At 40.4% G+C, this 288,358-nt stretch overlaps 1 protein-coding gene across 2 annotated transcripts; it reads left to right on the top strand.

The window, feature by feature from the left end:
- The first annotated feature begins 11,223 nt into the window (after window positions 1-11,223).
- LOC126482197 (serine/threonine-protein kinase Warts-like) lies at window positions 11,224-229,682 on the top strand. 2 transcript variants are annotated; one of them, XM_050106179.1, is made up of 8 exons: window positions 11,224-11,483; window positions 12,396-12,999; window positions 134,717-134,834; window positions 163,216-163,742; window positions 177,205-178,934; window positions 211,094-211,272; window positions 221,492-221,775; window positions 227,225-229,682. In XM_050106179.1, exons 2-8 carry the CDS (start codon window positions 12,688-12,690, stop codon window positions 227,651-227,653), a joined length of 3,579 nt encoding a protein of 1,192 aa, XP_049962136.1. In that variant the 5' UTR covers window positions 11,224-11,483; window positions 12,396-12,687; the 3' UTR covers window positions 227,654-229,682. The 2 variants fall into 2 exon arrangements, with proteins under 2 accessions (XP_049962136.1, XP_049962143.1); XM_050106186.1 differs by lacking the exon at window positions 11,224-11,483 and adding an exon at window positions 11,733-11,852.
- The last annotated feature ends 58,676 nt before the right edge of the window (window positions 229,683-288,358 follow it).

The following is a 288,358-nucleotide window of genomic DNA, read 5'->3' on the forward strand; positions in this document are numbered from 1 at the left end:
CTCAATACGAGACAAGAAAAGACTACAACTGACGTAGCACTTTTACAGACACAAGTAAAAAACCTTAATGTCACGTGTGAAGTTCTTACTGAACAAATTCAAACATATCCTTCAGTACATGACAATCTTGAAAAACGAATTACTGACGTACAGAATAAATTTGACAATGTTGAACAACACCTGACTGACATCTTACAATCAGATGCCACAGCTCATTTTCAAAATATTAATAAAGAATTTCATGATTGGGTTGAGAACAAAGACAAACATTTTGATAGATGCTTACGTGAAAATTTACCAACAATTGTGCACGACTCCGTAGTGCAATACATTACTAATAACAAACAGCTGATCAGTGACGCAGTACAATCCGTCACTGCACCCATGAGACAATTCACCGATCAACTACAGTCTGAATGTAACGAAAATATCAGTCAAAATGTACAGTTCAGAAACCAATATACATTCGAGTATGATACACACATTCCGCACACGACAAATACACAAGAACAAAACACACCACGACTACAACACATACCACGATGTGGAAACACAAACACAAGCTATTATCATGGTAAACCACAGCAACATTATCGTAATTACTCGCCAGCTGAACATACCAGTAATTACAGTGGAATAAATCCATATCACAATGCGAAGGAAGATGAAAGCTTAATGAAACACAGGCAATTTCAGATTTTTATCCCAGAACCATTCATCCGGTGATTTTTCTTAAATCTTTTAGTAACGCATTTCCACGCACTTGGAGTGACCGGAAAAGGATTTCATATATTGTCGGTTACATCCAAGGCGATGCAGCTGTCTGGGCATACAGTCAAGCTGACGTATGTACCACGTACAGTGAGTTTGAGCGTGCTTTTCTGAACAAATTCTGGTCGCAATCCGTCCAATAGCGACTCAGAAGACAAATTTTAGAACCTGAAACTTTTTAACAGTAAAAATGGTAACTTACGCAGATATTTTGAAAAATACTTGAACATGGGACACTTTTTAGACGAACCAGTCGCAACGCGTGATATACTCCGAGCGTTGAAGGCCAAATTGCCTTTCAACATTAAGGAAAAACTTCTACATATCCCGGATGACGATTCAGATTATTTTTTAACAGCTTTAGATTCGGTTGACATGTTACTTGAAGATCAGCGCTTCGCGCGGCAAAACAGCAGCCACAATGTTTACACTAGTGGTATGCAAAACATGCAGGCTTGCCAACACAATTCTGGCGCGCTCACAGTTGGATACGCGGTACAACAAAAACAGCAAACTCACATGCCGTCTCAGTACGGAAATCAAAATCAACACGCGTATTCCAATACAAACAATAGTTACAACAGTAATAACATTTCATGCGGCAATCCATACAAAAGGCACCGCGGTAATAACTACAACGGTAACAACGGATACAAAGGTAATAACAAAAACACAAACAGAAATAGAAATAATAATAACTACGAGCCAAGACAGCATCAAGGTTGGACTCGTAACGATCAGTACTTTCATTCAAACTCTGCTTTACCGCAGCAGCCACCAGGTCAAAATTGGAGCATACCTTACGACCGACAGGTAAGTTATAATGCGCAACAGCAACAACAACCGCAAAAGTTTGGAGATCATAATAGGCAATATACGAATGTGAATATAATAGAAATGACACCTGATGCACAACCTCAATCTGTGTCAGTACCTAGTACAAATGATAATCCAACAAACTAGAAACAGTCACTACTTTGCCCCAGGTCGTGGCTGAAGAATTCTTGGGGGGCGACTTCAATGTTAATCAGTTATTTGACACCACACTTGAACAACAGAATAATGATATGCCGAGTAATTCTAAACAAAAACTACCTGTTTTATTTATAAGATACAACCACAATAACAATATATCAGATGAACTTTTACAAGACAGTACACAATGTGGTTTAAACACAAATGAAATTGTTTTAGCATCTACTACTGGTGTAGTAGGTGGGATTCCAACTACTATTATCCTAGATACAGGTGCAGCTGTAAGCGTTTTGTCTTTTAATTTCTATAAAAAGATGTGTGAATTGGAACCTGTGCCTGAGTTTCCTGCCCAAAACTGTAAAATAACTACTGCACTAGGTAATAAGTCATGTAGGGTTACGAAGCAAGTTTTTGTAAACGTTAAAATAGGTAATGGAACCGTACAATGGCCATTCCTGGTTGTACAAAACCTTGTGACAAATTGCATATTAGGAATAGATATTATGAGCGAGAAGGACTGCATTATAGACTTCTCCAAAGGTAAATGTATTTTAAATGATAAAGGCAGTGTAATTATTATTGATTTGGACAGGAGAACTCTAAAGCATGACAAACACTGTACAGGGTACAAGGTTCAGTTAGTACTTGACAATGACATTCAAGACATGCAAACACACTCATCTGACACAGAGCTAATGGACTTGAAAACATTGCTTGATCATAAGATAAGTGAAGCTACAGCTCTCAGTGTACATGAACGTATAAAACTACAGCAAGTGTTATCCAAATATTTACAAGTTTTTACCAAACGATTAGGTGTTATCAACACGTATGTGTACAAGATTGAAGTTAAGCCTCACAAGATCTTCTACCATAAGACATATAACGTACCGTTATCTCAACGACCTGCTGTGTGGCAAGAATTAAAACAAATGTTAGACTGGAAGGTCATTGAACCATCCACCTCACGTTATTGTAGTCCTCTACTTGTTGTCAAAAAATCAAATGGAAGCATTAGGTTAGTGTTAGACGCATGAGCTATTAATGAAATAATTTTACCGGTTCACACAAAACCTGAAAATTTAGAAGAGTAATTACAGAAATTTCTAGATGCAAAATATTTTTCCACAATAGATCTCGCTAATTCGTTTTGGCAGGTGGGTATCACTCCTGATTCTCGGAAATATACTGCATTTATGTTCGGGGGGCGAACCTATCAGTTTTGTGTTCTACCCTTCGGACTGAATGTCAGCTCTGGGGTATTCATTACAGCCCAGGATACCGTGCTTGGCAACGATTTAGTTGAGACAGTCACACACTATGTAGATGATATACTGATAGCTACACAATCTTGGAATGAACACGTTGACACTCTTCAAAGAATTTTAGAAAAATTTGCACAAGCTGGAGTCACAGCCAACCTAAGAAAATCAAAATTTGGTTGCAGTGAGATAAAGTATTTAGGACATATCATTAATTCACAGGGCATACGTCCAGATCCCAGTAAATTAGATGCTATCAGAAACTTTCCTAGCCCTCGAACTAAAAAGCAGTTAAAATCATTCCTTGGGCTATGTTCATTTTTCAGACGTTTTTTGCCACAACCACTTTTGAACAGTAAACATCTGCTAAATCTACTCAGAAAGAATCAAGTTTGGATCTGGTTGGAACAGTGCCAGAATGACTTTAATACAATTAAACATGCTTTAGTGAATGCTAACATATTGAGCCATCCAGATTTCAATTTAGATTTTTGTATGACTTGTGACGCTTCACGTACTGGCTTGGGCTGTTGCTTATTTCAAGTTGTAAAGAATAAAGAGGAGGAACAGATAAGAATTATTGGGTTTGCGAGTCGCACTCTAACTGAATGTGAGCGTACGTACTCCACTACTGAGTTAGAAACACTTTCCATAGTATGGGCATTCAAGAAATTCAATTATTATTTATTTGGAAAACATACGGTAATTTACACCGATCACCAGGCCCTGACATTTTTGTTAACTTGTAAACTTGTACATCCTAGACTATCACGATGGGCAGTTACACTTCAGAACTACTCTTTTGAAATTAAGTACATAAGAGGTAAGGACAACACCATTGCAGACACTTTGTCTAGACTTCCACAAGGTATGAATGATACCAACAGTGACTTAGAAAATATAAATGACTACAGGATTCTCTTAATGCAAGACAAGCAGTATCACCAATATTATATTGATATGTGCAGAAACATGGCTGAATTACAAAAATCTGATCCTCACTGGTATAAGATAATAACATTACTGGTAGAAAAACACAATCATCTTTTGACTAAGTATTACAAGTTACACAATGATGTGTTATTTTACTGCCGACATCCAAATGCTACTAACTGGTGTGTATGCATTCCCAAAGAGTCTGAACGTAATCTAATTTGGCACACACACTTAGTTTGGGGTCATTATGGGACGAAAAAGTGTTTGGCAAAGCTCAGTACATACTGTTATTTTAGCAATATGAGAAGAAAAACTTACAGGGAATTAAAAACATGTGTCATATGTCAAAAATCAAAACCTCAGAATTTATCCACGAAAACAGATTTACATTCTATTTTACCTAGTAAACCCCTGGAAATTCTGTGTACTGACATCAGTGGTCCGCATCCAGCAAGCTCTGGAGGCGTCAAATATATCTTAGCTTTTTACGATATATTTTCTAAACATGTAAAACTTTATGCTTTAAAATCCGCCACTGAAAATGCTATAATACGAAGATTCTCAAGTGATTACCTGACGCACGTGGGAAAACCTAAAGCAATTCTATCAGATAATGCAGCATACTACTCTGGGTACAAATGGAGAAATTTCTTGAAGGACAATAACATTAAAAGTATATTTATTTCGAGGTTTAGTCCACAATGTAACGCGACTGAGAGACTTTTCCGAGAATTAAATCGATTCATGAGGACCTAAATTTCATCAAAACATACTAATTGGGTGTCCTACCTAAGTCTTTTCGAAGACGTATACAATAACTTAAATATTTACGATACGAATTACACACCTAACGAGATCATGTTCAATTGCAAACAGAACGATCAGTGGATAGAACCATTACCTAAGTTGTCAGACAAGGAAATCACACCTGAACAGAAAATAAAAGAAGCATTGACTACATTGACACATCACGCACAAATACGAAACAAACATCACAGAAACATAATAAAAAGAAAACAAAAATTCGAGGTAGGAATGCTTGTACTACTTCGTACTCATCATAAATCTGTAGCACTCAAACGACGCAACGCTAAGTGGCGTCTGCTATATGAAGGACCTTATATAATTGTTAACATACCGCATCCTGGTGCGTATCTGTTACAACATCCTAGAACTAACAAAATTATTGGGCTATACGCACACCGAGATCTTAGAGCATTTCATGCTGAATAATGTCAAAGTCATACCCATCAAAATATTGCTAAGCAACTCGAAAAACTCTGTTGTTACAACACAGATAATAAGTAGTATAGAAATTTTCATTTCAGCGGTTCCAGTGACGCAGTTGAAGACAGAAGAACTCTTCTTTCAGCGCGCGCCTCCACCTGAAAGACGGAATATTAAAGTAAAATTTATGATTACGTAGCAGTGGATGACATATTAATTTTTCACGGAACATTTGTTACTGAAGGTACCACTGACTTGGTGTGACACCTGACGAACTGACAGACGTCATCTGTGAAGCGATCTTTTACTTTGAGAAATAGATTAGACGCACATCTCTCAACACGAAAAGCATCTATCAGTAGTCAAGGCCACACAGGCACTCTACACACACGCACAAAACGCGAGGAATCGAACATTTTCTCTCTCTTACTATTTTGAATATTTATTGAGTAGTGAAAACGCCTGGTCTTGCCTACTGATGTAATGAATGTTGTGTCTAACCTATCTTAATTTCAGATGACATCACAAAAAACATCGATAATATCCCAGCAAAACCGCTAAAGAGGATGTAAATATCTGCAATTCATGTAATCAAATGTGACACAATGTAATAACCTATAGCGATGTAATGATGATGTAAACATGTTTATGTGCAACTATATTATGTTTATGCTAAGAAAATATGTGACGTGTGTATGTATAATTACTTATTTTTTTAACTGATGTATAATGTAACTGCTACTATGTAAAAATTTGAACAAAACGAGTGCCAAAAAGACATTGCATAGTGAACCACTGTTCACGGTCATTAACGAACATTACTAACTCTGCAACTACGCGGAAACCTATGTGAAAGAAACTGCTAATGCCATTCATTATGCAGTGTATCTATGTGAACGCGATGAACGATTTCCTTGATTAATAACTACGAACATTTAGGTGAGCTATATTCAGCAAAAAAACTGAAAATGTGAAGTGCATAATTCGTGCATCGTCTAGTGATGTTACTACAGTATCCAACTTCAAGATGTTAACTGGATTAAATGGACACAAAGTGCCTGTCCAGAAAACAACACGATGGGTGGAAGAATTTTGGTTGGAACTTCAGGGAATGAAATGTTCTCGAAATGTGACGGACACTCTTACCTGGACTGTCCAAGGATCGACGCCAGCTATGTGCCGTCCGAGGTTCTGCAACCAAGCTTCCACGGAATGTAAAAAACGAACTGCACGTGGACCAATTACTCGACGGGTCACGTCTGATCTGTAATAAGCAATGCTTTTAGTCACAACGAACTGCATCACTACGACTATAATGGAAATGAGAAATGGACACGCTTATGTATTAATCACGTTGTTATACAACGATGTTACTGTGATCAAAAAACTTTACCACGATGATACTAACCTGTAAAAAATTATTGTGCAGCGGATGAATATGAACTGTAATAACGACACGATGTGTATAGGTCAACGCACCTGAAAAATAAGGACATTTTTCTTTGAGGTATTTCAAAACAATACTATGTAACTAAGAACATTCAACAATCTAAGTTGTATTGTGTTATAACAAATATTGTAAATTTAAAACTAAGTTACCTGTCATAGAATGTAGTCTTCATATGTAATCTTGGTTGAATATTTTCTTTGTGCAACGACTGAAAAACGCGCGCACACGAACAATATGATCTGCAATACTGTGCCGCGTGATCTAACTGTACGATATAACGGCAGTGCCGCAGTTACACAGACGCTTCTGCGCATGCGTGCACTCTATCTGCCAACATTAGAACTTTTACGGCGCACCCGCGTCATTCAAATTTTGTATATAATGTGTAATGTAAGTCATGTAAATAGTTGTAGATAACTTAGATTTTCTTGTGCCTTTAGGTGAATTGCTCGTCTGCAGGTGTGTCCTTTCGCCTCGCAATTCAGGGGGCAATATAAAGGCACATTTGCATGCCGAGCGTGAGTTTCCTCGGAAACGCGAAATATTAATTAAATAAATAATCAGTGACAAATAAATAAAGCCTATGGCACACAACTGCAGCGCTGTGTCGCTGACAAAACAAAAGCACAATTACGTTACTCTTATGTTTGATTAAGAAAGGGGAGCTCTGGTTGAAGTGGTGCGAGAAGCACGTATTTTTTTATTGTCTGGCACACCGCCATATTTCATGTTATAGAAGAATACTGCGAGTTGCAACCACACTAGGCACTCGATTCTGTAAAGAATTTATATTTATAAAAGTAAGTAGGATTATGAACTGTAGGCTTATTCATTGAATATATCTGATTTAACTAACTGTGTAACTTTTTTATGTTTAGTAGACAATCACCTTTGTACGACGTATTGGCATGGCTGGCAATTTATTGTAATATTGAGATTTAGATTATGAGTCCGCACCTACCGCAGCAGTCTTTGGAAACGATTTATTACGAAGTCCGATTATTCAGTTTTATTTCACGGTCAACTACGAGTAACATTGCCTTTACGAAAAAGCCATTGTCAAGCGTCTGATAACGAATAATTAAACGTCCACGTTCCAGATAAGCAAATACAATTGCAATCACAATCACCATCATACAGATAGAAGAATTAACATATTTAAAATAACAACATTTTTTTTTATTTATTTTATTTATTTTATAACTTGATAAACTAGAAATGGCACAATTCTGATGCCTTGGAGTAGTCCAATCAAGTCCAACAAATGCCTTAACAGTACAAACTGCTCAACCTCTATTGTGTGTGCGGCATGTGTCCTTGTTGAGAAAATTTGTTTACCACAGGAGTCAGCAGCCCAATAGTACGTTAATTATCCTCCTAACAGGAATTGTAGTTAATCTTCCGCTCTTAAGGTCTACACTAGAAATAAAGAACCTTGTCCTCTTCTGGTGGCAGCATTACACTTGGTGCATACTGTTGACACAGATTCACACATAATCCTATTTAGTAGACCATTCAGATATTAGCTGGAAAATGCAATATTCAGTAGATCTATTACAGTTTAACAAAAAATTGATTTGGCACAATCAGCTCAAACTTATACGCTTAATCATTATTGGTCACACTGTGGTCATGTGTATACTGATGGCTCTCGACATGAAAAGACCACACCTGAAATATTCCAAGCAATTTCGTTTTTTACTGCATAAGTATAGCGTTTCCGAAGACACTCAAATGTGGTCATCAAGTGGGGCTCCTGTACCTGCTGACAGTATCAGACTCAAAAATTCTTTTGCGGTCTATTGAAAACGCAGTGTGGAACAGTAAAATTAATATTGAAATACTGGAAATCACAGAAGAATCACTGCTAAATAAAAGAAGAAGTGTGAGAATTTCCCTTCTATGGATCCCAGCGCTTGTAAGATTTGTCTACATTGTCGAGGTAAACAAAAGAAAAAAGGATGTTATATATTTGAGGGAAATTTTATTGAATAACGAGTGGGAGAGAGGAGTACAGGAATTTTAACAAGTGTTAAAAATTATGAAACATGAAAATGGAACATCATAGAGAAGTCAAGTACATGATACAACATGTCATATACACAAACATAAAAGTAATACTATGATTAAAACATTTTCATAGGAATGAATCAGTACTAATATTCATGTGTAAATGCCCAAGAGTGGTATTTTAACGAATAACATAAATTATGACTCACGAAAGTAAAATGTTGCGCGACTATCAAGTACAGAGGAGCACATTATGGAACCATTTTTATGTGGCAACGAATGTAAAGCAATGACAGCAAATTGATATCTTATGTCAAATGTAAGATGCACCAAGTGGTTTGTCACATTATTACACAGGTGCTTAATTCAAAGGAATTTCATTACCAGTCTCTTCAGTGTAAACAGTAAGGCATAGTGAGATGTTTGATTTGAGAAACAGTACTTCTGATGAGCTATTTTGATAGATTTGTTCATGGTGTCTTTATATCTAGAAGTAGTTACTATAATAAATATTTCAGAAATTAGGAAAACAGGAGAAAATGCTCAATGTGAACAGAACTTCACTTTAATGAACAGATTTAAAGTTTCTTCCTCTCTCTTCAATTTTCTGTCACTTGATCTTTCCCAAAGTCTGTTTAAGTTGGTTTGGTTAAACAATATGGTAGATCGAGGAAAATTCTTGGAATCATACCTTCACAAAATTTTGATTTATTTCATGAGTACTCCTGTTCATTTCTTTCAATTGCCCTTAATGTTCTCTTCTTCAAAATGCTTCTCGTAGACACTGAATCTCTTGGAAATTATCCAGATTCTCTTCCAAACAGCATTGTGTATGTGTGTGTTGAGAACCAAAAGACTATGGTGCTGCTTATATCACCATTGTAACAATAAATGTTTGCAAATTCTAGGACTCAATGTTTGACTGTCATCTGAAAAATGTTACTTAATTAATAATAGTAGACATTTGCTATAAATAACACAACAATTCTTGCTAACGTATGTCCTGCAGTTTCTTACGTGGCTTCACTCTGTTGCCCTACGTTTCAGTTTCGTATCTATAACACCAAATCAGTAGTAAAATTTGCCTTTACAGACCAATCAGCAGTTCTTGAAAGTCTAGGGAAACAGTTTACTAGACATTGCACATCTCACAACAATCGAAACCCATACATTCACAATTTGTAGTAGCTGACTGACCTGTCTAGTCAGTCACACGCATTAACAAGAATATTTCCAGGATAATAAGGTACGCCGGCTCTGGGTCAGATTCGTCTGGCAGATTAGCGACGATGGCTTGGTGTGCCAGCCAACCTAGATGTGGTTTTTAGAAGGTTTTCCACATCTTCTAGATGAATACCAGGCTGGTTCCCATGTTTCACTTAAGATATACACTACACACACATCTTTACCACTTTCTCACACTTAGTCACAAACTTTACTCTATATGCAGACAGACTGTGTACACTGATTCTGTCCTGGTGAAGAAGGGGGGGGGGGGTGAATAGGAGACTGATTACCTTTGCTGTTTGGTCTCCTTAAAACACTCAGTCAGAAACAGTAGTTGCTCTTCACTGTATGGCCACTTATAACAGAGGCCATGGCCTTCTTCGACTTTGTAGGATCCAGTGCTCCAGCTTGTGCAGTATGGCCCTGCTGCCTGACAGCACAAGTGTCAGCTATTTTCCCACCTGTGCCTGTGGGCTCGCTCTGGAACAGCCTGGTGTGGAGTTTAGTCCATAGCTTCTCACAAGATTATCATCTACCACTAATTACTTCTTTAACATTTGGAAGTATAGGTTAAAGAAAAAATGACGAGCAGCACTGTGGTTAGAATCCATGTTAAACTTTAGATCTCCCTGCAACTTGGTGGGTAAATCAGTGAAAGACAGGATGAAGGTAAAGACAGTAAGGATTATGTCTAGTAAAGCACTGTTGAGTTAGGACCAACCATCAGGTTTCCAACCGAGAGAGGTGGCGCAGTGGTTAGCACATCGGACTCGCATTCGGGAGGATGACAGTTCAAACTCGTCTCCGGCCATCCTGATTTAGGTTTTCCGTGATTTCCCTAAACCACTTCAGGCAAACGCCGGGATGGTTCCTTTGAAAGGGCAAGGCCGACTTCCTTTCAATTCTTCCCTAATCCTATGGAACCGATGACCTCGCTGTTTGGTCCCATCCCCTCAAATCAACCAACCAACCACCAGATTTACGACAGCTTCACATTCTTAATGTAGATTATTTTTGTGTTCCAGCTGCAATTTTCGTACAGGAAACAATCATTAACTGGAACGAAACTTCAGTATTTTGTTCAGTGGATGTCCATCATGTCTTCTGCTCGATCGAAAAAATTGATCGATTACATATTCACGAATTCATCAAACCTTTGCGTCGTTTTTATGTTTATGGTCGACTGAGGAATGTATTATTTTTCGCATTTGCACAGTTGAGTTTTGCCTTTGCTACATGTCACGATCTGACATTAATGCAGCAAAAGAACTTCAAAATTAAATAAACTGGAGCTTTAATTCTGTTCCATAACCTTACGTACCTTCTATTTTGATTTACTCCTTGATATGGCTCTAAGACGCGTAATACCGAATTTAGCAGCGGAGCCCAGTTATTTCGCTACCTTATTTATCAAATATCATATCAGCTGTTTGATATTAAGCATGAAATTGACAAGCTTAGAAACAGCATACCGAAAAAAGTATTTTGTGTATAGTGTATTTTCGAACGTAATCGTAATTTGACTTCAGTCATGTCATCTTGTTACTGCGGAATGTGGCACAAGATGGCTGCCAGTGGCTTGCCAACTTATATTTTCAGCATTCTTTCCTTTGTTACATTTTATTGTGAGTCGTAACAGTTTTTTAATTTATTCGTGTCTTTGGTTTGCTGCAATTGAAATCATTGTACTGTTTCTTTCTATGGTATGATGAGAAAATGGAACGACATGACAGCGGACCTACGAGTGTATATACAACGGGCTGTGTAAATGTTGTCTCCCAACAATTTTTTCTTGTTAACACACCTCGGTGTATTGTGAAACTCACTAAATTTTGCATTTAGTAAAAAAACTACAAATTGTCGTTGGCGTAAGTAGAAGCGGTAGTTTGTTCCCCACAGTTACTGTGAAGGAAAAAAAAATGTTAAGTTGGAGTGATGTCTGTAGCTCTGTCAAGCTCAGGTGTTTATTGTGACAGCACACAACTCTTCGTTTAGTACGTATTCTGTTATGGGATGTAACATATATGAAATATCATAGAAATAGATTCGCTAACTTAGTTTGAAGTGTAATATTAGCGATTTTATTTCTTTTTTTATTTAACATATCGTATGTTAAACGTGGGGTCGACTGTGTATACCACTTCCCAATAGTATTACATTTGTTGACTGTGTTTACCACTTCCCAATAGTATTATATGCGAAGACAGTTTTTTCTGTACAGGCAACATATTTGCATTACACGAATAACAATCCTAGAATGTTAAACAAACCAACCTGTTTTTAAAGGAATGTTGTGATTTACCCATTAGTGACCTCTCACATCTTGCAGTTATTTTCTGTAGTGTGCAAAATGTTTGATGTTGACATCACTCTTTTTTGTTAAATTATTATCCTGGTGTTTTGTTAGTCTTGATCTTTTTGATAAATAATATTAAGTAATGTTTTACTTGGTATTGTGTTTCATGTATATTACTACCTGAAGTCTTGCTAAACCTGTTGTCTTAATGATAAATGAAATGTGTATTTATTTGTTTCAGAGACAGCCTGCAAAGATGTTTCATCACGTGTTACCGTCCCATGAATATCCACTGCAAATGATGATTATATTTAGCAGGCTGTTTTTTAACTCATCAGACTGCAGCTAACACTTGTATCACTGTGTTTAGTGCAAAGTGGTGTGTTGAAGGCGTGTGCTTTTCATGTGTTGTGCTACTTTTAAATATCCGGTGAATTATAGTGTTGTTAAGTGTCAACAAGTGTAGTAGTGGATGAAGGAGGAGCAACAGTGGCCCGCGGGCACGTGACTGTTGCCTGCCCGCGTGGCCTAGTATGGGCCAACAGTCCATCGTCACTATGAACCCTGCCACGTCGGGCAAGTCGTCCACCCGCTCTTCGGGATACCATCAAAAGGCTCTTCAGGAGATCCGTAATTCATTGCTGCCATTTGCAAACATTGGAGGAATTGGTGAAACTGTAGGATCAAGTGCAGCAAGTACCATCTCCACTCTCTCAACAACTAGTGGTGTTAGTTCAGCATCAGGACTTAGTGGACTGAGTGCAGCTTCTGGCAACAATAGTGAAAAAGACCTATCTGTTCTTCGCCAGGCAGTTTCGCAGCTTGTCACCATGGGATATACAGAGGTAAGTTTTAGGAGTAAATTACTATTAACAAAACACTGCAGTAAAGCTGTCACAGGTCACTTTGATACTAATAGTTATAGTTACCAAATATGTTTTCTTCTGCCTAGGTATGAGATTCTTTTACTATTAAAATGAGAGAATGAAAGTTAAATGGTATCTGCCTGTTTCATCAAATGTCTTTCCATGGATCCCTCATTGTCTTTCACCTGTGTAGCCTAATTCTCTTTACCAGAGAAACACTCTAGTTTCGCCTAGGCCGCTTCCTGATGTTTAAAATTAAGATTTATAATTTTTAATTATTTTTGTATTCATGGGTGTTTTGTTTATTACCATAACTGTCCAGTATGAACACACAATATTGTTACATGTTTGCAGAGAGCACTTGAGATTTTTATTTCAAATATTTATTTGGTCATATAATTTCAAATTGGGGGGTCCTGTGTTCAGAGTCATTGGTAGTTGCTTGTGCCATACTGCTTGACAGCGGCCTCTCCCACCTGTTTATTGTGTAGGTGTGTTGTCCTGAATTTTTATTGGTATCTGCTGCTGCTGTTGATTGTCTCAAAAAGAAGATATTCTGCATATGCCATATTCTATTTGGAGCATACCACCTACATGAATGAGGCCATTAGCTTATGTGTGTAGTTTGGTTTTTTACCACAGTTCACCACATTGACAACATTACAGGTGTAGGATAAACCAGTTTACACTCCCATTTCACATGCTTGGCTTAGGACCAAGTAATGACAGAGATTTTATCAGTTACAATTTTGCAAAATAAGACTTTCATCGTAGCTGTTTATATATTAGGTTTGTTGTTATCTATGGGTCTAATTGAGAGGATATATTCTATACCTCTGACAAAGGGAATTGATTTGGCGCAGTATATGAGAATGCCAAGTAAGCGTAATGTAGTTGATGTAATGAGCCATTGAAAAAGAATAATGAACCAGAGGCATTAGTTTTTTTTCCATAGAAGAGAAACTTTGAAAATGGCAATAATTCTAGTTTCATTTATCGGTATTCATATACATATTCCTCATCTTAAAATGGAACAAATGTTTATTATGTTGTAGTTTCTCACGCACACATCTGACAGTGATCAGTCATAGTATAAAACACATCATGCTTGAGACAATATTGAATTTTTAAAGGCAGGCTTGTGCCAACACCATTGTGTTATAAATTGAAACATATTAATTTGAGATGTAGAAAGGCTAACCTGAGTGACCAGTGCTCACTAAAGGTAGGAGTATGTTTTGCCTTCTAACACTACATGTGGTTTTGTGTGTCATAAACATACAACACAGCACACACTTTTGCTATAAATAAAACATTTCAATCCTATGTGGTAAATGTTAACTTGCTGTAATAGACACTAGCTGCCTTTTAAAGTGCTCTACTTTTTTTTTAGTAAAATTATATAGCTTGCTTTTATTAACACATTTTTGATCATCAGGATATAGTTTGCAAGGCTCATCATGTGACAACTGAATGCTTATTGATCTTAAGTACTTCCACTGGTAAAAAAATTAATATACTGAACCAGGCTGACTGACATTTGTGTATCCAGAATGGGGAGCTGCAGTCTCTCTCTGTTCTTGCTTTAAATCATCTCCAACCTGTCAGATAATAATGTTGAGAATTTTTCTCTGACCGATGACCTCAGAAGTTAAGTCCCATAGTGCTCAGAGCCATTTGAGACAATTTTTCTCTGTTTAGAGAAATGGTAATAGACCACAGAATTTCTGCTTATTTTGTAACTTATCTTGTGCTGTAGTTTTTATTTCATGTGAAACTTTAAATAATTAAGGATCTACTTACTTCATTTCTTTCAAATTATGAATTCACTGTAAGGCATACTGCTACATTCACATTTGCCATCCACGAGTCTTCTGTCCAATGGTCAATACACAAGTCATATATATTAATTGCCTCTCTCTTTTTTTTGTGTGGTTCATTGCATTGATTGTCAGATAATGCCCAAAAATACCATTTCTTCCTGAACAAACACTAAGTGCATTTAGCTACCTGAATACTCAACTTTGTTTTTCACTCATAGTCTCATGCATTAATATTTGCGAGTATGAATTTTAGCAATGTCAGCACCTATCAAAAGTGCTTATTGAAACAAATGTTGGTCTACAAAGTTGACGTTTTACACCACATGTCAGCTGATATTAAAATTATTGTTGACATCGAGGTCAGAAGTTGGTAACTTTGTTCCATTTTGTAAACATTCTGTTGATGTCCATCAAAGCACAGCTGATGTTTACTGTGTCCTTTCCCAAACATTGCTGAACCTGTTTCGTGAAACTAGATCACATGCCTTGTGAAGCATGAGTGTGTTTGCTATTTCAAAAACTTCTAACTTTAATTATTATTTATGTAAGTTAGTTAATGTTTGTCGTCAATATTACAGGGTTGCAGTGACAGGAAATATTTGGTAGTACACAAATTTTTGTTAACATGCTGAGAATATAGAAAAGTTATCATCTTGTCCTCCAGATTCCATTTTTTGAAATTATATGAGTTTCAAAATGAGTTCTCTCAAAAAGTGTCAGCGATCTCTTCCCCCTCTTTCCACAGTGGAATTAATACTTCTCCTTAAGTCAGAGAGACAAAACTAAAAATCTTTTCTTTCTATTTGCAGTGCTGATCTTTTTCTTCATTGTGGTTGTACATAAGACATATTTATGAATCAGCATACATTTCCACAGTTAAGTGAACGTATGAACATTGGAGATTAGGCTCTTTTGTGGGATGTCAATATGAAATTATAATTTTACTCCAGCATGGGTAGAATTACCGTGTAACTGCGGGAGTAACTCTGCTGTCAGTTTTCCAGAATGAAGTGTTAAAGGCTGCTTGGACGCAAAAGTTGACTAAAAAGTGGCAACATTGTGGTGTTGCCGTAGAAACATAAGCAAAATAACATTGAGACTTTTTGTGGTAAGCATGCAGATCATCTGTGCAATGTCCACTTTAGTTCTCGGGAACATCTTGTCATGTGGACTGTAGCTGTAGTGCAACGTAAGAGAAGCTTTGGTATTAAGCTGTAGCTGAGACACAGTTTACATGGTTTAATGAAACCAAGCACAATATTGCAATGGTTAAGGCTTTCCATTCGGAAGGAGTGGTGCTCAGTTCCCATATATACTACCATTCAGCTTTCAGTTTGTCTTAGTTTATTAGGGCAAATAGCGAGATGGTTACTTTTTAAAAAGACCCGTCCGAGAAGTTAAGCCCCAACTGTAATACCGTTGTCACGAATGGAACATCCACTTACCTACTTTTCTTGTTAGTAGTAGTAGTAGTAGTAATTTCCGGATCACTTTAAAAAGGAAATTTCACATGTATTATCACAGCATAAGAAAATTATGCTGTTAATATATACAGGCATTTGCATGCATACAGGTCTAATTTGATAAGGATGGACGACATTTGATAGTACCTCAGGAAGGGGAGAGGGATAGGTTGGGGAAGGTAGAGGGTAATGGCAATTCAGTTTAGGTTTTTGCAATTGCGCTAAACTATTTTAGTTATGAGTTCTACAGATGAAATAAATTTTTGTGAATGTCAATATTCCTCTGCAGTGGATGCTGTAACCTGGATTGGAATATTCATTTATGTTGTCTCTTTCACTGCTGCATAGTTTCAGCTGTGAGCCATTTTCAAGTGTGTGGTGTAACTTGTCAAATGGACATATTTGGTTGTGACTGAAAACTTAAGTTGGTCATACTTCGTTAACATTCAGTTAGATAGCTGGAATAGATGTGATGGAGCCTACCAAATAGAAATAATATGCATTTTTTTTTGTAAACCTACGGTGACAGGTGTAATTATTTAAAACTTTTCACGTCATCCCATGATTCATAAAACACCTATTCAGGCCATCGCACTGTTCAATTTTGTCATATCTGTTTTTCTTTTGCATTAGGGATGACGTCACTATTTCTTGCATTGGCAGCTAAATATTTCTACTCCTGTAGCTTAGTATTTATCACATCATTGTGGTCTCTGTATAATAACTATTCTGATGAGCCTATTTTTAAAAGTACTGTTTCCACGATAAATAGTTTTCTGTGTCTGGGTTGATATTTTCTGTAGCATCAAAATTTTGTTATGTGCTGATATTTGTAAAAAAAATGGAATTACTCAACTCATTGCTATCACTTTCTAAATGTTGTTTGTGTAGCAATGCAGTGCTTAAACTTGTCACTTGTACACATTGTAAGTAAAGGAAAGAAAAAAAAAAGTATCCTCTTTGTTGGCATGGTAGATGTTGGAATTTTTACTTTTGCGCCAAGTATCATGATAGTTCCTGCCATTGCATGTATTCTGTTTTCTTCGGAAGTAGCATATGTTTTGAAGCAAGGAATTTTTTACTTGGGAGGGTGGGGGGGGGGGGGGGGGGTGCAGGAAGAAAGATGAGAATTTATGCCAACAGCAGATGAAGTGGCTGGCCAAAGATTGTGATACCACACATTGGCTTTGACCCTTGATGTCATCAAATTGGCGGACACACCTATCTCAATAGTAAACAACATGGCGACCATGATGTCAGTCACTACAGTAATGAAAAGACATAAGTAATATGCAAAATATTTAATTACATCAATACAGTGAAATTAACACGACAACCATGGAAATTAGGGGGTTTTGGCAGGGACACACCAAAAAATACGACACTTCTAATAATAAAGACACACTAAAACCAGTATGAATGCAGTTCACAAAACCAAAATAAACAGAACGCAAGACATAAACAAATTGATATCTGAAATTTCACTTTATCTGTATTACTCAAACGAAGCCCATGTTACCTCAGACCTGTACCATCTCCAAAACCATCTACTGCAAATTTCACTTGATATATACGTAGCTCAAATGAAGTCCGCAATACCATGAACCCACACCCAACTCCAAAACTCAGTACTGCAAAATGTAACACGTACTATTGTACAGAACTGGGGACCTAGAAACAATGGAGAGGCTTTGTCCCCGCCGCAGCCCGCAGTGATACACAACCCCACAACAGGCTACAGCAGTCCATGCACCCCACCGCCACCTCGCACTGAAACCAGGGTTATTGTATAGTCAGCCCCTAGTGGACAACCCCCCCCCCCTCCAACCCCCCCCCCCCCCCCCCCCCCCACCCCCACTCATCCTCTCGGGAACGTCTCAACCAGATGAGTGTAACCCCAATGTTTGCGTGGTAGAGTAATAATGGTGTACGCATACATGGAGAAAGTGTTTGCACAGCAATCGCCGACGTAGTGTAACTGAGGCAGAATAAGGGGAACCGGCCCCCATTTGCCGAGGCAGATGGAAAACCGCCTTAAAAACCATCAACAGACTGGCTGGCACACTGGACCTCGTTACTAATCCGTCGGGCAGATTCGTGCAGGGAACTGGCACACCTTCCCGCCCGGAAAGCAGTGCATTAGACTGCATTGCTAACTGGGCGGGCATACATACCGTAATAAAAATCAAATAAAACCATCAAAAAGGAACTTACTAACCAAGGTAGCTGGCTAACTACACATACACCCCTCGCACACACAACCTAATAAACCTAATAAAATCCATATATATTACCACTTGTATCTCCCAAACCTTCATCCCCCACAAACCACATCAGCAATACTTGTACCCCATGCACCCCCAAAAAACTTCAAGTAACAACCCTAGGCATATCCATTTTCCCAATAGCCCTCAGTAAATACTGAAATGGGAAACATTTTCAAGCACACTCTTCCTCCAACAGTACTCATCTAATTGAGACTGGAAGGTGAAGGAGCACCTCTTCTCCCTCCCTATCAGAGATTTAATATCCTCCGCCCCCACTCTCTATATTGTATTTGTACAAGCCACAGTGCAATTGTCTTTAAACTCTGTATTACGACTGACAACTAAATCGTCAAACGGCATGTTCCCGAAATCCCTATAGGAAGAAAATGCATCCAAAATTATTGTGGGACGCTCTTCAATAAACTCCGCAATCAAAGCCCTTAAAACCTGTTTTGTCTGTCTCTCCACTACCCAATAACTAACAACTGAACACCCAGCTCTTGAATCAAGATCCTTCACACCCATAGGCTAACCCTTGAATTATCCCTAACCGCATGTACTTTTCCAAATCAAGAAAATCTGTTTCCTCCAAAACTTCTGGCCCACCCAACATCTCTCTCTACTTAGTACTTTGTGAAAATGCTTACGTAAAAAATGAAAACCAATCCAAAACGTGTTTACTAACACCCGCTTTGTGAGCACAAAACTCAGTGGATGACTGATAGCAAATATAGTAAGTCATTAAAACCATCTCGTGAACAGCCAGTGTAGAATTCTCAAACCAGAAACCTCCTGAATAGACCAACATACATAATTCCGGTGAGAACGACACATACATTGGTCCCTGGTCTGAGATACATCAACATTGGTCAACTTCTTTTCACCTCTACAAATATAGATCCCTCACATACTTGATAGTTAGTGCATGTAACCGAAGGAACCTGATTGTAGTGAGCATGTCATCCCCCATAGCCAGATGAAGGGATCTAGTTGTGAACTTGTTTATGCTACCCATAACTAACAAAAAACAAAACAAGAAATTAAATCTCCATCAATGAACTAGACATGGCACTACTAATTCCAAACACAAGTGTGTGTACATTAGCCATAACTCCCTACATAAAAGTAACTCACAAGCAATCCAGCACAGACTCGTGCACTATCAATTACACTTACAAAATTCCCAAATATCAGATGACTCAGTTGCATACCTATCAAACAATTTCGAAGCATAACACGCAACACTGGGGGCCATCTGCAAACATGCTTTGATTCAAGTACTATTGCACCGTGATGTCACCCAACAGAACATAGTTGTGTCACAGGTCAAAGTAAGATTTGTGGAACCATAAATTTTGATTGACCTGATGAAATTGTTAGAGAGAGAGAGCCTTAATCTCTTAAGAAAACCATGAAATACCCAAATCAGGAGTGCTGTGCAGGTATTTTAATCCTGCTCTTCAAATTCCCTGCCGGCCGTCGTGGCTGAGAGGTTCTAGGCGCTCAGTCCGGAACTGCACGACTGCTACGGTTGCAGGTTCGAATCCTGCCTTGGGCATGGATGTGTTTGATGTCCTTAGGTTAATTAGGTTTAAGCAGTTCTAAGTTCTCGGGGACTGATGACTACAGATATTAAGTCCCATTGTGCTCAGAGCCATTTCAAATTCCCAGGTGTGAATCCAGTATGTTAACCTTTGCACCAGTTGCTTGGTTTCATCTTTTGGGGACACAGGAAGCATAAAACAAGATAATTTGGAACGAAATTGGTAGTCAGGCACATGATGAAAGGCATTGACTCTCCAGTGGCCTTCATATATTGTTGTTTGTGAAGAAAGAGTTGGCTGATGAAGAACAGTGTATAAGGACAGTCATGTAACTAAATAAACCAATGCATAAGAGAATAGTGGGACAACTTGGTACTCTTTTACTCTTAATATGTCACATTTGCAGTTTTGGTTTCAAGAAAAGTGTGTTGTTGTTGTTGTTGTGTTCAGTCCAAAGACTGATTTGATACAGCATTCCACACTAGTTTATGCTGCACAAGCCACTTCCTTTCTGAATAACTATTGAAGTTTGTTATATTGTGGGTGAGGCTCTAGCAGGGTTGAGAACTGTACATGGTTTCTTTTAATTAACAAAAGCATTTGTTTTTATGAACTGTACAATAATTTGCATAAGTTGTGAAGTTATAGGATCAGGGAAAAACTTAAGAATAGCTCATTTCCTATGCGAAAAGTAGGAAGCAGAAGGTTGTCCTCTGATGTCAGTAAATAGAGCAGAGATTTGTATCTGACTGGAGTCACGTGAAGTGGGGGCTGCCACAAGTTTCTGTAATGGGTCTGTTACTTCGTGTGATGTATGAATCATTAAACATAACAAATAAATTCAGAAAGAGGCTCTTTGTGGATGACACACATCTGTCATTGTGAAAGATGTGTATTGTAATGTAAATAATCTAACTAACATGGTAGTAACTAAAGTCATCTTGTGGTTCCTAGAAAACATAATAACCATTAACTGCAACAAAGCGTAATGCGTACAGTTTATGACAAGAAACTCGGGTAACAGTGAAATTTTATTGTCCCAAGATGGTCAAACAAAAGGTGAATTCAACCATTTTAAATGCATGTGACTAAAGGTGGGTGACAAATGTACATGGTATTATGCATCAGATTCAAGATATTGTGCAGAAACTGGATGTTATCTTTATATAAAAGTAATGTTGACTGTCTCTGACAAAGAAATGTGAAGGCATGTTTATCTTGCTTACTTTCGTCCTATTATCTCATATTATGTTGTATTTTGGAGCAATTGTGTGTTAGAATATTCTTAGTTCAGAAAAGCATTATGTCTGATCTATGGTGTCAGTTTGGGAACTTCATGTCCAGCATTGTTCGGGTGTCTGGGAATTCTAATGTTGTCATTTTTGTGCATAAAACACCGTCAAGAGATTTTAACCAAATCTGATTCCATCAGAACAGTTATGCGCAGTGACGGTAGTGTATTTTTGAAAAAAGGAGAAGGAATGTAGCACATTTGCATATCAGATCTGTACTTTTATTGCTGATCTAGATTTGAGCTATTTAGTAGCAGTGAAGGTAGCTGTTCAGTAGTTGAAATCAAAATCTTCAGTAAAAATACAGCTCTGAAGATAGCTATTCTGTACCCAAAATGTAGATCTGAAATAAAAATACAGATTGGTTAATTGTAACTGATTGCTGATTTCGTTTTCCTCTTTCGATCAAGGGATGTGTTGTCACAATATTGACTTATTCAGAGGTAATTGCAACATTCACTCAGCAAATGCTACATGGAAAAACATTTTGCAGTTGGAACACATTTTTAGGAAAGCATTTCACTGAAGTCTTTAAATCTGAATGAAAATGTTTCCTTGTGGTACACTCTGTCTATTCTGCACAGTCTTTTCTTGCAGTAATTGAGTCCTTTTCTCTGTAATGTGCTATTTATTTGTGTATTGTCTCACATTTTTTTGCATTTTGTTAATTGTTTGGTTCTGTTGCTTATAAATTTTCTAATCAGCATTCTGTAAACTGATTTGTTCTGTACTGACTCATTCCATGTTCAAATGACTTTTCCTTGCATGGTCCCATAAATCCAAGATCAATGAGACACAGTGCAGGAAGGATATTGTAAGTAATAGTGTATTACACTAAGAAGGCTAATCTAAATGGAGAATGCTAATAATAATGTACTAAAAACATCAGGAGAACTTAACTTACCGGTAAAGTTGCCATATGTTTTTGTGTCGTTGGCTTGTCTTTGTGACCCCCCCCCCCCCCCTCGGGATGTAGTATTGTGGCATGTGCAAGTGCACATACACTGACCAGAAGACTGACAATATTTTTGTTGTATCTATATAATATTTATTGTAATACAGGTTGTGGCAACAGTTATTTGTCACATAACCTGAGGTACAGGTAAGATTGAAAAGCAGCAATTGGGTTGTGAGTTTGTGAAACCAACAAATGGAAATATGAAATCTTAGTTGTGGTGGTGTACTGTTTTGTAGTGTAGGTCAAGTATTAGGTGAGATTGAAAAATGACAGCTCCATTATGAGTTGGATCAGCAGTATCTGATGTTTTAGTCAAGTGATGAGCTTAAAGCTTCTAAGATATCCCATTGTAGCTTAAAGCGTCTAAGAAGTCCCATTATGCACATTGGAATGAAAGACAAAGACATAAAAGACGGCAACAGCAGAGTGAATGAGCTGTAATTGACTGCTTGAAAAAATTTAAAAAATGTGCGAAGGGAAATAATGAATGAAGAAGCTGACTGCATAATTAATTGGTTTCTGAATTTATAAACTCCTTCTTTGATGGTGCTTTAATTTTTTCTGATTATCTAATATTCTGGCATTAATATCATCTCAGTATTCACAAATCCAAGTTTAGTAGCCTATGTAAGTACTGTCATACCTACTGTTTGTGCTATATATAGCACTATATCTGTCAATAAAATGTTAGTGTATGTCTATAACACTATTTCCACATACCTCTTATATCCTGTTAAAGAACTTACAGTGTTTGCATTGTGACCTCTGTGTGTATTTTAAAGGCTCATTAGCCAACTGATGTATTTTTATACTGAACGGAATATTGTATGAACAGTATAGAGTGCCCAGAATGAGATTTTCATTCTGCAGCAGAGTGTGCGCTGATATGAAACTTCCTGGCAGATTAAAACTGCGTGCCCGACCGAGACTCGAACTCGGGACCTTTGCCTTTCACGGGCAAGTGCTCTACCATCTGAGCTACCGAAGCATGACTTACACCCGGTCCTCACAGCTTTACTTCTGCCAGTATCTCGTCTCCTACCTTCCAAACTTTACAGAAGCTCTCCTGCAAACCTTGCAGAACCAGAAAGTTTCATATCAGCGCACACTCCGCTGCAGGGCGAAAATCTCATTCTGGAAACATCCCCCAGGCTGTGGCTAAGCCATGTCTCCGCAGTATCCTTTCTTTCAGGAGTGCTAGTTCTGCAAGGTTCGCAGGAGAGCTTCTGTAAAGTTTGGAAGGTAGGAGACGAGATACTGGCAGAAGTAAAGCTGTGAGGACCGGGCGTGAGTCGTGCTTCGGTAGCTCAGATGGTAGATCACTTGCCCGTGAAAGGCAAAGGTCCCGAGTTCGAGTCTCGGTCGGGCACACAGTTTTAATCTGCCAGGAAGTTTCAGTATAGAGTGGATTAAAAAAACAGATTGCACACTTTTCCTCCCTCTTCCCCAACTCTCCCTCCCCTTCTCCACTCCCCTCTCCCTAATCATCTCTCTTTTTAATTTTTTAAAAACTTTTATGCTGCTCTTATTCTGTGAAAGTGCACTAGCATAATGTGGGCTGCCCTTCATTTAATTTTTATCCCAACGTGTTACCACAACAGTAGACCTACATTTTTGATAGCAAAGTTTCTCTCATGTACATTTGCTTGAAGATCTTGAAAAGTACTCATAAATACAGCATTTTGCCTAAGAAATCAAATTAGCATTAGTTTTATTTTTGTATAATTTTTTTTTACTATTGCTTGGGAATGACCAAAATTTTTTTTTTTTTTCTTTTCGAAAATCTACATCTTTTGTGCTGCATATCTTCTGAAGTGAGTTGGGAAATTTAACTCCAAGTGATACCAACTGAATGTAGCTTGCTCCTTGTGAAAAACTTTTTGTAGTTTTTACTTCTCAAATGTAGGTATGTATGCTGACACAGTGATCAGTTGAACTAAACGATTGTACCAGTCTCTGCTTGACTGTTAAGACTACCTCTCTTCATTAACAGTATATAAACATTCAGCATTGTCTTGTAACTGACTTGAAAAAACTCATCATGAACCTGAAAAAAATAAGACTATTGTTCCACATAAGGTGTGCCAAAAGGTGAAGACAGAATGACACATGCAGTGCGAAAAGACAGGACATTCTCATTAAATGTTAAAATAGGTTCAGAAAGTTGCTAAAGTATACAGAAATTGATAGAATACTCAGTAAAAATATAGTCTGCTGAATAATAGTATATACATTGTTGTAGGATAAAAATGAAACTAAACAATCTCTCTCTTTTTTTTTGTTCATCATATTCACATGATGTGGCTGATTATACATATCTTTTCGCACATTGATGCAGAAAGAGTGATATAATGATGCGTGGTTGCTCAGAAACATCTTATCAAGTGGGGGCTTCTGTACTATTTTGATGAAATGTAACATGTTCACAAAGGAAGGTATACTGATGCAGTGTTTGCATTTGAATCAGTTGTTGATCATAAGGATTTTTAATGATATCTAGTGGACCATTCCATGCTATGTGCTCTCATTTAAAAAAAAAAGTTGTTGTATGATCATCACGGATTTTGATGAAATTTCATGTGCACATTTGCATGTGTTCCCAATGAACACTGATAGTTTTACTTTCAACAATTTGATACTTGCGGGGTTAAAACCATTTGTTTGACTGAACAGCGCAGCTTTCAACAGTGCATTCCAGTATTTTCAGCTACTTTGAGACATAAATTCTTAAGCAATATTTTATTGAAAGAAGCAGAACTAGACTATCTTGTTTAACTTTTTGAATTCTCTTAATTGAAATAATGACAAAAAAAGATGTCATGGGCAATTTTCATGTAGATAATATGATGTGAAGTTAGCTAAAAAATATACCCTTGAAAAAATGTGAAGTTAAGCTTTTTATATCTCCAGAAGTGTGCAATAAACCTGAAACTTTTCATTTGACTACTTGCCAATGCAGGGTCTTCGATTATACAATCACATTTCCCACTGTTTGTCAATAGTTGCAAATTGAGGGCAAAATTGACATTTATTGTAAAAATGCCAAAATCACTATTTTCACTTTTACAAAAAAAGAAAACAAAGTTGCAAACACTTTTCATTGGAAAAACCACATTCTAATCACCTACAAAAACTAGATTTAGTTTGGGAGTGCCAGCCTATAAGACCCAAAAATAATGGCAAACGCTGCAATGAAATTGCACTCATATTCCACTGGTACTCATATCAAATCTGACATTTTTATTAATTTTTACAGTTGCATAATAGTTTCTGGGGAAAGCAGTATTACAAATCCTGACAAGAAGAAGTAAACTTGAATCAGAAAACTGCAAAAAAGTAGTCATGTGTGTTTTTAAAAATTTGTAAAAAGCATTTAGCTCTATAAAATTCTTTTTATAAAAAAATTAAAGGGCATGAAAAGTCCATTAATAAGGATAGTGTTCTTTCTTTTTGTGTTTCTTATAATTTGAGAGAATCATCTGAGCTCACTGTGGCAGTTTGCAGTCTGCAATTTCAAGAATGCATGCTACATTGCTGTGAAAGATGTGCTGGACCAGAAACTATAGCATTTGCAGTTGCTAGCTATTTCATACAGCATGATCCACAGGAAATTATTGTATACAAACAATGGATCCATACCAAACTGGACACATCGAACAAAAAGCAGTTGGCAGTGGATGAATTTGTTGAGTGTTTTCTTGGTGTCATCATATAATCAAATATCAAAGTTTGCCTATCAAAGCCCTTAAATTTGATTTACAGGAGAATGAGCTTATTATTCTAATGGATTTTTCTGAAAACTATTCATTTATCATTCAGGATGCAGTGCAAGGTTTCCATGGGAAAAATAGTCAAGCATCATTCCGTCCTTTTATCAACAACTTCCCCAAAATCAGAACTTGTACTCTGTATATGAGTTTTTGTGTTGTCAGTGACTGTTACGTGACAGAGTTACTGTTCACATTTTTATAAAGGAGCTGGTCAAAGATGTAAATACACAGTTTGTTCAGATTTCCCACATCCGTTATTTCAGTGATGGCTCCAGTGCTCAATAACAAAAGCCAAAAATTTTCTCAGTGTGTGCTGTCATAAAAGAGATATTGGAATGATGACAGAGTGAATAACTTTTTTACTTGTCTTGGAAAGTAATACTATGATGGGATTGTAGGTACAACAAAGTGATTTGCAGCAAGAGCAAAATTGCAAGGGCCAGGTAATAGGCAGATTCCCATGCCTATAAACCTGTTTCTCTTCTGCACTGAAAGCAATAAGGGAATTAAATTGGCTTTCATCAGCAAAGAAGAAATTGAAGAAAATAAAGCATCAGAAGAGCACAAACATGAGCATACTCTGGTAGAAACTAGAGAAAATAATCATTTTTTGCCAGCTGATGAAACAACTATTTGGATCATCAGATATTGAAGTGATACAACCTCTTTTGAGGCCGAAAATAGTGACAGTGATGTCAGTATACCAACATCAGACCTCCTGTCAGAACAATATGCTGCTTGCATTTATGGAAGAAGAGTGGTGGATTGGAAACTTCTGAGAGACTTCCACTGAGCAGGATGACAGTTCAGTCAGCTTCATGCCCCCATGTGGCTCAGCAAATTCATTTTTCTTATGATCAATGAGTGAAAAGTGTTGGCTTCCAGGACAGCATGTTACTGCAATTATTGCAGCTCCAGTAGTGACAGCGCCTGGTGGGTAGTGTAATTTTCCTTTGATATTCAACAATGAATAATTAAACCTCTAAAAAATTCAAGTAGCCTGGAGTAAACATAAGCTTCAGATCATGAAACAAACCTCCTCTGGCTATGGTCTGGAACACTGTAAAACACAAGTATCATCAGGCTCAAATCAATGGAAACAAATCATTGAGTCTTGGGGTCGTGTGGTGAAGAAACCCACCAATGGTTGCTGTTGCACAGCTTCGGGTGTTGGCACCATGGGGATGAAGATGCTGGTTTTCTCACTTTAAGTGAAACCAACAATTGGTAAGCCACCATGGACCATAGCAACACATGTATGCAATATTTTTTTATTAGTACACTTCTGTTCTACATAAATCACAGCTGTGGAAACGGGAAATGTACTATACTTGAGACCAGAATTGAGGTAGCACATCAATAGCATCTCAGAATAAAAAGACTCATTCAAAATTCTCAATAACAGGAACCTTTTTTTAAAAAAAAATAAAAAAATGGCAGGAAGACTGCTATTTGCACATTGAACAAAACTTGAAAGCACCTGGTAGAATTTTGTTGCAGCTATTATGCAACAGTTTTACTACTGTGATCTTCAGTGCCTTGGCAATGCACATTTAAATTTTGAAGTGCATAACTAATTTGATTCTGTAGTTATTACAGCAGAATAACTGTTTGAAATGTGCCATAATGAGTTGCAACAAAAGACACTTTCTTCTCTGTACTTTTTCAAGTTCTTCTGACTTGAGCCCACTTCCTACTCATCAGAATTTTTAATATTAGCTTTCACGGAAGTGTTAAACAACTGTAAAAAAAATTGAATTTAATTTGAGTATCATTGGAATATGATTGTATTTTCACTGCACCTTTCCCTGTCATTAATTTTAGGGCCTTATAATTGTGCATTGCATAACCAAATCTATTTTTTTGAGTGGTTTAGAATATGGTCTTTCTAAGCAAAAAGTGTTGGAAGAGTTTGCAGAAAATATTTTTAAAATTGGTTTAAAGATAGGGATTTTTGTGTTTTTACAGAAATTGTCAACTTAGTCCTCAATTTCAAAACTGATAGGGTAACGAAGGTTTATATTTGGTGACCTAGTGTTGATAAGTTATCACCTGAAAAGTTTTAGGTTTATTGTGCACTTTCTTCTGGAATTATAAAAAGCTAACCTTAACATGTTTTCAAACTTCTAGGTTTTTGGCTGACTTTGCCTCAAATTATCTACATGAAAATTGCCCATGAAATATTTTTATGTCATTTCTCTTAAGAGAATGCAAAAATCTGTACAAGATGGTGTAGTTTTGTTTGTTTCAAGAAAATATCACCCAAGATATCTCAAAGTTGTTGAAAACTCAGAGGTACACTTTTGAAGTTGCAACTTCAAAAGTGTACCTCTGAATTTCTGCAAATATTAAATTAGTCATCAGGAAACTTTACCAATGCTCATTGAGAACATGTGCAAATGTTCACACAAAATATATGATGGTCGTGTGGGACACTCTAGATCAATTTGGTTTGTAATGACCCTTGTTTCAGTTAATTGTATTCATTTTCAGATCAGTCTTTGTTAATAAAATTGTAAGAAAATGTAAAACTTTCAACTAAGATGATAGAGTGAGAGGGGGGTGGGAGGCTGATTTAGTTGATGCTGGAGCCAACATTACAATGCAGTATGCCAACATTGCCCCAACTGCGTGGCCAGATATAATGCTACAGGCAGTGAAGCAAAAGTCTTGCCTAGCACCACATTTCGAAAGCTTCTTTTCTCTTCTCGCCTACACTGTTTATCATCCATCTTTCAATTTCATACATAGCTACATACAAATACCTTCAGAAAATACTTCCTAACACTCAAATCTATACTTGATGTTAACAAATTTCTCTTCTTCAGATACACTTTCCTTGCCATGGCAATTCTACATTTTATATTGTCCCAAATTCCATCCTCATCAGTTATTTTGCTCCCCAAATAGCAAAACTCATTTACTACTTAAACTGTCTCATTTACTAATCTAATTCCGTCAGCATCACCTGATTTAATTTGACTACATTCCATTATCCTCATTTTGCTTTTGTTGATGTTCATCTTATATCCTCCTTAAAAGACTCTGTCAATTCCGTTCAGCTGCTCTTCCATGTCCTTTGCTGTCTCTGACGGAATTACAATGTCATCGGCAGACCTCAAAATTTTTATTTCTTCTCCATGGATTTTAATTCTAACTCCAAATTTTTCTTTTGTTTCCTTTACTGCTTGCTCAGGGTACATATTGAATAACATCGGGTATAGGCTACAACCTTGTCTCACTCCCTTCTCAACCACTGCTTCCCTTTCATGCCCCTTGACTCTTATAACCACCATCTGTACAAATTGTAAGTAGCCTTTCACTCCCTGCATTTCACACCTGCCGCCTTCAGAATTTGAAAGAGAGTATTCCAGTCAACATTGTCAAAAGTTTTCTCTAAGTCTACAAATGCTAGAAATACAGGTTTGCCTTTCCTTAACCTATCTTCTAAGATAAATCATAGTGTCAGTATTGCCTCGTGTATTCCAACATTTTTACAGAATCCAAACTGATCTTACCCATGATCTGCTTCTACAAGTTTTTCCATTTGTTTGTAAAGAATAGTATTAGTATTTTGCAGTCATGACTTATTAAACTGATAGTTGGATAATTTTCACACCTGCCAACACCTGCTTTCTTAGGGATTGGAATTGTTATATTCGTCTTGAGATTGGAAGGTATTTCACCATCCCATATATCCTGCTCATCAGATGGAAGAGTTTTGTCATGGCTGGCCCTCCCAAGGCTATCAGTAGCTCCGAGGGAATGTTCTCTACTTACTTAAGTTTTTCAGTGTTCTGTCAAATTCTTCATGCAGTATCATATCTCCCATCTCATCTTCATCTACGTCCTCCATTTCCATAATATTGCCCTAAGTACATCTCTCTTGTATAGGTCTTTTATATACTCCTACCACTTTTCTGCTTTCCTTCTTTTCTTAGGACTGGTTTTCCATATGAGCTCATAGTATTCATACAGGTGGTTCTCTTTTCTCCAAAAGTCTCTCTAATTTTCCCCCTTGTGATGCATGTTCCTACATGCTTACATTTGTCCTCTAGCCATTCATGCTTAGCAGTTTTGCATTTCCTATTAATGTCATTTTTAGATGTTTGTATTCCCTTTCGCTTGCTTTTTTTTACTGCATTTTTGTTTTTTCTTTTCATCAATTAAATTCAATATCTTGAGTGTTACCCAAGTATTTCTACTATCCCTCATCTTTTTACCTACTTGATCTTCTGCTGCCTTCACTATTTCATCTCTCAAAGCTACCTATTCTTCTTCTACTGCACTTCTTTCCTCTGTTATTGTCAAATGTTCCCTAATTCTCTACTGAAACTCTCCACAATCTTCGGCTCTTTCAGTTTATCCAGGTGCCATCTCTTTAAATTCCTACCTTTTTGCAGTTTCTTCAGTTTTAATCTACAGTTCATAACTAACAAATTGTGACCAGAGCCCACATCTGCCCCTGGAAATGTCTTACAATTTAAAACCTGGTCCCTGAATATCTGTCTTACCATTATATAATCTATCTGAAACCTTCCGGTGTCTCCAGCCCTCTTCCACATATACAACCTTCTTTCATGATTCTTAAACCAAGTGTTAGCTGTGATCAAGTTATGATCTGTGCAAAATTCTACCAAGTGGCTTCCTCTTTCATTCCTTACCCCCAATCCATATTCACCTACTACTTTTCCTTCTCTTCGTTGTCCTACTTTCAAATACCAGTCCGCCTTGACTATAAATTTTCGTTTCCCTTAACTATCTGAATAATTTCTTTTATCGCATCATACATTTCTTCAATCTCTTCATCATCTGCGGAGCTAGTTGACATATAAACTTGTACTACAGTGTGGGCTTTGTGTCTATCTTGGCTACAGTAACGCATTCGTTATGCTGTTCATAGTAGCTTATCCGTGTTCCTATATTTTTATTCATTATTAAACCTACTCCTGCATTAGCATTATTTGACTTTGTATTTATAACCCTGTGTTCACCTGACCAGAAGTCTTGTTCTTCCTGCCACCAAAATTCACTAATTTCTGCTATATTTAACTTTAACCTATCCATGGACATCATAATAATATAAAAATAAACATTTTAGTTGAAACTACTATTTTCCTGCTACATGTCACATTTGAAAGTCCACTTTGTTACTTACATTCAGAAATACCCTCAAAACACCCTGTATTTCATATTATTGCCTTTCATTTCATTTTCGGGAGTCGGGACCTCAGGTTTTTCAGTTTGCATTTTAACTAGGCTTGATCTGTCAGTGATGTGAGGATTTACCAGAAATGACATGTGGTTCAGATTCCATATTGAACTATAGGTCCTCCTCATTCATTGGTTGGATAACTCTGCTATGTTAGGGATATGCGAGTCGCCGAAGTGGTGTCCAGTTGAATGACTTGCACCAGGCCAGCGAGCCACACAAAATTATTATTATTATTATTATTATAATTATTGGGAAATAACTGTATGCAATTTTTCTACATCTGTTTTCCATTCACTTTTTTCCTTTTTCTGTTTCTCATTCTTTCTTTCCTGGTTAGGGTTTTCATTTTCTGGAAAGTGTAAAACATCATTCATATGAGTTGCAGTTTCACAGTCCTTACTACTAAGACCTTCAGAGAGTCTGTCGTCAGAAGGTATTGCAATTATCTTCCACGAATGAGCTGTTGCTGTTGTCATCATGCTCTCCCAAAACTTATAAATACTGTGTGGTGTATAGAGCATGTTAAGGGAGTTCCTGAAACTAAGGATTTCTGAAATGTGTGCATGTTACAAGGCTAGAATCCCAACATTTTCTAGGAGATGAAATGAGAAACAGCAGAAAAGTATTTCGAGCAGGTCTCAAGGTGGGTTTGGGGCTCATCCCAGTGGTGAAACATGAGTCATTTGCATAATGGCATACACTAAACAAATATATTCATTCTAATTATGACAGAATACCTAAGGCTTGGTTGTTGCAACTGACCCCCCCCCCCCCTGCCCCCAACAAGGAAAAAGCAGTGGGGGTGAGCTATTCATAGATAACCCACAAGCAACCAACCAGATAATCCTTGTCCAGATAATTGAGAGTTTGCGGTAATAATTGTAACAGTGCTAGTGCTAAAGCTAAATGTGTGTTCTCTATATTGTACCCACCTATGAACAAAATGGGCCAAGAAGGTCCCACCAAAAATATCACACACACCTTTCCCACCTACTCTTACCCTGTGGGGAGTTTAATGCATGTCATCACATGCTATTAGGCTCCATACCACCTGCCCTTGAGTTTGTGTTGTTGAGGGTGTCTTTGTTATCAGAAGATTTGTGTGTTCAGAATATTGACACAGCACTCAGTACAGCACTGGTGTGGTGCATTTTTGCCACCACTCATAAATTGTAGTCTTCTGCCCTTGCACAAGCTCAGTGACACTGATTGGCAGCTGTTATTTGATTGAAAACTTGTAAGTATTTTATTACGTCACAGAAAAGAAAAACGGCTACACTAAAATATTCCCATAGCGTTACTAGCCAAATTAAAAACACTTATCTTTCTACCTCACATTGAAATCAATACCACTTCCTTGTACTCACTGGGCACGGAAAATAATAGTTCAAGCAATATGAAGGACAGGCCCACAAGGGTGTGACATGTTATTTAAAGCAGTCAATGTTTTTCAGCAAGAGGTATATAAGTCGTACATTATATTACAATCAGTTTGTGATAGCATTAGGTATGAGATCAGTTAAGAACTGTCAAGAAATTTAGAAGAATAATACACTGCTTCAGATTATTTCTTACACAACACTATTCTCTGGTTGACAGTGCCACATTTACGTCCAACAGTCATTTTGCTGTGGATTAATAGTAATTGTTGTGATTAAAAATACATTACCAATGTTTGAGATAAAAGAGGAGTGTATTCTTACTAATAACACAGGAATGTCTAGTCCAGGGACGATTGACACACAAATTAAAAAATAATAAAGTTTCTTTGTTAGATTAAGATTATGAAATAGTAACAAAGTGTGAGATGTCACAAGATTAATAGATAGTCAGAAGTAAGACTATTCTAGAGCACATAGCATATCAGAGTTTCATAATTTGAATTACGCTTAAAATTATGAGACTATGTTTCAGAAAAGTCTGTCCTTACCCAAAAATTCTTGCTTCTGTAGCTAATTTCACTTTCACCATTTAGTTCACCATTTTGATGATGAACAAGGAAGTGGGGTGCTCTACTGTCCCCAATCACCAACATACTGCCATGAATTAAACCATTAAATCTTTCCAGTGTCTGTCCCACTGAGTGCATGAGACACTATTGATGATAGTTTCTCCATTAGATGGGAATGTTACACTAGGTGGTTCCTTTCATATTATTTGGCAAGATGTCATCCTCATCCATCTTTTCGTCACATGCTAATGTAATAACAAGAAAGCAACACATTAGTGCAGCGGACATTCATGCATCCCTGTTGTCCACCTGTTCAACCACATTCTTGACACTTCATAATGTGTCTGAAGAACGAAATAGAAAGCATGTTCCTTAGGAATGAGTTAATTTTCAATTTAAAAATAAAGAATCCTCCCTATGATCTTGTGGAGAACATCGTGGTTGGGTGACCATTTTGTTCACATGCTCACTTGTAAGTAAAGGGTTTATTGTCATTGTAAGAAATCCAAACAAGATTATAAAATTTAAAATCATTTTCATGGAACTGAAGTGCTACAACAGATCATTAGTAGAAATTGGTTTGAGATGGTGTGTTCTAACTGTCTGTGCCAGTGGTGGTTGACCTCTTTTTTTTTTTTGTATGGCGGGAGGGAGGATGACCACAGTTACTAAACGAGACAGTTCCAGTTATAGCTTTTCTGTGTGTTTAATAATCCTAGAAAAACATTAAGAGGTTAAACCTTGGAGGAAGGTGAGTTATAAAAGAATTAACCAAACAATATTTTTAAAACTGAATCTCACTGTCCTGATTTGTTATCAGCAGTTTCCTGAAGCTGTTCCCTATGAGGCAGTGCATTGTTAGGCCAGTCTTTTCTTCCAACACCGACACAGTATTCCGTTTATGACATATAGTTAACAGTAAGAAATTTGTGCTATTAAATGATGAGAATTAAGTAATGTGAAGTTTTGCTGAGTGCTCTTTACAGAGAAGGGGGCAATTGCAAAAAACAGGTGATGAAACCTACTTCCTTGGTATGACATATATCAGGTGTGAATAGCTCCTTTCATAATATATTCTGCTGTTGCACATTTGTTATCTTACATAATGATATTTAACTCTCGACAGCTTTGCATCCCATTTGGAAGTAGGCTACTTTATCAAAAGTCAGTATCTTTTCATTAATGGTTTGTCACACAGTGTCGCAGATATTGATTGCCAACCTCACAGTCTGTAATGTCCTCCTCATCCTCTCCACCTTCTGAACCAACTTTTCCCACCGTTACATTTCTCTCTTCTCTCCTCATCCTTTCTGACATCCACTCTTCTATTAGTTCTCTACGTCCCTGTACCATCTCCAGATCAATATTCCCACGCCGTATCCTCTCACCCTATCTCTGATGTAATGCCACTATCTATCAGAAATATTACATCCTTCCCACATCTTCCTATTTTCTGTTCCTTCTTTCCTAACCATTTATTACATACTTCCTCCCAATTTGTTCCTCCCTCTTCTCTTCCTACATCCACCAATATACTACACAGGGTGTCCCATTTATCTTGACCACCCTAAATAACTGTTTGTCCAGATGCAAATTACAAAATGTTTCAGGCAAATGTTCTTTAACCGTCAGGGGGACATCAATCAGCATGATTGCCTTCATTGCAGCTTTGTTTTTTTTTTTTTTTTTTTTTTTACAAAGATATGAACAGTGGTATGACTTTTTTAAATGTCACCCAGTATTTTTTATTCAGTAATTGATCTCTCCTAAAGACCTTTTCAAAAATGTATCACAGTGTACCATTCACTGAAACTCAACATTATTTATTACATAACACAACATTGACATTGACACTCCCAGCACTTAGTGCAGGTACTCGGGGTAATGGAACACATCCATGTGCTGTAGACAGAGGACAAATGTAAATGTAAGTAGAATGCACACCCGTCATTGTGTCAACCATTGTTAGTAGTTGTGTGAGTAGAATGTACACCAACGAAGAGAAGGTAGAAATGCTACTCATCTATGGGGAATGTAAGTTAGCAGAACAGTAATTGCAATACTGTTTTCTTCTGTACTGGTAATTTAGTCCTTTTAAATACTGTTTTGTAGAGTAGGCATATAGCAAAGGCTGTCCTTCCTACAAATTACATCGATATAACGTTTCTGTTGTTGTTGAAGGTAGGCGAAATGCTACGCAGGCAGCGGAACTGTACAGAGGGCAATATCCTGACAAGAACCCACCTTACCGACGCTTCAGGAAATGGGAAATTTCAACCCACGACTACGCAATCGTCATAGCACTTGCACAGACAAAGCTGCCGAAGTTACTGTTCTCACTTCCATTGCTATGAATCCACATGTGAGCACACGACAGCTTGAACACGAGATTGGCATTCCTAAAACCAGTGTACATTGTATTCTTACACGTCACTGGTTCCATCCTTACCATGTACACCTACATCAAGAATTGCATGGGAATGATTTCCAGAATCTTGTACAGTTCTGTCAGTGGACACAGCGGCAAATCCTCGCCAACTCGAACTTCCTCTCCAATTTTCTGTTTACCGATGAACGTTCCTTCTCAAACAAAGGATAGGTAAATACAAGGAACGTGCATTATTGGTCCAGCGACAACCCACAATGACTTAGACAGGTTGAACATCAGCATCAGTGGAGAGTTAATGTGTGATGTGGGATGCTTGGTACTACAATTATTGGCCCTTACTTCATCAATGGTAGTCTAAACGGCAGAGCGTATGCCAACTTCCTCAGACAAATTCTTCCTCCTCTTCTGGATGAAGTGCTGCTAAGAACCAGAATGCTTATGTGGTATCAACACGATGTTGTCCAGCACGTAATGCCTTGCGTGTACGTTGTGTCCTGAATAGAAGGTATCGTGCCAGATGGATTGGCCGAGGAGGAACAGTTACTTGGTCTTCTAGGTCTCCTGATTTAAATCCTCTGGACTTTTTTCTTTGGGGATACATTAAAGGCATTGTGTATCACGATATTCCAACTACTCCAGAGGACATGCAAGAATGTATCGTGCTTGTTTGTAATTCTCTTGAGCAGGTAACACTGGAAGCAGCAAACAATTCTTTCATTCAATGAGTGCACCAGTGTATCGCTGTCCAGGTTAACCGCTTCGAGCACTTTTGAATGTTCTACTTCTAGGCAATGGTACAGGAGAGTCAAAGTCAATTTTGTGTTATGTTTTTACTTGATTTTCATTTGTTTTCTGACAACTCCAGCAAGTGGACGAGTTTGTGTGTTGTGTAATTAATAATATTGTGTTTCAGTGAATGGTACACTGTGATACATTTTTGAAAAGGTCTTTAGGAGAGGAAATCAATTACCAAACAAAAAAAACAAAAAAAAAATACAGGGTGCATTTAAAAAAGTCATACCGCTGTTCATATCTTTGTAAAAAACAAATCTACAACGAAGGCAATCATGCTGATTAATATCCCCCTGATGACTAAAACAATCAATTTTACCTCTTTTCTGCTGTCCCCTCTCCCTTTCCATCTTCCCTTATTATTAGCCTTATCTTTCCTAACCTTAATCTCCCAACTTTTCTCACTACTATAGTCTCATTCTATTATTCCTCCCATCTCTCATTCCCTCTCCCTCTGCCACATTCCCACACCTCCCTTCACCCCATATCCAGTCCCTCCCACCCTCCCCTCATCCACAAGTTTGATTAGTGCTGCAAATATGCCAAAGAAATAGTAATGGGAGATATTAAAAGATTACAAAATTCCAAGAGCTCAATTTCAGAAAGAGTCACAAAACATACTAATTCCTCCAACATATAAATTGTGTAATGACGATTGCAAGGGAGTGGGTTTGTACAATCAGCCACACATCATGGCTTGCAGGATATAGGTTTTGATGTAGATATAGAAACAGTAGAATTTTGAAATATAGTTATATTGATGAGAGACGTTTGGGGATTATTTAGGTATTGCATTGTATAGTTGCCATTTTTTAGATTTTTGTATGAATTGTCTGCTGTGGCCAGTTAAAAATAGTGAGTATGAAAACTTGCCATACTGTAGCACAATGGAACCATGCATAAAAATTTTGGTACAAATTGTGCAGAATGATGACGTTGATGCATTCAATTCTGTTGGGTAAAGTGTAGGGAACAGAATCTGTGGGTAAAATGTGTGTACCGCAATATACAAATGCTTTTGGGTTGTAATATGATAATCCAAAAGAAGGTTTCATGGACTTTTCTATCGCTTTATAAAAGTAGTGTGTATGTTGGGATTGCAGTGAAGTTTTGCTTTGAATACGAATGAAGATAACTTGTTTGCGTCTTCCCAAAACAAGCCATCCGGTCGACCATTTTGGTTTAATTTCAATTTTTTTGTGGCGTGAAAGAAAACCAATAGTGATGTTAGGTGTGCAGTTCCACAATTTAACTTCGTATTCAAGACAATTTTCAAAAAATCCGTTACTTCAGAAAGAGTATTTGAGAAATTTTTTAAGTGAAGTGTTTGATGAGAAAAAAAATTAGAGGACGACGTCATTTAATTTCCTTTAGAATTATTTTTCATGGAGTTTTGCCGCTTCTGGACGGGGGTTTAATTTCCGTTATGTCTCAAGTCACACTTCTCGCATGAGAAATCGCGACGAAGCGTTTCATGATGTTTCATAAATTTAATGCTGGAAAATATCTTTCCTGCCAAAGAGCGACCCCGAAGCATTATCCTGATTGACGAAAACATTCTTTAGATAAAGATTATCAGAGCGTAGTTTATCAAGTAGCGTAAGCATATTGGAATGCCTTGTGTAAGACGCTGTTGCTTGACGTGATTCTAAATTTGGGTATATTTTTTTCGTGTAGTAACATAAGTGTTCTCATGTGAATGGGCATGGCTATGAAACGTGTGTAAACTCAGTTTTAACATATCGGCGGCCCTACAATCCCATGTTGTTACCGTATCGTTGGGCTTGCGTGAGGCGGGGCAATTGAGTAAGTGAAACGGTGATAGACAACATTTAGCTTATTACCATTTAGTATGATTAATTTAGATGCAATTCTGAGGATGATATGTAAGAAAGATCTTGGTTATTGTTGTTAAGTTTCATATAATTCAATAGTTTGCGAAAACATACAATTCTGAGTACAATTACGAGGGCGAGGAAAATTAAGACCTTAATAAGATCACAGTAGGTTTGAATTTATAACAGTTTATTTTGTTCGCGGAAATAGATTTACAATCTCTTTAAGAATTTGGAAGTGCAGCTGTCTGCGGGTGACCCTTTCTAAGTCTAAGTTTCTGTCACGAACTGTAAGCATAGGCGAGAATATTTGAGTGGAAATAAATGTGATGTTCAGAGTGTTCATTCGGCGTTGCAGACTATTAATAAGTGTAGGCATACGACATGGAACCGTTTTACGATGCATGGGTTTGGGTGTATCCTGAAGTATAAATATTACATGTAAATGTTGTTGTTGGGCTTGAAAATTGGTTTGATGCAGCTCTCCACTTTAGTCGATCCTGTGCAAGTTTCTTCACCTTTGCGTAACTACTGCAACCTGCGCCTGTTTCAACCTGATTACTGTTTTCAAGCCTTGCACCCCCACCGTCACACACAGAATTTCTCTCCGTTATCGAGTTAATAATTCCTTTGTGTCTTAAGATGTGTCCTGTCAGCCGACATCTGTCTTTTAGTCAATATGTATCATAATATTTTTTTTCCGCGGTTCGAGTCAGTACCTCCTTAGTCATTATGCGCTTTACATAATTAATCTCCAGCGTAGTTGGTAGCATAACATTTCAAAAGCTTCTATTCTCCTCTTGTCTGAACTGTTCTTCGTCCCTGCTTCCCTTGCGTACAAGGCTACACTCCAGACAAATGACTTAAGAAAAGACTTCAAAACACTTAAATAAATTAAAACATTTTTGAAAAAAAACCCACTGAAGATCGAATATAAATATGTATGTAATATATATGACTTCAAGTCCGCAGCTTCAATTGACTTTCTATGTTGCAATAGACCTATTTGGCTACAATTGCCATTCCCAAGCTATCTGAGAATAGTATCATTATTTGCTTTAATAGTTTGTATTTACATGTTGTGGGTATGTAGTGAGCGTATACGTTGGTACTTACGTCCAGTTATTCTTGACATCCATCAGTGGGATACACGCCAACGGCCATGTACGATGGAGCATAAACGTGATTCATCTGAAAAGCCCACTTGTCGCCACTCGCTGGACTTAAAAGTTTGCGGTATTGGCCTGCAAATCCCATACTTACGTCCTCGGCGAATAGATGTCAACATGGCTGCATGAACCAGGCGCCTGATGTGGAGGTCCGTACGCAGCAACGTTCGCTGAAAGATCGAGGAGACATTGTTGGTAGCTCCTTGGTTCATTTTGGCGGTCACTTGTTCAACTTTTACACATCTATCCGCCCGTACATTTTGCCGCAGGCGTGTTTCACCCAGATCATCTACGGACCATGGTGCACCACAGTTTCCTCGGCGATGGGTTTGAATAGGACCATTTTGCCATGCACGGTTTCCTTTAACCACGTCGGCACGCGAACAGTTTACGAACTTGGCCGTTTCAGAAATGCTTCCACACTTGGCCCGAAAGCCTTCGATCATGCCCTTTTGGATGTCAGATACAACGCTCCGTTTCGGAAGTACAACAAAGGCTGCACCATTTTCCGCGTCTCTCCAACCCGCTTTATATATCCTCTACTGCTAATACTGCCACCTGCTGTCTTATGAGTGGTAATTGCGCGTTGACGTCGAACATAGCTGGTGGTTATGTTAATGTGACTGGGCCGCGTATTTAAGTAGAAAGAATATATATGGGAGAAAAATTTTGTGTAATGGTTTAAATACCCTGCTGTGTTATTAAAACTTGATTACGGCAAAGAAAATGAAACCGCACATTTTCACAGCACAGCATTTTTCCCACAGTCGACTTGAAAATAAAATTTGGACATTGTTGTTTAAAAAAATGTTACCCGAAGCCCATCGGAATGTTTAATAGAGTATCGTTAAAAATCTAAAGAAGTAAAGAACTTTGAGAGAGTTTTGGTAACAAATTCAAAAAAAATAGCAAAACGTGTGTACTCATTTTTATGCCTCATTCTGTTACTATCAGAGACATACACTGAGGTGAAAAAGTCACGAGATAGTGATATGCATATGTACAGATGTCGGAATTGTCGCGTACGTAAGGTATCGTATAAAAGGGTAGTGCATTAGCGTAGCCTCATAGATTACCGTTGAGAGAGGCAGTCGCAGCCGACCCTCCAGTGAAGAAACATCGCCTTCATCCCAAATGAAAGAAGAGCGACACATCCAACAACAGTCATCGCCGGCATAAGAGATGCTATGGTGTCTGTACTAGATGCAGCCTGCCTCAGACTGTAGCCCACCATCTTTCTGAGAGATGGAATGAAAGATTTTTTTTAAAAAAGGGGGAATGTGTTTGTTTGTCGGTGTACTGACGAGAGCGGAGGCTGCGGCCGAGATTTGCGTAACTGGGAAGCTGTTTATCGGTGTCGCCTTTGCCGCGCCTCTTTCCTTTCTTGGCCGCCGCGGGTCGTCCTCCCTGCTCCTCCATAGGGTGTTAGGAAAATGGCAAGCCAGTGCCTGCTGCACTGCACAAATAACCGCTTAGTAACTGGCTCCTATGTGGATACTTGTCATTTAGTTATGGAAATGAAAACTAAGGATCAACCAGAGCTCCATGGTGGCACTACCAAAAATCTGACTGGCGTTGCTTCGACAAATATATTGCGAGAATCTTCATCATCAACCCATTACGGCACTCGCAAGATTACCCGCACAAACAACAGATCTCACTGGCAGGGCTAGATTGTCATTGGTGCAGGAGGACAGTTATGATGAGGAAAGACTTGTCATTGATGAGTACGGGGAGGAGACGGAGAATGGGGAAGAGTTAAAAGTCCAGCATGTTATTGCTGACGTGCAAACTGTGAACTCGTTTTCTTCCTTGAAAAACGAAGACGCAGAAGACGAGATGTCCCCCCAGGGGCTCAGCATTCATTTGCTGACTACGGGCTTGGCGACCCCGAGGTCCTGAGCTGGGGACTGGTCAGCGCCGCCAGTCTCCTGTCACCGTAACCCCCGGACATGCTTCAGCGACCACCGCATGGCGCGGCGGTGGAACGTTGTGTGCTGCGGGGAATGGTAATCTTGGCTTGACCGCCTGGATTGCGAGGAAGGTAAACCTCTATAAAAACCCCTCAATCTTACGGTGTGCTGCGCGCCTATAAGATGCATGGCTGTTGGGGTGGAACAGTCGCAAGCGGGCAACCTATGGGGCACCTGCCGCGCCCCAGTTGTATAAGGCTTACCTAGGCACGCGGGTCTCTGTCTAGGTGGACTTCTAGTTCCCTAGCTGCTCGTGGGACCGAGATAGAACCCTCGAACTTTTATTCTTCTCCTGCCAGCGGAAAGGGTGGACCGCTGGTGGGTTCTAACACCCAATCCAACAAGAGGGCTCGTGTAGCCAGTCCTCCTGATTCGGGTAGTAGTAACAGAACGCATGCTGCTTCGCAGAATGTGTTTTTCATAATTAAAAGAAAAGATGGGAGTTTTGAAAAAGTTTCGCCATTTTATATACAGAAGGGCTTAGAAGGTATTGCTGGCACATTAAAATCTGTAAAGCGCTTGCGAAATGGCACCTTGTTGGTTGAAACATCTAGCTTCCAGCAAGTCCAGAACCTTCAGAAGGCACAATTTCTTGGGGAGTTTGCGATAGAGACTGAATTTCACACCACCTTGAACTACAGCAAGAGTGTTGTGACTTGAGAGATCTCGTTGACATTCCCCAAGACGAGCTGAAGGCTGAATGGTCCCGGGAAGGAATTGTCGACGTGCAACACATTATGAAACGGGTGGATGGTGCTCTCACAAAGACTGACTCATTTATCCTTACATTTAACAGCACCAAATTGCCAGAGCATGTGGAGGCAGGTTTCCTACGTCTCAGTGTACGGCCTTATTACCCCAACCCCATGAGGTGTTTTAAATGCCAACACTTTGGACACACTACTCTCGGCTGTAGAGGGGAAGCCACTTGCGGGAATTGTGGTAAAGCCGCCCATGAGGGAGTTCGTTGCTTCTCTCCTCCCAAGTGTGTCAACTGCTCTGGGGATCACCCTGTGTGGAGTAGGGAATGCAGAGTTTTCCTTGAGGAACGGAAGATCCAGGAACTAAAAACTACAAAACGCATCCCGTATGGTGAGGCGAAGAAAATCTACAAGTCCATGCAGCCGCCCACGTTCGCTGCTTCCTTTTCTTCCATTCTCAAACAACCAGTCTTGAAAACCGATGCCGCTACACAAACGGAGGTTGCTACTGTCAGCACTAGCACCTGCGCTTGTCAATGTACGTGTGCTGCTGCCGTTCCTGTGAAGCCTGCTGCTTGCCCCCGGCCTTCTGACCAGGCCGTGGTAGCTGACATCATGGAACTTCCTGCCCCTTCCCGGGTCCAGTCTTGTGCACCACCCAGCACTGCTACACCCCCTACTGCTTCTGAGGTTTTGGCTCCAATGCCACCTCAGGCCAGAACATTGAAGCCAAAGACAAAGGTGAAGACTCGCCCACTAAAGGAGACTGCAGTTATACAGTCTCCTGATGTGGATGTCATTCCCTCTGACGTCTCTCTCGACTCCTCTTCTGCGGCGATGGAGGTTGATGTCAGACTGGGGCAATCATCTCGCCCCAAAACTGAGCCTCCACCTGTTGTGGGCTCTCCTCCCCAACAGAAAGTGAGAATGAAGGTACTCCCACCCTGATAGATGGCTCCCATTATACAGTGGAACATGAATGGATTCCGGGCACATGTGGAGGAACTGAACCTCCTAGCATGGCAACGCCCCCTGTGCTTGTGTTTACAGGAAACGCATTTAAAACCATCTGATGCTCCTGTACTAAGGGGCTATACGTCATATCGCAAAGATGACCTGACTGGAGAAAGGGCCAAAGGCGGAGTCGCTGTGTTTGTCAATAATGACCACCACTCCTCTGCTCTCCCCCTGGATACTGACCTGCAAGCAGTTGCAGTTGAAATTTCGTCACCTCGGAGGCTTACCGTTTGCTCCCTTTATTTACCCCCTCTGGATGCAATGACCTTAGACGCTCTCACAGATCTTATCGACCAACTCCACCGCCCATTTATTCTCCTGGGAGACTTCAATGCCCATCATGTCCTGTGGGGCTCCACTTCTCTTTGCGCTCGAGGTCGAATTTTGGAGAGCCTCCTAACATCTCAAGTGTTGTGCATCCTCAACACAGGTACTCCGACTCATTTCTCTACTGCTACAGGGTCATTCTCAGCCATTGACCTATCTTTCTGCTCTCCAACCCTCACCGACTCTGTTCACTGGGAGGTCATTGACGACCTTCATTCCAGCGATCACTTCCCTATCCGCATTCATCTCCTGGATGGTGTATTGCTGGAGCCGCGGCCACCATCGTGGATGATTGGCAGGGCTAACTGGCCACTGTTCACTCGGTTGGCTGTCTTTGACCGCCACAATAACGTACAGGAATGGGTGGATCACATCACGCTTGTGGTCCATCATGCTGCTGACCTGTCCATACCACAGACTTCTGGCACCCCTAAGCGGCGCCTTGTGCCTTGGTGGACAGAAGAGTGCCGTTCAGCCATCCGGGACAGGCGTGCGGCTCTTCGCCGATTTAAATGCCGCCCAACAGCGGTCAATCTTACCGCCTTTCGAATCGCGAGAGCCAGGGCACGACGTGTCATTAAAGAGAGCAAGAAAAGGTCATGGCAGGAGTTCCTGGACTCCATCAACCGTTCCACTTGTTCCACAAGAGTATGGGAATCCATCCGGAGGATTTCCGGTAAACATAGCCGTTTACCAATAGCAGCAGTCCTCAACCAGGGATGCCTCCAAACGACACCCAGAGCCATTGCTCAGACACTGGCAGAGCATTTTGCACAAAGTACTGCCACTGCAAATCAGGATCCAGCGTTTCGTCGCTACCGTGCGACTGTCGAAAGAGCGACCTTGGACTTTCGGTCGAACAGTTCTGAGGCCTACAATTCCTCTCTCTCCATGTGGGAACTTGAATCGGCACTTAATGAGACTTCTGACACTGCACCAGGTTACGACCGCATCCGGTACTCCATGCTTCGACATCTGCCAGCGGCGTCAAAGGAAATCCTCCTCGAATGTTTTAATCTCATATGGCAGACAGGAGTGTTCCCCACCTCGTGGAGGGAGGCAATTCTCATCCCTCTCCTCAAACCAGGAAAGGACCGCACATGTCCCGGTAGTTATCGTAGTATCGCCTTGACAAGCTGTGTCGGAAAGACCCTGGAACGGATGGTTAACCGGCGTCTGGTCTGGCTGTTAGAGACCAGACAGCTCCTTAGCCGCTTTCAGTGTGGATTCCGAAAATTTCGGTCCACGGTCGACAACCTGACCCTCCTAGAGGCGGCTATTCAGCAGGCTTTTCTCCGTCAGCATCACTGTATCGGTATCTTCTTTGATATCAGTAAGGCATATGATACTACTTGGAGACACTGTATTCTTGCACAAATGCATCAATGGGGCTTTCGTGGCCGCCTCCCCATTTTCATTCGGTCTTTCCTGTCCCAGCGGTTTTTTCGGACCCGCGTTGGTAACACACTGTCCGATCGCTTTGAGCAAGTGAACGGTGTCCCCCAGGGCAGTGTTTTAAGCGTTACCCTCTTTGCCGTAGCCATCAACAGTATAACGTCTACAGTGAGGAGTCCAGTACAGTGCTCCTTATTTGTGGACGACTTTGCTGTTTTCTGTTCCTCCTCCAGTGTTGCAACCGTGAGCCGCCAGTTGCAGCTAACAGTGCGGCGGTTAGAGAGGAGTGGGCTGCAAAGACGGGTTTTCAGTTTTCTGCCGAAAAGTGTGTTTGTGTTCATTTTAATCGTTCTCGTCATCTTTTTACTTTGCCTGCCTTGCATCTGGGGGATACTGTACTACATTTTAGAGACACAGTGCGGTTTCTGGGCCTAATTTTTGACTCCAGGTTGTCATGGCTGCCACACCTACGTGACTTGAAAGCCAGAACGCTGAAGGCACTGAACATCCTCAAGTGCCTCAGCCACAGGTCTTGGGGCGCGGACAGGGCGCGTCTCCTACAGTTTTATGGAGCTTTTGTGCGTTCACGGCTGGACTATGGGTGCACAGTATATGGGTCAGCGAGGCCATCTTATTTGCGGATCCTTGACGCTGTTCACCATGCTGGGATCCGACTGGCCACAGGTGCTTATCGGACCAGTCCCGTACCCAGCCTCTGTGCTGAGGCTGGCGAACCGCCACTTACCATCCGGCGGCAGCTCCTGCTGGTGCGCCAGGCTTGTAAGTTTCTTGCAGCTCCCAGATCGCCTGCTCACCATCTTGTTGCCCATCCACCTCTGGACTGCCTTTTTTCCCGCCGTCCCCGGGCTACGTTGCCGTTTGGGATCCGTGTGCAACGTGTACTAGAGTCCCTCGGTGTGGAATCTGTACAACCCCAAATCCAAGGTTTTAACCGCCTGCCACCCTGGTTACTGAAGAGGCCCGTAGTGATTTTAGATTTATTGCAGTACAAGAGAGATTGCACTCCCGCCACCGTTTTTAATGCAGCATTTTCTGCCATTTTATCTGAGCACCACGGCTACATAGCTGTTTTTACGGATGGGTCGAAACAAGGGGATTGTGTTGGTTGCTCAGTTGTTTTCCCATATCGTGTCCTGAAGGTCCGACTGCCTCAGACTTTTACTGTCTTTGATGCAGAATTGTCTGCGATCTTGCGGGCACTGGAGCACATGAGACATTTTTCCTCTCCTAAATTTCTTGTCTGTTCCGATTCACTCAGTGCCCTTCACTCATTGCAACGTTTGTATCCGGCAGACAAAATTGTCCAGACCATCCAGGATGCCCTCCTCCGACTACAGCGACTGGGGAAGGTTGTAGCTTTCTGCTGGGTTCCGGGGTATGTCGGCATTGCTGGGAATGAAAGGGCAGATCTCGCAGCCAAGGAGGCGTGCCTCGCCCCACAAGTATCTCAGTGTGCTATCCCCTTGCACGCACTCACCTCGCTGTTGAGCTCACGGGTCATGCGTCGGTGGGAGGATGAGTGGCTGGAAGTGACTGGCAATAAGCTCCGTATAGTCAAGCCCACAACGCGTGTGTGGTGTACTTCCTTTCAGCCCCGTCGACGGGACGAGGTTCTCCTCACTCGGCTTCGAATAGGCCACAGCCCTATGACGCATGGCTTCCTGCTCCGGCGAGAGGACCCTCCAATGTGTGGTGCTTGCGGCGTCCAGGTCAGTGTGCGCCACATTTTATTGGATTGCGTTTTATTTTCTGACCAGCGGGTCGCGGCTGACTTGCCAGGGGACCTGCCATCTCTTTTAGGCAACACTCGGACGAATGTGGCTAAAGTTTTAAAGTTCTGTGCCCTGTCAAATGTTTTTACAAAGATTTTAGGGAGAGGATTTTAATTTTCTCACTGTGTGACTAGCTCGCCCATATTTTATGTAAGTGGCCAGTTGCTATGTTTCCCCTTTCCGTAGGTTTTACTTTCTTAGGTAGCATTTTCCGTCTTTTCCTCCTTTGTTTGAGTGTGTGCTTTAGTTTTCTTAGGTCTGTCCACATTCGTTCCTTTTAATGTGTGTCAGGGCGCTGATGACCTCGATGTTGAGCGCCCATAAGCCCCAACACACCACCACCACCACCACCACCACCACCACCACGAGATGCAGTCAGGTGGAAAAAGTAGCGGGTATTGCAGACCATAGCCTACCTTACCTAGGGCAATTCAGCAGTACTCAAAAAACTACAGGGAGGGCTAAAAGGGAAACTGACGGCAGAGTACCACCCCACGACAAAGATTAAGGTGGAACTTAAGAACGAAAATGAGTTCCACAAATAGTCAGTAGATCCAAAACAGGCACTGAGAGTCGTTATGGAATATTTTCCTCCAGACGCAGCGGAGGAAGATGTAAAGGAGCTGTTAGTTGCGGAAGGTTTCGTGGTGTCCTCTATGCACCTATGCTATAAATCGTCTCAGCCAGGTGAGATAGAACGAGGCTCCTCAAATGGTGCCTATAAAGTGATTGCATGTACACCTGATTATCTATACAGCGGAATTAAAGGGGAGACTGTGTATTAAGGCATACAGATGTTTAAGCTCATATTGATGCGGATTTCCGAATCGTTAGGAAAAAATAACAAAATCCAAAATTCGACAAGCAGACTAATAGATATATTTTGGATATGCTGAAGCCCATAACAGATGTAAGGAAACGTGACATAGACGTCCACTTGCTATGGATAAAAGGACATCAAGGAATTTTACATAACAAAATAGTCGACCGCCTAGCAAAGGCGAGCATTACCGTAGGCGAATTACGTCAAAAGCCAATCGCTTATACTGACCTCAAGGCTATGTTCAAGAAAGCTGCTTACCGGGAATGGCAGCCTGAATGTCATGTATGTCAGCAATGTTAGGGCAGACACCAGCAGCCGTACATCCGGACACATCTCATCGACCATGGTTGAACCATGTGATTCTTAATAGACATCATGTGATCTCCACCATTCGAATGAGGCTGGGACACGAACATTACCATGCACATTTACACTGATTAAAAATTCTTGTGTCTGGACAGCGTTGATAGCGAAATAAATAAAATTAGCTGATGTACAGACTTGAACTATAAGTTGATGTGCCTCAAACAGCCCGTTTAGAAAAATGCGTTGTGTTTTATTCATGCGTATGTGTTTTATTAAGAACTTTTGTTTGTACATAAAACCTCAACTTATTGCCCCATTGTGAAATTTGGAATTTTTGTTAATTTTTTAAAGATGTAACTACTACTGGCTTCCTGGACAGTGTTACCTGAAGCCTAAATAAATATACTGTTAACATGTGTAATAACTAATCGCTTTCTAATTTCATTAAACTTAGGCATTACAGCACTGTAATCAAACCTGAATATCTTTATGGAGCAGCAACTTTAATTTTAAATAGAAAGAGGGATATGGAAGACATTCAAAAGAAAGAAAAAAAGAAAGATTATGTGGAAAACATTAGGCTCCAAAATTACTGATGGAGAAACTTATAGGCTGAGAAGTAATAAGGAAGTAAAATTCACAGACGCACATGGTGACATGAGAAAACGAAGACTCAAATTTTTTGGGGACATTAAAAGAATGGCATGCACTAGGTTGACTAAACAAATAGTAGCATTCTACGAAAACAGAAATGAGGCCGAAACTGAGCCAATTAAATGGATCGCTGCGATTAAGGAGGATCTTAAAGTAGTCGGATAACTCAGACAGACGTTACAGATAGAAAAACAGTCAGGCAGAAGGCATTTGCTTGGAAAGTTGGTCAGAGGGAAATTAGAAAACGGACTGGAACACCATGGTCTGACGAAAGAAAGAGACTTCATTCTAAAAGGATGAAACAAGTTTGGGCACAAAGGAAGGCCAACCATCAAAAGTGCCATTGATGGAGTGTACCTGGCGTTGTCCTATTGGGCCTATACGTGAATAATAACAGTAATTAACAATCTTTGAGATAATGTAGTTCCTCTAGCATTAGGTCATGCACAGTTTCCCTGCGTATTGATAGCTCAAAAACAGTTTTATGTGCAGTGAGCCGTCATTCTGACACTTGAGATAATACATTGTTAGAGTGAGAGCAGATTTCGAGGCATTGTGCGTGTCCCTAGTTATGTACGGTTTCACATCCCAATGGCAGAACTGCAACATATTAGACACTTATTTACATCCAACACCCACCTCCTACGATCAGGTTTGAATCTTGCTTGCTTTCCATGCAAAGAAACAGTATTAATGCTCTTTGCTCGGGTCTAGATGAGTTCATCATAATTCGACCGCGCGGAACGACTTTCCAGAAATGATTCTGGATGTGTATAACACACATGCCCCCCCCCCCTCCCCACACACACACACACACACACGCACGCACGCACTCGCTGCAGAAGTTCATCTGTGAAAAAACAGACGAATTTAACTCGTATCGTCCTTCAGAGCAGTTCAGATAACAGTACTGTTTGTGATTTCCCATTGCAACCAATTCCCTGTACAACACTTCTTGTGCATATTTACATGTAGTGCATACTAGTGCGACATTATTCAACTTTGCCACGTCAGAATGATCCTCATCGCAATGTCCAGTAACAAGAATTTTTAATCGGTGTAAATATGCATTGCAATATTCGTGTCCCAACCTCATTCGAATGGTGGTGACGTCTGTTAAGAATCACATGGTTCAACCATGGTCGATGAGATGTGTCCGGATGTACGGCTGCTGGTGACTGCCCTAACGTTGTTGAGATACATGACATTCAGGCTTCCATTCCCGGTAAGCAGCTTTCTTGAACATAGGCTTGAGGTCAGTATAAGCGATTGGTTAATTCGCCTACGGTAATGCTCCCCTTTGCTTTAGTCACGTTGAAGGAAAACGTACTGTCAACCATTTAAGCATGGAGTTTTTGCTAGTTCGCAATTACTGGAAATAATCTCGGATAGGGGTCCATTATAAAAGTAATTAATAATAATAATAATTACTATTATAATAACACTAAAACATTCAAGTAACCTTCTTAATCCAGTATCGCTGTTCGGTTGTGTGTTGCAGCAACCCCTACTTAACTTACGATGTTTTCTTAATCTTGAAACTGGATTTTACTCAAAACATACATTTATGATGTTGCCGTATTTGGTTGTTGCGTCCGCCCACCTCCTGATATATCAAGTTCTTGACATAATCTGACAAACAAAAAGTAGTTAGCTATTTCAAAAAAGGGCACTGATCACGGGAAGTTTTCCTTTCATCAGATGTTTCATTTTCTCCTGTATTTTTTACCTAAACATTGTCAAGTGGTGATCAGTATGGATAAATCATTGTAATAGCTATTTCATTTACACTTCTTTGCACAAATTATCAAACTTTTCACAATATGTGTATCAGCCATATGTTCATAATATCAAAGCTGTCATGTTTTTGAGTGCTGTCTTTTAAGCAGTATATTAGAAATTGAATATCTTAGCAAGTTATCAACTCTGAGTTTCACATTGTTGCTCGAATGGTAGTTTGCTTTGGTAGTATTAGCAGAATACTACGAAATTACGGTTGGATCACATTCTAACGTTGTGAAGATCTTTTATGATTTGTGCAGGTGTACTTGAAAATGAAATTTGAGATTCCGAAATTGGTCGTGCTATGAAATAGCAATAGATTTTACGAAGAAAGTAAATTTTCTGTGTTCAAAACTGTGCACCTGAGACTCAGCTTTCCACCTTCAGCGAGAGGAAGAAAATGTTGCAACTTTTCAAATGAGTGCCTCAATCCTTGTAACAATGTCTTACAACTTCCTTCACATTTTCGCGAAGAAATTACACAGTTGTGGAATTGAAGGATCCAGATATTTATGTAATAAAATCCACTGGAACCTTACTTTTACTGGTGAAACATTAAAAAAATTGAAACTGATAAAAACGCCAAAGCGAAGGAGATTGGGACAGTGAGATTACTGTATTTGAGACAGCTAAAATTGCTGAAATGGAACACAACTCCAGGGCCCCGTGGAATCTCCTTCAGATTCTACACAGAATTTGCGGGTGAGTTAGCCCCTCTTTTAACCATAATATACCGTAGATCCCTGGAATGAAAAGCAGTGCTTAGTACTTCGAGAAGGCACAGATCACACCCGTCTACAAGAAGGGTACTAGAAGCGAACCACATTACCATCCGATATCCTTGACAACCATGTGTTGTAGAATCTTAGAACATACTCTGAGCTCAAACGTAATAAGGTATCTCGAACAGAATGAACTGAATGCCAGCCAGCAAGAATTCCAAAAACATCGGTCGTGTAAAGTCTAACTCGCATTTTTCTCACATTACGTCGTGAAAGCTACCCATAGATGAAGGTGGTCATGTAAATGCAGTATTATGTAACGTTTGGAAAGCACTTCGACTCAGTACCACACAAATACTTATCGAAAAAAGTGCCATCATACGTATAATGAGACAAATTTTTAACTGGACCGAGACGATTAATATAGAAGTAACTGCAGGTGTGTCCCAGGAGAGTGCATTGCGGCCATTTGTGTCCTTGTTGTATAATGTGACCAAACAGATAATACGGGGTGAGTCGAAAAGGGCTATACAACTTTGGAATTATTTATAAATTTATTGAGATAACTTACGGAATCGGTAGACGTGTCATTTTGTAGCAGACAACCTCAAGTTTCACATAAAAGTATCAAGTGTTAATTTTCGTTCGATGTGATTTACCAGTTGCCATCCGGCAAACATTCCTCCGGTAATCAGTTCCTACCCGCACTCGTTGCAGCAAATTGGGCTTAAGAAACTTTCTGGCAGATTAAAACGGTGTGTCGGACCGAGATTTGAACTCGGAACCTTTACCTTTCGCGGGCAAGTGCTCTCACGACTGAGCTACCCAAGCACGACCCACGGACCCGTTCTCACAGCTTTGCTTCCGCCAGTACCGCATTTCCTACTTTCCAAACTTGGCAGAAGGTCTCCTACGAAGCTTACAAGTCTGATTCTGGAAATCAAACGTAACCTGTGCAGCGGCATCGTAGATTAGATTTTTCAGGTTGGCTCAGTTGGTAGGCAGGAACGTTCTGACGGACTTTAATGAAACCCCAGAGAAAGAAATTCAATGGTATAAAGTCTGGGGGACGAGATGACCATGTGATTAGACTTTCATGGCCAATCCACCGACTTTGGGAGCGATTACTAAGGAAACCTCGAACTTCGGTGAGGAAATGAGATGGTCCACTGTCTTGCTGGTAGTAAACCATCCCATCTCGGTCATCTTCATCGAACTGTGGAATTAAAAGTTTTCAGGCATATCCAGATACACAATACCAGTGGTACTTTGCTCCATGAAGAAGGAAGGTCCATAGACTTTAAATTCCTGAGGGCACAAAACGCATTAATTTTGCGGCCGTCACTAAGTGTTCCCGAGTTGCATATGGATTTTCGCTGCCCCATATTCTGCGGTTGAGGGTGTTCACTATGCCACTGATATGAAATGGTCACTCATCGCTGAAGATCATTGTATTCAAGAATGCCTCGTCATCTTCTATCCGATGCAACATTCCTCCACAGAATTCCCCGTGAGCAACCTTACCTGCATCATTAATGTGCTATGCCATTGTGAATTTGTATGGTTCCAAGTGTAAAACGTCCTTGCAGTTCTCGCCAAACGGTTTTTTTGTAATGCCAGTCTCGCGAGACGCACGTCTCATTGATTTTTGTGGACTGCGGGCAAAGCTCTCCCAAGCCTCTTCAACTTAGTCGGCAAGCTGGCGACCTGGTGATTTATCATGTCGCAGTGAACAAACCATCTCAGCCAACTTCTTGTGCCAAGAGTAAACTGTAGGCCTGTTTGGAGGTTCTTTAGCGTATTCGGTGTGAAATTTACGCCGAACTTTTGCTGCAGAATTCGTTTCCTGGAACCAAAACACACAGCGAGCAGTGAAAGGAGCCGTTTTAACTGTGCGCTAGGCTGGCGCTCCTGGTGGCTGAATGCACTAGCTAAAACGAATTTGCTGCAAAATACCACATCTACCGAGTGTGTAAGTTACCTCAAGAAATTTCTATATCATTCCAACGTCCTAAAGCCCTTTTTGACTCACGCTGTATTAATAATGGCTTCATACTTTTTTTGCAAATGATGATGATGTTATGTGTAATAAAGTATTAACTGAAAAGTAGCTGCACCAATATTCAGTAAGTTTTCGATAAGATTTGAAAGTGTTGCAAAGATTGGCAAGTTGAAGTTCTGAAATTGTAAAGCTATGGATTTCACTAAACGTAGAAATGTAGGAGGAACCTATGATTGCAATGTCAGTAACTCAAAATTGTGATCAGTCAACTCATATAAAAACACTCATGTAACAATGCATGTGAGTATGAAATGGGATGATCACTTTGATGCACATGTCAGACCTCGATTCATTGATAGGATACTTGGAAAATCCAGCCAGTCGACAAATAAGGTTGCATACGAAACACACCTGGGACCAATCCATTAATTTAAAAAAATGGCATCACAAACAAATCAAAAGCTGCTGTAATGTACATTTATTTATTGACAACCAATTTCGCCCTAGCGACAATCTTGAAATCACGAATACCATTACATTAGGTACAAGTACGTAATTCAGTTGCAGCATCTGTCACTCATTCTTGAGGTCATCATCTTACACAGTTTTTTGTTAATCACTAAATGCAGAAATTGATAGAGCATTGCATTGTTCAGCGTACTGTCTCACCAAAGGCATATAAGAAAATCAGGAGGTCATTTCATTAGTTTACGATTTGATTTTGATGAGACAGTATGCGGAACAGTTCAGTGGACTGTCAGTTTTTGCACTTAGTGACCAATAGAAAAATGTGTAGGACATTGACGCAAGCGTAAGTAATATGCCGCGTTGTTTGAGGCGCCATGTCACGGATTGCGCGGCCCCTCCCGCCGGAGGTTCCAGTCCTCCCTCGGGCATGGGTGTATATGCTGTTCTTAGCAGGTAGTTTAAGTTAGTTTAAGTAGTGCGTAAGTCTAGCGACCGATGACATCATCAGTTTGGTCCCTTAGGAATTCAGACACATTTGAACATCAGTTACATATATCGTAACTGATAATAGTTATTTGAAGCCAAGTAACCCCACTTTAACCTGATCCATGACTTGAAGAGGTTCGCTTGGCCAAAACAGATTATCGATGTATAAATCCACATTATAGCAGCTTCGTGATGCCGTTTTTAGGATTCCGTGTCTCAGTTGGTGAAACCGGAATCCTTATAGGATCACTTTATTGTCCGCCTGTCTGTCCAACTGTTAAGACCTCTTTTTCTCAGGATTAGATAGAGGTATCAAATTGAAGTATATGTCAAGTATACTCATACTTGGGTCTGTGGTGGTGTGAAAAATTTAAAAGTCAGCGCAGGCAAAAGATACGGCCCTTTGTGTCGCATATTTGATACTTGAAAAATCACTCATCAAAACCTATAAATGAACTATTTGCATACACAATTATGTTTGGACGGAACCCTTAGGGCACTAGTCCGACTCCCGCACTAGTCTGTTTATTATTATATACTAGGAAGCTGTGCAGCACTGTTTGCAGAAAGCCATCGTGAAATATTTCTCAAGTATGTGGTACCCATACCAAATATAACTGCTAGTGGTGTTTAAAGTATACAAAGAAGGGCAGCACGAATGTTGACAGGATTCCTTACTACCGGAAGTCAAAGAGATGCTGAAAAATCTGAACTTACAAACGATAGAAGGTAGGCGCAAACTATCCAACGAAAACTGACTTATTAAGTTTATTAAGTATTTAGTGATGAATCCGTGAAAGTAGTGAAATTTCCTATCTGCTCCTGTAGGAGGCACGGATCTAGAGCTGCTTAATTATGGCAGTCATTCTTCCCATGCTCCACGAGAATGGAACGACAAAAAGCCCGAATAAGAGTCACAATGGTAGTGCGTTTCACGATTACAGGTGTAACGTCGTCATCCCGATGAAGTTTTATTTCCTTAGGTCTGCCTACAGGGGATGTCTAGTTAACTATGGTTCATAAAACAATTCAGGAGAAGCGCGTCCTGTCTCAGCCCGAGCATGTACATTAAAATTTTCCACAGTTGCCCTAAATCATTCTAGGGAAATGTTTGACTGGTTCCTGTAAATATTCAAACAGACTATCAGATCTTGTTCCCAAACTATTAGTAATCCGTTTATAATGGCTACGGCCTTCTAACGCTAATGATTGCTAATACTGCGTAGTGGTAAACTGGTTCCTTGCAATCTGTAAATGTAATGAGCAGCACGAGTATTCCCCACGGTACAACTTTCACCTTTCCAGGTGTTCAACATTGTATACTCTGCATTCGTTTGTTTTCTTCTGTCGTGATAAAGCAATCTTGAGTCATCACAGATGATTACAGTTTTCATGGCAACATCTGTGCCTCAGCAAACAATTATCGACATGTCGTCATTCACTCTTTCTCATGCTTTATCAGTACGAATACGAATGATCTGGCCCAGTCTTGGACCAGTAAAGTCGCATCATTGACATAAGATATAATGCCTAATAACAAGTGATGCATGACCCATCCATACTAATTTAGATAGCCCTTCTTGTTTATTCGTTAGGCAACCGACTTCGACTACGCTGTAGAATTTTCACTGAGAAGCTGTTACACATCATCCATTGAGTCCCGATCTCTCCCCATGCAGTTTCCATATCCTTGAAGTCCTGAAGACATTCGTGGCTGTCCCTTTGCTTCGGACGAAGATGTGTACCTCTGTGTGCAATCGTGGTTCCTAAGGCAACCACAAACATGTTTCCATGCAGGCTGCCGTGTTTCGCTGTGGAATGAAGGCGAAACAAACCAGATCGGAGTAAGGGAAGTAGAACCAAAGCATCAGGCTGTATACATTTTTCCTTCTGCCGTCTGTATGCTCGTTGATCAGCTGGAAAATTTAGAGTATTATGGGAAGTTTTTCCGAGAATTAGAAGTCACTGATTATGAAACACGTGTGTAATGAACACCTGTATAGTTGGTAATAAGTGCACATACTGTCAATTATATAATAATATGCTTTGCGGATTCCAAACGAGTAGCAAAAAGTAATTCTTCCCTTTATAAAATGTTCGTTAATTAGTTTGACCTCCTTTAAAGTGGTCGCTGTGCAAAGCTGCGCACTAAAGGGGACTCTGCTACGCGTATTGTAACTGTTGTAACTGTGCTTAAGCTCTTTTCAGTTTACTTCTTTACTCTTTCTGAATATATCGAAGTAATCCACGACTTCTTAGTCTTAGAAAAAAGTCTGTGTTGTAGAGCGCCGTGGGACTTCACGATATCTTTGTGCACCTTTTAGGATGGTGCAGCTTTTGAGTTTATGAGAGTTAATCGTTTGAAAACCGTCGAGAAACGAAGTCCCACAGATTTAATGATCATTAACGGTTATTCCTAGGATTTTTTTTTTTTTTTTTTTTTTTTTTTTTTTTTTTTTTAGGAGCTGCACTCAGGATATCTTTGTTCCAGTTTGGCGTGTATTTGTTTTCCTTTTCGACGACTTGGTATCTTTCGCTCTTTAGCATATCCAGCAACTGCTACCTCTTCTTGCTTTTGACTCATCTAAGGAATTTGTAATTAGCAACTACGGCATTCATGTGTATTATTTGGCTATTCCTGCCTAGGAATTAGTTCGATTCCGAACATAGTTACCCATTTTAAGGTATTTAGTGTGATGTTTTAAATACGGAGGTGGTATCACTGTTCTTCCAGCAGCGCAATTTTATATCGTATGAAAGATGAGCACTTGTGCTGTGTAGTATAGCGTTGTGTTTGTGCAATCATTGATTCTGAAAATGCGCCACTTAGCTCGTTTCTCTCAACACCTAGAAGTCCCCCGAGGTAACGTTCTCGTTCGAGAAACAGATCATCATCAGCTGTCACGCGTCGTCGTTCCAAGAGGCATACAGTGAGATGATTTGGGGTTCAATCGATGAGCTTGAACCATGTCGACTGAATACGGCAAGAAAATTTTTTTCCGGAGCTGGGATTCGAAATGATCAGTCTAAGGCAGGCTTCTACTACTCTGGTAGGCGTCAATGACCTTGCCTCCGGAAATTGGTTAATAGCAAAGATACGCCGCAGTTGGTTGCCGTTATATATTTATAAAGCAGTTACCCACCAGAAGGTTGGTTTGAGCAGTGTAGCCCCTTAGAGGCATGATCATATTAAATATGGTCTGCGCTTGCCGTCCTTTGACCTTAGAACCAGTGAGTTGTAGGGGCACACACGCCTTAAGGCCAGATTGTCATTCAAATGAGCAAAAAATAATAAAAAAATTGGAATTCTTTTGGGACAATGTAAAGAAATACAAAGGATCTGTTTGGGAATTATGATTTATTATAGTTTGAACTTTTTTAAATTTTCAATACAAAAAATGAAAACAAAATGGCGTCGTTAGTTATGGTTTGCTCAAGGGCCTGCGAATTTGAAGTACGCCGACTGCGTGCAGTGTAGCCCCCTCAGGAGTTACAGAAATCAAAATTGGATTACGTCAGTCGGTACCACATTAAATTTATGGGGGCTTATACCTGATCACAATGAAATAACCATAAATTTAACGATATGGTGCTAACTCGATCTTAGAGTTCGATTTTTGGGGGGGGTTTGTTAACGATTTATCGCTTTACATAAAGTATTTAACATTAACAAACTTCATATATTATAGGTATAAGCTCCCAAGAAAAGTGTTTACTTTTCGGTGGTCAAAGTTAAAAGTTAGCAGGTTGAACCGGTTTTATTTTATGCACTCGCAGTTTTGACAAATCATTTCTCGAGAAAAACCTGTGCAAAGCTTAGGGAAAACTTTTGTATCTTTTGCATGCATTATTTGTTCAATTTGCTTAAAAAGTAGCCGCGCGGTCTGAGGCATCGTGTCACGGTCTGCCCGGCTGCCCCCGTCGGAGGTTCGAGTCCACCTTCGGGCATAGGTGTGTGTGATGTCCTTAGCGTTACTTAGGTTAAGTAGTAGTGTGTAAGCCTAGGGACAGACGACCTCAGCAGTTTGGTCCAATAGGTCCTTACTACAAATTTTCAAATTTTTTTCTCAAAAAGTACATATTGTTATATATTATTGATGTCTCTGAAGTCAAATTTTCAAAATTCAAAATGGCTAATCCAATATGGCGGACAAAAAATTGTTTTGAGCAAAATTTGACAAAAAAAGGTGTTTTCGTTACTTACAAACAGTCTGTAATTCCAGGATCGTGTATCAACCCTTCCGGGCTGGCTGAGTTGGATATGCTGCATTTGGCAGCCTGCGCACGTTGTTCATCAGCTTTTTTGGCAAATACATTTGCGTTCATACTGCAATATAAATCATTTTGTGAACGTGTATCACGGCAGAACAAGCTTTCTACCTTAGCCGGGCGCCTCCGGCTGAGACCGTCTCATGGCGACCGTGACACTGCTTCGAACAATAGGCTGTAGAAACTTCCGTAACGCACAGATTTTTTAATCTTTTCGGCTCCGCATTCTAGACTCGCATAACTTTCAAAAAATGGAATAAAAATAGAATTTTCGACCATTTTGAATGATAACATGGCCTTAACGAAAGATACGAACTACAGAGCAGCTACACAGAGAGGTCCCCAGCGACGGGATCCACTTTTTGAAACCATCTATCTGATGTAGGGTAAGATCGCAGACCACACGCTGCAGCCACTCGCGCTGGTAGGCCCTCGTTTGCGTGTTATTGACGAAAAAAATTTCTAAGTTTTAGTGATGCTCTGTATGCTTAAAAAAAGTATCACCGTTGAGTCTGTTTGCATGGTGTAACGGATAGGTTAAGTCCTTCATGTGCAGAAGGACGTGATTTCGAATTTTGTTAAGTACTTTAATTTTTGTAATCCTTAAATCTTTATCGAAATAGCATTGATCATTATCTTTGCTCAGTTAATTGGTTTCAATGTAAGTTTTTATTTCTATTCCTTTGTCACGTCATTTTGGTCATCATCATGAATTTTTTCATTTGTTCTCATTTTTTTTTACATCATTCTTTTTCCGTTCGTAACTTTTGTGAATATGAATTTAATTATATTTACCTATTACAGTATTTAAATATTTGAAAGTGCTGATCTAACGATTAAAAAACAAAAGACGAGATAATCCATTTTTTATTGACTGTGCAGTGGTGTCAAAAATGTACTTTTCGATATAAGATGTTCATTTTTTATATAGTAATCATCATACAAACATTTAAAACGTAAATTCCTATTGCACTATGGACAAAATAACGCAGATGAAGATTTAAATGAAAGAAGGGATTATAAGGAAAACGAAATTCTCGTAAATTGAAGAATAGAAGTAATGAATGCAGTAACATGGACAAAGAAAGGATGATAAAACGAAAGAAATTGAATCGAAATAAATACGTAAAATAAATTAAAATCACATGAACAAAGATTTCAAGAGGAAAAAGCGTGATAGGTAGAAAATTGTGAGCAAGTGAAGTAGTTGATGTCATTAACATGATGTGAAAAAGGAAGAGAAATAAAAAAAATTGCATTTAAACCAGTTAATTGAAGAACGATAATGATCAAAGCTATTTCAATAAAAATTTAAAAAATTGAAGTGTCTGACGAGATTAGGTTCAAATGGTTCAAATGGCTCTGAGCACTATGGGACTCAACTGCTGAGGTCATTAGTCCCCTAGAACTTAGAACTAGTTAAACCTAACTAACCTAAGGACATCACAAACATCCATGCCCGAGGCAGGATTCGAACCTGCGACCGTAGCGCTGACGAGATTAGGATCCACAACCTTGTGGTCTTACGCAAACAATCTGTCAATCTATATAATACTACTTTTTTAAAGGTATTAAGTATTACGCGAAATTCCTTTTTTTCGTCGATTACTCGCAAACGAGGGCCCATCAGGGTGAGTGGCTGCAGTGTGATACCTTGGATCTTAACCTACGTCACTGTATAGATGGTTTCAGAAAACCGATTCCACCACTGGGGACCTCACCATGTAAGAACATTCTGCAAGTGATGTGTCGGGAGAACTCTTGGGACCGCACGAGAATGAAACAGTGAATCTTTGGACTTCTAATTCGACATACGCCTGGTTCTTTACTTACTGTGTTTGTGAGACTTACACGGTCTGATAACATAGTTTGTTTGCAGGATACAATATCCCGTCTCTATGCCCATGGGTATGTTGGTGAACACTGCTACCCGCTGCACGTGCGAGCTGTTTGATGCAGTGCGGTTATTTGCTGGCCACTTGCAGCGTCGCCGAGCGCAACGCATAGTTATTGCGGACGTGCCCCTAGCATCTTTCCAGCAGGCCGCACGGGAATACCTGGATCCGTTCCACGCCCTAAACGGCACTTTCAGGGGCGCTCGTGTCTGGTTGCGGGAAACATGTAGCGACCAACAGTTGATAGGCACCGATGAAGTGCCACATTACGAAAAAATTATTTTAAAATATTGGGGTCTGTGATTTCTGATCTCAATAATCCGAGCGCACACTTTCTCCTGCTTCCCATCCCAAACGAGATGTGGATCATCAATAAGGGAGGCTTCTATCATCAGACGGTTCTTCACTCAACGATTGTCATATCATCATCATGATCATTGTTTATTGATTACATATTATTTTAGTCTTGTAATGTAGACATGTATGGAAATGAAGCAGAGACGATAAATAGTTTAGACAAGAAGAGAATAAAGCTTTAGAAATGTGGTGCTACAGAAGAATGCTGAAGATTAGATGGGTGGATCACATAACTAATGAGGAGGTATTGAATCGAATTGGGGAGGAGTTTGTGGCACAACTTGACTAGAAGAAGGGATCAGTTGGTAGGACATGTTCTGAGTCAAGGGATCACCAATTTAGTACTGGAGGGCAGCGTGGAGGGTAAAAATCGTAGAGGGAGACCAAGAGATGAGTACGCTAAGCAGATTCAGAAGGATGTAGGCTGCAGTAGGTACTGGGAGATGATGAAGCTTGCACAGGATAGAGTAGCATGGAGAGCTGCATCAAACCAGTCTCAGGACTGAAGACCACAACAACAACAATGCGTTACCAGATCAAAATTACCCAGCCACCTATTAGTGCACATTGATATGGAGTGTGTCCACCCTTCGTCTTTATGACAGCTCGAACTCTGCTGGAGACACTTTCAGTGAAGCCTCTGAAAGTCTTGGAGGAATGGCAACCCGGTCTTCCTTAAGAACTGAAACCAGAGAAGGTAGTGATGTTAGACGCTGGGGTCTAGAGTGAAGTCGACGTCCAACTCATCCTAAAGGAATTCCATTGGGGTCACATCTGGGCTGTGGGGAGGCCAGTCCATTTCAGGGACGTTATTGTTCACAAACCATTTCATCACAGATTCTGTTTTATGATCGGGTGCATTGTCAGTTAATACACCCAATCATTGTCCTCCAACTGTTCCTCTACTACACGCAGTACACAACGCTGTAAATTGTGTTAATATAATTCCTCATTTAGCGTTTTCTTAAGTGCAGAAAGGGGACCCACCTAGCCTCGAGAAACAACCACGTACCTTGTCACTGGTAGGTAACGTTCCCCAGGCATTTGCCAAACCGAAATCCTTACATCGTATGGCAGCTGGGTACAGTGTAAATGATCACACCAAAACACTTGTTTTCAGTCATCCACTGGTCAACGGCATCACTCCAGTAGAGTCACTCTTTGCATCACCTCAAGTGTCGCTTAGCATTGCAGTAGAAATGTGTGGCTTTATGCACACAGTCATTGTAGGAGCTGGACTGCTGCTAGCACTTTGGAACTTGCAAGTGATTCCTTCTACTGATTCCATATAATTTTTTACAACCACTCTCTGCAGTGCTTGACGGTCCCTTTTCGTCAGTACATGAGGTCTGCCTGGTCTTGGTTTAGTTGTAGTTGTTACTTTGCGTTTCACTTTACAGTCATATCACTGACAGTGGACTTGGGCAGCTTTAGAAGGGCAGAAATGTCTGTCGTGGATGGATTTGTTGCTGAGGTGGCATCCACTGACGTCCACATTCAAAGTCACTGAGCTCTCCTGAACAAGCCATTCTGCTGGTACTGCTTTTCTAGTGACAACACGATATCCCCCCCCCCTCCCCCTTTTATAGTGGAGGGTCCGCCTCTCATGGCATCTAGTCCTCAGTTCCTCATTAAATAGAGGTGTCCGGATACTTTGGTAATATAGTGTAATTGATTTTAACTCCTTTCAAACATGGTCTGTTATGTTCTGTCATTTGTTGATTTAGATTTATCTGCACTGGAAACAAATAGTGTGGTGCCGAAAATGATTGTAATGTCCCATTAACACGTGTTCCTTCATTGCTTTCCCGGCTTAAGGTATGCTAAAATGCTCTACGTCTGCTGAAAATTGGTGTTGCGGAATCAACTTGTGCTCTTTCAGTCTTGAAATTCTCTGCCATTGTGATGAAAACTAATGGCAGATATTGATGTATTCAAAGTGTGAGTGATAAGATAAACCATGAACAACCAAAATCTCGATAACAGGGCGGTGATTAGAACTGCTGTCCTCCCGAATGCAAGTCCAGGGCCTTGACAACTGTGCCATATCGCTTGATGTGGCTAGTTCTCCATTTCAGCAGTTAATATTGTCAGTGTTCTTGGTAAATGTACGCTGTGTTCGAGTTCTTTAGTGAGTTGGTTAGTGACAAAAGAGGAAATGTAAAAGTTCTCCATTCTCATGATTTTGCACCTGTGGTCCCTGCGTCCTAGATAGAAAAAAATGTAACAATTTCTCAAAAATGAGTCCCTTTCTCTTTGTAACGTCTTACAATGTCCATGACATTTTCGTGGAGAAATTGTGGAGCTGTGGAAATTGAAGATCCTAAAGATTTATCAAATCTAACAAGTCCCATGGAAACTTACTTTTACTCGTAGAGCAGAAAGATTCTCATAGGGACAGAGATTTGGACAATGAAAATGCTGTATTTTTGTCACATCACATTTTTTGTGTGGCTTAAAATATTAGTGTCATCGGCATTGAGATATTGCTGAAATCGCTAAAAGTGGGGGGGGGGGGGGGGGGGGGAGGGAAAGAAACAAAACAAAAAAAAAAAAAAAAAAAAATGCAAGGCCCGATTGACTCTCCTTCATATTATGTACAGAAGTGGGGACTAAGTTAAACCCTCTTGCAACAACAACATACTTTAGATCTCTCGAACAAAAAGCTGCACGCTGTATTTGGAATCTAGATTAGATTGACCTATTTCATGACAATGAGCATGGATTCAGAAAACATAGGGCATGCAATGTGCTTTTCGCATGTGGCTTGCTGAATGCAGGTGTGGTTTTCTTGACTTAGAAAAGCCTTTAACTCAGTGCCACACATACGCTTATTTTCAAGAGTGCCGTCATTGGGGTATCAAGTAAAATTTGTGATTGGATTGAAGATTTCTTGATTGGAATGACGCAGTAAATTATGGATGCACTGTCGTTGGCAGATGTATATGTAACTGCAGGTGTGTCCCAGGGAATGTGTCGGACCCTTTCTGTTGTTGTTGTGTAAGAGTCAGTCAAATGAAAACTGGACAGAAAAATACCAAGTAAACTGTTTATTATTTCAAATGCAATCATAGTAACTGTTAATACGTTTATCCCACTGTGAGAAAGTACGTTAAGTGCCGTCATGGAAAAGTGTTTGCAATTGCTTGCAGTGCTGTTGGTTTTACCCGGGAGTGCACCTCCTCGTCCAAAACAAATCGAAGGCCACGAATGTCTTTTCTTCTTCAGTGTTCCAAAATTATGGAAACCACATGGGGAGAAATTGAAACTCTGCGCAGAGTGTGTAAGGCCTTCCCAGCAAAACACGTGCAGCGTAGTTGAAATAACCTTGGCAACATGCCAATGAGCAATGGCCCCTTGGAGTGGCTTTCCTGGAGCAGATGTGCACGGCTTTGGGGGTAAATCCATGTGCTTCCATTGTTGACTCTGACACTTCCTCTCTGGCTCAAAATGATGACACCGTTTTTCATCTCCCACGGAGGGGGGAAAAAGTGGCAGGAAACGAAGTTCTTCATTGTGATAATGTTCCAGATGCTACAGTGATGTCGACATTCTGTTCAACTTCTGCTCCTCTCAGATGCTCTGTTATGATGGTGTGAGCAATACCGTGACTGATGACCCGTATGTGGTCTACCACTGCCGTCGGTCATTTCTGACGGCAGCATTCACTGTAGTAATGACATAAGGGGGCGATGACACTGTTGGCCTGTCCTGGCCAACTGCTGTCTCACAATGACACCTGATCTTCTTGAAATTGTTTATTCCCTGCAAGCACATGTGCACATGGCCTACTATGTTCGCTGTACACAGCAGGCATTCAGACATGAATTTCTCTTTCTGATACTCTTTCCACAGTCCGAAATGAGATAAAAGTCACTGTTATTCTTTCCTAACCTCCATAGTGAATCAGATGCACACACAACTTGCTGCTCTCATGTCGAGCACATTTTAACAGACAAATGGCACAGCAGTAAACGTTCACATTGTTTTTTCGTGATTCCCAAATGTGGGCACTTCCATACAAACTCCTGTGTGTGTTACCAATGTTCGCACCATGCTCGTTATATAGGCTGTCTCGTTTTCATTATATTACCAATTTCTGCGCCATGCTCGTTATATAGACTGTCTCGTTTTCATTTGACTCCCCTTATATATTAATGACTTTGCAGACGATATTGGAAGTAACCTCAGACTTAACTTGGGTCTAATGCCCAGGAGCATGTAATGGATATACACCACTGTAATGGGACCTATGGTTATTTCTGGGGCAACAATACAGTGAAATAAAGTAAAAGAAAATGGATTCTAAGAACGTGGCTAGATGCAGAGATCAGCCTGCTACTTCTTCGTAACAGTCAAAATTAGCAGGCCCTGCTGGACATGAGTAGTGGATCAGTTAGGCGCCGAGCCCATTGTCGTCCAATTTGCCTGTGCGGGGCGCAGCTGAGACAAAGGGGCCAGTCCTCCAAGATCTCAGTGTCCTCTGTTCAGAGACAGTTGTGTGATTTATTTCCAAGGTCAGTGTCCTCCCCTGCCTCTCTCGAGCCACTTGGCCAAGCCTCCTTATCATTTTTATTAATGACATGTCATGTTACTGCTATAATTTAAGGACATTGTACATTATGATTATTTATTATCTGATTATGATGTTTTATTACACCAAAAGTGATTTTCTTCCACCAGTCCATTGGTCTGACTATCAGAGTGTCTTCTCACATGTGATTTGTCTGCATTTGTGACATGTGCCTCAATCTTTCACGCATTTTTTTTTCTTTTTTTTGTGCTGAGTGTTGTGCTCGATAGCATTTCTTCAAGCATGCAAATATATAACCATCTTTTTCCATTGCTGTGCACAGTTTTGGGATTATTTGCTACAATTGTAATGATTTTTCCAAAATGAACACTTTTTGAGACCATAAATATGAGACTTCAAATATTTAAACAAATACTTGAGTGCATTATTTAAGTAAATTACACTGGTGTCCTAATTTAAACAATTAACTGGCTACTGTGGTCTTGGAATTAATACTTAATATCCATTAGATGTGTACTAACCTCGTGCTTAGGTGTGTTAAAAAGAATGGCCTACATACTATGACATGACTGTCAGGTCACTTAAGAGGAGTCTGAAGCCACAAAATTACTGTGGGCTTGCAAATAAAAAAGAGAATTAGAAAGTTTCCTACAGCCATGTCACACATACTGCATGCCACAAACACAATAAGTTGCTAAATTCTGTGCTGTTGCTACTAGGATAGGAATGGAGGAGGGGATAAGCATTTTATTTAAAAATGAAAAAAAAAATTGTTCTTTGACCCTCACCGTAAGTGCACGCAACCGGGCTACCACTAGAGCCCAGTCACAGTTGCTGCACACAGCTGACCCCCAAGTCAGCTGGAGTTGAAACAACCGGAGGTGCAGACCAACTGCTGCCTGGCTGCAGTGGAACAGGGGGGGGGGGGGGGAGTATGGGAGGCTAAGATAGGTGATTCCTATTAGTGATGACCACCACCAGTCTAACTATGAAACTTATTATTCAAGTGAATTTGCTACATTCCTAGCAATATATATATATAAACAGCATGATAAATGATATCTGGACACCTACTAGTAATAGTAATGCTATTATAGTGATCTGAGATACAGGCTCTCCCATGTGACAGTTGTCAGGTGCATTATCTCAGATGTTTTAGTAGATGTTTGCAATTTGTAGCTGCAGACAGCATAAACAAGTACTGCTCATTATGGCTTTGTGATGGAAAGTGTCAGCTCGTTTCCCACTATGGAAAAAAAAAGATTTTACTTGGTTATTTGAAAGAGCACTTCCAAATTAGTCTAGTTTAATATTAGTTTAATCAGCATACATTGACAAGGATGTTAAAAACAGGAATAATAACCTGTACTTCAGCAAAGCAGTCATCATTATATTGCATTTCTCTCCAATTGTTGTGTGCTTGGTGATGTAGTTACTCAGATGTTATGACTGCCAATGACTTGTGTATAGTTTTGAGGTATCAAGTACTCTCTGTCATGTACAGGATGGGTACACTATTGCACTGTTACTAAATTCTGATGCAACAGTTAAAGGAATAGAAGTTCACTGTGGGCTCTATAACAGAATGACCGTATATCAAGGTCACTAATAAGACCTTTCGGCATCAGGTTACATACTTAGGTGACTTACAGTCAAGGACAACTTCACTCCCCCGGGGTACCACCAGTAATTGATGGAGGTCAATTAGGGATACCCCCACACACCCTTAGGCAATTGTGCAAATTATATTCAGAGCCCTCCAGGGGAATACCTATGATGCACACACACCTTAGGCAAGTGGACTAGGTATGACGTAATTTGATACCAGTCACGTGATATCAGAAATGTAGGAAAATCCTGAACCAATGTGAGTAAGTTAAAATGGCAGGAAACCCTTCGCTTCTCTGTGGACCAATAAGATGGGAGCTCCCCCTCCCCCTTCTCATACTTTCTAACTAGTTCAGTTGCGCAGGCCTCTTGATATGAGGTATGTTTCTCATGGAAGAGATGTTCAGGTTGGTTATAAGCAATAATTCTGTAGTGAAAGGGTTTGTAAGCAATAACAATGATATTACAAATTAACTTGACCATTTATAGTGTGTTTGCTTCAAAGGGTCCCATACATAGGTTCGCCAAAGTATTACAACCCCTGTGAATAGTATTCCGATGGTACGGTTTTGAATTTGATTGCAACGCCCGCTAAGTTTGTCGCCCTGAATACCCATTCATTGCAGTCAGAGTTAACAACGCCTGAGAAGAAGATTGAGACCGAGAAAGAAGGCCTATCTGCCTTATGCTGGCCCAGTGTCCGACAAATACAGTGGGCTGTGCAATCAAAATCAACACCGCACCTTCGGAGTAGTATTCATAAGCGTTGTAATACTTTGCCGAACCTATATATGGGATACTGTGAAGCAAACACACTATAAACGGTCAATTTAATTAGTAATATCGGTAGACTCTTAGGGATACGTGGCATCCAGTGTAATTCGCTCCCGTCAACAAAGATAATGTCTTTTTTGTAATATTACAGATTATTTAGGTCTCCGAAGACCGTGTGTATCGCATTCCATGCGAATGTGACATTTCTTATATGGGACAGACTGTTACAAAAGTCTTGTAGTGATAAAAGTAAGGTCAGCGGAACACCCAATTAAAACAACCAAAAAAGTCAGCTGTCACTGATCACTGCCTCGAATACGAGTGTGAAGTCATATATGATGAGACTGTTCTCATGATACAAACGCCAAATTTCTGGGACAGCGTAGTAAGGTATCTATCGAAATAAAGATGTCGGGAAACCTCATAAATCGGGACATACGTTTCAGTGTAAGCAAGTGAAGATCCAGCATTCAGTTATAAACATCTCACAGCCTAACTCATTCATCAGAGCTGTGTAATGAATGGTGAGAGAGTGTGCGATTGACAGGATAATAGTGCGTGTTCCAAAAAAACAAATGAGCATCAAACGGCGTAGTGGATGCCGTGAATGATTTCGGTAATAAATAATGGTGTTACACAAATACTACAATAAATCAAAAAAGTAGACAAGTTGGCATCGTCAGTAATAATCCAGAATTCACCTTACCAAGATCCGCCATAGCCCTACGTTGAAGAACTAAAATTCCAGAAAGATCATTACCGCATATTACGACAGGGGACCGCAACCCATGACACCAGACAGATGCCTACAACGGGAACTTAGGAACCGTTTCAGGGAAAGAACAAATAGAGCAATGAGATGGCAAAATGGCCAGTTTCTGTTACGAACGAAAGACGAATGGTGACTGGTGAAGAAAGGATGTGAGCAGAATAACCAGAATACTCCCCGCGCACTCCACAAGGCCGTTCTGCGGACTAGCTAAGCACAACAGAGACCTTTGCTACCATGTTTGAGGGACAAACATCACTCATATAAGCCGGCCGGTGTGGCTGAGCGGTTCTAGGTGCTTCAGTCTGGAACCGCGCGACCGGGTTGCAGGTTCGAATCCTGCCTCGGGCATGGATGTGTGTGATGTCCTTAGGTTAGTTAGGTTAAAGTAGTTCTAAGTTCTAGGGGACTGATGACCTCAGATGTTAAGTTCCATAGTGCTCAGAGCCATCACTCATATAAGAACCGGTCAATGTCATAGATAGGGTATATGAACTCGCCACCACCAAATTTGTACCGAGGTATCATTGTGCCACCAAGACTCTTACCATCCGAAGTGAGCCATTCTCAGGAAGCTTAGTAACACCAAGGCGACGGGCCCAAATAAAATTTCAAACATGCAAGTGAAGAACCTCTCTCGAAAACAATTGGCGTTAGTAACCCTGATTTACCATGCCTGCTTACTAATTCAGTACTTTTCGGTTGAACGGAAGGAGGCTGAAAGTGACTCTAATACCAGAGAAGACAAGAGACATCACAAACGCAGCTAATCACGGCCCAGTAAGTCTTCTAAGCGGCGTTAGTCGAACGTATCGTAAAAAAGAAGACTGAAGAACCTCTCACCTTAGATGAAGCAACACTACCAGAACAATTCGGATTACGGCCAGAAGTCTCCGCAGAACTGTAACTGTTACGCCTGACTGAGCACATCACAAGCAATTTTAAACAAGTTGACAGCCGCCATATTCCTGATCATTGAGCGTGCTCACGTCAAAGGGTGGAAGGAGAGCCGAGTAGAAAAATCTAGAAATCCACGAGTGTACTAGTCAGTGATAGCCGTCTAATCGCCAACTAACTTCACTTTTCTTCAAAATTGATGGTTCGCAGTCCATATTGAAAGACAAGACCCAGGAGTGAAAATTTCTACCGCCAGCCTAACATAAGGATCGGTACTACCTCCTCTCCTGTTTAAAAAGCATGTCAATGATACACTCATAGCGACACAGATGCAGATCACCATGTTTGGGGACAATACGGCGTTCTACTCGCCGGCAGAATCGAAGCGACCAGAATCCACAGACTCCAAACAACTCAATTTGACTAGCGAATGCTGTCGAAAACACAAAGTGAAATTAAACACAGAGTAGATGACTGCTGTCTACTTCGGTAAGACCTACATTAGGAGACACGTTACAATATCAAAATAGGAACATACCATGGAGTCCTACTGTCCTGTATCTGGAGGTAATTGTGGTCCATCACTTATTCTTCCATGAGGATGTTAAGCACCTGACATCTGCGTCACTGGCAATGGGGAAGAAGCTCATGCCCCTCTCGCTGTGTGACGAATTGAGAGTGGCAACCAAAGTTACAGCACGGTGCTATCGAAAAGACCACGTGGCAGTTCTGTTTGGTGCTATGAGATGCAGGTTGCCCAGAACAAGGTCTTACGATGGATTTTGGAAGGAAACCGGTGTTCGAGAATAGCAGACTTACATCATGACTCGCACATGGATGCGTTGGACTTAGCAATGCAGAAACGGTCAACAACTCAAGACAAGATAGGTCAGGTTCTTGGGACCGTCAGACAACTAGAACAAACTGTAACAGCAAATCCACGCCCCTGGCATAAATGCAGAGCTCCAAACACGGTAGCTCAGATGGTGTAAAACGAATCTTCTAGAACAATGCAGTTGAAGGTAAGCTTACGAACCCTTCCTCCAGAGTGTAATAGCTAATAAATAAAGTGCAACCTAGCTCTCATCTTACACGCAAACAAGGAGTGGGACTTGGACATCACACGAAAAAAAAGGTACTGTAATCTGGTTAGAGTCCAGGCAACGGGTACACGCAACACAGCTCGCAGCACCTGAAGAAGACTAGGGTGGTCGTCCAAATACTGGCGCAGAAAATGGAATGAATATCACGGCTGAACACCCGAAAGCACAGCGTTAGGAGTCCCCTGCAGAAATATTGAGCCATAGCCGTCCATAATTGCGAAAATGTTGCCAGTGCAGGATTTTGTGCACGAACAGGCCTCCCGATTGTGTCCCATAAATGTTCGTTGGGATTCTTGTCGGGTGATCTCCGGGCCAAATCATTCTCTCGAATTGTCCAGAATGTTCTTCAAACCAGTCGTGAACAGTTGTGGCCCAGTGACATGGCGTATTGTTATCCATAAAGTTTCATCGTTGAATGGCTGCAGATAGTCACCAAGTAGTCGAACATAACCATTTCCTGTAAATAATCGGTTCAGTTAGACCTGAGGACCCAGTCCATTCTATATAACCAAAGCCCACATCATTATGGAGTCACCTCCAGCTTTCACAATGCTCTGTTGAAAAATTGAGTCCATGACTTCGTGTGATCTTCACCACACTCGAAGCGTACCATCTGCTCTTACCAACTGTAATCCTGTCTTATTTGACCAGGCTCCAATTTTTCCAGTCGTCTAGGGTCCAACCGATATGGTCATGGGCCCATGAGAGGCGATGCAGGTTAGCAAAGGCACTCGCGTCGGTCGTGTGCTGCCACAGACTATTAACGCTAAATTTCGCCGCACTGCCCTGACGGATACGTTCGTCGTATGCCCCACACTGATTGCTGCTGGTATTTGAGGCAGTGTTGCTTGTCCGTGACCACTGACAGCTCTACACAAACACTACTGCTATCGGTCGTTACGTGAAGGCTGTTGGTAATGCCTGAAATTTGGTATTTTCGGCTCACTCTGGACCTGTGTATCCCGAGATACTGAATTCTCCAACGATTTCCGAAGTGGCATGCCCCTTGCATCTAGTTCCAACCACCATTCCTCGTTAAAAGTTCTCAGGCTACACCCATTCCAGCGACTTTTAATTGTGACGTGGATACCAAAATAGTGTCTTTTATGGTAACTAGTTGTGTTGGTACCTTTATCAACGCTTTCCGGCTGCAGGTTCTTCGTTTGTGGTTGAGTGGTTGACCTTTTACCTGATCCATCAACCACTTTAGTCTGTTTTAGTCTAGTCAACTATTTGCTCTGCTCCTTTTAAGTGTCCTCTATTTTGTGTTACTGCGGTGTTCATTTTCGCTCTGTACTCCTTGGTGTTCCCTCCCTCTGGGTGCAGAGGTTACGCTTTTACTGTATAGTCCTTTTACAAGTAAGTCTGTTTGGAACTGGGGACTGATGACCTCGATGTTTAGCCCCCCCTCAAACCCCAAAACCAACCAATCAAACCTCGTTAAAAGTCTGTTAATTCCCGTCGTGCGGCCATAATCCCGTCGGAAAGCGTTTCATGTGAATCACCTGAGTACAAGTGACAGCCCCGGCAACGCGCTGCTCTTGTATACATTGTCTACGCGATTCTAGCGCCAGCTAAATATGTGCATGTCGGTATCCCATGACTTTGTCATCTCAGTGTATTTAATACAGTTACGTACACGATATGATGTGATAAACATTAGCGGTTTTAGCTTTAACAAAAGATGCTCGAAAATGTGGTAAGCAGTATGTGATTATTATGGTCCTCATTGTTTGCACTTTATTGGATTATGTAATTTAGTATCATTTCATGCCTCGTCGTGTACTCGTGTAATCTGTAAACACTGATATTAGGGACGAGGCGTTTTTGAAGCGCGTGCTGTATCGTTTGGAGCGGCGCCTGCCGAAGCCGCAAAGCCAAGCTGGAGACGCGGGCGGCGGGCAGGGTCCGGGGCGGCAGATGGTGCAGCGCGCCGCTGCCCGAGGAATGCGCCGCCCGCCGCATTCTTTGTGGGCGCGGACGCACGCACACCAGCTGCGTGGCTGGCCGCACCAGCCGGCGCACTTCCCCCACAAAGGCCACCACACCAATGTAGCTCACAACAAATTCCGGACAAGAAAATACCATCCAGTAGACACGACAATTTTATAACTAGTTTTCGAAATTAAGCCTGAAGTTGTCTAGTATTTGTACATGTATGGGAGTTCCCTGAATTACCAGTATGTCCGTCAACTTTGCGTTGATGTGTACTCCATTCAGGGTGGTTAAAAAAGAAAGAATAGATGTCAGTTTTTTTTTTTATTACAGATAAACTGTGAAAGACGGATGCACATTGTCCATGTCACCGATAGAGGAAAGTTAGAAGTTCTACGCTCGGACGAACGCTATACCATACGCTCAACGTGAGCACCATGCATCCCTCGAGAAACGTCGAAACGGTAGTCCTGTTTCATTCCACAGACGAATCCGTGTAGCTTCTGTTAAGGTCGACGCTGTTGTAACTACAACTTGTAAGGGTTCGTATGCAGGCGTCGTCTCAGAACACTCCACACCATTGTTCGAGGACGTTGAAGTTCCTGGCCTGCCCGTCTTGCGAGCTTCCGAAGGCTCCGTGTGAACGCATCTCGGATACGTTCGACATTTTCATCAGAGGTGCGTGTTATCAAAGTGTGCTCAAAGACACTGTATCGGGCTGAGATCATTGCTCAGTGGTATGATAACCACGCCTGAGTTCTCAGAGCCGTATATTTAGGATCGTTGTCTTGTTGAAAGTAAGAGACACCATCAGGACCCAGTTTCTGAGCACTGCTTCGTAAATGGCCTCACAACACATCGATATATTTATTGTGATACATGACATATTCAATAATTGCCAGGTCACCAAAACCAGAACGTACGGTACTTCCCCAAATCATTATGCTTCCTCCCCCATGTTTCACTGTAGGTAGGATATGTTGTGCTTGGGCCTCTGTTTTCGATTCACGCCACACGTTTCCCTTTCCGTCTGATGCGAGCAAGTTAAACTTGCTCAAACATGGTAATTGGATGTCTCCATAGGCCCCCTGGCTCAGCAGCTGTTGTGGCAGAGCACCTGAAGAAAAATTTGGAAAATATTTCGAGTAGATTTCCCCACCATGTTATAGTTCCGGGTGGAGATTTTAATTTGCCGGATGTAGACTGGGAGACTCAAACGTTCATAACGGGTGGCAGGGACAAAGAATCCAGTGAAATTTTTTTAAGTGTCTTATCTGAAAACTACCTTGAGCAGTTAAACAGAGAACCGACTCGGAGCGATAACATATTAGACCTTCTGGTGACAAACAGACCCGAACTATTTGAAACAGTTAACGCAGAACAGGGAATCAGCGATCATAAAGCGGTTACTGAATCGATGATTTCAGCTGTAAATAGAAATATTAAAAAAGGTAGGAAGATTTTTCTGTTTAACAAAAGTGACAAAAAGCAGATTTCAGAGTACTTGACGGCTCAACACAAAAGTTTTGTCTCAAGTACAGATAGTGTTGAGAATCAGTGGACAAGTTCAAAACCATCGTACAATATGCATTAGATGAGTATCTGCCAAGCAAGATCGTAAGAGATGGAAAAGAGCCACCGTGGTACAACAACCGAGTTAGAAAACTGATGCGGAAGCAAAGGGAACTTCACAGCAAACATAAATATAGCCAAAGCCTTGCAGACAAACAAAAATTACGCGAAGCGAAATGTAGTGTGAGGAGGGCTATGCGATAGGCGTTCAATGAATTCGAAAGTAAAGTTCTATGTACTGCCTTGGCAGAAAATCAAATGGTTCAAATGGCTCTGAGCACTATGGGACTTAACATCTATGGTCATCGGCCCCCTAGAACTTAGAACTACTTAAACCTAACTAACCTAAGGACATCACACAACACCCAGTCATCACGAGGCAGAAAATCCTAAGAAATTTTGGCCTTATGTCAAAGCGGTAGGTGGATCAAAACAAAATGTCCAGACACTCTGTGACCAAAATGGTACTGAAACAGAGGATGACAGACTAAAGGCCGAAATACTAAATGTCTTCTTCCAAAGCTGTTTCACAGAGGAAGACTGCACTGTAGTTCCTTCTCTAGATTGTCTCACAGATGACAAAATTGTAGATATCGAAATAGATGACAGAGGGATAGAGAAACAAAATCGCTCAAAAGAGGAATGGCCGCTGGACCTTATGGGATACCAGTTCGATTTTACACAGAGTACGCGAAAAAACTTGCCCCCCTTCTTGCAGCGGTGTACTGTAGGTCCCTAGAAGAGCATAGCGTTCCAAATGATTGGGAAAGGGCACAGGTCATCCCCGTTTTCAAGAAGGGACATCGAACAGACGTGCAGAACTATAGACCTATATCTCTAACGTCGATCAGTTGTAGAATTTTGGAACACGTATTATGTTCGAGTATAATGACATTTCTGGAGACTAGAAATCTACTCTGTAGGAATCAGCACGGGTTTCGAAAAAGACGATCGTGTGAAACCCAGCTCGCGCTATTCGTCCACGAGACTCAGAGGGCCATAGACACGGGTTCCCAGGTAGATGCCGTGTTTCTTGACTTCCGCAAGGTGTTCGATACAGTTCCCCACAGTCGTTTAATGAACAAAGTAAGAGCATATGGACTATCAGACCAATTGTGTGATTGGATTGAAGAGTTCCTAGATCACAGAACGCAGCATGTCATTCTCAATGGAGAGAAGTCTTCCGAAGTGTGATTTCAGGTGTGCCGCAGGGGGGTGTCGTAGGACCGTTGCTATTCACAATATACATAAATGACATCGGAAGTTCATTGAGGCTTTTTGCGGATGATGGTGTGGTGTATCGAGAAGTTGTAACAATGGAAAATTATACTGAAATGCAGGAGGATCTGCAGCGAATTGACGCATGGTGCAGGGAATGGAAATTGAATCTCAATGTAGACAAGTGTAATGTGCTGCGAATACATAGAAAGAAAGATCCCTTATCATTTAGCTACAATATAGCAGGTCAGCATCTGGAAGCAGTTGATTCCATAAAGTATCTGGGAGCACGCATTAGGAGTGATTTAAAATGGAATGATCATATAAAGCTGATCGGCGGTAAAGCAGATGCCAGACTGAGATTCGTTGGAAGAATCCTAAGGAAATGCAATCAGAAAACAAAGGAAGTAGGTTACAGTACATTTGTTCGCCAACTGCGTGAATACTGCTCACCAGTGTGGGATCCGTACCAGATAGGGTTGATAGACGAGATAGAGAAGATCCAACGGAGAGCAGCGCGCTTCGTTACAGGATCATTTAGTAATCGCGAAAGCGTTACGGAGATACATAAACTCCAGTAAAAGATTCTGCAGGAGAGACGCTCAGTAGCTCGGTACGGGCTTTTGTAGAAGTTTCGAGAACATACCTTCACCGAGGATTCAAGCAATATATTGTTCCCTCCTACGTATATCTCGCGAAGAGACCATGAGGATAAAATCAGAGAGATTAGAGCCCACACAGAGGCATACCGACAATCCTTCTTTCCACGAACTATACAAGACTGGAATAGAAGGGAGAACCGATAGAGGTACTCAATATACCCTCCGCCACACACCGTCAGGTGGCTTGCGGAGTATGGATGTAGATATAGATTCGTCAGAGAGTAACACAGTATTCCCAGATTCAGTCGATTTATTGACACAATCTTTTGCGAACAGCTAGTGTGTTCTTCGGTTAACTTCCAAAATAAGTGGCTTCCTTTTGGGAGATCTGCCATGAGTATCACCTGCGTTCAGAACATTCCTAATGGTTTGAACAACGAACTGTTTGTTGTACGTTGACTAGATGCCCGATAGAAAAGACCCTGCACACTTAAATTTCTTTTTTTCAGAAAGTCAAACTATCCTTCGATGCTACCTACATGTAAGCCCTCTTGAACGTCCGGATCTGCATCTATTGTCTGTTGTACAAGTCTTTTGAAACCTCTTTGTGAGTGCCAGTACTGTTGTACGTTAACAGGAAGTTCTTTTTAGTATCACGGTATCTTTTACCGTGCGAAAGCGATAAAACCGCCTTGTTGCGGAACGATGTAGGATGCTCCTGGTCCTTCGGACTCATTGTGACATATGAATACCCCATGCACTGGCCGTCAGGCAAGCGACAGAACTGTTTGTCAACTCCGATTAGACAAAGCTGGCACGCGAGCCGCAGTGTGTCATGCACATATAACAAACGACGTACAGTATGCCGATACTTCTTTGAGCAGGAGAAAAACCCTCACTTAATTGATCACATGGTTTCTGTTGTGCTGGAAAAATTATTTCCTTTAGTGAGTCACAGTTAGTGTTATACATATAATGTTGCTGATGTTCATACACTTTGTACTAAATTCGAAAAGGTGTCAGTGTCAATACGTTTTGGTGCCACTGAACCTCTTCAAGGAGCTTATAGGCATTTTAACTGCGCTCTCACAATACATACATTCGCTAGTGATATTCATCATAAACAACCCATCACAATTTGAGAAGAACGGAGATGCCCAAGTCCGCAACTATACAGGAAAAATGTCCCTTACCACCCAATATTAAAGCTGTCAGTGGCTCAGAAAAGAGTTCAATATGTAACTGCGGTGCATCGTAGCTATTATTTATCCGTGACTCGCTACGAAGCGAATTGGTGGCAGTATCTTAGATTACGCTGAAATGAACCTAAACGAATTGGTGGCATTATCTTAGATTACGCTGAGAGCAACGTGAATTGTGATCAGTGAAGCCCATGTTGGCAAAATAAAAAAAAAAAAAAATGGTGATATACAATGACAAGCCACAAAATTACATGTATTCCATGTATTTAATATTGCTTTTTCACCACATGCAGCACTAAAAAATATTCTGTTTCACGTGAAAAAAGTATCTTAATGTATACAATACCTTGTAATGCAATAAACATACCTTTTATGTCCATCACTTGAATTATTGGAGCCTTCATGTGTATCTCCTGTAAAATTTACTTAATGTGGCTTACTATTCTTTAGTCCAAGCCCCTCATTTATCCTTCGCCCTTATGCGTTTTTGTATTAGTTTGACAGAAATGAGGCGCAAAGCGATATGTAAAATTCAAACTTGACGATTTCGATCAATAGCTTTCCTTTCTAACCCCTAAAATCAGAGACGTCTTATAGTTGCAGAAATTGTTTGGATAGAATTGGACCAAGTGCTTTGGTTTTGTGATTCAATCTGTAGCTTTTATCAGGATCCGCATTTGTGTTGTTGAAAGAAGGAAGATAAGAAAGAAAGGAAGGAAGGATAAAGTTTAAAACGCGTTGAAATCGAGGCCGTTAACAGACAGCAACAGCTGGGAATGGACAAGGCGGGGGGGGATTCAGGTTTTCTTGTAAACAAGAAAATTGAAACGTACAATCAAAGAGAGAAAAACTTGTTTTCAAAACGAACGAAAATAATCCATGGACGTAAGTCTACAAAGCTACGTTGTCACTTTCTGGTGAGATATGAGGCGTCTGTGAAGAGTTACAGAAACTGATATGTAACAGTAATTGTCACTGTATCACGGTAATAGAAGATTTTAGTACAAATACAAAAGAACTATTCCTCAGCTGAAAACTATTGTTTGTGATACGAGAAATAACAGTTGTAATCTATTATTAGATTGTCGAGAGTTCTGCCGTTGACGCATTCTACATGAAAAAAAGAATAGTAAGCGGACTGTAAATGAAGCTGATAATATTCGATCAGACAAAAGACAAGTTGTGCAGTTGTATGTAACGGCAAAAGAAAGCATTATCGGGCAGGAAGTAAAAACTGTAGATTGTGAAAAGAACTTTCGCAAGATATCGGATTAAATTAAGTGACGGCCATCGTATTAGAAAGTTAGACATAGACGAAAGAGGGCAATTACTTAAGAAAGTAGCGAAGCCAGCAGCATAAGGTGTAACAGGTACGAAAGAACGGAAAGAAAAATAAATCTCAAATGGTACAAGGCGGCTATTAAATGTAAGGCAAGACTTTCAATCAATCAAATGGCGGTAGGAAAATGATAGAATATTGTGAATCCTTATGTTCTTCATCGAAACTTATGCTGTAAGCCCCATAAGTACAAATACTCTTCCCCGTAGAATATATGTGGTCAGTTTAAATAAATCCGGAACATTCATAGTTTCACGCCATTAATGTGCTGGAGCGAAATGGGGTTAACATCGATGCACACGTCTGTTTTTCATGTGTAACTGCCAGAATTTCATTGTTGTATGTCTGTTAGGTATTGTTTACTGCTGTATTGAATAGAACGTCGTGTCGCAAAGTTTGCGAATTTCGAGATGGCACAGTTGGAGGAGCAAAGCGTAAACCGTATGCATTAAATTTTGCCTGAAATTCAAGAAAACCGTTACAGAGACACCAAATGATGCAGGAAGTCTTCGTGATGATGAGTGCTGAAGCTGTACTTAGTGTTACCAATGGTTAACACTTTAAAAATGGCCGGATTTAAGTTAAAAATGATCTTCGTTCAGGACGCCCTGCGACGTGGACCGACGACGCTTATGTCAGGAACATCAGTGAAATTGTGCGTGCCAGTCGAAGACTGATTGTTCGACAGATTGCAGAAAAATGTAACATTTCAGTTGAATCATGTCATGAAATCGTGACAGCATCTTGGAATGCATAGTGTTGCCGCCAAGTTCTTCCCACGGGTTATGAATCAAGACCAGAAAGACCTTCGCCCCGCAAACTGTGAAGAGCATTTGGATCGCGCAAATGAGAACAAGATGTGCCTAAGGGAACCATAACTGGTGATGGGACGTGGATCTACGGTTATGATGTTAAGTCCAAGGTTGTCTTCACATTCGAGTGGAAAAGGTTCTCAGAGATCAGAAAAAAGCTCGACAGGTCGGGTCAAATGTCAAAGACATGCTGATAGTTTTCTTTGACTTCGATGAATCAGTTCCTCATTAATTCTTGCCACAGGGAGAAACCGTTAATCGATGGTACTATCGGGACATGTTGTGAGGCTGGCGAGAAAATATTAGAAGGAAACGGCCTGAAATGTGGCGAGAAAATTCATAGCTCTTGCATCACGATAACGCACCCGCAAGTTCATCCCTGTTGGTGCATTACTATTGCACAAAAAATGAAATCACTGTGCTGCCTCATGCTCCATATTCTCCAGACCTGGTCCCTGCGGACCTTTTGTTTATTTCCAAAGTTGAAAACCCCGTTGAAAAGACGAAGATTTGCAGCGGTAGATGAGATAAAAGAAAATTCACAGACGACGCTTCGCGCGATCCAGCAAGAGGCGTACCAAAACTGCTTCCGGAAGTGGAAACGGCGTTGGGAGCGGTGTGTCAGTTTTGGAGAAGAGTGCTTAGGAGACCATGCGCAATAAGTAAAAGGTAAGTGTAGAAAAATTTTGTGGAAAGAGTTCTAGAATTATTTAAACAGACCTCGTAATACATCTGTGCTACAGTTTCCGTTGGAACACGTCAGGATTGTGGGAAATTTGGAATTAAAAGCGTACTCACGAAGATTTCGTATCACCAAAACTACTTTTAGCAAGCCTATAGGCAAAGTATCAAATCCACAGACTGTATTACACCAGTGAATGGAACATGTCTGGAGCACCTTCTTGCTATTGATGTCAGCTCAGATGAACATTAGAAACTGATGACGAAACTTAATAGACCGAGCTTGAAAGCAGCACTGAAAACCAATTATAATAAGAGTACAATGGTTAAATATCACTGCATGAAAAGGAAATAGAACCATGTTGTTTCTTCATATTGAAAGGTGGGTTAGACTACATAATAAAACGAGGAGTGACATGGATGTGAGTAGCTGAAGACAGCCATGTATGAAAAAGTCTAGATGAGCCATCTGTCCAGCACTGAGTGTTAGATGACTGATGATGATCAATAAAACTGTAATTTTACTGGAATATTCATTTTATGAATTGAAACACATTGTTCTTGTTGTGATGTACATTTATTTACGTTCCAGACCGGTTTCGTCTGATTACATAATGCGTGTCCAATGGATTTAATCTGGAATACCACTGTTTTTTAATATGCGATACTTATAGCTCATAATAATTTTTCATTAATAAATTACTTTTATAATTATTCTTTTTTTCCTCCGAAATCTGCGTTTCCTTTCATCTGGGCGGATAAGTGTTCGCATTGTCACTTATAAAACGTCGACTCATTTCCACATCACGATCATTATAGTTCTGATTTGACGTCAGCTAATTGCAGTGGATCACCACTAATGGCGCAAGCTGCAGATTTTTTGTACGCGAACTGTTATTTCTGTTGTAATTGTGTGTTCATTTAGTTTCTTCGCTCTTATTTGTTTACGTAAATGTTGCCAACTTCACGAAGTAAATTATCCAAATCTGACGACTGTTCATGGCCAGATGAGAGGAAATACAGATTTCGGCGGGAAAATGAATAACTGTAAGTAATAACTTATTAATTAAAAACTGTGTTGCGAACAATTTTCTAATCTTTAAGTATCGCATATGAAAAAAACTGTATTATTACAGATCAAATTCACTGAAGATGTTTTAATGTAAAAGGTGAAACGCGTTTGGATCGTAAATAAATATAGATTGCAGCAAAGAAAAGGTATTTCAATATATAAAACGAATATTTATATACTTTCTTCGGATATTGCTCACACCAACGTACTTGTTTGCTGGAATTGTACACTTTCAAGTGAAAAATATGTACTATATGCAATCTGTGTCAAATATAGCTTCATAACAGCGTTATATATGTCATTTGTATTGAATTTACCTTGCTTATTCAACGACGTTCAGTTCCAGTAATGTATCATAATTTCATTACGTACATGTGTTGTTATTTTATGCATTCATTTCTCTTTCCTGAAGCATCTTTATAGCTGGATAGCGAGATCAAAGTGATTGTAGCTATACGTTCATAAGATTGCAAACAGACCTGTAATTGGTGCAAGTGTACGTGATGATACGAAAATGTACTTTAAACGCCCTACTCTGCTAACCGTAAAGAGAAACTTACTTAGGCGAAACTACAGTTTATTATTCATTCGTCAGTTCCCATCTAAAAGGGTGATGCACAGAAATTCGTGTAAGTCTAAAAATTAATAACAACACTTATGAAGTAATGTCGTGCTGTTGGTGGAAAAGAGACTTTCGAATTTTTGAGAGCTGCATACACTTGCGACATATTTGTTTACGTAATTTATTCGATTATAGATGGAACTGTTAGCGCTACATCGCCGATTTTGTTTCTATCTGATGAATGAGATGGACAGAATTCCTCCAGCAATTTTGTGAAAGTATTCAAAACAGTAATCCAAGAATGCGGGTTGTCCTTGAATAAGTGGGCTACAACCGCACACGTGGGAGAGGTGGAGTAGTCGGCAATACGTTCGTCATCGGAAAAACAGAAACCTAGAAATACTGTGCAATCCGGCAATAGCCAACATGCGAATATGTAGCTCGTGTCCACACTTCATATTGTGTTACCTCTTGGTAAAATCACAACTTGGCCCTAAATATGTGTTGTTTGGTTTAATGACCTTCCCATTGGTTCCATTCACATGGAAAGGTAAAAGGAGGAAGTTTGTTTAATGATGCCGCATAGTACATTTTGTAACATTGACGTCTTGCGCTGTATTTTATGTTGACTGTGGGGAATCAATGGGTCACATGCGTTTGAGCGTGAGTTGTATTACTTACGCACAGTCGATAAATTTTGTGTAGGAAAGAACAGTTGCACACGTCAGTTTCGTGCGTAAGTATTTATTTATCTAACGCTCTGTCACTGTAACCATCAGTATCGTTAGATGCATGCTAATCTTCAGAGATAATTATTTGTTCAGTAGATATGTGCCGTTTCAACGAAAAATGATTATCAAGTGAACACATTTTTTTAAAATTATTTTGGGGAAGAACGCCAGAAGAAAGGCATTGTGCTTCTCAGTGCTGTTCCTTTCATAGAAGCCATGGGATGCTTTCCAGCGTAGTACAAAATGTCGTTTTCGTTTCTGCACGAGGCCGCCGCCGCAGATAGTGGTGTAGTGTAATTGCACTGGAGACGCACTACCAGACGTCTCTCGCCACTGGCATACCGAGCCAGCTCTTCTCGTACTGCCTGCTTCTTGCGCCGCAGATCAAAGGAAGCCGTCGACGCATGCCTTCTGCCGTCATTCATCACTCTGCCCTGGGAACTCACTAACAGAAAACCAGCCACATTAGATACCTCGCATTTTTCTCCTCACAACTGCGTTATAATCCCACATTTTGCTGCATGTGTTTATCCTTTTCTCTGCTTGCAGTTTTAATTAAGGACAGTGACTTGAATTTGCGTGCAATATGCATGTGAACCTTGTTGGCCGACAAGAAGAAGGAAGAGAATGCGTGCTGCCATGCAGTGCATATAGAAAAGCAGTTTTTTAACAGATTTCTTCGTCACAGAAACTGTAGTGGCAAGCGTTATCAGACGACTGTGATAATGCCCTTCGAATTACATAGGACATCTTTTGTTCAGATCACATCTAGTGACCCTACGTGACGACTCTTACTCGCGACACAACGAGAATATAATGACTTCCCATTATTACTTGCATATACAGTGCTGGAAAAAAGTGCAACACGCTGAAGGACTGTTCCCAGTGGCACCAGGATATAATATATGCATACTGAGGGGTTGTGGGTAAGTGACTCGTTTGTCACAGTCATCGGCGATTAGCTGGCGCTCAGGTGGGCACCCTGTGTTTTGACTGTGCAGGCAGTAACTGTGCTGAGTTTAGACGCGAACAGTGGTTGCAGTATTCATTCTAGGGTACAGTCATACCCTTTCGACGAGTACGTATCCCTGTTGATATGCTTCAGACATTTGAACGTGGTCGCATTGTAGGGCCTCTGGAAGCTGGATGGAGTTATCGGCGGATTGGTGCATGTGTTGAGCACAGTCTGTAGGGGTGTGCTGATGCCTTCAACAGTGGTCTGTGCAACATTCCTTCATCTGTAGACCAACTGCTGTACGTCCGCATGGTGCAGACTCACGTGAAAATCGACGCATTATTTGGGCAGCAGTGACCGACCAAACATCATCAAGGGAAGAAATATGGGCCCATGTTGGGTCTGATGTGTCACCAAGGACCATCGGGAACGTCTGCTTGCAGTAGCACAAACAAGGAGAGCTCCTCAGCGGCGCGATCAACGTTTTGAAACAATCCATACAGTGATGTAGGTTAAAATCCCAGGTATTACACACGGCAGCTATTGACCTTGGTGGGCCCTCGTTCCCGGTTAATTGACGGAAAAACTTCGGATACAGTATGGTTGCGTTGTATAATTGATAGGATAACAGCGTCACGCGCAGGAGGTCGAGGGGTCGAATCTCGTCAGGTGTACATTTATTTTAGTTTCAAATCTTTATCGAAATTAATTCGATCATTATTTTTATTCGATTAATCTATTTCAATGTAATTTTTTATTTCTATTCCTGTCACACAACATTTTAATCGCCTTATGAACTTTTTCGTTTGTTCCATTTTTCCTTTATATCATTCTTTTTCCAGTTGGAATTTTTGTGAATGTGAATTTAATTATATTTATGTATTATAATATTCAGTTATATGAAAATTCCGATCTATCAGTTAAAAAAACAAAAGATCAAATACTCTATATCTGCGCATTTTTTGTTTTTTGTTTTTGTTTCTTTTGGCACGGTAACCGACATACAAACATTTAAAATGTAACATAAATACCTATTGCACTATTTACAGAAAATTCAGATAAATTTAAATGAAAGACAGGTTTAGAAGTAAAACGAAATTCAAGCAAAATGAGAAAAAGCAAACGAGGGCCCACCAGGGTGAATGGCTGCAGTGTGTGGTACATGGAATCGTAATTACATCACCGTGTAGATTGTTTTAAGTCGATCGCACCGTTGGGGCCTTCTTGTAAGATCACGTATGCATGTGTCCAGCTTACCACAGACACCACGAAACCGTTAAGCACTGTTTCTCCGGTGTCGTGAAAGAGTCAACTGGAGATTGGAATCGCATCTGTTGTGTAATTCGCCCGCGACACGCAGGCTTTTCATACTGGCTTTATAGTAGGGGCCGGGGGGGAGGTGGGGCACCAGTTACGATTCGCAGTGGAATTTTGTGTATTGGTGCGACTGGACAGCCTTTACTGTGACGTGTGTTTAATTTGCTCTGAATTTGTTATCATATCCTCCTACAATGATAAATTACCTGTCACCTCACTTGTCAGTAAAATGAGCTTGTCTATGATCGTTATGTATTTTTTCCGGTAGTGTTCATTGCTGATTTCTCATGTTATTAACGTTACATAAGCAATTTTTAGGATGCTGATGTATTATCTCGGGATATTTGTGCGAATTATGTACTACGGAGTAATGATTCTTTCATCTTACAATGAAATAATGACCTTGTTTAGTTTTTGAGACAATGCTCGCTAAGCGTTGCCAGCATGTCTGAGGAAAACTAAACCTGATTATACCACGTGTTTTATAATAAAAACAACATCACTCAACCGGCGTACTGTCAAGTATGAATAGGCTGGATCTAGAAAGGTAATGAAGTATCATAATCGAAGACTTGATGCCACTGGGCAACGTGACCACTGTAGTTGTAATGAAGAAATACACAGTGTTGGTTACTTGGTGTGTTTTATTTGGATAACTGGTTTGGATCCTTCATACAGGTCATCCACAGATCCATACAGCTCATTACTGCAAAGCGCACCGAGCGGGGCGGCGCAGTGGTTAGCACACTGGACTCGCATTCACGACGGTTCAAACCCGTCTCCGGCCATCCTGATTTAGGTTTTCCGTGGTTTCCCTAAATCGTTTCAGTCAAATGCCGGGATGCTTCCTTTGAGAGGGCACGGCCGAATTCCTTCCCAATCCTTCCCTAATCCGAGCTTATGCTCCATCTCTAATGACCTCGTTGTCGACGGGATGTTAAACACTAATCTCCTCCTCCTGCGAAGCGCGCAGCTTGCCAGCAGGACGAGAATTTCACATAAAACGTATCAAGTTACCCATATGGTGTCTTTCTTCATCCTAATGAAGGAAAATGAGACGAGCTGCAATTTTATTGCCGAGTCGCAATTTCTGTGAGGACTTTGTTATATTTGTCACTTTCAAATTGAATATTTCATCTTTAATTGAATTATTTCTGCGATGTAAATTTTTTACCTAGTTGAAACTGTGCTGGAATCCAATTAGAACGGAATCCAATTAGAACCCACTCAGCTGCCCCTGCACTTACGAAATTTAAGTTTTGGGGTTAGAACCCCTGACCGGTTTATATAATACTTTAATGTATCAAGTGATTATTTGCTATTCTTTGACGAATTATGCCCTTTACATTTTTTACTTTTAATTATGCAGGACCATATCTTACTCCCCTTGCTTCGAGTCCCGTCATCAGAATGCTAATTAGTGTCATCGTAAGATTTCAGCTGTTTACTTCTTTTTGCAGTGTTTTCTGTTCATTTATCATAAGGGCGTTTCTCCAACTCTGGCCACAGTGGCATTTTGTACAAGCATTTGTGGAATTGATTATTTCATTTATTGAAATTTCCGTTGTTATTTCTGCAGTTGGTTTGCTCTGTGAGCTATAAATTAGTGTATCTGTATGGTTGTAATTACTTACAGATATATTCATCGATGTAATGACACAGATGTGCATGACCCTCTGACTCCCAGAGTTCCAACTCTCGCACGATGCATTGCAGTCTTTATTCCAGTGTGGAGGCCCACTTGTCACGGCCTCATTGTCGTAAAAGTAATGAAAACGAAATTCTCCAAGTTTTGAAGCGTGCTCACGTAATCACCGAAAGAACTTTGGCCCCTGCCAGTTGCGAATCGTGTTCTGTAGGACCAAGTTTGCTAGGGAAAGAAAAAATTTCTCGATCTCGCGCAGAGATGTTGTTGATATCAATCATACTTTGTTCTGTTATTTTGTACAGATTGCGCAATAACGTACCAACTTGATCTGCGGACAAAAATTGTTCATTCGAATTTTTAGCTTAATTGCATTGTATTTGTGTGTTTCAGACTCAAGGATATTGTAATACAGTAAAATTATGTGTTTTAGATGGCTTCTCACCAACGGATTTTCTTCGAAAGATGGTGAAAGATTGTAAGGGGTCAAGTCTTTCATTTTCTATAGTAAAGAAGTGGATGAGAATATGGCCGGCGTACATTTCTCTTGATAACGATCTTCCCATACGAAGAATGTCTCAAAATTGAGACCATAAATGAAAACATGTGGAATGTACACAGAAATGCTATCGGTCTTTCGGCAGTTAAAGACCGGTGAATCTGTAGGCACCATGTAAAAGTCTGAAGAAAGAGTAAAATTGATTTTACCCGAAGAATTAACTACGGCAACACATGCAAAACGAGAGCAGCATTTCGATGGTAGGCAATGAAAACTTCGTAACTCCAGCTGTCTGTGAAAACACGTAATTCCAATAACCAGTAACTTCATAATCCAGAGAGATTTGAAAACGCGGGGATTTCTCTACACTGTCAATAACTAGGCTTCTATTATACAGCTACGAACGTAGGATATTTCTGTGTCACATTATTTTATATTTGAAGAAACCGGTTTTAATTCCCGTGCAAAATTTAACAAAAATGGAGTTACGAGGTTTTCATTGCCTACCGTCGATTTGGTGAATGCTGACTAAGACCAAAGTTTCGAACTATGTTTGGATAAAATACCGATTTGATATTCTCCGTAAGACGTGAGTCACCGCTTCAGCCCCGAAAATAGAGAAAAATCAGAGCATTAATTGGAAACCGGTGATCATGGATCAAAAATGCCAAAATCGATTTCATGTACCAGAAGGCTACGAATAATGTTTTTCAAGGTGCAAAAAAAAAAAAAAAAAAATCCTCCTCATTGATAATCTTGTAAATTGTAGAAATGATACATCCAGTTAGAAGAAAAATAAGAGGAAAATCATCTGAATCGTTACAGGAAAAAATCACCCTTAATCAGTCAGTGTCCACTCTCCAGATTCAGCACCAACTATCTTTGACCTATTCCCATGTCTTAAGAATTTTGTGTTTGGGAAACGTTTTTAATCCAGAGAAGTGGCTTATTGCAGGGGTTATTTGAGGATCTAGTAGAATAAAATTTCGAGGATGGAATCGACTCACTGAAAGCATTTTGGACAGATACGTGAATTAAAAAAAAACTACTTCGAAAACTGTGGTCATGTTTGATTTAAAAAGTTTTTTTTTTCCTGCTAGGCAGAATTATGTTGTGAACAGTAGTGGTTCTAGAATGAGATATTCACTCTGCAGCGGAGTGTGCGCTGATATGAAACGTTCCTCGCAGATTAAAACTGTGTGCCCGACCGAGACTCGAACTCGGGACCTTTGCCTTTCGCGGGCAAGTGCTCTACCATCTGAGCTACCGAAGCACGACTCACGCCCGGTCCTCACAGCTTTACTTCTGCCGGTATCTCGTCTCCTACCTTCCAAACTTTACAGAAGCTCTCCTGCGAAACTTGCAGGAGTGCTAGTTCTGCAAGGTTCGCAGGAGAGCTTCTGTAAAGTTTGGAAGGTAGGAGACGAGATACTGGCAGAAGTAAAGCTGCAAGGACCGGGCGTGAGTCGTGCTTCGGTAGCTCGGTTGGTAGAGCACTTGCCCGCGAAAGGCAAAAGGTCCCGAGTTCGAGTCTCGGTCGGGCACACAGTTTTAATCTGCCAGGAACGTTTCAGTAGTGGTTCTGTGCCACGTCTCCAGGGATGCGATGACTCACGCACACATGTTTGCATCGTGTAGCTTCGAAGATCCGCACTGATGTTGAGCATTGTTTTCGACGTGCTGGATAGCGGAGAGCAGGCGTGAGGCGTGGAGCCCCGTGCTCCGGGTTCGAGGTGTGGCCGCGCTGCCAGGCTTGGGGCTGGTTCTATTTCGGGCTAGGCGCGGGCCAGGAATACCGGTGCCACGGCTCCAGCGGCGCGCGCTCGAAACTCGATCTGCCCGCGGCTCTTCACCAGGCTCGCGCTTCCTTTTTGTACGCCCTCGGAAGTTGCTACCTCATGAGGCACGTCTTTGGTTGTCACCTTCCTTTTGATGTTATTACCGTCTACTGCTTTCCTCCTCCTCTCCCTCCCTGGATACTTGTCAGGGCGAACATATTGACTATATCTACGTTAGATGTTGATCCTGACCTTATTCTGCCGTTCTTGTTCTCCACTGTTGCATCTGAAAATTAATTACACTCTGAGCTGTTAGTTCAATTTGCAACAATATGTTTCCTCTTTTAGAAAGATGTTTCCTCAGACTTAATCCTAGTCTTTGCGCATTTTACCTAACATTATGCTTTTTTAAGATTATACTGTAACAGTTTTCAAATTGTTTTTCAGCATTCTCATCTTAAATGTTTCTACTGGCCCGTTTGTCTCCTGTTTCACACATTATCCGGACGCCAAATGATTAGGCACAGAAAGGTAAACTGTTGTCAACCTGAAGGTTGGTTGAAACACCACAGCTTTTTATTAGATATAGCCCTGTCGGAGGTCCTCCGACAGTCTCACTCACTTACGCAACTATAGAATTCAGTTTAACGTGGGCCTCCGAGTCATGGCTTTAATGGGCATTTCTGACATGAAAAAACATTGCCTAAGTAAAAAGACTACACAAATGCTAAGACTGACAAGGGACTGAACCCAAGACCTTTCGGTCCGTAACCTGGCACATTACCAGTGAAATCAGTATTTGACCACAGCATTTTAGGTTTTTTGAAGAAATTTACCTTACAGCGATGATGTTTTTAACTGTTGATTGCGTACTGGAGAAAAATTCTTCCCTTGTAATTTATTTTTCTCCGTTTTGTTATTTAGTATGTAGTTTTTCCCAAGTTTACTAGTAGAACTTATACTTCCCCCCTCCCCTCCCCGAACTTATACTTCCCTCCTCCCCTCCCCCCCTTAATTTGTATGTGACTATGGTCAATTTTTGATTTCAAGAATCTGTTTCATCATTGTTGAAATGGAAGGAAATGATTCTATAAACCTTCACCTACATTGGAATTAAATTCCGTTGCCTATAAGTCGTCCAAAAGAAAGAATGTTTATTTGTCAGCCACAATCGCTGTTTGTATTAGCGCTGCCACTGTGGGTTTCGACAGTTACTGCATCATCAGATGGCCTTTCCTCTACCACAGTTATCCAATGATCTGTCCAAAGACGTCTGCACACATAACAGCTGCTAGGCATAACTGGCGGTAGCAGCAGCAGTGGTTCTAGTAGTACCTTTAATTTTAGTTTTAAAGGTACGTTACGTACACTTGATCCAATAAACACTTACTTTTTCAAAATAATTATGCTTCATTTTCATCTCTTGCTAATAACACTTACTGCACGAATTAGCATAAATTGTAAATACGGCACGCTCTATGTTCGTTTGCTGAGCAACCATATGGTGCAGTTGTGTTCCTGCTGTGAACGAGTTCTTTCTAAAACGTTCTGTGATTGTAAAACTGAAGGACCTCCACATTCATAAATTCATACACCGTGTTCCGTAAATCCCATACATCAGTTGGTGGAGGAACTAGTCAGAATTGCTGTTAACCTACTCGCATTGATAATCATGGTAATTACTTCTAGATTATTCATAAATATCCGTCTTGATCAAATATATTATACAACTCAAATTACCGGTTTCGACTTACTGCCATCATCAGATCACTAAAAGTATTCAGATACAAATATCAACGTCGAATAATATGTAGAAAAATGGCACATGAAAAGGGCAGTATCATCGTCGAATAATCTGCACATATGTGCTCAGCACTGTTTATATACCTAAGGGGAAAAATCATTGGACGATTATATTTGTATCTGGACACTTTCGATGATCTGATGATGGCAATGATTCGAAACCCGTATATCGTAAATGATAAAGACGGACATTTATAAATAAAGTGCCAAACATGATCGTGGACTCGTTTACAGACTTCATGTCTCCAGTGGATAAAATTCTTGATTACTTCGTATGTGTACAATTACATTAGATGGAAACTGCCACCTTGAGCACTTTCGTTGCTCTTCATTTATTTCACGTAATTCTACATAATTAGCTATATGTGTACTGGCAAAGTCAGGAGTTGAGCTCAGTCCACACCACCGAGCGCAGATATTCTGATAAATCATAGATGGCTAATAAGGTTTTCGGAAAAATGCTGCCATGGATCTTCAAAAATTCGAGATAACTTTGCCGATGCGTTGCGAATCCAGTATGCAAATGGATATTATTTTTCGTTCCGCTTGACGTGTCGGATGAAGAATCAAAGAAGTGATACCTAATGTACTTATCGCCCACTTTAAGGTGGCCATTTTACAGCGAATACTCGGAGCAAAAACTTTCAGTCCGCTCGTAGCACAATGCCTGCTGGGCAAAGCCACCACTACCTAGAGAGGTGGTGGTGGAGAAGCCCTCCCCCATCTCCCAGGGCAGTCGGATTATAGTTTATAAAAGAAACGAAGTTGTAATGAATGGGTGGGAGCATCACAGAAGTGACACGAAAGTCGATGGTGACCCGCTAGAAGAACCAGGTGCAGCGTCTTCGCCTATTTTTCTCGATAATAATAGCAACCACAAAGCACAACATCGCACTTGAATCGACACTATGTTCACACAAGCATTTCTGAAAACCCAGAATCTACTCTGTAGGAATCAACATGGATTCCGGAAACGGCGATCGTGTGAGACCCAACTCGCTTTATTTGTTCATGAGACCAAGCAAATATTAGATACAGTCTGCCAGGTAGATGCCATTTTCCTTGAAGTCCGGAAGGCGTTCGATACAGTTCCGCACTATCGCCTGATAGCCGGCCGCGGTGGCCGAGCGGTTCTGGGCGCTACATTCCGGAACCGCGCGACTGCTACGGTCGCAGGTTCGAATCCTGCCTCGGGCATGGATGTGTGTGATGTTCTTAGGTTAGTTAGGTTTAAGTAATTCTAAGTTCTAGGGGACTGATGACCACCGATGTTAAGTCCCATAGTGCTCAGAGCCATTTTTTTTGTCGCCTGATAAAGTAAGAGCCTACGGAATATCAGACCAGCTGTGTGGCTGGATTGAAGAGTTCTTAGCGGACAGAACACAGCATGTTGTTCTCAATGGAGAGACGTCTACAGACGTTGAAGTAGCCTCTGGCGTGGCACAGGGGAGTGTTATGGGACCATTACTTTTCACAATATATATAAATGACCTAGTAGACAGTGTCGGAAGTTCCATGCGGCTTTTCGCGGATGATGCTGTAGTATACAGAGAAGTTGCTGCATTAGAAAATTGGAGCGAAATGCAGGAAGATGCCGATATTTGGTGCAGGGAGTGGCAACTGACCCTTAACATAGACAAATGTAATGTATTGCGAATACATAGAAAGAAGGATCCTTTATTGTATGATTATATGATAGCGGAACAGACACTGGTAGCAGTTACTTCTGTAAAATGATCATATAAAATTAATTGATGGTAAGGCGGGTGCCAGGTTGAGATTCATTGGGAGAGACCTTAGAAAATGTAGTCCATCAACAAAGGAGGTGGCTTACAAAACACTCGTTCGACCTATACTTGAGTATTGCTCATCAGAGTGGGATCCGTACCAGGTCGGGTTGACAGAGGAGATAGAGAAGATCCAAAGAAGAGCGGCGCGTTTCGTCACAGGGTTATTTGGTAAGCGTGGTAGCGTTACGGAGATGTTTAGCAAACTCAAGTGGCGGACTCTGCAAGAGAGGCGCTCTGCATCGCGGTGTAGCTTGCTGTCCAGGTTTCGAGACGGTGCTTTTCTGGACGAGGTATCGAATATATTGCTTCCCCCTACTTACACCTCCCGAGGAGATCACCAATGTAAAATTAGAGAGAGACTTGAGCGCGCATGGAGGCTTTCCGGTAGTCGTTCTTCCCGCGAACTATACGGGACTGGAACAGGAAAGGGAGGTAATGACAGTGGCACGTAAAGTGCCCTCCGCCACACACCGTTGGGTAGATTGCGGAGTTTAAATGTAGATGTAGAAAACTGTAATGTTCGTTGGTGGGCGATACGGACCGGGTTGACTACCACGGTTCTAACATATCTCTATTCTTAAAGGCATCCCCAATGTAAGCAATTCAAAATTGAGAAACAAGTGGTAGGATAATTTTTACATTAGCTGCCCGTTATTCATATCCTATCCGAACTGCAACCATATTGGAGCTGGACTGGAGCTGTTGCTCGACTTTGCAGCCTTGTCAAGATACTCTTGCATGCGCTGGGAGTGTTAACTTTTATATTGAATTAAAGCTCTTATAGATCGACTTCACATATTCCGACACTTGAGCACAGAAAAACGTACCAAAAATGACGTGTTTTGGAGAGATCTTTTATACGGCGTGTCACTGAAACATGGCATTTCTGTAATAAGTAAAGTGATCTGTATTTAACACAACTGCAACGTACCAATTTATGGTGTTCACAGTATTAAATAGGGAGCACTTCCTAATGTTCTGAAATTTATATGTATTTTGACACAAACCTATTCACGTTCTTAGGTTATCAGCTGACAACTGAGTATTGTAAACACTGATAAAATGACGTGTTACTTACACAGATATTATTTGTACAAATGATAGAAAAGACCATGCAAAAGATGTATAAATGACGATATGTAGGGTGTTTTCTTTCTTTTTTATTTAGCATGGTGTCATAATGTTTTGTATAAATAATATATATGTGAGTCGCACGTCATTTTATCTATGTTTGCTGCATTCATTTGCCATTTGGCCATGGTCTAAAAGGGTCTTATCATATTTGTCCGCCCGCCGTGTAAAGGACTGCCGAGTAGGCACTTCCCACTAAACAAGGCTGCCGTGCAATGTTTTAGGTTTTCTATTAGAAAAAGCTATTGGCACCATTCCTCACAAGAGTCTTCTAATCAAATCGCGTGCCTATGTAGTATCGCTTCAGCTGTGCGACTAAGTCCGAGATTTCCTGGCAGAAATGCCACACCTTAAGTAGTAATCGACGTAAAATCATCAAGTAATACAGAAGCGATAGCCAGTGTTCCCCAAGAAAGTGTTATAGGCTCTCTGCTGTTCCTAATCTACATAAACTATTAAGGAGATAATCTGAACAGCTCTCTTAGATTGTTTGCAGATGATGCTGTGATCAAACGTCTTGTAAAGACCAAAACCAATTGCAAAATGACCTACACACGATATCTGAATAATGTGAAAAGTGGCAATTGTATTGTCACGTAGAATAAGGTGTAATTAGATGAACGACGAACACTAACTTCACTTAACGAAGGTTTATTCAGCACTTGCACATACAAGAGTGCGGAGCGAACTGCTTCCGGCTAGAACACATACAATATATAATACGGCTACAGAACATTCCAGTACAATGATTTTTAACATTTGTGGATACTTCTAGAATGTACTCGAACCGAATATATAAATTAAAATTGTACTGTCCAGGTGAGTTTTGAACTCACGACTCTCCATGCAACAGTTCAGTATCATAACCACTACACCACGGCGTTACTCAGCTTCTTCTGCGACTTTCTCCTTAAGAGAACAGCGTCTCGGTGTTATATCCTCTTAGTCCGGGAATGAGTCATCAGTCCTGCATACTCCGACTCCTGGTGACTGATTTTCGCCCTGGCGGTGATCTTCTTAGAACTTCTTTTGCCGCTACGGTCTTCGTCACCTTTCCGCTTGTTGCCTGTCGCTGGAACTTCGAATTAACCCTGGGTTACAGGATCCTTATAGGGCTTCATTCTAAGGACGTGGACCGTGTTACTAATCTTTTGTCGTCTTGTGTCGGGGTCGAAATCTTCAACTTCATAAGTAACATCAGACAATTGTCTTACAACTTGTTAAGGTCCAAAGTAGCACCTGGGGAGCTTTTCAGAGAGACAAACCTTTCGAAGTGGAGTGAAGATCCAGACGAGGTCACCAGGCTGGTAGACAACAGGTCAGTGGCTCGCGTCATACCTTCGTAGATAGTTTTCTTGAGCCTGCAGCATGCGGAGTCAAGCTAACTGCCGAGCTTCCTCAACTCTGGTAACACGTGGCCGATGTAGTTGTCGTCCACGTCATCAGGATGTAACGGAAACATAGTGTCCATCGTTGTAGTCGCCTCACGCCCTTGCACCAGGAAACTGGCGTAAATCCTGTGGTGTTTGGCGGTGTTGTAGGCAAACACCGCGAAATGTAGCACCTCATCCCATTTGCTCTGCTCAACATTGACGAACAATGATAGCATGTCGGCCACGGTCTTATCAAGGCGTTCAGTAAGCCCGTTAGTTTGCGGATGGTAGGCAGTCGTCGGGTGATGAGTAATGTTGCAGCGATGGTTTATCTCTGTTACAAGATTCCATTGAAAAACTTTCCGTCGATACATAATTAACGACCTTGGGGCACCGTGTTTTAATACAATGTCTTCCACGATTAATTTGGCTACCTCCAATGCTGTTTTCACGGCTTTTGTAATGGCGTAGCGTGTCAGATAATCAGTGCAAACAATAATCCATCTGTTGCCACTAGCAGACGTTGGAAATCGTCTGAGGAGGTCAATCTCAACACACTGGAAAGGCGTTTCGGCTGGTGGAATTGGTATGAGTCGGCCAGGTGGTTTGTGACAAGGGAACCTCTCCATTGCACCCCCCGCAGATTTACTTATAAGTTGGCACAGTGGATAGGCCTTGAAAAACTGAACACAGATCAATCGAGAAAACAGGAAGAAGTTGTGTGGAACTATGAAAAAAATAAGCAAAATGTACAAACTGAGTAGTCCATGCGGAAGATATGCAACGTCAAGGATAGTGTGAGCTCTGGAGCGCCGTGGTCCCGTGGTTAGCGTGAGCAGCTGCGGAACGAGAGGTCCTTGGTTCAAGTCTTCCCTCGAGTGAAAAGTTTACTTTCTTTATTTTCGCAAAGTTACGATCTGTCCGTTCGTTCATTGACGTCTCTGTTCACTGTAATAAGTTTAGTGTCTGTGTTTTGCAACCGCACCGCAAAACGGTGCGATTAGTAGACGAAATGACGTGCCTCTCCAATGGGAACCGAAAGCATTTGATCGCAAGGTCATAGGTCAACCGATTCCTCCACAGGAAAACACGTCTGATATATTCTATACGACACTAGTGACGGCATGTGCGTCACATTACAGGAATATGTTGTCGACCCACCTAATTTGTACACTTGGCGAATGGGTAAAAAGATTCTTCTACGTTGCCCGATTTAGGTTTTCTTGTGGATGTGATAATCACTCACAAAAAAGTGATGAAAACATAAGAGTTTGTCACATAAACTGCAACAAATGAATGCAATTTTCACAGTAGCAACCTGTGTTTTGTCAAAACATGTTTTTAACGTTTTCAAATTTTTCCGTGTGTAGACCATCAAATCCTGTATATGTGCAACCAAATCTGAACATGTGATGAAAATAAAAAATTAAATTTTTCACCCGAGGGAAGACTTTAACCAAGGACCTCTCGTTCCGCACCTGCTCACGCTATCCACGGGACCACGGCGCTCCTGAGTTCTCATTGTCCTTGATGTTGCCTATCTTGCACATGGACTACTCAGTTTGTGTATTTTGCTTATTTTTTCATAGTTCCACACAATTTCTTCCTGTTTTCTTGATTGATCTGTGGTAAATTTTTCAAGGCCTATCCACTGTGCCAACTTATAACTAAATCTGAGGGGGGTGCGATGGGGAGATTACCTTGTGAGGAACTGCCTTTTTCCTCTGACACTCTCGACCGTGCGACACATAGTGACGGACACTCCTAAATAAACCTGGCCAGAAAAATCTCTTGCGGATATGTCTACTACTACTACTACTACTACTCCTCGGCTCTACAGCCCTTGGAGGGCCTTGGCCTGCATCACAATATCCTGCCATTCTATCCGATCCATGGCTTTCCGTCTCCATCCTCTGACACCCAGCTTTTTCATGTCTTCTTCAACTACATCCACCCATCTCTTTCTGTCTTTTTTTTTTTGTTATCAGTCTATTGACTGGTTTGATGCGGCCTGCCACGAATTCCTTTCCTGTGGTAACCTCTTCATCTCAGAGTAGCACTTGCAACATACGTCCTCAATTATTTGCTTGACGTATTCTAATCTGTCTTCCTCTACAGTTTTTGCCCTCTACAGCTCCTTCTAGTACCATGGAAGTCATTCCCTCATGTCTTAGCAGATGTCCTATCATCCTGTCCCTTCTCCTTATCAGTGTTTTCCACATATTCCTTTCCTCTCCGATTCTGCGTAGAACCACCTCATTCCTTACCTTATCAGTCCACCTAATTTTCAACATTCGTCTATAGGACCACATCTCAAATGCTTCGATTCTCTTCTGTTGCGGTTTTCCCACAGTCCATGTTTCACTGCCATACAATGCTGTACTCCAGACGTACATCCTCAGAAATTTCTTCCTCAAATTAAGGCCGGTATTTGGTATTAGTAGACTTCTCTTGGCCAGAAATGCCTTTTTTGCCATAGCGAGTCTGCTTTTGATATCCTCCTTCCTCCGTCCGTCATTGGTTATTTTACTGCCTAGGTAGTAGAAATCCTTAACTTCATTGACTTCGTGACCATCAATCCTGATGTTAAGTTTCTCGCTGTTCTCATTTCTACTACTTCTCATTACCTTCGTCTTTCTCCGATTTACTCTCAAACCATACTGTGTACTCATTAGACTGTTCATTCCGTTCAGCAGATCATTTAATTCTTCTTCACTTTCACTCAGGATAGCAATGTCATCAGCGAATCGTATCATTGATATCCTTTCACCTTGTATTTTAATTCCACTCCTGAACCTTTCTTTTATTTCCATCGTTGCTTCCTCGATGTACAGATTGAAGAGTAGGGGCGAAAGGCTACAGCCTTGTCTTACACCCTTCTTAATACGAGCACTTCGTTCTTGATCGTCCACTCTTATTTTTCCTTTCGGTTGTTGTACATATTGTATATGACCCGTCTCTCCCTATAGCTTACCCCTACTTTTTTCAGAATCTCGAACAGCTTGCACCATTTTATATTGTCGAACGCTTTTTCCAGGTCGACAAATCCTATGAAAGTGTCTTGATTTTTCTTTAGCCTTGCTTCCATTATTAGCCGTAACGTCAGAATTGCCTCTCTCATCCCTTTAATTTTCCTAAAGCCAAACTGATCGTCACCTAGCGCATTCTCAATTTTCTTTTCCATTCTTCTGTATATTATTCTTGTAAGCAGCTTCGATGCATGAGCTGTTAAGCTGATTGTGCGATAATTCTCGCACTTGTCAGCTCTTGCCGTCTTCGGAATTGTGTGGATGATGCTTTTCCGAAAGTCAGATGGTATATCGCCAGACTCATATATTCTACACACCAACGTGAATAGTCGTTTTGTTGCCACTTCCCCCAATGATTTTAGAAATTCTGATGGAATGTTATCTATCCCTTCTGCCTTATTTGACCGTAAGTCCTCCAAAGCTCTTTTAAATTCCGATTCGAATACTGGATCCCCTATCTCTTCTAAATCGACTCCTGTTTCTTCTTCTATCACATCAGACAAATCTTCACCCTCATGGAGGCTTTCAATGTATTCTTTCCACCTATCTGCTCTCTCCTGCATTTAACAGTGGAATTTCCGTTGCACTCTTAATGTTACCGCCGTTGCTTTTAATGTCACCTTGTTCTGACTTTCCTGTATGCTGAGTCTGCCCTTCCGACAATCATATCTTTTTCGATGTCTTCACATTTTTCCTGCAGCCATTTCGTCTTAGCTTCCCTGCACTTCCTATTTATTTCATTCCTCAGCGACTTGTATTTCTGTATTCCTGATTTTCCCGGAACATGTTTGTACTTCCTCCTTTCATCAATCAACTGAAGTATTTCTTCTGTTACCCATGGTTTCTTTGCAGCTACCTTCTTTGTACCTATGTTTTCCTTCCCAACTTCTGTGATGGCCCTTTTTAGAGATGTCAATTCCTCTTCAACTGTACTGCCTACTGCGCTATTCCTTATTGCTGTATCTATAGCGTTAGAGAACTTCAAACGTATCTCGTCATTCCTTAGTACTTCCGTATCCCACTTCTTTGAGTATTGATTCTTCCTGACTAATGTCTTGAACTTCAGCTTACTCTTCATCACTACTATATTGTGATCTGAGTCTATATCTGCTCCTGGGTACGCCTTTCAATCCAGTATCTGATTTCGGAATCTCTGTCTGACTATGATGTAATCTAATTGACATCTTCCTGTATTTCCCGGCCTTTTCCAAGTATACCTCCTCCTCTTGTGATTCTTGAACAGGGTATTCGCTATTACTAGCTGAAACTTGTTACAGAACTCAATTAGTCTTCCTCCTCTTTCATTCCTTGTCCCAAGCCCATATTCTCCTGTAACCTTTTCTTCTACTCCTTCCCCTACAACTGCATTCCAGTCGCCCATGACTATTAGATTTTCGTCCCCCTTTACATACTGCATTACCCTTTCAATACACTTTCTCTATCTGTTCATCTTCAGCTTGCGACGTCTGCATGTATACCTGAACTATCGTTGTCGGTGTTGGTCTGCTGTCGATTCTGATTAGAACAACCCGGTCACTGAACTGTTCACAGTAACACACCCTCTGCACTACCTTCCTATTCATAACGAATCCTACACCTGTTATACCATATTCTGCTGCTGTTGATATTACCCTATACTCATCTGACTAGAAATCCTTGTCTTCCTTCCACTTCACTTCACTGACCCCTACTATATCTATTTTTGAGCCTTTGCATTTCCCTTTTCAGACTTTCTAGTTTCCCTACCACGTTCAAGCTTCTGACATTCCACGCCCCGACTCTTAGAACGTTATCCTTTCGTTGATTAGTCAATCTTTTTCTCATGGTAACCTCCACCTTGGCAGGCCCTTCCCGGAGATCCGAATGGGGGACTATTCCGGAATCTTTTGCCAATGGAGAGATCATCAGGACACTTCTTCAATTATAGGCCACATGTCCTGTGGATACACGTTACGTGTCTTTAATGCAGTGGTTTCCATTGCCTTCTGTATCCTCATGTCGTTGATCATTGCTGATTCTTCCGCCTTTAGGGGCAATTTCCCACCCCTAGGACAAGAGTGTGCCCTGAACCTCTATCCGCTCCTCCGCCCTCTTTGACAAGGCCGTTATCAGAATGCGGCTGACTTCTTATGCCGGAAGTCTTCGGCCGCCAATGCTGATTATATATCAAAATTTAGGCAGTGGCGGGGATCGAACCCGGGACCGAAGACGTTTTGATTATGAATCAAAGACGCTACCCCTAGACCGCGGGTACTGTTTTAATAAAGACTAAATCCTTAATAAATCCTCAGCTGTTTCATAGAATTTCTGTAGAACATCTAAGCGCATGTGTTCAGGAATCACTGGTAGCCACCTCTTTCCAGACGGATCGAAGTTTTTCTTGCAAAGTAACCCATTAACTACCTTAAATTGTCCTTTCACATCCGACCGATTTAAGGCAAACATAATTTCAGTTACCGTGGCGTCCTTCTGCTCAGCAGAGAGATCCTGGAGTGCAGCGAGACAGTCGGTATCTTCATCAAAGTCTTGATGGTCTTGCACAGGGTTTCTTAAGAGACAGTCGGCCTCTTGGTGCTTTCTTCCACTTTTGTGCACTATGGTAATGCCATACTCTGGTTCCGGCGGAGGTTCGAGTCCTCCCTCGGGTATTGGTGTGTGTGTTCGTCCTTAGGATAATTTAGGTTAAGTAATGTGTAAGCTGTCGCCTGATAAACAAAGTAAGAGCCTACGGAATATCAGACCAGCTGTGTGGCTGGATTGAAGAGTTTTTAGCAAACAGAACACAGCATGTTGTTATCAATGGAGAGACGTCTACAGACGTTAAAGTAACCTCTGGCGTGCCACAGGGGAGTGTTATGGGACCATTGCTTTTCACAATATATATAAATGACTTAGTAGATAGTGTCGGAAGTTCCATGCGGCTTTTCGCGGATGATGCTGTAGTATACAGAGAAGTTGCAGCATTAGAAAATTGTAGCGAAATGCAGAAGATCTGCAGCGGATAGGCACTTGGTGCCGGGAGTGGCAACTGACCCTTAACATAGACAAATGTAATGTATTGCGAATACATAGAAAGAAGGATCCTTTATTGTATGATTATATGATAGCGGAACACACACTGGTAGCAGTTACGTCTGTAAAATATCTGGGAGTATGCGTGCGGAACGATTTGAAGTGGAATGATCATATAAAATTAATTGTTGGTAAGGCGGGTACCAGGTTGAGATTCATTGGGAGAGTGCTTAGAAAATGTAGTCCATCAACAAAGGAGGTGGCTTACAAAACACTCGTTCGACCTATACTTGAGTATTGCTCATCAGTGTGGGATCCGTACCAGGTCGGGTTGACGGAGGAGATAGAGAAGATCCAAAGAAGAGCGGCGCGTTTCGTCACCGGGTTATTTGGTAACCGTGATAGCGTTACGGAGATGTTTAATAAACTCAAGTGGCAGACTCTGCAAGAGAGGCGCTCTGCATCGCGGTGTAGCTTGCTCGCCAGGTTTCGAGAGGGTGCGTTTCTGGATGAGGTATCGAATATATTGCTTCCCCCTACTTATACCTCCCGAGGAGAGCACGAATGTAAAATTAGAGAGATTAGAGCGCGCACGGAGGCTTTCAGACAGTCGTTCTTCCCGCGAACCATACGCGACTGGAACAGGAAGGGGAGGTAATGACAGTGGCACGTAAAGTGCCCTCCGCCACACACCGTTGGGTGGCTTGCGGAGTATCGATGTAGATGTAGATGTAGATGACCTTAGCAGTTAAGTCCCATAAGATTTCACACACATTTGAACATTTTTTTTTGTCATACTCTTGAAGACGTAGTGCCCACCTGACGAGTCGCCCTGTTGGATCCTTAAGACCTGTCAACCAACAAAGTGAATGGTGGTCTGTAACACTGTGAATGGTCTTCCATAGAGATGATGTCGAAATTTGCACATGACCCAGATCACAGCAAGTCATTCTTTTTCTGTAGTTGAATAGTTTCTCTCGGCTTTTGTAAATGTCCTAGAAGCATAGGCTATAACCTTCTCTTTTCCATTCGAAATTTGCACCAGAACAGCACCTGTCACATACCCGCTGGCATCTGTATTTAGTTCTGTAGGTGCTCTCTCATTATACAGACCAAGTACAGGGTCAGTCGTCATAGCTTTTCGCAGCACATCGCAAGAATCTTGTTGAGCACCATACCAGATAAATTTAGCATCGGCTTTTAACAACTCTTGGAGTGGCCTGGTTTTGATGCAAAAGTCTTTGATAAAACGATGGTAATAACAACATAATCCGAGGAGGTTTCTCACTTTTAGGAATAGGAAATTCAGTTATAGATCTCACCTTTTCTGGGTCTGGCCATACACCTTCGTTTGACTCAAGGTGTCCAAGTATTTTGATTTCTTTTGCCCCAAAGAGACACTTTCTTGGATTAACTTCCAGTCCGCCTTGTTGGAGACATTTAAGAACCGGCCCTCGATCTTTTTATATGTTCGTCAAATGTCTCTGAGAACACTATAATGCCATCGAAATAACAAAGACGCATCGTCCAATTCAGGTGCCTTAGAAGATTATCCATCATCCGTTCAAATGTTGCTGATGCATTACACAAGCCAAACGGCATTACCTTAAACTCATACAGGCCCTCAGGGGCGATGAATGCCGTTTTCTCACGATCAGCCTCATCTACTTCGATACACCAGTGTCCCGAGTACGTGTCCATTGTTGGGAAAAACTTAGCCCCCTTCAGACAATCCAGGGTATTGTCAATTCGTGGAAGAGGGTAAACGTCCTTTTTAGTTATCTTATTAAGCTTCCTGTAGTCAACACAAAAGCGCCAGCTGCCTTCCTTGTTCTTGATGAGAACCACTGGTGATGACCATGGGCTCTGCAAAGGCTGAATGATGTCATTCTTCATCATTTTCTCTAGCTCGTCGCGAATTATTCTACGTTCCGTTGCTGACACTCGGTATGCTCTCTGGCTTATTGGTTGAAGGTCTCCAGCGCTAATCCGGTGCTCCACCGTCGATTTGTCTAATTTACTCTTCACCTGTGGATTGAAATATTCAGAGAACTCTTGGAGAATGGCAAGTAGCTCCTTCTTCCTCAGTGAGATCTGGTGATAGTCGAGCTAGAAGATCTTGTCTCGTAGTGATAGTGCTAATTTCGCCCACAGACTCGGCATGGGACGTTACTATGGCGCTCAGCTTTTGCTACGCACATGTGTCTTGGATGGATCTGCGGTTCTCGGCGACAGTTAACTATCACAATTCGCCGAATCCGTTCATAAATGAGACGGCAGAGGTTGGGGTGACCAAGTTATTATACAGTGGTATGCTTCTCCTACATTCCACTACAAAATCCATGGGTTGATGCATGCCTTGATACGTGACAGTTACCTTTCTAGCGCTGACTGCAGGAATGATCACTTCATCCAGCACACACATTTTCCACACACTCGGATGCGCATCTTCCTGTCCACAGTATCTCATCTCACCTAGCATAATCTTCGAGTGACCACAATCTATAATTGCCTGAGATGCTTTCAAAAAGTCCCATCCGAGAATAACGTCATGACTACACTCTTGTAAGACAATGAATTCTAAGGGCTGTGTAATGCCACTTATACCCACACGAATGGTACATGTTCCTGTAGGTTTTACATATTTCCCATTAGCCACCTTCAGCAGAGATGTTTTGTTGTAGACGAATATGTTTTTCTGCCACTGGCGATAGTACTTCTCCGAAATGTCTGAATATGATGCTGCAGGGTCCACAAGAGCTTGGGCTGGCCGGCTGTCCATGAGGAAATCGGCGTGGTTTCCTATCGTTTTTGTAGTAATCGACGGCGGAGGATTTTTCTCTTCGGCGGTCTTACCTCCAAGGAAGGTCGCACCCTTTAGTTTTCCACGTTGCGGCGGCTAGGTGATAGGCTGGAGCTTCCAAACGGCGATGGAGACCTTGATCGGCGTGTTGGGGAGCATCCTCTCCAGGGGCAAGCTTGCGGCGATGATGACCTACGTCGTCATGCACCCATATCTTCTTGTTCATCTTCGTCGTCCCGGAGATGGCGGTGGCTAAGACCAGTCTGCTGTCTTCTGGCGCTGGCGTCATCAAATATCCGCCGGTCTTCCACAGTGGAAACATACTGGTTGGTTATCCTGGGTCCTCCAGCCGTCAGTCTTTTTTAGTGCCCAAATAGGTTCCTCATGCGGCATTGTAGGAACGCAACTTCGCCTGGGTCTCGACTTTTTCACCGTTTTAAAGAGAAATGAAGGACGAGAGATTGGGTTCAAAGTCTGTTCCACTTCCTCCCTTATGACCTCCTGAAACGTCTCGTTTTTTTGCTCGCCGTGCAATCCAAGTGCCTTCTGAACTTCCTCTGACATTATCTGATGGACACTTGTGAAATCAGTTGCTCTCTCCATCACAGACATCGATACGACGTTTGGAACCATTCAAACTTCTTGCTGGTAATTCTTTTTTGATGCATGACTCGATATATTGGCACCATTTTATGAAGTCGTCTGCTGTCGAAACCTCCTTCAAGAGTAGGGCTTGATACATGTCCTCAGCAACTCCCTTCATGAGATGTGCAACCCTATCTTCCTCCTTCATTCTAGGTTCCACTGTTTTAGACCGCTCCAAGACGTCTTGAAAGTAGGATGCTGTAGTTTCTCCTGGACGCTGTGCCGTGCGCTGTAATTTATCTTCAGCCTTGCACTTCTGTCATGTGTGTCGCCGAAATAACTTGCTCAGTTCCGCCTGGAATACTTTCCAGCTTGTGAACTTCTCCTCATTGTTCTCATACCTTTGCTTGGCAGTGCCCTCTAAGTAGAAAAATACCATAGCCAAACACACGGTGTCATCCCATTTGTTAAATTTGGCTATACGCTCATATACCTTCAGCCACTTGTTTGGTGGGGCATAGTTGCTGTCCTCTTCTTCTTCTGTCTCCGATAAATTGCGATCTGTCGAATAAGGCTCGAACTCGGCTTTCTCTCCACGTAAACGGCGGCTCTATCGTGGCCTGATGGGAGCCAGTGTGTCGTCGATAATGTGCGCTATCACAAGTTCCAATACCCAGTGTCTCCACCAGAATGTCATGTAGAAGAAGGTGTAAGTAGGTGAGTGATGAATCCTAACTTCGCTTAACGGCGGTTTATTCAGCACTTGCCCCTACAAGAGCGCGGAGCGAACTGCCTCCAGCCAGAACACATACAGTATACATGGTGTTTCAAAAATGACCGGTATATTTGAAACGGCAATAAAAACTAAACGAGCAGCGATAGAAATACACCGTTTGTTGCAATATGCTTGGGACAACAGTACATTTTTAGGCAGACAAACTTTCGAAATAACAGTAGTTACAATTTTCAACAACAGATGGCGCTGCGGTCTGGGAAACTCTATAGTACGATATTTTCCACATATCCACCATGCGTAGCAATAATATGGCGTAGTCTCTGAATGAAATTACCCGAAACATTTGACAACGTGTCTGGCGGAATGGCTTCACATGCAGATGAGATGTACTGCTTCAGCTGTTCAATTGTTTCTGAATTCTGGCGGTACACCTGCTCTTTCACGTGTCCCCACAGAAAGAAGTCACAGGGGTTCATGTCTGGCGAATAGGGAGGCCAATCCACGCCGCCTCCTGTATGTTTCGGATAGCCCAAAGCAATCACACGATCATCGAAATATTCATTCAGGAAATTAAAGACGTCGGCCGTGCGATGTGGCCAGGCACCATCTTCCATAAACCACGAGGTGTTCGCAGTGTCGTCTAAGGCAGTTTGTACCGCCACAAATTCACGAAGAATGTCCAGATAGCGTGATGCAGTAATCGTTTCGGATCTGAAAAATGGGCCAATGATTCCTTTGGAAGAAATGGCGGCCCAGACTAGTACTTTTTGAGGATGCAGGGACGATGGGACTGCAACATGGGGCTTTTCGGTTCCCCATATGTGCCAGTTCTGTTTATTAACGAAGCCGTCCAGGTAAAAATAAGCTTCGTCAGTAAACCAAATGCTGCCCACATGCATATCGCCGTCATCAATCCTGTGCACTATATCGTTAGCGAATGTCTCTCGTGCAGCAATGGTAGCGGCGCTGAGGGGTTGCCGCGTTTGAATTTTGTATGGATAGAGGTGTAAACTCTGGCGCATGAGACGATACGTGGACGTTGGCGTCATTTGGACCGCAGCTGCAGCACGGCGAACGGAAACCCGAGGCCGCTGTTGGATCACCTGCTGCACTAGCTGCGCGTTGCCCTCTGTGGTTGCCGTACGCGGTCGCCCTACCTTTCCAGCACGTTGATCCGTCATGTTCCCAGTCCGTTGAAATTTTTCAAACAGATCCTTTATTGTATCGTTTTTGGTCCTTTGGTCACATTAAACCTCCGTTGAAAACTTCGTCTTGTTGCAACAACACTGTGTTCTAGGCGGTGGAATTCCAACACCAGAAAAATCCTCTGTTCTAAGGAATAAACCATGTTGTCTACAGCACACTTGCACGTTGTGAACAGCACACGCTTACAGCAGAAAGACGACGTACAGAATGGCGCACCCACAGACTGCGTTGTCTTCTATATCTTTCACGTCACTTGCAGCGCCATCTGTTGTTGAAAATTGTAACTACTGTAATTTCGAAAGTTTGTCCGCCTGAAAATGTACTGTTGTCCCAAGCATATTGCAACAAACGGTGTATTTCTATCGCTGCTCGTTTAGTTTTTATTGCCGTTTCAAATATACCGGTCATTTTTGAAACACCCTGTATATACGCCTACAGAACATTCCAGTACAACGATTCTTGACATTTGTGGATACTTCTAAAATGTACTCGAACCGAATATAGAAATTAAAATTGTACAGTCCAGGTGAGTTTTGAACTCACGACGCCCCATGCAACAGTTTCGTATCATAACCACTACACCACGGGGCTACTCAGCTTCTTCTGCGGAAGTATCTCAACGAGGAAAAGTGTGAGTACAAAAAGAAATGCGTTAAATTTCGATTACACTATAACATACATCAATTTAAAAAACTGTCAAATGTTCGACTGCATACCTAGGAGAATAGCAGCTCGTTTTGTATTGACGCGAAATAGGGGAGAGTCCCACGAAGATGAGCAGGTTGGGATGACAATCATTAAAACAAAGGAATTTTTTGTTGCGGCTAATCTTTCCACGAAATTTCAAACACAACTTTCTTCCGTGAATATGAAAATCTTCTATAGTCGTCATCTTACATAGGGAGAAAATTATCATGATAATAAAATATGAGAAATCAAGAGCTTGTACGAAAAGATTTCTCCCACTCATTTCTCCCACGCGCTGTCAGAGAGTGCAACCATGGAGAAATAGTCCGAAGGTGGTTCGAAAAAACCTTATACCAGGCACTTAAGTATGCATTGCAGGTGTAGATGTGCATGTACGTGTGTATTTGAATTTATGAATGAGTATTACAATATTATATTTTAATTAATACGTCTTTCGTTCTTAAATATCTTCCAGGTACATAATACTGTATTACATTTTGAAGTTCTTTGGACAGGAATATAAAATTTTAAATGTTTCATTTTTCCTGATTGTGACTGCCTCCATGTGTATAGGTTGGATGTACTCTCTGAAGAATGTGTTGCAGGTTTGGACTGAATCCTTTATTCTTAGATACAGATTATCAAAAGTTTGGATTCTCATCCTAAAGTAGTTGAAAGATTTATCACTATCATTCTTCGAGTCCTCAAAAAGTATAAAAAATTCCCCCAACATCGTATCTTCTCAAGTTGACTGGTTGAAGCCATAGCATCCCATTTCTTACTTTCTTCTGACGTCTGTAAAAGAACGTCCATGCAACCAATTTATTGCTATAAATTTGCTTAGCTCCATGTCAGACTTTAGGAACGTCTGAAGTTCTCTTGTCGCTACAGCCTGTCAGGTACCGTCGGCATAGGCTACCGTGGTTATAAACCTTTACAGCAGTATATCTGTAGATGAAACAGTTGAGATAATAAGAATGAACCTATTGAGAAACAAGACAATGAGCAAACCAGCAATCATAGAACTTACAGATGTACTTAATTTAGTACTCTCACATAATTACTTCTCCTTTAACAATAAAATTTACACTCAGGACCTAGAAATAGCAGTAGGAAGCCCTCTTAGTGACCTAATAGCTGAAATATTTATCAACCATATAGAAAATAGAATACTGACACTAAACGATAACATAACAAGCAAAGTTAAATTCTGTAAGAGATATGTAGATGACACCCTCATTCTATTTGATGGCACAGAGGATGAAGTGACAAACTTTTACAACAAATTCAATACCCTACATAAAAATATTCAATTCACCCTTGAACAGGAAGAGAACACCACCGTACCTTTTCTTGACATAAAATATCAAAACAGAACCAAAATATAACTTACAATGTTTACAGAAAACCTTCTGGCACTGATACGACTATTCCTAAGCCCTCTACACATCCCTCCTCCCACAAAAAAGCTGCTTATAGATCAATGCTGTACAGAGCACACAGATTTCCACTTCAACAAGAAATAGAAACCATAACATATACTGCAATATACAATGGGTATAATCCTTCTCTGATTAATACCATGTCACAACAGATAAAAAATAAACTGAACAAACATCATCAAACTACACTCACAACTGACAATGCCCCAGCAGTCAAATATGTAAAATTTATCTTGGAATAGTATCCGACAAATTAGCAAAACTATTGAAAAACAGAGAAGTAAAAATCAGTTCAGCACCACCAACCACCTAAGTAGGAAGCTTATTCAAAATATAAAACCACCAGATAAAAGTCTTGATCCATCTGGCATTTACAAAATTACCTGCAGCCAATGTAATAAATATTATATCGGCCAAACAGGCAGAAATTTCAGAACTCGATTCGAAGAACATGTAGCCTGCTACAGAATTGTTAAACGTAACAAATCAGCAGTAGCAACTCACAGTAAAGACACCCTTTGAAAATCGAAATTTTACACAAAATAGGAAAAAGTAAATGAATGGATCATGGAATAAATGGAAATTTTCATACATAGTACAAAGATATGTAGTTAACATTCTTAAGTAGATAACCGAATTCAAAAACTCAAAATTCTTCAACAGTCTTAAGCCAGTTCTAACCCAATAGATTCGCTATGTGTCAGTGTAAATAAATGACTACAAATCTGCCAGTACCAAGAATATCGAACAAAACCTTGATAATCGGTACTGACTCATATGCTACAAGTCTGCCATCTTGTGTTGCGTGCATAATGTTTACATGCATGTGAAAGCAATTTTTGCAGTGAAATAGTTCAGTGTTACTCAACGGCTCGGCCATTACATCAGTGATGCAAGTGAAGCTGCAAGGTGATGAAAAAATTATCTGCATCCTAGACAGGTTGTGATATCATACACAGTCAACCAAAAGGAAATCAACAAGCAGAAGACATCACTGACATCGATTTCTGGCCAACCACGCCCCCCCCCCCCCCCCCAATTGCAACACTAGCCGCTACAGTAACAAACAATAGGCAAAGAGTTGTAGGTTAATCTAGTTTAAGATCGTTTATTTTTAAGTAACATTAGTTTGCATGTATGTATTAACGCCTGAAGATGAACAGAACATATTCGAAACGAAAATAGGGAAGTGGCTGGTAGCCGAAATTACAAATAAATAATAATCTTCATAATAATTCTATGTTGATAGAAACTACCGAAAACAAATCTAGCAGACCGCTTATGAATTGCTTCGATGTCTTCTTTAATGCTAACTGTTGGTGATCCCAGACACTCTAGCGGTACTCGAGAATGGGTCGCACTAGTGTTCTGTACACGGTCTCCTATACAGATGAACCACACTTTCCTAAATCTCTCCCAATTAACGGAAGTCGACTATTCGCCTTTCCCACTGCAATCCTTACATGCTCGTTTCATTTCATATTGCTTTACAATGTTTCGCCTAAATTTAGAATCCATCTGATTGTGTCAAGTAGCACACTACTAATGCTGAATTTTAACATTATAGGACTGTTTTTCCTATGCGTTTGCGTGAACTTACATTTTTCTGCATTTAGAGATAGCTACCATTCGTAACTACTAGAAATTTTGTCTACGTCATCTTGTATCGCCCCGTAGTCACGCAACTTCGACATCTTCCCATATGTCTTTCTTCGCATCGCCAAAGATGTAAAAATCACATGGTGAAAGATACGGGCTGTACGGAGGATGTTGCAGTGTTTCCCAACCAAATCACAGAAGCAAGCCCTTGTCCGACTGGCAGTGTGGGGGCGTGCATTAACGTTCAACAGATGATTCTGTTCGACAGCATTTCTGGGCGTTTTGACTCTATGGCGCGTCGCAGTTTCTGCAGTGTGCCTTCATAGCGCGGCACTCTGATTGTGGTTCCACGTTTGAGGAACTCTACGAACAGATAGCGTTGCTGCCTCTGGATCACGGGGTCCCGGGTTCGATTTCCGGTCGGGTTGGGGATTTTCTTTGCCGGGAACTGGGTGTCTGTGTTGTCCTCATCATTTCATCATCATCATCATCATCATTATCATCATTAGTTACAGTTGCTAGATTGGGTTGAGTTTAACATTGGACTGTAAAAATTGGGACCTTGTATGGGCGCTGATGACCGCGCAGTTGAGCGCAAACCATCATAGAGGAAGCATCCTGTTGATCGATAACGCTCGCCCCACACTGCCTGTTGGGCTACACTTCGGTGACTTGGTTGGAAAACACTACATCATCCTCCGTACAGCCTGTATCTTACTCAGTGTGATTTTCACATTTTTGGTAACATGAAAAGAGAAACGCGTCGACTTCGATTTCAATCGGACGAGGAAGTGCAAGTGGTGGTGCGGTCGTGGATCCCTCAGCGGCTGGCCACATTCTACGAAACAAAAGTTGATTGTCTCTCAGTGGGATAAATGCTTAACGCCTGTAGTGATTACTTTGAACGGAACCATTCCGTGGTCCCGTTGTGGCGGGTGTTCGGTTTTCATTTGACTGTCCCTTACATATACGGCATAACAACGATGCAGTCACACTTTCCTGGGAAACTCCTTACGAAACCGTTCTCTCTCATGAATATACACCGTCGAGGACAACGTTCTGGGTTCTATTGCTTCAGAAGTCTTCGAGCCACTTTCGTATTCGTAAATCTAGGAATATGGAATCTACGTTTTTTTCATCCATAGTTCACATATACCATGTGAGAAAAGGGCAAGCTGAGTTTCGGACGAGTGATGCTTCTAAAATCATGCTGATCTGTGGACAGAAGCTTTCCCGTCTCAGCAAACTTGTATTCGAGCCGAGAATATGTTCAAAGATTTTGCAGAAATCGATGTTAGGGATATTGTTCTGTTATTTTGCGGGTCCGTTCGTTTACCATTTTTATGTATAGGAGTCACCTTGGGACTTTGCGCTGGGCGAGAGATTCGCAATTAATGCAAGGGGACAATGCCGTAAAGTACTCTTCGTGAAACAGAATTGGATTTCTACCCGGACCTGCTAACTAAGTTGTTTTCGACTCTTCCAGTTGTTTGTCTATGCCAGGGATGCATATTGTATAATATCCATGTCATTAACATCAATTTGCAGCAAGGTTTTAGACATATATTGTGTTCGAACATTATGAATTACCTCGAAGAGAACGGTCTATTGTTACACAGTCAACACGGATTTAGAAAACATCGTGCTTGTGAAACACAACTAGCTCTTTACTAACATCAAGTGTTGAGTGCTATTGACAAGGGATTTCAAAGTGATTCCGTATTTCTATATTTCTAGAAGGCTTTTGACACTGTACCACACAAGCGGCGTGTAGTGAAATTGCGTGCTTATGGAATATCGTCTCAGTTATGTGACTGGATTCGTGATTTCCTGTCAGAGAGGTCACAGTTCGTAGTAATTGACGGGAAGTCATCGAGTGAAACAGATGTAATTTCTGGCGTTCCCCAAGGTAGTTCCTTATCTATATAAACGATTTAGGAGACAATCTGAGCAGCCGTCTTAGGTTATTTGCAGATGATGCTGTGGTTTATCGACTACTAAAGTCATCAGAAGATCAAAACAAATTGCAAAAGATTTAGAGAATATATCCGTATTGTGCGAAAAGTGGTAGTACCCTAAATAATGAAAGGTGTTAGGTCATCCACATGAGTGCTGAAAGGAATTAGTTAAACTTGGGTCATACTATAAATCAATCAAATGTAAATGCCGCAAGTTCAATTAAATACCTAGAAATTACAATTGCGAACAACTTAAATTAGAAGGATCACACAGAAAATGTTGTGGTGCAGGCTAACCAAAGACTGCGTTTTATTGGGAGGACACTTCGAAAATGTAACAGATCTACTAAAGAGACTGCCTACACTACGCTTGTCCGTTCTCTTTTAGAATACTGTTGCGCGGTGTGGGATCCTTACCAGATACGATTGACGGGGTACATCAGGAAAGTTCAAAGAAGGGCCCCACGTTTCGTATTGTCGCGAAATAAGGGAGAGACTCTCACTGAAATGATACAGGATTTGGGCTTGACTTCATTAAAACAAAGGCGTTTTTCGTTGCGGTAGAATCTTCTCACGAAATTTCAGTCACCAGTTTTCTCCTCCGAATGCGAAAACATTTTGTTGACGTCGAACTACACAGCAACAAACTGAAATCAGAGCGCGCACTGAAAGATACAGGTGCTCGTTTTTTCCGCGCGCTGTACGAGACTGGAATAATAGAGAATTATTGTGTAGGTGGTTTGATGAACCCTCTGCCGGACACTTAAATGTGATTTGCGGAGTATCCATGTATATGTAGATGTAGAGCCTCCATACGGCAGTCTGTTCGATATTCAAACAACGGTATGTTTGTACGCTCCTCCTCCAGCAACGGTTTCATAAATGGAAAATTAAAACTTCAGCTTTCCTTTTGCTATCTTCTATTGCTACAGCAGATTGGTTAACGACTGCATGGATAAAAAGCCTTAGACCTGCTTCGCGTTTTTGCTTGGTGCCATGATTTTCTCGGGTTCTCGGCTACATCCGTTGCTAATATATGACGGTAACAGTTGTTGCATGCTTCGCGCATCGATCATTTATAGACGCACGAATCTCTATTGTCATGTGCTCGTTCTTTTATGAACCGAGAGTGCTTCCTCAGAATTATTGCGAATTTTGTTATTATTAAACCAAGGTGGGTCTTTCTATCCTTAATCCATGTCCTCAGTACATGGTTCTCCAAAGCACGATTTACAATCCTTTTAAACTTTGCCCATAATTCCTCGACGTTCGTCATACGCGAACTAAATGATGTCACTTCATTGTCTAAGTGGGCTGCTAGCAACTGATTGTCTGCTGGAGCATTTCACGCTCACGGTTGGGACATATGCACTCATTTTATTGGTACTTTTTTTCCTTACTCTGCCTTTAAAGGTAGGATATAACAACTAGATAATGTGCCACTGAAAGTTGTCTAGAAAGAACTCTTTTATTTGCAGGAATTGATTTTTGGAATGTATGTGGGTACCTGAAATACTGAAGGAAATTCAACTGTCACATGCGAGACTTCGTCATTGTACATGGAAATTTTGTTTTCTCATTTGTATGCAAAAACTTTGTGAACATAAGAACGTTTTATTATAATAGAATTTTTTTGTTAAAACTACATAATATTAGCTATATATTTAATATATAATATTAATTTTAAAGATTGAACAAACTGGGAAAGTAAATGGTTGGCCACTGTCACGTGTGCGACACTGTTCTCACGTATGGGACATCATGTGAATTCTCATCCTTTTCTGCCGTCCGGAGTGGCCGTGCGGTTCTAGGCGCTGCAGTCTGGAGCCGAGCGACCGCTATGGTAGCAGGTTCGAATCCTGCCTCGGGCTTGGATGTGTGTGATGTCCTTAGGTTAGTTAGGTTTAATTAGTTCTAAGTTCTAGGCGACTGATGACCTCAGAAGTTAAGTCGCATAGTGCTCAGAGCCATTTGAACCATTTTCATCCTTTTCTCGGTTTCCCAAAGAAAAAAAAGATAATAATAACTTATTTGTTAAAGTTACATTATTGTAACAAAACAATCCTGTGTTGTTAGCAATTACTGGTCCAGGAATTATCTTCACAATTTTATCATGGTTGTGAGTTATCTCATCCCTTTCTTTTGACCATCTGGAGAAACTGGGAATCTCTGACCCATGTACGATATTAACTCTTATGGTCTCATGATAAACTTCCGTTATTTCTCCTTTGCAGCGATCACCATGGTAACTGACTATCACCCACTAGTTGATAGCTGGATCCAACAAGCCCATTGTACTAGTTTCAGCTCCGAAAATAACATAATGGAGAAAGAGCATTTGTTTTACACTGTGTTGCCTGTCCTTTTGATGTCAGTATGTGAAATGATGAAATTCTAGTAATTGGTAGGATATCCATCCTAGAATTTTCAGTTTTTTGTTGATCAATTGATCATCAACGTAGAAGATTCTTGTATTAGTTACCATCTTTGCGGCAATATCAGCAAAGCCTGGAACATTTTCTCTTGGCTCATAATTTTCTCGCAAACAAGTCGTTTGACGTTAACCTCAATCCATCAACAGTCCACTTTCTGTGAGATGCTGCGAAATACTTCCATGAAAAATTTCTGCTATATTTCTGGGAGAGCCATGTATCTGTTTTTCAACTCAGAAGCAGGACCATCGCTCAACATTACTTCTTCATAAGCTTCTTCCCTGTTTGGTGGTTCTGTATCGAAAATATTACAGAGTAAGAAGTCAGTGAAAGTAAACACTATATTTCTGTCCTTATTCGTAGTGGGGGAACAAATAACGAATGTTTCACATTTTCCTTCAAAGAATAAGGCTGCTGTGAATAACAGAACATTTTCTCATTCTGGTATTCACATGAGAAAGAAATGGCAAAATCTATCAGCAAAATGCAGGTACTACTGGTATCTAGTGTATCGTTCTCGAACGCTGCGGACTGCATACGTTTGAGATTTACTTGGGCTTTAGAGCTTGGCAGGTCTTGTAGTGTGGCTTCAAATAGCCATTCTATAGTAGAAAGTTTTAATCCTTGATCTTCCTAGCATTTCCAAATAACTTCATCATCGCAGTTCTCCGGCACCAGCAAAAGTTTGCCGTTACGACAAGCTTCGCGCCTGTTTTGCCAGCAAGAAGACTTAAGCTCCGTAGATACAGTATTTTCTCCAAGAAAGAGTTTGAATATCTCTATTTTAAGGCTTTAAGTCTGAAAATAAAGTTCTCGTGTACTCTTCACTGATCGGATGGAATACTTTTCAGAAGTAAAACATTCTTTGGTCACAAGCTACAACATTTGGAGATACTAATAACGAGGTTTTATTCTTTAAAAATTGAGAACGCTTCTTTCAAGAACATTGTCAAGTAGTGTTTTTGCAACTTTTGCTTGATTCCATTGTTCCTGATAGTGATAAGGTACTTAATTCCTGGGCATGTCTGCACAGTATATGGCCTGAAGTAGAGCTCTCTCCACTTTGAGTGATCGACTTTGGATTTTGCGTGAAAATGATTCGCTTCTGTGGTTGATGGTGACAAACCAGCATGTTCTGCTAAGCATATTAGAACCGTCATTTTCTTCCTTGCTGATTTGGGCAATGTTCGTACTGTTCTCCATACTGCCTTTCCCAGTGACAGCGCACATTGATAAGGACCTACCCAGAGCTTTGTGAGGAGGTAGAGGGAGATTGCTGCTTAAGCTTATCACCCCCCCCCCCTTTTTTTTTTTTTTTACCTCTCTAGTCTCTTCCGATCTCTCTCATACTTACGAAGTTCGTTCAGCTCATTTTCAATCATGTCTTGCTTCTTCATCTTCCTTAATTGTGAGATCCGCCTGTTTTCCTGTTTTTGAAAATCTGGATTTTCATGTTTTAGGCGTTCACGAACCGTTTGCATCCGACTTGTACCCGTACTAGCTGTCTTTGACATTATATATCCTTAGTAGGGAGAAAATATTGTAGCCTTAATTGATAACACAGTAGATGTTCCATATGTTGTTTTTCAAGAAAGTGTGAGCTGCTTTAATTTTGAGGTTGTCAGCTAGACAAAAAATGCAGTTGTCACTTATGGAACACACTTTAATACCTAACATAAGCTATAATAGAAATGTGGTAAAAAATCATAAAACACGATTGGAGTTTTAGAACACACAACTAGCTTATAAAATAAATAAAAGAAGGAAAATTATTGATGAACATGCATAAGACGTAAAAAATGCTTTCTTTTCCGTCACATTTGGGACAAAGAGATGCTTAACTACTTATGGCATGATTACTGTTCATAAAAATCATTGAATTGAATGCTGCAAATGTGTTGTCAAGTACTAGCTTTCCACTAAGTATGCGGTACAAATTTCTAAAGAGCCTTGCTGCCTGCTGACAAAGCCTCCAAAATAAATCTACAGTTAGCCATCTTGATTCAGTACTTCCAACTCGTAACAGCAGCTTTCAACAAAATTTTGTTCAATATGTTAACTTTAAAGTTTAAAGGTACAGTATTATCTCTTTAGGTTTCTTTTTAGGGAAATGTGCTGTTTTCTGCGGAATCCTCGTGCTCTTTTAACGAAAAAACTCTCCTATGCTTCTTGATTTATTTCTTAACTGTAGTAATCCCTTGCTCTATAGTGCTACCGTCGATAAGGACAGGACTGTTTGTAGCTACAAGGTCTAAAATAATTCCGTTGCATGTGGGCTGTCGAGCTAGCTGCTCAAACGAGTACTTCGCAAGACTGCCTGTCCATACGCATGCAGTGAATCCATAGATGTCCCAGTCTGTACGCGATAGGTTATAGTCGTCTCCAACTAATATTGCAGGATCTGGATGTTCCTGCACTACTTTCTTTGAATAACTCTTAAAACTGCCACGGCGGAATCGAGTGGCCGGTAAAAACATCCAACAATTAAGTTGGTTCCACCTAGACCTGTTACACACGTACAGGTAACTTCAGAGTCACACTCAAAATCGACCTCGTTAGGGACAATACAGGGTGTTTCAAAAAGAATATATGTATTACAAAGTATTATTTTGTCCAAACTATAGATCGCTGCGCCTCGGCTCGGCTATGGGACAAACGAATGCATAATCTAGTTTATATTAATAGCCTCTAGATGTCAGTTGTCTTCTGCTTGATAACCGTAATATGTTTAAAATGGCTGCTACTCCGCAGCAGAAATCATTTGTGTTGTCGAGTTTGCTAAGTGCAATTCCGTGATTACAGTGCAAAGACGTTTCAGGTTGAGACACTAAATTTCACCTCCGAATTGGTGGAACATTCGCAGATGGTATCTACAGTTTCTAGATACAGAATGTGTATGTAAAGGAAAGAGTCCTGACCGCCCTCGTGTTCCTGAAGAAAATGTTGCCCGAATTCAAACTGCTTTCCAACGTAGTCCTTCAAAATCAAGTCGTCGTGTCAGTCGTGAGTCACAACTGCCTACAACAACAATTTGGCGTGTTTTGAGACGTCGGTTGGTTATGAAGCCATACAAGTTACAGCTGTTACAAGCTCTGCGTCCTGATGACAAACGCAAACGTGTGTTATTTTGTAACGAGATTCTTGATGCCATTGACAATGATAACACTTTCGCACAACGCATCATGTTCCGTGATGAAGCGACTTTCACTGTTAGTGGTCAGGTAAACAAACGCAATGTTCGAATTTAGGGCCTACAGAACCCGCATGCAGCCATTGAACATGTACGAGATTCGCCCAAAGTCAGTGTGTTTTGTGCGATATCCCGATTATCTGTTTACAGCCCATTCTTCTTTGATGGAAACACGGTTAACGGTCAGCAGTGTCTCACTATGTTACAAAACTGGTTGTTTTCGAGGCTGCACGAAGACAACTTCATTTTTCAACAAGACGGGGCACCCTCTCACTGGAGTCGCCAAATGCGATATGTGAATGAAACTCTACCGAACCCTTGGATTGGTCGTCAAGGAGCTGGCAACTTAGCATGTCTCAGCTGGGCTCCACGGTCGCTTCTTCCTGTGGGGTTTCGTTAAACGTTTATGTACCACCACTCCCTCAGAACCTGGAAGAGTTGAAGAACCGGATCCGTAGTGCCGTAACATCAATGACGAAGGACATGCATGCCCGAGTACGGGAGAAATTTGAGTATCGATGTGATATTGTTCGTGTCGCTGATGGAGGACATAGTTTCGTAAATATGTGTGTAAAGTTTCATATTCTTATGTCTTGAAGTTTAATAAATATAAGCATTCGAAATACGTATATTCTTTTTGAAACACCCTGTATTTTGGTCGACTGCAGTGAACACTCCCCTCCTATGGCGTCTAATCTGTCTTTCCGATACACGTTCCAAGACTCGATAAATATTTAACAGCTTTCTGTTTGCGGTTTCCGCCAGCTCTTGGTCCTAAGAATAAATTGAGCGCGACAAATTTCCTAGAGTGCAGTAAATTTGTTACCAATACGAGTACTTTGACGATTTCCTGATAAAATATTGATAGTTCTACTCTGAACACGGTCTGATTTCGTTACCTGCGTGTCGATTGGCGAATGAGCATCAGAGTACCTCACACTACCGCTTAGCCTACAAAAGACCCTATGTGCACTCCATAAGTACTCTGATAACCGAGTAGCTGCTTCCTTTGTGTAATGCACCCCTGACCTATCAAGGGAACCCTACAAATCCCCACCTGATTAAACAGTTCTAAAAATCTGCAGCCAAGACCGTCACAGATTTGACTTGACACCATACCAAAAGACCCCGATCAACTCTGGGAACAGTGATGCAAATTGCGAGCTCTGCTGGCACTGAACTGAGAATAGTCTCAGAACCCAATCGACAGGCGTCATTGGCACCGACGTTAACTACAACTTGCAGACGACTGCACCCTGCAAGCTCGTTGCCGCAGGCAAGTCCTCCTCCACTTACGAGGGTGAGTCAAATGAAAACCTTAAATTTTTTTAAAATATTATTTATCGTGCAGAAGTGGTACAAAGCTGTATCACTTTTCAATATAATCTCCCCCACCATCAATTCAAGTCCTCCAGCGCTTACAAAGTGCATAAATTCCTTTAGAAAAAAATTCTTTTGGTAGTCCGCGCAACCACTCATGCACCGCATGGTGTACCTCTTCACCAGAACGGAACTTCTTTCTTCCCATTGCGTTTTTGACTGGTCGAAACATATAGAAATCACTTGGGGCAAGGTCTGATGAGTATGGTGGATGAGGAAGACACACAAAATGCAGGTCTGTGATTGTTGCAACTGTTGTACGGGCAGTGTGGGGCCTTGCATTGTAATGTTGCAAAAGGACACCTGCTGACAGCAATCCACGTCTCTTTGATTTGATTGCAGGCCGCAGATGATATTTTAGAAGATCTGTTTGATGCACTAGTGACCGTAGTCCCTCTAGGCATGTAATGCTCCAAAATGACGCCTTTTTCGTCCCAAAAGAGAGTCAACATAACCTTCCCTGCTGATGGTTCTGTTCGAAACATCTTTGGCTTTGGTGATAAGGAATGGTGCCATTCCTTGCTCGCTCTCCTCGTTTCCGGTTGGTGGAAGTGAACCCAGGTTTCGTCCCCAGTAACGATTCTTGCAAGGAAGCCATCACCTTCTCGTTCAAAGCCGAAGTAGTTCTTCACAAGCATCAACACGCCGTTCTCTCATTTCAGGAGTCAGCTGCCGTGACACCCATCTTGCAGACACTTTGTGAAACTGGAGCACATCATGCACAATGTGGTGTACTGACCATGACTAATCTGTAAACATGCTGCAGCGTCATTCAGTGTCACTCGGCGGTTTTGCTTCACTATGGCTTCAACTGCTGCGATGTTCTGTTGAGTCACAACTCTTTGTGCCTGACCTGGACGAGGAGCATCTTCACTGAATTCATACCATTTGCGAACTTTCTACTCCAGTCGTAGACTTGCTGCTGTGACAAACACGCGTCACCGTACTGAACCTTCATTCGTCGATGAATTTCAATAGGTTTCACACCTTCACTATGCAAAAACCGAATAACAGACCGCTGTTCTTCCCTGGTGCAAGTCGCAAGTGGGGAGGCCATCTTTATACTGATACTGCGGCCTGCGACGGTATGTGTGCATCTGCACTATGCTGCCATCTACAGGCCATTCTGCACGCTGTTTGTAGCACGCTTACCAACTTACAGGATAACGGCGCGAAATTTCGATTTGTTATTAAATACATAAGGTTTTCATTTGACTCAACACAAGTCAACTCAGTATTTTTGTTACCTGTTCTGAATTGCATTTCATCACATTACCTGAGAAGAAAATCCATCCGAGGGAATATAAGAAAATCCGCAATCTCCAGCAGCTGCCAATTCATGAGGGCGTAACTCCCATCGGAATCAACATAAACTGTTCCAGACGTCCCTACTCAGAACAGCAGGCAACCTGATGGTCATCACCGCGAAGCATGGACGTAGAAATGGCATAACAACGGTCCACCAGAGGTTCATAGCTCGCTCCAAGTCAACAGCAAAACATGGGGACTTGATCTGGCTATCTAAGGCACACTGACAGACGTGTTGAAAAGTGTCCTCGAAATTAGAACCCTGGAACCACGACAGGTCGCCTCTTCTTAGAGCATCACGAAGAGACGTGTCTCATTCATGTGCTTCCTCCTTCAGCTCAGTGACAACCTGACCGTGGTGACAGACTGAAGTATTTCAGCTTCACAATTCTTCCAAAGAGCCAAAATGTAGAAATTAATAAAATAAAAATCTTCCTTTTCCAAAACCAGCAAGTCTTTAAAAGTCCAGTCTTGAGCTAAGGACTCTTCGTTTGATAACCAAATTGTGGATAGAGGTTTTCTTTGTAACCCAACGAGTACGACGTCGTCTTCTCCAACAAAGGTGTCCGGCCAAACGTTAGCGTAAAGAATGTTTGCTTTTTTCTTTTTATTTTCTAGCTACCTAGGAGACATTGCTGTATAAACTTCAACGAAATAAATATGACTGCTGGGCTCTGCGGCGACCTCACACGAGTAAACATTATTTAAATCTGGTACCCTGCGGTTAGAAAATAGTATACCACATTCGCTAAAAGCAACAGTAGCGTTTCTATTACTAAACCCATACACAAATATCATATCGAAATAATCAGCATTTGTGAATACATGCGGGATGCTTAGCTGATACGGCGGCGGCGGTGTTGTTGTTGCATTAAGGGTTTGCTCGTCAATCATATAGTACTTGACGAGCAGCCAAAAATGGTCGGATTACGACACAACACCCTTGTCGTACAAACTTTTATTTATTGTTGATGGTTTTGTTGGAACGTGTAATTATATCAGGTTTCGTCGCATTTACGAACGCTTTTCACACAGTTTAATGTGCTCCGCGATTTTGTTTGCGAGACACGACGCAGCGTTAGTTTTTCAGTAGCATGTTACCTACAAAGATTTAACGTCCTCACTTTAAAGTCGTTTGGGAGAACGGTGTAAACTCCACGTGTAATGCTTGTAACACTCTCAATCTTTCTCCGTAATTTCTCTTCAGTGACCGATGAATCACGTCGACTCTAGTGAGGAACGCCCTCGAGGCTACAATTAGTTTGCTAAAATCGTCTGAACAACCTGAACTTGGTAAACGTATGTGAAACACCTTGTTAAACTTGGGAGACATTTCTACAACACATGGGTACAGTATCATTCCTAGAGAAAAATGTTAAAAAATCGTTCCGCAGTAACGGTTACTACGTTTCTTTCTTCCATTGCAACAGCTTTTGACGCTGGCTGAAGAATGGATAGATCTAAGCAAGTTGAAGCAAGCGAATGTGTCCACACATATTTCTTACGACTTCGCACAAAAAAGGCAGCATGTCATCACTCATATCTTCGTTACATGGCAGGTTATGTCTTCCATGCAGTGATACAAAACATATTAAGAATTCTGCAAAACATATTAAGGATTCTGAATTTTGAGCTTGGTCGTGTTTGGTAATTTGCGTGAAGACGTGTCTTTGCACGAAATACAAGGTATAGTGGATGCATGGAAAACTTGACAGTCGCTTTCCGCTTCAGGAAGCATTGATTGCTGATATGTGTGCTCAAGTACTTGGATTTCTCGAACCAGACAAGCACCATTCCCAAATTTGTAACACCAGATCCCACGTAGGGTACTGACAGCCGTAGATTTTCTCAAGATGCATGTTATAATCGTAATCTGTCTCTCATCTTTAGCTGAATCAGACAATGGTTGGCAAGATTTTGTTACTGAAGTACTTTATTACAGAAATGCCCTAGCAGTCCTTGGTAAAACCTCTGATATTATCGAACTACTTAGCTAGGACACTAGCAAAATATAAGTAACTTGATCCAGATTGCTTGCCAGGTTTTTTTCTGATAACTTTGTTGTTGGTGCCAGGTAAGACAAAATCCGGTACACTACTCCCTGTACAGGCTACTCATATTGCTTTTTGAAATGTTAAAATTTATAGTTGATTTCCAAATTTGATGTAATTTATGTTTTTAGAAGCATGTTGTTGGGAAAAAGAAAAGGAAAAATAAAGCTCAAACAATTAGTCTGCAGATTTTGAACGTGTCCCTTTTGTGAAATAAAATCCAGTAATCAAATACAGAAAAGGAAAACTATAGTCATTGGACACACAGTCGGCATAACGCATGCATAAAGAACTTCTTGAAGGAAGATATCCTGGAATTGAAACAAAGATGAAACCTTTAAGGCCGGCCGTTGTGACCGAGCGGTTCTAGGCGCTTCAGTCAGGAACCGCGCTGCTGCTACGGTCGCAGGTTCGAATCCTGCCTCGAGCGTGGATGTGTGTGATGTCCTTAGGTTAGTTAGGTTTAAGTAGTTCTAAGTCTAGGGGACTGATGACCTCAGATGTTAAGTCGTATAATGCTTAGAACTATTTTTTTGAAACCTTTAAAAATCCACGATGCAAAGTGTGATCCGTAAAATAAACTGCAGCAGGGACAACTAAATGCTGCAGATGACGACATGAAGAGGGTCAGTAAACAGTTGCTTATTGGACTAGGATTTTGCTTTTGTCGTATTACATCGATGACTTTAGTGAGCTAGTATGAAGCGACATTTCATCGTGGTGTTGATGACAGTGATCGGATGTACTGATACAGCAATGTTAAGATGACGTCAGTAGGTGGAAACTTGAGCAAGCATCATAAGGGAATTCAGTAGACTTGGCCACTGTTTCTATGTTTCGATACAGTGTGTCGATACGTGGAACTGTTTCAGTGTTTCGGAACGGCTGTGGTTCAGTTTCGAAACAGTGGTGTTTCATTCCGCCCCTGTCTCGGATAACCGCACCAGATTCGATCTCGAGCCAGACACAGAAACTGTATCGTTGTTTAAAAATAAGGCTGTTTCAGTCCACCTGCGCTTGGAACGGACTAATTGTATCGAAACAGTGATGTTTCATTCCGGTCTGTGTCGTACGAGATTCGGGCTCGGCACAGACACTGAAACACAACATAACACTTTCAAGAGTGGCGAAATATTTTTGACAAGCAATAGAATGAAGCTTAAGATATCCGAAAATAAAGCTTCGTTTCTAGCTGACTGTCCTATTACGAAATGGCGTAACATCTGCTTTAGAAACACTAACCAAACAATGAAACAACGCATACAATTCACATTCAAAATAATAAATATGTGAAAATCATTCGGTTAAATTACACTTTTTTTAATAACATACGCTTCTCTTTTCATGTACAGTAATCGTAATAAGAAACGCAAGTAAGCCTACAACATTCTGAATAAAAAAAGGCGTAGAGTGACAGTTATTAGATATATACATAAATTTGATCTAGGTATAATTGCAAGCATTCTGTTTGACATATCACTGATAGTGCAGTGGTGAACGGGAAGGGCTGGGAAACATGGTGACTTTATAGTAACGGTTCGAAACACCTTGAAAGGCAAAATTTTTTCTGTTATATTTTGTTATTTATTCGAATTATTTGGTGTTATCTGTGAGTCTATAGTCACTGTGCCTATTATCCACAATGATTCCCTTTGCGTGCATGGAAATTAGCAGGATGGGTATATTACCCATACTAACGGAATGTGGGAATCCCAGTAGCATATTCGTTGTTTCTGTAGTTTGCTCCCACCTCCAGTTCCGTTCGTGGTGGTTCTTCTGTCTTCAGCTATGGCTGTCCTCAGCCAATTGAAAAGTATGTCACACAACACGAAAGCAGCGCATTTGCTGCAGAAAATAAGAAACTGCCAAAACTCCCAAGTGATAGTTTCATACTTTCTGCGAAATGATTAGCGCTCTCGCACCTCATTTGTGTTTATATGGACATACTTATACAGTAGACATTCAAGATGATAAAATGTGTAGGTTTATTAGATTACAAAACACAAACTGTTTCACTGTTTCGAAACAGTTAAGTGTTTCAGTTTGCCCATCTCTAGAATTCAGTGACGCCGTCTTATCCATGTGGTGGCCCCACTTTCTCTGAGCGTCCATTTGAATTGATATTGAAGAAAAGCTCTTTACCACAGCCTCTGCAGATGTGCCTTCAAAACTTTTTATTCCTTATAGTTTATGGAGTCTCAAGTTTCGCATGCCAAACGCGAATCATTTAGAGTGCATTAACAACTACGTACAGACGCTGAGGAACCCTTGAGCGGTCAGGATGAAGAAATTGTTTCTGCTCACATTTTTTTTATTTATCGTTTGGCATACATCGCTAACCTTATGCACTTTATTCACAGTTTAATTACAGATTGTCATCCATACATTGAATATAATCGATAGCCTCCTCTGCTGCAGCTAGGAAGTCGATGAAGGTTCCCTAGTAAGTCGAACTGGGCATTCTTCCACTGTGCTGGATTATTTGTTTTTCAGCACCGCAGTCGCAATTTGGAATAAGTATCGTTCCCCATTAGTAGGGCACATCGCGGTGGCCAATGCGAATGCGGTTTAAAGCTGTCCACACTTTGCGTGACTGAGTGAAGCCGGGCGGCTTCGCATTTATCATGAAGCTTTGGTATTTTTGTGGGCAGTGTGTTCGCCAGTATTCTTTCCCGAGATTGTGGATGTCAAAGTTGGAGGTCGTCATCTCTTTAGCAGTAAGACAGTGGTGGTCTTCTCCACTTAAGTCTTCTGTGCACCATGGCAGCTATATCGTTATGTATGGGCAGCTGAGGATTATTAATTACCATGTTCTATTCTTTAAAGAGAGCATTTTCTTTTTCTGGTGACAAATACAGGCTTCAAGACGAGCACGCGAAATGCAAAGTACAATCATGTCAGCGGCTCTACTACAACTCGATAAAGTTGGAGAAAATCGAACACCTTGATAACATATTGAAATTCAGGTATAATAATAATAATAATAATAATAATAATAATAATAATAATAGTCTTTCAATTGAACGCCACTTTGGCGACTAGCGTATCCCCAACCTACCCCAGGGACCTAGCACGACGAAAATTTAGCTGTTACTGATAGTTTGATGTCTGCACCAGTAAAACTCATAGTAGGTACTATGAAGTGAATGGTGTATTTGGAATACTTCGGCAGCTTAAGTCTTTAACAACACAAGAGATCTTGAAAGTAACCCCAATTGTTATCATTGCTTGCCCAGAAGATTTGGAATGCTAGGTGACAAACAGGTGCAGTTTGCTCAGCTACTGCTACTGACAACAGAAAGCACGAGCCTCTGAAACTGCAGTTTTGTAAACTTTTAATGGAAGAATGGCGGTCGAACCCGAGTGGGGCTTCCCGACCAACAATGCCATAAGGTCATTTCATTTTTCAGTGGAAAATTCATTAGAATCGTCTTTCCCAAATGTAGAAATGGTCTTACGCATTTACTTGCCTTTGATGATCACCAACTGCAGGGGAAAACGTTCTTTTTTTAACATTAAACCGCACTGAAAATGTGATAGGAACACCAAAGGACACGAACGTCTGAACGAGCTCTCCTTAATAAACACAGAATGTGATTTGTATACAGACATTGATTTGACTAGTGTTGTCTCTGAATTTGCCCAAATTAAACCGAGAAACACCTCGTTGTCAAGTGCTGTTTTATTCTACATCCCAAACTTTCTAAGGCCTGAAACAAACCAAGGGCTTTTGCTGTGGGCCTGCGCTGGGTTATTCCGAGACTGCAACTCACTAGCCAGCACCGACAGATCATCAACGTCCCCCACCATCAGCTTCTATTTCCTAAGATTAGGGTGTCCATTTCATTTTTGTTAAAAAATGGGACCATCAAAAATGCCCAACAGCAAAAATTGGTATACACAAAGTACATTCTACAATTTCTCCACTGTGAGTAATAAAAGTAAACTCACTCTTTATATTGATGTTAAAATTGCAGTTTCATTTTGGCATGAAAAACAGTGAACATGAATCGGTACCACCAACAATGCGAAACGTTAACAGGGAGTAAACAAAGATTGTAGAGGAGCTTGAACGCCTCCTGTCTTATATACTTGCGCAATGCGCAGTATATTGCAAATCAGATATCCGATACGAAAAATACTTTAGCCAAGCGGAATAAAAAAAGCGGGACTTCTGTAGTCCCCAAAAAAACTTTCGGGACAGTGGGACATTTCGGAGAAAGCGGGACTTCCAGGGAAGAACGCGACGAATGTACACCCTATTGAAGATATCAAACTCACGTGATCTTCTTACGGCTCTTATGGATAAGTAAGGAAAATAACTACGATATTTTTTGAATATGGAAGTGAAATTGATGTTAGTCATGTATATAACCTAGATACGATGGAGTCAGATACAGTAAATGTAGGGTTACAAAAATAGCAGATGCCAATAGGTTATACTGTTATAGTCTTGTGGACTTACATCCCACGATGTGTACTTATTATTTAAAATTGATTAACCAATCTGAGTTCTTTTGTGGTAAATACAGACTGATGGTATGGGACAGATAATGTACCGAAAGTCGTGAAGAGGGAAATGTTAGCCAAATCAAGCAGCCTTTTCGGCACGCTACTGAACGAACTTGGGGATACTACCAAAAACCCCATAATAGAACAGATGTGGAGTTACAGCACAATTTCTTGCATTGAAATTTAAACAGAAATGTCTCGTAGTTCGCTAGGAGGAAGATTAAGAAAAAGTGAAATACTCTTAACACTAACATTTGGCGGGACGGCTAGCGAACGTTGGGGATCAAAGAAAACCCTTACCCAAAATTTGACTATCAAACGAGAGCCCGTTGCTCCACGCTGGACTAAGTATTGCTGATTTTGGAAAAGGAAGATTTTATATTCTGGTTCATTGGGAGAATTGTGAAGCTGAAACATTTCAGTCTACCCCTGCGGTCAGGTTGTCATTGAGCCGAGGGAGGAGGCGGCGGCACATGAACGTGACGTCTCTTCCGTGATGCTCTAAGAAGGGTGACGGCCGGTCGCGGTCGTCGAAGGCCTTGGAAGGCCGGTGGGCTGGAGACAGGACCGCCAAGGTCTGCCCCAAAATGTTGGCCGCCTCGTGAGGCACGCGTCATACTCTGGGAATGCGCCGCCGCCGCGTTGCCAGGTCGACTTTCTCGTACTATGAAGCACCACAATCGATATCTCGAACTGCGCAGTGTCTCATCAAAATAATTTCGTTTCAGGATTGACTTGTAAATTACATAATGGAAACAAAAGGACAACAATGTTTGAGCTCAGGAAAAGAATGTAACATAGACCCTCATTGCAGTTATTCACCAAGAACAGTTAACCGATATCTCAAATTTCTTTTAGTTGCTGCCACTATTTTTATAAATCCTTATTGTTTGTCATCATTGTCACTGACTCGTACATGTACACAGATGGTGTGAGACTCAGTCTCTTCGTAAATCGATTGTGAACAGCGTGTTTTCTTGAAAACTAGAAAGTCAGTTTGTGACGGTTATTGAGTTGTAATAATAATTGTAATAAATAATAACGATAATTAGTTATAAAGAATAAAGTTCTCTTCTTGATTCGTACATGCATTATAATCTTAGCGGCGTACATACTCTGTGCTCCTGCATGTTAACCGTCCTTAAGATGATCATCGAGGTGTGTCTTGAAATCCAGCCAAGATCTACCTTGGCCCATCTTTCATCCTTTCTTCTTTATGCCTCACTCTTAGCCACTCTTAGCCACTGTGAAGTCACGATCCACATCATGATGACCTTCCCGCACAAAAGAGGAAAATCTCTATACTAACCACTGGTGTAAACAAATTATTGTGATTATATTGAAACATTTTATATATACCTTGCCTGACAACAGAAGTGAAGCTTCCAGAAAATGAAGATGAAATTAAATGAAACTTAATGGATTGAGAGGGTACATGATGTTATTTTAGTGCTTAAAAAATCTAGACAAATTTACAAAGAACTTGGTAGTATGTGCCCACTTCTCAGTACAATGTTGGACATTCTCTGGCCAACATAGATACACTGACTCATTTGGGAAGAGTGCCATAATGCTGTTGGATTCCCTCCTAAGGCAAGCTGGCCCACAGTTGTTCTAACTGGTCCTTCATATTCTAGAGAGTGGCTCTGGGACAGAGTTCATCCTGTAGCAGGCTCTTATGTTTAATTTGGCACAGATCTGGGAATCTTGGTGCCCATAGGAACACCTCAACATCTCATAAAAAGTTCATAGAGACATGTTCCATTTGTGGACAACCAGTGGCTTGTTGTTTTCAACATCACGATACTGTCACATGCGAGGAAACTCACGAGGATGCAGAATACCCATGACATCCCATTGTGCCGGTCAAGTTTCCTCAATCATAGCCAGCCATGACTTGAACTCATACCCACTGGCTCTCTACACCATGCTGGCAGGATTGACATTCTTGTGCCACTCCAAAACATTAAAAGAACTGGATCTATCCCCAAGTCACTGTCATACTCATGGTCATCCAAGGTAAGGCAGAACCACGATTCATCACTGAACACAATACAGTGCTCTTCATTAGCACTCTATGCTTCCTAATTACAGCACCATTCCAAATGCAACCATTTCTTTGCGGAGTTCATGGCAGCCTATATGTGGGACAGTAAGTCTCTAGTCCAGCTGGTACTAGTCTCTGATCACAGGTGCGAGATGACATAGAATGTTGCAGGATGTCCATTGCTTGTTTTTTGATGGCAGGTTGCAGATGTGAAGTAATTGTGATGTGCTTGATGCACAGTGTGATGATCCTCACGTAAGTTGGTTAGACATAATCGACTGGAACCTTGATGGCAAGTATTCCTCTGCACACGTTCCCATGCAGTCCAATGTTGGGTCGCTTCACATCCGAGTGCCCCACAAATCTGGATATTGCATGATTTGGCCAGGCAGCCAAATGGAGACTAACAATAAGGTCCCATTTAAGCTCTGTCAAGTGTTCATAATGCTGTCTCACATGAGTATGTTGCATCTTCATGTCTTTCACAGTGATCACTCAACATCTGATGCTGTTCACACCCCATGTATACCCAACCAGGCCTGTTAACATCAATAAACACAAACAACACTAATGCACTGTGATGGCTGTTCTATCAAAGAGAACTGTAACTGTAATCACTTACATACTGGCCGGTAGTATGTATGTGTACGAAGTTACATTACATCCAACAATGTTTTCCGGGTGCTTCACTTTCTCTTTTTCAGGCTTTGTATTGTTATTATTATTATTATTATTATTATTATTATCATTATCGTAGGTATCTGTTACATATTGAACGTGGAGGTAATGACAAATTGTACAGCTTGTCCGACAAAGGGGTTTACATTGCGCGAACTTTAATAAATTGAACAAAAATAACAAAAACTGTGAATTAATAAGTCACATAGATGGTCATGACATCACTGATGATGTTTTACGTTGAAGATATTGAAACTGCTCTCCATTGGCAGCAATAGAGCGTCTGCAATGCTACGGATCAGATTGACACACATGTCGTGGTTGCCAATGGAATAGATTCACAGGTCGCCACAGTCATCTCTCCCATATCATCCAGCGTACGTGGCTTTATGATGTAGATGGTGTCCTTCAGAATTACCCACAGAAAGAACTCTAAAGGTGTTTCAATGAGAGATCTGGCTGGATACTCAACACTTCCCTGCTGGCCTATCCACCTCTCAAAAAATGCAATTGCCACACAGCATGGTGGTAATGTGATTGTGCACTGTCTTGCTGAAAAGATCAGTGTTCGTCTCAGTACAGGTAGTGAACAGCTGGTACAATTAATTCATTCGTTTGTACTTTACACCTGTCACCTTCGTACTTTACACCTGTCACTTTTTCTTAAAAAAAGGGCGGGGAGGAGGAATAAGTCATCTGACTGACATATCACAACACACTGATAAACTAAGAAGATGAATAACTTATTCTTCTGGAACATGAGGACTATGTCTTGCACAGTACACAAAGTTCTGGCGATTGGCTGTTCCATTCTATTTACATGTTATCTCATCAGTCCAAACAGTGACGTCAATCAGCAGTTCATTATTGCAAATCAGTTCACAAAATTCAAGGCACTTATCCAGATCATCCTCGTTTATTGTGTGAAGCAACCTGGGAATGGAGGATCTCCACTTTGTTTGCCTTAAAATATGGTGAACATCTGATTCGTGCACAGGTTGCCGTATGGACTTCTTTGGGGGTCTTGTGAAAGTTTGCAGCACTGTGCTGCAGATTTCTTCCTGCATACCACCCCTTCTTCAGATCATGCACACTTCCTTCCTTCCTTCTTGCATTTGTCACTTAATTTTGTTATTGTTACACGTGACAGTAGCATGGCATGAAACTCTGCCTGCCATCATCTGTGCACTTTCACGCCAATAACACCTCGAATCTACTTTCTTTGCTCCAAGGACAAGTTTCCAGCCATGTTGCTATTTGCATACAGTTACTGGCAACTGAAAATAAACAAAAGAAAAGCAAATGAATGGCTACACACTCTAGTCATGAGAGCACCATATAATCATAATTGGAACTGGCTATCAAAAAATATTGAAGTTCAAACAATGTCAACCCCTTTGTAGGACAGCCTGTATAGGGGGGGGAGTGAAAATCTCTGACACATACCTTCATCCTGGATCTGCGTCCATGCTGCGCCCCCCCTCCCCCTCCTGCCCATCCACTCCTCAGTTCTTGAATGGTTTTTACATTAAAATTACATTTTTCGTTTCCATAAGTCAAAACTGATTATACACACTGATTGCCATGTGCTCATAGTACAAAAGCTTGTTTGCTGGTTCTGTGATTTTTTTTCTTTTTAAAGTTTCACTTAAACACTGTTTTACTATTATTATTTAAACTGAGTTTCAACCGTTCTTTGATATGTAGTCTATCAAGTTTTTCCATTCATCATTATAGTTTACTTTCATCATAAGCAAAGAGGACAATGTTATAAATAAAACATTGATTCACACATATTCCATCTTCTGTTTTCTGGTTCGTGGATCATAATACTTCCTCTTGGCTGCTGCGGATAGTTTTGGTGGTATGGAATCACTTTGACTGACTCATTGCATTTACAAATTTCCCGTGGTTCTTATGGGATATAACAGAAGTTGTATCACTGCTGTATATGTTCTTCAGTTTAGAAACGTAGGTTGAATCAGTGTTTTTCAAGAGCTGTAAATACCTATTTTGTTGAAATCATGTCACATTCTTCTCAGTAACTATAAGTCCCAGACAAAGTGATAATTCATATTCTTGGTTCCGGCCCAAAATTTAATTTTGGAGTTGCAGATTGCCAGTTGCCTAAGTAATATCCAGTATTTTTTTCTGTGCGTATTTGTGACTCCTTTTCTGCAAAGTAGAACAGTTACATCATTGTTCCATTGTCAATGATGTTGCAACCTTCTTTTAATTACTTTAATTACCAGCTTTTATGACTTCAGTTAAAACACCATTTTCTTCAAATGTCTTTCCTTTCTTCATTGCTCAGATGGCCAGTACTTCTAGAATGCCATTATTTTCATTACTATCTATCTGTACTTCTAATTTATCTGGTAAACTATATAACCATGTAAAAAAAATCTAGGATGTCTTTACAGTGTTTTCTTTGTTGTTAATTACTGTACCCTCAACCAAATACAGTTACCCACTTTCATACAATTTTGTTTTCAGTTGCTTCCTTGTAAAACTATTTGTTATATTGCCTCACACTTTTTTTACATTCTCTCGAAACTGTATGCAGGTAGTCTTTCTTAATTCAACATGTTCTATTATGCCCTTATCATTGTTTCCTTGAAGCCCCATTTTTCTCAATCCGAGTTCTGCTTTTATGCTACCTTCTTCAAACTTAATTTCCTTTTGTTTTATTACCTTCATTAAGTAATAGCCCCATTTATGCTTACTTGTAGAATACTCATTTTTGAAGACGCTTTACTTGTTGCTTAGTTGAATCTGGTGTGTATGAGAATTTTGCCTGAGGAGTCTCTCTCTCTAGTTTTGTATCTGTGCCAACTTGGAATCTGTGTAAATTCTCTTTTGTGTGACAAAGTGTAGTCAGCTTAACCTTTTTTTCCATTTGATCATTACCGAGTCTTTTAGTGTTTCAGTTTTGAATGCGACTATCTTTCAGCGACTATACATGAGCCAGTGGGGAAATAACATACCAACCAGTTGCAAATAATTATTTAATACATTTACCTAGCTAGGTTTTGACACCTCTAAGGATGACTTCATAGTAATGAAAATTTAGAAGCCTTAAGGTTACATTGTGAGAAGGCAACAGTCAAAGTTTAGAGCAGACATGCTTAAGTCAAAAATTAAAAATGTTCCAGCCTTTGGTTTTTGTGTGCGTGCGCGCGCGCCCAGGACTCATAGAGTTTAGTGAGAGATGACTAGGTGACTAGGGCTACATTTCAGTAGATCTGTGCTTCCAGTGGTTTCATCCCAGACATGAGTGAATTTAAGGATCAGCAACCAAAACAGATTTGCATGCTGGTAGTGGCAGATGTTAGTGAGCAGCCTGTCTGCATTCGTTCTGTACTAAGCAGTCAAGATAGTTTCTTTATCGGACAAAAAACTACATGGATTGAACACCTGTGTTGGCCACTAGGATTCTATCTGGTAAGTTCCTTTAATACTCATTAAGATGTAAATGTTCAAGAAGTGGCCATTAAGAACCCAGTAGACAATCCTTAATAATCTATACACACACTGGTTGCCAGCTACTCATAGTAGTTTTGATGAAATACTATTTTAGTGTTATTTATATTTATACTTATCACAGTTGTCCTTGACAACAGAGGTGCTACCTGTCATTCACTTCATTGAACAACAACCCTGTTTCAATATTAAATCATATTAAGCATAGAGGTAGTCAAAGTTTCACTTCTTTTTTAATTGTTGTGCCTTCATGCTTCACCTTTAAGACACATTTTGTACTCAGGTCATCCATTCCAGCAAAGTCAAACTGTAAAAAGTATGACGTTAAAATGCTTCTTATTAGGCTCTGTTAAGACAGCGCAAATGATTGAGCAAAAGTACAAGTATGTGCTGTGGTGTCAAAGTTATAATTTACAACAGGATAAATCTGAAAAGAAGTTACATATTTAGTTTTATTTTGCAGGCAACATTTGTTACATGATATTAGCTTCCTTTTGGGTTGTGCTTATACTTTACGGCATTTCTTGAGGTACCTCTGTTTTTCTCATTTTCTCTTCGCACTACCCTTGTGTAAATGATACCTTACTCAGTTGAGTGGGGGCCATAGAATTTCCCCTGACTGTGCCATTATTTTCACATCTAGCAGTGCTTTTTGTGTACATAAAACGCCAAATTCTGTGTAGACTCAGATTTAAGATTAAACTGTAGCTCAACTGTTAACTTTATTAGTAACTCTTTTGGCAGATCAGAAGGAGGTTAGTGCATGCCTCCAATTGCACTATGCCTAGCGAACAATTATTTAGAACCATGCCTAACAAACTATTATTGAAACTTAACACTGAGCAATATGGGGCAGCAGTTGAGACACTTGACTTGGGTTCAGAAGAGCAAAGTTCAGCTTCATCCCACTATCCAGACTTGAAGTCTGTGGTTACGATAAATTGATTAAGGTGAATGCTAGAATTATTATTAGTTTTTTTCATTTCTGCATCCTAGTTGAACTCCAAGTTTTGCTCTGTTTCTATTGACTTGATTATTGTATTGCTTCCTCTTTTCTTTTCTTAGTATAATTTTGTATTTCTTTTCTTTTCTGTTTTTCATTCATTACCAATAGATAGTGAACTAATGGTTTACTGTAACCATTTTTTGGATTTCTTGCAGTCTGTGATTATTGAGAAATATTTTTGTGGTAGTTTTTGTGGCCCTTGACCCTTTTTGTTACAGCACACTCTGATATTTTTCTATGTATCTGCATTTCACTGCCATTACTGACAATGAGTGTACTCCCCAATGTGTCAGAAATTATTCTCTCATGCGGTTTTTTTGTATCTAGCTGATAAAAAACACCTTTCTGTGTGTTGTATTCTCTAATTTTTCTTTCCTTTTTAACTGCCATGCCGAAAACATCAAAGAATGTTACCATCATTTCATTTCTTTTTTAAATGTGCATGATAGTAGTGAGAATAAGATGTTAAAACAATGGTGATCTTTCTTTATTTTGTACAGTTGTCTCTCTTTTTCCCTTATTCCGCCTAATTATTTGAACAAGCTTGTGTTCCAGATTTATTGATATCTATATTCCACTGACTCTGTTGCTAAAGCTACATTTATATTCTTGTGATACCTGTGATACGTTTTCCTTTCAATCTCTCTAACAACATCTAAACATTATGTTCATTGAATAAAAATGGTAACCCATGTATAAAATATATCAAATGAATGCATTTTACCTACATCATGGATACTATTTATTTTCTTTGACGTAAGTCTCATAAAAATTTCTTATTCTTGGAAACAATACCTGACAGTGTGTACCAGCTACTTGTTATATTTCAGTATCTTGTATGATGTGATCCGTTCACAGTATTTGGCGTGCTCCAATAATGCAACACAAAAATACAACTCTTCTGGAGCAGTGATTTGTTTGTGTTGTTTTCCTTCACAATAAGTCAGCAAAATGTACCAGGTGAATTACAAATTAGTATTTTATCTATAATGCCAATGCAAATTAATAGAAATGGCATAATTTGGTGCTTAGGCAGTAGATGATAAACAACTGGACAATGTTTGCCTTTGCTGAGGTACTACACCGCTGCGTTATTAGCTAAAAAGTGGATCTGTTGTGAGTTAATGTATTCTTGCCCACTCTTGCTCAAAAGTCAATTTTCTCACCACGTGTTTGATTTTGTGTTGTATAATTTTGGGAAATTATTCCAAATGTATATCGTACAGGTTTCAGCTTCTGAAGCATAAGATGCATTCTCTCTCCTTTTTTATACAAGCGAGATAAATAGCATTTCTGTTACTTGTCTCATTGTGATAAGTATTTATTTCTGCAGTTGGCAGTACTCCATATACATTTCTATATATTTTATTTAATATACGGCACTGAAGACTATTAATTGTTCTTTGCTGTAGGAAGCATCCCTGCGGGCATTGAAACTGTCAGGGGGGAGATTAGAAGCAGCCCATGACCTGTTGTCAAAGCAGCAGCATGCAGAGCCTCTCAATGGAATTACCAAAGGACCCTCTCCAGGTAAGACCAACCCTTCCATTTTATATTTAATAGATTTATAATGTCCTGTCATTTAATCACTTGATGGCAGTTTTCTTTCCATTTAAAATAAATATATTACAGTTTTTCCACACACCCACATGCGTGCATGCTCTCTCTCTCTCTCTCTCTCTCTCTCTCTCTCTCTCTCTCTCTCTCTCTCTCTCTCTCTCTCTCTGTGTGTGTGTGTGTGTGTGTGTGTGTGTGTGTGTGTGTGTGTGTGTGAGAGAGAGAGAGAGAGAGAGAGAGCGAGAGAGAGAGAACTGATATTCTCCAGATGTAGTGGCTTGAGATGATTTATTGTCTCACATGGGTAGGGTAGGATGAATTCAGAAATAGTGCAGATAGAGACAGCAGGGCAGTAAAAATGAGATAAATGAACAGAAATAACTATAATTTGTACAGTTACCCACAATGGCACAGTATACATGGTAAGGTAAGGGGAGGGGAAACGAGGCGGAGAGTGATAAACAAGAAGGCAATATGAGGATGATAATAGGAGGTGAGCATAGACTGGATTAGATAAGAGATTGAGAGGAGTGTGAAGCTAGCAGAGAAGGTGGGAACCGGAAATAGTTGGAGAACAAGTCAGGGAGAAGGGGTTGGAAATGGGGCAAGTGTATGTAGGTGATCTTAACAGTCATTGAGGTAGTGAAATTTGTGAGACTTTGAAGGGTTTGCCATAGTTACAGTACCAACCATACAATTGAGAGGAACTTGTTTCATTGGAGATGGGGTTAAGGGAGGATTCGGAGGACACTTTTTATGAAGTAGCTGTTACATTTGACCATACTACATTGAGCTACACGCCCTCTTATAAAATTATGGCAGTAATTATATTGGAGGACAATTGATAATTGGTCATGTTCTCATTGTAAACTATGCCGTGATTGTAACAAATTTGGTAATGACATGGGAGCTTACATATGTGACCCTGTCTATTAGGATAGTATGTTGTGCTGACAGCTGAAAGCAATCTGCTGTCCAAATCCATCAAACAGGCCTTGCAAGAATGCCCATGCAGCAAGGGGCAGTGAGCAGGAGTAACATTATTATGAATAGCCTGGCAATGGAATACCAGTTTGGGAGATGTGGGAATAATTTTGTGAGGTAACCATCACACTTATATAGATTATGCTGGAATCAGTTTAGCATAAAACGGATACTAATTCTAACATGATTTAACATTTACTTAATCATGGGTAGGTTGTTATACAAAATAGAGTTGTTGATGTTATTAGAGATAAACATGATGTGTTTTCCATGAGATGAAAGTGCCTTTGGAAATATTGGATATTTGCAATTTTTACATGAATGGCTCATGCTCTTTTTTGATAAAATTGAAGACAATCAGTAGAATCAACTGCAAATATGTGGATGACACTATACTTTGTAATGGCGTGGTTCGTATTGTTGTGGTAAGACCAAAATAAAAGTCAGCAGAAGATGGAATAGGTAGTTGAAGTATCTGGTTCATATGAAGTTCTGGCTAGTGATGCTTGAGTAAAAGGCACAGATAAAGGATGTGGTGTTGAATCATACAAGGTGCGTTCCGTAAGTAATGCGACCAAATTCATAAAAAAATCATTTATTGAATATATTCGTACAAATAATCAAAAATTTTCAAAATAGCACCCTCCTGCATTGATACACTTCTGGAGGCGGTGTTTCCGTGCCTGGAAGGCATCCTGGAATGCCTTTTCCAGAATGTCCTTTAGAGCTGATGTAACATGCACCTGGATGCTTTCAATCGTGTCCTAATGTTTTCCTTTCATGACTCCTTTTAACTGAGGTAACAAAAAAAACCAAAAAACTCAGTGGGAGCCAGGTCAGGACTATAAGGAGGCTGGGGAACCAATGAGGTCTTGGTCCTGGCCAGGAATGAACTTTCCACGTGTCCTTGATGTCGCTTCGGCAGCACGAGATCCTCCTTTTCAGTCTTTTGAGCACTTCCAAGTAGAAAGCTGAGTTATTCTAGTCCCGGTAGGTACGAATTCGTGGTGGACAATGCCTCTGACGTCAAATAAGACAATGAGCATGGTTTTGATCCTGGACTTGCTCACGTGTGCCTTCTTGGGATGGGGCGACGATGGGGTGTGCCACTCTGAACTCTGCCCTTTTGTCTCAGGGTCGTACTCAAAAATCCATGACTCATCACCAGTGATAACTGAGTTTAAAAAATGAGGATCATTTTCACACATTTCCAACATTTCTTGGCACCTAAGCACTCGCATGTGCTTGTGTTTGTCGGTCAACACTTTTGGGACGAGTTTGGCACTCACCTTCAAATATTCGGTCACAATGTGGAAAACGGTTGTTTTTGACATGTTTAGAGTTTGTGCTATCAATTGAAGGCTCAGCTGTGTGTCAGAGTTCAAACAATTGTGTCACATTTTTGTCGACTTGTGTGGTTGATGGCCGTCCCCTGTGAGGTTCATCGGTGATCTCCTCTCCGCCCTCCATGAACGACTTGTGCCATCAGAAAACTTGTCATTTGGGCAAGCAATCGGTCCGAAAGGCATGGTGGAGTAATGGAAACATTTCGGTGGTGGGCTTCCCAAGTTTAACGCAAAATTTGATAGTGTACCATTGCTCTGCAGAATGATCCATTGTGCCGTGTTACATAAACTCAAAACGGGGTTGACAGAAACGCACGTCCAGACTCTCCGGCAGCTTGCAGCTGGATGAGACAAAGAGCGTTTTGAAGCTAACACCCCCCTCCATTTTGCCCAGCTGGTTACAACACGCTGTGGTGTACCATTGCGTCAGAAAGAAATTGGTTGCATTACTTATGGAACACACTCTGTATTCTTCCCAAACCAGAGTTAAATTAATCAATGGCTAGTGTTGAAATGAGAGGAAGTGTAGATTTACGATGCTTGTGAAGAGAACTATAACTCTGTATTGGAATGGGAAAATTTAAATGGTTAGTGAGATGAGAATACTGAGAGTCAAAACTAAACAGTTAAAAATACTTTACAACAGAGTGTCAGTCAGTTGGGAAAAGAACATGAGACAGTGCTCTTGCACCGAATGCCGCATACCAATGGCATTCCTTTATTCTTTATCCCCTCCGTTGCTGCACATGCAGTTTTTTATTATGTTCTTGTTAAACTCAATTATACACTAAAAATTCTTTCTCATACTTCGTATCTCCTACAAAAACACTGTATCTGTAAATTACTACCTTTTTCATCCGTATCAGCAGAAATTCGACAGATGTTAAGATGCGTGATCAGTAAAGTCACATACGCTAAATATTGGTTTCTATGCACAGTGTGTGTATGTGATGGGATAGGTGATGCACAATCAATACACCACTTGTGATTTAAGTGGCAGAAGATATATTCTAGGTACACAAAACATCAATACCTCATAAATAAAAATTTGGATTCTTGCATCTCTGCATTACTGATGCAAGTAATTCTGCAAGTAATTGTTCAGGCACTTTTCTGCTCTTTTTCAAGTGTGTGTGTCTCAACCTTCCTCATCATTTTTGCAATTTGTTTTTGTTGTACATTTGCCACCCAGTAAGCATTCTTACATGCAAGTGAAGAGTTATAGGAAACTTCATGGATATTTCCACACAAGAGAGGAAGTAAAAGAGCTTAAGTTGCTTTGGTGGCCGTTTCGGTGCTGCTAACATTACCTTAATGATACGTAAACTCTGCTGATGTTGATAAAAAATTATATTCAGTTGTACATTGCGTGTTTGTGAGCATTAATTGTGAAGAAACAACATCTGAAGAGGATATGTATCTAATATATTTAAAATGTATGAGAGTTTGTCAAAATTTTGATGATGTGTGATACAACAAGATAGCATTGTTTATATTTAAAACACTACTTTAAAAAATTATAAAATGGTTGTAGTTGTTAGAATGGCATTAATTTGATATAAAGCACTTAGTAACATGCCTATAAGGATTTTACAGACTTATTGTCACTGGAGCTGAGATATGGTTTCACAGCCTCACCTGTTGGTGAGGCTGTGAAACTATTGTTTTGATCTATTCCAAGTGTGACAGTATGAAGCATAATACAATAAGAAGGTCTTTATCAGAGAGCTACCAGTATAACACATTTACAGCTGTGCCTTTGTGGACATGGATAATGAGAAAGTATTATATTGTGAAATCATTAAACTGAAAGTTATACATGTAATTGTGATGCATTGATCACAGTTGCTATACATTTTCATTCACTCTTATGCTACAAAAAGGTGGATAGTGTAGATCAAGTGACATAAGGGACAGTTTATCGCCGGTACATTGCCATTGTTTGCAGAACAGCAGTCCTACATTAATCATGTTTCATAGATCCTATCAATAAAGAGAAGCTTCAGGGATGTCGAACGAGTGAAGATGTACATAAACAGATGAAGAGTATAGCCTGTAAACTTTATCCGTGAACTGTGTTAACAATAAACTGTCACTATACTGCTTAATGATACTCTTGCTAACTTTAACCACGTAAATTTGGAGACAACCGCTGCTTCCTCAGATATGTTAAATAGCTGCTGTTTATCTTCTATTGGTAATTTAATAATTACTTGATCATGTTAGTATTTTTCAGTAACAATAGTCACCAATATCTATAAACAAAGATTTTCGTTTACAGAACATTACTATGTGCCATGCAACTTTACATTGCTATTTGCCAAGTAGCTTATGAAACTTGTCAATCCCTGAATCTAAATATTCATATAATAATAATAATAATAATAATAATAATAAAACAAGCGTTGGCCAAACGACTTAGAAGGTACAAAAAAAGTGAAAATAGAAGGAAACAAAACCAAACATTCAACACAAACCAAAAGAGATTTTACCAAATAATAGATAACACACACATCAAAATAGACAATCCACCAAACATAACAGACATGGAACACTTCAGGAGCAACATATGGTCAAACCCGGTACAACATAACAGGCATGCACGGTGGATACAAGCAGAAACAGACTCATACAAGATGATACCACAAATGCCTGAAGTGATAATTTTGCAACATGAAGTCACCAGAGCAATTAATTGTACGCACAATTGGAAAGCCCCTGGAAATGATAAAATAGCAAATTTCGGGCTAAAGAAGTTCACTTCAACACATTCACATCTAACTAAATTATTTAACAGTTACATTGCAGACCCATACACATTCCCTGATACACTTACACATGGAATAACTTATCTGAAACCTAAAGATCAAGCAGACACAGCAAACCCAGCTAAATATCGCCCCATAACATGCCTACCAACAATATACAAAATATTAACGTCAGTCATTACACAGAAATTAATGACACATACAACACAGAACAAAATTATAAATGAAGAACAAAAAGGCTGTTGCAAAGGAGCACGAGGATGTAAAGAGCAACTGATAATAGATGCAGAGGTGACGTATCAAGCTAAAACTAAACAAAGGTCGCTACACTACGCATACATTGATTACAATATGCTTTTGGTAGTGTACCCCACTCATGGGTACTACAGATATTGGAAATATACAAAGTAGATCCTAAATTGATGCAGTTACTAAACATAGTAATGAAAAATTGGAAAACCACACTTAATATCCAAACAAATTCAAATAATATCACATCACAGCCAATACAGATTAAGCATGGAATATACCAAAGAGACTCATTAAGTCCTTTCTGGTTCTGCCTTGCTCTGAATCCACTATCCAACAAGCTAAATAATACAAATTATGGATACAATATTACTGGAACATACCCACACAAAATCACACATTTGCTATACATGGATGATCTAAAGCTACTGGCAGTAACCAATCAACAACTCAACCAATTACTAAAGATAACAGAAGTATTCAGCAATGATATAAATATGGCTTTTGGAACAGACAAATGTAAGAAAAATAGCATAGTCAAGGGAAAACACACTAAACAAGAAGATTACATATTGAATAACCACAGTGACTCCATAGAAGCGATGGAAAAAAACAGATGCCTATTAATATCTAGGATACAGACAAAAAATAGGAATAGATAATACAAATATTAAAGAAGAACTAAAAGAATAATATAGACAAAGACTAACAAAAATACTGAAAACAGAATTGACAGCAAGAAACAAGACAAAAGTTATAAATACTTATGCTATACCAATATTGACCTACTCATTTGGAGTAGTGAAATGGAGTAACACAGACCTAGAAGCACTCGATACACTTACACGATCACAATGCCACAAATATAGAATACATCACATACATTCAGCAACAGAAAGATTCACATTAAGCAGAAAGGAAGGAGGAAGGGTATTCATCGACATAAAAAACCTACATTATGGACAGGTAGACAATTTAAGAAAATTCTTTCTAGAATGAGCAGAAACTAGCAAAATACACAAAGCAATCACTCATATAAATACATCGGCTACACCACTGCAATTTCATAACCACTTCTACAACCCTTTAGATCACATAACATCAACAGGTACGAAGAAAGTAAATTGGGAAAAGAAAACACTACATGGCAAGCACCCGTATCATCTAACACAGCCACACATCGATCAAGACGCATCCAACACATGGCTAAGAAAAGGCAATATATACAGTGAGACGGAAGGATTCATGATTGCAATACAGGATCAAACAATAAACACCAGATATTAAAGCAAGCATATTATTAAAGATCCCAATACCACAACAGATAAATGCAGACTTTGCAAACAACAAATAGAAACAGTAGATCACATCACAAGTGGATGTACAATACTAGCAAATACAGAATACCCCAGAAGACATGACAATGTAGCAAAAATAATACATCAACAGCTTGCCTTACAACATAAACTTATAAAACAACATGTTCCCACATACAAGTATGCACCACAAAATGTACTGGAGAACGATGAATACAAATTATACTGGAACAGAACCATTATAACAGATAAAACAACACCACATAACAAACCTGACATCATACTCACCAATAAAAAGAAGAAATTAACACAACTAATCGAAATATCCATACCCAATACAACAAATATACAAAAGAAAACAGGAGAAAAAATTGAAAAATACATCCAACTGGCTGAGGAAGTCAAGGACATGTGGCATCAGGATAAAGTTGACATTATACCAATTATACTATCAACAACAGGAGTTATACCACACAATATCCATCAGTGCAATACATACTTATATATACAACTACAGAAATCTTTAATTATTGATACATGTTCAATTACCCGAAAGTTCCTAAATGCAATATAACATATACCGTACAGTTAAAAGGAAGTCACGCTTGATCAAGGTCCGCGTCACCTTCCATTTTTGACCAGACATAACGTCTGAGAAAAGAAAATAATAATAATAATAATAATAATTTTTTAACCCGTGGAGGCCCAGGAATAGAATAGGCCCCCGGTATGTTCTGCCAGTCGTAAAAGGCGACGAAAAGAACAAACCACTAATAGGGCTAACCCCCCTTTTAGTGTGATTAGTTGGTTTAGGACAGAACTAATGAAGCCTCGGACAAGCGCTGTCATGGTCGGGGACGACGCTTGGACCCTATGCCCGTCCACAATGGTAACGACACTGCTAGCAACACGGAAAATGATTTAAATCCAAATAGAGGTGTTTTGCAGGATATGCTTCCTCCAACCACTCTAGAAGGAAAACAAAGACAGAGGATGAGATGGTCAGATGAAGTTAACAGGCACCTCATGTTCTGTTATTACCAAGCAACAAAATTAGGAACCAACACAACTGGATACAGATACACAAGTAAACACAACATTAATTACCAGATACCCAGAATTAAAATTTTTAATAGAAAAACGACTAGCTGATCAGATCCGTGTAATAATAAAAAATAACAGGATACCCCAGTCAGAATTAGAAAACATCAAACAACAAGTACAACAAATACTAGAACAAAATAGTGTGCAATCAGAAGAAGAAGAAAATACAGTAATGGACTCAAACATCCCAGAGAAAACAAACAAAGAACAACACGCATCAATTAAACAATCAGAGGAAAACGAAATCTTAAGACAGCCATGAGAACAACCACAAAAAGAACACGAAGTGACACACATGTTAGATATAGAAGAAAAATTTCAGCTGACATATATAGAATACAAAGACACAAATACAGACATTAGACCATTCTTGCATAGACCACCAAATAACCCACAAGTCGAAACAACAATAACAACTATCAACACAATCATACACAACAAAATAGATGAAAATACAAGTAGGAAGAGCTACAACTACTGGTTTATATAGGAGCACTCACTACACTAAATATACACACTAGGCAGAGATCAGAATCAACCAACACACAAAAGAAACCCACAAAACCAGCATGGCAACTTAGGCTACAGATCAGAATAGAAAAACTGAGGAAAGACATCAGACAACTAACTCAATTTATAAGAAATGAAAGGTCAGACAAAAAACGAAAAAGGTTAGGTAAAATCTCACAACAAGAAACAATAGAGCAATTAGATGAAAAGAAGCATAAATTACAAGCATTGGCCAAGCGACTTAGAAGATACAAAAAAAGTGAAAATAGAAGGAAACAAAACCAAACATTCAACACAAACCAAAAGAAATTTTACAATAGATAACACACACATTAAAATAGACAATCCACCAAACATAACAGACATGGAACACTTCTGGAGCAACATATGGTCATATCCGGTACAGCATAACAGGCATGCACGGTGGATACAAGCAGAAACAGACGCATACAAGATGATACCTCAAATGCCTGAAGTGATAATTTCGCAACATGAAGCCACCCGAGCAATTAATTCTACGCACAATTGGAAGCCCCTGAAACAGATAAAATGGCAAATTTCGGGCTAAAGAAGTTCACCTCAACACATTCACATCTAACTAAATTATTTAACAGTTACATTGCAGACCCATACACATTCCCTGATACACTTACACATGGAATAACTTATCTGAAACCTAAAGACCAAGCAGACACAGCAAACACAGCTGAATATCGCCCAATAACATGCCTGCCAACAATATACAAAATATTAACTTCAGTCATTACACAGAAATTAATGACACATACAACACAGAACAAAATTACAAATAAACAACAAAAAGGCTGTTGCAAAAAGCACGAGGATGTAAAGAGCAACTGATAATAGATGCAGAGGTGACATATCAAGCTAAAACTAAACAAAGGTCGCTACACTATGCATACATTGATTACCAAAAAGCTTTTGATAGTGTACCCCACTCATGGTTACTACAAATATTGGAAATATACAAAGTAAATCCTAAATTGATACAGTTCCTAAACATAGTAATGAAAAACTCGAAAACCACACTTAATATCCAAACAAATTCAGATAATACCACATCACAGCCAATACAGATTAAGTGTGGAATATACCAAGGAGACTCATTAAGTCCTTTCTGGTTCTGCCTTGCTCTGAACCCACTATCCAACATGCTAAATAATACAAATTATGGATACAATATTACTGGAACATACCCACACAAAATCACACATCTGCTATACATGGATGATCTAAAACTGCTGGCAGCAACAAATCAACAACTCAACCAATTACTAAAGATAACAAAAGTATTCAGCAATGATATAAATATGGCTTTTGGAACAGACAAATGTAAGAAAAATAGCATAGTCAAGGGAAAACACACTAAACAAGAAGATTACATATTAGATAACCACAGCGACTGCATAGAAGCGATGGAAAAAACAGATGCCTATAAATATCTAGGATACAGACAAAAAATAGGAATAGATAATACAAATATTAAAGAAGAACTAAAAGAATAATATAGACAAAGACTAACAAAAATACTGAAAACAGAATTGACAGCAAGAAACAAGACAAGAGCTATAAATACTTTTGCTATACCAATATTGACCTACTCATTTGGTGTAGTGAAATGGAGTAACACAGACCTAGAAGCACTCAATACACTTACACGATCACAAGCCACAAATATAGAATGCATCACATACATTCAGCAACGAGCAGAAACTAGCAAAATACACAAAGCAATCACTCATTTAAATACATCGGCTACACCACTGCAATTTCATAACCACTTCTACAACCCTTTAGATCACATAACATCAACAGGTACGAAGAAAGTAAATTGGGAAAAGAAAACACTACATGGCAAGCACCCGTATCGTCTAACACAGCCACACATCGAGCAAGACGCATCCAACACATGGCTAAGAAAAGGCAATATATACAGTGAGACGGAAGGATTCATGATTGCAATACAGGATCAAACAATAAACACCAGATATTAAAGCAAGCATATTATTAAAGATCCCAATACCACAACAGATAAATGCAGACTTTGCAAACAACAAATATAAAGAGGAGACCACATCACAAGCGGATGTACAATACTAGCAAATACAGAATACCCCAGAAGACATGACAGTGTAGCAAAAATAATACGTCAACAGTTGCCTTACAACATAAACTTATAAAACAACATGTTCCCACATACAAGTATGCACCACAAAATGTACTGGAGAATGATGAATACAAATTATACTGGAACAGAACCATTATAACAGATAAAACAACACCACATAACAAACCTGACATCATACTCACCAATAAAAAGAAGAAATTAACACAACTAATCGAAATATCCATACCCAATACAACAAATATACAAAAGAAAACAGGAGAAAAAATTGAAAAATACATCCAACTGGCTGAGGAAGTCAAGGACATGTGGCATCAGGATAAAGTTGACATTATACCAATTATACTATCAACTACAGGAGTCATACTGCACAATATCCACCAGTACATCAATGCAATACAGCTACATCCATCCCCCTGCGGGTTCGGGGGTTAGAATAGGCCCGCGGTATTCCTGCCTGTCGTAAGAGGCGACTAAAAGGAGTCTCAAACGTTTCGGCCTTATGTGATGGTCCCCTCTCGGGTTTGACCTCCATCTATCTAAATTATTCCGAAGAGCGAGCCAATTGGGGAAGGGCACCTTACATGGTGCACTGTATCCTTCGTGCAATTAGACCTATAGCCGTCTTTCTCGTCGTTGCAATGGTGTCCCGCTCGTTTTCGATCTCTTGGGCGATTACCACGCTGCACTCTGCAGTGTTTCTTTTAACTGTGACGACGACCTTGGCCATTTTTGCACCTAAGATCCAGCACGGTAGCCAGTCCGTTGTGGTGGGGTCGCCATGTACCCTCTTGGTTGTAGCCCCCTGACAACACAGGGATCGCTCTACTGATGCCTGCGCCGTTAACTCCCCACGTATGCCAAGGAGTAGATGCCCATCTCCTTGGGGCATCAGGACTCCCGGCAATGGCCGTCCTGCCAGGTGGCTATTGCTGCGGCTGGGTGGCGCCCGTGGGGAGGGCCCTTGGTGGGAGTAGGTGGCATCAGGGCGGATGACCCGCAATGAAGCGTGGTACATCATCTCTCGCTGGCGGCCAGCCGCCAGCAGTCTCTAAGCGTTCTCGGGCTCAATTTAATGCTGAAAAGTACAATCCGAAAACGTTCCCCTCTCTGGCCACGCCGTGGGAGGAACGTAAATCTCAGGATGGCAGTAGCACTTATTCGCCCCGATTCTTAGTTTGTACGAGAGCTGATGGGGAGTCTTTTCTCTCAACAAAGCCTCAGTTCTTCGTCGAGCATTTAGAGGACAAGTTTGGGGAGGTGGAGGGCTTGTCAAAAATGCGCTCTGGATCGGTCCTGATCCAAACGGCATCCTCTGCCCAGTCACGACGGTTACTTGCTTGTAATAAGTTGGGGGATGTTGCTGTTACGATCACACCGCATAAGAGTTTAAATATGGTCCAGGGAGTTATTTACCATAAGGACCTTCTTTTGCAGTCTGATGACGAGCTGCGCGCCAACTTAGAGCGCAGAGGTGTACATTTCGTCCGGCGCGTTCATCGGGGTCCGAAGGAAAATCAGATAGCTACCGGTGCCTTCATCTTGGCCTTCGAGGGTGATACGTTACCGGAAAAGGTCAAGGTGATGGTCTACCGATGTGACGTCAGGCCCTATATTCCTCCCCCGATGCGGTGCTTCAAGTGCTGGAAGTTTGGCCATATGTCTTCCCGCTGCACTTCCAGCCTCACATGTCGAGATTGCGGACGCCCGTCTCATCCCGATACTCCATGTGCCCCGCCTCCCATCTGTGTCAACTGCGGGGAGCACCATTCACCTTGCTCGCCAGACTGCAGAATCTTCCAGAAAGAACGCAAAATCATGGAATATAAGACCCTGGACCGACTGACTTATACTGAGGCCAAGCGGAAATACGACCGATTACATCCCGTGCGAATGACGTCATCCTACGCCGCCGCTACAACACCTGTGCTCGCCCCATCAGTTTCACGACTTCCAGCCAGCTCGATAACCAGTAAGACTCCTCCTGCCCCCTTGCCAGTGGGGGGCTCTACCCACCGGGTTGCTCCTGCGCCACCTACCTCAGGGGCAACACCATCCCCCCCATCAGGGACGTCCGTCCCTGCTTCTAAGCCGGAGAAGTGTCCAACTTCTTCGGCTTCTCACGCTCGCAAGGGGTCCCTCGGGTCCCTCCCTTCCCAGGTTTCCACCAGTGGGAAGGCTGACGACCGCCAGTGGCGTAAGTGCCCGCAATCAGCTGGTCGACGGGCTTCACGATCCTCCTCAGTCCCGGAGACTGAATCGGTGAAGCCCTCCCAGCCAGTTAAACCCAAGGAGCAGCGTGAGAAATCAAAGAAGAAGAGCTCTAAGCCCAAGGAACTCGCGGTGGCAGCCACCCCACCGCCACCTTACAGCTCTGCGTCTGAGGACGAGGTGGAGATCCTGGCGTCCGCTGAGGACCTAGAACTCGCCGGTCCCTCAGACGCCATGGATAACACTAGCACGGGTGCTCAATCGGAGGCAGCAGGTGACCCAGCGGCGTAATCTGCCTTCCCCGTCCCATCACGCCTTTCTCAGCCATGGACAATACCATCCTCCAGTGGAACTGCAGCGGTTTCTTCCACCATCTCGCTGAGCTCCGCCAACTTATCAGCCTTCACCCTTTCTTCTGCATTGCTCTCCAGGAAACTTGGTTTCCAGCAATGCGAACCCCCGCCCTCCGTGGCTATCGGGGTTATTATAAGAACCGAGCAGCTTATGAAAGGGTGTCTGGTGGCGTCTGCATATATGTCCTTCACACTCTGCACAGCGAGTCTGTCCCTCTCCAGACGCCTTTAGAGGCTGTCGCTGTACGCGTGTGGGCGCCACAGGCTGTTACCGTCTGCAGTCTTTACATTCCACCGGATGGTGATGTCTCGCAGCATGTCCTGGCTGCACTGGTCGCCCAATTGCCGCCACCTTTCTTGCTATTGGGCGACTTCAACGCCCATAACCCTCTGTGGGGTGGGTCAGTGGCAACAGGTCGAGGCGCCATCATTGAGCATTTATTGTCGCAGCTCGATCTCTCGCTGTTAAATGATGGTGCCTTCACACACTTCAGTGTGGCGCATGGCACCTACTCCGCCATTGACCTTTCCATCTGTAGCCATAGCCTCTTACCGTCTGTCCAATGGAGTGTGCATGACGACCTGTGTGGTAGTGACCACTTTCCGATCTTTTTGTCACTACCACAGCGCCACTGTTCTGGGCGCCCTAGCAGATGGGCTCTGAATAAGGCTGACTGGGACTTGTTCTCCTCCACTGCCGCTTTTGAGCCTCTCTCTACCGATGACATTGATGCGGTGGTTCAATCGGTCACCACCGGCATCGTTACTGCCGCCGAATCTGCCATTCCCCATTCCTGTGGGTCCCCTCGGCGGAAGGCTGTGCCTTGGTGGTCGCCTGAGATCGCTGAAGCGATTAAAGATCGCCGGCGGGCGCTCCAGCGTCACAAGCGACACCCCTCCCTCGACCACCTTATCGCCTTCAAACGGCTGCGTGCGCGGGCCCGCCTCCTTATCCGCCAAGGCAAGAAGGAGTGCTGGGAGCGGTATGTGTCCACCATTGGCCTCCATGTCACTCCCTCGCAGGTCTGGGCCAAGATTCGACGCGTCTACGGCTATCGGCCACCTGCCAGTGTCCCTGCGCTCTCACTGAATGGAGCAGTTTGTACTGACTCCGACGTCATTGCCCATCGCTTAGCAGAGCATTTTGCTATGAGTTCCGCTTCTGCGAATTACCCCCAGGCCTTCCGCTCTATTAAAGAGCGGCTGGAACGTCGGAGCCTTTCGTTTCGCACCAACCACCCAGAATCTTACAATGCTCCATTTAGTGAGTGGGAATTTCGCAGTGCCCTCGCTGCTTGCCCTGATACCGCTCCTGGGCCAGATGGCATCCACTGTCAGATGCTGAAACACCTTTCAGTGGACTGCCAGCGGCGCCTTCTCGATCTTTACAACCGTCTTTGGGTCGAGGGGGAGTTTCCGTCGCAATGGCGGGAAGGCATTGTCATCCCCGTTTTGAAACCTGGAAAGAACCCTCTGGAGGTGGACAGCTACCGTCCCATTAGCCTCACCAACGTTCTTTGCAAGTTGCTTGAACGGATGGTGAGCCGGCGCTTGAATTGGGTACTGGAGTCTCGGGGCCTTCTGGCTCCATCTCAGGGTGGGTTCCGTAAAGGCCGCTCCGCCGCCGACAATCTGGTGAGCCTGGAGTCGGCCATCCGTACTGCCTTTTCCCGCCGTCAGCACCTGGTCGCTGTCTTTTTCGACATGCGGAAGGCGTACGATACGACGTGGTGTCATCACATTCTTTCTACGCTCCATGGATGGGGTCTTCGGGGTCCTCTGCCGATTTTTATCCGCAATTTCCTGTCGTGTCGTACCTTCCGCGTGCAAGTCGCGGCCTTGTATAGTTCCTCCCACGTCCAGGAGAACGGTGTGCCACAGGGCTCTGTTTTAAGTGTCTGTCTGTTTTTAATAGCCATTAACGGGTTTGCTGCGGCCGTGGGAAATTCTGTCTCCGCTTCCCTGTATGCTGACGACTTCTGCCTTTATTACAGCTCTACTGGCATTGCAGCTGTTGAACGTCAGCTACAGGGCGCTATCCGTAAGGCGCAGTCTTGGGCTGTAGCGCATGGGTTTCAGTTTTCGGCAGCCAAGACCTGCGTTATGCATTTCTGCCGGTGCCGAACAGTCCGTCCTGAGCCGCGGCTTTATCTTGCCGACGAACTCCTTGCTGTGGTGGAGACCCACAGGTTTTTGGGGGTGGTTTTCGATGCCCGGTTGACTTGGCTGCCTCATATCCAGCAGCTGAAACAGACGTGTTGGCGGCATCTCAACGCTCTGAGATGCTTGAGCAACACCCACTGGGGCGCCGACCGCTCTACACTGTTGCGGCTTTACCAGGCGTTAATCCAGTCCCGTCTGGATTATGGGAGCCTGGCTTATGGCTCAGCATCCCCATCTGCGTTACGGGTGCTGGACCCGATTCTCCACAGCGGGATACGCCTTGCCACTGGTGCTTTCCGCACCAGCCCTGTGGACAGCGTACTAGTGGAGGCAGGTGTACCTCCACTGCGGTTCAGACGCCAACGTTTGCTGGCCGCTTATGCTGCCCATGTTCTAAGCTCGCCCGGGCATCCAAACTATCGTCTCCTGTTCCCGCGGTCGGTCGTCCGTATGCCATAACGTCGGCCCCGGTCTGGTTGTACAATAGCGGTCCGCGTCAAGGAGCTTCTCTCTGGGCTCCAGGGTTTCACTGTTCCACCTCCTTTCCGGGCTACTTTGCATACACCCCCATGGTGTGTTCGTCGCCCTAGCCTTCGGCTCGACTTGGCACAGGGCCCTAAGGACTCAGTCCCTCAAGAGGCCTTCCGCCGCCGCTTTTATTCCATCCTGGCCACGTATCAGGGCTCTGGTGTTGTTTACACTGACGGTTCGATGGTTGCTGGTCGGGTCGGATATGCGCTCACTCTAGGGGACCTTTCCGAACAACGTTCCTTGCCGGATGGCTGCAGCGTTTACACTGCTGAACTGGTCGCCATCTTTCGTGCCCTAGAGTATATCCGCTCCTGCTCAGGTGAGTCCTTCGTTATCTGTAGCGATTCCCTGAGCGGTGTACGAGCTCTCGACCAGTGTTTCCCTCGTTCTCGTTTGGTGATGGCTATCCACGAGTCTCTGCATACTCTCGCCTGTTGCGGCCGCTCTGTGGTCTTTGTGTGGACCCCCGGTCATGTCGGTATCCCGGGTAACGAACATGTTGACCGCCTGGCGAAAGAGGCCACCAGTAAGCCATCTCTGGACGTTGGCCTCCCAGAGACTGATTTGCGGGCAGTCTTCCGCCGCAAAATCTTGGCGCTATGGGACGATGAATGGCGCGAACTGCCAATGCGCAATAAACTCCGTGCTGTCAAGGAGACGACGGCTGTGTGGCGGTCATCCCTGCGAGCCACTCGCAGGGACTCAGTAGTTCTTTGCCGGCTCCGCATTGGCCACTCCCGGCTGACACACAGTTACTTACTGCGCCGGGAGGACCCTCCTCTATGTCGCTGTGGGGCAGCTTTGACAGTGGCCCACATTTTGCTGGCCTGCCCCCTTTTAGCAGTGGTCAGGCAGACATTTGCGCTGCCTGCTACGCTCCCTGCCCTTTTAACAGACGACTCCACTATGGCTGACCTAGTTTTACGTTTTATTCGGGCAGGGGGATTTTATCATTTACTCTGAGTGTTTCTGTTTTATTTTATTGTTTTGTGTTGACTCTGGCCTTTGGCCTATGATTTTCCACTGGTTTCTTAATGTGTTTCTAAGTGGTTGGCTTTTCCTTATTTATTTCTATGGTCGGCCAACCACCGTCACACTCTGTGTGGTTTTAGTTCGTTTTGTCTTGTCCTTGTCTCCGTTTCTCTTGTTCTGTATCGTCTGTGATCTCTTCTGTTCCTTGTTTTTATTCTCTGTGGGTGTTCTTTGTCTTTGGAAAAAGGGACCGATGACCATAGCAGTCTGGTCCCTTTAATCCCCCAAACCAACCAACCAACCAGCTACATCCAAACGTATGTATACAACTACAGAAATCTGTAATTATTGATACATGTTCAATTACCCAAAAGTTCCTAAATGCAATGTAATATATACCATACAGTTACAAGGAAGTCACGCTTGATCCAGGTCTGCGTCACTTTCCATTTTTTGACCAGACATAACATATGAGAAAAGAAAGAATATAATAATATTAATGATTTATGCAAGGATTAATAGTAATATTTCAGGAGGTAACCAATGCACCCATCAACAACTGGCAGTCAAGAACTCGGATTTTGGGGAACCAGAACTTACATGATTACAGAGAAAGTTGGAGTTTTCTGGTAAAGTTCCATACAAACATCTATATTTCTCAACATCCAACCAGGACAACTGCACAACCTAATGTTGGGAGTTTGATAAACTAGAGATAATGATACTTGCCCTGCAGGAAACATGCATGACAGATGAAGACACAATGGATTATGGAAATTACCATATTTTCAAGAGAGAGACAGAAAAAAAGAGTTGCCAGGGGTGTCCCACTTCTGGGCATGGCCTTTATGATACACAAGAAGATAATCAATCCAGTTACAAAAGTCACTCCCTTAATCAACAGGCTGAGGACAATGCACATACAGTGTGCAAACAAGAAATACACCACGATCAACATACATACGCCCACAAATGGAGATAACAAAGATGTCCCAAAATCAATAAGGAAATTCGGGGCAACATTAGAGACAGCAATGGCCAAGATCCCCAAAGATGATATAAAAATTTTGCTGGGCGATTTCAACACACAAATCAGCAGAGAAAAATATCACCATAAAACTGTGGGAATGTTCCCCATGCATAAATATAGAAACAAAAATGGCACGAGACTCATCAGACTAAGCCCATGAACAGCTTGAAGATTATATCGACATCTCTCAGGAAATCCCTATACAATAAAGGGGAGAATTCCAAATAGACCGTAGTGATTTCCTACCCAGCCCAGAAAGAGCTTGTAGCAGTTCTGCCTGCTTTATTTATTTCTTTGTTTGTTGTCCTCGGTGTCGACGTACTGCGTTGCTACACTGGCTGAAAAATGTGTTGTGGAAGTACAACACAGACTACTTTAAATGATGTAACTGACAGAGGCACAGTTGCGTTTCACTGTCTTTTACTTTCACTTTTCACAACCCCCAATATTACACAGTTATATATGGCCAGTGCACTATTGTTTAACCTTTGATAAGCCTCATTAATAGTTTGCAGGCAAGCCTCCACATACTGCTACGATAGTTTCCTGTTGAACATCAATGAGCAGTAAAAACATAACCACATAATTCACAGTTCTTGAAGAATAATCAGGTACGTAAGGAACAGACACTGTTATTGCTTTAAAACATGGCCTGTTGGTGTAACACTTGTTTCCCTGTTAAGTTGGTGCATTGTTGTTGTTCTAACCAACACAGGTTCCTCGTCTGAAACTCGGCCGTGGACTGACTGTCTCGTGACCAAAAATCAGACCCTTATATATCATCACAATAATCGGTACTGAAACTACACATTGTTCGAAGTTAGATTTACAGAAATTACAGTTAAAACTTAGCTCATTAAATTAACTGAATACATCGAAAAATTACATCTTTTTAACAGTTTCTGCTACTGCAAGAGTTAGGCCGAATTATTTGTTTAAATCATGAAATTAACAAATATAAGTATGCAAACAATACTTTGGACAAAACTGTTAATTACTTTGGAATTAATTAAGGGCTGGCTTTGCTAACATGTTTTTGAAAAGAAGCAAATAAATACTTAAAGAATGCTCACATTTCACATTTCGTCTTCCAAATGTTTACAATTATTACAGAATTTATATTTGTTTATATGTAAATAATAGAATTTAAGTTATGAAACAATTACTGATTTCACCCTATAACGAAAGATACTAACTAGGAATAGTTGAAATAAATTAGAAAATCTATTACATACATAAAACTAAACACAAAATTAGATCTGGTGATATCTTCTTTAAAACTGAGAGCCAATCTTTCTCTTTTATGAAAATGCAGATTATACTCACGTATGTTAATGTTAATTAGTTAAAAGTGAAAAAACGAATTTAAGGAGGCAAATGCCAAAACAAGGGGGGGAGTCAAATTATCCCAGCTTGCTTCGTCACAAGCTCCATGACATGCAAGTTCATATAAGTGCGAATGTTGATTCAGACCACTACCAAACTTGAGTCAAAATCAAATTTAAACCAAAGAAAATCCATCAGAAAAAACACACATAGAGAAGCTTGACATGGAAAAGATCATAGACTCCAACATAAAGCAGCAATGGGAAAACAACAAGCAAACACATGGCAAGAATTTCATAGAAAGATCACACGAAATATAAAAGAACTGACACCACAGAAAAACAGTACTAAACACCCATGGTGGGACTCAGAATGTGTAGATGCATTATAAAGAACCAAAGATGCCTTCCAGGAATACAACAATAAAAAATCCCCAGAAACTGGTAATCATTTTAATGAGTCAAGAAAATGGCTGCAGAACTGAGTACATGAAGAAGCAGATGGACACTATAGAGGAAAACTTCCGCAACCACAACACGAGAGAATTCTACAGGAGTTTCTCAAGGAAGGTCTGCGGGTACAAACCTCAGAACTTATACTTCCGAGAACAAGATGGGAAATTCGCATTAACTGATCAAGAGAATTGTCAGGAACTGGCACTTTACTTCTCTTACATCCTTAACTGCCCTGAACCTGAGGATTGTAACTTTACTCATCCAGAATCACTCCCACAAATATGTGAAGAGATGAACAAAGATATACTTAAATTAAAAAACAACAGAGCACCCAGTGAAGATGGCATCATTGAAGAATAAAGAACCTCGGATCAAAGTCCTTATCACAATGTACACAAATAATAAGAACCATATGGCAAATAGAAAAACTTCCTGATGATGGGAAATGTGCACTTATCCATCGTCTGTAAGAAAGGGCATAGAATGAATGTGAACAGCCATAGAGGAATCTCCCTGCTACAAGTCATCTACAAAATTTACTCAGCATGCTTTGCTGCAGATAACATAAGAACAGTTAGAACACAAAATTGGTGAATACCAGACTGGCTTCCGCTCTTGTTGTTCCTGCACAGGACAGATCTTAAATCTGATAACATTTCTAAAATACAAGGTATCAGAAATACAGCAATTTGCACTTTCATAAGTTTTGAAAAGTGTACAGTTCTGTTGACTGACAAGCCTTGTTCAGTGTCATAGAAGCACAGGGACTTCACCTAAAAACACTATGGCTAATGAGGCAGACACTGGCTGGCACAACATCGAAAGTTAAATTCATGCATGAAATCTCTAATCCCTTATGATCAAAACAGGAGTATGCCAAGCAGACAGATTATCCTCACTATTGTTCAACCTCATCCTGGACAAAGTTACATGGAAATGGGAAAGAGAACTGAAAATCCAATGGTACTGGAAACCAACATGACTAGGGTGATCCAGGGATCAGATCTCAAACCGAGCTTTTGCAAATTACCTAGCCATGCACACAGATAATAAAGCAACAGCGGCCGAACAAATGGAAATACTTAAAGAATGCGCAGAAAAAGTTAGTCCGCAAGTCTCTTTCCAGAAGTCTGAATTATTCTGGTCTAAATTAGACACAAAATATGGCAAGATAAGCAGAGTTACACATTTCAAATATCTAAGTGAAATACTCTAACCTACAGGAGGAGAAAAGATATCACAAAAGACTTGACTACAAAAAATGAAGAGATCTTACTGCAACAGACAATACATACATAGAAGAAAAGCTTGTTGGTTCAAACATAGGTCAGCCACAACAACAAACTAACCAAGCCTGAAATACTATATGCAAGAAAGACACTAACAATCTATAAAAAAACAAGCATACTGAAGGAAGAACACAAAATCGTGAGAAAAATTCTTGGCCTGAAGCTGACAGATGAGGGATACAGATTACACTCTAGGAAAACCACAGACATTGTGTTACATTTAGCAGCAGATGTCAGAAAAAGAAGGTTAACATTCTCCAGTTACAATAGAAGGCTACCACCAACAAGACTCACCAACAGAATTCTGACATACATACAAGGGGTCAAATCAACGATACCATGGAGCACCCAAGTCAATCTTGATCTAGGAAAAGCATAAATAAATACAGTAGACACTGAAGACTGAAACATATACAGAAACAAGATATACAAGTGGAATGTGAGGTCAGAGACTAAATCCCAAAGAAATGAGGTATGAAGTGGACTGAAGAGTGATAATACTGGCCAACTGCAAGTAATATTCGCACACTGAGGGTTCTGTACAAGTGGAATTGTGTGTATAGACAGCTTGTCCATTCTGGGAATTGAGAATCTCAATCATTTTTGCCTGCTATTAATACTGGCAAGATATCAGTCCGAGGAATTCCAAGATTTTTGTGAATATTTTAATTCCAACAATAAAAACGTGATATAAAGTCATGCAGGGGGCAGGTGACCATTTTTATAATAATCAGTAGTTCTTTATTCAAGCTGATCAGCTCACAATGTTAAATGTCAAATATCAAGTGAGGAATGACTTTATTGTTCATGTAACGGCACCAGAACACACACATAAAAGATGGTTGTAATTGGCAAGCTTTTGGAGCCACTGGCTCCTTCTTCAGGCAGGGGAAGGAAGAGAGATGAAGGAAAGGGACTGGAGAGGTCTAGCAAAAGGGGTAGATTTCGGGAAAGTCACCCAGAACTGTAGGTCGGGGGGGAGGGGGGGGGGGGACACTTACCATATGGAAAGAGAAGGAAAGACTGATTGTTGTGAACTGCATCGGATGAGATTTGAAAACCTGAGAGCTTAAAGGTGGAAGACAGGGTAATATGCAGACAGAGATTACTGCTCAAACATCATGCGTGAGTTAATAAGAGTGAAAAGCTAAGTGCAGTGTACGCAACAGAGGAGGGAGGGGGCAGTGAAAAATAGACGGGTGAGACGATGAAACATTTAGGAACCTTAAATGGAGTGAAGCAAAGAGTAGTTACAGTTTTCTACATCTTTCATTGTCTTACCTATATATTTTTCATCCCCCCCCCCCCCCCCCCCCCCCCCCCAATCACTGTACAATGCACGTAGGTTTTCATTCTTATTAACTCATGCATAATGTTTAAGCAGTAATCTCTGTCTGTATATTACCCTGTTTTCCACCTTTAAGCTCTCAGGTTTTCAAATCTCGTCCGATGCAGTTCCCTACAATCAGTCTTTCCTTCTCATCCTGTACGGTAAGTCTCCTCTGAGCCATGGTTCTGGGTGACTTTCCCGAAATTTGCCCCTTTTCCTCAACATCTCCAACCCTTTTCCTTTACCACTCTTTCTTCCCCTTCAACCCTTCTGCCTGAAGGAGGAGCCATTGGCTCCAAAAGCTTGCCAGTTACAACCGTCTTTGTGTGCTCTGCCGCCACTTGGTAAGTAGATTTTTTATCTGTCCAATTAAGTAATTTTGTCAATAATCGATTGTTTTCATTATTTTATTGCTTGTGTGATGCTTTTCGCAATTTACCCATCATCAGATATCCAGGAGCGAATACTGCAGTTAGATATGGCATGTCAAGTTGTATGTGGGTATCTGATGAGGGATAAGTTCTGAAACCCATCATATGAGCAGTAATGTAATTCTGTGCCTGATGTTTGACTTTTATTATTGTGACCCAGTCAGCCTGAATGAAGAACTACTGACTGTTTAGAGTTTCACATCAGGTAACAATTGATGAAAGAAATATTTTTTGTCATGTGATACAATTACAAATTAACAGTTTACGGAATTTTTCCCCTTTGCTTAATTCAGGTCTCATTCCATCGTTGTAGATAAATGCGAAGTACCATATGTGTTTTCATGAAATAGTTTGTGAGTACTGAAACATGTGGCATAAATGGCTGTATCCTTTGATTGCATTGACATAGAAGCTTCAGTTTTTTAAGCTGCCAAGGGACCATAGACTTCAGTATGTGACATATATTTCAGCTTGATACGTATACCTGTTCCTTAGAAAAAGGGCTTTTAACAGTTGTGCAGACAGATGGACAACAAAGCGATCCTATAAGGTTTCTGTTTTTACTGACTGAGGCTCTGACCCCTAAAAATGAGAGAATTGTGGAAAATCAGAAAGAATACCTAAATAAGGCAGAATGCTTTGCCTAATTCTGCAGGATCTCTTCGCAAATAATAGTAATAGTAATAGTAATAATAATAATAATAATAATAATAATAATAATAATAATAATAAGATACAAAAAAAGTGAAAATAGAAGGAAACAAAGCCAAACATTCAACACAAACCAAAAGAAATTTTACCAGACAATAGATAACACACACATTAAAATAGACAATCCACCAAACATAACAGACATGGAACACTTCTGGAGCAACATATGGTCAAACCCGGTACAACATAACAGGCATGCACAGTGGATACAAGCAGAAACAGATACATACAAGATGATACCACAAATGCCTGAAGTGATAATTTTGCAACATGAAGTCACCCGAGCAATTAATTCTACTCACAATTGGAAAGCCCCTGGAAATGATAAAATAGCAAATTTCTGGCTAAAGAAATCCACCTCAACACATTCACATCAAACTAAATTATTTAACAATATGGTTATAATAGAGGGAAACATTCCACGTAGGAAAAATATATCTAAAAACAAAGATGATGTGACTTACCAAATGAAAGTGCTGGCAGGTCGACAGACACACAAACGAACACAAACATACACACAAAATTCAAGCTTTCGCAACAAACTGTTGCCTCATCAGGAAAGAGGGAAGGAGAGGGAAAGACGAAAGGATGTGGGTTTTAAGGGAGAGGGTAAGGAGTCATTCCAATCCCGGGAGCGGAAAGACTTACCTTAGGGGGAAAAAAGGACGGGTATACACTCGCGCGCACACACACATATCCATCCACACATATACAGACACTAGCAGACATATTTAAAGACGAACATGTTTGCTTGTGTCTGTATATGTGTGGATGGATATGTGTGTGTGTGTGCGAGTGTATACCCGTCCTTTTTTCCCCCTAAGGTAAGTCTTTCCGCTCCCGGGATTGGAATGACTCCTTACCCTCTCCCTTAAAACCCACATCCTTTCGTCTTTCCCTCTCCTTCCCTCTTTCCTGATGAGGCAACAGTTTGTTGCGAAAGCTTGAATTTTGTGTGTATGTTTGTGTTCGTTTGTGTGTCTGTCGACCTGCCAGCACTTTCATTTGGTAAGTCACATCATCTTTGTTTTTAGATAAATTATTTAACAGTTACATTGCAGACCCATACACGTTCCCTGATACACTTACACATGGAATAACTTACCTGAAACCTAAAGATCAAGCAGACACAGCAAACCCAGCTAAATATCGCCCCATAACATGCCTACCAACAATATACAAAATATTAATGTCAGTCATTACACAGAAATTAATGACACATACAACACAGAACAAAATTATAAATGAAGAACAAAAAGACTGTTGCAAAGGAGCACGAGGATGTAAAGAGCAACTGATAATAGATGCAGAGGTGACATATCAAGCTAAAACTAAACAATGGTCACTACACTATGCATACATTGATTACCAAAAAGCTTTTGATAGTGTACCCCACTCATGGTTACTACAAATATTGGAAATATACAAAGTAGATCCTAAATTGATGCAGTTACTAAACATAGTAATGAAAAATTGGAAAACCACACTTAATATCCAAACAAATTCAAATAATATCACATCACAGCCAGTACAGATTAAGCATGGAATATACCAAGGAGACTCATTAAGTCCTTTCTGGTTCTGCCTTGCTCTGAACCCACTATCCAACATGCTAAATAATACAAATTATGGATACAATATTACTGGAACATACCCACACAAAATCACACATCTGCTATACATGGATGATCTAAAACTGCTGGCAGCAACAAATCAACAACTCAACCAATTACTAAAGATAACAAAAGTATTCAGCAATGATATAAATATGGCTTTTGGAACAGACAAATGTAAGAAAAATAGCATAGTCAAGGGAAAACACACTAAACAAGAAGATTACATATTGGATAACCACAGCGACTGCATAGAAGCGATGGAAAAAACAGATGCCTATTAATATCTAGGATACAGACAAAAAATAGGAATAGATAATACAAATATTAAAGAAGAACTAAAAGAATAATATAGACAAAGACTAACAAAAATACTGAAAACAGAATTGACAGCAAGAAACAAGACAAAAGCTGTAAATACTTATGCTATACCAATATTGACCTACTCATTTGGAGTAGTGAAATGGAGTAACACAGACCTAGAAGCACTCAATACACTTACACGATCACAAGCCACAAATATAGAATGCATCACATACATTCAGCAACAGAAAGATTCACATTAAGCAGAAAGGAAGGAGGAAGGGGATTTATCGACATAAAAAACCTACATTATGGACAGGTAGACAATTTAAGAAAATTCTTTATAGAACGAGCAGAAACTAGCAAAATACACAAAGCAATCACTCATATAAATACATCGGCTACACCACTGCAATTTCATAACCACTTCTACAACCCTTTAGATCACATAACATCAAGAGATACGAAGAAAGTAAATTGGAAAATGAAAACACTACATGGCAGCACCCGTATCATCTAACACAGCCACACATCGATCAAGACGCATCCAACACATGGCTAAGAAAAGGCAATATATACAGTGAGACGGAAGGATTCATGATTGCAATACAGGATCAAACAATAAACACCAGATATTAAAGCAAGCATATTATTAAAGATCCCAATACCACAACAGATAAATGCAGACTTTGCAAACAACAAATAGAAACAGCAGATCACATCACAAGTGGATGTACAATACTAGCAAATACAGAATATCCCAGAAGACATGACAATGTAGCAAAAATAATACATCAACAGCTTGCCTTACAACATAAACTTATAAAACAACATGTTCCCACATACAAGTATGCACCACAAAATGTACTGGAGAACGATGAATACAAATTATACTGGAACAGAACCATTATAACAGATAAAACAACAACACATAACAAACCTGACATCATACTCACCAATAAAAAGAAGAAATTAACACAACTAATCGAAATATCCATACCCAATACCACAAATATACAAAAGAAAACAGGAGAAAAATTGAAAAATACATCCAACTGGCTGAGGAAGTCAAGGACATGTGGCATCAGGATAAAGTTGACATTATACCAATTATACTATCAACTACAGGAGTCATACCACACAGTATCCACCAGTACATCAATGCAATACAGCTACATCCAAACTTATATATACAACTACAGAAATCTGTAATTATTGACACTTGTTCAATTACCCGAAAGTTCCTAAATGCAATGTAACATATACCATACAGTTAAAAGGAAGTCACGCTTGATCAAGGTCCGCCTCACCTTCCATTTTTAACCAGACATAACATCTGAGACAAGAAAGAAATAACAATAATATCCAGTGTGATGTAGGAGGTAATTGGTGAGCCATTTGATTCATGTGTGTACAGATTCCTTTTATTTCTATGAATGCCTGTCCGACTTCGGAGAAACATGATTTTTATATGTAGTGAGATTCTGTAGATCACACTGTATGCTATGATCGTGCCATTTCCAAATTTATTGAGCTGTATTGGGCCACTAATGCTGATGCAATGGTCTTAAATATGCATCATGCAGAGTTATTAGGTAGCAAATAAATAACAACACTGCAAAAGAATCATCACATACAATTAATGGCAGCACAAATAAATGAATAATGTTCCAGATAAATACAAGCAGATTAATGCCAAAACACTTCTTTTTCAACCACATTTGAAATAATAGTGTTTGGTATGTCAGAAAATCAAACCAGAGAAATATTTCAACGCAAATATGGGATAAAGCTCTAGTAACCTGTAGAGGGTAGTGACAGTGTGTCATTGGCACCCAGTGCTTTTTTCCTACATATAATCACTGATGTGCGTGGCCAGCAGGCATACAACAAAAAAGCAATACATGCTGTAATGTGAAAAAGGCAGATTTAGCTTCTACAATTTCTAGGAACACTCATTTTTATAATAATGTAGATTGAAGATTACTCCTGAGGTGCATTACACTATCACTCATCCAAAATAAATTGAGAAATGTAATGTTTGCTTAATGCACTTGGGGATTCAATTTTAAAGAACTTCCAAGTGAATTTCTATGAATTATCTGTCATAACAGTGTTGACTGATTCTGTCAACAGTAAAGGATCAGATTTCTAGCAAGTGTCTGTGTATCAGATTCACTTCTGGTACAATACTGAAGAGCACAATGGGTCAGAACTGTGTCCTTCGTGGCAACAGATTCTAGGAACAATGCAATCACATTTAGGAGCAGTGAGGCCAGATTTAGGTGTCCATGGTTTCCCTAAATCAACTAAGAAGAGTGCTGAGATGATACCTGATTTCCTTCAGCATTCAATCCAGTCTAAGCGTGTGATCTGTTGGTAATAACTTCATTACTGATATGACATTAAATCATAATTTTTCTTTCCTTTATTAGTAAATAAGTTGTTAACATCAGTGTTAAATCTTTATGTGAGCACACTCCTGATACCATATTCAAACAGGGAAGTTCCCAATGGAATGGTGCCCACAATTTATAAGTTGTCTTTACTGAACAGTAGAATATACTTTCATGTTGATCATATTTTTTGGGTACTGTATTTGATTTTCTGTCATACAAAAGACATAATTTCACACTATGTTGATTACATGGTAGTGTCAAAATTAGATTGATGAGAATCTTGAGTTGTTTTTAATAATACTCCTAGTCGTTAGTCATAAGTACCATCAGCTGAGGCTCTTGTGATGATCCCATCACTATAAAGCATCATTTTTCTCGTGGAGTGTTTAGGAGGTATCTAAATAATCTTGTGTATTCCACCATTAATTTTGCACAGCTTGACTATGTTCCAGTGATCTCATTGCTCAGTTTTGTTTCCTTATGTTCTTAATGAGTGGGAGACAAATATTGTTAGGTAATAAACAGCTAACTGTCATTTATAATTTTTGCTCTGCATCAGTGTTTGATTTACTTTTTCAGGATTCTAGCTGAGCTGATGAGTCCATTTTTAAACAGAACATTTCATCAACATATTGTGTGAGAAAAATGGAGCTGTCAGCTAACTAAAGCTATACCATCAATTAGCTCTTCATTTATAATTTCTGAGACTTTTATCAGAAATGTTGATTTTTTTCATTTTGCCTGTATGTAAATTTACATTTCTTTATTATTAGAGATGAGTCAGTAAAGGAATTACTTGATTATTGGTGCATAGGTCTTTCTGCGCTGAGCACGAAGTTGATCCGCAAGCCAAGCCTAGAACGTGAACTGGCTGGGCCTCACCGTGGATCACCAGCATTGGACAGTGGAGCAGGCTCTTCACGCTCTGATAGCCCAGGCCAAGGTCACCCTCACCCTCAGCTCAGCCGGCAGTACTCACCAAGTGCCTTTGCTGCTGCGGCAGCCGCAGCAGCAGCTGCAGCCGCCACTGAACCACCCCCACCAACGCCACCTATTGCAGCTGTTTCTTCAGTTCCTCCCCCTGTGCCACCTCCTCGATGCAGTTCAACCCCACCCCCTGTACCTCCACCCCCTCCTCACCATGTGCAGCAGCTCTTGAAGCGCATGTCACCAGCTCCTGTGCCTGTTGTACCATCACGCCCACCTCCACAGCCACCTTGTCAGGTGTCAGTGTCTGTGCCTGTTGTCACACCTTCTGCACCATCAGCTACGAGGGGTACGAGTCCTACTTTAGTAACACCTTCAAGGCAGCAGCCAATGGTTGTTCAAAATGGTCCACAGGTAAATTTGTAATCTGCATAGTTTTTATATTTATTTACCACACCATTTGATGTTCTTGAATAAGAATATCATAATCTTATCTATTGCATTTCTAACAATTTATATTTTATCTGTTGTACATTGAAAACAATTTTAAAATGTTGTGTATGATTTAAGAAATGCCTCTGAAACAAGCAATAAACATATTTTTGCTAATGTCATCCATTATACCTCTTCTTACATTCACTGGCTAAATGTGGCACTCAGATTCAGTTCTCATCAAAAATACAAAATCTTTTTGACTGGGTGGCAGAAAGTTTTTAGTCAGTAAAGATTTGAAGTTTAAAGCCTGACAGTACACCATAACTTCATTTCGTCGGAAACAATATCACACTGCAATGTGAACCACTCTCCTTTTTTGCATCAACAGCCAGTGTCTTAATCATGTCACGCAAAGTTTATGCTTTTAATGTCTTTATTCTGAATCCTTCTGTAGAGTAACTCATTACTGCTCTTGAGGCTTATGTTCTTAATCTTTGCTTGTCATTATGGTGAGTGTTGTGACTTTTTGGTGTAGTAAACTTGATATACTGTTTGTAATACATTTTTAGTACTGTAGAGGTTAGAGGTGCATGACCTCAGTGATGGGTGGGGGAGCTGGGCTGGTACTGGCCAGGAAGGTGTTCTACTCTCCTCCTTAGGCGTGTTAGCAGCAGTGTGGTGTAGGTACCTGGTAATTTGTCTGACATCCAGTGATAAAAACAGTATTTTCTATATTCGTTTATTTGGTGTCTGAATACATCATTCGAGGTTGTACTAGGTTGCGTCAGCACAGCCCAAGGCGCAGGCTGGTCTCAATTGGTGAAGCACATTGAGACCAGCGAGTAATCAGCATGCTTCGTTGCCCCTGTGCGACAGGCAGCAGCTAAGACGAGGATACATGGTCATCACTCCAGTGGACTGGCACTGAGTCAGGTCTTGAGGCAGGGTGGTATGTGACGGTCAGAGAATACAACCATCCCTACTGATACTGATACACAGCTTGTGTTGTTGCAGGATATTGCTGTGTGCAGAGCCAAACTGTGGGCACCTTGTGGACAATGGCGGCTCACAGAGGTGGTGTGTGCCCACATGTGATTGTGGGTGGGCTTCAAAGTGACCCATGCACGAACCACAGAACCTTCGGCTCTGTGGTGCCCAAGGTTGACAGCCTACAGTGGATGAAAGTTATCCAGCATGTGACACACAGGCTGGAAGGCTCCAAATCAGTAGCATTCACACTTAGGCAGAGACAGCAAGCTCACAGCTATTGAAGGCAGCATCTGTGATTTGAGGTTTGACCAGCATAAACTACACCTCATAGCAGGCTGCATGTGGTGATTGATATTGTTTGTGTAAAATGGGCAGTATTTATGTGAACTCAGTCTGCCACCATTTCTGTAATGGCAGTACCATCCCACCAACAGAACTGCTGCTTGAGACATACTCATTGGGCAATCATGACATCACTTCCTTGGTGACCCAATCCTTCAACTTTGTTAACTGTACTGCAGCTTGTCTTAAGTAGACTCAGTCTGCACAAAGAAGGATCAAGACTATACTGACACCTGAAACCAAGACACATCACCACAACTCTGTTGTGCTGGCTACTACAGTACTGCTGCACATGCAGGATCATCTGCTCTGCTATAATGCATCCTCTCTGAGTTTGTATTAGCCCACTGATCTTTCCTTACCTGTTGGCCATGGATATTACTACATTGAACCACCACATGACATATATAGAGAGCAAACTAAAAACAAAATTGAAAACTCTTTCCTATTAACAAACTCTGTAACAATTCAACTTAAACAGGAAATGGTCCTGTGTGATTGATCTCTCATGCTTGGCACTACTTCCTGTTTATCCAGTGGTTTTTTAACTTACTGTTTGGTGCATCCATTGGTATCTTGACTTTATAACAAAAGTTTACCTTACATTTTTCCAGGAAATGTATCCCTAAATGTACAGGGTGATTCAAAAAGAATACCACAACTTTAAAAATGTGTATTTAATGAAAGAAACATAATATTACCTTCTGTTATACATCATTACAAAGAGTATTTAAAAAGGTTTTTTTTTCACTCAAAAACAAGTTCAGAGATGTTCAATATGGCCCCCTCCAGACACACGAGCAATATCAACCCAATACTCCAACTCGTTCCACACTCTCTGTAGCATATCAGGCGTAACAGTTTGGATAGCTGCTGTTATTTCTCGTTTCAAATCATCAATGGTGGCTGGGAGAGGTGGCCGAAACGCCATATCCGTAACATACCCCCATAAGAAAAAATCGCAGGGGGTAAGATCAGGGCTTCTTGGAGGCCAGTGATGACGTGCTCTGTCACGGGCTGCCTGGCGGCCGATCCATCGCCTCGGGTAGTTGACGTTCAGGTAGTTACGGACAGATAAGTGCCAATGTGGTGGCGCTCCATCCTGCTGAAATATGAATTGTTGTGCTTCTTGTTCGAGCTGAGGGAACAGCCAATTCTCTAACATCTCCAGATACTGTAGTCCAGTTACAGTAGCACCTTTGAAGAAAAAGGGACCAAAAACTTTATTGGCTGAAATGGCGAACAAATGTACAACTAAATGAAACTTTATAGCTTCCTTAATTCGCTGACAGATAGTGCTTAGCTCTGCCTTTTGTCGTTGCAGAGTTTTAAATTCCTAAAGTTGTGGTATTCTTTTTGAATCACCCTGTATAATGACATGCAACTTGCATATGGCACTACTGGTACCCACTACGGTAGTCTCATTGATTTCCCTTACTTTAATGCTAATTACAGGTAGACTTTTTTGCAGTGCTGTGTTCTGTTGTACCGTGCACTACTGTATCACGTGCATTAAGTTGTTCGCCCGCTGTTTAGTTGGTTTATCCTGTGCGGAGGATGATCTTGCGACAGTATGTCATTGGCAACAGCTTCTCCCAGTTGGAACAATGCTCCACTGATTTCCACCATGCACTGCCAAAGATCACTTTTGACGTTACACTTTCTCTTAAGCTCAGTAAACAAAATATTGCAAATGTCGTCAATTTTATGAACCTCCCCATCTGCAGGTGACCACTTATGGAGGGATTCAGTGTGGTCAACCCAGTCACTAGTACATCTATATCACATCTGTATACATACTATGCTAGCCATTGTACGCTAAATGGCAGAAGGTACGCTGTACCACTTCTAGTCATTTCTTGTCCTGTTCCATTTGCAAATAGGGTGAGGGATAAACAACCATCTTTATTCCTCGGTATGAACTCTAAATTCTAGTACCTTGTCTTTGTGGACCCTATGTGAAATATGTGTTGGCGGAAGTAGAATCTTTCTGCAATCAGCTTCAAATACTGGTTCTCTAAATTTTCTCAGTAGTATTCCTTGGAAAGAACATAGCTTCACATCCAGGGATTCCCATTTAGTTCCCAAAGTATCTCAATAACAGTTGGATATTGTTCGATCCTACAGGTAACAAATCTAACTGCCCACCTTTGAATTGTTTCAAAGTCTTCTTATAATCTGAACTGGTACAGATCCCAAACACTTGAGCAGCGTTCAAGAATAGGTCGTACTAGTGTCCTATATGTAGTCTGCTTTACAGATAGAAACCACATTTGCCCAAAATTCTTCCAGTAAAACGTAGTTGACCATTCACCTTCCCTACCCCAATACTCACATATTCGTTTGATTTCATATCTCTCTGGGCACCCAGATATTTAAACCACATGATTGTGTCAAGCAGAACGCTGCTAACGCTGTGTCTGAACATTATGGGTTTCTCTTTCCTATTTATTTGCATTAACTTACATTTTTCTAGATTTACAACTAGCTGCCATTTGTCACACCAAGTAGAAAGTTTGTTGAAGTCATCTGGTATGCTCCTACAGTCACAGAACTTCGACGCCTTACCATAGGCCACAGTGTCATCAGCAAAAAACTGCAGATTGCTGCCCAACCTGTCCGCCAGATCATTTATGTAGGAAATAATAGTAGTCCTGTCATATTTCCATGGGGCACTTCTCCATTGAGGACAACATACTGGGTCCTATTTCTTAAGAAGGCTTTGAGCCTCTCACTTATCTGGAAACCTATTCTGTATGCTCGTACTGTCTGAAGTGAGGCACTGTGTCAAATGCTTTCCGGAAATCTAGAAATATGGTATATGCCTGTTACCTTTCATCTCTAATTCACAGTACATGATCTAAGAAAAGGACAAGCTGAACTTCACATGAACAAGTCACTTGGGACTTTGCATTGAATGAGAGTTGTAAATGCAAGCCAAATAAGGGGCCTATGCCATAGTGTACTCCTAGTAAAACCAAATTGGGATTCCATCTGGACCTGGTGAATTATTTGTTTTGAACTCTTTCAGTTGTTTCTCCGTGCCAGGTGTGCTAACTACTATGTCGTCCACATGGGAGTCTGTTCAGTTGTCAAATGGATGGTATATTGTCCTGTGTGAACAATTTCTTAAATGTGAAATTTAAAACTTTGACTTTTGTTTTACTATTGTCAACTACTATACCAGACTGCTCAACAAATGACTGGATGGAAGCCTTAGATCCACTTATCGTTTTCATATAGGACCAGAATTTGTTTTGGTTTTTTAGCCAGATCGTTTTCTGAGGCATGACAGTGGTAATTGTTGTATGCTTTGCACATAGATCTTTTCACAGACCCGTGAATCTTTACTTATCTTTGCCTGTTATCATTTGCACATTCTCTTCTGAACCAAGAGTACAACAGGCTTTACTTCCTCAGAATTTTCTGAATTTTCTTGTTAAACCATGGTGGATCTTTTCCACCCTTAATCCACTTACTAGGCACACACTTCTCCAGACCACAATTTACAGTCTGTTTAAACTTTGCCCTAATTCCTCTATGTCTATCTGACTGGAACTAAGTGATGTCATTTCATTACCGAAGTGGGATCTAACAACTGTTTAGCTGCTCTTACTAACAGAAAGCGTCTCCTAGCCTTCTTTATTAGTTTATTAACTTTCATTATCATAGTTGCTGTAATGACGTCACGATCACTAATCCTCATCTCTATATCGCTGCTGTTGATAAAGTCTGGTCTCTTTGTAGCTACAGGGTGTAAGATGTTTCCATTTTGTATGGGCTGCTGAACTAGCTGCTCAAGTCAGTCTTCAGAAAATGCAAAAGTACTTTACAAGACTGACTGTACTCCCCTCAATGCAGTGAATCTGTTTATGTCCCAGCAGTTCATGCTTGGTAGGTTAAAGTTGCCTTCAACTAGTATCACATGGTCTTGGTACTTAGGTGGTGCTGACTGTAGACCTTCTTTGAATAACTCTAGAAGTTTCACAGTGCAATTGGGTGGCCGGTAAAAAAATCCAAGAATTAACTTGGTTCCACCTAGACCTGTTACACACAACCAAATTACTTCAGTCACACACAATTTTGACCTCAATAGAGGAAATATTTTTTGTCAGCTGCGATGAACACTCTCTCTCCTATGGCATCTAATCTGTCTTTCTGATACATATTCTATGATTCGCTAAATATCTCAGAGCTTTCTGCTTCAGGTTTCAGCCAGCTCTAGGTCTCAAGAATAATTTGAGTAAAGAACTTTCCTGGAGGAAAGTAAACTCATGGAACATTGTTACGAATACTTCAACAATTTGCCGATAAAATTTTGACAGTTCAAGTGTCTGTACTGTGTATCAACTGACGAGTGTTCATCAGAATATCTCAAACTACTGCCTAGCCTATAAAAAGCCCATGTGCACCCCACAAATACTCTGCTACCTGAGTAGGTGCTTCCTGTGTGTAGTGCACCCCTGACCTATCAAGGGGAATCCTACAGATCCCCCACCTGATAATGCGGGGCTAGATATCTGCAGCCAAGACAGTCATAGAGTCAACGAAGCCTTCGCTTCAGACCCTCTATTCGGCTCCAACCATAGGACCCTGCTCGACTTTGGGAAAAATGCTGCAAATTACGAGCTCTGTTTGCAGCCCACGCGTGGGGGCAGCAGCTTTCACCACTTCCACCAGCTGTATGTGTGAACTGGCCTCAGAACCCATGCAACTGGCATCTTTAGTGCCGACATGAGCGACAACTTGTAGATGACTGCACTCTGCGTGCTCAACAGTGGCAGCAAGGCTGTGTCCACATCTCGGATGAGGCCCCCTGGCAGACATACCGAGTGCACATTGGCTTTCTTTCCAGCCCTGAATGCTATCTTCCTAGGGGCTCCATAATGTGCCTAACATGGAGCTCCTGATTACTGTAGTTGGAATCACAAATGATGGCGGTCGAGTTTAGGCTTGTTCTGCGCGTCTATGACATTCGTTTTCCGACACCCAGTGAGCATTCAATAGTGTTCTTTGCAGTCTGCTGTGAATGTCATATCCAGTGTGAGTATTAAACATGACTGTAGTGAGTTATTTAGTGAATTTTTATTCCATTAGCTGTGAGTTGTCACTGCTGATGGTGGTGATAAGCAAAAAATTCCGCACAAGCAAACGAGAGACATAATTTGCTGTATATATGCTTTTTTCAAGTGCAAAGAACATGTACACGCTTAACGCTATTGTCACGTGCAACAGGCAACAATGCAATCTCTGCCCCTGTTTCAAACTGCCCCAACTGCCATCGTTTGTGGATTGGACTATAGCAAATCCCCGCCCACAAGTGCTTGCTTGTACCCTGCTGAAGATATGACCACACATTCATTCAGAATGCAATTAGGTGTGGCCAGATGGTCAGCTTCCACATTGCCCTCTGTCTGAAGCGATTCAAATGTGTTACCACCTGCCACTCACCCTGCTGTGAGGTTGATGTCTGACATCCTGTCATAAAACCAGTAGTCTCATGTATTCCTTATTTTGTGTCAGCATCAGTGTATGTCAGTCAAGGTGGTGCTAGGTTGTGGTCTGTGGTCCAAGGTGGAAGTAGGTCTTGATCAGTGAAGCATACTTAGATCAACAAGTGACCTCCTCTCATGGCCAGTGTTCAGTGTTGTCACTGTGCAGCAGGCAGCAGGTGAGGAAAGACTACATGGTCAGCACTTCAACCATGTAGCACTAGTCAGATCTTGATGTAGGGTGGTATGCGGCAAGCAGAGAAGTCAGCCGTGCTAACTAGTACTGATGTGCAGTTTATTGAAGGGTGAACCATACCATGCAGAGCCAAATTGTGCACCCCAGTGTGGACAGCAGTGGCTCTCAGCTGTGAAGTGTGCCCTCATGGGGCAATGGCAAGTAGTAGCAAAGTCTGCCAATACAGGCAATGGCAGCTAAAGCCCCTATCACACGGTGCACCTAAGCTGTATGCCTAGGTACCAGCGTACCAAGCGTGCATATCTGTAACTACAGACTGGTTCACATCGACGTTTTACACCATCCACACAGGATTACCTGGTGCGCATGCACATTAGATGGTAATAATGTGCAAAATGCAAATAGAACTGTCTGATCTCTTGTAAAGTTGTTCATTCTACCACACGAAACTGGAGGGAGACGGTGCGGTTTACTGGAATGTCATTCGTTTAAATTATTTCTGTGAGCTCAAGTTCCTGATTAGTAAGAAATTATTGTAATTATTTTTATCATTATTTATGTTGTAATTTTTATTCTTTTATGACGGTTACTTCTGTTCTGAATTACAGACTCAACAGTTAGTTTTATATTATGACACTTGGTTACAAAGGCGCTATAGACACACACACACACACACACACACGCGCACACACACACACACACACACACACACACACACACACACTTGCACATGGAGGACCCACTCTTTTTTGGAGCTATTCCCCTGACAGTGACAGTAAACCTTTGGATTAGAGCAGAATGATGACAAAAACGAAAAGCCAGTGCCTGGGCCAGTAAGAGTTTTACAGTCTTTGTCTGTTGGACTGGTTAAAACTGTATGGGCTTTCTCACCTTTCATTGCCAGTTTCTCTTTCTTGGTATGCTGAAATAAAGCAAGAGATTCAATAAAAACAAACATGAACTTTTGTAAGCTAAGGCATTAAAATACAAATCGAAAATCGCTGTGTAACGTTATATGTATATTACTCAGAAATAAACAATTGCAACTGCCAATGTACCTTATTATGACACAGCGTGTCAAGCGGGTCATGCCTTTCCTCGCTGTATTCCTGAATTAAGACACTTAAAGCCTCTCTGCTCCACTCCATTTCTACAATACGAAGCAATCAGTAGCAAAAATGCTTTCACAAACAGCTAATATAATAGGAAATCTACTGGCAGAAAGGTATTACCTTTTTTTTACTGCATTTATGAAAACCTATTTACTGTAAAAAAATGCGGAAAACCCCCACCATGAAAATCTGAAATTAGCCACTCGCCACCTAACAATAAGCAAACAACAAGCAAAAGGTACTGCGGTACTTCCTTCTGTGCAAGTGCAAGTTATCAGTGTCTAGTGCCCATGTGCGGATTGACGGCAGTTTAGAACTGCTCCCTATTCTGGCACGTGGATAAAGTGTCTGCTGATTTTCATAGTTTCGCCCATTCTACTGCTAGATGGCTATCGCCCTAGGCCAGTACTGTTTGAGGTGGATCATCGTGTAATACCCTCTTAAGTGGCCCATGCACGAACGTAGGTGGCTTGCAATGGATGTAAGTTAGTCAGCATGTGCCCCGCTGGCTGGAAGGCACCAGGTCAGCAGTAAATGGACTTACGACGTGGATAACTGACTTGCAGCTAGTGCAGACAGTTGGCCAATTATGACATCATTGCCTTGCTGACCCAATTCTTCTGCTGTGTCAACAGTACTGTAGTGCTGGTGTGCTGTGATGATGTCACAACTTATGTTTTCGGGAGATCTGGGTGATGACTTCCACAATTTAAGCATAGTCTGATTATGAATTCTCACACAAGAACACCCACCACTGACATTTCTAGTGCCACTATGCCGTGACATTTGTCTGCTGATGTGGTCAGGGGTCTCTTCCACTAGGCTAAGAAATGCTGTGGTGCAACAGTACCTATACAAAACTTGAACTTAATTTTTTCGGCTTCATTACCATTGTTGACTGCTAACAAAATTCATTTATATTTTGAGTTAGGGATTTAAATAGCACATTCAGGACAGAGCTACTGTTGTTGATTCTTGCTTGTTCACTGACTTCTGTTCCTCTGAGGGTAACAGATCTCTTGGATCAGCATACAAAGAGTCAGTACAGGAGTTGCCTGCCATTGGTTGCATGAGACATTATGTCTCTTAGGCATCAGAAGTTGCCATAGATCCACTTTAAAGTTTGAACAGCAACAGCCCCAGCTGTCTTAAATATATTTTGTTTCATCAAGAAACTGCAGCACATATGCAGTACAAAACTGCAATGGTGTATGGGAGAATCAGTACAAAAAGAATTCACAAATTTGTACCCACACAAAATGTGGTATCAGTACTGGATGACAAATACAGGTGTAGCCACATTTGATTGTAAGTCTTCATCTCAAATGTTGGCCAAACATAGAACCTTTGCACCGACCTTCTGCTGATATCTTCCGTGGCAATAGCTTGCGTATACACTGACAGGAAAAAAATCACAACAACAAAAGATAATTAATGTAGAGTAATGAAATTTCAGGAATACATTTGTCTAGGTAACATATTTAAGTGATTGACATTGCAAGATCACAGGTTAATGTAAGTGCAAGATAAGTCATAGCAAATGTGAAATTCTGGTACATTAATAAGTGGTGTAACCACCAGAATATTGAATGCAAGCATGCAAATGTGCATGCATTGTGTTTTAGGGCCAGTTTGTGGGTTGGAGTTACATGCCTGTTGTACTTTGTCAGTTAATACAGGGATGGTTAATGCTGTTTGCGGATGACTCTTGATCTCTCATATTTGCTTGATTGGAGACAGATCTGGTGATCAAGCAGGCCAAGGCAACACTTTGACACTTTGTGGAGCATGTTTGGATTATAATAGTGGTATGTGCGTGAGCATTATCCTGATGGGAAACACCCCCTAGAATGCTGTTCATGAAAGGCAGCACAACATGTTGAATCACCAAATTGACGTACAAATTTGCAGCCAAGGTACACAGGATAACCACAAGAGTGTTCTTGCTGTCATGAAATTGCACCCCGGACCATAACTCCAGGTGTAGGTCCAGTGTGTCTAGCATGCAGGCAACTTGGTTGCAAGCTCTCAACTAGCCTCCTCCTAACCCACACACAGCCATCACTGGCACCAAGGCAGACCTACACACTAGTCGTCCAATGAGCTCTTGCTTCACACCACTGAGATTGCAAATGGCAGTGGTTTGGGTTTAGTGGAATGCACACTATGGGGCATCTGTCGTGGGGCTGTCTTGAAAAAACCGATTTCTAACAGTTCATTGTGTCACTGTGGTGCCAACTGCTGCTCAGATTGCTGCTGCAGATGTTGCACGATGCGTCCGAGTCTCATACCAAGCACAATGGCCACTCATCTCGGTAGTGCCATGTGACCGTCTGGGACCCGATATTCTTGCAATCCACGGTGTGTTCAAAAAGTAAGGTGACTTTATATTTTTATGAAAAAATATTTATTTGCTCATCAATATTCATGCTGTCCCCTTCAAAGTAATCTGCCTCAGATACAATACACTTGTGCCAACACTTCTTCCAGTCCTCAAAGCACTTCTCATAAGCACCTTTTGGCACAGCCTTGAGTACTTCCAGTGATGCAGTTTTTATTTCCTCAGTTGTTGAAAATCTTCATCCTTTCATAGGTCACCAAATCCGGTGAATATGGCAGCTGAGGCATGATTGTGGTATTGTTTTTAGCCAAGAAATCTCTCACAAGCAACGACGAATGAGCAGGTACATTGTCGTGATGAAAAGCCATGAATTGTTTTTCTACAATTCCGGAGTTTTTTGTGTGTTGCTTGTTGCAAGCAGCGCATAACATCAAGGTAATACTCCTTATTGACCATACAACCTTGAGGCAAAAATTCATGATTCACTATGTCGTGGTAATTTAACAGCTTCGATGTTATCATCTGTTAGTCATTGACATCTTCTTGGCCATCTTGGAAGAGCTTGTACCACTTGTAAATTTTTTTTTTTACACTTAGAGCAGACTCATCGTATGCCATTGTCAACATTTCAAGTGTTTTAGAACACTTGATTCCATTTTTCACACAAAATTTGTTAAAAAATCTTTGCTTCATTTTTTATAAAAATAGAAAATTGCCGAGCACACTAAAACACGTCTGACCTTTCTATCTGTCAAAAACAAATGAAGTATGCTGTAAACTTGAAGCTTTGTACATATTTTTGGGACATGTGTACCAACACAACAAAAAATAATAATAATCGATAATCGAATGTACATTGCCGTGCAATTTGAAAAGTCACCTTACTTTTTGAACAACCCTTGTATGTTCCTGTGACTGCTGCCATCAGTCATACGCAGTGACTACAGTCCTGCCAAGTCTTTCTGCAGTATCTCAGAAAGAACATTGAGCTTCTTGTAGCTTTATTAAATGACCTCATTTAAACTCAGCGAGGCGTCTTTGTTGCCTTAAAGGTATTTTTGACTAACATGAATGCACCACACCCAATCTCAAAGGTGACTAATGCTCACAGCCTTTATTTAACGCAAACCTGATTTGCATCCTCATAGTGGTGCCACTAACACCATTCTAATGCAGCTGGTGTGAAATTTGAATAGACATCATATTTCAGATGCAGAAACACACCTGCTAACTTTCATTTGTGTTGCACAACTCCTCCTTGGTGTTGCGATTTTTTTTTTTTTTTTTCATCAGTATATGTAGCCCTTTACGTAAGCTACCCTTCACACTAAATCAAACACACCCTCAATTACAGTACTCACAGTGGCATTCTGATTGGCAACAGGTGGACTTTTTAGGATGACCTTAATTGTCATTATGCTGTTGGATCATAATCAAGAGTGCATTATCCAATGTCATATTGGACAAACTGTTTAAATGATATGCTTTATATTATGAATGATCATGGCTGTTCTGATTTGTGGAGATCTTCATAGCAACCACTTAAAACACTGACTTTATGCATTTACGTTTAATGTTCAGTAATTGTGCTGTACTTTTTTGTGTTACTATTAAATATTGATCAGTTTTTATTAATGTGCGATGATTACAACACTGAATTACAGCTTTCTTGTAGAGTATTATATTTTTAGTTTAACTCTCCTTGATTAAAACTCTAGAAAGTAGGGACCTTGGTGTAAAAATTTATACACTAGAGCAACTTGTCAGTCATTCCCATCTGTGATGATGGCCCAGTAAGGCAGTGGAATGTATTAAGAAAACATTGGATGGAGATGAAGCTTCAGAATTAAACAGTAATTGTTTTAAAAATTGAGAGTGTAGCATTTGCTTTGAAAATATATCCTTTGGAGAAAATCACACTCTTTTTTGGGTGAATGCAGGTGTCACATGACCTTCTACACACAGTTTTTCCACACCCTTTCAATGTAGATTTGAATACAACAGTTAACTATTAATGGAGCTGCCATTTTGTGATTTGAACCCATATTTGTATTTCATTTACTTTTGTGTGTGTGTGTGTGTGTGTGTTTTTTTGAACTCAGAGGCATGTACATTTTTTAGTGAAGTTCTCTCTGTTGCACTGGGTAAAACTGTATGAACTATGTACAAGTGTTCCTCTTATTTCTCCAACCTCTGGTGTTCATTTGTTTTTAAAATCTAAAATCTAGCACTTACTCATCTCATGTTAATAGCATCATCTGTGTATTTATTTTTCTTGGAAGTTTTTCTGTCTTTAATTAACACCCAGAACAAAATTTAATACAGTATTTTATAAGTTCTTTGGCCAAAGGCTGACATCAAGACATAAACGGAATTTTCATGTTTTTGCTTAGAACATATACTAAAGTGTAATGAAACGTAATCATCATGGTATTTCCTAAGGCTCTTCTCTGTATCACAGTTTACAATAAGTCTTCGGAGGCCATACTGTCCTCTGATTTGATGTTTTCTTCTGACACAACCATCACCTGCTTCAGGTGGCATGTTGCTGTTCCACTGTCCACAAGCTTTTAAAAAAATATCAAGCTCGTAAATATCAATCTATGTATTTCTGAATATACATATAGATGTATTTGGATGAATATATGGCTGTACCACCTTCTGTAAGGCCATGTAGAGTTGCCTAAGCAAAGCCTTAGTGTATAAAGAATGCCATGTGTTATTAGTAATTGTTTATTAATATTGTATTCAGTTACTAACTGAAATAAGTTTCATATTATTGTACATTATTCTTTGAGGGCGAAGACAGATTTTATGCTCGTGTTTTGGAGAGAGAACAATGTAATGAATGTTTCCATAAAAATAGTAAGCTTCAGTTACAGTATCGTACAGTCTGCTACAGTCATATTACTTACTTGCTTAAATTGTAAATTTCATTTAAAACAGCATTTATTTACATAATTTACAGGTGCAGCAGCAGTTGTCTCAGCAGATGCAGGCATTGAACCTGTATCCATCCAGTTCTACTGGAAGCAGTGGTGGACCAAGTGTTTCTGCTGCAGGCGGCAGTAGTGGTGGTAGTGGCTCCCTTTCTTCTGAACCACCACCCCCTTACCCTTTAGTACCTCCATCATCTACTGTACCCCCACCTCCACCATCATATACTGTATCAATTCAAAGTCGACAAAGCCCCACACAGTCCCAGCAGGAATACAGGAAGAGCCCATCATCAGGAATCTACTCAGGTCCAGGATCAGCTGGCTCACCTAGCCCTGTTACAGTCTCTGTTGCCAGTCCTCCACCCTCAGCTTCATCTGTCGCTCGGCCGACACCTCTGTTAGCCTGGAGTGCACGTCAAGCGAAGACGCAACCTCCTATCATCATGCAATCCGTGAAGAGCACACAGGTTCAAAAACCAGTTCTACAGACAGCCATTGCCCCAACTGCACCCCCACCTACTGCACAGCCTCCAACTCAGTCACAGCCTCCACCTCCTTCATATGCGTTGTCTTTGCAACAGAAGCAACAGCATGCAGTGGCTGCTGCTCAAAAACAAACTCCACCTCCTGTACCTGTACAACAGTCTTCTGTTGGTTCAGTCACCCCAAGCCAGGTCTCTGTACCCACAACAGATCCTCCTAGCTATGCCATCACTATGCAAGCACTTGCTGCATCAAGAGGACATCATCACCATCCGTTGCCACCTCCACCGTATGGTCCACTACCGGGTGCTGATGACGGAGTTGTAGCAAGTGGTGCTCAGGTTTCCACTGTGGAAAGTGCAGCTACGCCACGTCCTTCACCAGCAGTCCAGCAAGCTGCGGGCCATAGTCATCACCCGCCATTGCAACGCAAGTTTTCACCAGCTGTTCCTGAAGGTGTGGTTCGTGCTGACAGTCCAGGATCGGTGCAGATTAATGACTGCAGACCATCACCTCAGCCTCCACTGCCTGCCTATCCTTCTGAGAACCCCCAGCAGACACCACCACTTCCACCCACCACCTCGTCTTCTGTAGCCAATAAGAACAAGGGTTCACAAGCAAATTCACAGAATGGAGGTGAACGAAGATCTGGACCAGCACCCCCACCATATAAGATTGACCATCAGTCGCCCATACCAGAGCGTAAACATATTAGCAAAGAGAAAGAAGAAGAGCGCAGAGACTGCAAAGTGCGCAACTATTCCCCTCAAGCTTTCAAGTTCTTCATGGAACAACATGTAGAGAATGTGCTGAAATCGCACAAACAGAGGTTAGTCCGCCGTATGCAATTGGAGACAGAAATGTCCAAAATAGGTTTGAGTGCAGAAGCACAGTGCCAGATGCGTAAAATGCTCTCACAAAAAGAATCAAACTATATTCGCCTAAAACGTGCCAAGATGGACAAGTCAATGTTCACAAAAATAAAACCAATTGGTGTTGGAGCATTTGGTGAAGTGGCTTTAGTGCGTAAAATTGATACCCATCACTTGTATGCCATGAAAACTTTACGAAAAGCAGATGTTCTCAAGAGGAACCAAGTGGCTCATGTTAAAGCGGAAAGAGATATTCTTGCTGAAGCTGATAATGAGTGGGTTGTGAAACTGTATTATTCCTTCCAGGATAAGGACAATTTATATTTTGTTATGGACTACATTCCTGGAGGAGACCTAATGTCATTACTAATTAAATTGGGCATCTTTGAAGAACCTTTAGCCAGGTATGTCATTTTTTTCCTTTCTTTCTTTTTTTTCCATTTGATTTTCGTTTACAGATATTACGGGGCACTAATTCAAAAGCAGGAATTTTTGCTTGTTTAGTTTGGGCATAATTTAAGGTGTGTGTTGGTTTCTTGTATTATGGATTTTTCTGTTATCTGTCACATATAGCCCATGTGGTTATTTTTGTGGAAAGGATGGACAATTTCGTACAAAGGATTGCCTGTTTAACTTACCCTCATTTTGTCAAAGTGTTGCATGTTAATTGTATTAATGAAAGAAATATGGTGAGTCACATCAACAACTCTTACAAGGGAACCTCCCCATCGCACCCCCCTCAGATTTAGTTATAATTTGGCACAGTGGATAGGCCTCGAAAAACTGAACACAGATCAATCGAGAAAACAGGAAGAAGTAGTGTGCAACTATGAAAAAATAAGCAAAATATACAAACTGAGTAGTCCATGGGCAACATAGGCAGCATCAAGGATGATCTGAGCACAGGAACGCCGTAGTCCCGTGGTTAACGTGAGCAGCTGCGGAGCGAGAGGTCCTTGGTTCAAGTCTTCCCTCGAGTGAAAAGTTTACTTACTTTATTTTTGCAAAGTTATGATCTGTCCGTTCGTTCATTGATGTCTCTGTTCACTGTAATAAATTTAGTGTCTGTGTTTTGCGACTGCACCGCAAAACCGTGCGATTAGTAGACGAAACGACGTGCCTCTCCAATGGGAACCGAAAACATTTGATCCAGGAAAACATGTCTGATATATTCCATATGACTATTATGTGTGAGTGCCTGAACTCTGATAATTGTCTGAAAATAAAAAATTAAACTTTTCACTCGAGGGAAGACTTGAACCAATGACCTTTCGTTCCGCATCTGCTCACGCTAACCACGGGACCACGGCGCTCCTGAGCTCACATAATCCTAAATGTTGCCTATCTTGCATATGGACTACTCAGGTTGTATATGTTGCTTATTTTTTCATAGTTCCACATGACTTCTTCCTGTTTTCTTGATTGATCTGTGTTCAGTTTTTCAAGGCCAATCCACTGTGCCAACTTATAACTAAATCTGAGGAGGGTGCAATGGGGAGGTTCCCTTGTTAGTAAGTATGTGAAACTGATGATTAATGAATTGATACTGGTTGACATTGCTAAAACATGCCTAATATTACAAATGGGTGCTGGTAAATCCATAGGTCTATAAAGAAAAAATGCTATCATGGATTTGAAATTATTCAACATATTCCTCCTTGAGCTCAACACATTATGGGCATCTTTGTTCTGGCTTCTTTAACCTATCCTTAAGAGAAAAAAATGTATTGTGCAGCAAACCACTCATGTCCAACCTTTTTGGCTTCCTCAGTGTTCAGAAATTGTCTTCCTTTGAGATGTTTCTTGAAGTTTGGGAACAGATATTAGCATGAGGAGGCCAAGTCACATTAATAGGGTGGGTGTTTGAAGATTGCAAAGTGAAGGCCTGCCAATTTTTGCTGTGTGATGGCTGCCTTTGTGGTGAGGACCATTGTCTTCCCCCCCCCCCCCCCTCCCCCTCCAAAATTTGAAGATGAATTGTTGCATCAGTTTGCCAAAAAGTTCAACATATTACTTTGCCATGATGGTTTTACTGTAGTAGTAAGTAAGTAAGTAGTCGATAAGTAGGGTTCTATCTGTATCCCAAAAAATGGATCTGAGCAACTTGTTTGCCGACCTTTATATTTTGAACTTATTTGGACATGAGAACCACTGTGCGTCTATTCTTTGGACTGTTTTTGGATCATAATGTATATCTATGTCTCATCCATGGTGATGAGACAGTCCAAAAATCACACAGGATCCTAGTGAAACTGGACCAAAATAGACTGCGAAGCAACCATGCATTCATCCTTTCGGTTTGCGTTGGGACATTTGGGAACCACTCCTGCTGAGAGCTTTCTCATGTCCAAAATCTCATGAATAACATGACCCACACATCCTTGGTAGATGCCCAGTGTCTCTACAATCTTTTTAGCAGCTGTCCTCTGATCATCCAGGATCATAAAATGAACAGCATCCATGGTTTTGCCTTCCAGGATGCTCTTCATCTTCAGTGCTGAAATGCCGTTTTAAATGCAGCAACACAGTAGTTGACAGCAGAGTAGGAAGGGCAGTTACCACCCAGTGTGCCGGACATTTCACCATGAATTTGTTTGGGTGCATTTCCTTTTTTTTAAAAAAGGATGCGTAATCATAATGTGATTTTCTTTCACTATGAATTCTCTATTGTGTTGCACCATGCTCTCTTCAAAACTGCACAGAAAAATAAAAACCTATGTTACTACTACACAATTATTATCATATATAATGTAAAGAACAAGGTTTAATGCCAGAATGTCAGAACCCGTCCATGTTTAAGTAGGAAAACTGAGGGACTTATCAGCACTCTGCTCATACATTTGCAGCCTCTAATTAAAGCTATTTGTAACTCCAGTCATCACTCTGTGTTATGTGGAACATTACTGAAAATTGCACATGTTTGGTTTTTGAAATATTAGTTGTAATTTCAGTAGTCAGTTCCTGACCTAAATATCAGAGAAGCTCCTATGAATGCATGGTTTCAGTTGCATTACTATTATTTATATTACCAGTTGCCTGTAACAGCATTGTCACTATTGCTGTTGGTTAATACATAACTCCTACTCTAGATTAACTTCTGTTGTGGTTTCTGTGAAGACCAATAAAAGTGCTCCACTGTTCACTTGAAGCAGAAGTACAGTTTAGATTCATTTTGTGATAAATAAATGAAACTGAACAATAAGGCAGACAAATGTTCCATGGTAGGATGCAGCATTCATAAAATTGTTGTTGTAACATCTTATCAACTTGTATGTATTAGGATGTTGTTTCATTGAAAGCAAGCAAGTACACACATCAGATGCATGTGCCAGGCATGAAAGTACATTTTTAATAATGCATTGAATGGAAATCCAATGCAAGCTCACCCAAAGGGCATAGCAGCTTAGTGCCCAATGAGTGTAGTTTTATTGGTGGCCTTGTTGTCATAGCTGTGGCTAAAGTAATGTGACAGTGTTGACTAGATGATGTCGAGGGGTAGATTCAACCACCTAACTGTGAAGGTTTCCTTTCGTTATGTGGATTGGCACCTTTCTTCAGAAAATGTGTGTGTGTGTGTGTGTGTGTGTGTGTGTGTGTGTGTGTGTGTGTGTGTTTGTTTCGTATCTTAATTGTTTCATGTTGTGGTGATGATGTTATTGTTCAATGATGGTGATAGTGGTGGTGGTGATGATGATGATGATGATAGAAGGGACCTTGTAGAACCCAGTGCTGGCATATACCGAAGGTGGTGTCAAACTTGGACAGATCACCATCAGCACTTACATGCCCTGTCTTCATATGCCACTGCACAAAAGTTTGAAATTTTGCCCAGCAACTTGACACAAAGTCTAAGGAGCAGAGTCTTCGCACCAACACCTGTCCTCTCATTGTTGGCAAATAATGCTGGGGAACGTTTCTTCCACAATCAAGATTCGAATCAGCTGTCTCTTTGTTGAGTGTCCCTACACATAGTGTATCTATTGGTCATGGTTTGTTGAATGAGATGCTCTTGCAGGCAACAAATTTGTACGTCAAGCACAGCTAAATTCTTGAATATCTTGTTACAGAGTAAGCATATTTGTCCTCATACATTGTTGAAAATGCACAGCTTCAAATTTGACAAAACTTAGTGACCTCATGAAATTTTCATTTTGTAATTCCTGAGCAATGTGAGGCAAATAGTATGGTTTAGACATTTGGCTGTTGCTGTACATCTCATATGTTAACCTCTTCTGCAGCCATTATGTGTATTAAGGTGCTTTCTGAGTGGAGCATGTCGTCTTTAAACATTTTTTCTGAATCAGTTTTGTTACAAATGTGGTGTACAGTACTCACCCCCCCCCCCCCCCCCCCATCCCCCCTTCCTGCCTGCCCCTCACTCCCCAGCCCTCCGCTATGAATAAGAAATTAGTTGAAGAAACTGAAGAAGTGGATTATTGGTGTGTCTAATTAAGGACTTTTTTTATTTTAGAAACTGCTGAACTTTTCATGTTGTCTTTTGTTGGCAGCGTGTGTGCTGCTGAACACGACATCATATTAGATTTTTCATATTATACAAAAGTTTCACACCCATCTGTACACAGCTTAGTAAGCAGGCATTTTACTTAACAGGCATGCAGTCTTTAAAAATGTTGTTCAGCAATAATCGAGAGAGGTGCAGGGCTCAGAAGAAGCAAACTCTGTCCAGTACACAGATTGTTAGGGGGAGAGCTATGCAGAGTGAACAGTCTGCCCCCCCCCCCCCCCCCCCCCCACACACACACACATATACACATTGCAACCACTATAACGATGCCTTGCACTTTGTTCTTATGACCTGCTCTCAGTGCGAGTGATGAACATTATTTTCAGCCATGTGAGGATGTGCAGCGGTTAGCACACTGGAATAGCACTTGGGAGGATGATGGTTCAAATGCCTGTACAGTCATCCTAATTTAGGTTTTCCTTGATTTCCCAAAATTTCTTAAGGCATTCTGGGATGGTGTCAGAAGGGCACAACGGATTTCCTTCCCCATCCTTCCCACATCTGCATGTGTGATTTCCTGTTTCTTTTTCCAGAAAGGAGTTGTAGGAATCACCACTGATAGACAGAGCACATAAAAACCTCATAATTCAGTTATAGCTTTTGTAGTGCTACTGCAAACTCTATTGTTTTTTTGACAATGTTGATAATAGTTAGCAACAAAATTCTAGTGGCCCCAGTGTTCTGACTTCCACTGATCCGTAACTAGGGAGCTTACTGAATACACTTAGGTTTCCAGTACACTGATTATATGATGACTAAAACTGTTTCACTTCACTTTTATAACTGCAGAAAGTACAAAAGACAAACATGTAACTGACTTGCATGCATCCAAATAAAAATTAAAATGAGCCCTCAAACTGTAATTCTTGTTTTGGGTGTAGACACCATTTACACAAGCTTGCACACAGAGTATCTGGAAAACACTGAAACTGTATGCACATGGACCCCAGTGTTTACTTAAATGAAGTATTTTAAAGTTCTCTATGACATATTTACTGTGATCTTATGGCAAGAATGTGTAATCACAGTTGTTATAAACAGATCTAGAGGTGCACTTTAGATTATGATGATGAGTTATTTCCAATTTATATTTGGTGTGACATGTGTCAGGTTTGCACTCATCTTGGTATCAAATCCCCTCTCCCCCTCCCCTCCTTACTGAGTCGGCCATCAGCAAAGGAGTGGGAATCTTTGGCAGCACCTGCCACTCCTGCTAGTGAACCATCAGGAAAACCCCTAAGTGTCACCCAAAAATACATAGATGTTCATCAGCAGGCAACATCACAAGAAATGGCGTGAAAGCCTCAACAATTTTGTCTTGCAGCAAAATAGAGTGAGTGGTACTTGTTTTCTGACCACTAGAAACTACGCATTTTATCATGACTACCTTGAGAAACTTTGATAAAATGCAGCATGCTATGTGTAATGGAAGTTATTGTCTTAAAATATATTGCATATGACATCTTGAAATGGATATTAATGTTGTGAAACCTCACTACTTAGGACTAATTGGGGTTAATCCCAGTTTGAATTATAAACCGTCCGACTTAGAGAAACGTTTTCTAAAGTAGTTATCTGAAGCTATAATTAGGAATATAACACACAATTTATGTTGTGGTTAAATAAAAACTAGATTAACTGTAATAGTATTTGAAATACTGCTCACTATATTTAAGTGAAACTAATGTAATGATACAACAAGAATGAAACACTGTACATACTCAAAGGTTGCATGAAGCTTTCTCAATGTGTAGACTACTGCACATGTACACTACTGTATGTATTCCAAAGTGAAAGTCCGCTCTAGACTGGAAATTTATGTGCTACATTTACTATACGTACTTGGTCAGTTACGTGCTGCTGACATCTGGATTTACAATGATAGGTCCACAGCTACCAAAAGAGAAGCTACTACCATACGTTGATACTATGGCAATATTTTCATCCAAAATGTACATTGATATGGCGTGAAGAATGAATATATTTTTGGTTGAGACTCTATTGTACACTGTTCTGTTATCACTTACTGTTGCATCTCTTTTAGTGAAAGGTAATACTTTAGGTAATCTGGATTAAAGTCAGTAAAGTTGATAAGTGTGTCTAAATTTTCCCTTGGATGTGACAGTTTAAGCATTGGTCTGTAACCTGTTCATTCACTGACATCATTTACTTACTCTTTTTCACTGGATACTCTTTGGGCCTGGTCTATTATTCAGTCTTCAATGAGCATTTGTTTGCCTTTATGCAGGGAGTTCCAAACATCCCCCATTGTTGTAGATTGTTCAATCATTTTGAAGGGTCGTGGTTTTGACTTCTCTCCAACTGCTGATAATGGCACTCTTGGTATTATAAATTTTCAGTTTCATTAGACTCTATTACTTTATATTGCCTTCACCATTATCTTCAGCATTGAAGAACACAATGCATTTGTCCAGTTTCTTGTGTCTATAAAGGCACTTACAAATACGGATCACTCCTTGATCTACGGGCTAGATCAGTGATATAATGTTTGGATGGAGAAAAAAATCACTTAATCACTTGAAATTTTAGCTTTTTAAATTGGAATTTTCAGGCTTCAGCGATGAAGTGGTTCTTGAATCAGTGAGAAAATAGCTGTGTGGTAACCCTAGCCTTTTTGTTAGCTTTAGAGATGACTGGGAAATGCTGTGTAATAGTTTTGATTGTGCCAGGTTTTACAGATTTCCTGATTATGGCTGGTTTTAAATGGTGTGAATGATCAGCATTTGCATATGAAAGACCAGTGATTCACTCCTTACTTGCTTTATGTCTGCCTGGTGAATTTCTTTGTCTTCTTTGTTGGCCCATATATTGCCATGCATTGATGGACTTCCATAATTAATGTCTGTTGCAGATCTGTGGCAAAGACATATCTTCCTCTTCTAAAACAATTTTTAATCCTTCACAAAATCATTTAGCGGTTGTAATATCTGTATTTAAACTTCCTCGTACACTTGTCTGTTAGTCAACTCCTCTTACTGGAACTCTTGACAGACTGTTATTGTTTGTACTAAGTGTGCACACCATCATCAGTGGTGATCAGTTTCAGTCCAGATGTGAGTTTTTATTTACTGTCTGGTTCATCTTGTTTTAGAACAGAGTCAGTAGTTTCATTGCGATTTTTCAAAATGACATAAATAGTTGACGTAGCAATAGCAAATTGCAGCATAGCAGTGTGGACAGAAACATGGGCTTGAATTTTAATAAACACTGTCACCTCCTAAACTTAACAATCTCTATTTACTAATAACTTCATTAAGTATACTGTATTGTACAATGCAACATTTTAATACTCATTTCAGTGATCATGGGGATGGAATTTAACATGACTTGGCATGTAGACTTCAGCAGCAAAACTGAGCAGGCCTTGACTTTTTTGTGTGCTTGTGACCAGCAATGATACATATGCTAATTGTTATTGGCCACAAATAAAGTGATAGGAAGGGCAGGGACACTTTCAACATTTTACAATAAATGAGCGAGGCAAGTAAAGCAGTATTTCACTTTGCAATAAAACACCAGTCCAAACTATCACAAATTTCAAATTAATGAAGCCCAAATTTGTACTGTACACAACTTCCTCAGTTTCTTTAGTCAACTGTGCAGAAAAGTTACACAAAAAGGATCCATAAGTAGCTTCTGTGCATAAGAGACATCAGGTTATCAGGAAATGGTGTATTGTCACGTAGAAGAAGGTGTAATGAGATGAATGATGATCACTAACTTCACTTAATGAAGGTTTATTCAGCACTTGCACATACAAGAGTGCGGAGTGAACTGCCTCCTGCCAGAACACATACAGTATATAGAGTTACAGAACATTCCAGTACAATGATTCTTGACATTTGTGGATACTTCTATAATGTACTCGAACCAAATATAGGAATTAAAATTTTACAGTTAAGGTTAGTTTTGAACTCACGACCCCCGATGCAACAGTCTAGAATCATAACCCCTACACTACGGTGACTGTGCTAGTCAGCTTCTTCTGCGACATTTCTCCCTCCTTAAGAGAACTGCATCTCGGTGTTATGTCCTCCCAGTCTGGGAACGAGTCATCGGTCTGATGACTGGTGACTGATTCTCGCCCTGGCGGTGAACATTTTAGAACTTCTTTTGCTGCTACGGTCGTCACCTTTCTGCTTGTTGCCTGTCACTGGAACTTGGAATTTACCCTGGGTTGCAGGATCCATATAGGGATTCATTCGAAGGACGTGGACCATGTCACTGATCTTTCGTCGTCTTGTGTCGGGATTGAAATCTTCAACTTCATAAGTAACATCAGCCAACTGTTTCACAACCTTATAAGATCGAAAGTAGCGCCTGAGGAGCTTCTCAGAGAGACCAACCTTTCGAAGGGGAGTGAAGATCCAGACGAGGTCACCAGGCTGGTATACAACAGGTCAGTGGCTCGCGTCATACCTTCGTAGACCATTTTCTTGAGCCTGCAGCCTGCGGATTCAAGCTAACTGCCGAGCTTCCTCAGCTCTGGTTAACACCTGGCCGATGTAGTTGTCATCCACGTCATCAGGATGTAACGGAAATACAGTGTCCATCGTCGTAGTCGCCTCACACCCATGCACCAGGAAAAATGGCGTAAATCCTGTGGTGTCTTGTTTGGCGGTGTTGTAGGCAAACACCACAAAAAGTAGCACCTCATCCCAGTTGCTCTGCTCAACATTGACAAACATTGATAGCATGTCAGCCAAGGTCTTATTAAGGTGTTCAGTAAGCCCATTAGTTTGTGAATGGTAGGCAGTCGTCGGGTGATGAGTAATGTTGCACCGACGGTTTATCTCTGTCACAAGATTTGATTGAAAAACTTTCCCTCAATCCATAATTAACGACCTTGGGACAATGTCTTCCACGATGAATTTGGCTACCTCGAAGGCTTCGACTGTTTTCACAGCTTTTGTAATGGCGTAGTGTGTAAGAAAATCAGTGCAAACAATAATCCATCTATCACCACTAGCAGACGTTGGAAATCGTCTGAGGAGGTCAATCTCAACACACTGGAAAGGTGTTTCGGCTGGTGGAATTCATATCAGTCGGCCAGGTGGTTTCTGAGGAACTTTTTTCATCTGGCACTCTCGACAGTGCGACACATAGTGACGGACACTCCTAAATAAACCTGGCCAGAATAATCTCTTGCGGATCCTATCGTATGTCTTAATAAATCCAAAATGTCTGGCCTCGGGTGTGTGTCATGGAATTTCTGTAGAACATCTAAGCGCATGTGTTTAGGAATCACTGGTAGCCACCTCTTTCCAAATGGATCAAAGTTTTTCTTGCAAAGTAACCCATTAACTACCTTAAATTGTCCTTTCACTTCTGACTAATTTAAGGCAAGCATAATTTCAGGTATGGTGGCGTCCTTCTTCTGCTCAGCAGAGAGATCCAGGAGTGCAGCAAGATAGTCACTATCTTCATCAAAGGCTTGATAGTCTTCGTGAGAGACAGTCGGCATCTTGGAGTTTTCTTCCACTTTTGTACGTTATGGTAATGTCATACTCTTTAAGACCTGCGAGTGCCCACTTGGCGAGTCGTCCTGTTGGATCCTTAAAACCTGTCAACCAACAAAGTGAATGATGGTCTGTAACAACTGTGAATGGCCTTCCATAGAGATACAGTAGAAATTTGTACATGGGTCAGATCACAGCAAGACATTCTCTTTCTGTAGTTGAGGAGTTTCTCTTGGCTTTTGTAAGTGTCCTAGAAGCATAGGCTATAACCTTCTCTTTTCTGTCCAAAATTTGCACCAGAACAGTACCAATCCCATACCCACTGGCATATGTTTGTAGTTCTGTAGGTGCTCTCTCATCATACAGTCCAAGTACAGGGTCAGTCGTCAGAGCTTTTCGCAGCACATCGAAAGAACCTTGTTGAGCACCACCCCAGATAAATTTAGCATCGGCTTTTAACAACTCTTCAAGCCTGGCTTTGATACAAAAGTCTTTGTTAAAATGATAGTATAGAACATAATCCGAGGCAGCTTCTCACATAACTAATACTTTTAATACTTTTAGGAATAGGAAATTCCACTATAGATCTCACCTTTTCTGGGTCTGGCCGCACATCTTTGTTTGACACAAGTTGTCCAAGTATTTTAATTTCTTTTGCTCCAAAGAGACACTTTTTTGGATTAAGTTTGAGTGCGCCTTGTTGGAGACGCTTAAGAACGGCCCTCCGTCTTTTTACGTTTTCATCAAATGTCTCTGAGAACACTATATTGTCATCTAAATAACAAAGACACATCGTCCATTTCACGTGCCTTAGAAGATTATCCATCATCCGTTCAAAAGTTGCTGGTGCATGACACAAACCAAATGGCATTACCTTAAACTCTACAGGCCATCAGGGTGATGAATGCGGTTTTCTCACGATCAGCCTCATTTACTTCGATTTACCAGTATCCAGAGTACATTTCCATGGGTTCAGACAATCTAGTTTATCGTCAGTTCGTGGAAGGGGGTAAACATCCTTTTTAGTTATCATATCAAACCTCTTGCAATGAACACAAAAGTGCCAGCTGCTATGCTTGTTCCTGACGAGTACCACTGGTCATTCTTCATCATTTTCTCTACCTCGTTGCGAATTATTCAACGTTCCATTGCTGACACACGATATGCTCTCTGGCTTATTGGTTGATGGTCTCCAGTGCAAATTCGGTGCTTCACCGTCGATTTGTCTAATTTACTCTTCACCTGTGAATTGAAGCATTCAGAGAACTCTTGGAGAATGGGAATAGCTTCCTCTGTTATTCCTTAGTGAGATCTGGTGATAATCGGGGTGGAAGATCTTATCTCGTAGTGGTAGCGCCAATTTCGCCCACAGACTTGGCACGGTAGGTTTATATGACGCTCAGCTATCCAGCAGTTACCGGCTCAGCGTTTGCTACGTGCATGCAAGTTGGAAGGATCTGCGGTGAACTATCCACAATTCACCAAATCCGTTCTTAAATGAGATGACAGAGGCTGGGATGACAAAGTTATTCTTCAGTGGTATTCTTCTCTTACATTCCACTACAAGATCAATGGGTTGATGCATGGCATGACACATGACAGCTACCTTTCTAGCGCTGACTGCAGGAATGATTAATTCATCCAGCACACAGTCTCCATACATTTGGATGTGCATGTTCCTGTCCACAGTATCTCATCTTGTCTAGTATAATCTTCGAGCGAACACAATCTATAACTTCCTGAGAAGCTTTCAGAAAGTCTCATCTTAGTATGACATCATGACTACACTCTTGTAAGATGATGAATTCTAAGGGCATTGTTGGCCTCTTATACCCACATGAATGACACATCTTCCTGTTGGTTTTACATATTTTCCGTTAGCCACGTTCAGCAGAGATGTTTTGTTGTCGACGAATTCAGTTTTTCTGCAATTGGCGATGGTACTTCTCCGAAATGACTGAATATGACGCTTCTGAGTCCACAAGAGCTTGTGCTGGTTGGCCATCCATGAGGATATCGACGTAGTTTTCTATCATTTTTGTAGTGATCAACAACGGAGGATTTTTCTCTTCGGTGGCGTCACCTCCAAGGGAGGTCGCACCCTTTTGTTTTCCAGGTTGCACCAGCTAGTGGATCAGCTGGAGCTTCTAAATAGCGATGGAGACCTTGATCGGCGTGTTGGGGAGCATCCTCTCCAGGGGCAGGCTTGCGGCAATGGTGACCTACGCCATCATGCACCCATATTGTCTTGTTCATCTTCGTCGTCTCGGAGTTGGTGTCGGCTAAGATCGGTCTCCTGTCTTCTGGCATGGGCATCATCAAATATCCGCAGCCTTTCTCGACAATAGTGCACCGCATGTCCCAGTCGTACGTAGTGGAAACAGATTGGTTGGTTACCGTGGGTCCTCCAGACGTCAGTCTTCCTTGGTGCCCAAACAGGTTCCTCATGCGACATTGTAGGAACGTAACTTCGCCTAGGTCTTGACCTTTTCACCGTTTTAAAGGGAAATGAAGGATGAGAGATTGGGTTCAATGTCTGTTCCACTTCCTCCCTTATGACCTCTTGAAGTGTCTCAGTTTTTTGCTCGCTGTGCAATCCAAGTGCCTTCTGAACTTCCTGTCTCACTATCTGATGAAGAACACTTGTGAAATCAGTTGCGTCCTCCACCACAGACATAGATATGACGTTTGGAAGCATTCAAACTTCTTGTGGGTAATTCTTTTTTGATGCATTGTCTTGATATACTGCCGCCATTTTATGAAGTCATCTGCTGTAGAAACCTCCTTCAGGAGGAGGGCTTGATACATGTCCTCCGCAACACCCTTCATGAGATATGAAACCGTATCTTCCTCCTTCATTCTAGGATCCACTATTTTACAGCTCCAACATGTCTTTAATGTAGGACACTGTAGTTTCTACTGGACACTGTGTCGTGCACTTTAATTTATCTTCAGCCTTGCACTTCTGTCATTGTGTGTCGCCGAAATACTTGCACAGTTCTGCCTGAAATACTTTCCAGCTTGTGAACTTCTCCTTGTTGTTCTCATGCCATTGCTTGGCAGTGCCCTCCAATTAAAAAAATACGTTAGCCAAACACACGGTGTCATCCCACTTGTTAAATTTGGCTGTACGCTCATATACCTACAGCCACATGTTTTGATCTTGGCCATCACCACCAGAGAACCCGGAAGGCTGTACGCTGTACGCTCATATACCTACAGCCATATGTTTTGATCTTGGCCATCATCACCAGAGAACCCGGAAGGCTCATGTGGTGGCACACAGTTGCTGTCATCGTAACGTCCTCTTCTTCTTCTGTCTCCGATAGATTGCGATCTGTTGAATATGGCTCGAACTCGGGTTTCTTGTCACGTAAACGGCGCCTCTGTCATACCCTGATGGGAGCACTGTGTCATCGATAATGTGACATTTGATGATGATTCTTGACATTTGTGGATACTTCTAGAATGTACTTGAACCAAATATAGAAATTAAAATTTTACAGCTCAGGTTAGTTTTCAACTCAGAACCCTCCATGCAACAGTCTAAAATCATAACCACTACACTACAGTGACTGTGCTACCCAGCTTCTTCTGCAACAATATTGCGAAATAACTATGCTGAGAGTCAGTGAATGAAACATTGTTGACAGGCTGTAAAGCTCCCTTATGGTCTTTTATATTAGTTTTTACCACTGCCAGACTTTGAGTATGGAATCTTTACAGAGAAAACATGCTTTGTTACTATATGAAACTGGCCATATTACCTAACACAAACACATCTTCTTTTCTTCACAAATATCAAAATTTCTCAATTAAAAATGGAAAAATTTCACTTTGAAATAGTAATAATACAGAACATATTACTTGGTTTTATTGTTCTTTAACCACGCTAAGTTACTCCCTAACAATGCCTCCATTCATCCAAATGTGTATTAACAATTGAATTTATTCCACTATCATTCTGAAGTAGCCATTGGAATGTTGCATTTCCTCATTAATTTGTCAGACTATCACAGTCCATGGAAGCCTTTTCAGTTATGTTCAGATAGAAATATGTTCCACAAATGGAAGTTATTGATCAACGACCACAATGCAGTATCATCCTCCAATTTAAAAAATAATTCCTTGCACCTTTCCACAAATAAACTGAATCAAAAATTGCTTTTACCTTATGAACTGATGTAATACTTTCACACTCATATCAGCACTTTAGCACGTTCTTTAGAGAATTTGTATGTGACATGGGTGCAAGTTGGCACTTCTTATGGTGGAACCTGAGCAACATCTGTCTTACTTGTATGCGTGCTTGTGTCCAGTAGTGCTTCTGCTTTCTTGACATTAATAAGTTGTATATGCCCTGGCAGGGGAAAAAAAACCCGCCATGCTCAGCTTTGAAAGCTCTAGAAACCAGCAATGTGTGTGTGTGAGGAGTATGATTTACTACGTCATAACTCCAATGATGGCGTACTTCTTAAGTGCCCCCCAGTAGGAGTTTTGAAATTGGGGGAGGGGGGGGGGGGAGAGGTGGATGGGGATAAGAAAGGTTGCTTGAAAGCCCAAAAAGAAACTTGTCAAGCCCATGAAAATTTTGACCCAACAACAAGATTTACAGAGAAACAAATAAACCACATACTAATGAACAGTCAGCAACGACTTCATCCTCCTGAGTCATCATACTGTAACACAATAAAATATCAGACACATTTCACATTCTCTCATCCCTACAATGAAAATTGCAATTTGTTTACAGTTTGTCTATGTATGTGGTAAGTAGACGTACAATATATGTGGAAATTAATTTGGTTCTATATCTAGACTAAACAGCAATAAAAATGTCAAAATTTGCTATACAGATGTACTCAGGCAGTATCCTTGAAAATAGTGTCAAAAGTTACGTGAGATAGTCCAATTAAATCTCTTTCCCACACTGGTCATCCTGATCGTTTACTTTTTCTATAAGTAAGATATTATTTTACTACTGTAAGGGCATAGTCTTATAAACATACAGATGTTATGGGTACAAGCTGCGCAAAAAGAGACAGTGTCATTACAAAATCAGCCGTTCTTAAATGATGAAAAACATTGCACCGGTTTCCTGTTATCCAGCTCAACATCACTAAAAATTCTTTCTAATACTGCAATCATGAATGACTTCTAACTCCTTCAAACAAATATCCAAAAGCTCAGCAGTTATTGTACTTCAGATACCCACCATACATAAACATTGGTCTGGCTATGCAAAATGTATCTACACTTTCATGTCAATTATACATATAACTGTATCTTACTACATTGAAGCTATCAAAGGAAAAGTATATACTCATTAAACTGGAAGCTAAACAGTTATCAACTGTTTACCTAGCATGGTAAAGCAAGCATAAATATTACACATAAAATAGGGGCATCACCTCACAAGTGAAAATCAAATCAATTTACTCTGGTTATACCAACAAGATAAACTAGAAAAACAAAACACAAGAATATTTACCATCCGTCTGAGAACTTTCAGTCAAAAAGAAGAAAAATTTTACTATATGTTTCCACATCTACAAGCACATGAGCAAAATTGTGTGTTTGTGTGTGTGTGTGTGTGTGTGTGTGTGTGTGTGTGTGTGTATGGTGTGATTACAGTTCAGGTTTACTTTGTAAAACAGACAGAAAAATGTGATGCAAGTAATACAAGTTGTGTTCAGTCTGCTGAAAGAAAAATATGTTTTATTGACAGTTTTACTTTGTCACACAACACTTTAAACAACTTGCACATTCTGTGACAGATGGGTAGAGCAGCTGATTTTGTTGTGTGCTTCTGTTGGGAACGCCTTGATTAGCATGCACACTTACACTTCAGTATGGTTGATTTTCATGGCCCAGCAGCAGATGTTAGCAGCTAGCTGCTTAGACAATATTGGTGATCTCCCAGATGCTTGGAAGAAATTTTAAAATAAACAGAGCTAGCATACAGCTCCTTGCACATGAACACACCTCACTTCCTTGGCTTTCTTCGTCGGCAAATGAGACAGGACGTGATGCTGGACTGCAACGCAAGACCTTCTGCTCTGTGACCTGCTTCAGCAGTGGACCTGTAAAAAATAGTGTGACTCAGCATCTATATGCACAATAATCTAAACATGCACAGCACATAATGTTCTCACATTCTCAGTCCCTGCAATTGTAAGTGTTGCAACACTACACACACAGTATACTAACACAGACAGTATGATACGCTACACAAATCACTGTTCATAAACATTTGACAGTTCTGTTATTTTGTGAGTACCACTCCGCCTTTTTGCTGGCCTACATCATGTTCAATTGCATCATTGTTGACCTCCTCACCATCATCTTATGCCTCCTTTTCCATTACATAATATTTACGGTTTCATAAGTGTTCGGAAGGGGTGCACCCGTTCTGTTCTACCCGTTCTGTTGTGCGCAGGTCTGCGCACATGCTGTTGACCTTGGCTGCTCACTCTTATGTCACTCCTCCTTCTGCATCTCTGTCTGAAATTAGGTGAGTGATTATCTTGCATATTTTTGTTGAGGTAATCTTGCCTTCTGTCGCTTCCTCCAGCAGCGTTTTCTCTTGATTCTCGTTGTTCCTATTGTCTTTCAGTTTGTAGAAAGTTCATTTTGTAAAAATAGTTGTCATGGCTGCTCTACAGTTTCAGTTTGTGTCAGTCAGATGACTATGAACTTTGCACAGTAGGCATTGCATCACCTAGTGTATAATGTGATTTTCTTCATATGGTACTTCCAGATAATGGTTTCTCCCTAATTCCTTTATCAAAATTTGGAGTATGTTTCGTCATATATCTGGTTGCATAGACAGTTACAAATAGGATCTAAACGCTCATTGTTTGTGCTTTTAGACAGTATTTTGCTAGGAACATTGTCCCCAACTCTGCATATGACAGGTTTTCTTTCCTTGTTTCAAGGACAACATTTCTTCAAGACTTTTCTCACGATCTAACAAACTGATGTTTTTCTTCTAGATCATGTTTTTGTTTTGTAAGAGCCAACTTTTGCTTCTCTGCAAAATAATCTTTGAATGTTCTTCTAGAACCTTTACCTTCAAAATATGTTGTTTATCTATTGACAGTACACCTGCAACCCTAAGGGGAATGTTGGCATCCAGTTGAATACTACCATCATCTGTGCAGATGCTACTCATTTTGTTATGTGAGACTGTGGTTCTGCTTGACATGCTAAGGTCAGAACCAGCTAACTCAGTTAAGAAGTGTGTGCCTGAAATTGCTTTCTCCTGTGGCTCTATTGGTATTGAACATTCTGGAAGAAGAATAGTTGTGTTTTGCATTTCCTTATGTGCATCTGTGTGATTCTGTTCTTGCTTCTCATCAAATATTTTCACTGTTACTCTTGATCCTCCTGATATATCTTCTGTTCTTCTTAAATTTTTATTTAATGTCATCCACAAATTTTGCTCGACTTTCCTTTTATCTTTTTGAGTGGCACCATTCTTTTCCTCATTAGTTCCTTTTTACCGAGCCAAGTTACCACAACATGATCTACTGGTATTTTCTATGTTATCAACAGCATTATTACATTTGAAAATCGAAAGTACAAAACACAAGCCTATCTAACTTCCTCCTCACAGAATTAGTCATGTGCCATATACAGGTAGACCCGGTTATACCCAGATTCATTATCTGTATTTTTGCCTATACACGATTTTGGGTTTAAGTCCACTGCTGCTATTTGTTAACAGTAATGGTTCAGTGCATTTCAACGTGCATCTTCTGTCATTTTTGTCAAGATGTAAATCATCGGTTTAGGTCATCCGAGCTGTGAAGCTGCCACTTGACAGGGCCTGTATTTAAAATGTTGGGTAAAAGGAAAGAAAATGTTCCTGTTGAGAGAAAGAATCATGTACGGAGGTAGTATTCAGTAGAAACAAAGTTAGAAGTTTTGGATTGCTAGACATGCAGCATGCTTTGGTGCATGGTGACTCCACTGTGAAAATTATTTTTGACATGCGAAATCAGTTTGAAAAACTTCTCAGTCTTCATCTATCTTAAGTGTGACTAGTGAGACTGAATCTCTTGGAAAGATTGGGAAAAATGCTAAGCCATTGGATTGAGGGCCACAACTAACACAGCATGTACTTCTCTCTGGAGCTACTATTCAAGCTAAACCCAAGATCTTGTTTGCACATTTAATGAAACCAGAAGCCGATCCAACACCTTTCTTGACCAGCTCAGGTTGGTTTGATCACTTCAAGCTTCATTTTGGTCTTCACAACATTAAAATAACAGGAGAGGCAGCTGTGCCATATAAAATTGGAGCTAAGAAATGTAAAAAGATGTGAAACTTCCTGGCAGATTAAAACTGTGTGCCGGACCGACTCGAACTCGGGACCTTTGCCTTTCGTGGGCAGGTGCTTTAAAAAGATGTGTAAAGAAATTGTGACAGAAAATGACTATACTTTGAAGCATGTTTTCAAGCTTGATGAAACAGACATATTTTCAAAACAAATGCCTACATGCATGTTGAATTCTGTGTGTGTGTAGGTAGGGGAGGGGGGGGGGGGGGAGAAAGAAAGAGAGAAAAACAGTACTGGGATTTAAAGATGGCAAGGACTGATGCACCCTTCTTTTCAGTGGAAACATTGTAGCGGATTGCAAAGTGAAACCCCACGTGATTTTATATTCTCAAGATTGTAGGGCACTAACGGGTTGTGACAGGAGAAGAGAAGAAGACTGGCAATTTGTTGGAGATGGAATAAAAAATGTTGGATGATTTCTGTTATCATCAGTGCCAATTTGTTAATGAACTAAATAGAGAATTGTAGGTATACTGTGAAAAAGAAAAAGACCCCTTTCAAAATTCTTCTCTTCTTTGATAATGTTCCCAACTACCCACTTTCTTTTTTTGGATTCAAATTAAAACACTGGAGTTCCATTTCTGCTGCTGAACACTATATCTTTCCAGCAACGCATGGACCACACAGTTATTTCTACATTCAAGACATACTACATGCATAAAATTTTCTCCACCATCAGAGAAAAATGTGATTTGAATGACGAACTTACTATTAAACAATGCAAAATCCAGGATGGAATGTAACAATATTAGAGAAGGAAAGGTGCTACTCACCATATAGCGGAGATGCTGACGATAGGAACAACAAAAAGATTCACACAATTATAGTGTGATTTAGTTGCCTGAGACCGCAGACGTGTGTGCAAGTTGCGTTTGTGTGTGTGTGTGTGACTATTGTTGACAAAGGCCTTAATGGCCAAAAGCTATAATTGTGTGAATCTTTTTAGTGTTCCTATCGCGACTCAGCGTATCTGCTGTATGGTGAGTAGCAACTTTCCTTCTCTATTATTGGAACTTACTATTAAGATTTTCAAGTGACAGTTCAGTACAAAGATGGCAATTAGTGTTATTAGAGATTTGTGGACTTACATCACTCTAAAATATATGAATGGTGTATGGAGGAAAGTGTGCCCTGGTGCTGTGCCAATGCTAGAAGGTGACGTGATCACTGATGCAATGAGAGAAATTGCGGACATGACACAGGAGATCGGGTTCGCTAATATTGAAGCTGTGCTCTTTTTCTGAAAGGTCAAGAAATGAGCAGTTGGTAAGGGGTACAAGTTACTATGACATAACACCACTGAAAGTAGTACTTCTTTCAGATACTGCATAATCACAGCACATACTGCTGCTTTCTTTCATTGTTTTTCCCCCTTCAGGAAATATTTCATGTTGTTTGTGCCAGTTTCATGCACTGTGGAAGCTGAGCAGTATGCACGATTTGATTAATATCAGAACATATGGGAAAAATTTAATGTTTATTCTTTGGAATGGCCTGTTGTATTTCAATTACTGACCAAATAAAAATTTACCAACATCATCCACTCTCCCCCCAGAAGCATACCATTCTGTGCATCCCCCCGTCCCCCCTCCCTGGTTTAGGAAATGTGCTCAGATTGTTCATTGATTATGCCTGTTTGCTGAAGGCAGATATTTGTGTTCATCTCCAGTCTGACTCATAGTTTTAACTTGTTATGCACACTCAAAAGTTACTGAGATGCTATCTGTCAGAACAAAACATTCATACAAGTAACAAATGTGATGAAAGACATTACACTATTCAAGAAATAATCCAGAAAATTGCTCGGGACCCTGGCTTAATTAGGAAACAGCATGCAAGGATGGTAACAAACAGGCTTGAGAAATTAGTGTGACAGATGGAAGCATCATTATATCACTGGTGGACAGAGTGCAATTAGAACCATATGGAACAGTCAGAGGTAAAAATGTAAAGAAGCAACAAGCTGGGTAGAGGAAGCTTCTAAAGAGAATAATTCAGGACCCATAAAATATAATATGGATACAAAGAGCCAAAATAAATAAAATGTATTTCAGAGGGAAATTAATATTCATAAAAAAGCAAGGTGTAAAACAAGACTGCTAAGAACAGAAGCATATACAATAAGTTAAGGTCAATGGCATGGGGAACCATGCATGTACTGTAAAGCAAGTTCCCATCTGGGAAGTTCAGAGATATTGATCTTGGACTGAACTGACAAAAACTGGAGATAATAGGTACTGTTTGCCCTTAATGCCATTCAAAGACCGTAGTGGTGACATCCATCACATTCAGTCATTAGTGGAGGAATAGATGAATATAAATAATGAAAAAAAAAAAAAAAATGCAGAACTCAAAAATGTGCTATGTGCATGCACTGACAAGTTGAATTAAACATAACTGTCGTGTAAAAAAGAATGATTCTGTCACTTCAGTAAACTGGATTCGTATATTACACTGCCACCCATTAATTTCAATACGCCCTGGTATTTCAGATTTACAACACAAATCAAACGTTATTTCTCACAAAATAAATTATATTAACTTCCGCATATATAATACATCACAATCATTATATTTCACTTTCATCAAAGTATCCTCCTTTGGATTTAATGACTGCCTCACAAACTCAAGGCATGTGGTCAATCAGTTTTGTAGGTATTGTAAATCTATATGATTCCACACAACCTCAACAATATTCCAGAGATGTTCTTTGCTGGACATACTGACTTCCCTGATACATTTGTCCACTTCATTCCAGACCATTTCAATGGGATTGCAATTGGGGCTTTGGGACGGTCATACCATGTCATTCAGTACTTTGTTTTTCCTTTGATGCAATGTAGTTCATACAGTATGCCGACTGATGTTTTTGGGATATTGTCCTGTTGTAAGGTGAACCCTTTCCCTATTAAGTGCAATCCACTCCATGTGGCATGATACTGAAGTATGCAGTGGTACTGCTTATGATCCATGTATCCTTCCATTTTCACAATGTCGCCAACTCTATCTCCCGTAAAACATCCCCAAACCATAATAGAACTTCCACCGTGTTCAACTGTGGGTAGAACACACTGCTGGGCTACACTTTCCCGTACAAATTGGCGAACAAATATTCTCCTTCTGGTTCTAAAAATCTTGAACTTCGATTCATCGGTGAATAACACCTTCATCCACTCTTCGGATGTCCAATTACAATGTTTTCTAGCCCATCCAAGTCTCTTCTGTTTATTTATGGGGTTTTCTTGCTGTGACACATTCTTTCAAGCCAGCTTCAGTTTACTGTTGCAACAGATATTGTTGTTGTGTTCATTTCTATCAATTCTGCATGAATTGGGGGTGCTGTTTTGAATCTATTTCTCTTACTGGTAATTCTGATATATTTATCGTCACATGTAGTTGTTCTACGAAGTCATCCTTGTTGTGGTACATTTTTATTGCTACCTGTTGTCTTCTGGCGGTGAAGGCCGTATTGCACTCCCCCTATAGACACACTACACTGTTTCACAATTTGATGAATAGATAAACCTGTTATAAACTACAATTGCAGCACATTTTTCTGTGGATATCTTTGTTCGTGGAGCCATACTAGCGATGTGCACACTTCAGTGTCACGAAGGAACTGACATGCAGGAACCACATGTTATGTATCACAAAATGCTTGCTGTTTGCTGCGAACATCACATCACTATAGGGAACAACACAGGTGCACCAAATGCGGTGTCTGTTGGCAAATAGGTAAACAAACATATCAGAAAGGGACATAACGTTTATGTAAAAAACATTGTTGGATACTATTGTATCTCGATGACCACAAACAAAAATCATGACGTGTACAACTGATGTACTATTCCTTTGCTTCCTGAACAGTATCCATGGTAATAGACCTTATCTACAGTGAGCTAGATGTCATTTATTGGGTGTATTGAAATTAATGAGCGCTAGTGTATGTTGAAGTGATAATGTCATGTCTTATACTGACAATGTAATTGACGGTTGTACACTGGCTGTACAAGAAACAAGATTAAGACATGGTTGATGGTGTCTTGAATCTTGGTGCTACACTATTATACACTATATCTGAAAATGCTGTGCAAGAGGTTGTGTGCATATATCAGTTAGGGCTATGTTGCTAATGAATGCCATGGTCATCTGTATGTAGATGCCAAGAGTAACTGAGTAATATACATTAAGAAAAATATAAGATGAATAAGGCTGAATATTATTGTTTTCTGTATATGAATTCACTTGTTTATTGTGACTTTCTTTCATGTAGTTTCTAACACATTACATTTTTTCTGTTCCTCATGATCACACTACATATGACTGCTTTCTTTCATTGCTTTTTCCCCTTTCAGGAAATATTTCGTGTTGGGTGTGTCAGTTTCGTACACTGTGGAAACATGTTTGTTCTTGGGAATGCCCTATTGTATTTCAATTACGTGAAAATGTTACTGCTCTAAATTTGTATTTGTACCAGTTAGTCAACCAAATGGTTTGTGTGGTGAACGCTACATAATTTGTTAGTATCAGTGATGGGAAAAAAATAAGTGGTGCTCTGAGTGACCTATTGCCAACTCTGATGTTTACAAATTATTACTGTAAGAAAATATACCATACAGTTGACATTATTTATAGAAATAGGCCCACATGTGAGTGGCACATTTCCAGCACACACAGTTTCATTTCAACTCTTTTTCCTTACTTTCATCACACCTGCCATTTTTCATCACCAGTCTCAACAAATTATTTTTTTAAATTTATTAGGGATGAGAAATACTGCATAATCTTGCTATTCATTTTGTGTCCAAAATTCTATTAGAATTCCACACTTTGCCTTGATTTCTTTCAACATTGAATACAGAACTGAACAAGCAATATCACATCACTGCATAACAATGAAAGCAATGCATTCTCAAAATGTATTTTAAATCTGACCACATAAGACTATTATGTAGCTCCTATTTAAATTTTGAGCAGTTCTTCAATTACTCCAATCAGCTTCTTTGAGCCTAAGTAAACATGCTGACATCTGCATATATTGTTCACGTGCCTATCTGTGAGGCATAGTTACTTTCCAACTGAGCACATGTAATGAAATTCACAAAGACTTTATGCATTGGTATCAATATTCCCCTGTTTACCATCCATTGCACCTGCACAGTGTAAATATGCTGCAGCGTGTGTGATTTTTCTGCCTTTAATATAAATAAAGTATAGTTTCATTTTTTTCCAAAATAGTTAAATGGGATGCATCCCCAGGAACACAGTTTTGGTCAATATTATTCTGCCACTTCCAATTTCAGCTGCACATGGTGTTGGGGAAAAACAACCATCAGTACACCTTGATAGAAGGGAATTTCTCTCTTATGCAAGGACGTAACATGGATTTTGAGTCGTCATGAAACATGCACTATTGAAATGAAGTTTTCATTATGCTCGTAACCTATCATGTTTAGTAACTGCCACTGGAATTAATTGTGTACTCATTTCTGTGATATTTTTGTGCGCACTAAACAAACTTGTGATGAACTGCAAAGTCCACCTTTGGTAATTCTGTATTCTGTGGATTCAGCTGCGTGACAGACACAAAAAATTCATCTCAGGAGTCTCGTACTCCTTTTTATTATTCAGAAGCTTGTGCAATATCGGATTGGAATGATTTAGTCTGTTGAGTATAATGAGCATCATTCTTGTTAAATTTTGGCATGTCTCTGAGATCATTCAGTGTCTGCTGTTTGCCTTCTTGATGAGAAATTAAATACCGACCTTACCTTGCATTTATCGACATGTAAGAAAGAGGATGAAAACAATGTTTATCTTTAATATAAATAAGAGCATCATCAGTGAACAGATACTACATCCAACCACTTTAAAGTCAGCGGCTACATGCAATATAAGATGTATCAGTGGTCTCTGAACAGCCAGTCATACCATGTCAGCATGTGCAGTGGGGACTTTGCCACACCCAGACTGCTTCACAGCACCTGCGCATGCAGTGTACAGATAGCTGGGCGCACTGCACACACTATGGATGAGCATCTCTCGACAGTCTGCCATAAACTGCTTGGACAATCACATCTAGTTCACAACATGCACAAGAGGTAGTGCTTTAATTTCAGGCAATAGTCCCCCAGGCAGTTCTTTTGCCAATAAGCTATTTATAAACCTCAAAATTGTGAACAAAGATGACTGTTTGCAGGTGGACACAGGAACTACAGTTTCTTGAATAAGCCTGTACTCGTGTAGTTTCTCTAACATTAGCTCTAACCTCCCATACGCTGGTAAGCATAAGGTGATGGTTCAGTTCCCCTCAGGGTTAATTCACAGTTGCCACATCCTGCAAGAGCACATGGATGACAACGCTGCTTATTGTCAATAGTCACTCAACCAGAAACGTTTTCAGTCTGGATGCTTTCTAGTTTGGATTTTTCATCAGTGACCTGTATTCGAACCTGTCCTGTTATGCACCACAGATTTCCAGATTCATACCTCCTTTTGACGAGACATGGTGCCCGATTCCAGAGTCCTTAGGGAAGAACTTGATCGATTCCACAAGCACCTTGACCATGTCCCAGGTAGTAGTCAAGAAACCCAGTGGCTCCCTCTGGCAATGTGGCAATTTTAAATCAACAATCAATGGTCAGGCACAAGTAGCAACCTACCCTATACCACTTCCAGAGGATCTCCTCACAAAACTTTTCGCAGGAGAATATTTTTCTAAAATCGACATTGTCAATGCATATATGCAAATATTACTGTATGAGAAGTTGCAAAACCTAGTTATCAAAACTCCCTTAGGATTGTACGGATACAGGTGCTTGCCTTTTGGGATCTCTTCTACTCCTGCAACCTTCCAGTGATACCTGGAACAGTTAACCATACCCATACCCATATCCTCTTACACCTAACTATTTAGACAACTTAATTGTCATGGGTGCTATACATTGAGAATTCCTGCAAAACCTTTACATATTATTTACTACATGATGTGATGCAGTGCCACTTAGAGAAATTCAAGTTTGGAGGGGCAAATGGAGTACCTTGGGCACTTGGCTAAACAAAGAAGGGATCCAGCACACTGATTGCTAGGCAAGAGCTGTTGACTATCTATTCCATCATATAAAACTTACAAAAGCTGCAAGCTCTTTTGAGAAAGGTGAACTGTTGTTCCGGGTTCTTCCCAGAAGTGGCCCACATATGAAAGTTCCGTGTTTAGCTACTCGTTACTAACTTTACTTTCATGGACTACAAACTGCTGATAGTACTATTTGGACCATGCTACAGCCTTCCAGAATATACAGCATAATGTCTCCAATGCTGGACCCTTTTTCTGACCTCTTACATTTATGCAGTTGCGTATAAGCCAATGCCACAATATGCAAATGTGGACATTCTATCTTTCCTTCCCATGAGATCTTGCCTTTGACAAGAGGGAAATATTGTGTTTCCACATAGACGCAAAAAGGAGACAGACCTTGGAAGGATTTTCTACAGTGGCTGCACTAATTACTGCTGACACTCACTGCGACCTGATCTTACAACTTACATGCTCTATGTGCTCCACGGGTGGACCACATACATTTCAGAGAACAAAAATTAAGAAGCCAACATCTGATCCCCCATCTACTACTGTCGGTCACTCATCAACAATGCTCTTCTAAAAGATGCTTATATAGATACATAGTCATCCATCATTCTAGCTGCCCTGCAGCCACAGGTTTTACAACTACTTCATCATGGGCACTGGGGAATATCAGAGATAAAAGTCCAGGAAGACAGCACATATACTGACCAGGCTTAAATAGGGGAGTGGAAACAATGGTGCATGACTGTTTAACATGTGATTGACATCAGGCAGTTTGACTCCCAATCTTTCGCTGCTTGTCCCATCCTTTCAACATTGGGTCATGTTCATTTGGAGTTTCTGAACCCTTTTTTGAACTCTGTGTGGCTAATAGTTGTGAACAGTTATTCTAAATAACCATTTGTAGTAAGCATGGTGTCCAACACAATAAAAGCTACAACAAATGTACTAGATCAGATTTGAGCCATAGAAGGGTTTCTACAAGCTATGCTATTCGACTGGGGCCGCAATTCAGGGTAATGGGTTTTGGACAATTCTATCCACCACCTTGTTAGTCCGCTATCTCACCCAATTGTGAAGTTGAGCATATTATGCTGACATTTAAGTAGCAAATTTTGAAAGCATGGGGAACCGCAACCACCACAGCAGCGGTGCCTATGCTGTTCTTGAGCACATACGGGATCACTTGCATCCAAGACCATAGCCCAAAGCTTCAGCATGAGTGAACACAGCCAATGTTTTCTCCATCTTCTGATCTTAAAGCCTCAAGAGCCCTGGACCCAGCTGTTGTTGTTGTTGTTGTTGTTGTTGTGGTCTTCAGTCCTGAGACTGGTTTGATGCAGCTCTCCATGCTACTCTATCCTGTGCAAGTTTCTTCATCTCCCAGTACTTACTGCAACCTACATCCTTCTGAATCTGCTTAGTGTATTCATCTCTTGGTCTCCCTTTACGATTTTTACCCTCCACGCTGCCCTCCAATGCTAAACTTGTGATCCCTTGATGCCTCAGAACATGTCCTACCAACCGGTCCCTTCTTCTTGTCAAGTTGTGCCACAAACTCCTCTTCTCCCCAATTCTATTCAATACCTCCTCATTAGTTATGTGATCTACCCATCTAATCTTCACCATTCTTCTGTAGCACCACATTTCGAAAGTTTCTATTCCCTTCTTGTCTAAACTATTTATCGTCCATGTTTCACTTCCATACATGGCTACACTCCATACAAATACTTTCAGAAAGGACTTTCTGACACTTAAATCTATACTTGATGTTAACAAATTTCTCTTCTTCAGAAACACTTTCCTTGCCATTGCCAGTCTACATTTTATATCCTCTCTACTTCGACCATCATCAGTTATTTTGCTCCCAAATAGCAAAACTCCTTTACTAGTTTAAGTGTCTCATTTCCTAATCTAATTCCCTCAGCATCACCCAACTTAATTTGACTACATTCCATTATCCTAATTTTGCTTTTGTTGATGTTCATCTCATATCCTCCTTTCGAGACACTGTCCATTCCTTTCAACTGCTCTTCCAAATCCTTTGCTGTCTCTGACAGAATTACAATGTCATCGGGAAACCTCAAAGTTTTTATTTCTTCTCCATGGATTTTAATACCAGCACTCAGGGTAATAATTGCCATGCACAGCATTGTGGTCATGCTCATACAGAGAAAAATACGTGGACATCAGCAATAATGGTTAACACCCATTGGTTGGCACATCATGTCACTCAACACACTGAAGATCTCGTGCACCAGTTGCACCTCTGGTTCACCTTCTGAAACATCATCCAGGATGCTTCCAGCCATACAAGGGGCAGGTGTCTGATATTCTGTCCCAGCAACTTTAAAACACACTGGAGAGCATAGAATTGGGTCTTGGCCACTAGGCAGAGCTGCTACAGCCTATAGTGCTCGCAAGGTTTGGCTGCTGCATCACACATAGTTCTGGTGGTCATTTGGAGCTCACAGCTGCCTTATAAGTTCTGCTACACAATGACATGGGGTCAGTGGTGTATTCACTTCACTATTGTCTCGTCATCTTAATGCACCATTGGTTTTCGGACTCTGCTTTCACTGTATCTCACGTTTTCTTTCTTTGTATTAATTGTTGGACTTTGTTTAACTGTAATGCCGTCTCCACTTTCAGCTTTTCCACTGTTTATGTAGCTGGTGTGCATTTGATGGCCACAGACCAGTTGGCCCAGCCTTGTTGAGTTTCTTTTGAGTCGTTCTATTTGGTCGAATCTCAGTCATCCTCCTGCTGACACTATCTAATAATTTTTTTATTTATATTGTGAATGTTTGCAGTTGTGTTGTACTCCGTTGGGCATAACTGATGTTACTTTGGTTTCAGTTGGTCTTTTACCAACAACAATCTTCAAGTTAATGCACATATTTGTGTAGATGCTCTGTACAATCATATCTTGGTCAAAAATTTATTTAAATTTAACCATTACTGGTTTCAGATTTGTTACAAATCCATCTTCAGATGGCTCTTACAAATTTTCTTGCTTTCTTCTCGTATGGAAATCGTTATTGGCTTTGTGTAGTGTTAAATATTTCTGTGCTATGAATTTTTCATGTATTTGTGTTATACTTTTTGAAATTTCCACATTTTGGCACTTGTCCTATGTGAGTGTTGTTAAATTCCCAAGAAACTGACAAACACAGACTGTCATACATTTTATGGCAGCACACATTCTCAATTTCTTACACTTTTCAGAAATCTAGGAATTTACCTGTTTGCCTGTAATTTGTATCTACTAGATATCGTGTGTGAAAAAGGCAAGTTTCGTATGAGTGATTGTCCCTGATCTTGTGCTGTTTCTTTGAGAGAAGTTTCTTTCCTCCAGGCTTGTCATAATGGTTGCAAGCTAAGAATATGCCCTAGGATCTGGCAACAGAACAACATTATGGATTTTGGTGTATTGTCCTGTGTATTTATTCTTTTACCTTTTTAAAGGCAGGAGTGACACACATTCTTTTCCAACCACTTGCAGTTCTGATCCAAAAAAGGGTCTTTCACACTGAGTGTTTTCCAAGAAAGTGGCACAATGGTAAGACACTAGACTCAAGGGGACTGATGACCTCAGATGTTAAGTCCCATAGTGCTCAGAGTCATTTGAACCATTTGAATACTAAACTCACATTTGACGGACAACAGATCAAATCCACATGCAGCCATCTGGGTTTAATATTTCGATGGTTTTCATAAATTGCTTCACCCAAATGCTGAGATAATGCTTTTCAAAAGGAGAGGCCCAATTTCCTACCCTTTCCTTAACTAATTACCTCATTGTTGATGGTAAGTTAAACACTAATCCTTCTTTCCATTTACTCAGTGTATTCAGTATGAAGTCTTACAAGAATTTCATCAGAGATTGGTCCGTTACATGTTTTAAGAAGATGCAGGTGGTTATTCATACAATGTGTGTGTGCAAGTTATTCATAAGGACTTACAGAGTTTCAGAATATCACTGTGCAGAAACTACAAAACATACAGAAATGTGACATACATCAGTGGATAGAGCATTCCTCCAAATTTCAATTCATTAATACGCCTTGGTGCAATTGCATTAGGGGTTAGGCATGTCACAACATGTAGGCAGATCATCAACTTTGCATTGTTGGATTGAATTAATTCACACCTTAAACAGACAACATAATTAACAGGTTTCCAGACCAAAGAACTGTAGCATTTTCCCAGCCACTTCAATGAATTGCATGTGTTTATTAATGTTTACTGCATCACAAACAGTGCCTGTATTGAGCATCTGTAAAATGAGTTAAAAACTTTTGAGAGATGCTCTATCCACTGATATGTGTATCTTTTCTGTATGTCTTGTAGTTTTTGTGCAGTCATCTTGTAAAATTGTGAAGGTGCTTACGAATAATCGTGTATTCCAATATCACTTATTTTGAGGTGTGTGTGGTGGTCAAACATTTAGTTGGTAGTATAGGAGAGGATAAGGGGAGGCAGGTACTACATTATAGGCAAGAAGCTATCCCAGCATTAATGTTAATCAATTTAGGGAAACAAAACTTGAATCAGGATGAGCAGTTAGGAATTTTAACTGCACTCGATGTGAATGTGTGTCCATTGTTCATGCTAATAACTGCCTTGCCATTTTGCTTCATAGACTATACGACCATATTAGAAATGCTGAGTTCGTGATTGGAACCTACAAGTATTTCTATTAGCACCTGATAGCAGTAGGTTCCCACCAGCAACATCAGACCAGAGGTTTATTATGGAATGTTGAACTGCCACAATACAAGGCATCGTTAAGGCTAGGATTACCATCACCAATTTCAATGACAACACAGCCACATCAGACATCTGTGTGACACGATACCAAAACAAATCTCATCATGTCATTGTTCTGGATGAGATATAACATCTTTTTAGTTGCCTAATTACAAAATGTAAAGAGTTGTGTAGTAAATGCTTGCAATCATACCAGTGCCAGGAGAAGTTGCAGCAGCTTATAGGGATGTCAGCTGGCATTGGCACTACAGCCTAAATTACTGTGATGTACAGAGCCACGATGGGGAAGGTGTAGGCACATTGATTTGGTCCAAGCCTTGTTGACACAAATTTGTTATTTAACAATAATTGGTTATACATCCAAGTTAATACAATTAACATTTTAAAAGGAAATTTTAGCAATAATTTTTTTTTATAAAAACATTCTCTAGAAGAACATGCAGCCCCACTCTGAAACATTACATAAAGGTACTGTTAGTAAAAGGTATATTATATTGTACAATAGTGCAACATGTACGAATATTAGCAATTACACCAGAAAAATATTGAACTTGTGATTTGTACTACATGTAAATCAAACCTTAAAAAAATCCATTTTGGCAAGAGTGCAACAAATTCCGTACTGCCTGCTTACGTAAACCCTACACAAATGTCAATGCCTTATGACGTCAGTTCACCTTTTGGGACAAATACACAAAATTTCTAAATTATTTTATGTCAGTTAAGTAAGCTACAAGACAGAAATAACATTAACGACTGGTGGCATATGTAAACACTGTCAAGTTTTCAATTTCGCGACAGTTGTGTTATCTAGCAAATTTTCATTTAAATACTCCCCCCACATGTTCCAAAATCAATTCAGCCAGTCTTGAGAAGAAACACAACTTAATACACAAATATGACAATATCAAGAAATAGATGGGTTTATCCCAAGCAATTCTAGTAGAATTAGGAAATTTGCAATTTAAACGCACCAATTTTAACAAAGTCTAATGTAATAATAATTTGGACAGAACTTTCATAAAATGATCGATGATAGTGGATACCGTGCCATACACTATGAAACAAATTAAGAATTATTCACAGTAGACACCTGGCATATGATGATATTCTCTGAAGTATTTCAAATCACAAAATGTTGGCTACAAGTACCAATCCCATAATAAAGTAATGATCATGAAATATAATAAAAGTATATGAAAATTTTGGCCTTAGCCAGGTGATGAGAACCACACCAATGCAGTTTCCTGTTACACTCGAGTGCTAGGCCCAACAAACAACAGCTGGTCATGGAGAACCACGCTAAGCAAGCGAGCATTCCGTCCTCCCCACATGCTCGCAAACAACCACACTCATCGCAATCCTGAATCGGCAGGCACCAGTTGACTTCCCACCGCTTCCGTCCTTTTGCCATATACCGACCGAGTCGTCCTCCAAAAACTGTTGCTTCACCCACCAGCGCAAACAGCGCTCAGCGATCACGCCCCCTATTGCTGCGGGGAAAACAAGTGAAATAATCTCGTGGGTAAATAAAAAATGCTGAGCTGCGACACTGCTCAATTACAAACAGTAACAAATTTACCATATTAACAATGAGACAGCTGATGTTTCCTGGAAGGACTTCGCTACTTGTGCTGTGCATGAGCTCTTAGCTCACTGTATCCCTTGCCCTTCTGACAGTTGACATCTTCTGACATGACCATCATAATGTCTCATATTGTAATGGGTAACAGGCATTGTCTGTATGTCTAGTTTCCTAACATGTCAAGAATTGTTTCAAGGCACATAGAATTTTGCTGTTTGTGTGTGTGTGACTCTTGTATGAAGTGCATTTTGAGACATTAGCCTTACCTCCTTGTATTTGAATGAATGAGTAAATTAAAATATGTATTTCTGTTCAGAAATGCACTTCCATTTCCTGATTTATAGGTGTTTGAGTTATATCTCAGAAATGTTACTTACAAATTTTGAATAATGCCTGTAATTTTTAAAATATGAGATCATTAATAGAAGCAATATTTCAGTAAAAATCGTGTAATTTTTGATTGTTTTAAGGCATAAGCATCACATTAGTTAGTTTGTAGTTTGACATCACATAAAATACTTTTATCCAGTTAATCCTAGTTAGGAAAATGCTATATTTTGTGAAATCTACATCTTATCCAACTATTTATTTACATCCTTGTTTCAAAACATCATAATGTGCAGCAGATTAGAAGCATAATTATGTTAACAACCATTCACAATGCTTCAAACATGCATGATACAATATGTACAGAACTGAGTCGTTGAATGTTTTAATTTGTATGATTTTGAGATGATCAGAATATGTGATATGTATTGCTTTCTTTTATTAGGTTCTATATTGCTGAACTGACATGTGCAGTGGAAAGTGTACATAAAATGGGGTTTATTCATCGCGATATAAAACCAGACAACATACTCATTGATAGGGATGGCCACATAAAATTAACAGACTTTGGTCTTTGCACGGGTTTCCGGTGGACTCACAACTCCAAGTATTACCAAAGGAATGGTAAGAAATGTTATAATAAAACACTGTTAGTGTCTATTTGTACGTTGTTCCTGTAGTTATATTCATTTTACATTGAGGCTGTATATGGACAACATCCAAATTCAATTCCCCACCCCCATCCCCACACTCCCCTCCTATGGTAGATTTACAAATTCTTGCTAGCTTTCATTTCCATAGAATAGTTTTTCCGTCAGTCCCATACTTAATATAAGGAGCAGTCCAAATGAAAAAGAGACAGGTGGAAAAAAGTAAGTAAACTGTTTATTATTTCAAAAGTAATTGCCATAACTGTTAATACATTTATAACACTGTGAGACAAGATGGTCAGTGCCATCATGGAAAAATATTTGCATTTGGCTATGGAAACATGATTGTGCCCGGGGTTGCACCTCATTTTTTCAAAAGCAAATTGACAACTGTGAATGTCTTTCTTGAGAGGCTCCAAAACTACGGAAATCGCATGGGAAAAGATATGGACTGTATGGAATGTTCAAGGGCTTCCCAGCAAAACTTTTTAAGCATAGTTGAATCAACCTTGGCAACATGTGGACCCACCTATGTGCATGCCTGACTACAATTATTGTTCTGCACTTAACTGCAAACATTTTTGCATGAAGGCACTGATCATCTTGTCTCACCGTGGTCTAAATGTTTTAACAGTTATAGCAATTGCTTTTGAAATAATAAACAGTTTACTTATTTTTTTCCTCATCTGTCTCATTTTCTCTGACTGTCTGTTTTACATTCACTTTCCTGTGTTGGTCAAAGAAGCAATACTATTCAAGGAAACTAATCACAAAAAATAGTGTGTTGTGCAAGAGGAAGACAGGTGTTCATGCGCTTCAGTCATGTTCCACTGTCATTTAACAGGATTGTTACATTAATATTGTTTCTAGAGTGCTGTTTCAGTTTTGGAATTGTATTGCTATGAAGTTTAAGGAGATAAATAAGAAATATATAAACTATTGGGTATTAGGAGCAAATAGTAAAAGAATGTGCAAGGGAAAGGCTATCTCATGGTTTCATTTTAAAAGAAATTCGAGACAAACATCAGAGCAATACCTTATTGCCTAAGGACTTGCTGAAACTGTCATCAGCTGAAAGTATATTGGGGAGATTGAGCTGTTGAAGACTAGTGAATTAGAAGCCAATAATAATTTATGAGATAAAATGGTTATTGGTTTTGATAGAAAGTGCCACAGTTACACAAAGAAACCCATCTAAGAATGAACTAAACTCACACTTCAGCACAGTTACTCAAAAAGAGTGCAATAATACAAATGATGGGGAAGCCAGGGCTAAGAAATGGTGAGAAGTTTAAGAGGAATACACTTGGCAAAATGTGAATGCAAAGACAGATTATGAGGATGAAGATAACCAATGGCTTAATCAGAAAATGAAGGCCTGAATAGATTGGATGAGAGTTCACTTACAAAACAGCTCTTATGGAGGCAGTACATGTGCAGGCTAGGAATGGAGGAGGGAGGAGTGGTAGGTGCATGGGCCAATGATGACGATGATGATGGTGAAGTGGAGCGGAGTGGACATGTGTATTGAGAAGGGGTGATAGAACAGAGGAAGGGGAAATTGTTGGGTAGTGTGTTTGGGGACAGTGGGCTAGTGGAGATGAAGACCAGGAGGATAATGAGATCAAAGGGTGTGTTTTAAGGATAATTGCCATCTGGAGGGAAAGATCCTGATGGCATGAGTTGTGATGCAACCACTGAACTTGAGCATGTCATACTCAGCAGCATCTTGTGCCACTGGGTGGTCAACTTTGGTTCTTGGCCTCAGTTTGGCAGTGGCCATTCATTCTGGTGGACATCTGCCCACAGAAAATGTTGTACATTGATTGCATCAGAGCTGGTGTATGGCAGGGATGCTTTCACAGGTAACCCTGCCTCTGATGGGATAAGATAAATGTGTGAGAGGACACTGGAGTAGGATGAGCTGGGTAGGTGAATCAGGCAGGTCTTGCACCTGGGTCGTCCACAGCAAAATGACCACTGTGGCAAGAGGTTGGAAGTTTGAGTGCAGTAGGGATGGACTAGGATGTTTTGTTGGCTGGAAGGGGGGGGGGGGGGGGTTGACAGAACACCACTTTAGGAAGGGTGGGAAGGATCTAGGGTGATAGGGTGGCAGGGATAAAATATAATGTGAAAGGATTCAAAAAATTTTAGCCATAGTTTTTGCACAAATAGTCATTTTTGTCTTTACTAATAGCCCCACTCTGCTTGCGGGGCCACATTGCACCTCCTGAGCACTTGACCTCAGCCTCAGTGTTGACACCTTTTCCAGAAACCAGCAAACCACCCTTTTCTAGCCATTCTGCTCTCTTTATTGAAACTGTGAGGAATATTGTTCCTCTTGGCCAGTTCAAATGCTGTTCATTGCAGACCCTTAACTGTTGTGCTGAAAAATCGGTTCTCCAACAGCAGGAGATGGTAAAAAATTTCCTTTTCTTGTTTTGAGGTTAAAAGTAGATTGGAACCCTCCAAATACCTTCTTGTTGCCAGTATCATGTAGATTTTTCTTGAAAACTCTACACTTCAACGTATTCCTTCGAACTTGATAGGTGGCTACAATAGTTTCGTTAACCATGCTGTCCTTCACTGGCTGTATTGCTCTTTACGTGTGACTCAGGTGCCTTCATTGATTTTCTACTTTGTGGTTATGCATGTGCAATTTAAAGATGTGGAAAAAATAAAATAATTTTATAATTTAATAATAATAATAATAATAATAATAATAATAATAGTATTGTCATTGAATAATTGTTGTATTTATTAAGATTCAGTATTTATAAAGTTACATTCAAATTTTTTCACATAAGAAATAGTAAAAATGGAAGAAAAAATATTAGTTGAGGGTGAGTATACTGGCCACAGGCTGCTAACTGGGCATATCTAGATGCCAGTATGCAAAAGTTATTTTTAGTTTGCGAAGACCTCCGATGAAAAATTTATCGATGTGGTAATTTTTCAGTAACCACTTTTTCAATGCAGCTGTGGCAGAAAAATCTAATTTGTGGTGTAAATTTATATTAACTTCACAAACTAAAAACTTCCCTCAAATCCGAAATTTTCAAAACCGCATGAAACAAGAATGCAAACAATGTGATATCTTGGATCCTCCAGATGACTGTGTGTAACTGAAGGGGTTTCGAGTGGCACCTTTATGCAGCTGCTGTGTGAGTGCAGTACTGTATGGAGTCACAAATTCAGATCATAATTATTCCCACACTGGCCATTATACTTGCTGTTACCCTATTAAGTAAAAGAAAAGAAACATAAGTCATTGAGAGAGAGAGAGAGAGAGAGAGAGAGAGGAGGAGGAGGTGGTCAGGAGGTCGTGAGGTCGTGTTTGCACCCCCCCCCCCCCCCCCGGCAGTGTATAATATTAGATGGTGGTAATATAGATTAATTTGAATAATATATTTTATATACTGTATACAATTTTTATTGGTTAGTGAGATGCGGGCTGTGACAAAGATATGGGGCTTATTTTTCAATTGGTGTTTTTGTTACGAACTTCAAGTTGTGATATTGTGCTTGAGTCTACATAATTGAATTTTTCTGTTGTATTCTACAGTACAGTAGAATACTGAAGATTAAATAGGTAGAAAGAATGACTAATAAGGAGATACTGAATCATATTGGAGGAAAAAAGAAATTTATGGCGCAGTTCAAATTTAAAAGGGATTGGCTGACATAGAATGAGACATCAAGGAATTGTTAGTTTGGTAATGAAGGGAGGCATGAGGGGGTAGGCGGTTTGCAGTTGCTAAGGGAGACCTAGGCATGAATACAGTAAGCAGGTTAAAATGGATGTAGGTTCGGTAGTTGTTCAGAAATAAAGAGAATTGCTCATGATTGATTAGGATGGGGAGCTGTGTCAAACCAGTATTTGGACCGAAGACCACAATAACAGTTATATTATGAGGACTTGCTGAAAAGTAAAATTTTTTATGTGAAATACCTTGAAGCTTTTAAACAAAGTGTCTCTATTATTCTTCATGTCTATATATTTATTTCTCAACATGGTCAACCTGCTGACAAACACATATCTTCCAACAAGTGTCCACATTGTTGATGGCGTAATTTTAGAATGTTTGTGTTTGTTTCTCGAACCATAGCCTCACTTGTACTTTCACTACTTCAGCACTGTCAAAGTGAAGTCCTAGAAGGTGTCCTTGAGTTCTCGAAATGGATGAAAATCAGATTGAGCCAGATTGGGACTGTATGGAGAATGATCGATGACATTGAACCCAAGGCATTGGGTTGTTGCAGATGTTGCAGCGCTCATTTTGGTCTGGCATTGTCATGCTTAAGGAGCTCCATGTGTAGTAACTCTTTGAATTTGAAACTCAATTACAGCACGCTGTTTCTCAAGCAACGACATAGTTAATTTACACACCATCATGTTACACGCTACAATTCAGAGTCCTCTAGTGGCAGAGTGATGCAAATATGCAGAAATGAAGGATAAAGATGTAGAATGTTAATAATATACATTTTATTTAAAAAAGCTTTAAGTGTTTTCACATAAAAAATTCAGAGGAATTACTTTTCAACGCGACCATGCGTTTAACATTTTGGAGACTAGTCAGTCAGATGATTATTGGGCCTATGAAACCAGCCATTTATGCCATTATTTAAAGTGTTACTGGCACATATATGATTGATGTATATTCAAGAGTAATAGATACTAAATAAGGACCAAGCTTCAAGATTTATTTTTCTTATTTGCTTTAGTTCTTTGATAGATTACAAATTTTAAAATAGTAATGACATAAAGTATAATTATCCTCCCAGAAAAAAGTGGGAGGTGAGTTATTGAGCAATTTATTACTCTTGAACTTCCAAAATTTCTTGCTCGTGCAACAAATGTGACACATTTGTACCAGAATTACAGCAATCTGCAAAACCTAATGAGTACATTCATGAAATTACTTCAGTACAATCATATTAAATCATCCACTCATGACAGCGGCTGTCAAGTTTGCTAATGTTATTTTTTTCTCTCCAAATAAGTCTATAAATTGACAATAGAAGGTAGTGCCAGTTCAAGAGCCAGATAGTGAGACGTCCGTACAAAGTTACCATATGAAGAGAGTCCAGTTTTCAGGCAACACGTGGCTAGTGCATTGAGAAAGTAACGGCCTGACCTATACTTGGGTGCGGTCTTTTAACACAAAGTTGTGACCCTAACTATGCTCAGGCTTGATTTCCAAAGTGTTAAGGATGCCACAGGCATTTATGAATGCTGAGTGTGATGATATATTTTTGTATGGGTTTTGTAATGAAAATTAACTGCAGACTACTAGGTTAAGAAAGCTGTTTTTTGTTGAGACTGGTGCAGTGCTCAGCAGTCTTATCTCTTGTGAACTTCCAAATGAGCTATGTTGATGTAGTAGAAGACACTGAGTACGTGGAACATAATCCTTCATTAAGTACGAGCAGAATTTCTACGTATATTGGTGGCCCTATATACAAGAATATGGTGGGCACTATGAATGCATGGCCTCTATCCTCACCGTTTACAGTGAATTCAACATTTTCAAGAAGAAGATGAAGGTAGATGATTGGAATTTTTATTGTTGGCTAATTGCAAATCACTGACTAATTCCATTAATACTGTTTACTCATAAGCCATTTTCACTTGTGACTATACCAGTAACTCTTGGAATTCACATCAATTGTCTGAGAAAAACTCACATGCCTGTGTGGAAAAAAACCAGTTTCAAGAATGTTTTTGTGTAAATGGGTGGTGTGGTATGGTTGACAATCAATTAATGGACCTGTTGTGTTGCTGCACAGTCTTACAGGGCCCTGCTATCTCGACTACCTCAATAATGAGCTTCCAGCGTTATTGGAACAGGTTCCTTTGGCTACGAGGATGGTATTTTTTTTTCAACATGATAAGACCATTGCACATCTGCTCATTATGTGAGACACCATTTATACCTGACGTTCCCTGGAAGATGGATCAGCCGAAATAGACATGCCTCATGGCCACCAAGGTCCCAGACCTCACCCTTCAGTTGTTTGCCTATGGGAATGGTTGATAACAGAAGTGTAAAAGAAAAAGTAAACTCAAGAGACAAATTTATCATTTGACGTAGAATTTCTGAAAAATCAATGTTGACCTTAATCATTTGCCTTTGCTTTACGTCGTCTGTGAGTATTTGTTTGGTATTTTATCCATCCTCAGCAAATGTAGTTGTATATAATGAAATAATAAGCAACCAGTTGCATAAAGGAAATTGAATTTCTTTTATGCAACTGTTGCTTATTCTTTTGTTACATATTTGTTTGGGTCACATTCTAACTGCTGTATCTCTGTAGCCAACAAAAAATGAACACATTTTATTGAATATTTTATTACAATTAGTCTATAGTGCTACCCCCTAAAATATTCGTATACAGGGTCAATCACCTAAAACTTGCACCTCAAATATTGCGGAAATTGCTATTGATGAGTGATTTTCACAGAATGTATTGGTAGTCATGGCCTTATATTGTTAGCAACCAGTATACAGATTGTAAAAATACAGAGATAGTGTATTATTTCTGCAAACATACACTTTTTTTCAAATGGAACAATGCCTATTGACATCAACAGACTCAAAGTAGGGAAAATTCGAATGTCAGTGGTGTTTGTTACAGGATTCAAGTGTGAGTCATTTACGAGATATATTATTTTAGATAGTTGCCACACTGACACTTGTGTAATATCTGTGGTAGCACACACTAAAGAACAACACAGTTGCATACACTAGTTAATGTGGATTCTGACCAGTAACAAGACAACTGACCATCACTGGTTGTATTCAAAATGATCACTGGCAGCAGCAATACACACTTCCAGTCTGGTATGGAACGATTGCTGCACATGTGCTAGCATTGCAGCAGAGATGTCTGAGCAGGCTGCAGTAATACGTCATTGCATGCCATCGGGTGTAGTTGCTGTGTCCTTGCGGACAGCGTCTTTCAGCTTTCTTAGCAGAAAAATGCCTACAGGCACCAAACACAGGGAATGGGCCAGCCAAGGCGTAGGTCCTCTGTGTTCAGTTCAACAATTCGGAAACAATTCGTGAAGACATACTGTAGAACTTCTTGCACTATGGAATGGATAGCCATGTTGGACCACAGGTTCCTCGTAGTCTGAAGTGCGTTCAGTGTTCCATCTATGCTAAACGAGCCTATGAGCTGACAGTTCACTATCCCACGCCACACACTTACACTCCATGGACATTGATGTTCCACCTGATGAAGCTATCGGATTTGTCAACAGACCAATAATGCATGTTTCGGCTGTTTACCTGCCCATGATTAAAAGTGTCTTCATCACTAAACAGGAGACATGATATATCTGGAGTATCCTGTCTTAATGCCCATGTACAGAAGTTAGCACGATTCTCATAATCATTTCCAAGCAGCTCTTGATGGAGAGAGATATGATAGGGATAGAACCCATGTTGATGGAGAAGATGTAGGACACTAGCCTGACTCGTGTCACTTCTCCGTGCGACTGCGCAGGAGCTGAAGTGCGTATCAACTGCCACAGCAGCAAGAACATTAATTTCCCCTCTTCAGTCATCATTTGTTTCCTTCTGTTATGTTGTCTGGGCATTACACTACCATTTTCATGTAACCGGTTGAAGAGGATGATAAATAATTGCTGAGAGGTTGACATGTATTGCGATATCTTGTTGCATACAGCATACAAAAATGAACTGCATTCTTTCTACACATTCCATTCACCATGAGCATGTCATTTTTTTCTGCATTGGTAAATCCGATTGTCCATTCACGACCTACTGCCTAGATTGTCACAACTTGACTGACTAGCAAGTCACAGTGCACTTAAGGAACACACAAAGACCATTTAAGCAAACATAAGAACATTGTACCTAGCAACTTTACAGGTTGAATGGCACAAAAAAATGTTGGTGTTGAAACTTTGTACAATATGTTATCTTGTAAACGACTCACAGTAGACTCCTTCAACAAACACTAATGACATTCTGTTGTACCCTACTTTTAGTTTGTTAATGTGAATAGGAAGAAGTATATAGAGGGTCTATACAAGGGCGATGTACTTGAGGACAATATTATGGAAATGGAAGAGCATGTAGATGAAGATGAAATGGAAGATATGATACTGCGCGAAGAGTTTGACAGAGCACTGAAAGACCTGAGTCGAAACAAAGCCCCGGGAGTAAACATTCCATTAGAACTACTGACGGCCTTGGGAGAGCCAGTCCTGACAAAACTCTACCATCTGGTAAGCAAGATGTATGAGACAGGCGAAATACCCTCAGACTTCATGAAGATCCCAAAGAAAGCAGGTGTTGGCAGATGCGAAAATTACTGAACTATCAGTTTAATAAGTCACAGCTGCAAAATGGTAACGCGAATTCCTTACAGACAAATGGAAAAACTGGTAGAAGCAGACCTCGGGGAAGATCAGTTTGGATTCCGTAGAAATGTTGGAACACGTGAGGCAATACTGACCTCACGACTTATCTTGGAAGAAAGATTAAGGAAAGGCGAACCTACGTTTCTAGCATTTGTAGACTTAGAGAAAGCTTTTAGCAATGTTGACTGGAATACTCTCTTTCAAATTCTAAAGGTGACAGGGGTAAAATACAGGGAGCGAAAGGCTCTTTACAATTTGTACAGAAACCAGATGGCAGTTATAAGATTCGAGGGACACGAAAGGGAAGCAGTCGTTGGGAAGGGAGTGAGACAGGGTTGTAGCCTCTCCCTGATGTTATTCAATCTGTATATTGAGCAAGCAGTAAAGGAAACAAAAGAAAAATTCGGAGTAGGTATTAAAATCCATGGAGAAGAAATAAAAACTTTGAGGTTTGCCGATGACATTGTAATTCTGTCAGAGACAGCAAAGGACCTGGAAGAGCAGCTGAGCAGAATGGACAGTGTCTTGAGAGGAGGATATAAGATTAATATCAACAAAAGCAAAATTAGGATAATGGAACGTAATCGAATTAAGTTGGGTGATGCTAAGGGAATTAGATTAGGAAATGAGACACTTAAACTAGTAAAGGAGTTTTGCTATTTGGGAGCAAAATAACTGATGATGGTCGAAGTAGAGAGGATATAAAATGTAGACTGGCAATGGCAAGGAAAGTGTTTCTGAAGAAGAGAAACTTGTCAACATCGAGTATAGATTTAAGTGTCAGGAAGACCTTTCTAAAAGTATTTGTATGGAGTGTAGCCATGTATGGAAGTGAAACATGGATGATAAATAGTTTGGACAAGAAGAGAATAGAAGCTTTCGAAATGTGGTGCTACAGAAGAATGCTGAAGATTAGATGGGTAGATCACATAACTAATGAGGAGGTGTTGAATAGAACTGGGGAGAAGAGGAGTTTGTGGCACAACTTGACAGGAAGAAAGGACCGGTTGGTAGGACATCTTCTGAGGCATCAGGGATCACAAATTTAGCATTGGAGGGCAGCGTGGAGGGTAAAAATCATAGAGGGAGACCAAGAGATGAATACGCTAAGCAGATTCAGAAGGATGTAGGTTGCAGTAAGTACTGGGAGATGAAGAAGCTTGCACAGGATAGAGTAGCATGGAGAGCTGCATCAAACCAGTCTCAGGACTGAAGACCACAACGAGAACGACGACAATGTGAATAGATATTGTTCCATTTAAAAAAGTATGTGTTTGCACAAAAAATACACTTTCTAAATATTACTACAATCTGTTTATTGGCTAATAATACAAACCCTTGACTACCAATCCATTCTGTGAAAGCCAGCCGGGGTGGCTGAGCGGTTCTTGGTGCTACAGTCTGGAACCGCGTGACCGTTACGGTCGCAGGTTCAAATCCTGCCTTGGGCATGGATGTGTGTGATGTCCTTAGGTTAGTTAGGTTTAATTAGTTCTAAGTTCTGGGGGACTGATGACCTTAGAAGTTAAGTCCCATAGTGCTCAGAGCCATTTGAACCATTCTGTGAAAACCAAACATCAATAGCACTTTCCATTTCTGCAATATTTGGAGTGTAAGCTTTTGGTGATTCACCACGTGTGTGTGATTGTGTGTGTGTGTGTGTGTGTGTGTGAGTGTGTGTGTGTGTGTGATAGAGAGAGAGAGAGAGAGAGAGAGAGAGAGAGAGAGAGAGAGAGAGAGAGAGAGTGTGTGTGTGTGTTTGAGAACTAATTAATATGTGGATGGTGTCTTTCAGGTGAACATGGTCGGCAAGATTCCATGGATCCAGCAGAAGACTGGAATAACAGTGAATGCCGATGTCATCAACTGAAACCATTGGAAAGACGAAGACGGCGCGAACATCAGCGCTGCCTAGCTCATTCTCTTGTGGGGACTCCTAATTACATTGCTCCAGAAGTTTTGCTGCGAACAGGTTACACACAATTGTGTGACTGGTGGAGTGTAGGTGTTATACTTTATGAAATGCTTGTTGGTTCACCTCCATTTCTTGCTGGAACTCCTGCAGAAACACAATACAAGGTTAGTATTTTCAGTTCTTTTTATACTTCGGTATGAATAATGATAGCAAAATTTTAGTTTCTTTTATGTTGAATGTTATGTTTCTAGTCCAAGGAAGTTTGCATAAGCATTATTTCTTTTTACTAGTAATGTTGAATTTTCGTGCAGTTAAGTAGAATTTGAACATTAACTTTATGTTTTCATTAAAAAAAATTGCTCCTTTGAAATGTTTACTTCATTTCCTTGGTATTATAATAAAAGTTCCATGGAGTTTCACAATGCAGTTTGGGGTTGCTGGCTGTCCTTCCTATGCATCTGATCCAGAATATTAAGTGCACATGTCTTCGTAGATTTTGTAAGCTTTTTCACTCTTTCTTCAAAAGATTGTGAGTGTTATCGCCTTTCTCTGAAGGCTCTGTTTTTAGTATAGGACTTGAACTTTGCTGGACTGAAAAAAAAAAAGTAATTTTTCATTCAGCACCATGGCAGTTGCTGATTTGGTATCTGACATTTTGCCGATGTTTGCCAGTATGTGCCATTAATTAGCTTGTGAAAAATTAATTTTTGATACATATTTTATATTGTACGTTTCTCCATTTTCTGAGTCTGTGTCGCCTGCCACCAAGAGCTGTTGCAGGACGATTTGATTCACGGGTCCAGTTATATGGCTCCTTCCATGTATAGCGATTTTACGACTGTGACGACTGGGGCCTGAAGATGGCTTCAGTGTAATGCCGAAACTGGTAACACATAGAAGCTCATAAAATAAAATAAATTTGTACAATACATATGGCTGTTGGTAAATTATTGCATCAAGAAGTTCGTGCCAGCCATCGTCCCATGATCCATAATGGATCAACGAAGACAATCAACATCTGTCTTCCCGAGTTCTGGGAACTGGGGTGATGCAAAACATTTTTTGATGTGTGTATTTAAATGAACTAGATGAGTGTCTATTTACAAGGAGCTAGTTATTAGTTCACTGAAAAACGTTTTTAGCAGTTCCTCTTGTTGCTGTCTCTCTAACAGGATTAATTACAACATTTCTGACATATGCTAAAAGTACCAGCTTAGCTTGATCTACATTATATGGAAAGTTATTCTCATATTTCAGGCATAATAGTGGTTACAAATAGGATCTGTTGGGACTTGATTTTATTTGTGATTTTTGTCCTTTCAATGTGGTTTTAAACATCCAGTGCTATTTTTTCATTCTTTTTGTCAAGTATGATTAAGACCACTTGTTTGTAAAACCATTAATTCCACAAAACCTGAGCTGTCCTTCAGAGAGTATAATGCCCAGACAGGTTATGAAAGGTACCAAATACCATGTATCATTCTTACTGACCAAACTATGCCAGCATCCCCTTGAGCTGCACATTGTATTATAACCACAATAAAACACATTAGAATTACAGTATTTGTTTTTTTTGTTATTTATTATTTGGATAGAGGCTTACAATGTGTAAAATAAGACTTAAAATGCATCATTGGCACGAGATTAAAATTACACTTTTCACTGTATTTTATCCCAAAACACTTTTACTATTGCTGATACAGGTTTTTAGGGAGTATAAGATGCTGCAGACTGTAAGATGCACATTAATTTTATGCGGTTTTTTTTTTTTAAATATTTTTTACCATTTTTATTATTAGATTTAAAAGCCAGACAAAAAAAGTTTTTAGTTCATAAAACCGAACTGACCTTTAAAATTCCTAAAAATTGTCATCTGAACTTTCTTCTTCTTCTTCTTCTTCTTCTTCTTCTTCGCCACTTCATATATGAGGTGGTCTTCACTGCCATTGTGAGCATTACTTACACTGCATTTCTTGAAAGATTTAACGATAGTGTCTTCCCTCATTCTAGACCATAACTACCTTATACAGTGACACACTGATTGTAGAATAATGTAATTGCATAGATAAAAAATCTACTCTCCAAGTTGTGGGTGGAGAACACACATATGAATAAAAAGGTTTTACAAAAAGGAGCCACTGGCTTTGAAAGTTACCATAAGTAAAACCTTTTTTAATGTATGTGTTCTCCTGCTGCTGTTTGATGAGTAGATTTAATATCTATCCAATTATATTATATTGTCAAAAACGGATTGATTGTAGATCGATTGAAAGCTCCCTTTGGTGTGAATTCATGTTGGGTTTCGTTCATCATCCATTTGTTCCATTTCTCCCTCATGTATGCTTGAAATGGTTTATTTACCAAGCCATCAAAAGGTTGCAATTGTGAAGTGAGCCTTCTCAGAATAACAGCAAGGTTCGCATTTCCCCGTCTCAATTTCTCTTTCTCAGAATTTTTCAATTGACTGCTAAGCTGATTTAACACAAGAAGAGAAATCTTCTTTGATAAAGCACATTTCCTTCTCTCCCACACTCTGTTAATCCATAATTTCATACCAGGCTTGTCCATCCAACCCTAGTCATGTACGTGATTGTTAACACCTGGCGGTGTTTCAGAGAATTTGGCATTGTTTTGCACTTGAAAATTATCATTGGATTAAGTTTAGTACCGTCAGCACAGCATGAAAGGACAACAGTGTAGTGCATTTTTTCATATCTGCTTGTTTTTATAGTTACAGTTTTAGCACCTTTCACGGCAATAGTTCTGTTACTCGGTTCACCAAATGTCAGAGGACTTTTGTCTGTATTCGGTATTTGGCTTAGTTCCACATTGTTTTCCTTTCAATGTTGAATAATAAGGCAACGGAAAGATAATATTTTCTCTTCATACTGTCACGGAATTTTCTGAGGTATTTTGGTTTTTGTTTGCATGCCAAGTCCGTGACGATTCGTAAATCTGTTGCACTAACTGCACCCTTAAAGTCTGTTAAGTTCCAGCGCTATCTTATGAGAGTGTATTTGAATCATTTTTGTATTAATTCCAATACCATTTTGACGGTGGCTTTGAGTCCATTTTAATATGTTACCTTCTTGTTTTGGCCATTTTGCATTCAGTCTTCCTCATTTTTTTCAGTTCTTCTTTACTAATCTGCCAGTTGTGAATGGTTTCTTTCTGTAGGCGGAGAGCCGAAATGCCGCTCATATGCTCTGTTTCTACACTGAAGTGCCAAAGAAACTGCTACAGGCATACAAATTCAAATATAGTGATACGTATAAACAGGCAGAATACGATGCTGCAGTCGGCAATGGCTGTAATGAGAAAACACGGGTTTGGTGCAATTGTTTGATTGGTTACTGTTGCTACAATGGAAGGTTATCAAGATTTAAGTGAGCTTGAATGTGGTGTTCTAGTTAGCACACGAGCGATGGGACACAGCATCTCTGAGGTAGCGATGAAGTGGGGATTTTCCTGTATGGCAATTTCATGAGTCTTCTGTGAATATCAGGAATCCGATAAAACATCATGTCTCTGACATCGCTGTGGCTGGAAAAAGATCCTGCAAGAATGGGACCAAAAATGGTTGAAGAGAAGCGTTCAATGTGACAGAAGTGCAACCCTTCTGCAAATTACTGCAGATTTCAATGCTGGACCATCAACAAGTGTCAGCATGCAAACTATCAACGAAACATCATCACTTTGGGCTTTCGGAGCTGAAGGACCACTCATGTATGGTTGATGACTACATGACAGAAAGCTTTATGCCTTGCCTGGACCCATCAACATCGACATTGAACAGTTGATGCCTGGAAACATGCTGCCTGGTTGGACGAGTCTTGTTTCAAATTGTATCGAGTGAATAGATGTGTACGGGTATGGAGACAACCTCATGAATCCATGGATGCTGCATGTCAGCAATGGATTATGCTAGCTGGTGGAGGCTTTGTAATGGTGTGGGTGTGTGCATTTAGAGTGATAATGGGACTCCTGATTTGTCTAGATACATACGTAAGCATCCTGTCTTGTCACCTGCATCCATTGATGTCCATTGTGCATTCTGACAGACCTGGGAAATTCCAGGAAGACAATGTGACACCCCACAGCTCCAGAATTGCTACAGAGTGGCTCAGGAACTCTCTTCTGAGCTTAAACGCTTCTGCTGGCCACCAAACTCCCCAAACATGAACATTATTGAGCATATCTGGGATGCCTTACAACGTGCTGTTCAGAAGAGATCTCCACCCCCTCGCACTCTTATGGATTTATGGACAGCCTTGCAGGATTCATGGTGTCCGCTCCCTCCAGCACTACTTCAGACATTAGTCAAGTCCATGCCACGTCGTGTTGCGGCACTTCTGTGTGCTCACAGGGGCGCTACACGATATTAGCCAAAGAGGTTTTTTGGTTCTTCAGTGTTTGTTCTTCTGCATGTGCTATTACTTTCAATTTATAGCCCACATCATATGAATACCTTTTATTTTTTCCATTGCAAAAAAAGCTATTAACAAAAATTTTGTGCTGTTACCTATAACACAAATCACTTTAAATTCAGGTTCACTGGCACTGTAGATTGCAGTGCCACATCGTTGGCTGGACAGTGTTCAGGGTTTGTGATGATGGGACAGGAGAAGACACTGTTAGCAAGCTTGTGGATCCCTGCAACTTATGTTCATCGCATTGGTGCACTGCTGATGCCAGTTGAATACAGTGTGGCCAAGTTGAGATAGGTTTCCCGTGGCATCAAATATATGTCCATTTTTAAGACTGATGAGAATTTTAAATCAAACACTGGACATTTTTATATTAATGTAGAGTATAAGATGCACCTGAAATTTGGAGGCAGTTTTTCAAAGAAAAAATTGTGTCTTATAGCCCACAAAATATGGTATCCATATTCATAACTGTAAATAATAATTAAAAGTAAACCCTTAAAATATGACTATTTCAACATTACATTAAGACAAAATTCAAAGTAATCTCATTGCTTGTTTGGATTTCCAAGAATTTCTTGGGAGATGTTCCCTATTGATTCACATTGAACTTTTTTTCAGCACCTGTTCAGGGTACTACGTAGTGTCAGAAATTTCCTTAACCATTGTTTTATCCTCCTCTTGCTGAGTTACCTACAGATATATAGATTGAACTTATTTTGCAATGCCAAAATGTATTTAAACCAAGTAAGCTGTACTTTAGTTTGAATTGATACCATCTTTGAATAAGCTGACAGCAGCATACTAGCAAGAATGAAGAAGAAACAAAAAAGTTTTTGTAGTGTTGATGCTGTCAAAGATATATTTAAAAAAAATCTGAGAGAATGCACAACTGTTTGTAGGTAATTACAAGCCTCAGTAATTGATTTCCATTAATGACATTCATCTGAATATTTATTATTATGGCTTTTATTACCCTTGTCCTACACCATAATTAAAAAAAAGGGGGGGTTGGGGTGTACTTTGCCTCTATGATGTGAGTTTATTTTATTGTTTTTTAATTAACATTATATTAAACTCTCATTTTTTTGCTCGTACATGTTTAGTTTGATAACATAAAGACAGCTATTCTTTAAATATGTACAACACAAAGGAGTGGAAACTCACACATTTATTTCTGATTCAGGTAATACATTGGGAGACAACACTACATATTCCAAAGGCAGCTAATTTGTCTCCTGAGAGCAAGGATTTGATTCTGAAACTGTGTACATCTGCAGACCGTAGACTGGGAAGAAGTGCCAGTGACATAAAGTCTCATCCATTCTTCACTGGCATCGATTTTGAGAAAGGTCTTCGTCGACATGTGCCACCTCACATCCCAAAAATTCATTACCCAACTGATACATCTAATTTTGATCCTGTTGATCCAGAAAGATTGAGAAACTCTGGTTCTTCAGGATCTGACAAATCGGAAGATTATTCTGACAGTGGACGGCCTTTTCACGGTTTCTTTGAATTTACTTTTCGAAGATTTTTTGATGATGGGGGAGGTCCTTCATATTCTAGGATTAGTCTTGATGAAAATGACAATCAAGGCCCTGTGTATGTATGACATAAGTTGGTGAAGGACTACACTGGTAACGTAGATGGTAGAGCTGCAGTACTGTGGCAAGCAATGCTAACCTGTGATACACTATGGCGCTCTCCTGTTTTTGAGGGTTGCTATTAGTGAAAAATATTTTATTATAAAGTAGTGAAGTGGCCCAGCCTTGAGGCATAATTTTAAAAGCAGTTTAGGTTAAAGTATTCACAACTTTTGTTGTACAAGGTGATGATTCAAAAATTGAATCATGTAGTATTTGTGTATAATTTTTAAATACTGTGAATCTTTAAACCTTAATTTTGTAAATGCAGCTGTTTAAAAAATGGAAGCATTTTCCCCATCACCATCAGTCCATGAATTATTGGTGCTCTGTTATGTGAAGGACTGCAATTCACATTGCCATTCTGCCGTATTCTTAATTCTCTTCCATGTCTTGTAGCTTTAAATGTGTGTTATTTGCTGTGTCCTATGTTATTATCAGTTTTCGTAAGAGTGATAAGATTTATTGTGATGTGTGTAATACTTCCCAATCCCCACATTTTTTGACAAGTATCCATTTTAATTGTCTTTTTTTTTTTTTTTAAAAAAAAAGAGGAAAGATTGGGAAGGTTTTGATAAGTGTTTTGTGTTCTAATGTGCACCAGTGCCTGTTAACTGAAGCCAGTATTCTGTCCACTGCTGTGCCTTAAAGTCATTTAGATATCGAGTAAATAATATGCATATAGTGTATAGTTGTTGTTGAATTGTTGTGAAATTCTAAAGTGTCTTGACTTTTCATTGTTAATAACATTTGTGCATACGATTTATAACATGTTCCGTTATAATAATAGTGCTCGATTACTTGTCACACTATTCTCTCTGCCTTGTGTGTGTGTGTGTGTGTGTGTGTGTGTGTGTGCAGTTTCTTGTCTTGGAGGGAGACAGAGAGAGCAAACTCGGTGAATTATCTGTAAGCAAGTTTGTTTTATTTAACTTCATGAAGTTTTTAAGAGTTACTACTTTAGATGCAGCAGTATTATACACAAGTAAACAGATTGGAGTTGTTATTTAAATTTAAATTCTAACCATTCTGGAACATAAATGCCTTACGATGGAATTTTTATCTGGAATTGTAATATACTTGTTAGATTTAAGTTTGCCATTGAACTATTTAAATCTTTTTTATTATTATTATTTAATAAATTTACAAACCCGCTATAAGCTGGAAGAATCTATAGGGAAGTTAAGACAATATTGGTTGAAATTTGTGGACCACTGTTGTAATTTTCCTTTTTTTCTTTCCTGTGCTTATTTTGAGAAGAGATTACATTGACGGAAAGTAAGTTGTCTTGTAACCATTATGTTATGGTTTTCCCCAATTAGATTACAACAGTCTGACACATATTTCCACCAAAATATGCTACTTCTCTGCATCACTGATGTTCTCAGTACTCGCTGTGAATCACTGCTATTATAGTTTGACAAACAGGCAACTTGAGTGTTCATACTGCACAGTTCTGTGATCATCAGCTTTGATTTTCACTACATTGTCAAGTAGTGCCAGTCCAGATGTCTTTGTGCAGATGCAAACCTATGATGCCATTAAACATTTTACACAGTAAATTTGTTGATGTTACTAAGATTATACATGTAAGTGTAATGCTTTTTTCCTTCCTTCCAATTTATATTTCTTTCCTTTTTTATGTAGACTGAAAGATTTAGATCAAAGTATTTTAGTGTTTTGAAAGCCACCACATGTAATGTGTTGCTATTCCGGTGATATAACTTAAGAAATCGAAGTATGTTCAGCTGAATATGTCAGATAGTGTGAGCAAGTCAATAAAAATGTGAGGTTGAAAATCCTTTTGAGGGGTGACAAACTGTCATTGTGGACTGAAATCACACAGATGTGTTCCATTTGTTATGTAATTTGTGTTAATGCTGTTGCTGTCATTGTTATTGCTTCAGATGATGTAAAGACAGGTGTATTCCATGACCTTCACTGAGTCTTTTCATCCATGTGGCAGTCTTGTACATAAAATACACTATTTTCATGAGATATAGCTTAGTGCTCTCTTCCACCTCTTAACCGTTCCTTTCTAGATTGCCATTGCTCTTGTATATTCATGGCTGCTAAACATTTAAGGAAAATGTGCCTGGTCTGCAGAACTTCACAGTACGTTACACAACTTTATTTTTTGGATTAAGTATTCTTTGTATTTTATTGTGTTTCAGTTTTTCAGTATCCATATAAAAAAATCACACATGCACATATCCATTCAAGGGATAGCTTGTCAATTTGTAAATGTACGGAATGACACAGGAAAACAAGTAGTTTTGAAATGCCCAGTAAAAATAGAAAAATCAAACAAAGTAATTTTATTGACAACAGCTGAACCCCTAAAACTTGTCTGGAATCCAAATTATTAGTGTTTCAAAATTATGTCCTGCAGATGGTGTCCTCCTGTACAATGCATTCTTCCAATCTGATCTTGAGGCCCATTGAGTGTTCCACCATTTCAGCTGGGATACCACAAATTTCAGCTTGAATTCTTTGTTTCAGTTCATTCAATGTTCTTGGCTGAGTCATGTAGGCCTGACTCTTTAAGATATCCCCCAAGAAAAAAATCACAAAAGGACAAATCCAGTGATCTTGTTGGGAGCCAGGAGATGTCACTGAAAAGTGAGGTGACATGGTTACTAAACAATTTTTGCTCAGCCACCATATAGAGCCTTGCAGTGTGTGATATCACACCATCCCGTTGAAACCGGAAGTCATGGAATATTGTGCAATGCAGCTGCAACAAAAGATAACAACATCTCAACATCCGATCTGAAAGGGCATTCACTGTGATCCACTGTTCGTTTCCAGAAAAGTAAGGTCTGATGAAGTCCATGTGACAGAACTGCACACCATACTGTCACCTTGCTGACATGTAAAGGGCATTCATAAACTTCATTAGGTTTGGTATCTGCACTGTAAAGATAGTTCTGCTTATTCACACAACCTGCGGGATGAAAGTAGCCCCATCTGACATCCACAGGTTGACCAGAAATCCATTATCCTCGTTTATTTTTGCCATAATTGGCTGACTGAATTCTAATCTCAACTGGTAATCATTCTCCTTCAGTTGTTGCAGGATTTGCTGCTTATACAAATGAAATTTTAAATTGAAATGGAGAATTCGGCAAGCACTATCTCAGAACATCCTGCCCGCAGCTGCTTGCTTACAAACTGAATGTCATGAGCTCCATAATACTGAACACGTACAGCTTCAGGATTTGGTGAAGTACAATCATCTCTCAGTTGTCCGGTTGGTTTCTTTTTTAGAGCAGATCCAGTGACTTCAAAAATTTTTATTCAACTTTTTATTGTGTGTTTCAAAGGGAATCTGCCCATAATACCCTAAGTAAAAAAAAACATAGGAACTCCTTCTGCACACGTCCCAAACTATCATTGTTTCTGGAAAACATTTTTATGGCAGAAGCATGCTGTTGGCCATTGCATTCATCCAAAATTAGCCTACTAAATGTCAAGATTGTTTCCAGTCAGGGTCCCTGTTCTGTAGTGCTGCCAACTGTATATGGCTATCACTACATATTTCAAAAGTCCTCATTTTTCTGTGTACATTGTACATTAAATTAAAACAATTGATTTCTGCATTCTATTTGAACATAATTTTGGGTTGTTCCTATAGATGAAAGAAAGTTTTTTGTCTACCTTACTTCCAGGTGACCATTCTGAGGAAAATACATGCTTTCTCACCCATCTAAAGATATGTAGCAGCAATTTATCTGTAAATGTAAGTCTTCCTCCAGCTTGCTTTTTCTGATTTGTTCATTAATTGCATTACTGGCCTGTGAAAGTATGGCTGGATTGTGCTCTTCGAGGCTTCATTGTGATTTTTTGTGAGTACATGGGAAAGGTTGTGTCTCTGGTATGATGGCGTTAAGGAATCTTCACATTTTGTCCTATCTGGAGGATACTTTCAGAAAAAGTCTGTTAATGCTTTTTGAAAAAATACGAGAAGAAGACTGCTTAAGTAAGTCACTAAATATATCAGGATTTCTGGGTAAGCTAGTACAACACATAGCTATTTGACCACAAAGAAACTCAGTGGCTTTTTATATTTCTTTTCTGTTGAGATTTACCAACATGAAGTTGAAACTTTGATGAATCCGTGTGCATTCATGTATGGTAATAGCACTTCTTACTGGAGAGAGGTGAAGGGGTGCAGTATCGTCTCATCAGAATTTTTTTTCTGTGGTTTCCTTGTCAAAAAAGGATTGGGCTAGGAGAAATGTATTCCTCATTAATTATGTGCACCTTTAAAAAATAGTCTTAAACATTCCTTATAAGAAATGTAGTCGCCTCAGCTTTGTATTGTGGAATCACTAAACGAAGTGTGAGTTGTGTTCTCTTCAGTGAACCAGTGAGACAGTTCATTCACTTCCAAAATCACTAGAACCAGATGCCAGGACCACTCTTAAAACAATGCCAAGTAAATATCTTACCTATCCTACTCTTTCTGAACCACCTCCTGTTATGCAGAAAACACTGTTCTGTCAGAAACTGCACAGTAACATGTGAGAAGTTATGCAGTACGAATCAGTATTCAGTATAATGATGATCACAAGAAAGAGTGTCCAGTTGTTTTTCATAAGTTGTGTGTTAACACTTACTAAGTGACTCGTATCTGAAAAAGAATGGGCTGCTCCCATGACAGTTCAGTTCATTCATGACAATAGGTTGCACCCTTTATTTAACAAAATTGTGTGCCCCCAAAACACATTGTTTGGCCTATAGAATTTCTTGATAGCATTGAAATGTTAAAGATGTGGTTATTGAACAGTGGTTCTAGGATTTAGGAAATTTTATCAGAAGACGCAATGGATATGAAAGCACAACAGACAGACTGTTGGATACTATAGAATTTAAACAATGATATAAAATGAATAATTTGTACTGTTAGTGCGTGTAAATGAGTTATAAGAAAGTTGTATCACCAGTCTTAACTATATGCAATTTCTGATTCCTTACAACACTTAAGAGAAAAATGTTGGAGAATAATTATCTGCTGCTGATGAACTGCAGTCTTGGAGCCCTGGTAATTACATATGCTTGTTTCTTGATTACCAAGCAGGAGCTGATTTATTTTCATACTGCTGTTACAGTTCCTGTGTAAGTCATCTTTTTACTGTGTGAAGAAAGATGTTTTGAATAATCTTAACTATTTCTATATATAGGTTTCAGTAGCATCCACAGGCAGTTAAAAGCTTTGAGAAGAAATATTTCTGAAGCAGGGGCCCATTATTATATTCAATATTTTTAGAGGTATTTTCTGTCTGTAAAAGGAAAACGTTTGATGTCTTATGCAATTAAAGAAGAAATTTCAAGGACTTGGGGGGAGAGTGCAGGCTGTTTATTAGGATCAACAATCTGAACGACCTATAATTGTGAATACTCTTATTATTGCCTACTTATTTGCAGTATCAAAAATTTGTACAAGACCAAACAACTCCATCAAGACTGTGCATTGGAGGTAAAGCACTCATAGTATTAAAAGAGAGAAATCGGTTGTATTACAGACAAAACATTGAAAAAGTAAGGTGAGCTCTCCTTTCATAGAACTGCGGGGAATTAAATGCCATATAAAATTTACATTTGGGCAAATATGTAATTAAAAATACACATTTTCACAGATACAAATAAAATGTAAAATTGCCATCTTCAGTAGCAAGGGAGCTTGCAGATTGAGAAGATTTGGAGTAAATGAAACTACCAGGGATTGCTTGGAAAACTATCCAGAACCTCCATATGGGTAAACACAGCAGTGTCCTCTCATCATGTTGTGCTTCCTATAATCCCACTGTAGTCTCATGTACTCCAAACCTTTCTGGCCTTTTGCTGAAGAAGCCCTCATTCTGAACACAATTGTTTTTGCCTTGTTTTGTTTGATGAAATTGACAGATGATGTGAATCGATTCTATTAGTGCTGATGGAAGTACGAGTGTCTTACTCGTATTTCCATAGGTTATAAATTTTGTCTCTGCTATCAAATGAAACAATACTGTTGTAGCTAAACTTGTTTAGCTTCTCTCAATTTAGAAACATGTTATTTTGACATTGTCATATTGAAACACACGATTTATGAGTTGCTTTTAAGTGAATATGATGGACACTGAATTACTATTTCACATATTAGACGATGACGACTCATGACAGTCAAAACAAGTAACCTGCCATCCACCAAATGTGATCAAGACAATTTGTGAATACAAAGCATTTACTGTTTAAGGTTATGTATGCTGCAACTTAGTAATAACATATGTTTTTGTAGCATTTATCCAACTGTTGTTTCGTTTTGAAGTCTGTGACCTTATGGACTCTTTATTACAAAGCATCATGACAAAAAAAGGTAAATCTGTTCTCTACATGAAGGGTGATTTGAATCTCACACTGGTTTATTAAATATGATAAGGAGAGGATACAACACCTAATGACACCTTTCCCAACCCAGTTAGTCATACCAGTAATTAAATTTGTCTCTGTTTAGTATTCTTTGAAATCACATGACATATAACCTTAATCCAGGCAGTTTCCAGGAGCCTGGGATACGCTCCAGTCCAGTGGACTATGGACTAACAACAAAGGCCGACTTGGGTGTGACTTTTAAGTAGTTTCCCAAAGCATCATGACAAAAAAAGGTAAATCTGTTCTCTACATGAAGGGTGATTTGAATCTCACACTGGTTTATTAAATATGATCCTGTTGGAGTTGGGATGCCCATGTCTTCCTCTAACGTGTGAAGTGACTGACCCAGCTGGTCCTTTTTTTGGAGGGGGCTGTAGTTTAAAAATAAATGTAAGCCAGGCTGCAATTTGGCCTTTTTCACTTCAATAAATCATTGCCAGTCATTGCCAGAAATGAGGGAAGTGATAAATGATGGCGACTCACTGAAATTGAACTACGAGCTTTGAGTTTGTGTTCTGAGATTTAGTCACTGATCCATCTTTTTTACATTAAGTAGGCAGTCAGCTGTGGAAATTTCCAGATTTGGGAAGCAAGTTATATCATTAGCATTATTAAGTAAGTTACCAGCCTTGGGTACAGAAGGAAACATGATGTGCAGTAAATAGAAATAAATCGGAGCTAGCGGTAGGTGAATGTGCAATCCTGAGCTTGACTGAGAATTATGTAGAACATGATAAGAGTACAGAGAGTCAAGAAGAGAGAATCAAGATTAGTGTCAATTTTATTAATGAAAGACAGGCAATATGAAGTGTTTGACAGAGAAAAAAGTATTTACAGGATTTGACAGTTATGCCCCCAGGGCCAAGTTTGTAGTGATTTTTCACACTGAAGGAAATGTTCATACATTCATGATCATGTAGAAGACAGCTCAGAATATGCTACCTTTGACATCGCAATCATGGTTAAGATAAGCCTATAATAAAATCTGTGGACTATGCAACACAAATATTGTATTGTAGGTGTTGTCATGAGGATGGGCCACCAAACAGTGGAGTTGGTGCAGGAGGTTTTCATCACAGGTTCAAAATTATATGTTGGGTTAGCACACTGGACTCACATTCTGGAGGACGATAGTTCAAACCCACATCCAACCATCCTGATTTAGGTTTCCCGTAATTTCCCTAAATCACTTCGGGCAAATGCTGGGATGGTTCCTTAGAAAGGACACAGCTGACTTTCCTTCCATAATCCAATGGGACGGATGACGTCACTGTTTGGTCCCATCCCCCAAAGCAACCAACCTACCAAACTTGTATATTGTATCTGATTTGTTGTTAAGTGCTGACTAAACACACAGTGATTTTACTTTGTTTTCACTATAAAAGTTATGAAAAGCTAACAACCATAGGGAAATATGTTACAGCTAATGCATCGTTTATATTAAAATTATTCTTTGAAATTGATAAAGAATAGAGATGCTGCAGTCAACACAGCTGTGCATCATTTCAGATCTGCTTAAAATAAGGAAAGACCCTTCTTTTTAGTTAGTTGGTAATGGGTTCACAGAGTTATCATTACAGGTGGAAGAGTTTCAACTTTTTAACAGAGATGACAGGGGACTCAGATTTGGCCTTGTTTGAAGAATTGTTTATAATCATCTGTGGGAAGGAATTTAAGAATTCATGAAAAGCATAGTCAGTACAGCTAAAGTAGAATCTCATTGTTAACTTTCACATGCATGACAGTTATTTAATACACCAGTGTCTTAGTGGTAAGATGAATACCATACACTGTGTTCAATAAAAATTTAGATAGTGATATTACCAATAGAAGGTTTGGCGTTACTTCCATTCACATTGCACGCACATGCTATGACCAAGTGTTGTTTTGGAGTCGTGTAGAGAAAGCAGGAGCTTTGTAAGTGCAATATTGGATAATCACTTGGCATTTTATAAAATTTGGCAGAAATATGAACTTTGGTCTGAAATTACTTCAGTCTCCCTTTTTTCCGTAGCCTGCCAAACCAAATACAAGCTTGACAATAAGGAAAACACCTTGTACTGTGATGAACTTCAAAGGGAAACATTTACATGTAATGGAATTTTCAGTGCCATGTGTAACTATTCTGTCCTGGGAGAAAACACAAAGAATAATCTCAAAGACGCTGTAGGTGTATTAAACCCCAAAAAATCCTAAATGTATGTTGGCCCTCCCAGGTATACATGTTGCTTGAATCATTTGTATACAGTAGGATTGACGTTAGGGCCATAGCCACCAAATCTGTAAGTTTTGACAGCTACAAGAACAGCATAATAATAGACACAAAATGCAGATGATTTTTAAGTCATGCGTTAATTTATACCTACGACACAGGACCAAATATAAAGCAACATTATAAGTGATGTAGTTGAAACTCTTATTACCAGGAAAAATATATTGTTTTTAAGGTATTTGGCTTAGTAATTATAAGGCACCAGAGAAGGCAATGTATTAACCAGAGACAGTGACTGAGTGAGGAAGTAATGCAATTGAGAAATTTTATGAAGTAGTGACAAAAGAAAACCTAAAACCACAGTACAAAGGAAATGATGATGTGATATTTTAACTACATGTTTGTGCCACCAACATGTCAATAGTAATAAACATGGAAAGAGGGGTAATGGGAGGGACGGAGGGGGGGGGGGGGGGGGGGGGGCAAAGGTGCATGGGTCCACTACTGAACAAAGTGTTTTACATGCAGCTAGAATTTCTTTATGATGAATATGAAGTGTTCAACTTCAAGAATGCTCATTCAAGGTAATAATTAAAGAAATAGGTCTGTGTTATTGGGAATAATGAGTAATCCAGGCACTATATTTCTTGAAGATCTTATTTAAATTTAGTAAAGTAGTGGTGTGCAGAACTGGCATGCAGATGAATCAAGTGCCTTCTCAAAATTCATAAAAGTATCTGAACATACAAAATTTGTGTTGCTGGTTCAGCATATTATTAAATCTGAAGCAGTCATTTGCATGTGACAGTTACATGATAAAGTGTATATAGTGTGATTTGTAGTAAACATTACAAGATGATAACCATGCAGTGTACGAATATGCAAGACGTCATTTATTTTTAATGGAATGACAATGATATGTCCACATCTGTTACTACAGATGCACTAGAGGATGGGCAATGCTTGAAACCGGTAGTCCAAATAAAATACTTTAAACACAGCTGGTGGAATAATGTCCTCCTTCAAATTTATTGGGGCTGTGGGGCCCACCAAGAGTAAAATGATTGAAATGTTATCTGACTGACACCTATAAACGTATTTTGTGTTAAAAAGTTGCAGTTTAGATGCCCTATGTAAAACTGTCATATGCTGATTGATGCTACAACTGGAATGTTTATATGAGGGTTGGAACTTTAATAGTGGCAACTATTTATTTACAGCTTTTACAAAATAGACAAGTGTTTCAAAGTTTTACTGACCTTCAAAGTAGTTACCAGTGTTGTGTATAACCCGTTGCCAGTGATGTGGAAGTCGTAGTCGTGCCAGTTGTGTTGACAGTTTGAGCGGTGCGGTGTATTGCCCGACGAATTTGTACCAGTTCTGAAGTGAATGCCGTAAAGTGTTTCCTTCAGTTTAGAAATGGAGTTGAACTCACGAGGGCTTAAGTCAGGGGAGTGCAGTAGGTGGTACAGCATTTAGCTGCCCCATCAGTCTAACAAATCAGTCACAGGTTGCACTGTATGTGCTTGAGCATTGTCCTGCAAAATGGTCAAGTCCTGCAGAAAGTGTCATCACACCTACTGCGATCCCCTGACTTAAGCCCTTGTAAGTTCAACTCCATTTCTAAACTGAGGGATGCACTTTACAGCATTCGCTTCAGAACTGCTACAAATTCGTCGGGCAATACACCGCGCCGCTTGAACTGTCAACACAACTGGCACTGCTAAGAGTATCCTACAACTTCCACATCACTGGCAACGAGTTATGCACAACACTGGTGACTACTTTGAAGGTCAGTAAAACTTTGAAACACCTATCTATTTTTTAAAAGCTGTAAGTAAATAGTTGCCACTATTAAAGTTCCAACCCTCGTATCTCTGCAAGTGCGCGCAAAAAGCAGTTTTGTTGCTTCTTATTTGAATACACTCTTGAAGGTGTCTCTTAAAGCTTTTAAATGTGCACTTAGATTTACTTCTTCTTTGGATGGAACAAATGAAATTGAGTGGTTATTTTCATGTTGTACAAGTATTAGCAATTTCTTTGATTTGATTAGTGTTACCGTTTAATTGCCTGGCTGTGGCTTCAACATGTCTATAGTAATAAACATTTTTTCTGGTAATTTCCTGTAAATGTCTTTTTTTAATTGTTTTGGTTTCGTGTCGTTATGAATGAGTGTTTTTAGTGTCAGACGTTATTGATTCATGTAAAACGTGTTTCTTGTTACATGCGCAGGCCTACTGTTAACTCAAATGCTTGTCCCTTCATTGTCCTCCTCCTCCCCGTCCTCTTCTCCTGTACTCTCCATTTCCCATGCAGAGAGTTGAAATCCGTTTTGGTAACCTTGCTGATCACTTTTCCATATGACAATCTAGAAATGACGTATCCATTTGCAATGATGATTGTGACATGTTACACTATAACTGGCGAATCAAATTAAAAGAGCTAATACACACACAAAACAATTGTATATATCTAGTGATACCTTGGCACCTTCTTCATATGCTTTGTTTTTTGTAGATTGGAAGTTGCTCTCCAACAGCTGAAACTGCTTATCACTTTGCACTTCTGACTGATTATGTGTAATGAGTTTTTATCTAATGACATCACTGTCAATGTGACTTAGTATAGTAAATCTGCCTTCTTACTTTACACACACACACACACACACACACACACACACACACACACACACACTTACTTTTGCATACATAATGTCATAATCTTCATTTTCTATCCATTACGCTGGTTTGTTGTCTTATTACTGTTTGTCTCATATTTTCTTAAAAGTTATGTCACTGATTTTCATTTCCATCCACTATGTACTGTTCTATTCCCCTTTAAACAGCCATGTTTCTGTCTTGACCTTTGTCCTGTGGCAGCTAATTACTTTGTCCCTTTGATAAAACATTTACCTTTCAGTAAGTGAATCTCCTCTACTTTGCTTTATTTTATCCTGTTTTCGTTTCCTCATATGCTTTATTGCATTATTAGTGTAGTTTGACTGATTCATGTATTCACTCATACATTTTGTGGTTTTGTTATTGTTATTTCATTTTCAAATCCACGTAATTGTTGGTAATGGTGTTGGAAGTATGTATTATACCCTAGTTTCCAGAAAGAAAACACATAAAGTACTTTACATATACATCATAGGTAGAAATCTGAGCGTCCGCAGCTCGTGGTTGTGCGGTAGCGTTCTCGCTTCCCACGCCCGGGTTCCCGGGTTCGATTCCCGGCGGGGTCAGGGATTTTCTCTGCCTCGTGATGACTGGGTGTTGTGTGCTGTCCTTAGGTTAGTTAGGTTTAAGTAGTTCTAAGTTCTAGGGGACTGATGACCATAGATGTTAAGTCCTATAGTGCTCAGAGCCATTTGAACCATTTGAAATCTGAGCAGATACGAGAAATGCCATATGCGTCTTCAAGTGTTTTACATCAACTCTGCACACATATTTCACTAGCTGCCATACAGTGCATGACCATTGCTAGCCATCTCCTTTCCTGCTCCACTCACAAACAGAGCAAGGGAAAAAGACTATACACCACCATATGGGCCCTCATTTCTGTCATGTTGTCCTCGTGGTATTTACGTGAAATGCGCATTGGCGGCAGTAGAACCATTTTGCAGTCAATGGTGAATGCCAGTTCTCTAAATTACCTGGGTAGTGTTTTATGAAAAGAATGTTGTCTTCCATTCTACAGTTTTCATTTGAGTTCATGGACTATTTCCATGATACTCACATCTTTATCAGAGCGACCTATAACAAATCTAGCACTGGCCGGTGTGGCCGAGCGATTAGGCACTTCAGTCTGGAACCGCGCGACTGCTACGGTCGCAGGTTCGAATCCTGCCTCGGGCATGGATGTGTGTGATGTCCTTAGGTTATTTAGGTTTAAGTAGTTCTAAGTTCTAGGGGGCTGATGACCTTGGATGTTAAGTGCCATAGTGCTCAGAGCTAACAAATCTAGCAGCAAACCTCTGGAATTGCTTCGATTCCTTCCCTTAATCCAACCTGGTAGAGATTCCAAACACTCTAACAGTACCCAAGAATGGGTTGCACTAGTGTTCTATATGTGGTCTCCTTTATAGATGAGCTACACTTCTGTAGAATTCACCTAATAAATGAAAGTAGGACCATTCATCTTCCCTACTGCTGAACTTGACATGCTCGTATCACTTCGTATCACTTTACAAAGTTACACCTAGATATTTCATCAATATTACTGTGAAAAGCAGTGCATCACTAGTACAGTATTCAAATGTTACCGCATTACAGCAACGTTTTTCCTACTCATCTTTGATAGCTTACATTTTTCTGCATTTTAGAGGAAGCTGCCATGAATCTCACCAAATATAAAGTTTGTCTATTCCTGTCAACAGATGATAAAATTTTGTGTCACTTTAACTCCAACATATTCTTTGTACTTTCCACAAGTTACAACCTTCTCCGAAAGTTACTCAAATGGAGTTTCTGAAATTATCTTGGAACATTTGCTTAGCACTGGAAGTCATATGAAGTCATGTTAAAAGTTTAAAAGTTGTCGTGATGTCTTGTATAGTGTCAAATGTTACTGATGTAGTTCACTTGTGAAATATATATTAATTCACCGTAATGTAACATCAGTTTAACGTACTTCACTTCTCGATGTAATAAGTGTTGCACTGTGTACTTGTAAACATATTTAAAAGAAACATTGATAGTTTCAGTAACTTTATATCAAATATTATTTATGTTAATGTAGGAAAAATAGGAGAAAATCATAATATTGAGTCTGTCCTTTAACATTTAACCACAAAGTAAACATTACTGTCGATATCTGCATCCACACAGACTTCTAATTGTAGGAATCTTCCATTAAATTTAGTTAGGTTAATAATGGCACAACTTGACTAGAATAAGGGATCGGTTCATAGGACATGTTCTGAGGCATCAATGGATCACCAATTTAGTATTGGATGGCAGAGTGGAGGGTAAAAATCGTAGGAGACCAAGAGATGAATACACTACGCAGATTCAGAAGGAAGTAGGTTGCAGTAGGTACTGCGAGGTGAAGAAGCTTGCACAGGGTATGGTAGACTGGAGAGCTGCATCAAACCAGTCTCTGGACTGAAGACCACAACAACAAAAATGATAGATTTTAGTACTGCCATATTTTTTCGGGTTTTATAAAAGTTGGTTTCAGCAGTAAATACAATTCAGCCATTACCAGCAAGTAGAGAGGGAATGGAGCAACTAATTTCATTATTATCCTGGCACCTTGCAGATAATTTTAAAAAAATCAATTTTTTGAAGTGAACGGTTTGATAGTTGTCTTGGTAAAGCAGTTACGTTTTCTATTGTTGACCCCTCAACAGGTTGTCTGTGTCACAGTAAAGATGTATGTGATGACCAATCAGTAATCAGATGGCCAGGACAGAATTGTCTGTATTTTTATTAATTTGATCTTGTGTTTTAAAAACATATTGGCACATCTGAATCTTAAATTGTTGTCATACTTTTCTGTATTCAGTATTTTGCATACAAAATGTCATAATCATAATCTTCATTTCCTATCCACTGTGTTGTTCTGTTTTCTTATTACTGTTTGCTACATGTTTTCTTTTTTACGTAAATTTTATGTTATTAATTCCAGCTAAGTCATTGAATTACTCACACATAATCATGCAGCACCATTGAATGCAATGTGAAAAATTCTGCAATTTCATAAGACCATTTGTTTAGCATGTTGTCGTTGTTGGTGTTGTGGCCTTCTGTCTTCTTGACTTAACTGCTTATTGTTAATGTTTCATTTCTGTATAACGCTACACTCAAGACAAATATCTTCAGAAAAGAGTTCCTGATAGTGAAGTTAATATTCGATGTTAATAAGTTCCTCTTTTTCAGAACTACATTTCCAGTCTGCTTGTTATATCCTCTATACTGTGACCATTGTCAGTTATTTTGATGCCCAAATAGCAAAATTCATCTGCTTCTTGTAATATTTCATTTTCTAATCCAATTCCTTATGTTTTGCTCATTTTAAATGGACTACATTCAATTACCCTAGTTTCCTTTTGTTTATATTCATCATGTACCCACTTTTCAAGACACTATCCATACCTTTCAAATGATCTTCCAAGTCCTTTTCATAGAAATACAATGTCGCTGACCAACCACAAAGATTCTATTTCTCCTTCCTGAACTTTAATCCCTCCAATTTTTTCTTTGTTTTCTTTTACTGCTTGTTCAGTGTAAAGATTGAATAATGTCGGGATAGACTATGACTTGCTACCTGCTCAGTTATTGTCTGTCTTCCATGTCCTTCGACTCTTATAATTGCTATCTGGTTTCTGTCCAAATTGCTGGAGGTTCCTTCTCTAATTCTAAAAGTGCTGTAAAAGGACGTTTGCCTTTCTTGGGTCTACAGTGTAAGATAAGTCTTCTAAAGTCTTCATTGTCTCGTGTGTTCCCACATTTCCCTGTAATCCAAACCGATCTTCCCTAATACTGACTTCCACCAGTCTTTCTATTCCTCTGTAAATAATTCATATGTTTAAGTACTTCATATCCATTATTTATCCAATTGATGGTTCTGTAATATTCATCCTTGTCAGCATGTGTCTTAAATGGAATTTGAACTATTAGTCTTCTTAAAGTGAGAGACTATTTTTCCTGTCGCATATTATCATGTGTATCAAGTGTCATGATATATTATCCCAAGTATCTCAATAGCTCTGAGGGAATGTCTTCTACTCCAAGTGCCATGGTTTTACTTAGGTCTCTCTGTACTATTGAAATACTTCTTGCAATATCTTCCATCTACTTCCTCTTCCCCTTTCATAGTATGATCTTAAAGTCTGTTCCCTTTGTTTTCTTTCTGTTGTATTCTTTCCAACTTCCAGCCTTCCTTCCTTCCTTTGCTTAATACTAATTTGCCACCTGAACTCTTAATGTTCATACAGCTAACTTCTCCTTTTTCCAAAGAGCTTTTTAATTTTGCTCTAGGCAACACCTATTTTTCTCCCAGTCGTCCATGCTTCTACAGCTTTGCATTTTCCCTATGTGCATTCTTGTTTTGCCATTTTGCATTGTATCAAATTTATTCTTTTTAATGCTATATTCATTATTGTGTGCTTCATTTACTGCATGTTTATAATGTCCCCCTTTTGCCAGTAAAAGTCAATGTTGTGTGTGTTATCCAAGGATTTCTGCTGGGACTTGTCTTCTTCCCTCTTTGATCCTGTGCAAGATCCACAGCTGCTGCTGGCATTGTCTTTCAGTTTAAAATAGGGTTTCAGAATCCTTGTTACCTTTATATATCTCGAACCTTCCCATGTTTCCAGGTCTTTTCCACATATACAACCTTCTTTCGTGATTCTCAAATGAAATAACTGCGATGATAAAATTGCATTCCATGTAAAATTCATGCAGGGAGCTTCTTCATACATTCCTGTCCTCCAGTCTATGTCCTCCTACTATTTTGCCTTCTCTTCCTTCTCCCACTATCAAATTCCACTCCCCCGTCACAATTAAATTTTTGTCTCCTGGAATGATACATTCTTTCAGTCTCTCAACTCAGCAGAGCACATAAAAAGCATAAATATTCTTATAGAAAGATGTAACCGACATTTGACTGTATTGATGTGCTTTATTACACAATCTAGGTTCTTGCCTTAGGCTATGTTCAAGTGTTACAGATGTCAAAACTCATCATTAATATGTGTGTCTTCAGTTATAGAAACCTGGTGTTTCATAATTAAAAGTGACAGCATTTTTGTGATATGTTAGTTGGCTGGTGATCTGCATAACTTATAACAGGATAAGGCTGTGAGATCCAACATATGACTAAATCAGGTTATACATTTTGTTTCATAGTGAAACAAAGTGTTAATCTGTGATCTGGTCATACATTTTATTTCACAGCATTATCCTGTTAATAAGTTAAGCAAGTCGCCAACAAATTAACATGTCATAAAAATATATTCTCACTGTTATGTATGAAACATCAGGTTTATATAGCTGAAGATATATATTTTAACAATGTCTATTCCATAAAAGTCAAGTGAGTTTTGACATTTGTAACACTTGATAATGGCCTTTGGTTGAAATCTGGATTGTGTAATAAAGCTTATCATGTAGTCATATGGCAGTTATATCTTTCCTCAAGTTTTAGGCCTACATGACTGTGGCTTGGTATGAAGGAAAAATGTAGAAATATTCTATTTGTGTTGCAGAGAAGCCAGCTTTGTACCTTGAAAGGCCCATTCTCTCAATGGTAATATGTGTCATTATTCCTCGGTGGAAACTATTTTATAAATCCAAAATAATCTCTGATAAAAAGGAGAGAGAAGGCATATTCATGAAATTCAAAGTGTGTGTTTATGTACATTTTCAGTCACATACAGATAATTAATACTGTCAAACTGGGACACAGGAGGTGTGCAGTCTTGTTTATGTGGCAGACCGGGTAGAGTTAATCTAAAACCTGTTGATGATAAACTCTTCAAGTCAATTTCTTTTTTGGTGTATGTACAGAACCATTCTGAGTATCCACATATTAATCAGATAATGTAGGAACACTAGTACTGCATTACTGTTGTTCTCTCAGAGACTTACATAGTCATGTGGTGAATCAAAATTTGTAATTTTATGTGCCTGAAGTTTTATTAAAATGTAAAACTGGTAATGCCAAGGGTTGCAATTAAAATGAGTCTGCTTCACTAAATTTGAAATTTTTTTATGCTTTTTGTGCCAAATTGTAGGCAAATTCTGAGCCGACTCTTTTCTATTGTTTTCCTTATCTTGCAAGTCCTCTCCTTATCTTGCAAGTCCTCTGGTTTGAGTAATTTAGTTGTGATCAAGTTGTGGGCAAAAAAGAAACACTGTTTCATCAAATTTCTTATTGACTTTTGTGTTTCCTAACCTTGCAGCAAAGTCAGTGCATTGCTTTTACTATCATTCACTGCATACCACTGGCATTAAAGCATTCATACTTTGTATTGAGTTAAATATTATTATGTTATGATCAATGGAAAATTCACCTCTGGGTACTGTAATTTGCATATTATATGGTTTTTCTAAATCACTAGGTAAATGCTCACATTGTTCCTTGAATGAGACAGTCTCCACCTGAGATGGTGTATCATCTCTAATTACTTGTTGTGGTCTTCAGTACAAAGACTACTGTATGCTCAAAATGACTTGGTCCTTCTTGCTGGAGATGCAATAAGCAAAAGCATGCTACTGCCGCCAAGTGTGTGGTCTGCTATGGAGGAAGAGGGTGTATGGGAATACGGGTAACAGGTCCCAACTACTCTCACATGGCTTGCAGGATAATGGAATCAACAATGTGTTCAAAAAACCTACCACAGTGCTTTATTATTATGGTGTGATGTATTGTTTCATAGCTAAGGTTGGCAACAAGGTGAAACAATCTAACCTGCTGGAAGCCATATGGCATCCATTGATTATTCTGCTCCCAGGAAAAGTGCCAAGTTATAAGGGCATTCAGATGAAACCTGGTGTCTAATGTAAAGCAACGATAACGATTTTACTAACTAAAAAATGTAGTTATACACAGTACACATACTGAAAAATAGTCACCAAAACAGTTGGCATTTTATCTCATTGCAACACTAGCTGTCGATTCCATCCTTGAAGAAGCTAGTACGCTGCTGTCAGATCCAGGCCTGTTTCCAGTCACACACTTCGTCGTCCGTTGCAAATCGATGTCCACGAATAGCTTTTTTTTTTAGAGGTCCAAATACATGAATGTCACATGGTGAAAGGTTGGGACTGTACAGTGGATGCTCCAGCGTTTCCCCCAGAAATTACAGCAAACAATGAGCCTGTTCAGGACAAGCATAGTCTTCCAGTGATTTGCTCCCCTCAAAGAATTGTTGCTCCATTCCATTACACTTGAACGACTCAAACTGTACTCCCCATGCACGGCCTTCATCCATTGACACATTTCATGGCCTCCAACTCGCTCCGCTGCCAAAAATCGAATCACTCCTCTCTGTTCCTGCTTACTCATCTGCATGTTCGGTAGTGGACGATAACTTGTGAGACCACCTTCCCTTCGACACAAAACGACCCTGGTGCTATGCATACGCATCAGTCTCTCTACCAATAGATGGAACCACAATACCCACAGTTACGTGGTGCCACCTTACATGTAAGGAAAGGGTAGACACACTGACCAGGTTTCAATTGTGTATATAGTAGTTTGATGCAGCTTTCCGCACTAGTCCATCTTATGCAGGTCTCATCATCTCAGCATAATTACTGCACCTTACGTCCAATGAAGCCGCTTTTGTAGTCAAGGGTTTGTCTCCTCCTACAAGTTTTACCCACTTTATTTACCTCCATTGATGTGACCTGTCAATCTCTGCCTTCTCTTAGTCACATTGTACCATGTCTTAAACTTTTATATTATTTTATGTATTGGAAAATAACACAAATAACTTCAGTCCCCCCCCCCCCCCCCTCCCGAAAATACTGACCTGAGTAATCTTTCAAACAATTTAAGGAAATATCTGAATAAAGCATAACAACACATAGGATATGAAATTGAGGTTTATATAAATTCCCATGAGATTGTCTTAAATGGTTACATACCAAGGTACCAGAGTATGCAAAAACTCATCACATTTGAATTCTAACATTAAGAAAGTGCTGAAGATAGTGTAAGTTGCTTCAAGTTAGATTTAAAAAAGTAGATCCTATAGGAGGAGCCTTGCATTTAATGTTGATTGGGTTCTGCAGCAGCACATTAGCAAAATAACATTTGTAAAATGCCAAGGAATTCTTATTCCATATGCTATATCAACCAGTGAACTTAGTACTTGGTTCAACTCTCAAAGTCTCAAATTTTAAATTCTGTTTTCTGCTATTCTTTTAGAGTACTGGTTGTATAATTTTTGTAGCTCAGTGATAAAAGTGCAAGACAGCAGACCCAAAGGTCTGATGTTACTGAATTTTTGTGTATCACTTCTTCTTTTGCCTCTGGCAGTGCTTGTAAGTGTAAAAAAAAATGTCAAGTTGGACTGTTGCTCAAGTCCACATTAAACTGTACGTCCCTCTTATAATTGCCTGTGCGAGTTACTTCAAAGATCGGAGGAAGGTAACGGCGTGCCACCTCTAATAGGACTGTGCCTAGTAAGATACTGTAGTGGTAGAACCAACCTTTGGGTTGATGGTAGCCCTGCTTTATTTTTTTGCTACAATTTTAGAAGTTTCAGAAAACAAAACTGATGACTGGAGAGGCAAATGTTGCTGGAACTGACAGAATTTCTGCTATGTTCTTAATTGAGGTTACTGAAAAAGTACTTTTATGTCAGCTGATAGTCATTTTAAGTGTGTCACAGGAATTTATTATTGGTACTTTGATATTCCACTGATATAAAATCATTAAAAATGGAATACTGACTCAGAGTCAATAAGGTAGTGAGCAGATACTGTTTTGAAATTAGTGAGGGGAATCTCTGGATACACCTGAAGTGATTTGGAGAAGCCAAATCCAGTGCTTTAGTTCTGTGTCGTCTCTCTCATTAACAGTGACATTAGATGACTGGGAGACGATGAAATATGCTTCAGCCAGTGAGAAGGGAATGGAACAATTCACAGATATAAAACTAATGTTGAAACATCTGTCTGCTGAGGAGTGCTGTGTGCATTGGAAGTATGTTGATCATTATTACTGGGTATTCTATGCAGGAAAGGGCCATCGGAATTAAGAGCTTCACTGAAAGTTAAAAAATGGTAATAATTTTCATTGTAATTGCTATCCATGTACAAACAATGGAAGACTATTCAGTCTTTAATTTACTCTATGAGGGGTATTGGAAGTTAATGAACACCATCCTATGTCACAGTATGGTGTATTTCTCCACACCTAAGTTATTGGCAACAGTGTTCAATTGGAAAAGAACTTGCTTCTTGTAGAAGTGAACTGAATGGAAGAGGCACTGTTATATTTTTCTATGTAGGTATATTTGTCCCCTTCAAATACAAGTTAAGTAGTTGGACAACTAACTACTGAGGGTCTTTTTTTAAACTACTGTGATAGGTCATAAGAATTTAAGAAAACTAAAGCATATCTTAGCTATGAGTCAAACAGTTCCCAATGTGTGCGTTATGTTTTCAGTAATAGTCTTGCAAGCTACTGTTGTCTTCTGTACTTAACCAGAGAACGTGAAAAGAAGGAAGAAGCTGAGGAACTGATGAATGACACATCGTACTCCCTAAGAAGTAAACAGTACAATAAAGTAAAAGAGCATGTTATTTGAACTCGTCCATAAGAAGCAACAACCATAGTTGACAACATTTGGACCCTCAGCTAGGTATTGCCCAAGACTTCTTCATACAAGATTGCGTAATGAATTTGATTCTTCTTTCAGTCTGAGAAACCACACATATCACTTGCTTCTTGTCCACATCTGACATACCTTCATTCAACTTCTTTAACTGATTTGATTTACTTGCTATCGGTTACTTACTAGCTGCATAAAAAGTAGTATATTTTTGACATTCAATTTATATGAGACTTCCATTTATGGCTTATTTGTTTGTACTGTACAGCATCTGTTTCCATTTCACACATTGTACAGTGAACTCCAGTTCTTTTGCCTAAAACCTTTGTGGTATTTCAGACAGATGATGTTACTGGAGATTTTATTGGTGGTAAAGACCAGGAAGTCAGCTGTAAATGTCGTCTACAACTTCTTGGGCACTGATATAGTATTCTTAGTAATCAGCTGATCACATGTAATGACTAAAATTACTGTCATTGCATACAGATTAATAATTGCTCTTCGCAATTAACTTCTTTCTAGTGACACTATACCTGAGTATAACTTCAGGATTTTTCACATTGCGGTGGAATTGACTGGACCTGTTTTCGACAAGCAGCTATCAAAATTTATTTATTTGCATACCATTTTGAAGTGAAGTGTTACAGCAATGAAACAGTTCTGTAGTCTCTGCGTTGAAAATTGAGTTATAAAACTCTAAAATCAATATGCAAATAGATACATTTTGGTAGCTGCATGATGGGAAAATCTTGTACATGTAAGTTAAAGTTTTCTGTTAGTTTGTTGCAGTTTCAGCACAGACAGTTTCTCACTTGATCAAAAATGGCAGTCAGTATGCATGAAAGACTTTATAAATGTTTTCCATGTTCAAGAATAAAAAGTAGTGAAGGTACAGAGAATGTAGAAAACTATAAGTATTTCATCCATTAATATGAGTACACCCTATTACTGTAAGTAATGTTGTGCAGATCACAGGTATATACATCCACAAAAGCTTATCAAACCTTTTCCTCTTTCTCCTCCTGGTGCACATTCATACAGACAAACATATCTCATCTTAAATAAACTATTCAGGGGCCTTAACTTTTGCTTAAAGTTATAAATGGTACTAATTTACTGAGTTTTTTAAGGTATTTATCACAGAAAATTAGTAGAAAATATTTTGTAAAATGTGCAAGTTTTACTGTTTTAATGTTACAGCAACTGGATAAATTGTGACTTCTTGTTACGTTGTCAGCCAGTTACTGGGTGCAACTTTGATACATCAGAAATGCTATTTTCTAATAAATTTTCTTAAAATAAGGAAAATGTTAACATGTCTGAAAGTACCTTGAATACTATGAACTGACTGATCTATCTTTAGAGACTGGAAAATAAGTATCAAACACTGTAGTGGTGCTGATTCACATTTTTTCCTTGTAATTTTCATCCACCTCGTTATCGGGTTATGTTAGTATCTTGTTGCTCAAGCCAAATGTGTGTTTGTGTTACCTTATGTGTTTCCTTTGATTTGTGTATGTATTTATTGGTCTACATCTATTTGCAAAGATCCATGCTTTCGCCATTTTGATGTTGAAAATGATAAAGAAAAAAATAATGCGAGACTTTTAAGATAGGGAGATTAGTTTGAATGCTGTAAATATGTAATATTTTGTGCTTGTGTGATGTTGCTTGAACTGTCATTTAATTCTGAAAAAAAATCTGATGTAACATTATTTTCTATGTAAATACATATTGAGGATGAACTAAGAGCGTGTGAGTCTCTAAATAGTGTTGTAATTGTTAATTATTTTTTCATTATCAGAACATACAATAAGCACCCTATCCCACATATCCTTGAAACCAACTATGCAGTGATTAATTTTCTAGTTCATTTCACAAAACTTTGTACACAACAAAATGGAAGATTTGAAGAGCATTACATTAACCAACAGTTGGTTCTTTTTCTCTTTTTTGTTTTAAAAAGTTGTACCTACAACAAAGAAGCAGCATGCATGTAACACTCTGTCCCTGGATAATTATGCTGTAAAATAAGATTATAAGGAAAAGTAGTTCATTTATTAAGTAAGAGAAATCAAGAGATAGATAGTCTAGAATTGGGGCATTGTCATAGGACTAACTTGCGAAGTAATACACACATTAGAGAAAAAAAAGGAACAAAGTTTGCACATCGACATAGAAGCAACAAAAAAGAGTCACACATTCAAAATAATTATGGTTATGAAGGCCTGATGTCTGTAGATTGCCAGATATGTAACAGTGGTGAGTTGGTGTGATTGCTGATGTTCATCATTACAGTTTTAATATTTGAAAACAAAATACCATAATTATTTGCATTTATGTGATTGTGTTTAGATTAGGGCTAAAAAATGTCCATGGAAGAAAACAATAGATCATCATATTTCCTTCAAGTTTTTATCGGTTGAGTACATCAGAAAACTGGCGACAGTAAAAACGTCACTTGAGTACATCAGAAAACTGGCGAAAGTAAGAACGCCACTTATCTCTTTTTCCCCTTTTTCTTCTTTTTCTGAGCGTCGGGCCACGGGAATCCACGACACAGCAGAACGTCTTGTATGTTATGGCAGGTGAAGTACGCATTTTCCATTGCTACGTCGTTGAAAATGTCAACTTGACAGCGTGTTTTTGACCGACCTTCTGTCTTGGTCGTCACTTGCGTTGCACCCTCGGAGTTTTCATTATCTGCCTTTTTGTTAGCACCTTTTTTCTTTTTCCCACCCATATCGTAAGCCAGGTATGATTATAAACCTGAACTAGTGACGTATGCGTCGACTCAGTCTCTTGGTAACAGCTGTCACCATAGCAGCCAATGTTTGGTGGTAGTACACATTTTTCTCTATGGTTTTCAAACAGTGCTTGGTTATAGACCGCGCTGCAGAAGGGTGACTAACATAGCAGACTTCCGACGGATGTTTGTATGTTAACGTATTATTTAAAAGTGTGCAAATAATTTTATGTATTTGTTGTTCTTTTCCCTACGAATTAATGTAATTTCGCCCATTCCTGTATACTGTTTTCAATTAAATATGAGGCGCTTAGCGTAAGAAATGCCGTGTTACAGGGGTATTCAAACTGCTAGCAGCCTCAGTATTCCAGGAGAGTTTACGTTTCGAAAGTGATGATGATAGAACGCATTTGGAGTCAAGAGAACGCCTGTAGAGAACAGTCACACTGAATTGCACGGCGTGTTTATCATTGTCTGACGGTGCGCGTTTCCATTCCCTTTTGGTGCCGTTAGGCGAGCCATAGAAAATGCATATAGCCAACAATATTGGCTGGTTTATTGCTTGCGACACGAATTGCATTCGGCAACGTAGTCGGCCACAATTGCCCGGTGACGTTTGCGGCATAACAGCTGTGTTACAGGGCCAGAGTATTGCCACGAAATGGATGAAAGCAAACTAGTAAATATGGACGCAATTTTATGGTCCCTGCTTCTTGGAAAGTAGGTCGTTCTTTCAATCCTAAAAAAGACGTCGTACAGCTGGGAAGACATTAGCTCTACTTTGCTGTAAGACCACCAAAGAACAGATTTACTTTAGGCAGCAATATCAATCGGCCAAGTAGTAGTAGTAGTAATAATAATAATAATAATAATAATAATTATTATTATTATTTTAAAAACACTGAGCATTACATCGTAATATAAAGAAGAAAACATTTTTTGAAAAAGATGGCATTGATTTGTTTCATTTTGGCCCTAAAAAATTTTACTTTAAATTTCCAAACATAGTTTACCTTTTCACAGTTCAATAAATAAATTCTTTCATGTTATACGCAAGATTAATTTTCGCAGCCCTGTCTTGCTGAACTGAAACGAAGAATAGCTGAGTTTGTCTTCACTGTGTCATCATTGATTTAGTCTGTGGATGGCACTGAGTGACCTCTCAGACGACGCTGACTGAAGTGGGACTGTCATAATCAGAATTCGGTTAAAGTCCGCCGTCTGTACAAGCAGTTCTTTCAAACGTCGCGTAAACTGAGGATATGTTTGAGAGGATGTAGTAAATATAGTCGCTTTAGACTATCTACATCTACATTAATAGTCTGCAGATCACTGTGAAGTGCATGGGAAAGTGTCTTCCTACTTTACCAATTATTAGTGCTACTTCCCATTCCATTCACGCATATGTAATGAGTCTGCTTTATCTTCGCGATTCCTCCGGGAGCAATACGGAAGGAGTCGTTATACAGTATATTCCTAGACCCATCACATGAGGTTCTAAGTTGGCTTTCAGGAGACAGTTCGCGTCTGTCTTTCAAGCTTTTGTCAGTTCAGTTTGCAGTACTCCGTGATACTCTCCTCTGGCTGAAACAAACCTGTGACTATTCGTGCTGCCCTTCCCCCCTGTTGGTTATGAGTCCCACACAACTGAGCAGTCTTGTACGATGGGTCTTATGTGTGATTTGTAAGCATTGTCTTGTGTAGGCTTAAGGAATTTTGTTAGTATTCTCTCAGTGAACCCAAGTCAGCCACCTGCTTTACCAACCTGAGTCTATGTGATCATTCCATTTCATTTTGTATGAGTTGACCGATACCAACTGCGACTTTTTTATATTTTAGTCGTTGTGTACTACGTTTTTTGTTTTGTGAAGCACAGTATTTACATTTCTGAACATTTAAAGCAAGTTGCTAATTTTCGCGCTACTGTGAAATCTTATCAAGATCTGACTAAACATTTGCGGAGCCTTTTTTCGGAGTTCTTCATTACAGATAACTGCATCATCTGCTTAAAATTTGGAGTTGCTTTTAATATTGTCCGCAAGTTCATTAATATTCAACATTAACAGCGAGGGCCTCAGCATACTCGCATCCTCTTGGATGAATCTTCAGTCAATCTCATGCAAAAAGAGATCAAGAATTTCAGACACATCTTTCTCAAATCTTCGTTCAAGAGACAATTCTTCAGGAGCCGATAAAGCTTCTGTGTGTTTCAAACTTGCTGGGGATTTTTTTTTTCTTTTTCCCCAGTGAGATTATCGGGTGTTTCATGTTTAGGTTCTTAGGGTAATCCTTGGTTTCTCTCTTAGCATATTAAATGCTTCCACCGTCTACAGAACGTTTCACTCCGGCAGCACTAATATTTGGGTTCTGTAGGGATCAGGACAGTCTTCGCTTAATCCAACATCTTCAATAGCGACTGTCATATAAAATAATATTCCCAAACGTTTCGAGCCACTTCGCATGGCCCCACTGGGCTGACTGTCTTCCGTCTTTAATCGAACTCTTGTGTGTCCAATGCTTCGGTTACTGTTTTGTGGACTCGGAATAATTTCCCCTAAACGTTAAAAGATGGTATTCGGACATGTTGGTATCAACCAATGAACATTCGTATTCTTCTCGTCGACACTTGGCGATAGCACATCATCTGCGCACATGTTTCCCCTGTTTTCGGCGTCCAGAGTTATATTTGAGACGTCTTTCATGGTTCTCATGACATCGCACAATGGGCACAGTTTCCTGAAAATGATCCAAACAACGTTTACTGCAGTGGATGTAACAGCAGTACTTGAAGGGTTTCCTTTACACCATAGATATTTTTGCTGCACCATTGAAACAGTGGGTATGTAGAAAGTCCATTCCTAATGGAGTCTTAGAAAGACACTTTCAGAGGCTGTTGTCAACATTTGTGCCCTGCACCCCAGCGGCATTTATTAACCCAGAAAAGTTCATTTTCTTCGAACATCACACGCTCGACACGACGTATACAAAAACTGAACTGAACTGCTGCTATACAGTAACGTCAGTGTCTCTCTCACTGGATGATGTGAACTATCATTTCCAATATTTCGTTTTGTATCACTGGTGCCAACCAGGCATCGCGGTTCTCCAGGCACATCTTCAGTTCTGGTTTCTTTCTCTCATTGAGAATTGTCATGAGGCTGCCAGTGATCGTTTCGTGAGTTTTCTGTTCGGCACAGGGACCAAAGTGAACTGATAATTGATAGTAAACTGGTTCTAGCTTTCTCCTGAGTGGCTAACAGATATCGCACGACATGGCCGATTAGTGTACAGTGTACAGTATCGCCGTTGCTATCGACCCTCGTATCGTACAGGCTTTTGTTTGTTTGGTTAGAACAGCTCAGTGTCGGTTAGACCGTCAGTGAGAGAGCACTTCGATTTCCTGCTGCTAATAAGGCGAGTACACCGTTCGCTTGTAGGGTAAACATAGTCATGTGTAGGGACTGTGGTGGTTGTGAGCGGACGCAAGGAGAATTGGCCACTCTTCGGGGGCAGGTGGAGGCTTTGTCTGTTAGGCTCATCGAGCTCGAGGCGCAGGCGTCGGCTCGTAGTGGCGTTGGGGCAACTGTGGTGAGACCTATGCCTACTTCGGTGGTCTTGGAATCGCATGGAACCTCTGATGTCGCTGCGTCTTCCGGCAGTGAGCATCTTACCGGTCAGCCATCACTCCAGGGTGAATGGCGGACAGTGGTGGGCTCGCGCGTGCCTGGCCGAAAGGCGAAGGTGGGATCTGGCCGCGTGGCAGCTGCCTTACCCCTTTCCAACAGGTACGGGGTGCTTCCTAGTGGTGATGACATCGTTTCCGAGCCACCACAGGATGCCTCGCCTGTTGGGCCAGTGGCCGATTCTCCGGCAAGGTCCCGACAGTCACAGAGGGCGGGCCTATTAGTTATAGGGAGCTCCAACGTTAGGCGGGTTATGGAGCCCCTTAGGAAAATAGCGGGTAGGTCGGGGAAGAATGCCAGTGTGCACTCGGTGTGCTTGCCGGGGGGTCTCGTCCGTAATGTGGAGGAGGCCCTTCCGGCAGCTATTGAACGCACTGGGTGTGACCGGCTGCAGATAGTAGCACATGTCGGAACGAATGACGCCTGCCGCTTGGGTTCTGAGGCCATCCTTGGTTCCTTCCGGCGGCTGGCTGATTTGGTGAAGACAACCAGCATCGCACGCGGAGTGCAAGCTGAGCTTAATATCTGCAGCATAGTGCCCAGAGTCGATCGCGGTCCTCTGGTTTGGAGCCGTGTGGAGGGTCTAAACCAGAGGCTCAGACGACTCTGCGCCTATAATGGTTGCAAATTCATCGACCTCCGTTATTGGGTGGAGAACTGTAGGGCCCCCCTAGACAGGTCAGGCGTGCACTACACACCGGAAGCAGCTACTAGGGTAGCAGAGTACGTGTGGCGTGCACACGGGGGTTTTTTAGGTTAGAGGGACCCCCCCCTTGGGCGAAACGATAAAATACCTGACGGCTTACCAGAGAGGACATTATCATCGTTGATAAAGAACGTCCGTCCTCAGAGACCAAAAACAGGAAAAGTCAACGTAATATTGGTAAACTGCAGGAGTATCCAGGGCAAGGTTCCTGAATTAGTATCTCTTATTGAAGGAAATAGTGCGCATATAGTATTAGGAACGGAAAGTTGGTTAAAACCGGAAGTGAACAGTAACGAAATCCTAGACACAGAATGGAATATATACCGCAAGGATAGGATAAACGCCAATGGTGGAGGAGTATTTATAGCAGTAAAGAATTCAATAATATCCAGTGAAGTTATTAGCGAATGCGAATGTGAAATAATCTGGGTTAAGTTAAGTATCAAAGGTGGGTCAGATATGATAGTCGGATGCTTCTATAGACCACCTGCATCAGCAACCGTAGTAGTTGAGCGCCTCAGAGAGAACCTGCAGAACGTCGTGAAGAAGTTTCGTGATCATACTATTGTAATAGGGGGAGACTTCAATCTACCAGGTATAGAATGGGATAGTTACACAATCAGAACTGGAGCCAGGGACAGAGACTCTTGTGACATTATCCTGACTGCCTTGTCCGAGAATTACTTCGAGCAGATAGTTAGAGAACCAACTCGTGAAGCTAACGTTTTAGACCTCATAGCAACAAATAGACCGGAACTTTTCGACTCCGTGAATGTAGAAGAGGGTATCAGTGATCATAAGTCAGTGGTTGCATCAATGACTACAAGTGTAATAAGAAATGCCAAGAAAGGAAGGAAAATATATTTGCTTAACAAGAGTGATAGGGCACAAATCGCAGAATATCTGAGTGACCACCATCAAACGTTCATTTCTGAGGAAGAGGATGTGGAACAAAAATGGAAAAAATTCAGAAACATCGTCCAGTACGCCTTAGATAAGTTCGTACCGACTAAGGTCCAAAGCGAGGGGAAAGATCCACCGTGGTATAACAATCATGTACGAAAGGTACTACGGAAACAAAGAAAGCTTCATCATAGGTTTAAGAGTAGTCGAATCATAGCTGATAAGGAAAAGCTGAACGAAGCGAAAAAGAGCGTAAAGAGAGCAATGAGAGAAGCATTCAACGAATTCGAACATAAAACATTGGCAAACAATCTAAACAAGAACCCTAAAAAGTTTTGGTCATATGTAAAATCGGTAAGCGGATCTAAATCCCCTATTCAGTTACTCGTTGACCACGATGGCACCGAAACAGAGGACGACCGAAGAAAGGCAGAAATACTGAATTCAGTGTTCCGAAACTGTTTCACTGCGGAAAATCGTAACACGGTCCCTGACTTCAGCCGTCGCACGGACGCCAAAATGGAAAATATTGAAATAAACGATATCGGAATTGAAAAACAACTGCTATCACTTAGTAGCGGAAAAGCATCCGGACCAGACGAGATACCCTTAAGATTCTACAGTGATTATGCTAAAGAACTTGCCCCCTTTCTATCAGCAATTTATCGTAGATCGCTGGAAGAACGTAAAGTACCTAGCGACTGGAAGAAAGCGCAGGTCGTTCCCATTTTCAAGAAGGGTCATAAATCAGATGCGAATAATTATAGGCCTATTTCGCTTACGTCAATCTGTTGTAGAATAATGGAACATGTTTTGTGTTCTCGTATTATGACGTTCTTAGATAATACAAATCTCCTTCATCATAACCAACATGGATTCCGCAAACAGAGATCATGTGAAACTCAGCTCGCCCTATTTGCCCAAGAAATTCACAGTGCCGTAGACACTGGCGAGCAGATTGATGCCGTATTCCTGGACTTCAGGAAGGCATTTGATACGGTTCCGCACTTACGTTTAGTGAAAAAAATACGAGCTTACGGAATATCGGACCAGGTTTGTGATTGGATTCAGGATTTCCTAGAAGAAAGAACACAACATGTCATTCTTAACGGTTCAAAATCTGCAGATGTAGAGGTAATTTCGGGAGTACCGCAGGGAAGCGTGATAGGACCTTTATTGTTTACAATATACATAAATGACTTAGTTGACAACATCGGTAGCTCCGTGAGGCTATTTGCAGATGACACGGTTGTCTAAAAGAAAGTAGCAACATCAGAAGACTCGTACGTACTCCAGGAGGACCTGCAGAGGATTAATGCATGGTGCGACAGCTGGCAGCTTTCCCTAAACGTAGATAAATGTAATATAATGCGCATACATAGGGGCAGAAATCCATTCCAGTACGATTATGCCATAGGTGGTAAATCATTGGAAGCGGTAACGACCGTAAAATACTTAGGAGTTACTATCCGGAGCGATCTGAAGTGGAATGATCACATAAAACAAATAGTGGGAAAAGCAGGCGCCAGGTTGAGATTCATAGGAAGAATTCTAAGAAAATGTGACTCATCGACGAAAGAAGTAGCTTACAAAACGCTTGTTCGTCCGATTCTTGAGTATTGCTCATCAGTATGGGACCCTTACCAGGTTGGATTAATAGAAGAGATAGACATGATCCAGCGAAAAGCAGCGCGATTCGTCATGGGGACATTTAGTCAGCGCGAGAGCGTTACGGAGATGCTGAACAAGCTCCAGTGGCGGACACTTCAAGAAAGGCGTTACGCAATACGGAGAGGTTTATTATCGAAATTACGAGAGAGCACATTCCGGGAAGAGATGGGCAACATATTACTACCGCCCACATATATCTCGCGTAATGATCACAACGAAAAGATCCGAGAAATTAGAGCAAATACGGAGACTTACAAGCAGTCGTTCTTCCCACGCACAATTCGTGAATGGAACAGGGAAGGGGGGATCAGATAGTGGTACAATAAGTACCCTCCGCCACACACCGTAAGGTGGCTCGCGGAGTATAGATGTAGATGTAGATGTAGATTACAGGTGTGCTGATTCCATTTTGCTGAATAATTGCAGCAGACTGTCGATGAGCAAGTCTCTTCTCGCTTATTCAGAACTTTTGTGTAGTTTTTTCCAGTCACAGAAACATTCTTTAAGGAAAGCTGTTTCCTTTTGTGGTCTTCCATTGCTCAGTATGAGGATGGACCTAAAGCAGTCATATCAGTCTTTTTCTCCGTAACGTAGCCACGGATAAGATACAAAACATTCCAGTTTACAAGATGTTCCATTTTTTCGCGGGGAACATGAAGTTCATACCTGTCTGTTCTCCAGATTTAGGCGGGAGACTGCCGGTTTTCCGCTTTTTCTCCCACCTTGTGATTATTCAGTTATTTCTCCCGATTTTTAGCCAATTATGGTCGAACCTAAGACGTTTCAGCTTTTTGGCCAACTGTCGGAGGTCCGTCGCTCGTCAGGCATTTTTAATCGATATATGTATCGGAGTTTATAGTAATCAGGAAGTCGCAGGCGACCTGTTATGTCCATTGTTATTTTTCGTCTTTCCTGCGCATTTTGTAGAATGTATACTCGTATCGCACAGTGTCATGTTCTGGTTGGACTTTTGTTTGCATTCTTTCATTGTGCATAAGTGGAGGCGCTTATTATTTATCATCTGTATAAGAGATATAAATTTTTAGAGTGGATGGCTATGAGTGTTATTTTGTTACCTGAGTCCTTCTGAGGCTTTATTTTTTTGTGTAATCGGTTAGTTCACGGGTATCTCATTTTTCATATGTGTAACATTTTGATTAAGCGTTTAGTTTTTAATTGTTAAAGAAGCATAAACTCGGTTTTGAAGTCTGTAATTATGTTCTGCAGAGAATAAAAGGGTGATAAAAGCTCTTGAGTCATATAACAAGTAGCTTTTTGTATTAGAACCAAAAAGTGACAGTGACCACGACTTTAAAGGAAACAAAATTTTTTTTATAATGTCAAAGAAGACAGTAGTGCACAGAATGAAGGTAAGAGCTCACATTACGAATATTAAAAACAACGCCGTCAACAATACTCAAAACAACATGCTAAATTTTGTCAGAACTCCCACTCTTGTTTTATTGAGCCTGTTTTTGAGATCATTGATAGAGCTTTTCTATTTGATATGAATTTGTCTCAAGTTAAATGTGTGGTTAACAGATCTGCCAAACGCCTACCACAAAAAACCTAACAAACTTCAGTCTCATTGTTTTCATGTTGATCTACATAAAAGTTTTTAATGTCTGTGTGTTTGGCACGTTTGTGATGTTCTGTGTTTTTAATCAAGCGAACAGCACTTTGTCCACGCAAAGTTTGATGCGTTTTTGTAACTGGGAAGCAATTTCTTTAAAAAATCATGCAACCAAACAACCTCCTCAACAGCAACATCTGGCGCTTCTGGGTACTCGGCCTCCGTTGTTGAGCTGGTTATCCATTTCTGTCGACGTGAACACTATGACATTGGCCCAGCTGCTAATAAGCTTACATAACTTGTTGCCCGACGAGTATTACAGGTACCAGCAATGTACCAGAGCAATGCATCAGAGTAGACCATCAGCCCAGGAGAGTCGCTTTGTGCGCTATGATCAGGTCCTAGACGATTGTGTTCCCTTGCTGACCTATATAGATTTCTTTTGCAGAATGGTTGTGTTCAATTTTCAATCCACAGAAGTAATTTCCATTGCCTACAGTAACTTCAAACGTTGATCCCAATGTTGTAAAAAGTTTTCCAATATTTTGAAGACTACAGATGACCTAGCTGTCCTCCTCATTAAGTGCCAGGTAGACCACAATATCATCTGTTAAAAGCATGAGAAACGCATTTATTTGCACTTAGTTGTTGAAATTCTACCATTGTACTGCGGCGTATAGGGACTTGTTTTCTCATCTGTTATTCCGTTTTGTTTGAAATAATCTTCAATTTGTCTCCTCATCTTGACATACTGACGTGATTTGCAATGAAGATCTTCATCTTTTTTCATTTTTAAACCAAGAATTAAATGTATATCAGCCATATTTTTCAGACCTTCGAAATGAATGTTACTAAGTCTCTCATGCCAGATCATTGTATATTTCAAGGAAACAGGATTCACCTGTAGTCTATCTAGATCTTTTAATTTTCTTCTTAAAGTTAAAACATTAAAATTTCCTCTTTCACACTTGCGTACATTTTATGATCAGTAAGTATAGATATGAAACTGCATTACACAAAGGAGAAAAGAGATAGATAGATAGATAGAGAGAGAGAGAGAGAGAGAGAGAGAGAGAGGGGGGGGGGGAATAAAAAGGGTCCGCCTGCACATGCTAGGGCCGTGCAACGATGCATATGATGGTTTTGTATTGGGGTGAACTTTTGGTAACCTCTAGCCTCACTACCAGACACAGTGGCTGAGAGAACTCAACGGCTGGCAATAAGAAATTAGGCAGCTGGCTACAAAAAATACAGCATCGTAGGAAAAGTCCATTGGATGTTTAAATAATATGCGATAACACTAATTGTCCATCTTAATTCCAGCTGCAACTAGACGTGAATTGCGAACTTCCGTTCTCGTGTAAAAAAATAGCTTTCATTCCTCTTATTGTGAATATTCATACTGAAAATAATTTTTTGTCTGGCTTACGAATGAACATACGTCAAAGAGAGTTTTGCGTCACCCCAGTTCCCAGAACTCCTGAAGATAGACGTTGACTGTGGATATATTGTATCACAGACACAGTCCCTTTGACTGTTCAGAGATGTCATTAAACCCGGCCAAAGATGTAAACGACCATGCATGAGCAGCGCCTATTAGAGAGGGGGGGGGGGGGGTCTTACAGCCGATCAGTTCTAATCATTCCACCAGGAAGGAGGTAAGGAGGTACATGGCTCGTGTTGTCTGTAGTTCAACCATGCCTAGACGGTCAATACTGCGGCTCGATCGCTTCCGCATTGTTACTTTGTGCCAGGAAGGGCTGTCAACAAGGGAAGTGTCCAGGCGTCTCGGAGTGAACCAAAGCGATGTTGTTCGGACGTGGAGGAGATACAGAGAGACAGGAACTGTCAACGACATGCCTCGCTCAGGCCGCCCAAGGGCTACTACTGCAGTGGATGACCGCTACCTAAGGATTATGGCTCGGAGAAACGCTGACAGCAACGCCACCGTGTTGAATAATGCTTTTCGTGCAGCCACAGGACGTTGTGTTACGACTCAAACTGTGTGTAATAGGCTGCATGATGCGCAACCACACTCCCGACGTCCATGACGAAGTCCATGTTTACAACCAAGACACCATGCAGCGCAGTCCAGATGGGCCCAACAACATACCGAATGCATCGCTCAGGATTGGCATCACGTTCTCTTCACGGAGACGTGTTTGGAGGCAACCCGCTCAAGCTGAACGCCTTAGACACACTGACCAGCTAGTGGAGCAAGGTGGAGGTTCCCTGCTATTTTGGGGTGGCATTATGTGGGGCCGACGTACGCCGCTGGTTGTCATGGAAGACGCCATAACGGCTTTACGATACGTGAATGACATCCTCCGACAGACGGTGCAACCATATCGGCACCTTATTGGCGAGGCATTCGTCTTCATGGACGACAATTCGTGACCCCATCGTGCACATCTTCTGAATGACTTCCTTCAGGATAACGACATCGCTCGACTAGATCGGCCAGCATATTCTCCAATCATGAGCCCTATCGAACATGCCTGAGATGCCTGTTTGTGGACGATGTGACCCACCAACCAATTTTGAGGGATCTACGCCGAATCGCCGTTGACGAGTGGGACAATGTGGACCAAAAGTGCCTTGATGAACTTGTGGATGCCACGACGAAAACAGGCATGCATCAATGCAGGAGGACATGCTACTAGTTATTAGAGGTGTTGGTGTGTACAGTAATCTGGACCACCACCTCTGAAGGTCTCTCTGTATGGTGGTGCAACATGCAAAGTCTGGTTTTCATGAGCAATAAAAAGGGCGGAAATTGTGTTTATGTTGATGTCTATGCCAATTTTGTGTACACGTTTCGGAACTCTCCGAACCGAGGTGATGCAAAACTTTTTTGATGTGAATGTAATATGTTTTCCAAAGTGTGAGGTTGCCATTTTATCTCAACTAACAACCATACTTCAGTGGATCCTATGCCTTCTGCTTTAACAATCCAGTTGTTTTCAATTAGATCATAGGAGTCATTAGAGTGAAGTAGTTTAAAAGGTCTTGAACCAATCTTGGCGTGACGTCGTATGTTTTGATGCAGCACTCTCAGCGAACCTACAGCAAAAACATTCGCTTGTTCTGCACTCAAAGCCTGGTACTCAGGTGTATGAGTCTTTGTGTTGTGTTGTGTTTTACTAAAAGTCTTCTACACTCAGATTTTAAAAAAATCCCTTTTTGTGACAGTAATAACATTTAACATCTTTTCTACTGACGATGGTAAACGTTTTCATATTCTTTGAATTGAACATACATGTTTTGTCCATATGAACTGCTGCATTAGGCGGTTGACTTTTCATCACCTTATAAAAATTTCTGTTCCTTTTTCAACTACCGTGAAGCCAAATTAGCGAATGTTTGTTGATCTTCAGCACATGAGGCCCATGCAGACAAAAAAGATTCAAATTTTGTTGGCAGCCTTCCAAAACTTAGCCATTTTGTCGACTTCTGTAACAAGTTTACTAATGTCAGCAAATACTTTTACCAAGTACTCAACTTGACTGATGTGTCGTGCGATTGTTTCTGTTGGCGACACTGTATAATCAAGAAAATTCTGCTTCAAGGCCATTTTACTAACTGCAGGTCGCCCTTCAAGAAAAATCTTCAGTCTGGCCCACATTGCATCTGCATTTGCACACATCATAAAAAACTGCAGTTGGTCAAATTCCATCGCAATATGTATTATGAGCATCGCTTTCGTGTTTATGCCGTCACAAACTATAAGACTGTCACCTTCTTCATGCGGCCTCGTTTCACCTCGATCATACCAAGAAATTTTTCAACACAAACAGAATGGAAAATTCTTACTGTCAAATTTCTGGAGACAGTAAATTTTCGGTTTATCTGTCTTCGCGTTAAGTTTGAATGTAAACTAGATCTATAGTATGTACTTATCATTTGGGTTTGCTGATCTTGTATTGGTCGTGTTTGCAGATAAAATTGTTGGAAATAAGGTCTGCCGGTTAGGTAAAACATGTTCCAGCTTGTGCTATCGTCAATGGGTGTGATTTTTAGCTGTTTGTGTCTTCTTGTTTAATGTTTTAAATTGTTTGCATAGTGTAGTGTAGTCATTTATAATCTGTTTTCCTTTTGCTAATGCCTTCTGTATGTGGAAGTAGAACATTTGCTGACTACCTAACAGCTCACAAGCATCATCCAAGTAAAACAAGACATATTTAAAAACACTAAAATCCAGACACAGCCTTATATCGTAAATTTACAGTAGAAGGAAACTTCTACATATAGTCGGCATTATCAGAATGGAAACAGATTATAAATGATTGCACTACACAATGCAAAGCCACATTATTATTATTAACACATTAAAGGAACTTTACATAAAAGACGACACAAAGAGCTAAAAAGTGTAAAAAGCGCCCTCTCTCTCTCTCTAAAACACACACACACACACACACACACACACACACACACACAGAGAGAGAGAGAGAGAGAGAGAGAGAGAGAGAGAGAGAGAGATGAACCAAATAAATTTGGTGCCAAGTTCAGTGTGAACAAGTGAACGCCAACTGAGACTGGACAGACAATAACAATGTTTACACTACATTTTGACAAGTGAAAATTGTTGTTTACAAATGAAGTCCTGAAAAATGTATCTACTAAAATCCAGCCACACCCTTATATCATAAACTTACAATAGAAGAAAACTTCCACATAAAGTCAAGTCAGCATTAGTAGTCTCTCTCATGAGAAAGCAGATGAAAAAGGATCTGTTAAAACTAAAAGTAAAAAAGAGTCGGCAGTCATGCGCCAGATGAGACGCCCTAGTTTTTCCGCTCTCGTAAAGATGAATTATTTTGATTGTAATTACAGTTAGTTTAGTACAAATTACCTGTTAAATGTACCACTTTTCTTTATGTATTATTCATGAAAACGCTAAAAGGTAGTAAGGTCGTGTTGTCGTATTTTTGTTTTATGTTTGGTGTAATTAACTTAGAGAATCGCACTTAATTGTTCTGCTTTTCTTTCCAGCAATTTAAGTAGAGTGTGTCCATTCACTATTAATGTCATGTTTCTAGAACGAACATAAATCTTAAGTTGTTTGCTGTAGAAACTTTCGAACTGGTAGTTTATTTACATACAGTTTGTGTACATTAAAGTTATGGTACATTAAACATATTACATTATTATGATTAAGTTAATTAATTGGTACTGCAGTTAAGGGAGTATTAAGTTCATGTTGTAAGGGGAAGTAAATAACCTTTTAAGTTATAAGAGACTGGATATACCGAAAAAAACCAGAGGTTGTAGAGGGTTTCAGAGGAAGCATTAGGGAACGACTGACAAGAACAGGGGAAAGGATTACAGTAAAAGAAGAATGGATAGCTTTGAGAGTTGACATAGTGAAGGCAACAGAGGATCAAGTAGGTAAAAAGACGAGAGCTAGTAGAAATCTTTGGGTAACGTAAGATACACTCCTGGAAATTGAAATAAGAACACCGTGAATTCATTGTCCCAGGAAGGGGAAACTTTATTGACACATTCCTGGGGTCAGATACATCACATGATCACACTGACAGAACCACAGGCACATAGACACAGGCAACAGAGCATGCACAATGTCGGCACTAGTACAGTGTATATCCACCTTTCGCAGCAATGCAGGCTGCTATTCTCCCATGGAGACGATCGTAGAGATGCTGGATGTAGTCCTGTGGAACGGCTTGCCATGCCATTTCCACCTGGCGCCTCAGTTGGACCAGCGTTCGTGCTGGACGTGCAGACCGCGTGAGACGACGCTTCATCCAGTCCCAAACATGCTCAATGGGGGACAGATCCGGAGATCTTGCTGGCCAGGGTAGTTGACTTACACCTTCTAGAGCACGTTGGGTGGCACGGGATACATGCGGACGTGCATTGTCCTGTTGGAACAGCAAGTTCCCTTGCCGGTCTAGGAATGGTAGAACGATGGGTTCGATGACGGTTTGGATGTACCGTGCACTATTCAGTGTCCCCTCGACGATCACCAGTGGTGTACGGCCAGTGTAGGAGATCGCTCCCCACACCATGATGCTGGGTGTTGGCCCTGTGTGCCTCGGTCGTATGCAGTCCTGATTGTGGCGCTCACCTGCACGGCGCCAAACACGCATACGACCATCATTGGCACCAAGGCAGAAGCGACTCTCATCGCTGAAGGCGACACGTCTCCATTCGTCCCTCCATTCACGCCTGTCGCGACACCACTGGAGGCGGGCTGCACGATGTTGGGGCGTGAGCGGAAGATGGACTAACGGTGCGCGGGACCGTAGCCCAGCTTCAAGGAGACGGTTGCGAATGGTCCTCGCCGATACCCCAGGAGCAACAGTGTCCCTAATTTGCTGGGAAGTGGCGGTGCGGTCCCCTACGGCACTGCGTAGGATCCTACGGTCTTGGCGTGCATCCGTGCATCGCTGCGGTCCGGTCCCAGGTCGACGGGCACGTGCACCTTCCGCCGACCACTGGCGACAACATCGATGTACTGTGGAGACCTCACGCCCCACGTGTTGAGCAATTCGGCGCATGCCCACTATATGACCTCGCTCAAAGTCCGTCAACTGCACATACGGTTCACGTCCACACTGTTGCGGCATGCTACCAGTGTTAAAGACTGCGATGGAGCTCCGTATGCCACGGCAAACTGGCTGACACTGACGGCGGCGGTGCACAAATGCTGCGCAGCTAGCGTCATTCGACAGCCAACACCGCGGTTCCTGGTGTGTCCGCTGTGCCGTGCGTGTGATCATTGCTTGTACAGCCCTCTCACAGTGTCCGGAGCAAGTATGGTGGGTCTGACACACCGGTGTCAATGTGTTCTTTTTTCCATTTCCAGGAGTGTATATTGAATGTAATCGATGAAAGGAGAAAATGTAAAAATACAATAAATGAAGCAGGCAAAAGGGAACACAAACGAATGAGAAAGGAAATGACAGGAAGTGCAAAATAGCTAAGCAGGAATGGCTAGAGGACAAAATACGCAAGGATGTAGCGGCATATATCACTAAGGGTAAGATAGATACTATCCACAGGAAAATTAAGAGTCCTTTGGAGAAAAGAGAAACACCTGTGTGAATATCAAGAACTCAGATGGGAAACCAGTCTCAGCAAAGAAGGAAAGCAGAAAACTGGAAGGAGTATATAGAGGGCCTGTAGGAGGGTGATGTACTTGAGGGCATAGTATGGAAATGGAAGAGGGCGTAAGTGAAGATGAAATAAGAGATATGATACTATGTGAAGAGTTTGACAGAGCACTGAAAGATCTGAGTTGAAATAAGGCCCTGGGAGTAGACAACATTCCATTAGAACTACTGACGGCCTTGGGAGAGCCAGTCCTGACAAAACTCTACCATCTGGTGAGCAAGATGTATGAGGCAGGCGAAATACCCTCAGACTTCAAGAAGAATATAATAATTCCAATACCAAAGAAAGCAGGCATTGACAGATGTGAAAATTACCGAACTATCAGTTTAATAAGTCACAGCTGCAAAATACTAACGCGAATTCCTTACAGACGAATGGAAAAACTGGTAGAAGCCATCCTAGGCGAAGATCAGTTTGGATTCCGCAGGGATGTTGGAACACGTGAGGCAATACTGATCCTACGACTTATCTTAGAAAATAGATTAAGGAAAGGCAAACCTACATTTCTAGCATTTGTAGACTTAGAGAAAGCTTTTGACAACGTTAACTGGAATACTCTCTTTCAAATTCTGAAGGTGGCAGGGGTAAAATACAGGGAGCGAGAGGCTATTTACAATTTGTACAGAAACCAGATGGCAGTTATAAGAGTCGAGGGGCATGAAAGGGAAGCAATGGTTGGGAAGGGAGTGAGACAGGGTTGTAGCCTGTCCCCGATGTTATTCGATCTGTATATTGAGCAAGCAGTAAAGGAAACAAAAGAAAAATTCGGAGTAGGTATTAAAATCCATGGAGAAGAAATAAAAACTTTGAGGTTCGCCGATGACATTGTAATTCTGTCAGAGACAGCAAAGGACTTGGAAGAGCAGTTGAACGGAATGGACAGTGTCTTGAAAGGGGGATATAAGATGAACATCAACAAAAGCAAAACGAGGATAATGGAATGTAGTCGAATTAAGTCGGGTGATGCTGAGGGAATTAGATTAGGAAATGAGACACTTGAAGTAGTAAAGGAGTTTTGCTATTTGGGGAGCAAAATAACTGATGATGGTCGAAGTAGTGAGGATATGAAATGGAGAAATTTGTTGACATCAAGTATTGATTTAAGTGGCTGGAAGTCCTTTATGAAAGTATTTGTATGGCTACACTTAGCCATGTGTGGAAGTGGAACATGGTCAATAAACCGTTTAGACAAGAACAGAATTGAAGGTTTTGATATGTGGAGCTACAGAAGAATGCTGAAGATTAGTTTGGTAGATCACATAACTGATGAGGAGGTTCTGAATAGAGTCCGCAGCTCGTGGTCGTGCGGTAGCGTTCTCATTTCCCGCGCCCGGGCTCCCGGGTTCAATTCCCTGCGGGGTCAGGGATTTTCTCTGCCTCATGATGACTGGGTGTTGTGTGATGTCCTTAGGTTCGTTAGGTTTTAGTAGTTCTAAGTTCTAGGGGACCATAGATGTTAAGTCCCATAGTGCTCAGAGCCATTCGAACCATTTTACTGAATAGAATTGGGGAGAAGACAAATATGTCGCACAACCTGACTAAAAGAAGGAATCGGTTGGTGGGACACATTCTGAGGCATCAAGGGATGACCAACTTAGTACTGGAGGGAAGCGTGGTGGTTAAAAATTGTAGAGGGAGACCAAGAGATGAATGAATACAGTAAGCAGGTTCAAACAGCTCTAGGTTGCAGTATTTACACGGAGATGAAGAGGCTTGCACAGGATAGAGCTGCATGGAGAGCTGTATCAAACCAGTCTTTGGACTGAAGCCCACAACAACACATTATACGAGGGTTGTTTTTTAAGTAAGGGCCGTTTTTATTTTTTAAAAAAGATACAAATACTTTTGTAAAAAAACTTTTATTTTCTGATTCTACACACTTTTACTTATTTTTTCTATATAGTTGCCTTGTTTATTTAAGCACTTGTCATACTGTACAACTAAGTTTTTAATTCCCTCTTCAAAGAATTCGGCCGCCTGCTCCGACAGCCAAGAGTTTACGGCCGCTTTCACTTCATTGTCGTCATTGAAGCGCTGCCCACCAAGATGGTGTTTCAGGTACTGGAAAAGGTGAAAATCTCTAGGAGCAAGGTCAGGGCTGTATGGTGCATGGTCCAAAACTTCCCAGCCAAAAGAATCAATCAAATCTCGCATCTTTTGAGAGATGTGAGGCCTAGCGTAATTGTGCAGGAGCAAAACTCCTTTTGTCAGCATACCGCGCCTTTTGTTTTGAATTGCTCTGCGGAGCTTCTTTAGAGTTGCACAGTAGGCATCTGAGCTTCTTTAGAGTTGCACAGTAGGCATCTGAGCTGATTGTCGTTCCTTGTGGCATAAAGTCCACTAGCAAAACACCGCGCCGGTCCCAGAACACAGTTGCCATAATCTTGCGCTTTGACAGCGTCTGTTTGGCTTTGACCTTGACGGGTGAGGTTGTGTGTCGCCATTCCATCGATTGTCGCTTGCTTTTGGGAGTGATATGGGATACGCATGTTTCATCTCCAGTGACAATTTGACTCAACATGTCATCCCCCTCTTCCTCGTAACGAATCAAAAAGTCCAATGAAGTGGCAAATCTCTTCCTTTTGTGGTCCTCTGTGAGGAGTCTGGGTACCCACCGAGAACACAGTTTCTTAAAGTTTAGGTTTTCAGACACAATTTTGTACAAAACCGCTCTTGAAACTTACGGAAATTCCAAAGAAAGAGTGGAAATTGCGAATCCTCTGTCCTCATGAATCTTTGTTTCGACTGCAGCCACCAAATCATCAGTGATCACAGAGGGCCGGCCTGAGCGTTCTTCGTCATGGACGTTTTGACGGCCATTTTTAAACTCTCTAACCCATTGACGCACTTTACCTTCACTCATTGCATTCAAGCGATAAACTTCTGTTAACTGACGATGAATTTCTGCAGCTGATAGGCTTCTCGCGGTCAAAAAACGTATCACTGACCGTATCTCACACGCGGCGGGTGATTCAATAATCGTAAACATTATAAAGTAGCATAGCGATGCGTACACGTCAGCTACAGAGCTGCAACTTGCATCAGTGTGAACGGGAAGGATGCCGACAAGTGGCGCGGTGGCTTGTTGCGGCGTCCGCGCGAACTACGGGACTATACGCGCGAACGGCCCTTACTTAAAAAACAACCCTCGTATCACAGACCTGAAGCACTTACCTGTAGGAGTGATTTTTGTGGCTTTTAATTTATGAAAATTCGTGTAGTGTAAAGTGTGTTAAGTAATTTAATTATGTTTTTAAGAGTGTAATCTGTGTTGCAATATATGAGGATGTTGCTGTAAGATAGTCAAAGAGGGAGAGATATGTGTAGACTGAGAGTTGAAATTCCACTTAGCTGGCTGTAGTGAGGAACTGAATGGGGAACTCCAATGAGGCTCACCTAAGGAACTGTAGGCTCTGGAGAAAAGACAAGAGAATCACTGAACAGGAGATGAAGATTTGTGCACTTAAGGCTCAATTAGAACAAGCGAAATTTAACCTAAATAGGTTGAAGGGGAATAAAGGTCGTGGGAACCGGCCAAAATTAAGAAGTAATGGGTGCAAGAGGAACAAGTTTTCAACTTCATCTACATTTGAGCTTAGACTATTGAATAAATTGAAGTAGTGAAAGAAGAGCCTCATCCAGCTGTAGGTCTTAGTAGGGTACAGTAAATTTCAAGCAAACAAACTCACTGTAGGTCAGTACCAAAAGAGAATAGCAAGAAAAGAGGCATGCTGTTAAGTAGTAGCTATGGGAGGGGTATAGGTCAGATGGTATAGGACAAATTAGGAACAAGATACCATGTCACGTTGTGAAGCCAAGTGGAGCCTTATCCAGGTGAAAGAGGACATAGGGAATTTAAGCAAAGATTATGACAAAGAGGATCAGGTTACTGCGTCAGGGAACAGTATGGCTAAGGACAGTAATTGCAGAATTAGGGTTGACCTATGTGAAATAGGAGTAGCAAATACATGAAGTCCTGTAGTGGCAACACCTGCCCTAGGTTAACACTGCTGTGAGCCATGTGAATACTTAGTTGAGCAGGCTGCTGTTGACTGAAATGAAATTTCATATGAATCTAGTGTCCGTCGTTACAATTGGCAGATGGAGATATACTAAACACGGCCTACACCTAAATAGGAGAGGGAAAGATAGGTTGACTGAGCTTCTTGCAGATGATATTTGGGGACCACTATCGCATAAAGGAAGATCCCTGTGATTAGTGACGTCAGAGAGGTCCCTTTTTTAAGTTGGAATCAGGATTCAGGCACCTTGTTTTGAAAGAAGACAAAACAACAGAAGACACCCTCAAAATGCTTAAGAATGCACAGGAAAATAAGAGGATTCAGGCACCTTGTTTTGAAAGAAGAGAAAACAACAGAAGACACCCTCAAAATGCTTAAGAATGCACAGGAAAATAAGGTTAGCATACTTCATTAAAATTTAGGAGATTGAGTAATAATGCAGAAGAAATTCATGCCTGTTTGGAAAATTTAGACAGCTCTGAAAGTAGACATCCTGTTCTTATTTGAACACCACATAACCACATGGTTGGATAAGTTACTTACTGGTGCAGAACTAATATGGGAAAAGAAATATATATATAGTATAGTAAGGAATCCAGATTCCTGATAAACATTACACTATTTCCCAGTGGCTATCTATATATAGTTACCATTAAAAGTGAACTATTTTTCAGGATTAATTCATGAGTACAAACTTCCATGTGCTGACCACTACAAGATATATATACATATTGAGACAAGTAGATCTTGTAGTGTAATGTTTATCAGGAATCTGGATTCCTTACTATACCATCTGTCAGACAGCATCATGCAATTGATAGTCTGTGATGACTTCAGTATAGAGTTGCTAAAGGATTCTGATAGGAAAAATGATCTGGAAACCTTTCCTGGATCCTACAATGTGAGCTCAGTGATTAACTTTCCTACATGGGCGGATAAAGACAATAGGACAATCACTGATAATGATTTCCTTGTTGAAGGTCAAAGAACGAAAATAACTGTTCACCTGGGAACAAATGCTCTTTCTGATCATGGTGCACAGTTAGTCTAAATAAGATTGTGCTCCTTAGAGGAATCCAAATAGAATAATTGATGTTTCCAGAATAAATGTTTTTAAGAATGATTTAGAAGAGAGAATCTGGGATGAAATTTATAATGAACTAAATGCTACCATAAAATTTTTATCTGTTCCATGATAAATTCGTATCATTATTCGAAGCTAGCTTCCCATATCAGCTAATCAGAATGGACATTAAACAGCCACGTGAAAAGCCATGGATCACTAGATGGATTAAAATATCATGTGAAAGGAAAAGGATAACATCACAATTTCACAGGAGACAAATACATTTAATGACCATTTCTTAAATATAGTAGAAAGGACGGTGGCAAACAGTTCAAGAGAAAAATTAACAGTGTGTTGAAAAAATAACTGTCATAAAATTCACTCATATGAATGTGTAACCAACTCCTCGTTCTGCAATTAAGAAAATTATAAATTCTGTCAAGAACAAAAGCTCACCTTGTTTTAATGGTGTTTCCAGTAGAATACTAAAGATTTGTTCCCATACAGTAAGCCATCTTATTTGGAATATGTAATGCATAACTAACCCAAGGAATTTTTCCAGAGAAACTGAAATTATGCTGTAATCCAAACCATATTTAAGAAAGGTGATAGGAGAGATATTGGTAACTACTGTCTGGTTTCACTGCTAACATCATTTTCCAAAATTTTTAAGCAGGTGATGGATTTTAGAATGGCATCTCACCTGAGCTGCAATAATATCCTCAGCAAATCACAGATTGGATTTCAAAAGAGTTACCCTCCTGAGAACGCCATTTATATGTTCACTCACAAAATTTTAGAAGCATTAAATAATAAAATATTGTCAGTTGGTATTTTCTGTGGCCTATCCAAGGCATTTGACTGTGTTAATTAAAGTATTCTCCTAGACAAATTGAAGTTTTATGGGACTGATGGTGTAGCTAACCACTGGATGTCATATCTAATCAAAAGAATGAGGACAGTTGTATTTATTAATTCAACCAATATAGTCCACGGATGTTATTCTGACTGGAGATAAGTCGCATAAGGGTCAATTTAATATTCACTATTGTTTCTCATGTATGTAAATCATCTTCCATCTAATAAATATCAAGCCAAATTAGTTCTTTTTTTTGTAGAATGACGCTAGTATTGTAATAAATACAAGTATACATACAGAAACAGAAGAAATGGAAGCAATGTTCTCAGAAGTATGACTAACAGATTTTCTGCGAATGGCTCAGTCTGAATTGACACAAGGTTCAACATATTCATTTTGCACATCTAGGGGTACTATAAAAATGATAAGTGCAACATATGGTGAGGAAATAATAAATAGCATGGTACCTTAAAAAATTTTAGGTGTGTATATTGACGAGAATTTAAACTGGGAAAAGCATATTCTGAGATCCCTAGAACAACTTAGTTCACTCACACTTGCACTTCGAATCATTGGAAATCTTGGTGAGAGTAAATCAGTAAGTTTACATTTTTCGCAAATTTTCGTTCAATAATGTCATATGTAATAATTTTTCGGGGTAGCTCCTGTTTAGGAAAGAACGTCTTCATAGTTCAGAAGTGTGCTATAAGAATAATATGTGATGCTCACCCACTATCATCTTGTAGACATTTATTTGAGGATTGAGGAATTGGACACTGCTTCACAATATTTTTATTCCGGCATGAAGTTTGTTGTAAATAATACATTGCAGTTCAGGAGGAACAATGATGTACACAATTACGATATCAGAAGAAAAAATGACGTACATTACTACACAGTAAGCTTGTCTTTAGCACAAAAAGGTTGCAAAAACTTACAACTAACATTTTGATCACTTACCCTTGGATATAAGAGTATAAAAAAAGTGACTGACAGCAAAATAAACCCTGAAAAGAAACTGAAAATGGTTCTTGTTGACAACTCTTCCCGTCCTGTAGAAAAATTTCTATTATTTTAGGTGATAGGTGGGAATTACTAGCTCACATCTACATGTTTTTTAAAGAAGCTTGCAAATGTTCAGCATGTAGCCTTACTTAAAAATTAATTGCCATGTGACTGTAAAATGACTCATGCCACATCATTACAATTTATCACGCAAAATGATCCACGGAATGGGAAGCTAACCAACTAATTACGTAACTGCAAATACCCACGTGAAATAGTTTCGCACAACAAAATTACGTTTAGATAGGAAGTATTGTGTTAACTCGTTAACTGAATTCGCATTACCATCATTTAGCTGCAGTTGATAAGCTAACAGTATCTGATAACGTACAAGGATTCCTGTATAGCCTTGTAATGTAAAGGTAATGACTACAACAAATAAAAACTGTTTTTAAATCTAATTTTCGTTGATTAGTTATCACCTGAAGCATTTCACAGATTTGAATGAATAAAACACACTGACATGCAATTTTAGATTTGCCTGCTATAGGAAAATCTTGAGTAGTTCTCGGGTATTCAGCAGAGTGGCGTCGTCTAAAAGGTGACGTCGTCAGAACTGAGAACGGCTTGAAATCGGCTTATCATTTAGATGACGCCATCCGGCTGAATACCCGAGAACTATTCGAGAAAACATACTGATGATAGCACAGAGGTGCTTAAACGTGTTTGGGTCTATACGAAAAAACAGCATCCTGCGTAGTAGTCGGACCTTATACAAAGGGTACTTGAAAAGTTTTGCAATACAAAGCAACAAAAAGTCGCAGGAGGTCTATCGTTGTATTCTGAGAATACTTCACATTCGCATTGTAGCCGCTGTGCCAAGTCTGTGGGCGCAGTCGTTCACTAGCAGGGTTGGTTTGAAGTGCTTGCTATGGCATCGTGGCCACGAAGTGAGATTCGAGTAGTTTTGGGGTACAACTTCGCACGTGGTTTTAACATGGACCAGTGCTTTGAAGAAATGACTCTTGCACTCGGTTCGTGTGTCCAAATAGTGCAACTATATTCAGGTGGTACAGAGAGTTCCAAAGAGGAAATTTCATTCTGGAGGACGCTGAGAGGACGGGAAGAACACGATTATCAGTTATGGGGGAAAACATCGATGCTGCGAGGAAAATGTTACACGGAGACAGGCGAGTGAGTTATAAGCAAATAGAGGATACCTTAGGGCTAAATGCACCAGTAATTCGTTCGATTCAACATGATCATTTGCAAGTAAAGAAACTATGTAGTCTCTGGGTGCCGCATAGACTGACGGAAGTGTAGGTGACATGACATGTGACTTCGTCCCGGGAGATGTTAAAGAAGTTTTCTAACGGACAATTTCAGTATGTGAATAACATCGTGACAGGAGACGACACTTGGCTGTGCTATTATGACATGCCGACTAAGACTCAAAACAAAGTTTGGGTCTTTGAAGATGACGACACACTCGTAGTTGTCAGAAAATACCGATCAGTAAAGAAGAAATTGATAGCTTTTTTCCTCAAATCGAATGGAATTATGGAGCATGTTGTTTTGGACACACACAAGACGACGACAGCTAACTAACACCCTGATCAGTGCCTGCCCAAAGTCATCTAATCTTTGAAGAACCTGCGACCGAAGTCAAGAATGGACCCTTGGTTCGTCCGTCACGACAACGCTCCAGCTCGCCGCGCCAAAGCATGCACCGAATGGTTGAGGGATAAGGGAGTGAAACTTCCTGAGCACCCTCCTTACAGTCCAGACATTGCTCCTTGCGACTTTGCACTATTCCAACATGTGAAAATGAAGCTGAAAGGAGTACAGTTTCCAAGTGATGAGGACATCCTGAGGGCTTGGGACAACGAGTGTGCCTTACTCCCTATAGAAACCTGGGAGAACTGGTTTAGGGATTGGTTTCGGAGGAAGGAGAGGTGTATTCAATGTGACTGAAGTTACTTCGAAAAAATTAAATAAATAAAGCTGTATTGAAGACTTTCCTAGCACCCTTTATGCTATGTCATCCACAGGGGAGTCTGTTCGATGTTGAAAGGACAGTACGTTTGTATGATCCTTCTGCATGAATGATTTCCTAAACGCGAATTTAAAATTTTTTCTTTCGTTTTGTTGTCTTCAACTGCCACACCAGACTGAACAATGAGAGAATGGACGAGAGACTTAGATGTACTTGACGGTTTTACATAGGACCAGAACTTTCTTGGTTTCTCGGTGTTAGTAATATACTTTGCGCATAAATCTTTTCACAAGTGTGTGAATCTCCATTAACCATTGCCTGTCACTTCCATGTCCTCTTTTGAACCGAAAGTGCAACAGCCTTTGCTTCCTCAACATTTTCCAAATTCCATTGTTAAACCACGGTGGATCTCTTCCGTCCTTAACCCACTTACTTAGAGCAAACTTGTCCAGAGCAGGATTTGTAGTCTCTTTAAACTTTACCCATAATTCCTCTACGTTCACCATACTGGATCTAAATGACTGGACTACATTGTGTAAGTGGGAAGCTATCAACTGCTTATCTGCTCTTTGTAGCAGAAATTCCCTCCTAGCCTTCTTGACTGATTTATCAACTTTCGTAAGCACAGTCGCTATGATGACATCACGATCACTAATCCCCATCTTTGTACTGGTGCCATCGATCAGGTCCGGCCTGTTTGTAGCTACAAGGTCTAAAATATTTCTGTTGCCTGTGCGCAGCTGAATTGGCAGCTCAAGACAGTTTTCGACAAACGTGTTCAAAAGTATTTCGCAAGACCGCCCATCTGCATCCCCTGCAATGAATTCATACACGTCCCAGCCTATACACGGTAGGTTAAAGTCACCTCCAACTAGTCTTGCATGACCTGGGTGTCTACGCACTACCGACTGCAGATTTTCTTAGCATGACTGAACTGTCACATTGGAATTGGGTGGCCGGTAAAAACATACAACAATTAACTTGGTTTCACCTTTACTTGTTATACATGACTAGATACCTTCACTGTCACACTACGTTTCAGCCTAAATGGATTCAAAATTTTTGTCAACTGCAATGAACACTCCCACTCCTAGGGCGTCTAATCTGTCCTTTCGATAAACGTTCCGTGACTCGCTAAATATCTCACAGCTTTCTACTTCAGGATTTAGTCAGTTCTTGGTCCCGAGAATAATTGGAGCATGAGAACTTTCGTCGAGTGCAGTAAATTCGTAAACTTTGTTACAAATACTTCGACAATTTTCTGATGAAGTGTTGCTAGTCGAAGTGTCTTTACTCTGAACACGGTCTGATTTCGCCATTTGCGTATCAAGTGGCAAATGGGCATCAGAGTACCTCAAACTACTACCGCCTAGCCTAAAAAATCCTCATGTGCACTACACAAGTACTTTGCTACCCAAGTAATCGCTTCCTTTGTGTAGCGCTCCCCTTAGATATCAAGGGCAGTCCCATAATTCCCCACCCAACAACACAGGTCTATACATCTGCAGCCAAGACCGTCACAGAGTAGACGAGCCTTTGGTTGAGACGCTCCACTTGGCTCCAAAGCCAAAGGACGCCGATCTACTCTCGGAACAATACTTCAAATTGCAAGCTCTGCTTGCGCCCTGCGTGCGAGGCTAGCAGCCTTCAACATCTCCGCCAGCCGGCTGTATGAACTGAGGATAGCCTTAGAACTCATGCGATAGGCATCTTTGATGCTGACGAGAGCCACAACTTGCACACGACTGCACCCTTCACACTCGATAGCTGCAGGCAAGGTCGCTTTCGCATCTCTAATCTGTCCTTCCGATAACTGTGCCATGACTCGTTAAATATCTCAGAACTTTCTACTTCCCGTTTTAGCCAGCTCTCGGTCCCAAGACATACCAAGTGCATATTGGCTTTCTTTCTAACCCTGAACACTATCTTTCTAAGCGGCTCCATGATGCGCCTTATGTTGGAGCTCCCGAAAACTAGGATGCCCCTGTTCACGTGTGCGTGCTCGGATGCCGCTGAAGAAACGGCTGCTGATCCACTCACAATGCATATAGGCAGGGCCAGATGCCCAGCCTCCTACTGAACACTAGCCTCAAGCGACCAGAATGCATTACGTGCCACCACACACCCTGTTGTGGGGTCGGATCCTCGGCGTTGAGTACGCTACAAGGTGTCGTAGCAGCAGAGTCCGCTGGCGAAATAAGCGATATCAGAGGTGTTCCGCGCAGTGCGCCATAAATAATTCGTTACTGACATACCCTGAGGCAGCAGCCTGGGGCACTGTTCCGTATCGTTCATACCGATCGGTACAGTAGGTTAGCCTCGGTAGTGACGTCAATTTTGGTTTTCTTTATCCGAAGCTGCTATTCAGTAAGATTCTGAGACCTGATACCGACCGCTCCTCCTGCTGATTTTTCGACAACTGTACCGAGAGGTTTTGAATTTCTTTATGGCCCTCTCGTTCGGTTCGGTGTGGTTTATTTACACCTAAAATTTGTTATTTTAAGCGTATTTAGCGGTTTTAGCTTCGGATTTAGTGCTTGTGTTACTGAAGAATCACCAGGACACATCTGGGTGGAAAGTGAGTGCATAATAGACTATTTTCCTTTGTTAGAAATATGGTATGTATTGTTGTTACTGTAAATGATTATAACATAAAAAACAGTTTCGGTCAATATTCTTAAAAGTATCTGTTATTTTTAAGTAATTAAGAGTTTAAAAAATCATTAAATTTCAAAAGGTTAGCTCTGCTTACGTGTATCACATGAGTGTTAGCTGAAATTACTAGTGACTTCGCGTAATCTTTTCCGCAGATGGTTTACTTGTTAATTATCGAAACGCGTTTAAAACTTTTAAGTAACAATGCAAAGGAATTTTGTGAAGTCTGATACAGGAAACGTTCCAAAATTTAATGCATTTACAGCATCATTTGGCAACGAAGTCAGCCTGCGTCTCTCTCGAATGGAATTATATAAAATATGGCGCCAATAGCATTTGACTTGTAGTAGTAAAGTTGGTTAAGCGACGAACTTCAGTCCGCCTTCGGCGTTGTAGCGGCTCAGACGCGCCTATCTCACCGGCCACGCCCAGTTTAGCGCGAGCTTTGTTCGCATCTGTGAGGCTTCGCACAGCGGTGTATTGATTACTACAGATCACGATGACTTTTTCATACTGGAAGGCGATTATCAAGTTCACGCTCGACGCACAATACACAAGACCAAAAGCAAACTAAATCGAATGTTTCATGTGCGAAGTGGTAAAACTAGATCCCGGGAGCTGATAGGAATTCACCTATCAATAGTGGCCAGCGTCATATACGTAAAACTCAAAGACGAGGCAGTGTGCGATAGACTTATCCGTCGATCCACAGACAGTTACCGCTTTTGCTTCGCCGACAGGAACGTGGATGTGGTTTCTGTTGCTCATGCTGGTCTCGGCTTGAGAACGGTACGCGTATTCGAACTACCGTTGGAAGTTCCTGGGGACATGATTATCGCAGCACTTCACCCTTACAGCACGGTCCTTAATCATGCTGCGGAGAAATGGACCAGCTTCGAGACGTATTCCGTTGCTCAACGGAGTGCGCCAAATAAGAACTGAACTCCAGAAGCACATACACGTGCTGAGCCATCGTTATATACGATGGTCAACCGAAAACCTGCTCTGGCTGCAGACAGGAAGGCCATGTCCGAACTGACTGTCTTCAGCGACGTCTAATACAGCTACCTTGGGACACCCAGCAGCCGCCACAGCAGATGACGTCGCTGACTATTACGAACGTGTAAGCGTTATGGAACGACGTGGGCGACGCGCATGACAAGCCGTTGCCCGTAGACTCTGTGAGTATCGCTCCCGATCCCACGTCACTGACGGCACAGATGGCCTTGTCACACCACTAGGCAGATGCGCCACAACAGCTGCGGAGCCATGGTCCTACCACGTCCAGCTGAACCCATCTTCAGATATGGAAACGAATCCGCAAGAGGATCGCACTGAACAGCATCCCTCGGCACACGTGGAAGCTCCACCGCGAAAACACCGGTCGGGGAAACGAAAGAAGAGACGGCTGTCCACTGAAGACGAGCACCACAACCGAGGTGACGAACAAGACAGTGGGAACGATCAAGATTCGTTTCCACCGCCAGGCCAGGACGACGTCACATCCACAGCGTCGATGCTACAAACTGTGGAGAAGGCGCCACATCAAAGAGATGCGATGGGTACAGATATGCAACAGGATGAGATCCCACCTGCAGATGAACGCCCGTCAACAGCGAGAGTCCTTACTCCTTACAGGAGGTACGAAACGATGCCCCAGTTGAGTTTTACGGTTATGACATCTGTCGTTTATCAGGTTACGACGGCAGCTTTGGCACAGCCATACTGTTACTTGAAGGAATAGTGGCGGAAGATGTGGAATACTTACCATCGACCCCCTGGTGTTGCCCTGAGTGTAGGGGATGCACGTTTGGTGTTTATCCACCATCTGGCTCGACCAAGAGACACGAACGCACAACTTTTTACACAGAGGAAGTGTCACCGCTATTTCGGGGAGGTCAGGAGAATTAAATTGTCGCCGGCGACTTCAACTGCGTTCTGCGGCCCGAGGTCGAACGACCATACTTAGTTCCCTGCCCGGCATTACTGGGAAATGACGCACGGCGACAGCCACAGATATACGTACTTTACAAGCCCCTCAGTTAGTCGACTGGACAGGGTGTATGTGTCACATGGGCAACACAAGGCGACGATTGACGCCGAGGTGTGGCCTATGGCCTTTACAGACCATCAGGCTTAGATCTGCACCATCGCTTTGCCGCGGCAGAAGACAAGGCTCAATAGTGGCCCTTGGTAGCTCAATGTTACCCACCTGCACGATGAAAACTATTTACAGGAGGATGAGGTCACATGGCGACAATGTCAACAGCGTCAACGTTCGTGCGATTCAAAGCTTAAAGAGTGGCTCCGTTACGTCAAACCGACTTTACGCAGAACGTTCACACGATATGGCCAAGATAACTCACATTGGCTACGCGCGACTTCCGAATTTTATTTCACATCCCTACATGAGTTGGCGAAACAACCACCGCCTCCCGACCGTCAGCAGGCAGTCCAACATATCAAAGCACATCTGCTGCGTCTTACGGCAGGGAAGATGGAAGGAGTTAAACTATGTGCGGGGATGCTCGACGGATTACGCAACGAACGGCCGTCATTCCACTATATACTGAGAGAAAGAAGGCAGTGGAAATGGAAATTTGTGGTAAGGTCTTATGGGACCAAACTGCAGAGGTCATCGGTCCCTAAGCCTACACACTACTTAATCTAACTCAAACTAACTTACACTATGGACAACACACACACCCATACCCGAGGGAGGACCTGAACCTCCAACGGGGGAGCTGCACGGACCATGGCAGGACGAGAAGGCAGCGGCAATATACACTTATACCGGATGTCGCGATGGGCGATGGATCATGGGCCACACTACAGAAAGATATTGCACATGCTTTTGCTCACCACTACCGCAGTTTCTATTCTGAGGACCAGCTGGATAGAGCAGGACTAGCAGACATGCTTCACGAAATGCCAGCGGACAAGCATCCCACTGAAGTGGACGGCCCTACAGCTGAAATCACTGTAGATGATCTGGATGCTGCCCTAAAGTGTGGTGCATTAAACATATCCCCTGGACTGGATGAGCTCCCTGTTGAGTTCAACCACACCTCTGCTCCTCTGATGGGACCGACGTGGGTACAGATGTACAATGAACTCTTAACACCTGCCTTACATGTCCTTACCGAGTGGTGGTGGTGGTGGTCGTAGACCACAAGACTACTGGCCTTTGACATTATTGAACGGAGACTACAAAATCTTTGCACGTATCATCTGTGCTCGCCTTCAACCGGCGATAAAGGACAAAATACATTTAGATCAAACATGTTTAAGTGGGAAGACAAATATACACACAACGCTAGGGGCATGCAGGTATGTCAAAGCATTGATGTTGGCATGTCGATTATGAGGAGCCCTTGTGGCAGTGGATTTCGATCACACTTTCGACAGAGTGGACCATGTGTTCCTGCGTATGTGCTCCCATCCGGTCGCGTCAGTAACGGTGGCTAGGTGAACACGTATTTTGAGAGGAATTTCTCAGGTAGCAACTATGAAAGGGATGTCGCCGCCTCATGCTTGAGGGCACCTGTGTGTGGTCTGACAGCTGACGGATGCGTCACTTCACGGGGCTGCTGGACAGGGGGTGGCGGACGGTGCTTGTGCATGTTGATTTCGTGTCTGTTGCATTATTTTGCAAGCAGGTCTGTATGTGCTATTTGGAAAGTTTACGAGTTGATTTTGTGTCTGCGCAACTGTGTACTGCGTTATTTAGGAGGAGTCTGCATGTCTGTACTGAAATTATTTCGATAAATTAGGAGTTGTTTGCGTGTCTGCAGAGCGTTATTTAGGAGTAGTTTACAGATCTGTGGGCTGTGTGGCGTGACCCCAAGCATGTGTTTTGTGTTAGTGTGATAAATATACTCCATCCCTAAAAAAATTGTTCCAAAATAAATAAATTACACTCCTTCCTTACTCTCTCCAGCAGCCCAGCGCAGGCCGAGTCATTTTCGCGCCGTTTTGCCCCTCCAGACGACCATCTTAGATTATGTCACAGGAGGATTGACAGCACCCTCTGGTGGCTTGGCTGTACTGTGTACTAGGTCAGTTGGACTCTAGATCTCGTTGTGGAAACACTGTCTGAAAAATTAAGACTTACATCCAGCACAGGCAGAGTCATTTACCCGCCATTTTCCCCCACTCCAGACCTCCATCTTGGGTTACATCGCGGAATGGACAGCAGCACCCTCTGGTGGTGGTACTGTGTACTAGGTCAGTTGGAGTCCAGACCTCATGGCAAACACACTGGATGGTGGTGCTGCCTCTAATTGTTTAAATAAAGACTGGAGCATGATTTCGACAGTTGACGATTAGCAAGCATGTTTGCAGAGTCTTTTAGATGGATTATTATTTTGACAATTTACTGGTTGCTTGGCTCTCTGGACATAAAGGTATTGCATTATTTATGAGTGGTTTGCAGGTCTGTAGGCTGTGGAATGCGTTATTTTGACAGTTTACAATTAGCAAGTGCATGTACAGAGCAGTATACATGAGTTATTTAGGAATAGTTTGCAGGCCTGTATACTGTGTGGCATGTCAGAGGGATGTGTTCTGTATCACTGTATTAAATATACTACATCCCTAAATAAATTGTTCCAAAATAAAAAAAAAGCACACTCCTTCCTCTCTCCAGCAACCCAGTGCAGGCCGTGTCCTTTTCCCACCAATCCCTAGGAAAAAAATGGTTCAAATGGATCTGAGCACTATGGGACTTAACTGCTGTGGTCATCAGTCCCCTAGAACTTAGAACTACTTAAACCTAACTAACCTAAGGACACCACACACATCCATGGCCGAGGCAGGATTCGAACCTGCGACTGTAGCGCCTAGAACAGCTCGGCCACCCCGGCCGGCAATCTGGTAGAATTAAGGATCTGTATTCCCTACCAGGATTTTACAAAATTCCACAAATAATATGTGAGCTGCTAAGGGCTATGTGTACAGGGTCTTTCAAAATGAATATATGTGTTTTAAGCCTTTGTAACATTTATTACATTCAACTTACAAATAATACATCAAATAAAAGAGCGGTTCAAACAGTTTTTTTGTATACCTGGCTGAAAAGGGAAGAGGATGGAAAGACCAAGAGTGCCTGAAGAAAATGTTGAACGAGTGAGTCTTTCACAATGCTAGTCATGTGTTAGAAATTCTAGGGATGTCTGTGTGGAGTCTTTTAAGGAGGCGCTTACAATTATATCCTTATCGTTTGAACTTGTTACAAGCTCTAAAGCCTACAGACTACAGTTTAAGTACCAACTTTGCAAACAGAATGTTGCTGTATGACGACGAAGATTTTCTGGATTGTGTCGTCTTCAGTGATGAATCGACCTTCCACGTAAGTGGAAATGTGAACACACATAATATGCGCATCTGCGAGTCAGCAAATCGACACGAGATGATACAGCTCCAACAAGACTGCCAAAAATTTAATGTTTTTTGCTCCATATCCCGGCAGAAAGTTTATGGGTCATTCCATTCCGGTGAAGCAGCTGTAACTGGTGTTCCTTATCTTGGTGCGCTAGAACTATAGCTCTTCCCTCGACTGGAAGAAGCTGAACCACAGAACGTTATTTGGCACCAAGATGGTGCGCCGCTTCATGGGCATAATTCAGTACACGACTGGTTAAATGACGATGTACCTGATTTCTGGGTTGGTCATAAGGGACCGGATGATAGAGCTTGTTTTGCATGACCTCTATGTTCACATACGATCTGACGCCACGCGATTTTTACCTTTGGGGATTCATAAATGATCATGTGCATACGCCTCCGCTACCAGCTCATCCACCCGACCTTGGAAACAGGAATGTTGCAACAATTACTCCAGACACACTGATCAAGATTTGGGAAGAACTCGCTTATCGACTCAATGTGTAACGAATGATGCTCACATTGAACATTTGTAAGAAAAGCAGTTTGTGTTGCTCTTTCATTTGATTCATTATTATAATTGTGGTCCAAACGTAATAAATGTTACGTTGCCTCAGAACTCGTATATTCATTTTGAAAAACGATTAGTATAGTTGAAATCGTTAATTTTTGTTTATTTTTCTCAGTGAATTCACTTTCCAGTTATACAGATCACATATGTGTACAAAAATGCGTTTGTTTCGCTTATGTTACTGCAAGCTGTAATGTGCTAAGTGGTATGATAATTCCTATGAAGGTATCGCAGTCACAGTTGTGATAGTTGTCATGCATTATACAAGCCTGTTTCACTGATCATATAGTTAGGATGAGTTTCTGAAAGAAGGTTAACTGATTCGATGAAATATGCATATACAGACTCTTTCCTATTTTAAACGCTATGAATGTTTTTTCTATGTTAGTGCATTGGTAGCCTGTCAGATGCCACTGGCTCTCTGCAGGATGTGTGAATGTGGAGAAAGCCTGGTGTTTTACTTGTGATCCAGATCACGTGTGGATCATATGCATAGATCACTCATCTAGGTGGGGGCAAGAGCAGTTTTAAAGTAACTGGTTCTACGTATATATAGAGGTGCACACATTTAAGTATAAGTGACTTTATTGTATTCGGAAGTGGTTACGACTACTCAAGCAATTTCAGTGACATTAGTGACAAGCAGGTGGTATAGCTACTTAACTCCCAATATTTAGTGGAGCACTATGTGTGAGTGGGGAACTATGTGTGAGCAGACGCTTTGTGAAGCGCATTTAGAGAGAGTCTGACTCTCTATACGTTAAAAAACGATTTGTTCGCATCATGGCAGGTGCAGTGTGTGAGAAAATGCCTACACTTTATTAGAAATGCACGAAGGGCAAGCTCTACACTGCAAAATAGAAAACATTTCATAGTACTTTCCAAAATGTACTTGATGATGTGATGTCTAGGTAAATGTGGTTGTTATAAGTTGTACACTCTCCTGCATTGAGATATCACACAGTCACTGAAACGAACACTGGATACTGCACGAAATGTAACAGCGATCTATACTAAGTGTTGGAGTGGCTTGTATTGTCGAAGTTTTGAACTGAATATGATCATGACACCAGCACCATGTTGCCAAGTGGGAGCTACATGCACTAGTAATGTGCACTGAGAATAAAAACAAACAATGTGTCATTCCAAGTGCACAACCATGATGCTAGTGCCATTTCGCTGATTGGTTGGTATACAGTCTATGTGGTATTTGTCACCGATGATAGATGGAGTTGTCACAGACCTCGCCACGCGCCTCTTAACTTCAACTTGCTGAAGATGCATACAGCTAAGAGCGGAGGAAATAATTAAGAGCTTGGAAGCATTGTCAACATCCTGCGCCCATGTGACTTGAAGACGAACTAAGTAGAGATACTATCATCAAAAGCCACATTTTCTCATTCGAATGTCATGTGATTTAATTGCACTCATCAGGATATATGTTTAAGTGTGTGCGAAATGTATTGTTATTTTTCTTCTACACACCTCTAGTTAATAAGACTGTCAACTACCCACGAACTTACTTTCAGGAAGAATACTATATTTTATAGGTCTAATTTTTGTCATACCACATGCCCCTCCACATCCACATCCAGTGACACCTGTGAGCTGAGGATGAAATGGTGGCTGGTCCGTGCCATTGGACCTTCATGGCCTGTTTGGGAAGAGTTTAGCTTTTTTTAGTTGTTTAGTTCTTGCCACACAATTTGTTTGTTTAACGCATTGCTGTACTTTTGCCTGTGATATGGGCTACAATCCGTTCACCACCTAGCTGACTAATGTTCTAGATGATCTTCAGAAGCCTCGTATATTTCCGAAATCTACAGTCACGTCCCAGCACTCTGTAAAACAAAATAATGTTGTGACAGATTCTAGCATACTGTCCACAGTTTTGGTTGCTGTCCTAGGGAACTCGGGCAAATCTCGTGACATAATCAACCCAGCTCACGTCACCCTAGGCACCCAACCCACTGTAACAATGAGAAGATAAACATCGTGATATTATGTGGGCTACATTCCTTTATGGTGTGTCAGTACCCCACCACTGACTTCATGTTATTGACTGCCTTTCTTATCACTGAACAGTACTTCACCAAAATGTTGATGTATATGGCATGCAATTCCTCATCCAGATTCAAGACAAAAGTTTATCTAGCACAGTCAGATTAGAGGCAGCTTAAAAATGCGTCTATGAAAACGAGGGTCTGCCAACACTTTCACATCGTGCAGTGCATTGTAATGTGCAGAGGAATATGTACCACCATGCACTACTGTAACAGATGTTCTAGCTTACTGAGCAGACTGCTAGGACATGAAACCCACACTGACCATGGAGCTATGGTTCAAATGATTGTCAGGTTCCTTTTTTATATGTTAGACGTCCGTTTCCTAGTTCTTGTCGTTTATAAGCAGGACATAATTTTGTCACATGACAATAGCCTATCATATGACAATGGTTTCCATTGACCTGCATGCATGCACCTACTAACCACACAGTGGACAGCCATAACTGGTTCTGTCAAGTTAATTTAGGGCACTTTCTCAACAGAGTTAACAAACAATCAATACGCCAGCATGCTTTTCTGGAGCTGAGTGTATCCAATAACCAAGCTACTGCTGCTGCTCATGCATATGCTGCACAGTACCCTTAAAGGCACCTTCCTGATAAGAATGTTTGCCGGCCGCGGTGGTCTAGCGGTTCTAGGCGCTCAGTCCGGAGCCGCGCGACTGCTACGGTCGCAGGTTCGAATCCTGCCTCGGGCATGGATGTGTGTGATGTCCTTAGGTTAGTTAGGTTTAAGTAGTTCTAAGTTCTAGGGGACTGATGACCACAGATACTAAGTCCCATAGTGCTCAGAGCCATTTTTAAGAATGTTTATTGTCACCTGGAGCAACGCCTTTGGGAAACTGAATATAGATCATCCAAGGATTAGAAACACTCCACAAACAGAGGACACAATTCTTGAAACGGTTCACTAACCACCTTGGTGAAGTACTCTTGATACTGCAAGGCAGTTCCTGATATCTCAAAGACTGTTTGTTGAAGTGTTGCACGATGAAGAACTGCTTCTGTACCATTACATGTTAACTCAACACCTGCAGCCAAAACACCACATTCAACGAGTATGGTTTTGTGAATGGTTTTTGCGCCAACTGTAAGATGAAGAACATTTTATAAATAACCCACACGTCACCTAAGAACATGGCTTTCAGGTACAGTTTGGCATATACCTGTGGGTGAGAAGAGTTCTGCTGGAAATGTTGAATGTCCCCTGTACTGTACGTTTCTTTACAATACTTTGCCTTAGAAAACGTTCCATTTGGTCTTTGGTGGCAGCTATGGTTTCACCATGATGTTGAACCATCACAATTTGGAATGGGTATGTATAATTATTTAAATGAAGGGTTTACAGGGAAACGGATTGGTCATGGGAATCAAATGTTTTGGTCTTCATGTTCCCAAGACCTCAATCCACTAGGTTTTTACTGTGGGGACACTTGAAGGAACAAATTTATAGCATTCCACCCATGGGTGTACACAACCTAGTGGGTGTATGCAGCCTAGTAGCTGCATGCCATTTCAGCAATAGTGAATACAGGTATGTTGTGCAAGGTACAGGAAATTATGATCTAGCGATTGGCGAAGTGTTTGCGAATGCAAAGTTGTCGATTTGAACATCCCTAAAGTGAACATTATTCGTACATGTATAAATTGGCTCTGTGAAGATAAGCCTGGACTTCGGACACACAGAATGGAATTATTGTATGTAGCATA

Source organism: Schistocerca serialis, chromosome 1, assembly GCF_023864345.2.
Source record: "Schistocerca serialis cubense isolate TAMUIC-IGC-003099 chromosome 1, iqSchSeri2.2, whole genome shotgun sequence".
Taxonomy (NCBI): domain Eukaryota; kingdom Metazoa; phylum Arthropoda; class Insecta; order Orthoptera; family Acrididae; genus Schistocerca; species Schistocerca serialis.

Coding starts and splice junctions, on each gene's coding strand:
- LOC126482197 (XM_050106179.1), top strand. CDS start 12,688: ATGGGCCAACAGTCCATCGTCACTATGAACCCTGCCACGTCGGGCAAG. Junction 211,273..221,491: donor CAAGTATTACCAAAGGAATG/GTAAGAAATGTT, acceptor GGTGTCTTTCAG/GTGAACATGGTCGGCAAGAT. Junction 221,776..227,224: donor CTGCAGAAACACAATACAAG/GTTAGTATTTTC, acceptor TTTCTGATTCAG/GTAATACATTGGGAGACAAC.